General features: G+C 45.5%; 16 protein-coding genes across 31 annotated transcripts in view; 9 read left to right on the forward strand and 7 right to left on the reverse strand.

Annotated features, from left to right (window-relative positions):
• Window positions 1-33,973: 33,973 nt before the first annotated feature.
• On the reverse strand, window positions 33,974-42,875 carry fam3c (FAM3 metabolism regulating signaling molecule C). Its single transcript, XM_036518324.1, has 10 exons — window positions 42,807-42,875; window positions 38,651-38,705; window positions 38,456-38,560; window positions 37,775-37,801; window positions 37,101-37,224; window positions 36,952-37,010; window positions 36,772-36,822; window positions 36,549-36,633; window positions 36,285-36,411; window positions 33,974-35,542 (listed from the first exon to the last, which is right to left on the reverse strand). Exons 2-10 carry the CDS (start codon window positions 38,664-38,666, stop codon window positions 35,453-35,455), a joined length of 684 nt encoding a protein of 227 aa, XP_036374217.1. The 5' UTR covers window positions 38,667-38,705; window positions 42,807-42,875; the 3' UTR covers window positions 33,974-35,452.
• A 1,727-nt stretch (window positions 42,876-44,602) lies between these two features.
• On the reverse strand, window positions 44,603-66,670 carry si:dkey-159a18.1 (sortilin). The gene is made up of 21 exons (XM_036517882.1): window positions 66,364-66,670; window positions 65,177-65,239; window positions 63,890-63,966; window positions 63,474-63,576; window positions 57,963-58,124; window positions 56,711-56,784; window positions 56,350-56,396; window positions 56,025-56,161; window positions 55,710-55,793; window positions 53,780-53,840; window positions 51,925-52,080; window positions 51,533-51,630; window positions 50,821-50,920; window positions 50,104-50,275; window positions 48,887-49,080; window positions 47,926-48,118; window positions 47,308-47,424; window positions 46,702-46,825; window positions 46,481-46,581; window positions 45,840-45,957; window positions 44,603-45,569 (listed from the first exon to the last, which is right to left on the reverse strand). The coding sequence occupies exons 1-21, from the start codon at window positions 66,604-66,606 to the stop codon at window positions 45,555-45,557; spliced, it is 2,439 nt and encodes an 812-aa protein (XP_036373775.1). The 5' UTR covers window positions 66,607-66,670; the 3' UTR covers window positions 44,603-45,554.
• A 1,045-nt stretch (window positions 66,671-67,715) lies between these two features.
• On the forward strand, window positions 67,716-72,280 carry cbll1 (Cbl proto-oncogene-like 1, E3 ubiquitin protein ligase). Of its 4 annotated transcripts, none has more exons than XM_036518023.1 (6): window positions 67,716-67,772; window positions 68,668-68,835; window positions 69,163-69,263; window positions 69,396-69,479; window positions 69,877-69,950; window positions 70,848-72,280. In XM_036518023.1, exons 1-6 carry the CDS (start codon window positions 67,760-67,762, stop codon window positions 71,929-71,931), a joined length of 1,524 nt encoding a protein of 507 aa, XP_036373916.1. In that variant the 5' UTR covers window positions 67,716-67,759; the 3' UTR covers window positions 71,932-72,280. The 4 variants fall into 4 exon arrangements, with proteins under 4 accessions (XP_036373916.1, XP_036373918.1, XP_036373917.1 ...); XM_036518025.1 differs by having other exon boundaries at window positions 70,863-72,280; XM_036518024.1 differs by having other exon boundaries at window positions 69,166-69,263.
• A 1,404-nt stretch (window positions 72,281-73,684) lies between these two features.
• slc26a3.1 (solute carrier family 26 member 3) lies at window positions 73,685-83,472 on the reverse strand. Its single transcript, XM_036518406.1, has 20 exons — window positions 83,342-83,472; window positions 82,650-82,789; window positions 81,157-81,267; window positions 80,880-81,040; window positions 80,569-80,733; window positions 80,193-80,345; window positions 79,734-79,816; window positions 79,485-79,632; window positions 78,890-79,003; window positions 78,267-78,344; window positions 78,018-78,113; window positions 77,061-77,167; window positions 76,529-76,598; window positions 76,195-76,287; window positions 75,379-75,474; window positions 75,003-75,230; window positions 74,645-74,699; window positions 74,307-74,452; window positions 73,966-74,028; window positions 73,685-73,705 (listed from the first exon to the last, which is right to left on the reverse strand). The coding sequence occupies exons 1-20, from the start codon at window positions 83,470-83,472 to the stop codon at window positions 73,685-73,687; spliced, it is 2,259 nt and encodes a 752-aa protein (XP_036374299.1).
• Window positions 83,473-87,518: 4,046 nt separating this feature from the next.
• On the reverse strand, window positions 87,519-98,457 carry slc26a3.2 (solute carrier family 26 member 3, tandem duplicate 2). Its single transcript, XM_036518407.1, has 21 exons — window positions 98,390-98,457; window positions 97,695-97,836; window positions 96,901-97,040; window positions 96,090-96,200; window positions 95,549-95,709; window positions 94,853-95,017; window positions 94,546-94,698; window positions 94,228-94,310; window positions 93,962-94,109; window positions 93,481-93,594; window positions 91,936-92,013; window positions 91,747-91,842; window positions 91,151-91,257; window positions 90,877-90,946; window positions 90,505-90,597; window positions 89,375-89,470; window positions 89,037-89,264; window positions 88,668-88,722; window positions 88,225-88,370; window positions 87,774-87,842; window positions 87,519-87,545 (listed from the first exon to the last, which is right to left on the reverse strand). The coding sequence occupies exons 2-21, from the start codon at window positions 97,823-97,825 to the stop codon at window positions 87,519-87,521; spliced, it is 2,271 nt and encodes a 756-aa protein (XP_036374300.1). The 5' UTR covers window positions 97,826-97,836; window positions 98,390-98,457.
• A 10,012-nt stretch (window positions 98,458-108,469) lies between these two features.
• Window positions 108,470-121,336, reverse strand: slc26a4 (solute carrier family 26 member 4). Its single transcript, XM_036517707.1, has 20 exons — window positions 121,130-121,336; window positions 120,075-120,214; window positions 119,208-119,318; window positions 118,791-118,972; window positions 118,340-118,504; window positions 117,931-118,083; window positions 117,528-117,610; window positions 116,854-117,001; window positions 116,492-116,605; window positions 116,110-116,187; window positions 115,927-116,022; window positions 115,396-115,502; window positions 114,612-114,681; window positions 114,386-114,478; window positions 114,214-114,309; window positions 113,437-113,649; window positions 112,955-113,009; window positions 111,735-111,880; window positions 110,563-110,646; window positions 108,470-109,683 (listed from the first exon to the last, which is right to left on the reverse strand). Exons 1-20 carry the CDS (start codon window positions 121,261-121,263, stop codon window positions 109,660-109,662), a joined length of 2,292 nt encoding a protein of 763 aa, XP_036373600.1. The 5' UTR covers window positions 121,264-121,336; the 3' UTR covers window positions 108,470-109,659.
• A 4,345-nt stretch (window positions 121,337-125,681) lies between these two features.
• def6c (DEF6 guanine nucleotide exchange factor c) lies at window positions 125,682-143,096 on the forward strand. Its single transcript, XM_036518317.1, has 12 exons — window positions 125,682-125,909; window positions 128,259-128,399; window positions 128,827-129,009; window positions 133,715-133,942; window positions 135,402-135,548; window positions 136,870-136,978; window positions 137,198-137,376; window positions 137,489-137,596; window positions 138,407-138,573; window positions 139,133-139,337; window positions 139,842-139,932; window positions 140,972-143,096. The coding sequence occupies exons 1-12, from the start codon at window positions 125,814-125,816 to the stop codon at window positions 141,172-141,174; spliced, it is 1,857 nt and encodes a 618-aa protein (XP_036374210.1). The 5' UTR covers window positions 125,682-125,813; the 3' UTR covers window positions 141,175-143,096.
• A 923-nt stretch (window positions 143,097-144,019) lies between these two features.
• mcat (malonyl CoA:ACP acyltransferase (mitochondrial)) lies at window positions 144,020-146,301 on the forward strand. The gene is made up of 4 exons (XM_036518311.1): window positions 144,020-144,640; window positions 144,934-145,021; window positions 145,108-145,325; window positions 145,763-146,301. The coding sequence occupies exons 1-4, from the start codon at window positions 144,128-144,130 to the stop codon at window positions 146,171-146,173; spliced, it is 1,230 nt and encodes a 409-aa protein (XP_036374204.1). The 5' UTR covers window positions 144,020-144,127; the 3' UTR covers window positions 146,174-146,301.
• A 574-nt stretch (window positions 146,302-146,875) lies between these two features.
• bik (BCL2 interacting killer) lies at window positions 146,876-151,143 on the reverse strand. 3 transcript variants are annotated; one of them, XM_036518469.1, is made up of 6 exons: window positions 151,068-151,143; window positions 150,937-150,971; window positions 149,535-149,626; window positions 148,031-148,174; window positions 147,616-147,730; window positions 146,876-147,321 (listed from the first exon to the last, which is right to left on the reverse strand). In XM_036518469.1, the coding sequence occupies exons 3-6, from the start codon at window positions 149,624-149,626 to the stop codon at window positions 147,226-147,228; spliced, it is 447 nt and encodes a 148-aa protein (XP_036374362.1). In that variant the 5' UTR covers window positions 150,937-150,971; window positions 151,068-151,143; the 3' UTR covers window positions 146,876-147,225. The 3 variants fall into 3 exon arrangements, with proteins under 3 accessions (XP_036374362.1, XP_036374360.1, XP_036374361.1); XM_036518467.1 differs by having other exon boundaries at window positions 149,535-149,636; XM_036518468.1 differs by having other exon boundaries at window positions 149,535-149,651.
• Window positions 151,144-152,304: 1,161 nt separating this feature from the next.
• Window positions 152,305-159,827, forward strand: ttll1 (tubulin tyrosine ligase-like family, member 1). Of its 2 annotated transcripts, none has more exons than XM_036518040.1 (9): window positions 152,305-152,417; window positions 153,776-153,984; window positions 154,127-154,307; window positions 155,320-155,457; window positions 155,987-156,095; window positions 156,339-156,482; window positions 157,046-157,132; window positions 158,619-158,782; window positions 159,146-159,827. In XM_036518040.1, exons 1-9 carry the CDS (start codon window positions 152,305-152,307, stop codon window positions 159,270-159,272), a joined length of 1,272 nt encoding a protein of 423 aa, XP_036373933.1. In that variant the 3' UTR covers window positions 159,273-159,827. The 2 variants fall into 2 exon arrangements, with proteins under 2 accessions (XP_036373933.1, XP_036373934.1); XM_036518041.1 differs by lacking the exon at window positions 159,146-159,827 and adding an exon at window positions 158,046-158,102 and having other exon boundaries at window positions 158,619-158,695.
• Window positions 159,828-162,547: 2,720 nt separating this feature from the next.
• On the forward strand, window positions 162,548-186,223 carry pacsin2 (protein kinase C and casein kinase substrate in neurons 2). Of its 5 annotated transcripts, none has more exons than XM_036517611.1 (12): window positions 162,548-162,655; window positions 173,339-173,420; window positions 173,703-173,859; window positions 174,364-174,599; window positions 177,034-177,189; window positions 177,780-177,955; window positions 178,267-178,387; window positions 179,076-179,123; window positions 180,621-180,739; window positions 182,121-182,255; window positions 183,769-183,986; window positions 184,284-186,223. In XM_036517611.1, exons 2-12 carry the CDS (start codon window positions 173,364-173,366, stop codon window positions 184,394-184,396), a joined length of 1,536 nt encoding a protein of 511 aa, XP_036373504.1. In that variant the 5' UTR covers window positions 162,548-162,655; window positions 173,339-173,363; the 3' UTR covers window positions 184,397-186,223. The 5 variants fall into 5 exon arrangements, with proteins under 5 accessions (XP_036373504.1, XP_036373502.1, XP_036373505.1 ...); XM_036517609.1 differs by lacking the exon at window positions 162,548-162,655 and adding an exon at window positions 172,326-172,488; XM_036517612.1 differs by lacking the exons at window positions 162,548-162,655; window positions 182,121-182,255 and adding an exon at window positions 172,326-172,488.
• Window positions 186,224-187,474: 1,251 nt separating this feature from the next.
• On the forward strand, window positions 187,475-201,687 carry arfgap3 (ADP-ribosylation factor GTPase activating protein 3). 2 transcript variants are annotated; one of them, XM_036517874.1, is made up of 17 exons: window positions 187,475-187,660; window positions 189,365-189,483; window positions 191,325-191,397; window positions 192,003-192,134; window positions 192,874-192,954; window positions 194,167-194,257; window positions 194,405-194,464; window positions 195,029-195,064; window positions 195,574-195,617; window positions 195,738-195,880; window positions 196,285-196,419; window positions 196,622-196,759; window positions 196,955-197,101; window positions 197,416-197,536; window positions 197,688-197,775; window positions 198,995-199,119; window positions 199,575-201,687. In XM_036517874.1, exons 1-17 carry the CDS (start codon window positions 187,592-187,594, stop codon window positions 199,590-199,592), a joined length of 1,620 nt encoding a protein of 539 aa, XP_036373767.1. In that variant the 5' UTR covers window positions 187,475-187,591; the 3' UTR covers window positions 199,593-201,687. The 2 variants fall into 2 exon arrangements, with proteins under 2 accessions (XP_036373767.1, XP_036373769.1); XM_036517876.1 differs by lacking the exon at window positions 195,029-195,064.
• A 1,460-nt stretch (window positions 201,688-203,147) lies between these two features.
• Window positions 203,148-208,399, forward strand: LOC118770646 (IKBKB interacting protein). Its single transcript, XM_036518408.1, has 4 exons — window positions 203,148-203,771; window positions 204,124-204,241; window positions 204,706-205,935; window positions 207,611-208,399. The coding sequence occupies exons 1-4, from the start codon at window positions 203,572-203,574 to the stop codon at window positions 208,397-208,399; spliced, it is 2,337 nt and encodes a 778-aa protein (XP_036374301.1). The 5' UTR covers window positions 203,148-203,571.
• Window positions 208,400-210,518: 2,119 nt separating this feature from the next.
• ckap4 (cytoskeleton associated protein 4) lies at window positions 210,519-213,634 on the reverse strand. The gene is made up of 2 exons (XM_036518409.1): window positions 213,207-213,634; window positions 210,519-211,888 (listed from the first exon to the last, which is right to left on the reverse strand). Exons 1-2 carry the CDS (start codon window positions 213,507-213,509, stop codon window positions 210,605-210,607), a joined length of 1,587 nt encoding a protein of 528 aa, XP_036374302.1. The 5' UTR covers window positions 213,510-213,634; the 3' UTR covers window positions 210,519-210,604.
• An 18,279-nt stretch (window positions 213,635-231,913) lies between these two features.
• uhrf1bp1l (UHRF1 binding protein 1-like) lies at window positions 231,914-274,532 on the forward strand. Its single transcript, XM_036517895.1, has 21 exons — window positions 231,914-232,167; window positions 245,044-245,206; window positions 251,023-251,061; window positions 251,139-251,230; window positions 252,032-252,221; window positions 252,580-252,720; window positions 254,100-254,270; window positions 255,612-255,792; window positions 256,379-256,462; window positions 257,700-257,864; window positions 259,503-259,615; window positions 260,026-260,167; window positions 261,094-261,287; window positions 261,677-263,136; window positions 264,971-265,119; window positions 266,708-266,874; window positions 267,480-267,630; window positions 269,743-269,999; window positions 270,412-270,520; window positions 270,775-270,947; window positions 272,370-274,532. Exons 1-21 carry the CDS (start codon window positions 232,124-232,126, stop codon window positions 272,505-272,507), a joined length of 4,323 nt encoding a protein of 1,440 aa, XP_036373788.1. The 5' UTR covers window positions 231,914-232,123; the 3' UTR covers window positions 272,508-274,532.
• Window positions 274,533-278,209: 3,677 nt separating this feature from the next.
• The window catches only part of LOC118770441 (ankyrin repeat and sterile alpha motif domain-containing protein 1B-like), a 199,911-nt gene continuing 193,311 nt past the window's right edge, over window positions 278,210-284,809 (forward strand). For all 5 annotated transcript variants that reach the window (XM_036518106.1, XM_036518103.1, XM_036518104.1 and 2 more), the window contains exon 1: window positions 278,210-278,853. In XM_036518106.1, the coding sequence (XP_036373999.1) occupies window positions 278,723-278,853 (131 nt within the window). In that variant the 5' untranslated portion in view covers window positions 278,210-278,722. The remainder of the gene's footprint in view (window positions 278,854-284,809) is intronic.

The following is a 284,809-nucleotide window of genomic DNA, read 5'->3' on the forward strand; positions in this document are numbered from 1 at the left end:
AATACAGAATGCACATACAGACACTGCTTAATGCCAAGGGTGGTATTACATCGTTGTAGTGATTGTACAATGAATTATGCTGTCTGCGTCACAAGGATTACTTTCTAGTTAGAGCACAGAGTCACAACCAGTGCACTTGTCAGGACCTCTGCTTACTTTGACTGTGATCAGCAATGGTTAGATGCTGTGGCTCACCCTAAAGACACCTTGAGAACCTGGTTGCACTGCTTCCACCACACTTATAGCCCAGACACAGGCCAAAAGGATTGCTACCTGATCCGCGTGTGAGACGTGACTCACAACGAACCCAATCCCGGTGTGTTGTGGGGTGACTGGGTGCAGGGGTGAGTCACGGGCCCGGCGTGTCCCGACCCATTCAGGAACAACCCTGCAGTTTGGGATGCACACAATCTCCTTTCCCCCCAATAGATGCCTTGGCGTGTCTGCTTTCGCACGGGAGCAAGAGCACGATCTCAAGACAAGCGGTGACTCTGTGCCTTAAAGGCCAAATTTACTCAACAGCAACGCCATGCTGGGTTACACGCAGTTACCAGAGAGGGATGTGAAATGCTGTCGATTGATGGCTTTGTTTTGTTTTTCTGTGTCATTTTTGGGGTTTTTTTGGCTCACTGTTTATTCATTTCATTCCATTCCCTTTCTCTGGAATGTCGCTCCCCTTGATTCACAAAAGGAGAAACAGACTTACAGGAGATGACTCAATCTCCGCTTTCACCAATGATGAAAGCCATTTTCTTTAGCTGCATTGATTCCCTTATGAAACCTTAGCCTAGCCAGCGCTGTCTGCGTCTGCCATTCAGCCTCTAACGTCATTAAACATATTGCATTTACAACTTAATCCATTCAAGCTATTTCTGAAAAATCTCTTTCCTTCATTACTGACCATTTCAGCAGGATACCTGTGGTTAGACATTTACACAGAGGCTTTCTTCAGGAATACATCACAGTCAATTAGGGGACATTAATCATTCAGGTCCCCTTGTATGGTATGATAAATAGCCTTAACAGCATGTTCCTTGCACGTGGGTATGTTTAGAGTCTAGCACAGATACGTCATTACCTCAGAGAGATCAAAGTTAGAGAAGGAGGGAGTGTTAATGATTAAATATTAAAGAGTCTTTAATAAATCAAATCTAGCATTGTGCACTTCAATACCAAAAATCTAAAGGCTATGTAAAAACCTTCAGTATCATTTGCTTGTCCTATACAGGTAAAATGAATATTATTGCAAACTTGTCTGTCTAATAAGATGACACACTCTTAAGATGAATTTGATTCTTCCAATAAGAGCACTGGCCTTCCCTGTGGGAACACTGGAAACACTGGCGGAATACATTGGCTATTGGCTATGGCTCTTTATTAAATGTGTCCCCACTGTCTCGGCACTCAGGAAATTGCCGGTATGCATGGAGGCAATCTAAGAGAGAGGTATGAGAGAGGGAGGGCGAGGGATAAATGTCTTTCAGACAAGAGATAACAGCCATTTTTTTCGCTTCCTGCTTTAGAGCGCAACTGTGATGTCCCTGTGGTGCGATTTCTCCGGGCAAAACGTTCCCACAGGACAGACAAATGCAGCATATGGCCAATGGCTCGGTGACATCTCCGCAATCCCAGAATGCTTTGCTCTCTTGAGCCAGCAGAGGAACGAGAGCAGCCGCAGTCTCGGGCCCGGGCCGGTTCCACTGGAGGACATGGAGAATTATGGGTAGCGCTGCTTCTGGATCGGACCACAGCATCCTTTATTTTTGGAAACACCAACACCTCCCCCCCTCCTCCCGCCTCAAGGAAGGCCCATTGGGGCTACAGAGGGATGTGATCAGAGATGTGATCAGATCAGGATGTAGCAGAGGAATCAGCTACAAAACACAAAACACCCACCCCAAAGACCATCCTAGAAGGAGAGCCAAGAGAGGGGACACGTTTGATTCATCTAACATCCAGTGCATGTAACTCATCATATTTCCAAATTGAATTTGTTGTCTTCCTCTGGGATCGGTGCATGCGCTTAGATTAAAGTTCACGCAGCAGACTGTTCTGCGCGTCCTTGCTGTGATTCTCCTAAGAGACGCAAGCAAAAGTCAATTGAGAGTAAGGGCATTGTGCCCTACTGAATGACAGGGAGGGAGGTTGTACCCTGTGTCTGTCCCCGGCCAAATAAAGCCGCGCACTGACCATTAGGAGACATTGCGTGGTTTAATTGGCATCGGTTTCCTTGTCTCTGACACGTTTTCAGACAAAAATGGGCTTTAACGTCTGACGCAAGAATCAAAAATAAAATTAAAATGTGCAGTGACACTATTCTGTCACCAGCTTAGTGCTGTTCATCAGATCCTCCCATCCTTTGTAAGGGTTGTTTGAGATCTGTGGGATCTCCATGGGCTCCTTTAAGCCCTCTGCACCTTCACCCCCCCCATCCCCCCACCACCCCCCTCCCTGCCTGGCAGCGACTTCACCATTGTTCTGTTCTCAGAAAAACCCAGCCCAGGCCCCAGGCAGCTGACAGGGGTCAAATTATGCTTTTGACTATGCGGGAGAGGTCAAAGGTCGCATGTTTGAATGATACGGCCCTTTGTTCCGACTGCCGGTGTGAAAATGCCAATGATGACCGAGGGCGGCGGAGAGACACCGAAACAAAGCGGACATTAACCCCGCGGCTCCCCCGGCTGTGCCGAGGAGGGTCTCCGGTGGCACTGGAAAGGGGGGATGTGGGGGTGTGGGGGGGGGGGGGGGGGTATTAATGACGTAGACATGGGAACATGAGGTGGGAGGAGAGAAAATGAGCCCAGGAGAGGAAAGCATTCTGCCAACTGCAGAGTGACAGCTAGCAATTAAAACACAATTACAGTAGATGATGAAGACCACACAATCCTGCACTCTACCGAAGCGATGACATGGGCGATTGCACAGAGACGAGCCAGCACAAGAAAGGTTTAAAGTGACAATCACACAGCAACATCCAAGCAGCATATAAATGAACAAGCATCTTTAAGGGTCAAAGTAGTAATAGAGTGGAGATCAAGCATCTTAGTGGGTTAATGTCCTGACCACACATCAAAGAGCAAGCATCATAAAGGGCTGAAATAATTATCACAGAACAATGCAGAATTATACTAAATGGTCAGAGACATGTGACAGTTCTCAATATGTCAACTCACATAGGACTCACATAGGGGATTTTTCAGCACTGGCCAAGATGGAGTCCTTTTAAAGATTATGCAACTAAACCCCATTTTGTTTCTGTCCAGCCTCAAAAAAGCACAGCAGACTTCCCACCTCCCAGCAATGCAGTCTGTCCTTACACCTGGAGTCCTAGTTACTGTCTGTTCTTTTTCTTAAGGCAGCATCCTGAGTCATTTTTTAATAATTACCCAGCATTCTGTGGGCTTACGCCAGGTCTGTCCGGCTGGGAGTGTGTGTGTGTGTGTATGTGTGTCTGTGTGTGTGTCTGTGTGTGGAAGAGAGCGGGAGGGGGGGTCATGGGTGAGCCAGCAGGCCCAGACGTGGTGTCAGCTGGTGGTCAGATTTACCAGTGGGAGGCGTTATGAAAATTGCGCCCGCCTTGATCTGGGTCCAAGGAGACCGCCAAGCGACGAAATCCTCCGCAGGAGACGGTCGTGACAACCCCTGCGCCCGGGACGGCCGGGGAGGGGCAGGAAGCTTCCAGAAACCAGCCCCTCCCCTCACGCCACACGTCCCAACACCTAAGGACTCGCTCCCACTGTCCCCACACTCTGCCAAACGCACTGCAATATGTGCATTATTAATAACCATATTACTGTCACGGGCAGAGATGGTTTCACTCTAAGATAAGACAACCTTATCAAAGCCCAACAGGCATCACACATACACACGCATACAGAACAGCTGTACTCACACACTCACTCACAGTCACACTCACAGTCTTCCCACACAGAAATGGGGTAAGCATGCCCACTCCCATATATACACACAGACAAACAGAAACAAACCTATAAACACCATTTGCGGAAACTAACATAGTCATGAGTACTTAGCAAACACAAGCACATACACCCATGCCCCTGCACACGGTCACACACAGTGGCACAGAAACAAACATATACACACACTCCCACACACATACACACACACACACACAGAAACCAATGCTCATACAGCACACACAAAAACAAACACAATCACACCCACCATGCACACACACACACACACACCACCTACTCCCTGTGTTTCTGACAGTGAGCCGAGCCACACAGCCACCCCCTGTAAAGGAACTCAGTCTGTTTACAGTCATGGCTCCCTTGTTTTCCATGAGGGCGCTACTGAAGGACACTCCTGAGGACAAAACAGAAGTTTTTTTTTAAACACTTTTTCCGTGGGTGGGCCACGATAAAGCTGCCCCTATGAATGCTACATGTACCACGGGCACATCGCTGGCCTTTGAAGATTAGGAAGCAGTAATTGTTGGATTCGATGCCGATTTTCACCATTTATTGGGTTCCGAAGCTGCTAATTCTTTAAGCTCTGGAACAGCTGCGGATCACACCGGGTGCTTTGAAGAAGAGGAACGACAAAAAAAAAAAAAGACCTGCAAAACATTGTTCCAACCGACCCAGACGCGGGCGCTCCCTGGCGCTTATTAAACGAGACTGCTGTGAAATCGTCTGTGTGCAAATGTGTAATTGTTTTAATCGAACACATGAAGAGCTGGCAGAGGCGAGAGGCCCGGCAGCTGGAGGACAGAAAACGCTGCCATTTTTCTCCCCCGTCCGTCGGAGGCTTTACTTTACGGAGCGAAAAGAAAACAGGAAGCGCAAACTCCCCCATGTAACTCCCACTGTCGCTCCCATTTTGTGCCGGGACGTTATTTCCCGAGCTGTGATGGTAGACGCTCTCTCGGCGAAGTTCTCTATTCCTGTCACAGCGTAAATCCGAGACATTTACATTTGGTCATTTAGCAGACGTGTCTCATCCACAGTGACTTACAAAAGTGTAGACATAAAGGTCAGACTCAGGAGCAGATACTACACCAACTCAAACAATAATAGGACCAATATCTGCAACAAATAGCAGCAGCCCTTACATAACAGAGAAAAATGGCCAAAAAGAGAAAGGACTCTCAATGGCAATTAGCCAGGTAAAAAATAGCATTTAATTTGATCTAATTAATTAAACACACTTGCCTCTGTATCTGTTGCCTCTATGGACAAATGGTTAAACACTATACATGTCTCTTTGTGGGTATTAGTTTAATTATAATGTCTATTCTTCTAAGTCTGTTTGGATTCATCCAGCTCTTAATGGGAAGGTTGTGTTTAGGGTGGCATTTTGGGAAAAGATTGTTGCTCTGAGTGGGGGCACATCGATCATTCAAGCCCTTTGGCAGCCCTTGACAAATTTCCTGTCATCCGCTAAAGATGATTTATTGAGCGTGCCATTTGATAGATGTATCGCATCACAAAACTAATACCGGGCAAATGGATAAAATGCCATTTAAATGTTAGGGGAGCAATAAGCAGGACAGGCTCATTACTTTCGCTGTTGTTGTACCACACACACACACACACACACAAAATCTTCACATACCCAGACACACAATTCTCTCGCATCACATCCACCACTTAATTAAACTACTCAAATCTACGTGTCCCAAGCCAGACTCAGCCGAACGGGAGGACACAGAGATTACGCCGGGTGACAGGGGGCCTCTGAGTGCACGCTCCTACGCTGTGGGACAGTCTCCCAGCTGGGAGCAGAAGTGTACTTCTCTTTTTGCCTGTCTGCCCACTCCCATTTCACTCTGTGTCTGTCTGCTGCTGCTGTTTGAGACACAGACCTGAAATCTTGTTGCATAGTAGTGTGCCATAAAGTCTGAATTTTGTCATATTGTTTCTCCTTACGCTTTGTGAGAGCCCCTTAAAACCCATATGCATGATATGCTGTATAGTGCTACATAAAATTAAGTTAGTATTATTATTATGATGAGTAATACTTACACATGAAAGCATGTCCCTGAGATAAGAGTGTACCTCCAGCTTGTCCACCTACTTTTTGAGGTTACTCACTGATATTGCCAGATCCCCCGGTGTTCGGATCAGTGTATTCAGATCAGGAGCATAAGGAACACGTGTAATTCAAAGGAGGGTGAATTTCCATCTGGCAACAAAGGCAGGCAGAAGGAGAGGGAGAGGATGATAGGCAGGTGTGATACAAAGAACAGTGAGGGACAGGGTGAACCGGAGTCCGGTGTAAATCAGGTCCAGCTCTACAGAGGGGGACCCACCAGGCACGTCAAGCGACAGTGCTTCTTAATGGCAGTGTGGCCCTCACAGTGTGCCGGCTGGCCCCTCCCCTTTTGAAAGGGTTGCTGGGATTGAGCAGAGAACAGAACGATGATGCTGAGGAGTGAGGACCAGGCAGAGATGTGAGGCTGCGCTCATGCTGAACTTCGCCCCCCTGACAGCAGCAGTAGCAGCAGTCACTCTAACAGCTCCAGACGGAGGTCAGCTTCGCCCCCCTCCCGGGTGCCTCAGGGCTCCAGAGAGGCCAAGTCTGTCCCAGCCCGTCGACACCCGCAGCGCTTTGCCCCAGGTTTCCGTTGCCTTATAAGGGCTGTCAGCTCCTGGAGTGGCCGAGTATTTACGGACCACCTCTTGCCCCACAGATAATCACATTCCACAGGACAGCAGAGGGGCCACTGAACTTAGAAACTGTCCAAGAAGAGGGAGAGAGGGGCTAGAGTCTTAGCTTCCCAACTGTCACAAGTTATACATGTGAATGATATTGTGATTATAAAAATAATGACAACTATATATAACTTTAATACAGTTACACCTGATTTATCATGTTTTGAACACACCTTGCTCAGTTTTTTTTTTTATTTTATATGAATATGGCTCTAAGAAAAATCTTTTGTGAAAATTGTCATGTCTCCCCTGCCAGATTTCAATTCCTTTGGTGGTCCTATGATGTCATCATAGGGGGCCCTGCCCCCATTTTTCTGTTCTTAAAAATTATTAGCAGGTGTACTGCTGGTGAGTCCACCACACTGAGAAAATGGGGTGTGTATATATATATATATGGGGAGTTGCATGCGGGTTTTGAAATCAGGGGAATCTTACTATGAGTCACCACCTGAGGATGAAGCAATGATTTTGGAGTAATACAGTGCTGCTCATTGGTCACTGATGGTGCCCTATAAGGTTATAAAGCACTTACCACAACTCTCAGCCACACAAAGTCACCAACTGTTTCTATCAAGCTGCCTGGCTATTTATTTCCACCTATCATGATCCTGTTATTTTAAGTTGTAGCTGCCTGTGCATGGGTTAAATAACCCCTTATGCAACAGCAGACTAGCCTGCCCTATAGTGAACTGGCCTATTCCTATTCCTCAGGCTTATACTTATGTTTTGAAGGGCTGGGTCTCACTTTCATTCACGACTTAAATGTGAGTCGTTATATTACTGGGAGGCCTGGTGTGAAAACGGCTAAGAATTTCATGAAACGTGATTTGCTCCATCTGTAAGCTCCATTCACACCGCAGTCATTCCTCCCGAATCCTGTATTATCACCAGGATGTGAGTGCCAGCGAGTTTCCACCATTAAAGTGTCAGCAGCACAGCGGTAACACAGCTTCCCCCTGCTCATTATTGGCTGATTAACATTCCTGGTTTTTATAAAGGTCCAGTGCTAACCCTGTGCATAAACAGCTCTGGAGAAAGGCCCAGGGGTAACCATGTATATAAACATTCCTGGTGGAATAAAAGCTCCATCGCCAGCTGCTTGCTTGTTGCTGTTGCTGTATCCTTCACTCTGTAGTCAAAACTACCCCCCAGATTCCTGGCATTGTGGTCACTCTATCTGTTCTTCATGGCCTTTAAAGACCTTTACAGGCCTTTACTGATTTCTTCAGCTTCTCCTCACTATCTTTGGTTCCTCACGTGATATCTTTGGCTGCAGCAAGAGTGATAGTCTCAGGGCTGGCCGAACAGCACTCTGCCACGATGGTTCATGTTTCATAACCCCTGGGTTAAGCGTCTGAGAGGAGTGATCACAGTGCCAGAGATATCTGGTTGCAGTGAGACTGTTCCATCCTCCAGCGGGTTCAGTGCAAAGTTCTCCCAACACGGAAAACACTCTGACGGGAACATCGGCCCTGACCCAGGCTCTCCGAGCATTCCCACAATGCAATTTTGTCGTGAGACCACTATTCAGCTCAGAGGAAGAGCCTCGGTAGCCTAACAAAGAGAGACAGAGGACAGGAAAAGGGGAAACGAGAGGATGCAAAAAAAGAGAAGGAAGGGAGGGAGAGGAATGGGACGGCAAACAGGGGAGAGACAGTGAGAGATTGTGAGACCGTGCGCCCCACCAGTTAAGAACATAAAGTAACTCCACAGACGATCCCTGTGGCAGTCACACACATGCCTCTGTTTCCAGCCCCTTGCTCTCCTGAACAGACGGAGACTATAAGCCCAGCCTCTCTGGGAGGGAAACACATCTGAGCATCAGACTGAGACGCGGAGGAAAGAAAGGCGGGCTGTCAGCTGAGGCGGCCGCACTGTTGTCAGAGCCGAGGGTTCACCTGAGCCGTGTGTATTCAGCTGTGGGGAGTCCCAGCCCTTGAGTGTGTGGGAGACCTTCCACATGGGGGAAACACAGGGCAGTAAGCCCGCAGAAATGGTTCTACCCACAGGTACACTGCTCCTCCAGTCTGAACAGGCCAGTTAAAAAACAAATGTACTTGATTTAGACAGAAACAGTTACCCACACATTATTCATATAGGCACAGGCGCATTAAGGCCCCCGTGACATCTGTCTGTTTGACAGCTCAGTCTAATCCCCCTTCTCTGTGCCCACTGATTCCACCAGACAGGATCAGACAGTGATTTTTTTTTTTTGTCATTACAGTCACAGATGTGTTGTAACTGCGCTGAGGGCACCGTCGCCATGGAGACAAAGACTGAGGAGGACAATCTTTTGAATTGTGCGTTTGCCCTCCTTTCTTCTAACTCGGAGGGGTCTGAGGAGTCTCCCTTTCCTACCGAAAGATATCACAGTCACACAGAAACACTGCAGAGTATTTGGGTTGGTCTGTCTTACCTCTGAGAAGAAGAACCAGCCCCGTTTCTTCAGGCCGCCTCTCTGGTAGAGAAACAAGGTTGTGGTTGGCCTTCCTGGTCAAGTAATGGTTAATGGTTAATAGATAAATATAAATGAACTTAACTGTCATGCAGAAGGACAGACGTCACTAAGAGATCACAGAGAGGTGAGAAAATGCCCAACCATGTTTTAACCACGGTTACACACAGAGTGCTAAGCGATATATGCTAATCTTGGTGCAGTTCTTTTGTTGGCCTCTGATCATTCATAGGAATGCTATGATATGGAAAATGTTAATGTAGCTGCTCATTTTGCACCAGTTAATGCCATTGTGGTGTGCGTTTCTTTCAGTTTAGCAAAGCATGTAACTGTGATATGTCTTCCTAAAGAGAGACAGACACTGAGTGAGACAGCTGGCTCGGGGATGACATCATCCCTGGAGACGCCGTGAGGAGGAAATGGCCTGGCGCAGGGGAGAGGCCACAGTCACACTCCGAAAACAGATCCGGGCCCGTAACCCAACTGGGCCCGGGGCTCCAGGCATGCTGCAACGGGTCGGATCAGAGCAATTAACAGCGACACGCTGTTCTCCTGACAGATTCTCACAGAGGACCGCTTGGCGTTTCCTCTGAGTTGCTTTTCCAGCGTGAGCGGGGGAAAAATATCTGTGCTAAAAGCGTGGATGCGAACACACTTGTTTTCACGCTCTCTCCAGCATGACCTCCCGCTGCCCACGAGAGGAGAGATTCGTGCAGGAAACACGACAGAATGCAATGTTCCCATCCAACATGAGCCACGGTGTTCACCGTTTCACAATAACACTGTGCTTAAAAAGGAAGCAAACTCACACACACGGAGGCATGCAAACACACACAAGCACACATCCTGTCTCTCTCATACACACACACTCACACATACACACACACAGAAATACACACATATTTAAATCATGTGTTAAACAGAACATGTTGCACAGGCCCGGTGAAACTGCATAAAAACAAAGGGAAATAACAGAAAAGACAGAGAAATTTCCCTGGTTACAAAACCTCAGAAACTAGCAGAGTAAATAAACGAATGAATGAAAAGCTTCTCCACCCGATGCAGCTGTGTGGTTGTAAGCGTGATCTGTGCATGACAGCCGGAGGTGGAAGAATATCTCCCAGCCTCTCCTCCAACCTCTGTCTGGTTGGGAAAGGGTGCGCCACAGACGGTGATGTCATCCCCACGATCGATAGGACAGAGCTTTTAGCGCCGTGCTGTCAGAATTATGCATGTGTGTGTGTGTGTGTGTGTGTATGTGTGTGTGTGTGTGTGTGTGCAAAGTGTGCCTGTGTAAATGGCATGGGGGTGGGGGGGGGGGGGGGGGGCTGTTGTGGGGATGTAGAGGTGACCAGATGCACTCCAGGCTGTATTCAAAAAGAGGTTGCCTGAAGGCCTGATCACACATTACAAATATTCAGTGATCAGCAGACAAGAGCAATAAAAGGGTCCTTAACGATGATAACTGGACTCGCAAAGGCCCTGCTTGAGGAGTGAGACCGCAGGCGCCAGAGCAGGGGCACCGCTGCACCCTCGCACGTTTCGGTGTCAGAGGGAGGTTAAACAAGGCAGGGGTGGACCGGTTCTAGCCAACGCATCAGGGCACAGTGAGTGAGATTCATGGGTTTACACCATCGCACGCTGGACGGATTCCAGCGCCTCACACGGCGGCGTGCCGATGGTGGTGACCGGGGACGTCTGAGGACGGGGCTGAAAAATCATTACCCATAATGCATTGCACAAGCAACAGAAATTTATCATTCACAGTCACAATACAGTATTCTCGTCTAGTGGCCTCTTGAGAACAAAGCATCGACAGTTCAAATAGGCATTACATATGCTGGGGCAACAGTCATGTTAATTGCTCTGCACAAAACTCACCACTGTTTCTCAAAGGAACCCCCCTCTGGCAAAATGAAACATTTGAACAGTTCAGCCACAGTGCTGCTCAGACGACGGGGTAACTGTAAAATGCCTGTTTTTGGTGTGGTATGACTGCACGCATTGACTGGGCTGAGATGTTTTGCATGACACCAACACCACAGCTGATAGCTGCAAAGGGTTACCAAGCTGAAGCGCCGCAGCAGCGAACAAGCAGCGTTACTGAATGAGAGTTGCCCCGTGTGACACACCCTCCTCGTGATCCGTCACTCGAGATACTCCGCTTTTATACGCGTTCCGCAGTGAAGCGCGTCCGGCCTTCTCGGCAGAGAGCTCTGTTTGTGAAGGAGACGAGGCGCGGCCTTTCACAGAATACGCTCTGTCAGTCACAAGGCCTGTGCGTAAGTGGTTCACAGAATGCTCTCTCTCTACTGCCAGGCCCGCATGCAAACGGCCGTCTCTGTCGGCGCGGGCGCAGTGACTGTGCTGGACTGGGCAGCCATGTTGCTAGTTTTGGCTTTTGAGAATCTCCGCTCCGGGACGGGAACGTGACAGGGGTTTTTTTTCCCTCCCCTGCAGATGGGGGATAGAGATCAATGGGTCATTGTCGTCTTGCTACCCAGGCGCCCTCTGCGTGACTCCTGCAGAGAGACACAGAGACACCCCACCCCACACAAACACCCCGAGGGCTGATGTCACCCCCCACAAGCGGTGGGGTCGCCCGCGCCGGAGCACAGGGGCATCCTGAAGGGTCTATTACGCTCTCACTCCAGGACGGGATCACAATGCCTGACTGTGACCGACCCCCCTCCCCCCTCCGCCCCCAACACATCTGTACCCTGAGTCTCCGCAGCCTCCTCAATGGGGCCTTTATCCAGCCAGCAGACACTGCATCACAGCAGTGCTCTGCACTGGAAGAATGATACGCACACATGGGAATCCACTGACTGGCTAGATACAGTAGAGGCAGATTTGTAACCTACTGACTGTGCGAGTGTTTATACGTGGTTATGTATCCATGTGTGCATGCATAAGTGTGTGCTTGTATGAGTATATGAGCAATGTATGTGTTTATGTATGTCTGAGTGTCTGTGTAAGTATATAAGCACGTAAATGTGTATTTGTGTGTATGCTTGTGTGTGTGTGTGTGTGTGTGTGTGTCTGTAAGGGTAAAGATAATTGACAGGCCTTTGCAACATAACCAAATTCACTCAAATCTCATTATTTGGTATTGATGTATGAAAGACAGAAGCAGACCACAGAAGATGTGGTACTCATCACAGTTAATAGGACACACCAGTAAAGAGGGATTCCATTGACAGAATCTCAGGCAGGCCTGAATCTAGTATTTCCCGCACACATAATCTGGGACAACAGTGAAGGACACCGATATGTGTCTGTGTCTTCTATCTTCCAACTCAGCCTTGAGTTTCGAGCGAGCTAACATTTATCACTGACCTTTCCATTTCTCTTCTGAAAGCAGGAGCTGCAAGGAGGCAAAACAATTTGATTTGCCAACACCGTGCGGTATGATTTATTTTTAACAACTAATTTCATGAAGCTTGCAGAGATTTTCACAATAAGTGAGTCACATGGGGAAGTTGAACCCTTTCAGTTCCTTTTCTGACATTAAACAGTGCAGTTAAAAACAGGAAAAAACCCCACAAAATGTTCTATTGTGCTGTCAGAGCGTCACCCCTAGAAAACACCTGGAGTCCTTGGGTGATTTCACAAAACACTGCTTAAGAACAGACCCGCTGTTTTTCATATATATTCTTACCACAAACAATGACAATGTATCTGGTTACAGCACCATGCTCGGATGTCTGTGTATTAAGTTCACAGTCATAATAGACTGACTTTACACAACACTATGGAAAGTCAACAGAATTACAAGAATATCAGTTATAGACTCTACTGGTTGTCACAGAAACTGAAGTCAGTTTGGCCAGAGTGACTGACATTTTTGTCAGTGGAAACGTTCAGGTGGTATTAATAGCAAGGAACATTAACAAGTGACATTATAGGTGGCATTTTGTAACAGCAAGGGTTACAAAAAACAACTGTAATCCTGGCAGTTTTCTGCTGACAAAAATAAACGTAATTTGCGTTGCAAATATCTACAGTGCTCCCGATGACCGGTAACACCAGAACTGCAGGTGTGTCTGTGAGCATTGCGGAAAAGAGGATGGCCAAAACAGTGCTCTTCCCAGAAATTGCTTCATGGGAAAATATGACAGCCACTACACATCCATGAGACACAAGCTTTCTTGCCTTCCGCCTATTCCTGTATGCAAATCTGCCCGTGTTCCGCGGAGAGCCGTCATCATTTCCATGGAGAACGGTATCTGCTGCGTTTCCACGTCCCGGAGACAAACCGGGTTTGTTCAAAACGTCAAAGGCAGAAACACGGCACCCGGCTGCGGGTTCGGCAAACCTTTCCGTTTTAAGCGTGTTTAATCCCGCATCCTGGGGCAAGACACCAAACCAAAACGTGTCACAGCCTTACCTGTCAGTCTCCCAAGTGGCCTCAGACTGAAGGCCAAGAATATGGAACATGTGTTTGAGGGTGTGAAGAGTTGAAGTGGTTCTTGAGGGCTTTGTAAAATGTTTGCTCAAAACCTGTATAATTTAAGTGAAATCATGGTTCTGCTTGAGCCGAGGGCGAATCAGAGTTAGTGAAACACGGCATGTGCGTCGATATGAACCAGCCTTGCTTGCGCCTAACCTCAGATCAGTGGCGGGTGACAGAAAGGCTCATGCAGTACAGCAGCCAAGTGTCCGGGAACAGCAGGAGCAGACAGCAGGGCCTGCCATGAAAGCAGATTTTAGTCTCAACCTCCTACGGCTTCCTCTTTCTTTACCCCTGAAACCATCCAGGGAGGTCCCCTGATCTGGAAAGCGGTGAGTGACACCTTAGGGTGTCCAACAGGACTCCTCCCTCGCATATGCAACTCTGGTCTAGCTTGACCCAGCTGGAATGATTACTGGGCTCCTAACTACGGGTCTCATTACTTGTCAGGTTAGATTGATCCCCAACTGCCATATGTGATTGTGGGGTGTAGTGACTGAATGCGAAATCTAGCAAAATGCACAGGGTTTTGTTTCAGCCCCTGCATGACTGTTACCCATGGTTTAAACACCGCCCCAACAGTGGGACCAACAATGACCCCTTGTTGCCTCCCGCCAGGACACGAGCAGCTGTCTCAAACTGGGCCCGCTCCACAGCCCCCCAGTCTGAGTCAGAATGCCCGACCCACGGCCGCGGGGCATCATAAATACCTGCAACTGTCCGAGAAAACAGCAGCAGTTTGAACACTGCCCCCCCCCCCCCCCCCAACAGAGGCCTGAATTCATGGGCTGACAAGTGGCAGTGCACTGTAAGCTGACCTCTGACCCCAACCTCCACCCCCCACCCCCACCCCAGTTCCCCCCTTCACAGCGACACGCTCCCAGGCCCCCGTGCTACCGCATAGCTTAATTGGAGTCTTCTCTGAGCTCTCTCTGCAAGCTTGTGATTTTTTTTGAAAACACACACCCTCACACAGCATACCCTCACACAAAGGTCATCCCTGTTTGTTCACCCCCACACCCCCATCTCCCCCAGCTTCTGTCTCTGCTGTTGTTTTCGTTCTCTCGCTCACACAAAATGTCTTTTTTTGAAGGAGGAGTTGTTTGGTCTGAACTTCCCCAAAGATTTTCGTCACCTCAGAACTGCTGCAGTCAGCAGGTCTTCGGTGTGTTGTCTGTAAACTACCCTGACTGTGTGTGTGAATGTGTGCATGCATTTCCGTGTGTGTGCAAATGCACACGTGTGCTTGCACGGCTATGCATGACTGCATTCTCCTGTGGCATCGTTTTAACTGCCAAACATATATACTAGTGCCGTGTCAAACGTTGCCTGTGTTTGTCATGAGTTTCTGACCTTGGTCCAATAAATGTAAAAATATTGACTTAATGTCATATTTCACTTCCCCCTTAAATATTTACCATGAGCCTGGCCTTCAGTGTGCTGAAAGATTAAATATCAATAAAACACTGTGGGAATGTGAGACCACACCATTTAGCAAACAATATGCTTTGCGTGCATTCATATTTTTGTGTATAATTTTTCAGCCTTTTTTGTGTACATTCCATGGCTTCCTGACTGATGATGACAAACATTCATGGAAACAATTTCTGGAATGTTCTGACAAAAAGGAGCCAGCAGGTCTGTTATTCCAGGTGCTCACAAAAAATGACCCAGCAGTACATCAGCTTATGCTAAAGTTTACCCCTGATAACATGTCAGAGACCAGTGTGACCTGCCTGCCCTGTACGGAAAGAGCACCTTAAACAGTGAACCAAGCCTCACTCTGCTGAGACATGTGTATTGATGTCCATGTCAGTCAGAAATGTGTGCACAAATAAAAGGTTGGAAGGACTCCTCTAATGAATTGGGTTGTGTTTGAATAGCTCCCCAAGACAAATTCAAAGGGGTCAGGTCAGAGGTCAGAAAATGCCATTGCCAGTTGTTTCAAATTTTACAGTTAGTATGCATCAGTCACAACCATTCCGTTCATTTGCCTTCATGCCTCGTCTGATGTTGCGAAACCGCAGATGCTTGCGAAACTTTGCTATTGATCAGAAATTCATTCACATCAGAGTTCATCTGTGCACCTATCCATGATTTTAGCATCCGATTGATCTGTCCAAGGTTTTCATCCATGTAAAATTTCATTGAACCCAGACCTTAGTAGCTTAGTGGCTGATTTTCATGTGGTTGAAATCTAAAATCACACACATCTATGAAACTAAGATGGTAGCACCTGATAGGCTTGCACTTGGGGAGGGCATGGTGTAAGCCTTGCATCTCACGGGCTTGAGCAACTCGCTCTTCGAACTGTCAAGAAAAGTGTGGTTATAGCAAGGGTTGTTTTTTCCTGGTGGCACATCAAGATAAACATTTGTTCTCTTGTTTTTAATACATGTTATCTACTGTTTTTATTGTGTTATTTGAACAGTTTTATATTTTATTGTTTTATTATTTTATTGTGTGCTTAGTACTAGCAAAACATGGCTGACAGGAGTTGAAGTCCATGGTAAGAGGTTTTTGAATTCATCAAATGTAGCTTTGGACTTCATCTCCCATCAGCCCCTCTGTGATTAGCTTTGACCTATTTGACCCCTGCCCCCACCACCCATGTCATTCAAGGTGTTACAAGACTTAATGGTAATATGATTCTTTTCAGGGAGAGGCAGCAGTGTAGGGTGAAGGGTCATTCAAGGCACTAGGGTGGCCTGCATGTTTGACCTGTCCATTCCTTAGAACACAGGCCTTTCCCTTATTCTCAAAATAAACATTTTTTACAAAAACCATTGTGTGGTATTATCTCTTAATTGTGCTGTTGAAATGAGGAAGTAAATGTGTACTCAGATATAGTGGTGTGAGTTCAATGTGCGTTTGCCGACTCAACCCAGTGACAAGACTTCTGCCACATAGATCCGTTCCCTGCCTCAGTTTTACTCTTCTTCTGTCTGTCTCTGCCTTTATTTTGCTCTTCCTCTCTTTCTGTGCCTCATTAGCTCATCCTCTTCCTCCCTCTGCCTCTGTTCTGCTCCTCATTCCTCTGATTTTTCCTCTCTCTTTCTCTGTTCTGTCTCATCTTCTTCCTCCCTCTGTCTTTCACTCTGTTCTCCTCTTCCTCCCTCTGTCTTTGACTCTATTCTCCTCCTCCCCCCTCTTTCTCTGACTGTTCTCCTCTTCCTCCCTCTGTCTCTGATTCTGTTCTCCTCTTCCTCCCTCTGTCTTTGACTCTATTCTCCTCCTCTTCCCTGTCTCTGACTCTCGTCTCCTCTTCCTCCCTCTCTGTCTGCTTCATTCTGTACTTGCTGATGATCTGTCTTAATACTGCTCTCCCCTGACAGTTTAATGGAAAGAGGAACTGAACGATTGGGCGCCGCTGAGACCCTTTACGCTGCGTCCACCAAGTGCTGAAGACGGAATGTCAAAAGCACAGGGTTTAAGTAGCCATTCAAGTGCTCTCTGTAATCGAACGCCCCATAGAATTGTAAACGTATCTACTCTGAGCCATAACTTTAATCATGGCCACTTTGCTTTTACTTTAAGCAAAGTGCAACTGCTTTCGGCTGTTACTGCAGAGTATGTGTGTGAGTGACTTCTCTGAGTGGGTCTGTTATTATAAGATCAGATCAGTTTTCATGATCTGTAAAGCATCTATACTGTCCGGATCGTGCGAGTAAGAGGGAGAGGTCTGCCATGGGGATTTGTTGTACTTCCTCCTGCCATATTGTTGATGACCTTACTGATCCAGTCCCCGGGACAGCGGGAGGGGTCTGCTGCGGATGCATCGAAAAACTCGAGAGTCAGAACAGCAAACAGGAAATCGCTGTTTCCTTTGGGTGAACAAAGGACCACGTGAGACTGATGCTGCCAGCTCTGAACCCAGCCAGCTCAGGGGCACCACTCAGTCCAGCAATCTGTGGGGCCATTTCCAGCATGCGATCATAACTGAGATTAGATGAGCTAGTCAGGCCTTACTACACTGCAAGGAGGGAAATATAGGAAGGGAATGTAGAGAGGGAATGTAAAGAGGGAAAAAAACTGGAGGGAATGAGGGAAGGGGAATATTTGGATGGGAATAAGGAGAGGGAATGTAGGATGGGAATGAACAGAGGAGTATATGGAGAGGAATGAAGGAAGGAAAATATATGGAGAGAATAAAGGAAGGGAATATAGAGAGAAATGCAGCTGGTGGCATCCAGAAACCCAGCAGTTAACACGTAAACAGACAGGATTGCCAGGTAGTTGGCAGGGGAGCTTATTATAGGCAACCTCTAGGTGCCAGGTTTTGTGGATGGTACCAAGTACTTGTCATTATGTCAAACAGCATTGGTATAAGAATGTGTTCCAGCCACAGATCCAACACACATCCACAACATTCGCCATGCTGTTTCCTGGGATCCTTCCCAGGAGGTTGAGGTGTGTAAGACTCCACCCCACCCACCACTATCCCCCTGTCAGTGGTTGGGGCAGTTAGTGCACATGGTAAACGTTTGTACTTTAAGACGTGCTCTCTCTCTCTTTCTCTTGCTTTGTCTTACCTGTGGCAAAATGTCACAGATCCACATCTGTCTAGATTCTCCACTCTATGTCCACTGTCTTTTTTTTTTCAACAGTGCACCTTGACTCAACATGGAGCTGATATTTAGCAAATTTGCTTTTACAGTGGGATGTGTGCATTGCCCTTTCTGAGACTGTTATTGTTGAAAAGTCTACAGAGGACTTTCATTTCAACAGCCATAAACCTCTCAAATAAATAATTAACCTGCAGCTCTTTGGCCTGAGCGGACTGCTCGAAATTAAACTCAATTGCCTGTGATGCTGCTGTATTTCTCCAGCTCTGTTATGATGTTATCTCATTTGCACAGGACTCTTTAAATCCTCTGTGCATATAATTTCCTCATTGAGGCCAATAAAAAAACAATTCTTCTAATCATTAAATCCTGTGTGCATCTACAGCCGGCCAGTAATTAGGACAGTTACATCACTAATATGTTATATAGCTGTGTTTGACCTTTGACCTCCATGCTGGCTAGAGCCCTCCATGTTTACGCTGCGCTGTGTGAGCAGGCAGCTAAGAGGGAGCCCTGTGAGGAGTGCTGCCACCTACAGGCCTTTAAGCGCCACTGCTTTCCCTGTGCACAACAAAGAGGACCTCAGACAGTCATGCGGTGAATTCATGTGCTTGTATTTTGAATGTAGTCTCCTTACAGTAATGAATGTAAGGTAACCCACTGACATTTCTTTGGCGTTTCGTCACTGTGATTGCATGGTAGCATTGTCGCAGGAATGTTGTCAGAATGTTACATGTTCAGTGCCCCTGCCCACCTTTTGAGGGTGTCACACCTCCTTCGAAGTCAATTAGCCTTCACATACTCTCCTGGTGTTTGTCTCACAACATCTGAATCCATTTTTTCTCTGCTGTCTTAGGCAGACAGAATGACTACAGCAGAACTATTCAACCAGAGACCCCAAGGCCAATTGCATCCCACTATGACTTTTCTGGTAGAGCTTTGAAACCTGAGAACGAAAGTACTTAATATGCACAAACAATTGTGGCAGCTTGGATACACCATAAATATAATCACCCATTCCATTCCTTACTGTTAACAAGCATTATTAGTGTTACCAGTTTGGTTTCTGGATTGTTATTGATTATGGACCTGCAATACTGTATATTTCTGTAGATTTCTGTATGACTGGTTTGCTCAAAACACACAAGAATGATAATGTTTTATCTGGCCATGATAAATAGTAACTACACATGAATGTGCACACATTTTTATAAACATGCTACTTATTCACACTTTGTTTTACAAATAAGAAGCTTATCTTCAATGTGTCTGTGAAGGAGAGCCTTCACCTATTCCCAGAAAGTGCTGAAATAATATATTAGTTACGTGTGTTGTATTTTAAACTGTTAAATGTTTCCGTAATTATGTATGTTAAAGGATTCTAAATTGCCTTCCATTGTAATTTACCATACTGACAACAAATAGTTCTGGCTTCCATCGCCTTCCTTTTCAAACAGGATAATTGTATTTGTGTGTGTGACTGTGTCAGGTTGCCAGCCATTGGCTAACGACCAAAGTCTGATTGAAGGCTATTTAATGTGTGTGTCTGGAGTCACATTTTTCCAGCAGCTGGCTTGCTTGGGGTGTCTGTGTTTTGTGCTGTACTTTTAAATTAAATTATTTGATGGGCTTGGGCTACCACCATTACACTGGCCCCCACAAAGAAAGAGAGGATCTTTTCCTTTAGTCTGACTGCATTTTAAGGCCATTGTGTGGAGTTTATGCTGTGGCACTAGACAGTATCACCATCGCTGCAAAAAGCAGCAAGACCACATATGATGGCAGGCCTCTCTGATTGGAGCGATTCCATTGGCCAGTCACAGCGTCATTATAGATGTCCAAATCGCTGCAGTTTATGCATTCACCTCTGTAGTTTACAATGTAGCCCTAGCTCATTCGCAGTGCTAAATCTCTGAGAGTTAACGCAAAATCTTTACATGGATTTAGGGAGTGTTTTCTGTAACTTCTCCCTCTCGCTTCCTCCCTCTCTCTTTCCCTCACTTAAGGGAAAGGTAAGACAAACCGCAATCCATCACTGAGCTTTCTCCGCTTTCACTGTTCCTGCATGTAGGTGTGTGCACGCATGTGTGTGTGTGTGTGTGTCCCTTTAAGAGGAAGTCTATGGAGGAGCAGTGCAAGAACAGAAGGGGCCTACTGGGAATGCTCCTCATATCAATAAACACTGTTTCCCGGAATTTAGACAAGGCTCACACTCGAAACGTTTATTTCCCACCAGCGTCACCCGTGGGGACAGCAGCACAAACTGACACGTTTTCAGAAATTTTCAGAAAGCATCTCTCTTGTGTTCTGTCCGACACCGTTGACTTCAAAGTGCAGGTGTCCCACCTTTTTTTTATTTTCACGAGGATCAAGGATTCTGTCTGGGTTCTGTGTCTGGGTTCTGTGAATGGCTGGCTTTGTCCTTAGAGCGTGCTGTCACACGGTTCTGTGACGGGCTGTGCCCTTGGACTGCGCTGTAGAACGCGGTTCTGCGTTAGAGCGCGGGAGAAAAGGTTCACAGCGTTAATAATTCCTCTTCAGATGTTTAGAAAAAAAATGCATCGCTGCAAAGGAGCGAACCTAATTATCATAATCATGAATATTCATAACTCCATTTGTGTCATGTTACCAGTTATGAATATGATTATGAATATTCATGACGCCCCCATCCACCCACAGTGTAGCTGAAGGTGTGCGACACCCCTGCAGCAAAGGACAGACCACATGTCAGGAGGGCATCTGATACCACAGAGCATCAAGACAGGGGAGGGGAGGCAAGGGGAGGGGAGGACCCTCCCCCCCAAAAAAAACTCCAAGAAGAGCAAAAGTGAGACGGAGAGAAAATGGCCTCTGTGAATGCAATGGTGTTGCTGGGGGATTGGGGGAGGGAGAGGGGTGTGTGCTGACAGTCGCTGACGTGGTGAATCCACAGCTCACAGAGCTGGGACCGAACCCCATTATGTGACAGACGGGAGCCAGGCAGCCGAGGAGAGTGGGGGTGTAGGTCAGGTGGAAGACAGGCCACAGGAAGTCCATCAATGCGAATGCAGAGCGATACAGCCAGGACCCCTGGTGAGAGCAGGCCTGGACAGGAAGCAGGAGAGATGGGGGGGGTTGTAGGAACATCGCTGCAGACTGATACAGTTAAAAATAAATAGCAGAACAGGGATGTGAGAAAACACACACCCCCTCCTCTCACACACACCCGCAGCTGCGATGCTGACCACTTATGTGAAGCGGCCTTCTCTGTTTTTATTCCACATAAACGAAACACTCTGAGGAGCACAATGCTTATCTACCGGCGTCTTCCCTGCGAGAAACCTCCTCCATTGTCACATCTCACACCTCTGCTCCTCCACTGCAATCAGGTGAAAGGGGGCTTGCTGTGCCTCTAACCACCAAGGCTGATATGATGCAACCAAGGAGACCCTTCTTTTTTTTTAACAGCTACATCCGAGGTCATGAGACGTATCGAGGGGGACTGCGCGATCAGGTCAAAGGCCACGTCAGCATCCGTCAAACACGAATCTCATTCAACCGGGTCCTTTTTTTTTCCTCTGTCTCTCAAGGGGGTAGTGCTGTGGATTTGTGGGTAGAGCTCTGAGCCGACTGTTCCAATCTAGTGCACGCCAAGGTATGTCACCTTGGTTACCGCGGTGAAAAGCCAGCTGAGTGAATGGGCCACCGCGACAGTGCTTAAGATGCATAATTGCATTGTGTTGTAAGTCACCCTGGACAAAGTGGCAGGATAATTCAACATAATGTGCCTGGGTCTTTCTGAACACACATCACAGACAGAGATAGACTCAAGGGCAAACACACAAAGGGGACACCTGCACTATAGAAACAGCACATCTGGAAATGTCTGTACTCCCCTTGTACATCAAAATAACATTTTGCTCAAGCAGACAAAGCTGTCTCTTTTGATTTTTGACATTACATGAGCAATACCTCCCTCTTTCCCTAAATGAAAACAGGTCTACAGATCACTCTAGCATCTGGAAGGGCCAGCATACAGATATCGACAATGGGCGGGACATGTTTGCTGCATGCACTTGCTTATTTAGCTAAGAATGGTATAATTAACGTTACTTCACAATTTTTTTTCTTGTTTGCTCTTTTTTGACAGGGACAGGATAGGCAGACCATTCTGTTTGCACGTCAGCAAGAACCCAGGCCCGTTCTTACTGTAGCTCACAAAGTAGAAGGAAGGTTTTAGCGATGTCATAGCACACACTTCTGCGACCAAGCTCTGCATTAACAGGCGCAAATGTGAACCTGAAAGCGTGAGATTAAGAAATAACCTTCTCGGATTTCCGCTAAGCGCGTTTCAGGCTGAGCACATGAGAAGGGGTCGTCTGCTTGTTCCCTTTTTCACCCCCGAACTCCGGGAAAGTCATTCCATCCTCCCCCAGTGACCTCCCAGTGCCATTAGAGACCTCCGCTGCATGAAGGGCAGAGGGAACGTTACTGTAACCGGATCGGCACTTCAGAGGCCTAACCACCACCACCAAGACCACCCCCTCCCCAAACCCACCACCACCTTTACTACGCTTCTCAATGAATCGGTCATTTAATGCCAGAAAGCGTCCTTTCACAGTAGGGCTTTGTGCTGTGGTCCCCCTGTGGAGGGTCATGTGTGTGTATGTGCATGTGAGAGATCGTGAGAGAGAGAGTGGGGGGGGGGGGGGGGGGGGTGAAGTGGAGGAGAGAGAGAGGGAGAGAGACAGAAATGAAACAGGATGACCTGAGCTTCTCTCAGACATACACATGTAATGTACATGTATGTGTATGAATATATGTATGTGTGTGGGTACATATATGTATGTTCCAATGAAGATGTCCCTGCATCCCTGTTTGCGAGCACATTTGTTTGTATGTGTACGTGAGACACCATGGGAAAGACAGAGACTGGGAAAGGGAGAGAAGAGTTGGGAGAGAGAAGGGGGAAAGACAGAGATATGTGTACAGTATATGTATGTGTGTGTAGAAAAATGTCAGTTATATTGAATATATACCTGTATCCCTGTATGTGTGTTTCCTTGACGCTACGTAGTTGTAAATTTTCCTGATTTTACATTGTTACAATATTGCTTTGGCAAGACTGCTTTTGTTTGTCCTGCTGATAAAGCAGCACTGAATTTAACTGAACTGAGGGAGGGAGGGAGAGGGAGGTGGGTGTAGGAGAGTGGGAAAGATAGAGAGGGAGAGCGAGAGAGGAGGTGGTACAGGGTGGGAAAGACAGAGAGAGAGAGGAGGAGAGCGAGAGAGGGGGGGAGGGCAAGAGAAAGTGGGGAAGACAGGAGAATGAAAGGGAGAGATGAGGTGGTAGAGATATTGGGAAAGACACAGAGAGAGGGAGAGGGAGACAGAGGGGGGAGACACAGACAGAAAGGGAAGTAAAGGAAACAAAGGGAGAGACTGAGTTTCAGTGGGTGCTGACCTCCTTCTGTAGCCCATCTCCTCATTCAGTACAATGTGAGGGGAAAATCACAAACAACCTGTTTCCTCCCCAGAGGGGAACTTTCCAAGGCATCATTGCCAGTAAGCTGTAATTATCTGTATGCCACATCAAATCTCCACGCCAAAAGAGAAGGTACCAAACTAGCTCCGGGATAAATAATGGCTGGAAAAAACACAGGATTGATAGTTCTGGCTTGTAATGATAAACAGTAGATTGTAATGATAATGCACCCGGCTCCAATACCAACAAACTGAGAGCCTTTGTCATTTATGTTAGTGCTGACATGGGGTTTTGCATAACTCTAAATTGCTTTCAGTATTTGCAGTTCCAGACCAGCCTCGAGTGATGAAGAAACATCCAAAACATTATCTCCCAGACAATACTTTAAACAAAATTAATTTAATTTCCATCTATAAGACAGCTCTTGATTGTTGTCCCATATGGTGGGGACAAAATTAACGGTTATTCCCATTTACAGATATTGCGTGGGGACTTTATTCCACTCATACAGAGCTGAAGGAAAATGGAATGCTGTATTTCATTAGTGCCAGGCCTGGTAGGTATGAGGCCCACACATCTTTAACAGAACAGAGAGACACACAGAAAGGGAGGGGTTATGAGAGTGTGTGAAGGAGAGAGAGGGGAGAGTGTATATGTGTTTGAGAGAGTGAGAGAGAAAGAATGTGCATGTGTAAATGGGGGGGGGGTATGAGAGTGTGAAAGAGAGAGAGAGGGAGAGTGTATGTTTTTGAGAGAGTGAGAGAAAGAGTGTGTGTGTGTATGTGTGAGAGAGGAAGATACAGTGTGTGTATGAGAAAGAGAGGGTGCATGTGAGATAGTGTTAGAGAGAGTGTATGTGTGTGAGATAGTGAGAGGGAATGTGTATACATGTGTGTGTGATAGAGATAAAGGGAGTATGTATGCATATGTATATTCACTTGTGTATGAGAGAGTGTGTGTGTGTGTGTGTGTGTGTGTGTGTATGCATGCACACATATGTGTGTGTTTGTGAGACAGGCAGAGAGAAAGAGAGTGGCTTCGTGCCTCAGTCTGTATAAGGAAAAGCACAGCGAGTGAATCAGAGTAACCGGGCAAGCGCCTAATACCATGCATCCCCCTGTTAATAAAGCAGATATCAGCATTGACAGCATGAGGTTTCTACTTAGCTAGAAATAAAACACGCAAGCAGTGTACATCAGTGCCCTGGGGCTCTGGGATCCTCCCATTTAAATGTATCTGTACTGGTGCTATGCACAGCTACAATGCATTTGTAATATGAATTGTACCATGAATTCTTCATGCTTTATTACCTTGAGTGTCATGTCCATCAGTGCCTCATCTGAATGAATGATAAACTACTTGACTCTGTTATATCGTACAAACTTATAGTTATAGTATAAGTTAGCCATAGCTAACATAAAATAAGTGATAGAATATGCTATATCTGTGTTTAAACCGTGTGTCTAAAATGAATAACATGAAAACAAGGCTTTTAGGACCAGACTAAAAGAGGTGAGTGTTCAGTCGTCATTGGATGGACATTTTCATTTGCACATCATTGGTAGCAGAGGGGAATGGTGGCAGGCTGGGAGGAAAGCGTGAGCAGGACACACTAACACACCTGTGCTTCTCATAAATATTAAAATGCTGTACACCTGGGCACCACGTGTGGATATGACGGGGGAGGGCCTCTGTCAAAACATTACACAAATCACTGTAAGTGTACTGCTTTATACATGTGCTTAGCGGACTCCCTCATCCAAAGCAACTCGTTTTCATGGTTTCACCTGTGAGAAATAGTCTGCATGAATAGTTTGGCATGCTTAGGTGAAGTACCTTCATCGAGGGTATGATAATTCAACTAACTCCCCTCTCTTGTGGTCACGGTCTCAACCTCTACCTCTCATTCCAGCCTACAATGCTCTACTGTAAAATATTCTCACCTTCCCCCTCACTCTCCCATAAAGTATTCTCACCTCCACTCTACTTCAACTCTACTGTAACATGATCTACTCTCAATCTCCACTTTAGGCCTCAGTGTTAAAACATTTACCACCATACTAGTTATGGGTATCTATTTGATGCGTCACAGAGCCACGTGGGTCAGAAATGGTTTGTATTTACTGTAGCCTCTTTGAACCGAGTAAACATGTTGCATTTTCAGCGCATTCCTGTAGTTTCACAGTAGCGTCATAGCCCGGTCACTCGCTACAGGCCAAATGGGGATTTTTAGGCCACCCTGCAAACACTGGTGGCCTTTGTTCGAGAGGCCCCCCATTTTTACCCAGAATTCCTCCTGCCTGTGATCCCTCGGCCTGATAAGAGGAAGCTGTTTATCTGGAGGGATTTTGTTTTTCCATCATGAACATAAACACACAATATCTGAAGGTTGTTATCTTTCTTAAGCTCCAATTACACTCATATTTCCCTGTGTCAAAACAACCACCCCCTCCTCTCGTAATAGTACCTCATATGATGAAGATAATAACTGGCTCGTTCCCTTCATGCCCATGGTTTATGACAGCATATGCAATAGGAGACAATGAAATGTTGCAGTATGTAAATTTATAATTGTGGCAGCGGCCTTTAATCTTGTGTGAGTTGCAGTCTATTGTTAGTCTCTAATCTCTAACTCTGTCACTTGGACCTGACTGGTGAAAGCCACGACCATGCTGCTGCACTGGAGAGGGAAAGCAGGCACTTTTCCTTCCCAGAATCCTCTGCTGGACTTAATTCTGTCCTCACATCGGAAGGTGCAGTGTTCAGTGACACATTCGGGGGTCCCCCCTTAAGTCTCAGTCAGACAAAGTTCCCTTCAGAGAGGGCTCTGGGGGAAACACAAAATCCAAACACCCAGGGAGCCTGTTTACACTGCGGTCCTTCAGACTTTTAATTTCATATACGCACTTTCACTTAATGGTAGCATGTGGTCATAAAGTTTGGATGATGATTTACCATGTGCCATAAACAATTTGTTGATGGCACATGGTAAATCATGGCTTGGGATTGCTTGCAGGAGAATCTGGAATGAGATCTAAGGAATGAACTGAATTGATTGTTTAAGAACCACAATACTGTGGTTGTCTTTTCACAAGGCTTGTGAAATCAACAACATTCCTTGATGCATTTCTTAAATCAAATGTCACACCTTTAGAGAACTGAGAGAACTACTATCAAGATATTCTGGTATGATTTTTTTGTAAACGACTGGAGAATAACGCCATTGAATATATTTGAGCCTTATCATGCAAATTAATGTTTCATTCATTCTTGGTAGCCTGTATATAAGGTCTAGATTTTAATTTTAAGGAAGAGTCTGACAAAGAAACTTGTTGGATACTTTGAAACTTGGCTTTTCATCTTTCTTTCTGACTTAAAATGAGTTAAAGGAAATTAAAAGAAGCATTTCAATGAGTCCTTTTTTTGGGTGCGTGTTTGCAAAGAAGATCAATCGGCTGAGATCCTTTGAAGACTGGCCCAGAGTTCTGATGTTTCCATTTTGCGAATGTATTTATTTTATTTATTTCAGCAATGAGGCAGTGTTTACACTTTGCTGTGAGGACATTTGCATTGAACTCGCAGTCGCGCAGAATATGCGAACATCCACACCGAGGCCCATGTTTCAGTTAGCCAAGGACCACAGCGAAAGAATGCTAACAGCTGACATCATTTCGGGTCTGTGTTTTCACAAAGCCTTCCTCCTGTGTTTCTCCCTTCTCTCAGCCGAGGGGCATTTACGTTCTCCTAACTTTTTCAAAATAAACGCTCTGTCGACAGCCTCTTCAGGGGGAGTTTGTGGAAAGCTGCATACCTAAATGACCCCCCCCCCCCCCCACAGCAACCCCAACCTTCCATCTGGAAACCAGACCCAACGAGCATGGAATGTTCTCGCAACGTTGCCTGGAGGTTGCCGCCATGTGGATGCGCCACCCTTGCCATTCAGAGGCGAGGGACATCAAGCGCGACCCCTGGTGGATCACACCGGGGGGGGGGGGGGTGTCAAACTGCGTGATGAAACGGAGAGCAAGCTTTGAAAGGGAACGCTCTTGCAGCGCTGTGTGCAATTTTGACTCACTGTGACAGGAAATGCATTAAACATGAGCAAGGCACTCTGGGTGTGTCACAACCGGGCAGTAAAATTTAGGGGGCATTTCCCCAGGGGGAGTAACTCCAAGCCTTCATTTTCAGTTTCTCCAAGAAAAGACAGACCTCCAGTGCCAAAACATTCAAGGTGTTGAAAATATGACCAATGCATTAACAGTCATAAAACGGTCAACTCAGTATGATTTAAGTTTCAGCCTGAAACCTTGCAACAACGTACCATTTATGCACAGTATTATTATTAATACGCATTATATAACCAAAAGACCTTGCAGTACATACAGTTAAAGAGAAGCACCAACAAACCCTGTAATAAGCTGAAGAAGGTCACCAGGGGACAAATGTGGCATTATATGGTTCTACTCATTGCTGTTTTTCTGTATTTATGAGATTAATGCGCAGATCTCTGTCTTCTGTAACTCCCACAGGTGAGTTAAGGCACAGCACTATTTTTGCATTCTCTCTCAAGCTAATGCTTTGCTTCTCATTACTGTCTCACCAATTTCTCTTTAACCTGTTGATTCTTTTGCCATGTCTTTTGTTTCTTCTGCTGTTTCCTTGGCTTCTCTCCCCATTTCTCCTGCGGTGTTTCTCTTCTTTCTCATATTGCTTTTGGCGGGGTTTCCCTGCTTCTCTTGCTGTTTTGCCTGCTGTTTCCCTCTTTCTCTTATTGTTTCTCTTGCTCCATTTCTCATGCTTCCCCTTTTTCTCCTGCTATGTTTCTCAGCACAGTTAATGGTGGTGGTGTCTCACCGTCAGGGAGAAGACTGCGATGGGAGAGGGGACTGTTGAGGTGGCCTTAGGTCTGAAACATCGGACCTAAGGAGAAGCTGTAGTTTATTTACCCTATCGGGCAAAGAGCCAGGCTAGAAAATCCTCACTGGTTAGCCTGATGCATCAGTCCACATTACAGCTTCTGATCGAAGAGGGTTAAAATACGTTCAAACCACAGCCGCAGGTGGTCCAGAGAGGTGGCCCAGAACCTAGCCAGCTGACCTGATTCACAGCTGACCCATCCTTGTGGAAGGGGGACAATCTGTCCAGTTCTCTGAGAGTTCAGATTTGTCACATTCTCCTACGCTGCAGTTCCGGTTAACCCCCCCCCCACCAACTTCCCTTGAGATTATAGCTGGCCCTCCTGGTTGCAGACGTGCACTCACAGGCCCTCGGACAGATTTGGCCACTGCTGGGAGCTGCCCACACTGGAGCTGGCGGAGGTGGAGGAGGGCGGATCTCCCGGGAAACAGATCGTAAACACAGCTGGGCCTCTCAGCCGGCCCTATCCCGAGTCAGGGGGCTCAGGGGCCTGGGGTCAGGGCAGGGGGGGTGGAGAAGGGGGATTTTGGAACAGGTCAAGCACAGAGGGGGATGGGAGTGGGCTTCGCACTCTTTCAGAAGCGATCGGTCTTTGTGTCCTTTGAGAGATTTATTTTGGGAAGCCACTCGAGTTGGGCGAGAGGGAATCCATCTGGGGGCATGAACTGACCCTGCCGCTAATTAATATAACACACGCCCCACTCCAAGGATTTGGAGGGGGGGGCAGAGGGGGACCCAGTTGTGTTTTACGTAAGCTTTTCCAATCCCTTAACTGTTTTGGGTTTAGATCCTGAGGGGGTTGGGAGAAACAAAAAAAACCTTCCACTTAAAAACTGTGCCGTTGTGGAAGATGTTCTTCGACTATATATATAATATATAATACATTTTGTTCCACTTATGTAAGATACATCAGCAGCGATTAACTCCCACGGTGCATCTGCCCGTGGAACCATGAAGGGGGGACACAGACATGCAAGGCGCTGTATACGAGTCCGCACAGGAGACACGCAACATGCCAGCACCCCTGGGGGAAAAAAAAAGAAAGAAAACAAAAATTCGAGATGGGCAACATGCCGAGATGGCAGTGCCAGAGCCAACAGAAACAGTGCATGCTGGGATCGCAAAGGGAAATCTATCAGGGCTCTTTCTACCAGGAACAAGGAACCTTTCAGCACCACTGGGGGAATTTAAAGGTCAGGCCTGTGGCATTGAAACGGCGATAATCAGAGGCAGAGAAACCCTGTAGTTACTCCGTGGGCGGAATCAGCGGAGGGAATGATAGTTTTTTTTCCCCCAATTTACAGTTCAGTGTGTAGGCAATGCGCGTGGGTGAACGCTTGCCACAGCCTGCCGCACACAAGAGAAAGCTTGTCAAACACATTCCCACACTCACACACACAAACACACGTCTCTGTGCTGCACTCTGGTGTCTTAACATCACAGCAGGTATATTAATTCTAGCTACAAAACTTTATTATTCTCATTCATTTCTCCACAAGGGGTCCTCTTACCTTTTAGTCTAATAAAGATTGAACAAAATCGAACGGCAGTCAGCTAACCAATCTTGTCTTGTGCCGGAGAATTAGGGACGGACATAGTCCCAACCAGCCAATCCTCACATCTGCTGGGAGGCGCTGGCCAGACTTTCAAACCCCAACTGACTGCTCCTGTCCTGTGCGAAACTGTGGGGGCTAGGCATCAGATGCACCGTGCTGCCAGCTCTCTGGAATGTTTCATCCTGATAGGCAGAGGAAGGCAGAGACCGTGGCTCTCCCTATCTCCATTCCAGTTGAACTATTGAGCAACACGCTTGAAGACCTGGAGCTGAGGCCTGTTTCCGAGAGAGGCTCTTCACAGAACAAATACAGCAGCAGCAGGAACAAAGCAGGAGCATCTGTGTCACTACTTATCCTCCCCTGCTCGCAGCAACCAATCCTGCATGCTGCAGAAGGAAAGACAAGCAGGGCAATGGTGCCCCCTGCTGTCAGTGGTGTCACATTACACTGGCAAAGCACCAGACGCCAAGGTCGACAAGCAGCCGCTGGAGGAGCTCCTGGCTGGAGCTCATCGGCATGGTGCCCTTAACCTAGGGTTGTGGTTGGAATGCAAGAAACACTGTCCGTCTTTCTACAGGTTACCTGGTCTTCTGTGCCACTGAGCTAAAGGAGTAATGGGCAAACCCACCCTGTTCAACCATTTTGGGGTAAAGCTGCACTTGAGTAAATCCAAGTTAGTGGTAAACCAAGCTGTTCTGACATTTGCTTACTTCTCCAGACTAGTATATTTAAAGCATTTTTAATGTTTTAAATGACATGGGTCAAGGGTTTCAACATATCTTTCCGCATGATTATCACGACAGCATCAATTTCCTGTTTTATCTGTAACACATCACACCAGAAATAGATGTCTGGAAAGGACAGGCAGTGGTTACTGCCTGTCAAGTACATATAAGATACCTACCTATCTGGTGTTTATATCTGTTAACATGAGTGATCAGTGCTATGTTACTTTGCATAGTGAGACACGTCAGGGAATACTGCTCCGTCTTTGTGATCAAGCCTTGCGTGCTCTTCTCCAGTTCTCTTGCCACCGATTTGTTTTTCCCTCCACAAGAGTATTGTACAGATAAACTGTGCAAACTGAATAGATGGTGGCAATGCCTTTACTGTAAGAGGGAGACCACCTGCAGCAAACAGCTCAGGACTCATGGTGAGGTGTGTGTGTGTGTCGAAGAGCAGCTGGAAGAGCAGAAAAGACAGAGTGGTTCTTGTATGGTTGAAGGTCTGAAGGGGCCTGAAGACGCACCTCTTCAGACTCTACCTGGACTGACCCAGCACACAATTGCTGACCCCCCCCCCCCCCCCAATCAGTGCTGTCATAAATTGCTATGCTTTTTAAATTGTGCTTTTCAAATTGTTTCTTGTTGCCGCCTTTACCCTGACGCTCATTGCGCCGTTTGAAGTTGTTGAAGTTTGCCGTTCGAAGGTGTATCCTATTAGTTGCCCTATAGGCTGTAATTGTACAAATCTGATAGTACTGTGTCCTCAAACAGACCTTGCTCTCAGCTGAGAACTGTCTCATTGTGGAACTGTACACATCCTGTCCCTGTACTGTCGCTATACTTGCTGTATGCACTTTTGTAAGTCGCTTTGGATAAAAGCGTCTGCTAAATAAATAAATGTAAATGTAAATGTAAATGTAAGGTGCTCTTAAAGAGCAATCCTTGTACAGTGGAGTGCCCCTGAAAAGTGTAGAGTCAGGTACAGTCAGGTGTCTTTGCCTCACTGGCAGGGGGAGTTGCTCTCCAGTGTAGTTCTCTTTGAAGGGTGACAGAGCACACACCGTGCTCGCCTGGCTTCTCAGGAAGCTCCCTCCCTCTTCGCAGGTAGCTATCAGTGTGAATCAGTGAGGCTGCAGGTTTGACTCCCTGCCGGGGCACTGCAGATGTGGAGCTTCATCTGAGCCGCCTCAGCAAATATCCACACAAACGACGGATAATTGCAGGTATGCAATCATACTGGTGTGGATGGACATGTCTGCCAAACAATTAAATAACAGAACAATGCAGCTGCCCTTCTCAGGAAAAGGCCGGGTTTTCAAACGCACACAAAATGGAATGGAATGCTTTTTATTTCGCCTCAAACACATTCTCGATGCCAACCTTTAAAACATCAGGATTTCAAGCATCCCATTCATAAGAAGGCAACACAGCGCAACTGAACATGGCTGAAATGGCAGCAGACAGACGAAAAAGGATCATCAAAGGACACAAGCAGGGCGCAAGTGAGGGCGATGAAGAAATCGGCATCAAATGGTTAACACAACGGCAACTGTCTGCTGTGCTGTTCTGTTCTGCCCGGTATCTTGTAGCCTGCGGCCGTAGGCCTGCAAATCAGCATTCCACAGAAATTTCCATCCACATTCTCGGTAACCAGCAGCGCACGCCGCGGATTGTCATTCGCCGACAGGCTCGTGCAACACTTTCGTCGTCTGCGACAACCCATTGCTTCATTTCCCGTTTCTCTCAGACTCTGAGCACTAAGCGACATTTCAGTTTTAATTTGGATTAAAAAACAAAAGAATGAAAAGATGAGTGGCATTTCAGGACCAGTGACCTTCCTAACTACAGGGATGTTCCTTTATTCATCTTTGTTGAGTACACGGCCAGCCCTGTCAGAACTGGAGACACCACTGAATGGAGCTATGGAGATCTGGGGATGGACAGACCCCTTTAAGTAAACAGCCCCTACATGTGCACATGCATATCATCACTTACTCATGCACTCACTCACACACACACACACACACGTACACGCTTGAATGCATATGTACATGCATGCACACAAACACACACACACACACACACACACACACACACACGCACATGCACAGACACTAATTTCAAAGACCTTTGAAATCCCTCAATGCCAACAGAGCACTTAAAACAACAAAAAAAATACACAATATAACATTCATTTAAAAAGTGAGAACTAGTTTTACTAATTTCTCTCATTTAAAAAAAAAAAAAACAACAAAAAAACAAATAAAACATCCAAAATACTTCTGCATCCAGCAAACATCCCGCCACATTCAGACCGGTGGGTTGGGTTAGGTGGTCTGTCGGAGGGGGCGGGACAATTCCTCGGTGACATTCCTCAGTCTCGCAAATGTGACGTCCTTCATTCTCTCGCGGTGGCAGCGGTGGACACCGAGCCCAGAACATTAACCACCGCGTGTTCCACCACGGGACGCGAACACGGGTGGGAGGGGAGCACGAGGGTGGAAATCATTGGTGGGAGCCAATCATTGGTGCGAGCCAATCATTGGTGCGGTCACGAGCCACCGGTCTATGACGCGTCCGGCTCGGCCTGGCGCCCGCAACGTACAAAGCCAAACCAGAAGCGGTAGTCTGAAAAAAGGCAACGCGGTGCAGCTGGTATCTCTGAGATTAAAGAAAAAACTGCAAAAAAAAAAAAAAGCTGGTAGGAAACAGGAAAAGGAAACCAAACCTTTGCTATTTACATTGTCGAACAGATTAATGCAAGTTAAACCGAGAGGTAACATGTGAGCAGCGACCCAACAGGTGTTTCTTTTTTTATTTTAACATGAGGCAGAAACCCAGAGCACGTTTGCCGCTCTCGCGGCATGACCGGGGAGCTCTTTACGAAGCTGGCGAAGCTGCCACGACGAAACAGAAACGCTGCCCGAACTCAAGCTGCTGGCTGGGCTGTAGGCAGAAGGTGAGGTGATTGGAGACAGAGAGGCACAACCGCCCCTTTTGTCCACACGGTCAGGGCTGCCGTGTGATGACAGCAGGCAGGCATAGCGCGTTTGGGGCCAAAACGCCCTCGGCAAAGGGGCCACGGGTCTTTAGGCGGCGCCTTAAGTTTTGCTTCATTCCCTCGCACAAGCCGAGCATTCCCTACCCCACCCCCCCCCCCCCCCCCCTTTCAGTTTTCCATCTCTCCAGACACATGGTACAAGAGGCTGAAGATAGTAATGATTACTTTGTGGCCTTCAGACACCCGTGGTAATATCCAGTCTAACTGCAGTGTAACACACGCTGTGGAGCCCGGGGCAATGCTGGTGATATTGATTAGCATAGCTCTGCCCTTGCCTGTGTGACGGTCAAACACCCTGCTGCACTGCCAGGCTTACCCCTGGCATTAACCGGTTAGCTAGCTAGAAAGTCTAGTTTACAATGTAGTTACAATTTAGTACTTTGTAATTTTCCTAGAAAAAGCAACAAACATTTAAGGTATCCTGGATCCCAAGCTAGCGAGCCTGCCAGGATCCAGGCAAACATGCTATTTATTCTAGCTATTTATCCCTCTACCCCTGCTAATATGCTTAACAGCGTGAGAGGCTGACCAAAAGGAAACATTCCATTACACGATGGCAGTCAGCATCCGCTGTTGCATACAACCTCCCCTGGGTCTTATAACAGTCTCTGCAGCATGTGGGCCCGTCAGAGCAAGGCAGAGTCCAACTCACAGAACCTGAAGCATCTGGCTGAGCATGAACCCTTCCTAAGAGGGAGCCAATCCCTATCATGCATTTGGTACACCCCTGATCAGGTACTTAAAATGAATGCCCCTTCGACCATTTTAAATAGTGTTGTTACACTCAAGTTATACATAGCAGGGCATTAAAAAAACATATTGTAAATTTGCTCTGAAAGTGGTCATTTGTTTAGTGTTTTGGCAGTAAAGAGCACACCAATGATTCTTTTTTTTAGGTGTTACATCTCGTTCCCTCATTTTGTGGCTGCTCCCACAGCAGCAATTCCCGATGGGCGCTATGTCGATAACTATGTCGAGAATGCAAATCGGCAGCGAGAAGGAGTGTTTCTCTGCCGTTTACCCATCAAACAACTGTTGTAGCAATCAGTCCCAAAGGGCTCTTCAGAGGCAAGCCTCCAAACAAACAATATTTTTAAAAACTCTTCCGCAACTACAGATTTCATAAAAGTATTAAGAACAGCCCAAGTACATATTAACATCGCGAAAAAAAATCACACGACTTCTAGCCTTCTTAAAAGCCTGGACTATACAACACGAATTTTCCTTACATTAAGTTAACAATTACTCCACTTTTTGGTCACATTTACATACTTAAAAGCCATTTTTCAACAGTGACTTCACAGTGATTTGGTGTCTGCGTTCTGTTTCCTTCAACTTGGTGCTGAAAAACAACGTGGGGTTTGATGAGCCTGTATCCGCATAGCCCCTCTCTCTGGAAATATACCAAATATACACGCAAGAGAGAGAGAAAGATAGTGATCTCTGGGCCTCTCCTTGGATTCCAAAGTAAAAGCAAAATCCTCTCCTGGCTCTCCCGACAGTGGGGAAGAGCGCCAGGTTGCATGGTATGTGATTAGTGGGGTTTTCGGCAGTTCATAGGTCAGGGGGTCGGAGGTCACTCTTGTCTTTCGGGGATGCAGCCCTCCATCTCCAGCACCTCTGGCCAGCCCTCGTACTTGTTGGTCTCCGCGTTGTTCTTTATGTGCTGGAAACACATGAAGCACAAAATGGAGGTCAGTTTCGCAACCTCAACCCCTCCAGAGGGTGGCCTCCCGGCCCGAAGGTGCCCCAACCAACATTAGCCCCCCTGCCCCTCAGCACAGCTTGTCTCCAAGTGTAGAATTCCGCTTTCGACTGGACATTTTAAAACCTGGCATTCTATGTTCAGTATGGCTGTGTGTCACAGACACATGCTCAGATGTGGTCAGTTATTTTCATGCTCCGTCCATAACATTGCACATTAGTACCTTTTCTTTATGAGTCATTCCTGGTTAAGACCATCCAGCAATACAGATATAAATGTAGACTTTAGAGTCTTTACAGTACAACTGTTTTGCATGCCAGGCTCAGACGTACATAAAAAGTATTCACTTTCATTCAATAGGGAGGCACTCTTCAGTATTTACACCCAAATAAAGGAGAGATGGTGTCTAACACTGATGGACAAATATAACATATCTAACAATTTTACACAATTAGATTTAATTTTGAAAATGTAAAATAATGAAATATGTGAGTGGTAAAAAAAATGCCAGAGAAATAGCACACAATTTTCTGCATTTTCTTACATGGAGTTTGCCAAATAGAAAATAGACGATAATTAATCTCAATAATTGAATGGGATTTAGATCTAGACAGTAAACAGCCCTAGCAATATATTACAGATACAGGACCTAGGTCTCTGTTTCAGATCATCTGTATTGTGGAGGTGGATATGGGGTGTTTACCTGCTCAAATGGACTCTTGGTTTTGATGCCTTTTCCTCCGACGAAGATCCAGTTATCCCTGAAGCCCAGCGAGTTGATGTTGGAGCTGCCTAGGTCTGATATCAACTTCCTGGCCTCAGCGTTGAGCCTGTGAACCAATCAATCTCTGTCAATGAGTGTCAAAAATACAGTGCATTTTGTGCCTGAATTTTTAAAAAGCTGACTGAATGGCGTGAGGTTTCGATTAGCTCCAGTGAAGTGCACGTGTTAAACTGGGGGCCCTACTTTGTGGCCGAGTCATCGAAGGTGGCCATCATCACCACAGTCCCCTCCTCGATGGTGTTCAGGAACTTTAGCAAAACGTTGACATCTGGAGGGAGCGAGAGATCCTTGCATCAGAGCGGCGGTTCACTTATTTATCAAAAGATCCACGCACGTACATGGACCAATCAAACTCAATAAGCAATTGCTCAATAAGCAAAACAGAAAACAATGACAACATTCTCACCTCCTGCCCACATGTCAAAGAAGTCCGTCTTAATGAGCTCGCCGGTCTTTCCTGTGAACACAGAGACAGAGAGACATCAGACAGCTGACCACGTTCTGCAAACGTGTTCGCTGTGTGTTCAATGAACGGCCACCGTTCATTTGAAGCAACGCTTATGTGGTTTTGGGGCGAGATAATTACCGTTCACCAAGGCAATGTTAATTCCTCTTCCCACATTGTTCTTCACTCCACTCATCAATCTGAAGTAAAGGAAGTCACGTCACAGAAGGTCGAGATGGTCAAAAATTGTGAGGTAGAAAAGTAGAGGGCACATGCGGAGGGTGTCTTACACGTTGTCCTCCAGGCATATTTTGGGCCCCACCACGCTGGCAGCTCCGCTGGCCATCTTGAAGGCGAAGTGTCCCTCGGGACAGGGTTTGGAAAGGCCGCACTTGTGCCGGGGAGGTCTGGTGGCTGAAGCGATATTCAGAATGCAAAAGTGTATACACACTGCCTGCTCACCCACAGTACTGACCCAAAAATACACGCATACTCGCACTGTCTGAGCCCACACATGCTGAGACACACACACACACACACACACACAAACAGACATTTACCAGCTCCCACACAGCTCTTGAGCCCACACACATTCACACCGCATCAACTTGCACCAACAGCCACAATCTCGTGCACACAGCCCATTCCCCATTTCAGTGGTGAGACTTTCCTCTCGTGCAGAATGTCCGCTTTGAGCTGCCACGCTTTTGCCATGTGCGAGATTAAGAGGCAGAGTTAATGCAAAAGGGCCCCCACTTAGCCGGAACAATGGCAAGGTGTTAGCAAGAGACAGAGAGAGGAGAAAACCAGCGCACTCCAGCGAATAATCATTCATGTAAGCTTCACCTTCACTGAGGAGGAAGAACAGAAGCCAAACAAACAGCAGCTAGCATTATGAGTGATAAAGGCTGTAAATAAAAAAAAAACAGGATTCTTTAAAACAAAACAAAAAAAATTTACTTACGGCCATCTTCAAAGGGTGCATTCCGTGCTGGAGCAAGGAACAAAAAAAAAAAAAAAGGATTTCAAGGTTAATAATAATCTTTTAATGATTTCAAAATTTCAGGAGCTTCAGAGTAAAACACTGCCATGACCCATCATCCGGGAGGCATGTGCTCCACTCACCAAGCCAGCCTAGGGCAGGAGCAGAGATTCAGGAGAAACCAGACCAGGAAGTAATGTCTCACTGTCATTTCAGTATCACTTTCCTTTCTTTGTACACTCCTACGGCTGTTACTCATTTATACACACCACTCCCACACACACATACACTCACACACAGGATTACAAATCCTGTAATCCTTTTTTAGCACTTCCTTGTAGGAGTTTTAAAAAAAGACCTGATAAAGGCAGACAGACTTGATAAAGACTCATGGCAGCACAGGCTGGATTCTTCCTGCATTAAACAGAAAACACTGAACCAAACTGACAGTCTAACACAGACCTGTGCAGCTCCTGTGACAACTAGAACGAAGCACTTCAAACCATTTCAAAAGGAGCACGCTGCACCACAGAGTCTAACAGTAGCTACCTCATTTCTTGCTACCGATAACTGACTTTTACTGACTTCTACCGACTTTTTTATGACAGCCATCATGCCAAAGGATTGTATGAAACACTCAGTGTTAAAAGTTTAACCACTTACCAAATATATTTCCAAGGTTAAAATCCACATTTATCTCCAGGAGCTGGAAGGCAAGGAAGACGGCAAAGAAGAAGACCAACACCACCACTGCAAGCTTGATGATTCCTACCGAAGGTGAGACAAAGGTGTAGGATTAAACCACCTGACTGGCGCAGCTGGACGATGCGCCCATAGCCACCGTATCCACGCTCTTACCTCCGGCTCTCACCATGGCTGATCGCTGAGCTGCTCTGATGACCGCTACACAGACCTACAGGTGACAAGGAGAGCCAATGCTGTCAACCCCCTTTTATTTAGACTGCATAATAAAAGAACTCAACAGACATTTCTCTTTATCAATTGAATTAAGGAAACCAAGCTAAAATAAAAATCAAACCGAGGGAGAGGGAGCCAGAGAGAGAATTACAAACCTCACACACACCCAAAAACCCCCCACTTCTCCTAGCCAATGACAGATAATGTGCATAACAAGGACACAATATATCACTGCCTGTCACTGTTTGCAGGAGAGTGTGAGGCACAAGGGTATTCATATATCTTTACTTCATGTATGCTGCAAATATACTATTATACATACATCTAACCAGGTAGATACAATCTCTATGTGTATGTAACTGTGTTCATTGAACTTTGTTCTTAATTTGTTAATGTATAACATTTTTTACAATTTACACTGTAGTACAGATGCAAAATAGATGTGATGTCATGCCAATAAAGTGACAAACTGAAGTGAACGGAGAGAGAGAACAGGAGGGGAGAGGGATGGAGAAAGCGAGGAAGAGGGAGGGCGAGGGACAGCGAGAGGAGGAGAGAAAGATAGAGAGAGAGGGGGAGGCGGTATCTGAAAAACGTGGCAACATCTGATCACTAGGCGAGAAGGTGAGAAGCGTGTGACTGAGTTTTTTTTCAGACGCTGCCTTCGCTGTGCACCAGTCATCACCCCACAGCTGTGCTGGGGGAGGACGCTCGAGACTCGGCAAACCAGTTTTCAGCAAAAAAAAAATTCTTTTTTTTAAAAAATTTAAATTACACATGCACTAAAGCTGCTCCGCTCTCTACTTTTCTTTCAAACCTCTGTCCACTTATGTAAAACTGAATGAAGCACAGATATTTTCTTACCTGACACATTTCCTTACAGAAACCGGTGTCATTTCTGGCCTGTCAGAGACTGCCATATCCTTTTTTTTTTTTTAAATGGGATCTCCATAGTAATATGCTCTATTCCCCTATGATAAGCTATGCCATTCTGTCAGAGAGCTGGAGCTGACATAAACTGTAATATTTTCCTTTCATCTGTTACACTGACACTAATCAGAACACCAACAAATGTGTGATCCATTTGCTCAATACACCCATAAAAGGCATTAGAAACTGACTTTATCCTCTAATCCTGGCATATTGTGGTGAGATTATGAGTGTAACGATGACACACTTTCAACTTTCGACACATTCCTCTGTATTGCGTATTACTACAATCACAAAGGGATCGTCATGCCCTCTCCCGCCTGCAGAGAGATCTAACAGCAACAGGTTCAGACTGTTAAATGTATATGTACTGAGTCACTAACCAAAAGGCCCCAGTCGTGCACTTTCCTTCCTTGAGACACAGCTGTGCAAAACATTGCACCCAATAGTTGACTTCGTCTACACATTGTAGGCCTAACATGTTAATAATAACGCAAAAGGAAATAAATCAAAACAACCCTTACCGGACAATTGAGTTGCAATTGAGTGCATTTATACAACGCTCCATATTTACACACATCTACTCTAGTGTGCAGTATACAGCTGGCTGACCAGACTGCTGGCAAACAACTAGCTAACTAACAATGCTAGATTGTTACTAGAAAGCTGTAGTATCTGACCACCCTTCTTGTCATTATGGAGAGGTGATTGTGCAATGCAAGCACGCACGATGGCTGGTCTCGTGCAGAAAACCAACTCTGAAAGTCTGCTAGCAGACACCCAGCTTCCTCTTAAATGCCCGAGGCAACGGACACAATACAAACCATAAAAGAGTGCATTTCTCCTGACATTTGCTGCTCGTAAACAATCGGCTTTTCACATTCCGCTTCTCGAAAGAAAGGTTCCAACTGTATGCTCTGGATCAGAACATGCCAGGGAAGGTGTTTATTTTGCTATCGCGGCTTAACTTTACACTGCTTTCCAATGGGACAGTTCTTCCTGCTTGTCCAGTTCTACTCTACACTCTGCGAGCGCAAGAAAAACTGACCCAACACAATGCTTATCTACCTGGGGGTCATAGGACCTGGAACAATAGACCAGGAATAATGACGGGGAAGTTTAGCACAAACCCAGAGTGTTTCTATATTGTCCTCCTGAGATGAAAACCCTGGCAGCGAGCTTGCTTTCGATTCTCCTCTTTTGTTATGCGCAACTTCTCACTCAACATTTACATTACCATTTTTCTAGTTGTCTGAAAAGGCAACTGTTGTTTGCAATCCTGTCAGAAAAAGGAGACAAGGTAGCTTTTTTTTTTTTTTTTCTTGTCTGACAGCTCCACCTCTAGCCCCTGCAGCCCAACCCACCCCTCACACCTCAGAGGCTACAGGGATGCCTCATGAGTTGCCTCACCTGAGGGCCTCCCTACGCCCTGGAATAAGGCAATGGGGAAATAAGTGGCACGGCTTTAACCCTTGTCCCTCCAAAGTCAGACTCTTATGGTTAAGGGGTTAAACCGTATAGTATCCGGCTCACATCAAGAAAAGTGCTGTGAGAGGTGGGTGCAAAAGATAAGGCAAGATTGCATGCAGTGCACGTCAACACCTGCCACTGCCCTCCTGATAACAGTCTAGAACACTGGTGTCTTTGGCCGCAGTTGCTAACGTTTCATTTGTTCCTTTTTTAGTTAAGTGAAGGACACGCATTTCGAACATTTCGTTGGGCAGATTTTTGGCCAAGATTGCAAGGCACAAACATCCTCCATGCCACACAAATGAAGAGTTGACAAGGAGAGATATAAAACTTGATACCCAAACAACCCAAACTGGCTAATTTTCGAACTTCTCAGGTAGCATAATAATGATTTACTACATGATCACCGCCACGGAGCAGGCTGCAATCATTTTCCTCCTCACTTTTTGCACTAAGCCTCTTAAACGCCTTGTTTTTACCCGCAAAATCTATCTCAGAAGAATATTGCCACAAGTCTTAACCAAAAGTCTAACCCCTGTAGCCAGGGAAACACCATGTGTCCTTTATGCTAAACCCTAACCGAAACGGCATGCTGATACTGATGTTCAGCTATCACTGATGTTATAGCTAACTAAGTCCTTTTGTTATTTTGACAATTTAGCAAATGGCACATCGTCCGCACTACTCCAACGTCTCCTTCGATCATTTCGCAGTGACAGCTGCATCTCATGGTAGGTTACTCTGCATGATGAAGGAAAACTGTTAGCCAGCGTTGACACAATGTAACTAAGCCTATGAGCTGTTTAACAACACTACTATAAACATTATCTAGCTTGCAAGCCAACGAGCTACCGTGTCTGATAGGCTTAGTGATGGTCAGCCGCCAGAACGGCGATCAGTGTAAAGTTATCGGAAGTGCGTGACAAGAATGTACTTAAGCAACGATACTACGCGTTAGCCAAGTTAGCTAGCTATCGGCAGCTAACTAACCGGTTAGCTGCTACATAGCTAGATCTTTGATTGTGGTGTTCGTGAAAAAGAAATGAACCCCGACAAGCAAAGCTCGCTGGCATCAGCTTAAGTTACATTTATATAAGCGAATATATGCTATGCTTACATATTTTCACTGGCATGCCTGAAGTGTCGGCTGTAACGTCTCAAATGTTGAAATGTCGATGGGAAGCAATCAAGGTAGTAAATTGGCCACGTAGCTAACATTTCTATGAGTTTTAATTTATTGACAATTTAACGTATTTAACTAACTTTAACTTCCCTGCCATGCAACGTCTAATTTGAATATCTCTGAATAGCGAATTTAGCGAACGCTAGCTAGCTGAGTTTAAATTTAGCTAACGTTAGCTTGCGAGCAAGCTTTTATAGCTGGAGTTAGGTATTTTGCAGCAAAATACACTAACTAACTGTGTTGGATATACGTATTCATATCAGAAAGAACTGTAGCTAGCTACCACCCAGCGAGCGCACGAATTTCACCGATTAGCTTTACGTCAGCTAATGTTTGCAAGCTAGCCATCAAACATCAGACATTAGTAAAACCTCGGTATCTTAACTATGGGAGGTGGCTAGTCGTAAGAAAGCAACAACAACAACAGATACGCATCTGACCACTGAAAGTTGTTTTTCCGCATTTTGAATTAATAAAATATAGTAAACTTGTCAGCTGGAAGAACAGCATTACCTGATCGATGCCACGGAGACAGGTACCCGGGGCACTCTCTTTCCCTCTCACTTCCTCGTTTTTCGCCGATCGCTCAGCCTTTTTTTCCAGAAAGTGTCGCAGCAAGAGCTTCTTACGTCAAAAGTGTAGCGATCACTGCGCGCACGGCCCCCTCTGCCGTGGAGGATTAGAGTCTCACTGTAAAGGTTATCGCATACTGTATATACTATGTATATCATATACAATACGCAGCACAAATACATCGTATACATTGCATTCATAGTAATAAAGCCTGTCGGGCTATGTTGGGATGTTTTATGATGCCCTAACAAAACGAACGTATTCAGATCTCAAATGACCTTAAGTCAGACAAAGGCTAGAGGCTTGGTATTCTTGGGAGACATCAAGATCATTCAGTTTCGGTAAATTATTCATTCACGCCTTATTTTTCTCACTACAAGTGCAACTGCAAGACAAACACATTCAAACAGATTTGCAGAGATGAGGGTACTTGAGCATTTAACGTGATCCTGAATACGTGTCAAGCTATAGCAGGACCTTTAATCTGAACTGCTGATAAATTACAGGCTGGTGTGGAGTCTGATGCTGTTTTTACACAGTTGTTTCATGTTTGTTTATTCCTTGGACCTGACATTGGACCTCTCTCTCTCTCTCCCTCTCTCTCTCTCTCTCTCTCTCTCTCTCTCTCTCTCTCTCTCTCTCTCTCTTTCTGTGTGTGGTGTGTGTGTGTGTGTGTGTACAGGGTGGTCATGAAGTCCCAGTCTATCTGGGTGCATACTGCACTTAATTCCAATATGCTGACTCTACCAGAGAGAAGTGAGGTGGTGACCTGCAAGGACTGTCTAATCCCAAAATTTGTGCAAGGGTACATAATGTCACAGGTTTGCAGAACAGAGGCTCAAAGCAGTAATATCTACGCCACCGTGAACTATGCCACCCCTGTTACTCAGTATGATGATTTCCGAGAAATGGCACATAAATGCAAATTATGTTTTGATATGAATCACGTCCACAAGGAACATTGTGGACAAACAATCAAGCAATAATAGGTTGCTGAGTTTATTCCTGGATATAATATAATGTAATAAATATTATAATATAATGTATTTATATAATGTATTATAATATAATGTAATAAATATTATATATAATATAATGAATATTATACTTCTGTGTTACAACAGAAATGATTTCAGACAAATGTATATAAAAATATAACACTTATAATTTGAATATATAATTTGAACATGTTATTTACATTGTACGAGCCCAGGAACAACAGTCCTGCAGTCTTAAAGAACTAATTGGCTAGTAAATTAATAAATAAGAATTTTCAAAAATAATGAGAAAATGTTCCATTTGAATATTTGCTAAATAAATTTGTAAAGGCAATGATCTGATTAGCACTCAATATGTCAAGGCACTCAAATTACATTTGGCACTTAAATTTTATCAATATTTTATTTTAAAATAAATATATTCTAGGTTGTGGAAAATGACCAATAAAGAGAAGAGAAACATCCAGATAATAAAGAGTGATGTCCTTTACTTGGATGGATTAGGTGAAAGGATGCATTTGTTGCATTAGATGAGGACAGCATCTCATGATATATCATGTCTGTAAAATTTATACATCAAAGCATAATCTCTGTACCATGGTTGACCTTATTAAAAATTCATAACAGCAGCAATTAATTCAACATAAAGAAAAGATGGCTCTTTCAGCTTTATTTGTAAATTTGAACACGACAGCACAGAGTAACAGAAAAATTGACACAAGATAACAAAAGGTTGCGTTCCAATAACTTAAAACTTAAGTCTAAATTACAAACAGTTCACTTCTACATGGCTACATTTGTCCTTCAACACGTGACCTTGCCTGTAACCTCTTTGACAAAGCAGCAGAAAGTTGCCAAATGGTTATGTATTTCTTTCCATTCGCTAAAGCTACTGCAGTCACAAAGTGCTTCTTTAATGTGCGCTGAAGGGTAAAGGCTGAATTACGATCAGAGTGTAACAGCAGCAGAGAAACCTCATCAGTGTGGCAGACTGTTCTTTATTTCTCATTACAGTCGATATCCTATATCAATAATGGGCCATAAACAGTACTTTAAGGAAACTGAGGATGAACACCCAATGTTAACATGAAACTTGTGGACTCATAACAAACAAATATGGGAAAGATACATGTTCTCTGGTACTCCAAGCTGAATTTATTTAGAAAAAAAGATTTTTTTGACAAAATATCCTGACAAAGGAAACAATGTTTCTTTTCTTTAAAAATGTATACAGGAGTGCAAATGAGTGTGTGCGATCTTCCTTGTGTGTGTACCATAAACCGTATTTATAAAGTAATTAACAGTGGCACAGGGTTTTATCTTTCACTGAGAAATGTCTTGACTGATCCAAGATTCTCACTTTAAGAGAGCACAGTATCATGAAGGAAGTCACACAAAGCAAGCACAAACGCCCTACACAAATAGACATTAGAATGCTGACAAAGCTACAGTATAATGCAGTGTTCCTCAAATAAATAACTCATCGTCAATATTCCACCTGGGACACGTACTGGCAATAGTTCAAAATGTGAGACAGAGACCTTAAAATGTCAATACAAAAAAGGACAAACCCTGTGCTGTGGTGACGTGTGCAAAGAGGCTTCCAGCTGGCATGTTCTGAATCACACATCTGGATGTCAATGTACGCAGACAGCTGTCTGGCACCCAAGTGACTTCACTTTGGTCTAACTTAAATAATCAGATCCTGAAGGGGAAGATAAGATAACAATAAATCTGGCTTTTATTATCTGACAACCAGGACTGTCATTGTAAATCCAACAGTAGTCAATCACACAGTTTGCTTAGCAAGTTAAAGAAAAGAAATCTGAACAGTAGTACTGCTACTACTGTTGCTACTACAATGACTACTACTACTGCTACTACTAATTTTTATTATTATTGTTATTATTATTCTTACTTCTTTTCTTTTCATGCAAGTCATCCCAAACATGTTGCAGCGCACCGAGATATTCACCTCGTCTGAATCGTTGTGGTAAGCTCCTCCGTTGCCGACGGTGACCCTCTGCGGCTCCACCGTGATGCACTGGTCGTCGTCCTGCAGCTGCAGAGCCGAGAAGCGGTACGCCGGAACCCTGCCGGAGGCACCGCGGAGCGGGGTCAGGGCCGTTAGGGCACGGAGCAGCGGGGTGGAACGCAGCCGCCGTGTAACAAGCACTGAGCATAATGAGTTAGGCTGGCCCTCCCTCTGTGCAAACACGCTTTAGAAAGAGGGCTTAGTCATGTCGCACCAAAGGTTCGGTGAACTTATTTTCAGGCTCTTTGCCTCTGTAAAGCTCAGTGGCACCCCTTTGACTCTATTTAAGCTCCCTCGGAGGACACAAGTTCATATTGCCACTCCCAGCGCAGCAGTAACTTCTAAACCTTAACCAGAACCATCAAAACAGCTGCGCCAAAGACACGCCCCCTGCATCCTAGATAGAGTAGATATAAGTGGTTGATCACAGGGGAGCTTTAAGCTGGGCATCACTGGATGATCAGATGGGTTTGACTGAGGTCAATGTCACTGGTTGATGAGGCGAGTTGGAGGTGAAATGGATATCACAGGTCAACACAGCTCTCCATTACAGCAGTGTACCCCAAGCACCCCCTCCTTACCTTTCAGTGCAAAGTAGCTTCCTGGCGATGAGGAAGCCAGCAGTAGCCAGAGCTACTACCGCGACAGAAACACACGCGACCGTCACCAGGATTGTGCTGTTCTGGAAACAAAGCAAGAAAACAAGAAGCAAGTCACCGATTCCCAGTCAGATATCTTTCCCAGCATCCATCACTAGTGAATACTGCTGCAGAGCAAAGCTTGGCTTGTAGGATGTTCTCACTCTTTCTGAAGTGGACTTTGCGCTCGTCACTCGGCTGGAGTTCGCGCAGTGCTTGCTGATGGTCCTCTCTCTGCGCGAAGGCGTGAATCCCCCTTCACACCTGTCGCTGGGGACCTTGCGATACCTGCACCGGAGAGACAACAACGTCACAACGCTGCCTCACACACACCGGCAGTGCAATTTTATCGCTGATGACCCGTTGGAGGCCAGTACAACCACTGGGCAGCGTTACTCAACCTGCAGGTACAGGTGTGCCTCTGTTTCTCGTTGTGAAATGCAATTGAGACATTATTTACCTCTGTCTCTAATCTTATCTCATCACTGGAGAAACACCTGATAGTTACTGAACAACAATAGCATTATACTTATGCATGACACTTGTGTACTTATTGCAACACATATACAATTGTGATAACGGCATTATTTGGATGTGCTTAGCTGTGTCCTGTATGTATGGCCTTTCGAGGAAATTTTTAGATGCTTTTTGTAGACAATATTTGCAAGTTTATCTGGAAAAGAGCATCTGTCAAAGAATGAAATGAGAAATGCCATGCAATGTAATAGGTGTGTGTGTGTGTGTATGTGTCGCAATCAGTTATATATTACCCAGAAGTCTGAAGCTCTTCCTCTTCTCCATTTAGACACACCTCCAGGACATGGTGGTTGAACTCTTCCTGCTCTACGCACTCTGAGCTGTTCTCATGGCGATAGTAACCATAGTCGCTGTTAGGGATGTTGAAAAATTCCATAAGACTGAGCGGAAAAAATCCCCTAGCGCATAATGTATGTACCGGTTCAGTGGGCTTTTGGTGTAAATGTTTTTAGCGACATTTCAACATCATGGGTTGGGTTCAATCCTTGAGAAAGGCATAACAAATGTTCTTTAAAAAAGGTGATGAGGTGTTCCTGTATGCCTGACCCCTAAGAAATCTCACTATGAGTAATCCACACTTAACACCTCTGTGATGTCATGGTGACAGATATTTAGATGAGGAGACTGCATCCGTGTTGAGAACAGGTCATGTAAGGATCATAGCCCTCCAAATAGAAAGGCATGCATCCAAAGTGCATGCAACATTGTGACTGACGGTTCACTGCCGTTGTGTCATGTTGTGTAATCGAAATAGGTGACATGGCATTAAAATTCAGATAGAAGGCAAGTGCATAACATTATCACAGCGTTACAGTAAAACTGTAATAACATGATCTTTTCATCAAACTCACCACATGTAATCCTCTCTAGTGCAGGGGCAGGGGCTCTGCTGCCTGCTGACCACATAGTCCCGCCCGTTTCTACAGACAGACAGCTTCTTCAACCTCCTGAAGGTCTCCCTGTACCCCAGGACACACCCAGCTGTGGCTGAGTCCCGCCCATCAGTGGAATGTGCCAACCACTCCACATAATCCTCCTCTCCACCTGGAGAATCACACAGTGCCAAGGTAAACCTACGCATCAGGTGTTCAACAAACATGTCAATCAGGGCATGCAGCACACACACACATCAGCGCAGGGTTAAACATTTACAAGTTGGTAGACATACACACAGACACCCACACACACACACACACACACACACACACACACATCCACAGTTGCACACGTGCATGCATGCACACAGCCACAGGTGTGCAGGTACAGATACCTACACACACGCAAGCACACACACATCTGCACAGATTCCTACACACACGCACACACACACGCACAGATTGTGCAGACGAGGCTCTCATTTCCATACACAAACACAGGCATGAGCAAACACACAGTGGGTTAAACATCAAAGTGGACATTACGCAGCCAAATCTTTTCTCAGGACAGCCTTCTGTGCGTGCTCGAGCTTTGACATTTACATATGGGAACACCTCTAAAACCAAACACTGAAATTCTTCATGGAAACAATTATGACACCTTGCAAACCCTTAACGAGCAGACATCAGTCTGTGTTAGACGTTAAGCCACACTCATTTTCCTATACCCTCTGTTCCACTTTCACGCGTGCCACTACCCCAAGACAGAAAGCCAACCAGACAGATTGATCAATTGCTTCCTGTTCAACAGCATGACATCAGATAATGTACACTTTCCATATTCTTTTGTTCAACATCTGTTTGACTGCAGGGCCTTTGGTGTGGCTCATGTCCAGAAAAAAACGAACGCCTTTGTTGAAACAAGAATGCGCCTCACACTCCCTGGTGAGCAGGTGCTGGAAGTCGATGGTGACAGCGACCCACGTGGCCCGGTACTCCTCCTCCGCCCGGTAGCCCCAGATGGTGAGGTTCATGGTCTTGGTCCCGGGCTCCGTGGCCAGGCCGGCGAAGAAGATGGGCTGCTCGGTGAAGTTGTACAGATTCCAGCACTGGCCCTCGTCCGTGGAGAACCTGCAGCGTCGTGGGGAAGAGAGCATTACGCACATGGGGCCGCGCAGGAGTCGCACTGCACACAGCGGATGGGCTACCACGTCACTAAATGGACAAACAGAACAAGCCATTTCTGACCGCTAAAACAAAATCAGAAAGACCTCACACCAAGCTTTTTAATGGCAGTTGAAAGCATCCAATTTAGCATGGTAAATACTGTTACGATATACAGTATATAATATTCAGAACAGGTAATGTTCATTAGAACACTGAATGGCACACTATTATCTAGGTGTATGCAAAATAGAAAAGCAGCATTATTTTACTGCATGAGAATTATATTTGATTTGCAAAACAGATTACTTAGATTATTTGCCTACACATGTTTACATATACACATTTACAACAGGTAGACAAAATAATGGAAACATAATATGAATAATAATAAAATATGAATATTAATTAACTGTTAAGGAGTTGTGCTGCCCTTTTCCTTCAGAGCAGCTTCAGTCCTTCTTGGAATGCTGTTATACAAGTCTGAACTGTTTCTAACAGGATAGTGGACAATTGTTCACAAAGAAAAGCCTCCAGGCCTTTGACAAAGGAAATGTACTTTGCACTCTGTTCCAGAACTTTCCAGTTTCACAGATGGTTAGATATGGTGGTTGAGGAGGCCATGGAAGGTGAATTTTGACTTTTGGCATATTGTTAATTTGGTAATATAGTTCGTTTGTGTCAACATTAATTTGAAACACACGTATAGACTCCTTCTCAACTGCGATTTAGTTACTTCAAAATAGAGTCCTTTTCCATTTGTTCTTTCCATCATTTTGTCTATCCCGAGTATGTTACAATTTACTGCCTTTTTTATAAGGTTACTGAGTTTTTGGTTTGTCATTTCTGCCGACCCACATGCAACGTGAGAAAAAGTAAACATGGCAAAGAATCCTTGCAATCCACCAAATCCAAGATGGCTGGATGCCACTGAGCCAATCACAGTCACACGGAGGGATGCACGGACAGACAGACGGACAGTGCCCTCACTTGACAGTCTGGATGAGTCGGTCAGAGTGGGACTCCACAGCCACCACGAGTCCCCCCGAGTCCAGGATGGCATAGTGATGGGGTCCCCTCAGCGTCCGTGACCAGGTGTAACCCCCGTCGTCTGACACATACACATCCGGCCACGCTGAGGTCACAGAGTCTCCCACGCTGCCTGAGGGAGGACCAGGGTTAGGACAGGGTTAGAGAATGAGGTGCGATGCTGTTACTGTTGAATCTCTAGTACTGTGAAAGCTCTCAGAGCAGAGCATATTATTGGTTAGAATTTGCACAGGAAATCCAGGCTGGTGCTGGAAGTGGTAGATAGGGGGAAGAAAGTGAAAAACCAGCAGCCCTATGCATTTAGGGGGTGCTCTGCTTAAGGAGACGCCATCTTTCAGGTAAGATGTTAATCTGACATCATCCGAATCTTAACTTCTAGCTCAAGACACCTGCTTTGCATCACGCAAGCGAGAGTTTAATTTTAAGTATAGGTGAGATGATTATAGATAGATTAATTATAGATAGCTGAGCTACCCCCTTCTTGTAAAATGCCTGAGATCTTTGGAAGGCATTATACGCAATGCAATGCATTCGTTAGTCTTTTTTTTCTATGCATTTTAAAAATGCTCTAAAATTAGACCAGTTTGCCTGTTTCTGCTCTAGCCTAGTGCACAGGTTTGGAAGTTAGCGGCGAGGACTGATTGGCGGGTCTGTTACCGTGGGCGATGACGAGGCCGACGGCACTGGGGTCAGACAGCGGCAGCATGGGAGCCAGGCCATTGAAGCGGCTGTACTCTCCGTGGATGTGCAGGTTACACTGGAGAGAAAGAGAAAGACGCATTACCTTCGCACACACCATCATCATCATCGTCCAGAGATATCACACGCAAATTTACCATACACAAATATACCACGCATAATTATCACCGGCACCATGCACACAAATATCACACAGACCTACCTTACACACATATATATCTCAGATAATCACAACACACACACTCTGGTACTATGCACACAGATTTTTCACAAAGAGTTACCCCACACACACATATATATATATTAGATAATTATAACAGACAAACACAGGTACCATGCACACAGATATAACACAGAAAGTTATCTTACATACACATATATCTCAGATAATTATAACAAACACATACACACACACACACCCAGATACCATGCGCACAGATATTACATAAAGAGTTATCCTACACACAGATAATAATAGCACACAAACACACAGATAGCAAACAGAGTTATGTTAGACACACATATTTCAGACAACTATAATACACACACAGGTACCATGCACACAGATATCCTATAAGCAGATATTACACACAGAGATACAGTATATCATGTAGAGATATAAGGAGACCACACACCATCACACACACACACATTCAAGATTACTACACACGTTTTTTGTATTCTTCCCACACTCTGCATTCTCGGGTTTGTTCAGCAGTTGCCACTCTCCCCCTCGGTCAAAAGAGATTACCGTCCGAATACGTCCATCTGAGTACGCAAGCAACAAAAACACATACTTTTTTTAGTCCATGATGTTGACAGGCAGTATCTTTGACTCTCCGAAAACCCTAGGGTAGTGAAGAAAATTGCTTATAATGGCACAGTCAGCTTAGAGGTCACAACAATCAATTAATAAAGTATCTCTTTTCAGTCAAAGTCTTGATAAATTCAATGATATTGGTGCAAACTGTGCTGACTGGCTAAGGAGCATTTCAACTGTATTTATTTGTCAGATAATTCAGAACGCGGGTTCTTCTGTGCAAGTGTGTGACATGCTCTTACCTTCCTCTAGGACATTGGTGAGATACACTCCCCTCAGGGACGTGATGTTGGTGAAGTCGCTCTTCCCCTCCCCACCAAACAGGTGGCGCTCTAGTGACTTGGAGTAGAGAATGCCCCTGTCATCTGACGTGTAAACCGTGCCAAAATATGTGTCAGCTGTAAGAATAGGAGCAGAATGCCACTGAGACAGCATTCTTTGATCTTTGATCTAAGTTAAGGTGACATCACAATCATCAGATCACTCAAGTGCTGACACATGCAAACTGATCACTCAAACTCTCACAAAGAGGAGGAATTGATCACTCAATCTCTCTCTCTCTCTCTCTCTCTCTCTCTCTCTCTCTCTCTCTCTCTCTCTCTCTCTCTCTCTCACACACACACACACACACACACACACACGATCTCTGATCACTGATACACACACATCGGATCTGAGTTCAAATTAGGGTCAACTTTGAGAAAGCACAAACATTGTATAAATGAAATACTACATTATGCGCCATAAACATGGCATACATCCATAAACATGTATTCATATTTTATCTGACAAAGGAACTGGAGATTTTGACAAGAGCATAAAAGGGCATAGAATAAGGGAAGAAAATTAAAGCTTGTCTTGAAACCCTGCCATTACGTTTAAAATCTGATGTCAGCTATTCCAGACTGGCTCAGCAAGGCGAGGAGCGGGTTTCTCCAGAAAAACGAAACCGCTCTCACCCTTATCTGTGACGCATAATGGCACATTGTATTTCTATATACACAGACATGCGCTGACTTCAACAATACAGCTGCAGCCATGAGACAGTCACAAGAAATGGACTTCCCCAATTCATACGTAGCAGCGCACCAAACTTGTAGAACAAGTGTGTCTTGTTTTTTTTTTTTATGTTTCGACCTGGCTTAGTCCTTGAGCATCCGATGACAGTAGAGAGAAGTGTCAATGTCATGACTCAGCATTTACCACAGACACAATCTGTGGCAGTCAGCTGGGCAACACTCTGCATGACCAGACATGAGCTCATGTCAGACTACAGGGGCCAAAGAGATGCTGGGTTTCCTGAACCTCATATGGTAAAGAATGGAAGTCTGAGTACTGTTTGAGTCAGCGTCATGGATATTGCACACCAGCGGAACTGCAGGGCCGCTCATATTATATGTTAAAATAGCAGACCGTCAGGGCTACAGACATTAAGGCCCGGACTGAAACTCTCAGAGCTCCTCAACTTCAAGATACAAATCTTCATTAATTTTAGCACCTAACTGATGAATGTGTATGCGAAACAGCAAAAAGTTACCTTCACTTCAAATTATTGTTTGACTCAAAGGGAGAAAACAGCCTGTGGTTAAACAGAATTGACCCAAACAGTACAGCATCAAGACTGTGGATATTAAGCATTAGCAAGACAGTAGAGCTTCAGGTTTATAAGAATAAGAAAATTAATCCCGAGGGAAATTTGAGTGTCACAACAGCACCGTCCAGCACACATCAAAAACAACAATAGAATAAAATAGAATAAAATAAATAGATAGATAGATAAATAGATAGATAGATACAAATTATCAGTGAGACAGTGCAGCTTCAAGATTATAGGTACAAAGTGTCAGTGAGATAGTAGAGCTTCAGCATTATAGATAGAAAATATCAGTGGTACAGTAGAGCTTCAGGGCCATAGATACAAAGTGGCAGTGAGACAACAGAGCTTCAGGGTTATAGATACAAAACACCAATACGACAACAGAGCTTCAGGGCTATAGATACAAAACACCAGTGATACAACAGTGCTTGACAATAGAGACGCTATATGTCAGTGACACAGCATAAATGAGAACTCGGATAAAGGTGACGCAGTCCTACCTCCTGGGTCATCCACATGCATAAAGATCATATCCTCATCACCGTCGAGGACAGAGTAGAACTGAAAACAGATGGGACAAGAGGAGGTCAAGAAGCAGTGTGGAGTCTGAGCACAAGGCCACACTGGACCCAGAGTGTGCTCCACACACGGGAAATGAGCGTTACTCTTTTATTTTAACTGGGTTTGCTTAAATTCCACTCCAAAGAATGTGCACATTTACTTTTAGTCATTTGGCAGACCCTCTTACCCAGAGAAACTTGAAAAAGTGCATGCAAGTGGGTTAGGCAAGTGGACAGATGGAATCATTATTGCCATCCTTGCAATACAGCGACATAATTTCACAAGACACAAACATATCTCCTATCATCATCAACCACCACAAGATTCTATGTTCACAAAGTTTTGACCACCAAACTGTTTCCGCAGCAAAGGCTGATATGTTCACAAGGCTTTCGCTTGTATATAAAATCAAGTTTTAAACATAAGCTTTAAATAGATATTAAAGCCATGTTTGAAGCTCAATGAATAATCTCACTTTGGTCACCGTGCATGGTTATGTGTAAGCTACATAGAAAGATATTGTTTAGGACAGATGTGTGTGTGTGTGTGTGTGTGTGTGTGTGTGTGTGTGTGTGAGAGAGAGAGAGAGAGAGAGAGAAAGAGAGTGCAAAAATGCACAAATTCTGTGTGTGTATATACATGTGTGTATGCATGTGCACGTGCATGTATGTATGCATGCATGCCTGTTTATGTGCTAAATTCTCTGAAAATACAAGGTAGGTGAAGACACTCGTGGACAAGAGGCATTTGAGCCATTTGAGCCACAAATGGACAGTCCTTTATGTTTATATATGTGTGTGTGTGTGTGTGTGTGTGTGTGTGCGTGCGTGTGTGTGTTCCCACTCTGCCCTGTTTTTCAGGTAGGGCAGTCACCCTGGGAGAGTGTCTTCTTTCTGTCTCGTCAGCAGGTGGGTGTGTGTGGCGAGAAGGGGGGTGGAGAGGTGGCCAGGCCACCTGCGCCTCTGACACCTGACACACTGTCTCAGGCGTTCCCCACCGGCCTCTCCTTTTTCTCATTCGCTCTACACAACACCAACGCACAAGGCCCCATCCCACCCCTGCACACATCTGCCTGTGGTCCACATCCACACGGGACTGGAACATCTAAAACCCTTGGAGTCTTCTGACATTTTCATATTTGACTTCAGGTGTATGTACCAGGCGTGGTTCACACCTGTAAATGTTCATGTGTATGTGCGTGAGCAGGTGTGCGTGTATTAGTCTAAGTGGCCCGTCTGTGTGCATTTACTTTCGTGTGTTTTGGTTGGGGAGTGGGGGGGGGATCTGTGGCATGAGGGGTGTTAGAATGGGGAAGTTGCTTCATATGAAACAGTTTATGCACCCTAAAAAAAGAAGAACTGCAGAAACACGACTGGTGTAATCAAACCTCTTGAGAACGTGAGCGCGAAACTTTGGTGCAGTTTTCTACCCTTCGCCTAAGCTGCGGCTTGCACAGACACTTGCTCAGAGGCCGTGTCTGTCTTATCTTGGCAGGTCCACAGCGCTTAGCCGTTTCTGTGACCCTGACCCATTTACAAAGCACAGGATTTCTACTGGAGCAACACAGATGGAAGTGACAAGTTCAAGGGAAGGGCAGCCGGCCCATCCCTGTGATCAAACCCGTTGTCCCTGAATGTACAGTGTAGAAACCCATTGCACTATGGCTGAGAGACGCATGCCCTTGAATGGAGGGCTCTGTGTGCAAAGGAAAAGAAGAAAAAAAGAAAAAGAGAGCCTCATCTGTGTAAATGTAAACAAGGGATGAGAAGGAGGAAAATAGAGAGACCCTACTCCATGGCAACAGTAGGGAGAGGGGGACCTGCTCCATGGCAACAGGAGGAAGATGGAGAGGAACAGAGAGAGACTCACCTGCTCCATGGTGGCAGAGGGGAGCTGGGCTTTGTTAAAGACATCCCCCTGGTCTGAGGACACATATATGACACGTGGCTCCCCCTGAAACAAAGGTGACCACAGGGGAAGTCAGCGAATAGATCAGACTGGATGTTTTTGGTGTTTGCCATCTCTCTCACTTGACAGGAAGAAGTACATACATCAACTTGCACAGTTCACACTTCACTCGCTGCATCGGTGAGTGTGTGGATGCGGCAATGCGCGTGCGCACATGCGAGTGTGTGTGAATGGGCGTGAGTGTGCTTGTGTGGACGCACTCTGTGCATGTCTCACCACTTTCTCCATGACGGAGGTGAACAGGAAGCCGCCGATGTAGCCGAAGGAGAAGATGTTCTGCGTGATGGTGGTGAAAGTCCTGCCCAGATCCTCAGTCCTTTTTAGGTATAGCTCCCCCCTTCTGTCAGCATCAACTGTGCAAAACCGACATATGACCAAAGGGGTCAGTCCGACATATATATATATACACTGCACAACTGGTTCAAAACAGCTAGACAATATAGACATACATTGAATCATATGTAGGCCAGTTCACTTTGTTTTGTTGAAAAGGTTCTTTGCAATACCCCACCCCTCCCCAGGTGAAAAGGTATTCACTCACCTGTCCCTTTCGGGCTGGTGCTGAAGAATAGCGTGATGCCTGAACCCCTAAGAGAGGAAGGGTAGAAACACAGTCAGCAACAATCATGGTCACCATCACCCCACTGGACCATGGTGCAACCATACCCTCCTGTTAAATTCATCTGTTAGGCCTGCAGCCAGCAAAACCAGACACCTTAAAGGATATGCCAGTCGTATGCATAGCTGTGGTATTGTCCGCGATTTTTCATCATGTCGAGGTATTACAGAGGTCCCGTATCAGCATGTTCACAGAACGGTCCTGGATCACCATCCATCAGATGAGTGACAAACTTCAAACATAGTGAACATTCTGTGTAGAAGAGTGTCGTGTTTGCTCTTACCACATGAAAGAATGAACACTTTCGTGCACCTTGTTCCATCCTTTCCCAAAGTCCAGCGACAACCATAGACCCCCCTGCATTAGGAATGCATTGGAAAGTAAGTATTACTAAATGATACATGGCCACACATCTCCAGTTTAGAATGAGTCTGTGTACTGGAAGACCCGTTAAAAATGTCTCTGTACAACACCTGACACCCTGAATGTATCTATATTTCTAAATGATATACCTTTGGGAATGCCCCAAAGTGTGTGTGTGTGTGTGTGTGTGTGTGCGTGCGAGAGTATTCCTTATTCAACTCAAAGACATGATACAGTTAGCCTAAAGAAGTCATCTGAACGTTTTTTAAACATCAACCACATGAAGTCATCTGTAGAAACCAGAAAAGACTATATAAAAATATTGACATCACTTTTCTATATCCTTCATGTGCACACATTTGGCCTAAGATAAAAAGAGGTTATATTCTAAAAACATTTGACATCAATCAAACAGACAGATAATGAATTTCTGCAGCTGATCACCCAAAAGCATTTGACATATTGTGAATGTCTTGCATTCAAGCATGTGAATGCCTTCATTTCGATTAAACTTTAGATGTCCTCACACATTGTTCAGGCTACAAATGAAACAAGAAAGAAACTGTTCACATTTGAACTATTCAGGAACCATTATCATGGTTCAACACTTGAAGTAGGTGTCACTGCAGTGTTTTGTTGTAAAGTATCCACAGTCAGGTCACACTGCAGAGCTGTGAAATGTACCATAACCCCTGTTTGGATGTGTCTTTATAGTGATCTGAATACTGAATGCCTCCATTTACCACTTCAATATATTCACTACAATGTATCCATACTGTATACCTGACTAAGTGCCTGTTAGAAAGTGCCAGTTTTTTTTTTTTACAATATTGTCCATTTATACAGCTGGAACTTTTCTGAGGCAATTATGGGTTCAGTACAGCCCAAGGGTACAGCAGCAGTGTCCCAGCAGGGAATCGAACCGGCAACTTTTCGGTTATGAGTCCTGCTACACTACCACCCTGTATACCCGACCAAACACCTGTTAGAATTTGTCCATATACCTAACTCAATGTGTGTATCATGTGCCTGTGCATCTAACTGAAAAACTTAAAATGTGTCTGTACTGATACTTAATGAAAACTTGTTAGAATAGGACTGTACAGTTGATTTAACGCTTGACAGAATGCGTTTGTACACCTGAACACCACCCCTGAGAACTTCTGACTCACATCAACGCTGATGGTGACCAGGTAGTCGGGGTTCAGGTAGTGGAAGGTGATCGCCTGGCCTGGGTGAAAGGGCAGCTGGACGGGTCTGAAGGACACACCAGCGTCGACGGAGGTGAAGATGACGTTCTTCTCCGAGGCAGGCACATCCCCTATCAGGATCACCTGTGACATCACACAGCTGGTGTCATTGCCAAGAGACCACAGACACCTGCATCGCAAACATTGTTAATAATAATCATTATCATGAGATTAGTCACTATTATAATACGTGACATGACCTTTAACAGACCTTGCATAATACTACTACTCCTGAAAATACTACCATAAATAATATAAATGCAACCCGGTTAATATCACCTTGCTTAGTATTCTTCAAAAGTATTTTTCAAAATATTTCATTGTTAAATGGAATACTTTTTACTTTCATGTACTGTTTATTGTCAGCTTCAGGATAGTCAAATATATCTTCTTTTCCCCTAGTTGTATAGGTTTAATACAACTTCACCGATTCAATTGCAGTAATAACACCATTCTAAGCTGAAACATTGTGAACAACCATTCAAAGCCCAAGGATTGATGCTGCAAAGTAACATGTTAGGGATATCACTAGCTAAACTAACAACAGTTATGAAGCTTGTCATATAAATGCCAAAAATGTCTGCACACCGGCTGAGCTCAGAACAGACAATGATGCACACATTTTTACATCACAAGAGACTGTCAAACTTTGGCTTATGTTCACTTTTTATTCTGAGGTTTGTCAAGGAATCTCCACCAGCTGACACCAGCTAGCAATGTGCTGTTGCTAACATGACAAGCCTGCTTAGCCAATCTGATGTTTCGCAGCTGATGTATAAAAAAATCAAGCTGAACCAAAATGGACATGGTTTGTAACTCCGAAAGCTATCAACTTCCTAAACGTTACTCGCCGTAAGCAGTTAAGAGTTTCGAAATGAATATGAGTGTCGAAAGTGGATTTGCAAACCTGGCATATGTTTCAGCTGCAGCTAATATCATTTTCAAGCGGTCCATTTTGTCAGTTACCTTTGGAACGGGTATTGTGTTGTACTGTATATGCAGTTCATTTCTCCAATCCTCTAGTGTGCTAGATTGAGAAAATTTTGTGTAATGTTGGGAAATACGGTACAGCAGTTGGCATGCAGAAGTACTATGCCGTTATGCTAATCAATGATCAGTGTGGTCAAGCATGCTGTGATTACTGAAACATTGGACTTGTCATGTAATGCTGAAGCAATCTTAAAGTACGGCAATAAAACACGTAGGAACTGCAATTCATTACCTAGTGCAACAAGCTTTATTTATACATGAAATGCATATCAACACCAGGTTTAACCACAATGTCTTCTCCAGAATGGTCTCTTATCCCTTGTTAAGCAATGTTCACATGAGAGATGAAAACCATGCGAAATGAGAAGTCATTGCCTTTTGATGGGCCCTTTGACTTTAGGACCAAAAGGACAGGGGTTTGAGACCCCCCTCATATATGCCTGGGTGGCAGATTGACTTGTGCTCCAGTAAAAGAAAGTGGGGTGGTGACAGGAGGACAAAGCTAGCTCTCTTGGGTATGGGAACTAGAACGAGCAGTTCTCCTGGGTGGGAGCAGCATTACATTTACAAGACATTATTGTCATTTAGCAAACACTGTTATACTGAGCAACTTACAATTTTTTCTATCCAATTTCATCCATTCATACAGCTGAATGTATACTGATGCAATTGTGGGTTAACTACCTTGCCCATGGGTAAAACAGTGCCCCAGCAGTTGAACCAGCAGCCTTTGGGTTATGAGCTCTGCACTTTACGACTATTCTATGCTGCTGCAGAGTTTTGTGGATGGTATGAATACCATGTAAAGCCGTGGGGACACTGGAAGCAGGTCGACCATGACACACACGTCAAAGCCACACTGTCAAAGGCCAAAGCAACATGCTGTGCTTTCCTCTCACTGCGCGAACATTTCGCGTTTCTCCGTACTTAATTCAGAAGCAGGGCAGACCTTAATCCACAACCAGCGCGAGCTCTTGTGCTCACATCATGGCATGTTGCCACCCTGTTCATTACAATAAAATGGGAAAAGTATAGCTGTAATTTTAATGCACCAATTAAAAGCAAAGCTGGGCAAGGTGAGCCACTTCTGATCATTGCAAATAGGATTAATTAGATCCTTAGTCCATAAGTATTATAACTTGCTTTCACTTTTCTGAGGTTCAGTGTGCATCCAAGATGGGTGATATTTCATTACTCTGCTATCCACTGCCCACAAGAGAGTGGCCAAGTCTGTCTTGAAATAGAGATTTGCAAATCCCGATAGGACCACCTGGATGAGTAAAGAATAAATGAATATAAACTAAAAATTTGCAGCTTTTGGTTCATTGCAATTATGGATGTTCAATTTCCATCAAGAACCCACAATGAATATCAGTGGCGGTTTTCTTTGTTTATATGTAATTAAATTCAATGGACCTAAACTGAAGTCATTTAAAAATCAAACAAATATGTTTCTGTAGAATTGTCTTAATGTCACACATCAAAAACCAGGGCCAAAAATGAGCCAAGATAAGAGCAGACATGCCTCTTCGCCAAGAGGCCTGCTACAATCATCTTAACATGACTGCTTCACAAGGCTGCTAACAGCCTGAGAAAATAAACAACAGTTGGACAAATAGCTAAAACAAAAATGTCTAAATCAGGACATTTTTTTCATGAGTTAGGCATTGGCTTTCAATGAGCCGTTAAGTAAGTTTGTCATCGTTGATGTATTGTGTGCCTGAGGGTGCACCTTGAGGTAATATAAACACAACAAAAATCCACAGTTCAAACATCAAAGGAAGTGATTATTGCCGTTAGAATGAAGATAGATGATTGTACCTTGATACCTATAGAATTGGAAGAGGTAGAAACAATGGGTTTATACTGCACCCTTGGCACTTTTACCAAATAATGCCACAAACCCCTACCACATGCAATACAAGTGAATAGCATCTACATTCCATGAGTATGTTATGGAGAGAAGCTAATATGCCTAAGAGGTTAGAGAAAATATTTGTTGAATGTGTGATAACATTCTGTTTCACTGTTATTTATTAACCATTATTTAACCCGAAAGCTCAACTCCGACCTCATTTCTCATTTGCAGGGACGATATGGAGAAGCAAATCAGGTATATATAGACTCTCAGCTGTAGGGAGGATGATTAGGTGGCCACGCTTAAAATTTGACCAAGACATCTGGGTTCAGACCCCAGCTCTTTAAACGAGTGCCATGGGATCTTTAATAACCAGAATAAGCGAGGCCTTAGCATAACATCCTATTCAAAAGACAGCACCTCCTACCATGCAGTGTCCCCATCACTCCACTGGCACTTTGGTTTTCTGCTTGTTGCAGTGGAAGGACTGCCCCCTACTGGCCCACCAACACCAGTGAGCAGATTTTCCCCAAAGGTCTCCCATCCACGTACTAACCAAGGCCAGCCCCATTGCTGCAACGGGAGACAAGCTGACATGGAAGGCAGCTTGTCAACTTCCAACAGCAACAGATAAAATTAGTAAAAACTCACAGTGAAATTACATGAACAACAGTTCCCAAAGGAATGGCACATCCTCATTATAAAAGATACAAAAAATAGCATATGGATAAGTATCTTAAACCTGTTGTCAGAGGGAGCCTAGAGGCTCCCTAGTAACTCAGTGGTAAAGGCGCTCGCTCTAGAGCACAGGTTCAACCCCAGCAAAGCCAATAGCTGACGAAGACTGCGCACCCACAGCAGCGGAACAAACTAACTTCCTTCCCCTTGGGAATACATGGATGGGTATGTCAGCAGGGTTTCGTGTCGCCCTGTTCGTGACCCATCAGGTGGCTGCAGGTTGCGTGGATAGTGTCAGTAAAGCTGCACCCATCCTCCAATGAGCGCTTAGCTCACTGTCGTGCACCGGGGGACATTCAGCATGAAAAATAGGTGCGGTTGGCGTGTAAGTGTATCAGAGCGTTGTACCCATTATGCCCCAGCATTCCTGCATGAGCGCACTGTTAGTTGTGGTGAGGCGAGCCTAGTATGTCAATTGACGGCTGTGAAAGTGGGCTCCATGAGGAGGAAAAAAGCATAAAAAGGACTACTGAACTTCTTTGTATACCTTTCTTGAGTGTCTGTGTTGTGTCACTGATACATTAAAAAAGGAATCATTCCAATTAATGCAGACATCTATTATTGATAGAGAATTTCTTCTCTGACAAAATACTGTTTGAAATGTGGGAAATCAGTCCATTTTTCTATCACTCTAATCTGTCCATTTTTCATTCATCTAACTCTAAAGCTCCATCATTTTACTCATAAGTCAAATCCAAATTTTTCACCAATCGCCTAGTGGTACCATCTGCTTTGCTTACTGTAGTTTGCTCTGAGAGTATTCCTCATTCTCTGGGAAGGATAGCCTGCAATGATAGCCGATTTGCTCTGAGAGTCATGCAGTCTTGAGCATCAAGACAGAGGGTTTTGAACTGTATACTAATAATATATATATATATATACATATATATCATCATATACTTAATGTACTTATATACTTAATGTGAACTTCATCAAGTTAAAAAAAAAGAAATGATGCATTTCTCTGCTGTCCCTGACAAGACAGGGGTGTTATTTTGTGGTTGTTATCTAGACAGCAGCTTCAGTCTAGTTTTCTGCAACTTGACCACAGTGGGGTGGGGGAAGTAACACAGAGCACTGTAGCTGTTGTGGCCTATTCCGATTGGCCAGGTCAGGTCAGATTACTGTATTTGTACCCGTAGGTAGATTTGGTGGACGAGTTCATACATCTTGACACACTTTTTACAAACAATAAAGACACTAGACAGCATAATAAATGTGATAAAAGTGCTCAAAATTCCAATCATCACTAAATCACTTAAACTAAAAATAAAAATAAATAAATAAATAAATAAATGTTGCTTCTATATCATCTGTGCAATGTTGCTACGACTTGTTCATCTGAGTAATGGCTGCTGGAACAAAGTTATTTTTATACCACTTTGTTCTGCACTATGGGACTATAAACCTACGTCCAGAAGGAAGTAGCTGAAATTCACCATACAAAGGGTGGGAGTCGTCATTTAAGATCGAGCCAGTTATCCGCTGTAACTGTCTGGTGTACAGAGACGCTGGGTTAAGCTGTGACTCGCCAATCAGCCTACTAGCCCATTAAACAATTTGACTGGCCGTGGAGGAGTAAATTTTAAGGTATGAGGTGTTCCCAACAGTCAAACCAGCACATGCACGCTTACACGTGTGCACACACACACACAGCTGTGGAAAATAGATGTCTTTGAACCATGCACCAAATAATCGTGCATGAAAAACACTCTACTGCCCCCTACAAATTAAGAATCAACCCATACAGAACTTTCATACTTGAACAGATGACAGAAACTGCAATTCCCAGCAGGCAGTTGCACTTCTTCATATTTGATTACAATGTGACTCATGGTGTCACTCACCCTTAGAGAATTCCCAGGCCCCGTGCTAATGCCATATTCTTTCCGTATGAAGGTGTTGTTGATGACATGGGTGATATCATGGAAGGTTTTTCCATAGTCCTCACTAGCAGGGGAAAAATTCACAAAGTAAAGTCCAGCTTTTATGAATGTTGGCAACCTTGACATATATATGAATTCTGTCACAAAATGAGTAAGCAATGAATATGACACCCCTTAAAATAAATCACATATGTCTCCAACTGAAACGAAATTAGCCCTGGCTTCTTTATCATCCAACATGATCCTAAACTGACTGTTAACTGGAGTTGTGGAGACCCATCTTGACAGCTGAACCTATGTCCTCCCGGACTGTCCACCATCTGTCCAAATCAAGAGAGGACAAATGGCATTAGTAGGTAAGTTTGCTGTTCCCTTACCTCCTGTAGAGTCGAGAGGACCCCGCCTCAAAGACCACACCCTGTGGGGCACTGATGGTCGACAGCACCAGAATCACCTGAGGGGCAAAGGATGCTCAAAAATCAATCTGGATGAGAACCCACCCCCTTTCCTCCCCAAACCAACAAACACACAAGTTCTCCACGTTGGGCTAACTGCCTGAAACTATTTCCAACTCTGACCCAATACTGCTTACAACACATGCTCTACACAGCCAAGTGAAGCCAGTAATGCTCCAAACGTGTGGCTGTATGTGTAAGCACATTCACTTTCAGTAGTTTTCCATAACAGGAACTCATGAACGAATTCCACGCGTGGGTCAAGAGGAGTATCCAAAAAAAGCCCATAAAAGAGGAGTCTGACTGAGAGGTAAACAATTTAATTTCAATAAGATATCACTGGTGATGTAAAAAGTAATTTCATACTCCATGTCTTAGTGTTCACTGAGAACATCCTGATGTCTAGCATACCCTGTTAAGAGCATTTGTCAGCTGGGGAGGCTACATGAATCGCCCCTGTGTCCACAACCCCCACCAGCAACAACAAACCCCCCCCCAAGGGACACCTAACTCCTACACCATGTTATTCACAGTCTATTAAACATTTTATTGTACATGCTCCATCAACTGTGACTGTGTTGCATGTTGTTTGTGCTTTGCTTATCTCAGAACAATACTGATATGTATCGACCAGCCACATCAGCCTCCTGTAGGGAAAAAAAAACCCTTTGACCACAGTCAGCCTGGTGTTTGATGTGGGAGTTTCAGCCATCCTGTCAGTCAGAATAAGACTGTTCCTCTGACTCATCATGTACATCAGGCATTACCACCGCATGTAAGGCCTGGAAAAATTCTCCCTTATGAAGCGATGTAACTTACCAAACACAAAATATAAACAGTATATTGCACAGTATATTGAGCAATATAAATTGTACAGCAGTTAGTTGTAATATGGGAGAAAATATGTGTCACATCTTACCAAAATAAGTGATTAAATATATGCAACTGTTTTTATATACACTGCAGGAAAAATTGTTAAATGTTAAAAATGTTTTTATTGTTAAATTGTCAAGTCATTTATAGGTCTATATGAAACATGTATAGCAGAGGTCCCAGCATGGATTTTCAGAGGAAATGCAGCCTTACTGGTCTTACTGTTGTTAGACACTCCTGGATCAGCAAATCATATGTTCAACAAACCTGCTGAATTTCCTTCTTACCATTCATGAAGGCGTAACAGAATATTTTAACGTTTCACAGTGCACTCACCCCGGTCCCATCCCCGACCCATGTGAGAGTAAAACTGGAACCGTCATCACCATGGAATGCAGTCTGCGGGTGACAGCAACACAAACTCTCTGATAAATGACTACAACATACAGCCACAAAACAGGCTTTTGTAAAGAACAACTGATTGCAAGGATCTGCAGAGATGTCTATATTTACTCAGACAGAATGGATACATATTTAAAAAACAAGGACATAGTCACATCTGATATGTGAGCATACAGAACATATTAAAGGGACATCATTTAAAAGTGATCAGGAGCAAACAGCAGCCAAAGATGAAAGAAGCCTACATTAAAGAAGCCTACAACACAAAGCAGGAATTTTATTAACTGTGAGCCACTACTTCAATTGCACCAACTGTAGGAGTTGGCTAAGATCTACTTTAAGGAAACCGTTGGAATCTGGGATGGCAAACTGTGGAAGTTATGAAATGTTTAGCGTGTGCCAACACTTCAGTATGTGGCTGCCAATTCCAATGCGGTGGAAGAATTTTGCTTTGATGCTTCCACCTTGGCATCATGTCTTTTCTCATTGTATGGTTCTCTGCCTGCTGTTTTTTGTGGGTGTGTAGGAAACAGCTTTCCCACGACAGCTGCTTAATCATTGCATTATCTAATATTCATTTTGCAATGGCTCCTATCAGTGCAAATAAACATTTGTAGGAGCTTTAGAGCACCTGACATACAAGACCTGCCCAGCTTAACACAATTAAAACAATTCAAATCAGCCAACAGGGATAGGGACTCTAGCCAGTGACAACTACGCAGGTACTTAGCAGGTAAAGGTGAAGCCACTTTGATACGCCTTACTATGAAGCAAAAAAAAAAAATTAGCTTATTCCTTGATATATCACAACGCAAATTCAAATTGGGCCATTTAATAGCGCATTCTACCGTTTTCTCGACCATTTAGCATATAAGATACTTATTATTAATGTGTCTGTAGAAAAAAAGGTTGTACACTTTAACTGTAGGTTGACAACCCAATCTGTCTATTCAGCATAAGGAGTTGCGCATCTCTTTAACAAATGTGCTTACTTAGCTAACTTTGCATTACAGGTAGCCTGCTCACTTTCCACTGTTTGGTGAGTGAATATATTCTTCAATGACATTATTTCAAAGGAACTCTCGGCACGCATCAGGGCGCCCACCCCCACTCCCCCGTACCTCGTGGGTGTTTTGGTCCAGTCTTTTCAACTCGGACGCCGCGAGTTTCAGTCTGCACGCGGTGAAGCTGGAGCTCCTCGCGCCGCCGGGGGCGGCCCTCTTCGCCCGCGCGCCGGGGGTCTCCCCGTGCAGGGTCCTCGCGAGCACCGCCGTGCGCGCGCTCCCCGTGTCCTGCCGGGGGGGTCCCTCGAGCGCACCTGTCACCGCCGCCAAGACGCACACCCCCAGCAGCACCCCCATCATGGCCGGAGCGAGTGAGAAGCAGCGCAAGTCCCCAGAACTCCGCACCCCTGGTGCGTGACAAAAAGGCATCGATGCAGTCAGTGACAGTGAGGAGGAAACGGCGTCGCACTTGAAGGGCAGGGAGGTGGAGGCGACGCGGCTTGTCGGAGAGGTTATTTGCATATCCTCCTGACCCATCTTTGACAGTTACTCGCGTTTGATAAGAAGCACCTGGCATCTTCTAGGGAGCAACGCCTGTAAAATTATTTCCTTATTATTATTTTGACAGATATATATCAAGTTCTCAAAATAATGCTTGTTGTAAGTTGTTTCCATATTCTATAGTCATGTACTTCCTAGCTGTTTAGCATGAACAAGATTGTAATTTTAGTCATATACTGATTTCTTGTTTTGGTTGAGTAACCATTTTACTCATTCACCAACCAGATGCTACTTTAATGCTGCAAGTGAAGCAATCAAACGCTAAAAACTTTCAGGATATTTCAGGAAACTTTTCAGATACAACTTTCAACCGCTAGATGACACTATTAACCATGGAACCGTTGCAAAAAAAAAAAAAAAAAATCAAACTTGAAGGTAGTAGCGCTTCATACAAGACGTCTATGCTGGAGAGCAGACTCAAATTAAATGCCAAATGAATGAGCTAGCATGAGTATGGATAACGTAGCTGCCTTGAAAACTGAAATAATACCTGTCACTGAGGGATGGGGACGGGACCACTTTCACTGAATGGTGGCAATGGGGTTGAAGTTGTAATATGTGGTATGCATCTGGATATAATTAGTATGTTATGGAGGAGGAAATTAAAATCAACAAATAGCACTAATTTGTATAGTTGCATGAAAACTATAAGTTAACATAACTGGCACTTTGTGCTGTAATATTAACTGAAAGTTGCATCATGAAGATAATAATAAAATATGACGATAAAAATAATAATAAGAGGAAGAAGATTTATTTATTTATTTTATTTACTTACTTACTTACTTAATCTTTTTTGCAGGTTTTGTACGTATCAGGGCAAATAGTTAGGGGAAGTAGTTACGGTACACTGGCGCTTGTCGGCACCATTTCTCTTTTACGCGCACTTCCTTCCAAGGCCGCGCCCCCATTACGCAGTAAGTTCCGCTTCCATCGTGCACTGCTCCGAAACATGGATCAGAGCGGTAAGGAGGGAACGAACAATTAGTGTATATTTCACATTAGAAATGCATGACGACTCAATGCGATGTCCACAGATTTCATGTCATAGGCGCTAGCAACCCTTTTCACGCAGCCTCTGCTTTGTCAAGTGAAGTGTTCGCTGGAAATGAACAATTCTGTAAAGCTGCTGAGTTGCGGCCTTGTTATCTAGCGACTCGGGGCTAGTTAGCTAGCTAGCTAGCGAATGTAATTATCCAGGTAGCCAGCTAAGTCCACGTTTGCCAATTCACGGCATTCGATTGTCTTAATTGTTATTTGGGTATCTTGCTTGTTACTTAGTCGTCCGCTTTGGTTGGTTGCAGTAGCTATACCTTGGTATGTGGCTAGCTAACATGCTAAATGAACATCCACCAACAACACAGTGAGCGGTTACCTAGTGGGAGTGACTGAGTGACACCCATGCTGATAGCTGGGTAGCCAAATTTTGTGGTTTTTCCTCATTCGACAGAAAAATGAAAGGAGAGAAAATCGTCTCACATGACTTAGCGAGCTTGGTAGCTAACTCGTGAGTCACGATCGGGTTAGCTAGCTGTATAGTTAAGAGCCTAGCAAGCTGACAATTTGTCTGCACTTCTAAATTCAAGACAACGTGACAATTTGTGTGGCAGTTTTATCCTGGAGTTATCATTGTGGCCAATTTTTTTCTCAGGAATGGAGTCTGTAGCTAACGTTAGCTGATAAATATTTTGTCGTCATATGTTTTCATTGGGCCAGCGTTATCTAACAGTATGTTATGAGAGGTTGTCTAGTTGTGACGAATACGTCACGATCTTGTTGATCAATTCTTCATTATGCATATATAACATCTCACCCTTCAGTGATGTATGAATTGATTAACGATATGATCTTTCCGCGCAGACAATGACTTGCAGGGCACAGACGGGTCTGGGAGTTTGGGCGGTCCTGATGTCCGTAGAAGGATCCCGATCAAGCTGATCTCCAAACAGGCCATCCGGAGCAAACCTGTGGTCCGGCCACAGCGGGCAATGAACCGGCTCCCCTCCCAGTCTCAGACCGTGGATGAAGGTAGCTAAACTGCACTAGATGATGACCACGATAAAGAAACAGGACGTACTACCCGTTACATGTTACACGTAATGTATAGAGGAGGGGTCTGATGCTTTTAATTATTTAAATTTTACTTGTGTGTGCTTTGTAGATGTATTTATCATAGCTGCTGTGAATATTTACATCATTTTCTTAACTGCTGTGTCATTTCTGAGAGTTCTCTCACCACCACTGAGCTCATCGGTGAGCCACCGCAACTATACTTGATTGCTGGACCAGGAAACCATGTTGCTGGGGCAACGTGCCTGCAGTTTCCCTTAGTCAAAAGCCCTTGCTGTTTTCCAGAAGGCTTCGGCTACAAGCAGGAGGAGAGGTTTGAGTGCAAGTCCGGAGATGCCTTCGGCAGCCAGCGGAGGTTTCCCCAGCAGCTATTCTGGGATTATAAGGTAGGCCTGCTCCTTAGCACTCCCTCTCTCCCCCTAAAAGATTATAGTTGTTGAAGTTCCTGTGACATGGCTTTGATCCAGCTGTTGTTACATATAGACTGAGGTTTAAGATCCTGAACGTTGTCTCCTCAGATGAACTTGATTGGGGAAAAGGACGACACGCCGGTGCATTTCTGTGACAAGTGCGGCCTGCCGATAAAAATTTACGGACGCATGGTAGGAGATGGTTTTCCTGGACATGTTTCTATTGAATGTTTACCTCCTCCTAATTTTGAATTGCTGGTGTGTGAAACAGTTGTTCAGATGTGAGAGTGGTGATACTCTTAACCTGGTGCTTTACAGCATATCAGTGGTGAATGCAAATTTCAGACATTAATACATGCACAGACTGTCCTAAGCTTTATTGGATATGCAATGCAAATCACATGGGAATGTAATGTCTTAAATAACATACATTTAAAAGCTGTAAAGTATTAGCATTTGAGGTTTTGGTGACATGGGAAATGTTACCACTAGTCAGATTGCTTGTGCTCATAAAGTGATTTGATTAGACATAGTAACGGATAATGTACTGTGACAAGCGTGCTTCTGATAGCTGTTGTTATCTGCACAGATTCCCTGCAAACATGTGTTTTGCTACGAGTGCGCTGTGCTCCACGAGAAAAAATGCGACAAGATGTGTCCTGGGTAAGCCACTGCTCCTCTGCCCTGTATACTCCTTCCTCTTAATTTATGTAATACTTTTTTTTATAAACTGAATGAATTTGGATTTTATTTATTTATCTTTTTATTTATTAATTCTCCCCTGTAGCTTCCAGTCTCTATCCTATCATTCCCTCTCTGCTCGATATGTCCGTTGCTTTCACCTGTTCCAGGCTGTAGATTCTGTTTTGGGTTTTCTGTCTCCCTTTGCACACTTCACTTGGTTGCTCTTGGAAGTGCACCATTGCCACAGTAGTTGCAGTAGCTGTTGATACTCTCTGCACATGTAGAGAAAGCAGTAAAGAAGAAAGTTATTTTTGACATACCAAAGTGAAAGTTCAGCTCATGTTGTAGTCATGTAGTGAGATTTGATTGTATGATGCACCTGTGTACAACAGGCGTCAGGCGTGGCATAGTCCTTCCATCTTTTTTCTGTCACACACACATATGCTGTTTAAACCTACTTAACCAAATTTTGAGTGTTGGTGCTGTTACTGTATATATTCTGTCACTAAGCGGCTCATGTGAGTGCAGTGTCACAAAGTACTGTGGGTGTGTGCACCTGTTCTTTGAGTGTAGTTTGTGCATACTGCCTTTAAGTATAGCATGTATGCTGCCATTAAGTATGCCACACATTGTGGTAAAATATAGGGTGTGTGCACATATATTTATGAAGTTGGGTACATTCTGAGCGTGTGTGTGCTTGCTGGCATTAACTATGCTGTGTATGCGTGTGTTAAATACTGCGCGTGTGTGTTTGTGTGTGTGTGTGTGTGTGTGTGTGTACTGGTTTTAAGTCTACTGTGCCTGTGGCTGATGTGGGTATGCAGAGTACTGTGCTGTCGCTGGCTCCATTTCCCTTTTACTAAATCTCAAGTACAGTGTGTCCCTGTACAGCTGCACAGACCCGGTCCAGCGCATCGAGCAGTGCCTGCGCGGCTCTCTCTTCATGTGCAGCATGGTGCCGGGCTGCAAGCGCACCTACCTGTCCCAGAGAGACCTGCAGGCCCACATCAACCACCGCCACATGCGCGGGGGCAAGCCGGCGGCTCCCCGGCCGGGCCCCAGCGGAGGGGAGCCCCTGCATCTGCCCCCGGCCTCCGACCTCCCCGAACGCTTCCTCCTGCCCCCGGACAAGCACCGGCTGCCCCCTCCGCCTCACCTGCCCAAGCCGCACGTCCTGCTCCCGCCCCCGCTGCAGCACGCCGGCCACGACCCCTACGGCCAGCCGCCGCACGATGACCTGCGGCCCTCCCAGCCCCCTCCCTCCTCCTCCGCCGACCTGGGGCCGCCCCGCTCGCTCGCCCAGGAGACCTTCCGCATCGCCACGGTGACCACGCGCAAGCACAGCAACCTCATCACCGTGCCCATCCAGGACGACTCCGCCAGCTCCGCCCCCTCCAGGGAGCCCCTCCCCCAGCCGGGCCCCGGCCCCGCCCCGCCCCACCACCACCCTGGGGAATACCCGGGCCAGCCCGTGGTGTCGCACCCCCACCACATGATGGCGCCGCAGCAGCACTACGGCCCGCCCCCTCCTCCCCCACCCCCCATCAGCCACCCAATGCAGCACCCGCCCCAGGGCTCCGGGACGCCCCACATGGTCTACAACCAGGCCCCTCCCCCTATGTCCTCTGCCCCGCCCCCTATCACACCACCCCCTGGACACCTTATTAACCAGATGCCCCCCTACATGAACCACCCCCCACCCGGCCCCCCTCCCCAGCATGGGGGCCCCCCTGTGAGTGCCCCGCCGCCGCACCACTACAACCCCACCTCCATGCAGCAGTTCCCCGAGGACCAAGGAACGCTCAGCCCCCCCTTCAACCAGCCAGGGGGACTGAGCCCAGGGATATGGCCCGCCCCCAGGGGGCCCCCTCCTCCCCGAATGCAGGGCCCACCCCCTCAGGGCCAGATGCCTGGACCCCACCACCCTGATCAGTCCCGTTACAGGCCGTATTACCAGTAGACCCCTCCCCCCCTTAACAGAGTGAATGATGTGTTAGAGTGGCTCCTTTTTCCCTTACAGGATTCATTAATGTTCATCGGTTTGTGATGCTAGTCAGTTTGACGGAGTCTCTGTAAGAAGCCGCTGGCTTCTGCCCTTATTTGTAACGTGTGTAAAACTAAGGTGAACTAAAGACAAAAAAAAGACACTGATTGCATTCAGCGGTTTCATTCCCTCCTACAGGGTAGATTATGGCTTAACAACAGTGTTCATTCTTAGGACGGTCTGGTGCAATCAGACAGGTGTTCAGCACCTCCCGTGTTAGGATTTCATCCGCACTGTGCTCAGGATTGAACTCAACGAGTTTTGTTACCACCTCAATAAATCTTTTTTTATTTTAAGCTTCTAATATGAAAATGTTTTCCATTTTTTTTGCAATGCTCGTGAACATGGTTGCATTTGCTTGAAAGGTCAGATTGTGCAAGGAAGTATGGACATGGTGTAGGTCAGGAAAGGGTGCTCTAGCACCTTTCAAAGCATTCCATTTCATCTGTCTGTTTAGTGATTGTACAGTTGGAGCTCTTTTACAGCTCTTTCTCAACCAACATTAGCACAGCTGGTTTCAACACATTATAAGCCATTAATTAGCGCATGCCTGTCATTGATTAAAGGGTCAACGTTCCATCTGCCTGATTACAGATTACAACACTGCGGACGGGTGGATGTGTCTGCTGTAACCATGTCATAGATGCTGCCCCATAGTTTAAAACTATCGTTTGCTAAACTGCTAAAGGGTGAAACTTATGGCCAGTCTGTCTGCAGGGTTAATGTTTTATCCTTATGCTGGAGCGTTTATCGTCCTCTTTATCAAACCCATATCATGGGGTTGGGATGCCTTACAATGTGCCAGGCACCGCCTATCGGACATGTCTCATGACTTGTATCTGTTGCTGTGGTCAGCATCCCATAATAAGACATAAACAATGTGCAAGTCCACCTTTGGTATTCTAGGTTGTTTGTAAACTCAGGTGGTGATGAGAAGAACACAGAGCCACTGGTTTTGCGCAGATGGTTCTTGGACTTTGGGCCTCACTTGGCTGAAGTACTTGAAGTGTTTTTTATTAGTTAACGTGTCACTTGTGATATGCTGTGTGAACTTGAATGTGAAGACTTAAGTTTGTTGCAAACTGAATGGTCAATGAATGAGTATTAAGACAAGTATCTTAATATTTCAAACTTCATTAACAGAATTGGGTTCATATTTTTATTAATAAAAGGAAACTTTCTACAAAATTACTGTAAACACAGTTCATAAAGTAACATTGCACAAATGGGAGAAAAAATATTTTTGCCAATTTATGAAAGCAAATATAGTGCAAATAGATGTCAGGAATCGACATCTAGGTTTTTTAAGAAAGTGCATTTGTACAAAGCCTCAGAAGGCACACCTTAAAATACAAAAGTTTTTTTTTTTTTTTTTTAAAAACTACATTTTTGTCCTTAAATTTGTTATTTTTAGAGTGCAGATGTGGCAGTGAAAGATGCCTCTTCTCTCAGACATAAATGGGAGCTGTATGTAATGTTGAGAGGTAAACACAGTGGGGTTTCCAGTCTCCTCTGGAGTGCTGGAATGAATGTTCCTCTGAGACAGCCTGCGCTCTTCTGGTCCCCAAACACTCCTTTCCAAATACGTTCCCCACACAGAGGCCACAGGAAGTGGACACTGCCACTGTCCTGTTCATGGGCCATGGGAGTTGGACAGAGGCTGTCCCGCCTAGAATCTGGTCTCCCGTTCCTGAGAATAGAATAATAAAGATATTCACCTTGGTTTCAGTCCCAGCAGCTGAACTTCAATCATTTTTTTTTGAGATCTGCATCAGATGGGATGCATTTTATTGGCCCGCGTGCATAATGAGTTTTCGGGCCAGTCCAATGAGGCATCTGTAGTGCCAGGTGAGGAAAAACTCAACCATGGGTAATGAGGTGATCTAGAACACCAGATACCTTTGGCTCAATAACATGTGAAACAAACTTGGCTTCGGCTTGGTGACTAACCGACTTGCTCCTGAAGCGGGGCCCACCGTTCCTGTGGTAGTCATGGTGATTGTCGGGAAAGAGCTGCAAGACACAGAAGGGTGACCAGAGTGCGGTCAGCAAAGATGTAAGAATTGTCCAGGGTTCTCTCAGTCAGGGACTATATTATGTACTTTGCTCTGATGAGTGTCAATGGTTTGCTTTCTCTGACCCTGTGAGAGGTCAGGCACTGACTCACAATGGATGTATAACTGCAATCAGACTGATCTGGCACCCAGAAGAGGACTGCGGAAACGGGCAGCGGTAAGAGCGGAAGTGCGGCATTGTGAAAGAAAGGAGGCGTCTCGTTGGTCGCTTGGCACCTGCTCGTATCTTGGCGTCTGCTCCAGTGGGTCTTGGTGTCTCTGCAATATGTGCAGCATGGCGTCGTGGAGGGTCAGGAAGAAGATGGACGTCTTGATCTCGTCGTCAAAAAAGCGGCAGCTCTGCAGTTTTTCCAGGATGTATGCTATAACCATAATAACCATGAGCAGTCAGTTAACCTGGCAGACAGTTATTAGCCCTGAACACTCGGTAGTTCTAGCATTGAAGAGTTCAATAAAGATAAAATTCATTGCAGAGAATCTAATACAGAGTCTTTTTAAAACTATGACTACATCAATCATAGAGTTGAGATTCAACATGGAGCAACAGGGCTTACCATCACACGCCACAATATAGACCTCCACGTCCACTCGGATGAACTCTTTCAGTGCCTGCGAAAACATTTTAGATTCTGAGTGTATATTTTGCCACAAAACTGCCATAATTTATAGCATCTGGTTCTACATGAGCTTGACTCAAAGACAATGCACTAAATACAGGGAGGAATACATTCTGTGTGCTTATATTTGTCATGTTTAGTCATTGCCAGGAGGGTGACTGGCAGTCAGTGATCAGCCAATCAGGACACATCAGAGCTTCTATAATATCAAATAACTCTGCATTCAGTCCTGTTTAAAAATTAGTTAATGGAGAGAAATCCCCTTCATCCAAACAAATCCACAAATGAGCATTACCACTTTGAGGCCCTTCAGTGCAGAGATGTCGAGGAACGAGACGGCCGCAAAGTCCAGGATGATGCTGTGGACGTCGACCTTGGGGACACAGATTCCGGCAGGAAGCTCGGCATTCCAGTTGACCTGGACAGGAAGGTCCTGGAAGTTGGTGGGCTGGTCCAGGTCCTCCATGTTGCTCTCGTCCTCCGACTCCTCGATGGGCCCTGAGCCTGTTTGCATCAGTCCCTTCTGCAGCGGGGGGGGGGGGCAGAGATCAGCCGACTGAGACCGAGGCTAATTAAGCTTCAACCACCTGAGTGGAGATGGACCGCAAAGATGGAGTTAAGATCAGTAGAGCTCATGGTTGGCATTGTTACAAGTACATCACAGAACTTGCCTCTGTTATCTGCAGCACCCCGTTCTTCAGCAGCTTCCTGATCTTCCTCAGGGCCTTGTTCCTCTTCCGCAACACTCGTAGGGGGTTAAATCCCACCTGGAACAACACCACACAGTGTTAAATCTTACCTGGAGTGTAATATTGCATTTGCAGTATACTGTATGTTACTTGTCCTCTATCAGTAATTCCATGTTCACCACTCCCTCCAATGAATGTCCAGGCCATAAAACTCATATCATTGTATCATATCATTGTCAGCCCATGTAAAATTGCATTCAGACACCACTGCTAGCATTACAGTTTAACTCAGCATCAGCTTGGCAGTGAGGGCAGACAAAGCTATGTTAATGATTACGAATGTATGAATAGGTAAAATCAACTGTAAATCCACTGGTTTTAAGAGCGTGCAAAGCCTTAGAGCATTATACCCCCACCCAGGTTTACAGTGTTGGACTCCAACTGAAACTAGCAATAATGGTCTGGCAGAAGTAGTATATAATGGAATCATTTTCTCTGCTCATATTCCTGGCCAAGATACTACAAGGATAAACCAACACGCAAGGCAACTGTAAATCAAGATAACATCACAGATGTCATGTTTACAGCTTCTGGTTTTATGGTTAGATTTGTCATAACCACATTTATAGTGTCCCATAGCATTGTAGACAGCCATGTAAAATTTTGTGTGGGCACTTTAATACAGAAGTATTAAAATAGAATTGGCAGTCTGACTATTCCTTAGCTCCTCATGTCATTAAAAAGACATTTTGCAAAATGTGGAATCAGGTGCTTAAACAGTAAGCATGATGTACACACGGATTCAACCAGCTTTCCTCTGAAAAACTCGATGTTGGCAAAGAATATTGGAGACGGAATTCTAAAGATCTTCACGCCCTCTGGTTCATAGATCTGAAAGACAATTAAGATGAACAGTTTAGAGGTTGAGCCATCATCCTTTCACCAAAGTAGCAAGTTATGCTTAACAGACAAGAAGAACTCATGGTGAAATGATCTTTACTGTAAGTTTGAAGTCCACAACATGTCCTAACCAGAGGTCTGTGGCGTGTTGTAGGATCCGCTTTTCAGTTTCACATATAGATCATGCCTGCATGGATCAGAGGATAAAAAAGCTTTCTCTGGGACAACTTACAGAGAGGTAGTCCTTGCGGTCTCTGTAGATGTCTGTTCCCTTGATGTTGGCCAGGACAGAGCATCGAGGACTGGAAAGTAAACAGAGGTGAAGTCAAAGCAGTCACTCTCATGTCCAATTAAACAATCAACCTTCAGCTCCTTTTAACTGAAGACACTGACTCATTCTCTTCTCAGAGATGAGAAATCTGTCATGGAGAATAGAAGTTCAGAATAAAATGGTTTGTCTCAAAAGTTCAACAGAATGATTATACCGGGCCTCTGAGTTGCGATGGCAATGTTTCCCAACACTGCACAGAGCCACATAACCTGTGTCTGAGTCTCTGCAGTCAGTTGAAAGAAATGACCACTGAAGACCTAGGAAGCAGCTCAGCCCTCAGGCCCAGAATGTCATGTGCCAAAGCTCCAAGGTCTGTATCACTACCCCCATGCAACACCAGCAGCTCTCTTTAGATAGTGCTGTTATGTTAGAGCACTGGTATGAAAGTGATGGCTGGAGCAAGGTTTGTCAATGAAATGGTGTCCACACTCACAACTGAGTCCTGAAGACCACAGTCAGCAGCTCCACCCCCAGGCCCACAGCCAGCCCCAGGTCCAGACCCAACAGGATGGCAGCAATACAGGTCACGATCCACACCACCTGAGTGGGTGAGAGAGACACCAACAGGGTGCAGGGTTGTAGTTACGGCAAACAGGTTCACCCAGAGACAGACTCACTGATCCAATCTGATGGAAGCAGCCTCAGAATAGTAGCCATCACCCACTGTGTGGCTTGAAACATGACTCAGAAGATTAATAGGGTCAAATAAACAAAGCCCATGCATCATAGCATGACACATCAAAAACTGATGAGTAATTATCTTATCTTAATTAGCATCTGAAACTCAGCCTTGCCAAAACTGACCTGCTCAACCCACCAGCTAAGTCCTCACCCATCCCAGTTATCTCTGTTACCCCTAATAACGTTACAAGTGTCTGCATGTTGAAGAATCTAAATGAGATACTGGACCACAGTCTGTCCCTCACTGAGAATACAGCTTAGTAACTTAGAGCTGTAGATTCTTCCTTTACAACATCCACTGAAGCTGGCCAAGCCTCACCACCCCACTCAGTTTCTAGTGCTGTCACTCTCCTGCCCGCACCATAGTTACTCTACTTATCAGTTTCCCTGAATGAGCCACCAGGTCTCTCTAGCTTATTCACAACCTACCAGAGCATTCATATTTCTCACCTATACTCAACTCATTCCATTAACCAGTAGTTATGGTTTGTAATTGAGTTAAAACTCTGATGCTGTCCCGCCAGACAGCAAAAGGGTGGCTCCCCCTTATTTTCAGGCTATTGTGAAGCCTACAGTCCAATGTGTGCAGTACCCGAATCCTTTACAGCTGAAGATGATCTTTTGTTAAGTCTTTATAATCAATGCCATTAGAGTTAACAGCCACATGGACTTTATTTTATTAAATTAGCATCACTAGTATTACACTCACACAGTCAGGCCGGTCCTTCCTCCAAAGGTAGGGGATTTCTCGAAACTGCATCAGCATTCCTTTCAGATTGACAATTACCAGTGCCCCCAACACAGACTGAGAACAAAAATGTCAGAGGTCACAGTTCTCTCAAGGCAGGTCAAAGGTAGGTCAAAGGTAGTTCATATTTTGCAAATATTCAAATTTATTTCAGTGTTTGGAAATTGTCTTTCGGATTTTTTTTCAGACAACATGATAATCTCATCTCACCTTGGGCAGTGGTTCAAGCAAGAATCCAATTGCCACGGTAACAATCATTGCCATCATCGCTGAGATCAAGCCAGCAATCTGGAATTGTAAAACGTTAATGATTTATAATCTTATGCTTGGATCAATGGATCAATATTTCATAGTCTGTATCATAAAAAGGAACAAATGTCAGGTCAGGTTTTGATGTTAACTTTACCATCTTGTGGAAAAGGAAAAAATCTAAATATTGGCACCTTTCAGTACACGTAAAATAAAACAAGCACCTTCAAACTGTATGACATACTGCAGTATTAAACAACTGAGTGGGAAGAGTAAACCATCCTAGTAATCTTATGCTGCTAAGTGTTCATTTGTCTTCTGTTTAAATTCTCCTCATTTTGTATTTGGAAGAGGCAAGGTACTCATCAGAGGATCTGAGGGAGGTGATAGCTGGTCTCAAGCCGGGTGACAGGTGTGTTACACCAGGTAAATTACACTAGTTATGGCACAGAAGGTGGTACTGAAGTGTCCTACACGGTGCCCTACACCAGGCACACTAGATATATGACAGATTTAGTTCAATGGATGAGATGCACAAGGTATCCACTAATTTAGGTACACTTGGTGAAGTAAGAGGGACACACCTGGGTTTTACCTCCTGTGCTTTCCTGTACCGCACTCCTCGAGAGAGCTGTGCTCGCCGCAAACGATCTGAAGGATGCCCCAAAGATATTGCTCGCACCAAAAGCAATAAGTTCCTAGTGGGATGAAAAGGTCAATGGCAGTAGACAAACTTTGATTTTATAAAGTGATATGAGTCTCGACGATAAGAGATCACAGTCCTTTAAATGATCACAATAAAGATTCTTTACAAGAGAAATATAGTGCCCTGTTTTATAACACTGTGGATACAATGTTTGATTGTTCTCACAAAACTTTACTACAGCTTCTTGTGTATCTAATGTTAAATGCCAGGTCAGATGGTAATACTTGGACCCAACACTTTACAGTAATGTAATGTAGGTTTCTCTTCCAGCCACATGAACAGAGCATAGTCACGGATGCTATTGTTTTCAGATGATCATCACATTATAGACAATGCAGTCAATTTGAGATCTAAATGCAAAAGTACTGGGTTGTCCAGCATTGGTCTGTCTTTGGTTTATTCCCACTCACTCCCACATTGTCAGAGCAAACATGGCTGCCGTTGGTGAGGTAATCCTATTTGCTTGGGCTCACCTGGTTGCCATCAATGATGTAGTCATGTTTGACAGAATAGACCTTCGCCACAGAGAAAGCCACAGCAAAGCCCACAATGGCTATGGGAAACGCCTCCACTGCGCTCTGCTGAAAGACCTCCACGCTGGGTGCCATTGGTGCCTCGTACCTGCAGGCAGATTCAGCTGACATATCACAGACACTCAGCAGTAGTGACACCATATCCCTGCTGTTTGCGCCAAACCCACATACAACAATAGAGTTGCTTACCCAATCTGCATTTCTCCCACAATGTCTACATCATATTTGTCTTTGAAGTTGAAGCCATAGGAAACCCCACAAGCAATAATAGTCTGGAAAGCAATATAAAAACATTGACCTTTATTTCTGTTATTTAAGAAATTAAAATGTAATTTAAAACAACTCTTCAAAGCCTGTGACTGACTTCTTATGAGTGACATCCCAGCTGAACTTTTAACACATCTTATAACTGAACTGTGTAGACACGCACAGATAGATACAACAGTATTAACAGCTAACCTGATCCCGTTTCCATTAAAAGGGGAAACAGATAACCTGCTCCAACAATAATAATAGATTCTACTGCTAGTCTGCACCCACAAGTATATACAGCAACGATGAGGAATGGATGATCAAGCAAGATGAGACGACACATCAAGCACCCTCTGTGGGGCTGATAGTAAAGTGCAGCTGTAACTGGACACTCACCATGATGACCTCTATGGGGATGGGCACAGGAAGCTTGGTCTTGTACCTGTCGTTGATCTCCTTCACGATGAACACCGCCACCATAATGATGATGGATGTCACCAGGTCGGCGATGTTGGTGTCCGTGATCTGCACAAATATCTTCTCCAGCGTCTGTGGGTGATCACAACGTGGAGCGCAGAAGCGCCAGCAGAAATGCATCACGTGAAGCCAGGATCTCCTATAATGTGTTTGATGTAGATTTTCTGCCAAAGTATCATTGTGAGATTTAATGGCAAAACCTTAGAATAAGAGATATGGTTTGCCTGAATGTTAGGGGAAAGTTCTTGCTCCTGCAAGATTTGCCCATACCCATCTGTGCTGATGTTGCACTCACATAGATGATGGCGAGAGGTCCACTGATGCCCGGTACCACTAGCCCCAACACAAACTTCAGCTGCGACACCAGGATGTGGATGGCAGCCGCTGTGGTGAACCCAGAGACCAGCGTGTCCGACAGATACATCACAATGAAGCCCACCTGCAGCAGCCCCATGGCCAACTGGGAGACAGACAGGGGAACAACATTAATGCAACACCTATATCATAAACAGGGAATATTATTCATGGTAAACCTGGCTCTGTGACAGGGGAACACTTTTTTCATGATAAAAGAACTGGACTGTGGGAATTCCCATAGGGAATTACCTGGAATATTCCCATGAGGAACGTGACAGAAGAGGCCACCACGACCCTCTGCTGATCTGAGGTCAGGCCATCAAACTCTGTGATGTTGGCTGGGGGACCGTCATCTGGAACCAGCCGGGTCACTACTGCCCCCACCATTAGACTCAGGACCGGGAACGAGCCTGCAGAGGAGAGGATAAGTTACATGTGCGCACATACACACACACAGCACAAATACGCCGCCATTGGACTTGAAGGGGAGAAAGACCGGCTACATAATACAAACAAATACACTCACCCACTGAGATGTGTCTGGAGGTGCCCAGGAAGAAGTAAATAATCACAGGGAAGAATGCTGTGTACAGCCCATAGCTGGGGGGAAGGGAGGCCAGCAGGGAAAACGCCAGACCTGAGCAATCAAACACAGCATCATGATGTTCTATTTCTCAGACACTACAAAACTACTGTCGAAATGGCCACTTTCCTTCTTCTTCATGAATAAGGTTGTAAATGAAAAAATCATAATCAAAATTCAGTCACTGAAAGAGTCTTTGAGATTTTACAAAGCTGTTTTAAGATGTTAAGTGGTGAATGAGATCAGCAACAGAGCTCATTCAATTTTAGCTTGAAACTGCTTAATTGAAAGTAATTGTCTGACTGCTGCAAAAGGCTGGTTTATGTTTTAGTTATTTTTGTTTCTCCCAATTTTTGTACTTTTGCCCCTTTTACTGTTTTGTATGTTGAGAATCAGCCAGCGCCATCATACTGACCATGCAGAAAGTTATAGGTATAAATATATTAGGTATAAATTCTAAGACTACAATCTCCACCTTGGTTTTAGGCACGTCTAAATGTGATGTAATTGACAAAAATGTAATAACCTGGCCATCTTAGCATGGATAAAGGTGATGTTTTTCTGGTATGGTCCAGCCAATTATATTACTATGGTATTGAGATATTTTTGAGAGTTTCATTTAAGATGGGCTTGTCACCGTACATATTCTCACGAACTCATAACAGTCTATTGGCTCTGTAATCTGTCCATCAACACCTGTATAATGAATATTAATGATTAACCAGTACCTCCCACAAAAATGGAATGACAGGGCAAAATTTTGACTTGTTTTTATGGCTTTACTTTACAATGGTGGTGGGTGACAAAGAGATTACAATGTGTAAAATGTAGATTAACGCACCCCAAGGGGATTACTCTGAAATATTAGAGGCTCTTATGTTATGCTTGTTTTGATAACAGCAAAGAAAGGAAACAGCCACAGTCTCAATGCCCTGAAGGATTTTTAGCACTGAGAGGAATTGTACCATATGTTATGAAATGAAACTCTACCGCTAGATCTTCTTACATAGAAAGAATAACAAGAGTCTCTGGAGAGGGATAGGCAATAGTTTTGAATATAATGGACCATTAAGACATAGGCCCCACAATAGAAAAGTTTTCTTTACCTTATTCATAAAGATATCTTGCTACACACAGCCTGTAACATAATAACCCTGAAATAACAGCTAGCCAATCATAAATGTGTTCATGAACATCAGGAAAGCTATCTAAGAGGAACATCCAGGGTTGGGTCACTATAAAAACGAAGTGGCATGCTGAAAAGTCTTCATGCAATCGTATGGCTTGGCATATGTTGCCAAAGAAAATTAACATATGAAAAATTTGTTGTAATTAACAATAAACAATTCTTAGGTCTCTTTGCTTCAAAACATCAAAATGCACTGAGAAAACTGAAATAAAATTTTTCTGTTGAGGTGTGCCCATTACTGGGATACCTTGCAGGACAGCAACCAATCCAGTGCTGACTCCAGACACGATGTCATTCAGCAGCCACTCCTTGATGCGATAGATTCTCATCCAGCCAATGATGGGCAGCAGGGAAAGGGCAGTATTCTTTGCCCTTTTCGAGTTACAACTAAAACACAAATAACAAAAATACACAGTAACTCTTCCCAACACAGTCAGAATAATGTCTTTATACAGGATAAAATGGCACAAATTAGGGCTGATTCATTTTATTGAAACACTTGATACAAAGAGGAGAAGATAAAGAAAAAACACTATTTGTAGTTGTGGTCGATGAATGGCAATCTTGATGAAAGGATTATTGCACTTTAAGAAAAAGGTCTTGCTGTGCTAGATTAGGTTTGTTTCCAAACACAAGTTGTTTCAGGTTGTATTAGGGAATTTAGGAAAGACCAGTAAAAAGATGCCCTGAGTGTCATTCACCTTTGCAGAAATTTGAAAAAAAAGCTTAACCAAATATTAAAAGAAAAGATTAAACCAAAGTAAACACTGTTGAGCGGTTTGCTTCCTACTGTCGGAATCCCTGGGGTTGCAGTCACGGGGGGGAAACAAGCGATTTCGGGGGCAGCGAGGACGTCTGACTGACTACAGATGTCAAGTAAACAGACAAATATCTTGCAGTGTTTTGTCCTCGCAAACCCGAGACAGTAGGCGCTCTTACGTGAAGTATGCCTTCACATGGTCCAGCGGGGTCTTGCATTGCCTGTAGATCTTCTCATGCTCCCGGGTGAACGAGTCCTCAGAGTACAGTGGCCTGGTGACCGTGTACCGCGCGGCCGAAGGTTGCATCATCGTGAATCGGTCTGCTGGGGTTTCCTTTCGGGAGGAATCAGTGGGTCAGGTCAGTTGCGGTTTAGCAGGGAAAAAAATTCGGGAGCCCTTGTGACCCAGGAGAGTGGTATTACACAGGTTTGGAGTTCATCATTCAACCAATCACCGTATTTCGCAGAAAAGCACAACCAATGTTCAATTGCGTTCCCATTGCATCAGGTGGTAAGATTCAACTGGCTACTGGACTATGAGTTTTAGGAGCAAGAATTTTTCTGCCTCAAACTTCAGACCAGCAGTCAGTCAGTCAGTCAGTCAGTGCATATTGGTCTGCTGCAGGCTCTTAGTGCTGCCTTTCCACAGAGCTCTTCACAATACCCAGGAACATCAGGAAGTCCAGAGCATTATACAGGAAAACACTGAAAAACTGGCCCGTCAATCATATACTTGGAGCAAATCCAGGCGTGTTGCCCATTTTTTTTTCTTTTTTGCTATTGTGAAAGAATCAGTATGTTTACATTTTATTGTCCTCTAGCATTTCAAATGTTGCTAGATTCTTTGGATTAATTTCAAGCACACTTTGACCGAGTGCACATTCAATTATGCGGCACAGAGACCTCATTGTATTTTAACGTGTTAATTAAAAATAAATCTTGAACAAACATAAATGAAGGCTGATCATTATTATTTTTCTGTCATTTCAAGTAAGCAATCTCTTTTAGAGAAAAAAAAAACATTTAAAGGTCGGTATCTATCCGGTCTCTATCTCGATCTATTATGCCTCTGACAGGGTACAGGTGCCTTACCTGACAATGAAAAGAACAACACTTGAAGTGTCCACAGCCCTGTGCCAGTCCTGTCGAAGATTTGCGCTGAGGGAGGTCCTTAGACAATGTGGCATCCCTCTGAGTGTTTAAATATATCTTACCTCCTCATGTCTTCAATCATTAACTGCTATCATGCGGATTCATGTCAGGAAAGGCTTTGGTGTTTCCTCAAACCCTTAGTCATTGTTCCTTCACCATATTACTTGGCACCTGCCCATATACCCAACATATATGATACATATTTGATCCTGCACCATATATACGGGTTTATATGACCTCCAGTCTCCTGTTTAGCAGAAGAAAAGTATCAAAAGTTGGCTGACAGTGATATATTGGAAAGCAATTCATGAATATGAAGGAAAACGCATTTATCAGCATGTACAAATGAATACCCCATCTGAAAATATTCTGTAAGTTTCATTATACATATTTATTTTTAATCAACTTTAGTGTTATTGAAAAGGTAATCAGTTCAGTGGTATTGTGGATAGTACCTGTCCTGACCCAAAAAAGGCTGGTTTGATCCCTTGCTGAGTCACTCCAACAACTTAAATTGTGGGTATCCTGCAATAGCCTGTCATTGATTGGGATACATTCTCACATTATGAGCCATGCTGCTGCTGGGACACAGTTCCTCATTCTTATTAAATCAATACATGTATTCCTATGAGGTACTATAAGGAATATGGTAAATAACAAACCTTTCCTTGTACTCACACGTCCTGTTTTCCCAAAGATGTTGTGTCATGCTTTCTCATCATCTCTGTAATTTATATAAGCTTCTATGTAGGCTGTGCCAAATGATAATAATAATCCTTATTATTATCATTATTACTAGTAGTAGTAGTTGGCGTGGTATTAGTATTGGTATTATTATTATCTCATTCATTATTCAGGTATGCAAAGCTTGACTGATAAATTTGATTGAGCTGGCTAACTCACATTATGATCAAAAAGACTGCTAAAGCACATTTGTTTGAGACACTAACCATCTAAAAGCACCTCTTTCTGCAAACTTCATAGCTTCTGTCAGTGTCCTTTATCATTACATTACATTATTGGTATTTAGCAGCCAACTGAAACTGGTGTAAGTTTCTCTGGATAAGAGCACCTTACATCAGTTACAGTTTTACAATGTTATCCATTTATACAGCTGGATATTTCCAGAGGCAATTTTGGGGTAAGTACCTTACCCCAGCAGCAGTGTCCCAGCAAGGAAAAGAACCAGCAACCTTTTGGTTACAAGTCCTGCTCCTTAACCACTATGCTACACTGCCGCCCACAACCAGCTATGGCTATTCAAACCTCGAGCAACAGCGTCTGTATAGACTGCTATAGCCTGTGAATTACAGCTTGACTAGCTCACCCATAAGGCATGAATTGCATTGTACTGTGAATATCATGAGGTTTGTCAACAATTTGAGTATTGTTGTTTAGACGAATTGGGTCAGATGTGATCTGTGCTAAATGTTATGCATTTATATGGGATGAATGCAGTAATCATCTGCAATGTGAAGGTTTATATGCGTTTCTCTCATGACATTGCATCACGGGTCAGAAATCTTAAGGAAAGCGCCCTTGAGAGCACAGTGCATTTGAATCCATTTCAGCTTGTGTTTATGGACTGACGCTGTCAGACTCAGGGTCAATAACACACTCCACAAACTCTCGTAAAATGTGAAATTAGCCACAGCGGTAACAGTGCACAATGCCATTGCCTCTTATGCTGGGATCTATGCCCAAGCGGACTGTAAACCACACTTGGGGGAAAAAAAATTCCCACTGAATCTGAATGTTCCTGTCATTTTTCTACATTAGCATCCTCCACTGAGGCAAAGGGTTTATTATTATTTGCTTTGTTTATTGTTCTGTCTTTGTCTGCTAACTCTACAGTAGAGTAGCTGCCTGGTACAACGTCAGGGAAGGATGATGGCATCGGGATGTGCTCATGGCCTTGATTTTCCTATATGGAGAAGTAATGTGCTATAGTGGTTCATGAGCAGGGCTCATAACCCAAAGGTTACTGGTTTAATTCCTACTGCTATTGTACCTTTGGGGGAGGTACTTAACCTAAATTACATCAGTAAACATTCACCTGTGTAAGTGGGTGACAAGCTATGCAAGTCTCAATAAGAGCATCTGCTTAGCAACAAAGTTAAATGTGATGATCATGGATTACTCCAGCAAAACGACATTTTCTCTGCTTGCCCCACGCCTCTTGCTTGTAATGGAAGCATACAGTGGGGTGACTAATTTGAGAAACTGGAGACGCCATATGAAACAGGCCTCAGTTTCACGTCAAGCATAACCAAGCCTTGCGTCTGGGTTTTCAGGATCTTTTACATTTTTCACACCCAGTGTGGGTCAATGGTTGGGCGGGTAAGATGAACACCAAAAACATGCAACTTGATTCCTTGCCATGATCCTATCTCAATAACAGAAGAGGTGAAGTGGAATTTTCCCCTTGTTGAAAATTTAACCTCAGAGCAGAGAAAAGTAGCCTATATATTAGTGTGTGTGCATGTTTGGGTATGCATGCATGTGTGCATGTTACCTTGATGTTTGCTCCACCCCATTAAGAAACATTTACATTTACATTTACATTTATTTATTTAGCAGACGCTTTTATCCAAAGCGACTTACAAAAGTGCATACAGCAAGTATAGCGACAGTACGCAGAATGTTCTATTTACTATGTAAAATAGTCTAGAAATGTAAGAAACCCCATTATATATTTTGTTCGATGGTATATTTATTATAAAACTGCTGAAAGAAATTCACAACAAAATATTCAGAAAAGTACAGTGTCTCTACAACATTTTTATATATACTAAAAAGCACAATTTGTTTCAAACAACTGTGCCTGTAAAAAATATTGTGTTGAGATTTTTAAAAATAAATATATAGTAATATAATTACAATAAATATATTTCTGAATCAGCATGCCAGAGATAGAAATATATGTAGTATTATTCTGTACAACATATGTTAAAGCATTTTTATCAAAAAGAGGAAATATGATATTAAGATGTCTATCACTTAAATAACACTGCTGGATTTACCTACAATTACATCTATAGACCAGATGCCACCATGATACATCTAGATTTGCCAAGAAACCCTTTCCATCTTTTCTCTTGCTCAGAAACATGTTAAGTGAAGTCCCAGGTATTTTGCACTGGGGAAACACAGGAAGCAGATGCTGCTCTGTCCACAGGACACAGGAAGTAGGCACTGTCCAGACTAGAACTTGGTTTCTGGCTCTGAGACCTGAGGAAACAACCATAAAGATTCTCGTTGAGAACAGGATTTTATTCCGATTCATAGACCTTAGATGACTTCAGATAATTTGTGTGTGGAATAAGATGAAGCAGATGTCTAGGGTCATCACAGAAAAGGATCAGGCTGAGGTTTAGGACATCACAGAGGAGTATCCACTAAGCTAACTCAGGTGAAAAGGAGACATGGAGGAAGCCAGGCTTTGGCTCTGTCACTCACCACCTTGTCCCTGTTCCGCAAGCTGCTCCCACCATTGATTTGGCTGTCATGGTTACTGTGAGTAAAGACCTACAAGAGAGTAAGGAGCGCTGGAATTAGCACATTGTACTATAATTGTGATTTTTTTCATGGTTTAGATTGATTCTGGATTAGCCAATGTATCTTGCATGCAGTAAAAGCTGCACTTCAGGTGACTGTTGTATTAGCAGGGACTGCACTGATGTCAGTAGGTCTTTGGATTGGCTTTCATCATGCCTAGGTATTCTGTATCACATTTCCTTCTCTTTCGCTAACTGCCCTCAAACTGACATGTGCACCTGTTATGGAGTGGGTTTCTGTCCTGTCGTGGGCAACAACTCCTTCTTACCCCAGGCAACAGAGCCAAGCAGCCAATCAGAGGAGGACTCATAATGAATGCATTATTAAGACAGGAGGCGCCGGTGGGTTGTACCTTTTCAAATGGGCTCTTGTGCTGTGATTGGCAGGGATGTCTCTCCAATGTGTGCAGCATGGCATCGTGGAGGGTCGGGAAGAAGATGGACGTTTTGATCTCGTCGTCAAAGAACTTGCAGCTGTGCAGTTTCTCCAGGATGTATGCTATAGCAGGGAAAATCAGTCATTTAATATCAGTTTGTACCTCTGGTTGGTATTGTACAACCTACCCATTATAATACTAGTTAGTAACATATTGTTATGAAACAAGAAATCAGTCAGCTTTTATGATGACCCTTTTTCAGTAAGACAGCATATCAATCATATCAGCTCTAAATAATCTCATCTTTACAACTAATAGCACTTTTGCAGCTTTTATGACTGCTTTCTAGGAATGGAGAGAGATCTAAATTATCTTTATTTCATATTTGCCAGCCTTATTTGAGATAACAGGTAACTTACTATCACAGGCCACAATGTAGACCTCCACATCAACTCGGATGAACTCTTTCAGTGCCTACAGGGATAGACAGAGTTTAGATATTGAGTATAAAAAGTGCTAGTAAATCATAGCAACATTACATGAAGGTTAGCTGCACAAAATTAACCAGTATAAGGGGTGGGGGGTAGACAACAAGTGATCAGCCAATCAGAATTTATGGAACTCACAGCAGGTTTGCTCATGAGACCATTTGAAGATATTATGGTCGGTCTACCATCATATTAGACAGCCATGCATTCAATCCCTTTCAAAATCAACAAGCGAAATCATCTCTGGGATTCACCAGCTGTTGGAAAAATAGAGATGAAGTATCCATAAGTGAACATTACCGCTTTGAGGCCCTTCAGTGCAGAGATGTCGAGGAACGAGACGGCCGCAAAGTCCAGGATGATGCTGTGGATGTCGACCTTGGGGACACAGATTCCAGCAGGAAGCTCGGCATTCCAGTTGACCTGGACAGGAAGGTCCTGGAAGTTGGTGGGCTGGTCCAGGTCTTCCATGTTGCTCTCGTCCTCCGACTCCTCGATGGGCCCTGAGCCTGTTTGCATCAGCCCCTTCTGCAGCGGGGTGGGGGGGGGGGGGGGGGGGGCAGAGATCAGCCAACCATCACTAAGGTGAGCACAATATTTGTGTTATGGGTTGACGCAAGCATAGCACAGGAACTCACATCTGTAATCTGCAGTTCTCCCTTCTTCAGGAGCTTCCTGATCTTCCTCAGGGCCTTGTTCCTCTTCCGCAACACTCTCAGGGGGTTAAATCCCACCTGGAACGACATCACAGGTGGTTCAATCCCAGACAAAACAACACTACTGTATCTACAACTACACTCTGAGAGAGTTAACCCAAATGGGTGTTAAACCCAAACTGGATCAGCATTTAAGACGGTTAAATCCTATCTGAAAATACTTCCCTAGGGTATTAAGCTTGTTAAGCATTAAATGTTGCACATTAAATACCACCAACAGTGTTTCTCAATCCTGCTCGTGGAGGCCAATTGTCCTGCATGTTTTCCATCTTTCCCTGCTCTACATCCCTGACTGAACTCATCAGTGGCACTTTTGATTAGCTGGAGCACACCTGATTTAATCAAGAGCATGTTAATCACACTAATCAGGTGTGTTTAGAGCAAGGATAGATAGATGATATGCAGGACAGTGGGCCTCCAGGAGTAGGACTAAGAAACACTGACCTAGGACTCAGAGTGAAAAACCAACCTGACGCAACACCACAGAGTGTTACAGCGTATGAAAATGTGAAAGCTCACTCTCAGCGCATGAAGCCTACCCTAATCGCCTTAAAGACTTCAATAAAAGTCAAGCATTGACACCTTTCTGTTGGGATAAAAGTTCAAACACTCTAGGAACATCAAAGTGCAAAAAGCCAGGGAATTTGACACCATTTAGCGGGTAGAGGTAAGGAACCTTAGGACTGACGCTTTCCTTTCTTTTTCCACCTACATCTCTTTCCTTATTGTTCAGAGGGTCAGATTATTGTTACACAATCCAATCAGACTGTTCCGATACCTGATAAGGCTGAGATCTTACTGAGGCAGGCCGATAAAAAAAGATTTGTTATTGAACAACTGTCTGTAAGTCCAGATAAGAAAAAAAGATTGCAGTGGGTGTGTTCATGGCACCTGCTTTTATGGCCAGACCGATGTAAACTGCATTTATAATATCCCATTCCAACATAAACAGCAATATAAAATACTGCACGCTTTTTTGCTTCAGAGACAGAGTTGGAAATTTATTTTAATACAAATCAGTAAAAAGTGTGTGGTGCGTGTAATATACTTACAGCTTCAACCAGTTTCCCTCTGAAGAACTCAATGTTGGCAAAGAAAATCGGTGAGGGTATTCTGAAGATCTTCACACCATCTGGTTCGTAAATCTGTAAGATTATGAAACAGTTGTGAAGTTGAAGGCAGAACCAGTATTGCAAAGAAGAAAGTTATAGATAACAGGAAAGACACAAAGCGTGAATGGGTTATTCAATTGTTTCGAAGACAAAATTGTCAGCCCCTATAATAAGTCCCTATAATATCCTGTGACATATTTTCAGACTCATTGCATGCTGTAGTTTGACACACATTAAGAAACAGATAAATAGATGAACAGATAAAGACGAGACAGAGAGTGCGACTATAAAAAAGCCCTCTCAGAGACTTACGCTGAGGTAGTCCTTGCGGTCTCTGTAGATGTCTGTCCCTTTGATGTTGACCAGGACAGAGCAGCGAGGGCTGTGAACCAGTGGGGACAGACAATCATTGCATTCATTCCTATCTCCACAAGGGGGTTTAAATTTTTAACACAGCTATAATATTTATAACACAGCTATAATACGATGCCAGTGCTCTTTCAAAGCGGTACGAAAACATGGTGCGAATGTGCTGGGTGATGGAAAACTTTGTCCATTATTCCAATGACATGGTGTCCATACTCACAACTGAGTCCTGAAGACCACAGCCAGCAGCTCCACCCCCAGGCCCACAGCCAGCCCCAGGTCCAGACCCAACAGGATTGAGGCAACGCAGGTCACAATCCACACCACCTGAGAGGAGGAGGAGAGGGACACACTGCAGAGCTGGAGAGTGTCTTCATGGGCATCCTCTAAAAGCTCATAGAATACTAATGGCGGCATAGCTGAGATGGAAGACCACAGGAGCAAGTCACATAGGTAGCAATGTGGGTTAGCCAGTAGGGGGCCCTCTTATTTACTCTTCATGTGTAGATAAACTGTAGCAGTGACAGCTATTGGAGGTGACTTCTCTCAGACGAGACAGTGTAGAGATGAATGTACAAATAACTGGCACCAACACAAGTGAGCGGCCATACCATCTAAGGAGATGGGAATGTGGGAGGGGGGGCAGCGTTCTGATAGTTCTGAGTCTGTGATCTATCCTTTCTTCTCACATGGGAGTTTTTAACATTATCGAGCCAGTCACTTATTGGTGAGAGGAGCTCAGATGGATATCATCTTATTAACATTACAGGAGTTTCCTGAAAGACAGTCAGGCAGGAAGTAGCAGGAGACACTCACACAATCGGGCCGGTCCTTCCTCCACAGGTAGGGGATATCTCGAAACTGCATCAACATCCCTTTTAGATTGATGATCACAACAGCACCCAGCACTGACTGGGAAACGCAAAGGTTCAGGGTCAAAACAACAGGATTTTCAAATATTTTTCAAGTATTTTTTTGTAGACAGCACGGTTACTGAAGTCTCACCTTTGGCAGTGGTTCTAGCAGGAATCCAATCGCCAACGTGACGATCATCACTATGATGGCGGAGAGTAGACCAGCAACCTGAAGTTAACCAAGTCAAACCAAGTTAATGTTTAACATCCTTTCACCTCGTTTGGCAAATGAGAAAACACCATACCATCTGGATCAGAAATGGAATTTCCAGTCTTACTGGACTTTGTGTTTTTTTCCTTGGCATGATAATCTCTCGTAAAGGAAAGAAGAAACATTGTAAAGTCAAACAAAATTCTATCTGACCGTAAACTTACGTCAAACTAGGACTGGGAAACTGTTTAAAGATGGGTGGGAAAATGTGAAAAGGGCAAAAACAAGCAATATCTAATTTAGGTTTAGGGTACTTGGCAAATGTATTTGCCATATCTTTTTTTCTAACCACCTGGTTCTAAGGAACTTGGAATGGATACTTTAGAGTCATGATACATTTTACATTGTTTGATTTAGGATAAGGTTTTTATGCAGATCGGCAAACAGAGAGAACAAAATGCATCTATTAAAGTTGTGTGAAAGATGGTACATAGAGGACATAACTGGTGAAACATGCCTGGACCCCTAACACAGCACATACATTTGACACATACATGAGTAGTGCACACATGTACACATGCACACATACATATGGTATGTGGTCATATCTGAACAAAGAGATAAGAAGTTTCAGCGGTCAGTCCTTCTCAAAGTTCCAGAATTCTCATTAAGTTTGCGCTTGATTAGTTTATTTACTTTTCAAAACGTTGATTGACAGTAATTGAATCAAAGATCCATAGAACAGACCTCTGGACTCTAGTGTTTAGGAAACAAAGGGGTTTCAAATGGCACAGGTTTCTTTAATGAATTTGTAAACTATTTGTAAATTATTTTAACTACTTTTACAGTATGTTATTTTAGTCAAAAAGTCAAACAAAAAGGAAAATATTGCATTCAAGAAACACATTATCAATAGCAATAACAATTGAATTATTGTTTAACAAAACAGACTAGCCCCCATACACAGCTTGTACTGAAGCCTCCAGTGTTCATAGTTGCATATATCAAAGCTTCAACATGAAAATTTAATGCACAAACTTTTGTACTTCTTATTAGTAAGAAAAAATAACCAGGGTCGAATCTTTGGATTCAAGATTTTTTGGAGCTGAAAAAACCTCGGCTTCTTTATTTTTAGCTTCTTGGTGTCACAAGTGGTCATTTCAAATGTGAAATTAAGCTAGCAGAAGTGCTGTTAGACTGTAAATTTCTATGTTCATTAATGTGTATTTGAACCTATTGGCCAGTCTGAGCTTTGTGAACGCTGGCCTGTCCGATGTTTGCAAACATCAGATGAATCCTGCCAGAGCAATATAAGAACTTACCAGCAGAGGGCGATAAAGATTAGCAGTAAAAGCAGGAACAGCAGTCTGTGTTTGTGGAGTGATTCGTGTCATAGGGTCACATTTGTGGAATCGCTTAGCATACATTGCGTTGCCATTTTTTTTTTGCAGCTGCAGTGAATGGCCAGGTAAGTGGGGGGCTCACCTGGGTTTTACCTCCTGTGCTTTCCTGCACCGCACTCCTGGAGAGAGCTGTGCTCGCCGCAAACGATCTGAAGGCCGCCCCAAAGATGTTGCTCACACCGAAAGCAATGAGTTCCTTCAGGGATGAGACAGAACATCATGTCAAGTGCTCATATCTAAAAGGATGTCCAAGATGGTGCAATAGTAAATCAGGACAAAGATGTTTAAGCCTATTTATCTTGCAGAACATGCCAATAACAAGCTATTACAAGCATTGCACTGGAGAGTCCTTGACACAAACTACACTTGGTTGGGGTACTCCTCTAGTGATCCTGAACCCAAACAACCCAACTCAACCAGACTGAACAAACATGTTCCTGTTGTAAGGGATTCCAAATTAATCTGTAATTCAAACTGCAGTGTTCAATACAGTCTAATTTTGAAGGTAAAATATGTTCGATCCCACCTCCCCCTCCCCACCCGCTCTTTAATGCTGGGCACACCTGGTTGCCGTCGATGAGGTAGTCGTGTTTGGTAGCATAGACCTTTGCCACAGAGAAAGCCACAGCGAAGCCCACAATGGCCATGGGGAACGCCTCCACGGCGGTCTGCGCAAAGATCTGCATGTTCGGAGCCATCGGCGGCTCGTACCTGCAAAGAGTACGAGGAGAGGGGAATCCAGTCAATCAGAGATGTTCAGCACCATTGAAAACAGCAGCACAGGCAACAGGTTTCCATGTGAACCTGCATCAGTCATTAAGCATCTTACCCTTTTGGTATTGCTCCCACAACATCCACTTTGTATTTGTCTTTGAAGTTGAACGCGTACGAGACACCACAGGCAATAACGGTCTGCAAATAAAGTAAGAGAGCATTCATTCAGCCTCTGCAAGGCAAAGCATCTGATTTGTCCTCCATTGCAACAACATTGGCTTTGTTTTAAACGTCAGAGAGCGATAACAATTAAGGCTTAGCTGTTCTAGTAATCCACAATGGTAACAATGAAGCAAGCAATAGCGTGGTTATGATGCATTGCAGTGCCCTCTGTGGGGCTGATAGTGAAGTGCAGTTGTAACTGGACACTCACCATGATGACCTCTATGGGGATGGGCACAGGAAGCTTGGCCTTGTACCTATCATTCAGCTCTTTCACTATGAACACCACCACCATGACGATGATGGATGTCACCAGGTCGGCAATGTTGGTGTCTGTGATCTGCACGAATATCTTCTCCAGAGTCTGCAAATGATCAGTGCATCAGAATCATCCGGAGGGATTATGGCTTATATTTAGGACTATGCTAACACCTTTTCAGATTTTGAAGACTATGCTATCTTGTCATTTCAGAGCCCACAAATGAGTAAAACACTTTATGTTCTGAAACTGCACTCACATAGATGATGGCAAGAGGTCCACTGAGACCTGGTACCACCAGCCCCAACACAAACTTCAGCTGCGACACCAGGATGTGGACGGCAGCCGCTGTGGTGAACCCAGAGACCAGTGTGTCTGACAGATACATTACAATGAAGCCCACCTGCAGCAGCCCCATGGCCAACTGGGAGACAGACAGGGAAACAACATTAATGCAACACCTATCTCATAAACAGGGAATATTATTCATAGTACACCTATCTCAGACACAGAGGAAGATTGTTTATGCTCCACCCAGATGAAAGCTAGACAAGGGAATTATTCCTACTCTACACCCAAACTGACCAAGATCATCGTTCATTTTGTTTGGTTGATTTTGGATTAATTACACAATCAAACTTTGATGTTCAAAGTTTTGTCTCCAAATCGCGTTCTCCAAACCATACCAAGCTCAGTTTGAACTAAAATCCTTGACAAAATGCATGTAATTTCATTACTTGTTCCAATAAGTGTGTATATCTCTCTGACTTAGAGCTGATTGTCTGCAGCCTGTGGATATTTATATTGAAGTGACACCCATCTGTGATACAAGGGAATGTTACTAATGCGGCATTCAGTTGAGAGATAACGGAAATGATCTCTGTTCTTGTCTGTATGGATATTGTATGCTGACCCAGTGACAATGCTGGAAACCTGGTCAACTGGCATGTTTTACCTGGAAGATTCCCATGAGGAACGTGACAGAGGCAGCCACCACGACCCTCTGCTGATCTGGGGTCAACCCCTCAAAGCCTGTGATGTTGGCTGGAGGACCTTCATCTGGAACCAGCCGGGTCACTACCGCCCCCACCATTAGACTCAGGACCGGGAATGCACCTGCAGAGGAGAGGGTGGGTCATGATACACACGTGTGTTGCGCATGCACACATGCACACACACGCACACACATGCAATCTGTATGTCACTGTGCATGAGGTAAGGAGGTGAGCAGATATAGGTGAGATTGACTAACACTGCCCCACGTGTTGATGTGGAATGCGATATAGTGACGTGGAAACCTTTGTTCCTTGGCTGTTAGGTATTGTTTATGTCTTAACTTGCACCCTTTCTGTACCTAAGAGTTAATGTTCTGTATTGACATGTTATGTGCTGTGTGTCCTAGTTTGTGAAAACGTGTTCATACACGCGCATACATACATGCAAGCTCTACATGTATTGGCATAAACACCAGCTGCGAAGCTGAGAAACCCACTCACCCACTGAGATGTGTCTGGAGGTGCCCAGGAAGAAGTAAGTGATGACAGGGAAGAAAGCTGCAAAGAGCCCGTACCATGGAGGGAGAGAGGCCAACAGGCTGTAGGCTAGACCTGAGGTACCAAACCGAGAAAAATGGTGGTTTATTCAACCACGTTGACAACTGTGTGGAACCACATGGTAAAGTTTGGCACAGTTTATAGCTTATACAATTTATTGCTGCGAATACAAGCAATGAGGAAGGTCGTTGGAACAGATCTTGATCAGCCTAGCTTGACTATGAGAGGAAATTTGCACAGTTTCTGCTATGGTTTTTATATAAAAGGGGCTTCTCTCATCTGGAACTGCTGAAGGTTTGGCGAATTTAAATTCACGATTTTAAGGAAGCAGAACTAAAGGGGAGTTTGTGCCATATTCAGGTCTGTCTGTAGTTTCTGCTCACATACACGCGCTGCACTGGGTAGCACCTATCTGCCCCACCATCGACAGATACATGTATTACTTGCAAATGTGAAACGGTACAGCCACATGAACATACAACTTGGAATCCAGTCTTTCTTCCTCATCACAACTTTAATTGCATCATTTTTTATGGAGGAGCCCAGTGGCTGGATCTCAGGAGCATCACAACCTGAGCTTGTAAATCTCAGAAAGATAAATGACCTCCAGTGACACAGAGCAAACACAAATCTCCAGAGCAGAAGCCTGCTTCTTGAATCTGCCTCAATACTTTAAACTGATGCCAATTGGCATCAGGCGTCTGGGTATGGGGTTGGTGTCCATTCACCCTGGGGGACCAGGAGTTGGGGTTACCTTGCAGGACAGCGACCAATCCAGTGCTGATTCCGGACACGATGTCACTCAGCAGCCACTCCTTAATGCGGTAGATTCTCATCCAGCCAATGATGGGCAGCAGGGAAAGGGCGGTATTCTTCGCTCGCTTCGAGTTACAACTGAAACACATACAACAAAAATACATCTTAACTCTTCCCAGCATATTCATTACACTGTCTACACAGGGTGGAAAAAACAGGATCAGCTCAGTGTCAGTTACATCACATTTTTGTAAGAAGATTCTCTTATCCAGAGCAACTTAACCTATAACTTTTACATGTTACCCATTATTACAGCTGGATATATACTGAAGCAATTAAGGTTAAGTACTGTGTCTAGGGATACAACAACACTGTCCCACCTTGCAATTCAACTGGAATCTTTTGGTTACAAGCCCTGGTCCTTATCACTATACCACACTGCTGCTATTTGATATAATTATATAAGATGAAGATGAAAAATAATACTGTAAATGGATTGGCAAATGGATTTTTCTTTTGTATGAGAGAAATCAGAGCATCACTGGGTGTCAGGGCTCTTCACAGTATTTAAAAGCTTACTCACATTTTAAGGGAAAGAAATCAAACTAAATCAGAATTAATCAAGCCGTTTGTGTCTCACAATAGCTCCAGAAATGGCAGAATGTCTGCAGTCGTGAATGTTTTACAGTGGCAAATCAAGCAAAAACATCTATACGGAAACATGGGTGTTTTGTGGACTGGCAAACAGATGAGTTTCCCAATTCTTTTATGCCTGACAGTAGGTGCTCTTACGTGAAGTATGCCTTCACATGGTCCAGCAGGGTCTTGCGTTGCCTGTAGATCTTCTCGTGATCCTGGGCGAACGAGTCCTCGGAGTACAGTGGCCTGGTGACTGTGTACTGCGCCATGGCCGGTCGTAGCATGATGGATCAATCTGGTGTGGTTCATGGAAAGCAAGGACGAGGGGGAATCATCAGGACAGTTTGGACAGAGCCAAGACTCAGATTACAGCAGTCAATGTGTTCAGGATTTACTCAGTGCTACAGTCTTAGCCACAAAGTGCTTCAATGAAGACTGCTAAGCAACGGCTGTCAAATTAGAATTGATCATGTTTCCAACAAATTCAAGTTCAGGGCAAGGCCAGAACGTCATTCAGGGGGTTTTGTCAGCAACTAGAAGACACTCCATTAGGTTCTTAAGCAGTTTGACACTGATTTGTGTCAGAATCCTTAGCAAGAAACACCTCTAAATTCATTATCTGATAAATAGGAATATTAGGCAGAGTAAAATACTGGTAATAGTAAAAATAGTAAAAGCCCTTGCTGGCATATCTATTATCTTGGTTTGTATATTAGTCTATCAATTTTGAGTTTTCAATCTGTTGCAGAAGTACTTTGTAGGTTCATTTGATTCAGCTTTTCTTAAACGTACAGATGAAATGAATGCAGCGATTAATTGCCTTCTCGGATGTGTCTTGGATATCTTACCTATATCTGTAACGACAGCAACGTAGAGAGGCTTCAAGGTTCCCAACGCGAGTGTCCCTCCCCTCTGGAGATCCACGCGGAGCTAAGTCAGGAGACTATCTGCGACCCTTAAGAGCCCATCTGTCCATAAATCCCATCTCCCAACTTATCGTACCTGTAATTATTAACAGCGAGTTATGATGCTCATCTTACATGAATGGCCAAGTTTTCTCCCTTATCCTTGACCATTGTTCCTCCAGATAAACATTTGGCATCGTGCCTTGTGCTCCTTGGTGACTTTCCGTTGTAGCCAGACCCCCACCACCGACACCTCGCCTGCCATATACGCACAGTAGGTAAGGTGAGAGTGCATACTGAGTCTGTTGTAGAGAGGTTGTCTGGTTAGAACTGCAGATTGTCTCCAGATATGCAGGTTGTCCCAGAAAAACATGGTGATGCACGACAAAAGTTGTTTACACGTACTGCTTGTTACTGGGCCTTGTAAACAGTAGTCAGCTGACTAACCAGGCACCGAACACAGCCACTGATGTGCTTCCTGTAGTACTCAGAGATGTTAGTGGGTTTTTTATCTTAACATAGTCATAAGCTGGAGTATCGATGAATGGTTGATCACTGCTGTAATGCAGCCTATGTTCTATGTATGGATGCTTTATTTTTATTGTGACAAACTATCAACAAAGGCATACACGTATACATTTATAAGTATGCATTTGTGAAATATTCTTACATTTGGAAATGTCCATTTAGAACATACATATACATTTATGAATATACATTTAGACTATGCATATGCATTTAAAAATATGAATTTAGAGTGTATATGTACTTTTAGAATGTACAGATACATTTACAAAAATGTATACACATTCAGAAATATATATACTATTTAGAAACAGGGTGTGGGAAACACTGTGCCCATCCCACCAGTTTATGTTCCAAATATGGTCTGTATGTACAGACAGTGAAGAGCCCTGGAGTGTGCCCTCACAGTTTTATCTCTGTTTTATCTGTGGTAGTGGGGGACTGAAAATGGTCTTGTGTGATGATAAAGACAAAAGGGGGTCAACTTTTTCCACATAAACCCTGCGTTAGTGTGAAACAGAGGACGTGTCACACACCCGGGGTGTGTCAGTCGGATAGAGATAAGAAGGAGATATTTTCTTCTGTGAAAAAGTTCTGAACAGGGACTCTGGGAAAGTTATCAGCGATCAGCTTTATCTGCGTATCTGCTTCATTGCTTTATTGATTTGTATTGATCCACATACATTTTATCTGTCTGGATGATGTAATGTGGGCATGCTCTTTGCAGTGAGTGAGTGAATTTGGTTGCTTCTTTCTGTTCATGCCAGCATTTCCTATCATGACAGCAGGGCTTATGTGACCTGTACCACTGCCAAAGAGGAAAAGCATTTAAAGGGTCGAAGCATTGAATGAGGTATTCATTGCATTACATTACATTCATTTAGCAGTTGTTCTTATCTAGAGCGACTTCCAGCACAATGGAGCATAAGTGGATCCGTTCAAGTTGAATGAGCAACAGTGTCAGACCAGGCTTATAGCACTCCCAGACCAGTGAATGTGAGCATAACAGTTACCAGTCCAGCTGTATGTCAGATGCTGGTAGGGATTTTCAGTGTGTCTTCAATGTGCAGAAATTCAGATTCATGTACATAGGTACAGAGCTGCAAAACGGCTTAAAATGGCTGTCATCAGTATTAGCTGTCTCAAAGCAACGTCAAGGCTACATAAAACAGACAGAAGAGTAAAAAAGATAACGTTTGAATTTGAAATAAACTGAACGTGGTCGGGTCAGGAGTTGACTTGATCGATCATTTCCGCTGTAAGTTTTGGGTCAGTCAGCCCGAGGCATGGCACCACCATGTTGGATTTGAAGCCAGCCATCACAACTTGGGAGGTGGCAGGTGTACAGGGTTCACAGGGAGAGAGGCTCCTCCCAAACACTGAGAGGTGATGCATGTCTGTAGACTCTCTTTACTCTCTTTGTCTGGTGCATCGGTGACTCAAAACGAGAGGTGACTAGATCAGCTACCTGGCATCCTTCCCTCTCTGTCCATATGGGTGATGTCAAACAGTGATGAGATGGACACTGAGACACACATTGACAGTCTCTATCTGTGGACCACTGTTATTGCGTTTTGCCAACTCATCAGAAGATTAAGTTGCTCACCTCATGACAGAAGAGATTATGAATGCTCTCATGACAGAAAAGATTATGAATGCTCTCATAGCAAATGTTCAAAGAGATTTCTGCCACCCAGCTAGTTCACATGTCTGGCTGTCATGTAAGATGAACATAAGATCAAAAGTGATCTTTCAATAGTGATGGTGTATGTATAAAAATTGTAGTCAATCTGAGTTTATATATTAACTTTTGAGCTACATTAGGCCCAAAGAGGTCCTCAGTTTAATTGGAATCAAATCCTCTGGTCCCATGAAGAGCTGAAAATAGTAAATTTAAATACTGTGCATGAATGACACTTCATTCTGTTCTTCAGGTCAATGACCGAAGATTCTTAGTGGCTACAAAGTATTGATTAGATCTTACAGATAAGGCTGAAGGACACAATGTTTCCATTTATTAGAATTTTTTCCACCAATAAAAGAGGACTAAATGATCGTGCAAGGTGAGTCACGAGCTTGAAGGCTTGCCACCTGGCATCAAGTCAGAATTAGCCTTGCATTACATAAAGATGGTTGTGCTTACTGTAAGCTGAAAAATACATGTAGCTGATTTCCATCAGAGTTTGGAAGGGAAATCTGCTCAACTCATACTGAAGAAATGAGACAATGCTGAGGTATGCTATTCTGCAATAGTAAAAGGTAATTATAATTGTTACTGCGAAGGCTGTGAAAGGCACAAAGCTGTTGTCTGAAGCCCCCAAGTAAGTTTTTGCCTGTGTGCGTGGACTGTCCAACCAAGCACTTTCCCTTGGTTCCTTCAGTAAAACATGTCCTGAGGTTGCAGTGTGGAGCAGCAGAGAAGGAGCAGTGCTCCAGTAGGGTTGCTTGTTCAGTTCCCAGGTAGGCAGTTGCTGTACTGTGAGCAAGTTACTAATCACAAATTGCCTTTGCAATGGATGTTGCATGCCTGTTGCATGGATGAATAACATGTAAAAGTTATGAACAGAAAGTTGTGTAAGTTGCTCTAGATTAGTGTACACTAAATTTTATGAGTCACATTAATAAAGTATTGACTGGTAATCTAGCCAAATCCTTTATTTACTCAAAGTAGGGTTGATATCAAAAGAAAGGAATGTGTGGCAGATCCGAGGGACATTTTACAACCTGGACTTTCAACCTGAGCAATAAATATTTATCACTCACCACTGTAAGAGTGTGCCAAGATGGACGCAACTGAATAATTTAACACTTCTGCACAATAGCCAAAGACAGTTTATAAGTAAAACAGATGTTATCAATAGCAATAAATGCAATAACAATGAAGAAATCAGAACATGGAGCTCAGCCACAAGTTAAAACAATCACACCACTGTACAAATTTATACTGCGGGCAAAAAAAAACATCATGTTCCTGTCAGTTACTGAAAACTGGAGTGAAAGGGGGAGCATTCAGATCCAAACTATGTAATTAATCAAGTAGACATCCGTTTTCTGAGATAAGGAAGTGTGTGGGATCCTGAGGGATACTTTTCCAAGAAATCCACAGAGAAAAATCAATCTGACAATCATTAAAGTAGTCATTGCAACCCTTTGTCATACTGTTCTTTGAGGCAGCTCAGCACTGATGGCAGGATAACCACATTGCTCTTGGCACACCTGCTTTCAGTGTGGCATGGAAGCTTCTGGAAGCATCAGGTTGACCTCACGTTTAGTTCCTCATGCTGTGGAAAGGTAAAGCCCTCAGACTCACCTGGGTTCAGTCCATTCCGCGGCTCTGGCGGGCAAGGTGGCGGTGCCGGTCGCCGTGTCGGGGGAGTCGTGCTTTTACCAGCAGGAAGCTGTCAGAGCCAAGAACTAAGCAAACACTGACCTTGTGTTCAAAGACATGGCGATATCATTCAGACCTTCATAACTAGAGACACAGGAATGTCGGCACGGAGGGAGTAAGTGTTACAGTGCCCTGAGCTGGGTATCCCATATACAAAGGCTGGTTAGAGCGTGTAATATTGACCTGATGTTTTCACAGCCTCAGGTGAAAACCTGAGAACATGTTAAGTGGTACTGTGAGCTGATGGTCAACCTGAAAATCATGATCTAAAGGATTACTCACATCAAAGTGTTTTCACCTCACAGATGTCAAAAACAAACGAAAACAATTCAACCATTGTTGTACTGAGCATTTAAATCATTGTATCTTTTTAAGCAGATAATAATTAACGTAAGCACAATGTATAAATCTGATTAGTTAACAGATATTAAATTCGACATAGGTTTGTTTTTCACTCCTCCTCCACCCCATCTCTCCCCTTTCTCTTCCCTGTTTATGTACAAATGGGGCTCAACAACCTTGGCTCATGGCCAGGTATGATCCCTTCATTGGGCTCAGAGCCAAATATATACCGCTATGACCAAATCAACAGCAGCCTTTAGAGTTTGATTGGTGGGATTGTGTTGACTGATTGGAAATTCATATCTATCAAATCAATCAGGAAACATCAGGGAAAGAACTTGCTATGGTTTCTTCAGGATGCTTAGCAATGATCAAGTGGCTCCCAAAAGGCAACCATCTGGGAGGTCACTGACCCTCTCACACTGACCAGCCCAGGATGTCCCATTCCTGAGCTGTAATGCCAAAAACGACCGGGAGATCACATGCTGATGTGAAATTGTGGCCAAATCGTGCAACATAAGCCCATCCTCAGGCTCAGATCCTCCTGAAATCCATATTGGCTGCAGTGTCATTAAATGAATGCAACATCCAATAATTAAATAATGGGTAGTTTATTGAAGATTATCACCAGAACATTACAACATGCTGGTAAATTAGTAATGTTGCAATACAAGACAATAAGGATTACTCAATTAATGTATTTTATTCAAAATTTAAGCCCATAATGGAAATAATTGATTAATGAGAAGCTTTGACTGAACAGCAGATCCACGGGTACCCCTCCACCTGTCCCAACAAGGAAAAGCAACAAAGCATATCAAGCATTAACATGAAAATGTGGTCTCTTAACAGTAATGACAATAACAGCATAGCAAGTTACAATGAACCCTTGTGTTCTCTGAGGACAGGAAGTAGGGGGAGTGTCACAGGAAGTGCTCTCACCCCCTGGGAATGTTTTGGACAATGCTGCCGCCATGGCAAGAATTCAGGTCCATTGCATAAGAGATCCCTCTATGGGAGACAGGGGGTGAGAGTAGAGAAGAGAAAGGGATTAAAAGAAGGTGTGAGAAAGAGGACAGAAGACAGAACACATTTACATTCATCATTTCATGAACTTAGGAGCAGGAGAACCCTGTCTGTCTGTCTGATCAAAGGGGTGCCTGGTCCACAGTGTGTCTGTTACCAACATTCATTGATCCTTGCAGAGCTGAACTATCACAGGTACTTCGCTTAAGGTATGTCACAGAAAGAAGTTTAACGTGCACACACACACACACACACACACACACACACACACCTCACTATGCAGGTAAACACATGCATGTCACATAGTATAGGTAAAAGCATGCACTCACTGTACAGGTAAACACACACACACACACACTTCATTTTGCAGGTTTGTTGCAGGCACTTTATATATCACAGACACACATTACCTTAAAATTACAAATTCTGCAAGACTGAAACAACTTTTTTTGCAAGAAACAACGTGTCCCCAAAGGCGAGGTCCATTTTATGGAGTTTTGCAACACAGACACCACTACCAAGAGGGCTGAATATTACCAATTTTGTAAATCTTTCTAAAGCTGTAGGAACAATAAGTTAATTCACAATGCCCGCATATAATTGCTACATGTCTTAAATTGTTGCACATTGAAGCAATAGTGCAAGAACATTAGGTGCTGCGTGGGTGTTGATTCCCATCACATAAGCAGGGGTAGTTACAGAACCATTTTACAAATGCTACATGCTCACTTCAGGTTTCAAAAGTAACACTGTGAGGACAATAGATGCGATACACGGCAGATGCAGAAATGTGAGAATGTCTTGTCCTTGCTTTTGAGTTTGCCCACACACACACGCACACACACACACACACACACACACGCACACACACACACAGGCTCAGGACAGAGCATCCGTGTAGTTGTTCATCTTCCTAGGACATTACGTCCCTGAGTTCTGGGTGGCATTGTTATAAACGATATTAAACGCGTTACATTTTCAGTGTACCGTTCAGAAATGGTAACAAGAAACCCTTCCTTTTCTTAACAGGCCAGGCATTATTATTGCTTCAGATAGTTGTTTTCATTCATTTTGAAACTGTAATAACGGCAAGCAGGGTGCCATCATTAAAAAATATGTACTACAAGATTTAATTTGTGTCTTCATGCTTCATGGCTGGAGCTGTTGGGGTTGGTTCCTGCTTATGTCTACACATTCTTCACATTTCTGTGTCCTGCTGCATACCTACCCTTTGACCTGCAATTCTTTTTAAAGTGACACGTTTTGTAGCACAGTGAGCTGATCCTCCTGTACGACAGCCACTGAAATCCTTTTCTTATATTCTTGTGAACCAGTCATGTCTTGTTATTAAAGTTATTAAAATGAAAATACTGCGTCAAATAATGAAATTGTTTCCCATACTTTTGTGTCAAAGTTTGTTTGTAAAGCTTAGTAAAAATAAGAAGCAATGTATAAAGAATTGCAAAAATCCAAAGGGAAGCCTGGATAAGCAAGATGTGATAGATTATGTCTATCAAACCTTACAAAGTGTCAATGGGCAGCACCAGTAAGATTTCTATTATTTCTGTTGGAAACAGATTATACACTCTCATTTTTTTATTATTTTGACATGTCTTCCATGTCTCCATTTCAGTAAGGTATGAAAATGGCTAACTAGATAAATCGCTAACTAGAAAAAACATTACTGCTTATTGACTGTTTCCTGGTCAACCTATATGTCGATTAGGGTGTTGATGTTTTTTGATATTATGTTACATTACATTTTTGTCATTTAGCAGACTCTCTTACCCACAGCACCTTACAAGATGCGAGTACATTTATGATTACACTGTTGTACATGTATACTGTAAATGTTGTAAAAGTACTACATAATTCTGTATACCATACTACATGATTTTCTGTAGTGCTGCAATACACTGTTAAAAATACATGGTATGACACAACAAGAAGTTCTAAAAGTGGTACTTCGTTTGAACAAACGATACATTATCTTGAACCTATTTATAGTTGGTTCTTGTCAACAGGGCCAGAATTGGACAGGGGAATTTTCCTGCTTTAAGGAAAAAATGAGTGATCTATTTCTGTCCCTGCTATCTGTTTACTTGTTACAATCTTTTATTGCCTTTGCCATTCAGCACTTGATTTTTATTGACTCAGTCAGTCAACAGGTTCCTCTGTGTGCTCATTACCTCTCATAATGGGATGATATCAGCATATGTACAGCGTGTCGGTGCATTTGAGTCTGTGTGTTTGTGCATATGGTGGCTCCTCTCTTGACAGCAGGGTTTATCTGACCCGTTTGCTTGCTCCAGCTCACTAACCCAAAAGGAGACTGGATGATTATGCTTAAGAAAGTGAGCAAGAAAGACCAACTGACAGACAGACCGACAGGCAGGCAGGCAGATAGAAAAAAGAAAGAAAGTTGCTCGTTTACTGTATTTATCGATTTATTTAGAGTTGAACAGGGCAACATTTTCTCTTTTAAAACAACTCTTCAGCAACTGTATGTTCAGTGTATGCAGGAAAAATATCAATGAATTAGTTCATAATTACTGTCAATCTAAACAAATCTACTAACAATCTAACTAAATTCGAAAGACAGAGTGCTTGGTGAAACATCTGCAAATATTTAGGTGCATACACAGACACAGAGAGCTGAAAACCACAATTAATGAAAACATTGGCAGTATTTGTAGTCTGAAGGCAATATGAGAGCTTCATAAATCAGGTTAACAGTAATAAAACCTACTACTGTTTAATTGAAAAGTAAACTATGCATGCTGTCATAATTAAAATAAATCATTGTGCAGTATAAGTTTTTGTATCAGTCAGCTGTAGGCATAGTGCCATCATGTTAGATTTGAAGCCTGTGATAATCATTCAGGAGGTGGCAGGCTTAGAGTGTACATAGGGAGAGAGACTCCTCCCAGACTCCTCCCACAAGCAGGGTGATGCTTATCTGTAGACTGTCTGTTCTTTGTCTGTCTGGTGCATCTGGGACCCAAAAGTGGAGATTAATTGATGTCCAATAGCTACCTGGAAACCCATCCTCCTGTCCACACTGGTGTTTTAGTGTTGGCTTTCTGAACTTTCCATAGACAGTCATTTCTGGGCACTGAGACACAGGTGCTGATTTGTAGTTACCTCTCTTCATCACCATTTGTCTGTCTGGAGAAAGTCGCTACTGAGACAGTGCCTCCCTTTCTCACAGTTACTGTAGCTCACCTTCAGAGGGATATCTGCCTCCCAACTGGCCACCCGCACAGAAGAATTATCACATTTAAATGTTGAAGTGGGTTGCCAGAGTGAAGAGCCAGTTTAACTGCATTTGTTCTCACTGGCTGAAGAAGAGCTTGAAAAAACTTGAATATTTCTGTACTCAACAAGACTGAGCGCCAGAGCATTAAAACACCTCATTCTCGGTAACTTTGATATTCTTGGTTCAGCACTCATGGTTCTTAATGGCTGATAAGACGCAATTAATGTCTCCCAGATAACAAGTTCAAGGACAGCATGTCTCCAGCCATAAAATGAATCAAATAGGTGTGGGCATGTCACCACGCCTGGAGGTTTGCCACCTGATATTCATTAGCGTGGGGTAAGGAACGTTAGCATTTGCACCTACCACTCTGCATTCTGCATTTGAATTTGAAAGGGGAACCTATTAAGATGGCTTACTGAAGACATGGGCCATACACAGCACATCCTGTAATGTTACAGACCATCACGCAACTTCTCAGGAAATAAAGGGCACAGGATTTTTTTGTCAACAAAACCCCAGGGAAAGTCCTAATTGTGCAAAGGACAAAATGCTGCTAATGTATGTGTATTGTAAGTACAACGGCTGATTCCGTTTTCACTTCAAAATGAAATGTAACTGTAATGAAATGAATTGTAGGTTTTTACATTTCTAATATGTACTTGTAGCTTTCTGTATTCTGTTAATGTAAATTGGTGTCTAATTCAGTTTAGGATTGTGAATTACCAATAAACATTGTTCTTAGTGTGTGCCAGCTATGTCTAATCAAATGCATCCCCTGGGTTCATTTTTAAATACCTCATAACCTCTTATCTGCCATTATGAGATAACACCATGCTTTTCACCTACACATTTGTTTCACCCAGAGCAGTCAGGTTTTCAAACCAATAAAAACAATACTATCAGCCATTGCTTTACAACTTCTGTGTTTTAATTATTTTTGCCTTACAAGTCATGTCAATCAAGTGACTTAAAAAAAAAACTAAATGTTGCAAAGTGTATAGGTCTGATCAGTTTACAAATTTAAATTTAGGCGTGGACATAATTTTACTTTTCAGTTTCTCTTTTGTTCTACTCTTCAATACTCTTCAACAGCAGTGCTTAAACAAAAGCTTTGACTGTAAATTTCACTTATGCTGGGAGCTGTATCATTTAGTCCACCCACTAAACACTTAAAACAAAGGCAGTGACTGCAGTTATACCATGTGCATTAACATGAAGAAAACCCTCAGTGCAAAAGTATACCTTACCCTCATACAGTATACTGTAGCTTTTAAAGAGAACACGTTGAAATGCCATTTGGGCTTGGCTGTGAATAGGATTCAAACCAAACATTACAGAGTTTTGGGGTTGGTTACATGTCTCATACACACTCTGTCACACACTCACACATTTTCGTTGGCTGTGCACATCACCATGCAGCAGAGACAGGCCCCTCCCAGGTGGAACTATAAATATGACATATGACATATACATATACATGAGAAGATGAATGGTTGGTTTTGGTAAAGATCGTTGCTTCGTAACAAGCTGAGCTCAATACGGCTTGCAGGGATAAGAGGGGTCTCAAGGGTGCATCACCTGGTGTTTGTAATATTGCTGTTTGTTTGTCTTTCAGGACTGAAACACCATTGTCAGTCATCCACTGTACCACATTCACAACCAAGGCCCACGCAAGTAGGGTTGCACTGCGCCACCAGATTTCAATGATAATAAAAAAACAACTTAAAACTGAACATGGAGTCCCTCTGCAAGGATAACATGACCCCAGCTGTGTGGAGGCCCAGACAGAGCTGGCCCAGTACAAGCAGAGGAGTCAGTGAGGCTGGGTGAATTCCATTGCCAAGGGTTAAGGGTCAGCCTTGTGCCTTTTTTGGTTTATATTGTTTGTCTGTTTTCTTTTTTCTACCATTTACTTCACACCACATACATGCTAGGCCAGGGCGTATATCTCTCTTAGCTTTATATAGGTTAGGACAGTTTTCAAGCCGGGAAGGTATTAGTCTGCGAAGGGGTTTACTGTAGTATGTAAGATACCTCATAAATGTGTATTGCTTCTTTTCATAATATGCAAGTCCATGCAATCTTTCTTTACAAAATCCAGTGATATAGCCAGTATCTTGTCAAAGACTATCCAGCAGCCAACAGACATGATTCTTGCCATAAGAAAAACATTCAGCATAAATGTTAGATGATGTTATAAATGTCCATTGTTGATGTTGTAATTTTTTTTAAAAATCAAAAGGTCTTAACATGTCCTCTGTATCTCTTCATGATTTTCTTCACTGAGCAGAAAATCAAGTCATTCAACTTCCTTTAAGCCCATTCCCACTTCCTGTGGCCCAGGTAACACGATGCCACCTTTGAGCACCTCACATCTGGCAGGTAGGCAGGGTCAGGATGATAGATGGGATAGCTGATCCTGGATCAAAGCCCAGGTGGGGGGTACTAAATGAACAGAGGTTGAAGCCACTACTGAAGATCACTTTTGGGAGAAACAATGAGGAAACAGCAGGATTTCTGGGAAACTCGGTTTTCTGTCTTATGTGAAAAACAGCAGGGTCAGACCTCGGCCTCCTGTGGTCACTGGATTCTCATGTCCTCCATTCTGAGAGAATGTAACTGGAACAGGGCCTCAGGGTTGGGAGAAATACCCCCGCACAATGCTTGCTCTTAACTGGACAGCCCACGCATGGCCTGTGGATGAGATAGAGGAAGTGTGTTCGTTAAGAGAACAGGTTTGTTCAGAGAAGCAGACAGGAAGTGGGACAGGTCAACATGCCCACTGATAAACATACATGGTGCATTCCATTACTTTAGAAATGCAACCTTGTGACTCTTAATCAATTCCTCTACAAAGTGTATGAAAGAGGCAAGAAGGAGGTACCGAATGCAGTGAGGGAAATGGAGTGTCCTTGTTCAACATCATCAATCCAGTATGATGTTTAGCAGGACAGCAAGTAGTGAAACATAATCCAACTCAAATTTCTCTACAAGCAAATTTGCATAATAACAAAAGGTGAGCCTTTCACAGTGCCTTGCACTTGCGAAAAATATTTATCCTCAAAGTCAAGGTATTTTTGCATACGAACATCTGTTGCTAGTTCAGAAATTGAGAAAGGGGTCAACATATACATATAAAATCAGATCTAGGGGAAACGAGAATGGAATATTTATGGATACACAGGGACGTGTGTGTGTGTGTGTGTGTGTGTGTGTCTGAGAGAGAGAGAGCATACGTGTACATTTGTTTGTCAACACAAAATAGTTCAGCAACACCTGCTGTAACACTATTGAAGTTTGAAGTTATCATGGTAAACACTGGACCAAAATGTTAAAGACTCCAGGTGCAATTTTTAAAAAAAATGACTTTTATATTCCCCAAATTCCCTATAACCAATCAAGACATATTGACCCATGGAACAATTTTGCAGTCTGGCATGCACTCTGATTCCATACATAGTGTCCGTGATGCTAATAGGCAACAGGTGAGTTCCCAATGGCAATATGTTGTCAGCCTGATAACTAAAAGAGCAATGGTGGTGCAAATCAAGAGGGGAGCATGGAGGTGTCTACCTCATGCTCATTGTCATAGGCCTCAATCAGGTCCTCTTCCTCTGTGAAAGGCAGTGGCTCCTTACTCTCCTGCATCACAGTGATCTACATCGAGAGGGATAAAAAGAGAAGTGTCATTTGTAACACTGAACTCACCTCTAAAATCACAGTCTACACTGTGGTGAAGACTTGGGGGACATGGGGGAGGGAAGATAAGATTACATAGAACTTCATTGTTATGGGTCATAATATAGTTAGGATGATGTATGTATAGTGTGTGTATGTATATGTATAATGTAGTTACATTACAGTATCTACTGTCCAATAAAATATTGGGCTTTGACTGGCAAAAAAACGCATATATAAATAATTGAGGAACACATATTGTGTCATCATAAGTGATTTCAATTCTTTAGCCATTTCCTTTTGGCCACGCTTCCACAGATCCATTCCATTTCAAAGTTCCAATTTTGGGATGTAAAATATTATGCACAAAAAAAGTGTGTTTGAATGTGGTTTTTCCCAGATTCAAGGTAAATCTGGTAAATTTTTCAGATATACAGTAATGGTTTTTTCCTTAGATTAATACATATTTTAGCATGTTATAGTTACATTAAATATGTCTATTGATACCTACGTTCAAATTTAACTTAAATCTCAAAGGATTCAATAACTTTTTAAATATAAAACATAATTCTTATACCTGCGCTTCAACAAAAGATAATTAGCAGAAAATAGCTGTTTAACTAGCAGTTAAATTACAAGTTTGAAAACATAATAATTAAGATATAGCCTAAATCTTAAATATGGTTTTGCTAAATAAATACAGTGTAATCAGTGTACAGTGTAATCATAAATAGCAATATTCTTTGCTATTTAAACCAGATTTTAATACGACGCAATGGCGCCACCACATGGAATAACTAAGAACAGTATTTTGTATGTCGGTAATTGTAAGCGTTTGATATTTTTGAGAGCCTTAGGGTGATGGGGTCAAATGAAAGAGAAATAAGACTGAAGTGACACAAGACCATGAAGGGCCCTGTCAATCAGCTGTGATCCAAATAAGAAAAACCCATGTCCACAAAAAGTCGATATCAAAGCTGTGTTTCTAATATTTCAAAAACATCTTACTTTACTGCTAAATGAAAAATAATAACTTGCATCACATCAATGCTGCTGGCTCTTCCTACCCCGTTGTCATTGTCGTGCTGCAGACTCCTGGTAAATGTCTCCAGTCTGATGAACAGGACGGCGTCATGGACAGAGAGGAAGAGGAGGTCCTTTGTCACCACCTCATCAAAGAAGGCCAAGGCCTCCAGGCTCCTGACGATCTCGTCTGCAACACAACTCCTCTCAGCACGCCATGAATTAAGATGCAACACTCCTACAGTCCGTCAGAGTTTTTTCTTCTCATGTGTCCATGAATGCGGAACAAGGAGCAACATGTATGCTTAGCTCAGCTGCCTAGGAAAATACAGCAAGCTAATATCCTCAGCTAAGGTGTTCTAATTCACTTTACATCACTGGTGACCATCTTCAAGATATGTTGACCACTTAGTCATGACAGTAAACAATACCCTAAGATCTAACTAATCTAACTAGCTACACAGTTAGAGCAGAATTGAGGTAAGGTAATGCTGAAATACATTATTTTTTTCTCAGTTTAAACGTGAAAGAGATACTTATAATATTGTAGGAAAGTGTTTTTTGAGCCGTTTTCCCACAACCGTATGGAAGTCAGTGTACTTAGTTTACATTCCAGCCCAAGTGAGGTTATAATGTTATATATTATTACATGTTATATATTTCGTTGTAGGGCAATTGGGAATATTAAATGGGGTAGGCAACCCTGGCACAGGAGCGTCAAAGATGTTTCTGCCTCTTGCTCTATCTGAGCTCTTAATTACACTATTGGATCAGTTGTTATGCTAAATGAATGCACAGGTGATTTAGTCTGAGTGGTGAAATGTTGAGATGCCTCATGCACACAGTCGCCTGCATTGATTCAGCAGAACAGTCAATTCAATCATATAACTGAGAGCTCAGCGGAGACAAACACCAGAAAGTCTCTGGGCTACTCCTTGAACAGGGTTTCCTAAGCCTAACATACAAAGGTAGGTCACGGAGCGACTCAGGGTCAGTGTGGCCGTATTGCACGCTCTGTCTTTGTGATGTGGCCATGACGGCCCACAGCGTTATCTGATAACTAAGATAAGATCAGCCTGAACTATGCAACGACCTACAAAACACCAGACAATAGACAGAAGGAGCTAAATGTGCTGCATCTATCAGCTGGCTGACTTGGGTTGAGTTTGCACAGCTGTGCAGAAACCCATGGCCTGTGGTGAGGTGAGCCCTGAACTGGTGGTTGTGGGAACCGCTGACCAATTTTTGGGGCGTGCCACTGTACCGTCACAGCCTGCGATGTAGACGTTCACCCCAACCCTGAGGAATTCCTTAATGACCTGCGGAGGAGATTAGAGCTTATTTGTTACTCTGTACTGAACCACACTGAAAACAATGCGGAACATGTGGCAGACAGCGTGCCAATAAGCGTGCCAATATAAAACCCAGTCCTTTGAGGGGTAATGTTTCCCATAACAATGTAGACCTGCTGACGCAAGTATAAGATGCAACACAGTTTTAAGGACGAAGGAATCCCTGATTAACTTTTATATTATCTGTTGTGTTTAACTGTGCATTATCTGTTGTGTACAGCCAAATAAACAAACTGAATCTACGATTACATTACATATAACAAAAACTTGCAGAGTTCCACATTACACACATCTACACATTACTAAATTATAGTAATGAGTAACTGCACTGTAAATTTGAGTGTTGTCATGTGTATTGCTGTGTAATAACTGTAAATCCAATAATAATAAATACCATCTTAAGGGACTTGACAGCCACCACATCCAGGAAGGAGACGGCAGAGAAGTCCAGAACCAGGCTGTGGATGTGGACCTTGGGCACTGCCAGCTTCCCTGGCAGTTCTGAGGCCCAGTCCACCTGGACGTCCGCCTCCGCCCGGCCCAAAGTCCTCTCGTCCTCAAAACCCTGATTATCCAGGCCCTGTGAGACCGTCGCTATGGTCCCATTCTGAGAAAGAGGCAGGAGGAGAGGAGGAAGGTCAGGATGAAAGGAAAACATCAGAAGGTTAGAAGAAAAGGAGGACAAAGGAACAAGAGAAAGAAGAGGACCCTCTTTAGCCATGGCCTTACCCCCCCTGCCTGAAAGTTCTGCCATTTAATTAACATAAAGAAATATTGCTAAAAATGCTAATACTACTACCACTACTACTACTACCACTACTGTTGACAATAATAATAATGGATTACATTTATATAGTACCACTCAAGGTTCTCAAAGCACTTTACATTGAAGGAAGGGACTCACCACTAATATGCAGCACCCACCTTAGTTAATGGGTCTGTAGGAAATGCAACCATGAGGGAAAAAAATTCATTTACAAGAGTGCCCTCAGTGAAACCACAGACTGACTGTGCCTCAATAGCTGTTACACAAGTGCTCTTAGTGAGACCACAGGCTCTCACTAAAGCGCTGATGCCTTTGTAGAAGTGTTCTTAATGAAATCACAGGCACTGACTTAAGCCCTGATGCTTTTACAGAAGTGCCCTTAGTGGAGTAACAGGGTTACGATACCTCTATTGCCCTCAGTTTTCCTTTCTTAATGAGCTTGTGGATCTTCCTGAGTGCCTGGCTCCGCTTCCTGAACACTCGAACGGGATCAAACCCCACCTGTGGGAACAGGAGCTGTCACAGAAGCATGTCACACGTTTAATAAACATCACAGAGGCAACCCTAATCAACTTACCACAGCTTTCAGCTGATCTTTGAAGTAATCGATGTTGGCAAAGTAGATGGGCGAGCTGCATTTGAAAATCTTGACGCCAGGCACCTCAGCTACCTGAAAAGCCATTGCCCAAGAATGTGTTTGTTATCAATGACTGCATTATTCACTGGTCAAGACATTCCTTCACATACTGACTGCTTTCAGGGTAATGCTATAATTATAGTTTAGCTGGGAACACACATCTTACGTTCTTGTAGTCCTTCATATTCCTGTAGATATCGGTGCCAGGAATGTTTCCCAGAGCAGAGCATGCTGGGCTACAAGGAAGAGTAAGGAGATGATTTCTGAGGATCAGACATACATTTTAATCAAATCACCTTAAAAATATTATACACAATCAACACCACCACTAAGTACAGTATCAATACCTTTTACCAATAAACACCTTTTAAAGGATACAGGAATAACTCTAATTATAGGTACAACTACAAAGGAAATATATTGATTTAAACAGACTTAAGATTATTACATTTTCTTGACATTACTATTATTCTGAGTCACCAAAATGTCACAACACATTGGTATTTAAACATTTCAGATGCTGAATTGCACAATTTTGATATGGACAGAAGGAAACAACCAAAAACATCCATTTTTAGGCAGTTTTATGTAATTGAATGACTGAGTAACTGACGAGGGAGTCCTCCAACATGACATCCATTATCTTGCATAATCTGCCATAAGAGAGTATTAGTAACCACGCATTCTTCTTTTGGATTACATTGCACTATTTCAGAAAAACAGCTGTTGCCAAAAGTCACGACACACTGATAAGACTGGATACACATCTGTCTTGCTCTTGTGCACATGAAAAAAATGAACAAGACTATTTTGAAAAAGTTATTTTTAAAGCAATACTTTTGTACTTTCAGGTGCGCACCTAAGCTATTTACATTTGTAAATTATTGTAACTGAACTGCTAACAAGCTTTAGTACTGCAGTTCATAATAGGAAGTTTTTCTGTGACTTACTACTGGGTCCTGATCACCACTGTTCCCATCTCAAATAGCAGGCCGACAAGCAGGCCCACGTCCAAACCCAGCACAATGGAAGCCAGGCAGGTAACGATCCAGATCAGCTGGAACACAGTGCATTACAAAGTAATCCATGTAGCGTGTTCACATTCAATTCAAATCAGGTTCTAGCATCCACACACAACCAAGATCAACTGCAACACAGTGTGTTTTAAATTAATCCATCATGTGTGGTCACATTCAATTCCATTGAATTATCGGTATCCGTACCCAGTCCAGTTCAACTGTAAAACAATACATTTCAATATAATCCCTTACACACATCCACAGTCAGCCACAATTAATTGTAATCTACAGCACTGTGAATTGTATTAGAGAATATTACAAATGTCTAGACCGAATATGTCATGTCAGTTTTGGCTTTGTCACACTGGTTCTCAGTTTTATAAAGGCTTTGGCTCAGTGAGGCTGGATTTGGCTCAGTAATACTCGCGTTTCCTTTGTCTTGCTGGTGCGTACGTCACTCACACAGTCGGCTCTGCTCTGCCTCCAGAGAGCGAGAACGGCCGCCACCTGCGCGAACATTCCTTTCAGGTTAGCGACGATGATGGCCGCCAGCACCGACTGCAGGGGCAATCAGAGCGCGGGGTCAGTTTAATGCCGCGGCCGTGATCCCTTTACACGCTCCGCTGCGCGCGTTCCCGCACCCACCTTCTGCAGGGGCTCCAGGAGGTGACCGAGGGCTGCTATCACGATCATCACCATCGCCGCCGAGACCGCCCCAGCCACCTGCCGCAAACACAGGCGGGGATCATGGAGGACGGAGGCTTTCATAGTGCTGTGTGTTGCTCTCATAATTGGAGGATAAAAGGTAAAATGAGAGGCTGGATCTCAGGCTAAAGGAATAATAACCATTGCACAGCATGTGACCCTTCCAATGATATCCAAGCACGGTCAGTGGTGCCTGATGCCTGTTAGGATTGGTCTGTGTCCAGGACAAGGGCATAGGTTTGCATATGGACAGTAGGGTGATATTGCCTATCATTACAGGCATAAGAGGTTGTGACAGTGATTTGATCAGGATGCAGCATACCTGACTCCTGCCCCCTGTGCTCTCCTGTACAGCGGTGCGTGACAGGGCGGTGCTCGCCGCGAAGCCAGAGAAGCAGCCTGTGAAGACGTTACTGACCCCGAAAGCCACCAGCTCCTGAAGCACAATGGGGTGACAGGATCAGTCCCGTAAAAACCACACCACAATTCTCACACATCGAACTTTTCAGATGATACAACCGTGTTCTCTCGGGTTTCTGTGAGCCGAAGTCCTAAATGATGAACCAGTGACGCTTTCGTACAAACCAAGCAAATTGAAACGAACCTAGGGTACAGTGTGGGACACTCCCATTTCTCTGTCATATATTGTTATATTTCTGGCTGGAAGCCCCTTTCCCCCCTCACCTGATTGCCGTCTATGGTGTAGTCGTATTTGGCAGCGTAGACTTTGGCCACAGAAACAGCTACAGCATACCCCACCACTGCTGTGGAGAAACTGGAGCCCAGCATCCTCCAGAACAAAGCTGCATCAGGGATCTGTGGTGGGGAAAACCTGGCCCAAGCACAAAAATGGTCAATGAGGCCCCTGGATGATGGCACACACTCTCACACAGAGCGAACCCAAAACACACAAACAGGAATAGGCCTGAACTTCTGACACGGTTTTGTCTTATTTTTTTTTCCACACACGGAGGTACTTTGTTAAAGTGTTAAATCCATATGCTATATCCTTAAGCTATATCCATGTAAGCAAACTGGCAAGTACCCATAAGTTTCAAACACTTCCAATTCCAATTATATAAATGTTTGTATAATTAAACTGTTAGCTGTCCTAGTCACAGTCAGTGCAATAAAATCATTAGATGATATTTCCCATCAAAATCAGTTCATATCAGTCCATTCTACCACACACATGATCAAAAGAAGATAATACGATTAAAATACCATTTTGTCTTGGAATTGTAAAAAGTTAGCATAATAAGTCCCACTTAATGATGATAATAACAGCTTGTCATTGTGGAACCTTGTGTTCACTGAGGACAGGAAACTGGGAGTAGTGTCACAGGAAGTGCTCTCACCCCCTGGGGATGCTTTTGACAATGCTGGCGCCATAGCGACAGTCCAGGTCCACTGCATAAGAAATACCTGCTCCAACCATGGTCTGAGGGAAAGAGAGAGTGAAGAAAGGGGCAGGTAGGGCACCCATATTTCAATGGCTATGACCTACCCTGACCTTGACCTTCATTCACCCTGATAAGAGGTGTAAGCTTGTGTCCTGTAGAATTTAAATATCCTCCACAAACCAGACCCTGGAAAATTACTGTTTTGTTGGTGTCAGATAAAAGGAAACAGAAATATCTCATATCTATTCCATCTTTCACAGGTCAGTTATGGCATGATATGAAACTATTGGCGTTGGTAGAATTTCACAAGAGCTGGAGATATCTGGAGATATTCCGCCTCAGCCTTCATGCTTCTCACCACTATCACTTCAATGGGGATGGGCATTGGAAGCTTGTGCTGGAACCTGGTGTTGATCTCCTTCACAGCCATGACAAAAATGATGGTCAACAGCCCTGCCACCAGGTCAGCCATGTTGGTTTGGTCAATGTGGTTAAACACATCGATGAGTACCTACACGGAGTGATGCCACATCAATGAGTAGCAGAAGAAATGACCAGCACATCAGCAGCAGAAGAACATCACACAGGTAATGACTGAAGAAGTAAAACATTATTGTGCATGGAAAGAACAGAAGAATGCAGTCAATCAGCAAATTCCAAACTGATGCCATAATGTCGACTAATTGAAAAAGTGCCAACTGCCAGAGGTTCCCATCATTGATAGAAGATCTCATCATGATTGCTTTGTAGTTTCGTCAGACACCTACATACGCAATGGAGAAGAACCCATTGTGGTTGTTGGTTGGTACGGAGAGGATGATCCTGATCTGGGAGATGAGGACGTGGAAGGCAGCTGCGGTGGTGAACCCTCCTACCAGTGGATCGGAGAGGTATCGGACCAGGAACCCCACCTGCAGCAGGCCCATCGCCACCTGAAACGGTACCCATCAACCTGGAGATATGAACCTGGTCACATTCAGTATGCCTATGGTTTCATAGAGAGACAGTGCAAGGCTAGTGGTCATTTCTCATACATTTATAATGCAACGTTATTTTTTGCATCTTCTGGTCTTGCAGTCCACATATTTGGTTGTTGTCTGTTCTTGTCCATGTAATCTAAAAGGTTACTTTAAGTCTCAAGTTCTGCAAAAGGGAACTCAGGAAATTATTTTTCAATATGCTGATAAAACTGATTTGCCCATGTGGAGGGGGCTATACCTGAAACAGTCCTATGAGCACAGTCATGGTGCTGGCCACTGTGATCCTCTGAGCATCCTGGGCCTCCAAGTCCACACCAGTTTCATTTGCACTGCTGCCATTCAGGGGAAGCAGGAAGCTGTCATCAGGAGTAAGGGTCAAGACCACTGAGCCAATCATCAGGCAGGTGACGGGGAATGGACCTACAGGGTAAGGAGGCAGGGAGAGCATGGAGGGTGGGGTCAGAGTGTTGGAGGTGGGGTCAGCTGTCAGCAAATCATTATTCTTTCAGCATTACTATGGCATAACATCAGAACAGTAATCTCTCTGCCTCTGTGTCTTCATTATACTCATCAACATTCACTAGGAGTGAAATTAACCTGCTTCAATTAGCCAATTCATAGTTTTTGAATAGAAAAATAACAGTAACTGACTTACCAACAGAGATGTGCCTTGAGGTGCCCAGGAAGAAGTAGGTGAGGATGGGGAAGAAGGCGGAGTAAAGTCCATACACTGGAGGAACTGACACCAGCAGTGCATAGGCCAGGCCTGTGGAGATAGAGTCATGCACAGGGATGGAGTCAGAGCCTCTGAGATTATAGTCAGAGGACTCACAGGATGTAATTCTGTATCTTTCATTTGCCTCACACCATCAGAGAGGAAGAGGATTTTCTCCCATTGGCTGTGGTTAAGTATGCCATCACACCATCTATACCAATCAGTGCCGCAGGCAGAGATCACCTGACCCTAATCAGTATATTTCTGATTGGAGCAAGGCCCAAGGGAATAAACCAGGATATTTGAAGCTCTTGTTGTAAACTGAGGGTATGTGCTCGACTCTTATACAAACAGTGAAGTCTTTTGTCTTCCACTCAGCTTCTATGCTAATGATGCAAGTATCCTAAACTTTGGGCACAAGCGTCCAGGTTGTACAATTATAATGCCAGTTTGAGTGAGCAAGCACCCCCTGGTGTTGGTTTGCTAGAGCTTACCAGAGATGGGGTCAATTCCTTGTCATTTCAGTCAATTTAGAAATTGAGATTCAGTTCATTGAAAAATAGCAAACGAGGGCCAGTTTTCAATTCATTAATTAAATTTCAGTTCATTCCCTTAATTGACTGAACTGAAATGGAATTGACCCCAGCTCTGCTGCTCACAGACCACATAGTCATCACCCCTGATCATGCACATGCTGTAACATTGATGAGGTCATCAATGAATGCTGATGCTGCCACTGCAAATTTCATCAGATTGCCTAATTCAGGCGAGCGCTGTGACTGGAATGCACAACAGCATACCACTCACCCTGCAGACAGCACACCAGCCCGGTGCTGACTCCCGAGATGACATCACTGAGCAGACTGTCCCTGATTGGGTATTTGGAGAGCCAGTCCAGGACAGGGATCACGCCCTTCAACACCTGCAGAGCCTTCCTGCTGGAGCATCTGCAGGTACATGAACACACACTCATGTCACAGGCCAGGTAAACACACACAGAAACACACACACCGACTGTATAAGTAAATATACAAAAATACACACAAACATACACAGACATCACTGTTTAAGTAAAAACACACAGACCACACAGTACATGTTAACACACACACACACTCATACATACTGTACAGGTAAATACACGCAAACACCCAGACACGTCACTGTATAACTAAATCAGTACAAATAAGCGCACTTGCGCTGCTTAAATAAATACACACATATCACTGCACAGGTGAATACTCACTCACACTGCACAGGTAAACCACACACACTTCACTGCACAGATAAATGCTCACTTTCATCACTAAACAGGTAAATAAACATAAACCTCACTGTACAAATACTTCACTTTACAAACAAACACCTGCACCTCATTGTACTGGTAAATAAGAACACCTCACTGTTCATATAAACATGGAACAGTATCACTGACATTGCTTAGAAATAGAAGATTTTCACTGAAAATTTTATATTTTTGTGAAATAAAAATTATTTGAAAGTTATCTCTTTTTAATGTAATTTATCTGTTTGCAAGACTGACACCCATCTATCCAGGAGAATAATACCCTTTTCCTGCTGGAGCTGTGTGAAGTTTTCAGTTCATTCTTATTTCTCTCGCACAGTCATCGTACGGGTTAAAATGTTGCATAATATGAAAACAATATTCCAAGAACATTTTGTGCCAGCAGGGAGTTCGCAACACGTCACTCTGAGTCTCAAAAGAAATATTGTGAGTATGTTATAGCTGCAGTTGTGAGAATGTTATGTGTTTTCGTAGTTTCATAAGAAATGTCAGGATGTTACACAGCAGCCAAACAAGCGTTGTGAAAACACTGCACAGAGGCGGTGTATTGACTCACCCGCAGTACCTACTCAGCCTCTCTCTCAGAGTTCTGCTGTCTCGGGCTCGTCGCTTGTTGTCCTCCTCGAAGGCGGGGTTGGAGTAGATGGGCCGGGACACACAGTAAATGTTTTCAGGGAGATGTGGGTCCATCCTGGCCTTTCGTCTGACACAGACTGCTGTAAATAACTCATAGACCGCACTGCCAGGGGTCTTTCCCTGTGGGTGTGCAGGGAGGGACACCTGATTTTAGGGAGGATCTACCCCCTGATGAAGACCCTGCCCCCCTCTCCCCTCCCACCCCCCTACCCCTCGTCCCAGTGTCAATGAAGGGCATGAAGGAGACAGGATGTGGGTGTGTCCAGGAACGGACAAGCGGTGATTCCGGCCGGCGGAATTCCGAGAGGACATGAAGTCTCTGAGGGATACTGAGGGATGACCCCTCTGTGACCTTTCAGAGGGAAGTGGCTGTGCCACAAGGCGAATGACAATGCAGTGACACTACATATCATCTGCCATGACACTGACAAAGGTAACAATCCGTTACATACAACAAACCACAGCTAGGGCCATGTTTAAAGCAATCAAGAGAGAGTTACTTTGATCATAAAGTTGGTATGTTAATGTTAAGTTATATTTGATATTTTAATATCTGTCTTTCACAAAATGAAAATGACGGTGGTTTCTCAGTCTTTTCTGCAAATTAAAATCAGTGATAGCATTAACCTAACACATTTACTTGCATTATGCAACGTGTATTAAGTCATATTGCGATATTGCTGATTAGATAATTAAACATACTATTAGCTTAGTACAGTAATGCATAACATGTTCTGGCACAAAAATGTACAAATCTATACAGAGGGCCACATTTCCCAACTAAACTTTTCCCCATAAACTTTTGTATCATATAGCGTGCCACCAGCCCTGCTATCTGTGTAGCAGAGCAATGAGAGCTATCACCATAAATAATATGAAGAAAAATTACATTATCAGTGAGCCATTCAGAAACACTAACCAGAATGTTTGCATTGCTTATAGGTGCTTATTAACATTAATTCACATGATGCCACATCGCATAAATTAATGTTCCTCATTCAATATAGTGTCTGCTACCATAAGCCTTCATAGAAAACCCAGCACTGGAACCAGAGAGCTAGAACATCCTTGATATTGTTACAGTGTGAGGAATTACACAATAAAATGCTTAGCATTAGTTGCTCTTTGCCATCACAGAATTTTACCACAGTTTGTTTCTTCAAAATACTAGCATTTTCTTTGTATTTTGTCCCTATGTCAAGTTTCAGGCTTCAATTAGATGAGTTGCATCTGTGGTTTGGTAAACCTTATTGAATGAGGGGTTTGTATGTAGAGGAAAAAAAGAGCTGTGGTATAAGAGAATTTATTGAATGAGGGGGTTTGTGTCTAAGACAGCACATCTCTGCCTCAGGCTCTTTCCCTCATTATGTTTGTTCCGAAAGCACTGGGTCAGAACCGGGGCCGGCGAGCGATGACACAATCGAACCCATTGTTTTGAGGTACCACTGCACAGTGCTTTTAGAAGGTGCAACGTCAAACCAGCATAATCTCTTCTTATTGCCTGTTTAATTGCTTCATGCTGAAAAAAGGTGTTTTTCTCTTTCACAATTTCACTGTGATTTTTAAAAGGTGTTTTTCATCTGAAGCACAAATTTTCTTTCAGAGGAACTCCGTCCAGTTAAATAACTAATCAATATCTATTGACCTGCTATGACTTCAGAAAAAAATGGTGAGGAAAGCAATGCTTACCTGAAGTGCAGGTGAAAACACATGGAGACAGACTTACCTGCAGCAAAGATGAAAATGCTTGGAGCCAAACTTACCTGAATTGCAGGTGAATATGATGGGTGAGGAGTTTGTTGCAGAGGATCTCTCTTCCTCGCAGGCGCAGAGTAAGTGAGAGGAACTGAGGGGGTGGAAGTTTCCTCCCCGTCTTACAGACACACACACACACACACACACCGTGTCCCCTTGGCAGGGTGGTCACAGGTGGAGAGGCACACCTCTTTGGGACATTTATACGCTGCAAGGGGTTGTGGGAGGTGTGTTGGAGGACCACATATGCCGTGAGCAAAGCAGGGCTGTGGTGGTGGTGGTGTGTGTATGTGTGTGTGTGTGTGTGTGTGTGTGGTGGCAAGAAACAGGAAACCTGACATTTCAAATATAGACTGCACACCAAAGTAGAAAACTTTCACCATTATAAACACACACTCCCGCAAATGTTAATGACAATGTGTTGCCGGTGCCTGGTGCTGTATGCTCACCACACTCATATTCAGTCTACCTCTTGAAAGTGATTGACGTTTTTGTGTTGGTATAATGACAGTCCACCACTCTGTGCCTCTGGGCTCTGTCTACACGCATTCTTCTTGATGCCCGAAGGGCACAAGACCGCAGTTATACTATGACATAAGAACACTAGCTCAAATATGAGAGGTCAAACCAAAATAACATTCATTATATTCCAGGCCACCTCAGGCAAAGCACCAGTGTGCATTAAACATTTTTCTGTCCAATAATTATGCTTCTGTTAATGACCTGGCTCTTGAACATTGCCATTACCTGGGAGATAAATGCTGAGGCCCAATAGTTAACATTTACTCAAGAGGACAGGTTTGGAAGTGATTAATTATGAGAAACAATGAATGTGTCATGCCATCACTCAATATAATAGTTCATTATGAAAAGAATTTCTGGTTCTTTTGCACTGCTGGGTATGTTGTATCCCAGTCATTGACATGGAACATCTTGGTTCTGGTTCCCAGTCCCGTCCCACGAAATAAGAAAACTCCCACGAGTTTTCTTCATTCTGCATTTAGAGGTTCAGATCTAAACACTGGGCTGGTATATAAAGACTGATTTGTGCTGGCTTATCTGTCTTCTTATCTGTCTTCCTGTTGACAGTCTTCTGTAAAAGTCTTCTGTAAAATACAACCAAATGTGTGAGTACATGCATGTCTGCATATTTGTGTATGCAGGTGTGTGTACATGGGGTTTTTGCATATTGATATGTGTGTGTGTGTGTGTGTGTGTGTGTGTGTGTGCACGTGTATGTATGTGTGTGCGTGTGCATGTGCATATGTGTCCGTGGATGTGTGTGTGTGTGCATGTATGTGTGTGAGTGTGTGCGTGCGCATACGTATGTGTGAGTGTGTGCATGTGTGTGTGTGTGTGTGTGTGTGTGTGTAAGGAAAGGCTGTAAAGATGAAGTTGATTGCGTCCGGGTGTGGAGGCATGCTGTGATAAGAGGATTAAGTATTTAGCATCACACTGTATTTAAGAGAGAGGAGGTAATGGGCAGGAAACACCATGTCTTTTTCATTAACAGGAGATTATCTCTCCGCTGCCTCAACAGGGGAGCTCTTGTGTTGTTCTGACTCCCTGCAAGCCCTCTCCCAGGTAATGCTTTCTGCACCACATATACTACTCCTCCAACAAACACCAGCTCTAAAGAAAAAGACATGTAGAAAAATTACTCTTATCCAGAGTACACAGTAGGCCTATGTCATTTACTTACATATACATTTATTTGAAGGGTTGATACTTTGTACATTTATCAAGCATTTTTTTTCTTTTTGGGGAGAGAATCAAATTCAGAAGTATCAGTCAGATGCTTTTTAGAGATATGAGTTTGTTTTTGTATATTTATTCATTTCTGCTGAATTCCTGTTGGCAGTATTTCTTGTGCTTCATTGATTACTTGACATACATACATAACACTCCTAGTTTATGTGGTACTATTTTAAGTTTATATGTACATATGCTGTTTATGTGCATATTGCAAATATACCTGTCAGTGTGTATGTGTGTGTGCATGTTTGTACATATATCTAATGCAAGGAAGCATCAATGTAAAGTGCACTCTGTCCCAAGCCATCAACGAAAGCGCCTGAATGCTTTTTATTTGTGAGATTTTATTTGTGAGACACTATGAAGTGTAACTAGCTGTATAGTGTAGTGATGGTGTTGAAATGTATTGCCGCCCAGGAACACTGAAGGGGGCACTGTAATGTTTGCGTTCTGGTGATGTGGAAAAATGTGGAAACGGCAGAGGGCGCTACTACCTTACAAGCCGTGAATAAGTGGAAACTCGCCAGCTAGATGGAAGTTATACATATAATGATGATGGTCAAGTGTGGTTTCAGAGACCAGCTTCTTTTAATTTTGAAAATACCAATAATGCATACATACAATAATGCAGTCAAAATCATTTTACGCCTTTAAGCACACAGACGACCTCAGCTTCACTTACTCTGGTGCAAACCGTGGGAAGCTATGACCCAAATGCTGAGGACGTGAAAGGTGGGTGGACTTGAAACGTCCGTGTGGTTTGACATGTGTCTCTTGCGAACGCAAAGTTCACAATTAAGAGGCCCGCTGAATAAGAAGGCGGGAGAAGTAGGCTTCAGCCTAAAGCATCAAAAAAAACCGCGCATTCGTCCTCTTGCCCACTTAAAATGCGCGTACTCGCAGGCGGAAGCTCGATGCCAAAGGTGTCCCAGTCTGTGCAAGAGCGTACGTGCGCGCACAGCGTCCTTGATAGGCTTCTCCCGTGAGCTCGCAGTCTCCACCCCACACTCTACCTGCACTGGCGCATCGCCTTTCTGCGCTCCTCTCGGTTCGAGCGCTGTTTGGAATGTAGCGCGCAGCAAGGCAGCGGCGCAATGGAACTCAAATCCGAACTCCTCAAGTCCATCTGGTACGCGTTCACGTCGCTGGACGTGGAGCAGAGCGGGAAGGTGTCCAAGTCCCAGCTGAAGGTTAGACTGCGATTCCCTTCTCTCTCTCTCTGTCTGTTACGGCTCTGTGTCATACGGCTGGCGTTGTGTTTTTGTGATATTCAGGAAATCGGTGTCAAGTTTAAGCTGTGCTGGACTTGGGTGCAGGCACAGCTGTTTTGACAGGGACTGGGGCAAGTGAAATGCATTTTAGAATGAAATGGGACTCACTTTCCTCAAAAGCAGATTGTGTCCTTAATTATTTATGAAGCAGTGTTACAGATGTTACAAACTTTTCTGAAGTCACGTTTCCAGATGTGGAATGGCAGAATATTGTTGAGCAGTGAGTACAAATAACTTAACAGCAGTACACATCAACTGCAGTATAACTATCTCAGACGGAGGAATGAGTTTTGACAAAATGAACCAGTATAAAATCCAATGTTTGAGGTTTTACTTTGCAAATGTACTTATTAATAACGTTTGGTTTTGTTAGCCAGAAGGTGGAGGGGAAAGAAAGTCAGCAGAGTTATCTGCCTGCAGCAGGAATGTAGTTCTGTGGGTAAATGCATACAACCCCAACACATACACACACATACACACACACGCACACTATCAGACATGTATATAAGTTAAGTGGAGGTGTGAAACTCATTTAGCCACCCAACATGCGTGATGGGAAACCTGTACCCATGTGGGCAGAAGAAGGTGATAGTTTCTAAGAAATGGTGAGCTCAGCATTCAGCTGAGGCTGGAGGAGCCATCGGCCCCTCTCCTTCCCTCCCTGCCTCTCTGGGCTCGTTCAAGTTTAGACACATCACTTTTAGACTACATGAATGCAAAGGTAGCAGGGAGGTGTACGGGCCTGCCTGTCACGAGGACGTGAGCCACTAATTGACGCAGTGCTCTGTGTGTATGTGTTTATGTGTGTGCATGTGTCTGTGTATGTGTGTGGTTGTGTGTGCTTCTTGCTGTCCACCTCTTTGCATGCATGTGTGCGTGCATAGGGGGAAGAGGTTGCATGCATGCATGAAAGCCTGTGTGTGTGTGTGTGTGTGTGTGCGTATCTGATTGGAATTACTGAAATCAGACTCCAGCGAACGACGTCCCGCTCATTTTTCTGTGAGCGGCTACGTTTCAACCACTGCTTTTTGAGTTACCAGAACGTGGAAATGATGTAACCCTGAATTTACTCTGGCCAGAGGACCCAAGGGACCAAAGTCCACATGTTAAATGTGAATGTTTGCGTCATGGTTGTGTGATTGTTCGCGATAAGTGAGGTTTTGTTTTGCCTGCGCCATTTTGGGGTCACTAAATATTTTCCTATGCTGAGAAGGACTCTGTGACCAGAGCTTACTTCTGTGCCATGTACTATATACCAGGCCCAGAGACTTACTGTTCTGCTTACACAGAAACATCATCACAGCAGTAACTTGCAGAACATTCTGATTAAGTAGGTATTAGAATACTTACCAGGACTGAATATTCCCTTGTTACAAATATTGAATATTCTGTTTTTTACAGTTATGTGTAAATAGTGAAAGGATGCAGGGAGACCTCTATGCACTTTCACATCCAGGAAGGGAAGTTAATAATATCTCTGAATCCCTTGTCCTTTTATGCAGGCTACTTTCATTCACATTGAGAGGGATTAAAATACTTTTTTCTGCTTTTAAAGCTTCAGGTTGCATACTGTTTCAGGTTAATTCTCATTGTTGGATATATGAGTAGTTTAACATTCAGCGCTTGTCCCTAGTAACCCTAGCACTATGCTGTGAAGTGAACTGCAGTCTTGCACCCCGGGTTCAAACGGACAGGGACCCATCTGAGAATCCAGTGTTCGCCATTCTGTACTGCTAGTCGTGTGTGGATGTGTATGTGCTACACTGGTGTGCATGGGCAGGGAGAGTGTGTTATGACTTTGGATTAGAGACTCACCAGGCTATGACACAGCAGTCGATTTTTGCCTGTTTTAGTGCCAGAGCTGTTTCCTCAGGGGCGTGTGTTTAACCACACCCAATGCGGATGACTCTTTCCTCAGGAGTAATGTGGAGGCTGTGATGTCTCAGTTTGAACCTGGCATGGCTTGCTTCATTTGAAGGCAAACGAACGTGTGTCTGAGAAATACACCACTGTGGGCACACTGTCGTTGGGGAAAGGGCGTTTCCACTGTAACTGTGACTACGGACCTCTGCCCTTCCATTTCGTTTCAGAACACAGGGTGTGTGCAGGAAGCGGAGAGGGATTGTGGGTAAAGGACAGTCTGTTTGCCAGTGTTTTTATTTTGTCAGTATAAGGTGTAGGAATCGCCCATGTTTTCATTATGATGTCATAATGTAATGACTGCGTCTGGGGTGATGGTGATGTCATCTTTCCCCGTCTCTGCCTCAGGTGCTCTCCCACAACCTGTACACAGCCCTGAACATCCCTCACGACCCCGTGGCCCTCGAGGAGCACTTCCGGGACGACGATGATGGCCCCGTGTCCCGGCAAGGGTACATGCCCTACCTCAACAAGTACATCCTGGACAAGGTACTGCCCCAGTCCCATCCATGTCCCCCTGTTCCTAACTCTCCAGCATATTCCCACAATACAACAGTGTGTTGAAGTGGTTGCTGGAAGCTTAATCGCATTTGCTTCTGTCTAGTTGTAGAAATGGATGTATAAAGTGTATCGCTCTGGACAAGGGCATCTGTTCAGCAGGAAGTATAGCGTCAAAACCGCGGTGTGCCTTACTGTTTGGTTTATATGTAGCAATATTTTCGCACTGGCTAGGTCAAAGAAAATCTTTCAGTATTACTCTTAGCTATGGCGCTCTTTAAATGCAGAATTCCCCTTTACATTTAGATGTTATTTCCTTTCCTTGTCTTGGTGCAGAGTTTTCCTGGAGATGTGATGACAGCAATGATGATGATGATGCTGATGATGATGTTGACGAGAGTTGTGTTGTTTCGGACAGGCCAAGGAGGGGACCTTTGACAAGGAGACCTTTGACGACCTGTGCTGGATGATGACGTCAAAGAAGAACTACAAACCCAGCGTGTCAGTGGGCGTTTGCTCGCGGCAGGACTGCTTCAAGCTCTTCTGCCTCTTCAACCTGCTGTCCGAGGACCACTACCCCCTAATCATGATCCCCGCAGAGGTATGAGGTGATTCTTTTTGTATGCATGGATTTTATTCTTTTTAATGCATGCATGTTTGCAAATATTTTTTATATCTACATGCCTGTGTCTGTGTGTAGGCATGTCTTGATTTTTGTTTTGCTTTCATTATAATCAGAATTAGAAATGTACGTTTTGTTGGTTTGATGCTCATGGTTACCATTCATTATTTTTGACACTTTTCGTATAATTTCTATACAATGCTTTGGCAGTGCAGATACTGATTTTGTTATGCCACGTAAGCAAGATGAACTTAAATGAACAAACAGAAAGAGGCATGGATGGAGAGAGAGGGAAGATGACATAAAGAGAGAGAGAGTGAGAGTGAGGCAGAGAGAGAAGGAGTGAGGGAGGAAGGCTAAATATATGTGACCTGCTGCCACAACCTGAGCGACAACTGGGGGAACAGCAATTAAGGTGCACAATTTATCTGAATTAATGATTTATTTCTTTAGTTTTAATGTAGTTTTCATAATTAACTTCAGATGAGTACACATTTTTGTGTTACTTTGGCATTTGTATTTTGAGCAGTCAAAATGAAGTGTATTTTAGTTTTAATTTTAGTTTGAATTGACAAATAGAGTAGGTGTGTGTGAGAGAGAGAGGGAGAGAGAAAGGAGAAAGGGTGGTTGACTTTATTTCAGGCCATCAATGAAAGAGAGAAACATTTTCTGTTCATTTCATTTTTCTCTTCCTTGTTTAATATAGTAAAGCCACAGCTTGACATCAACCCCTCTTTGTGAATACACAGATGTACTGATATATACGCATAATCAGATGTTAATATTAATTAAAGGTATGAGTCAGAGTTTCTGACACGGTTCCTATCAACACGGTAGCCACAGGTTGTGGGAGTTGTTAGTTAAACTCTTCAGTCAGATCTGCTGTTTGGGATCCTTCCATGAAATCTGGAGCTAAGGAGTAATAACTCCCATTTTTAAGAGGAGATAATACGTGGCAAGGAAGGTACAGTAGTTTCGTACTAATGCTTAAGTTGTAGACTTCCTGGCTTGATCGACGTAATGTGTTTAGTGTGTTCAGAATGAGTCAGAATTTATTCTAAAACGCTGTGTGACTAATTGTTCTTGTGCCCTCCACGCCTTGATAGGAATGCATATAAACCAGGATGAAAAACAAGCATTAAGTGTGTTATTGACTTTAAAAAGGCTTTTTTTGGGCCCTAGCCGTAAATATGGAGAAAGAACCAATCGTTTCAGTGGAGATCCAGATCTCAAGGAATCGAAAATTCTTTCTTGGAAATTAAACAATTACCAAACTAAAGATATTTTGGACTGAAATAAGCTCAGCAGGGAACTTCGACTTGGCAGTCAAAGATTTGAAAGAGAAAGCATGCAGGGCATTCAGACGAACACCACAAGGAAAACCTGTATGCAAAGTTGTGAAATGAACACATAAAACAATGTATGCACAGTAGCACGAAGGTAGGCCAATACCAACCAATCAGATGAGACACAAAGAAGGACAATTCAGTTCTGAATCTGTTACAACAATATTGAGCCTGTTCTTACTGCCACAAGATCCTGAAATGCAGAGAGCAGAGCCAAGAAGACGAAGGTCACTGTCTTAATTCCCCTTAAAATATCCCCAAGACCGCAACATGCACACACAGACAACACAAAAGCAAAGCTACAATGAATTTGCTTATGACAATCAAAAACCCACAATGCCACCTTGAGCGCCAGCAAGCCCTAAAAAGTCCTGAAACCACGGCAGCCAACCGATGGAAAATTGTACATGAAGAATTACCATGAGAAACGGCATTTACAAGACACATGTGTGCTGGGTAAAGTAGGTCTTGTTTGTAGGTGGTCTGCCTCAATGTAGGTCACAGGAAGACTTCAAAGAGCCCTACAGAAAAATGATAAGAATGGTCATCACATAGTATCGTTGTTGTATTATGAGTATTAACTTGTCATGCCAGTGAAGGGAATTCAATTCAATTCAATTTAGTTAAATTCAGTTCAATCCAATTCAAGTCAATTCAATTGAACGGAACAAAATTAAGAAAGGAAGAGATCGAGGGAGAGGGAGAGGTAGAAGTGAAGCGAGAGTGACAGAGGGGACAGGTCTTACACTCTGAAACTGCTACCCCAGCCTGCGACTGCATAGCTTCAGTGGGAACAGCAATGTAAGGACCATCAACCTGTTTGCACAGTAAGATACAGCCCCCATACTCTCCGCATTGCAAGCCGTGTCGTGCAACAGCTGAATATTTCAGCATGGGCCCGGTTTCCTTCTCGAACACTGTTACGACATGAAATGAGATAATCAGAGTAATGTTGGTAATGGAGAGGCTCTTAAAGATCCAATCATAGATACAAGAATCACTTAATCTGTCAAAATTTCTGCTTGGTTTGAGCAAATCCGCCATGTTCTGCACAGCTTCCTGAATGAACGCTGACACATGGACCAGCTCTAACTTTCTGGAATCACAGCAGTCACTATAACCAGGGACTCCGCTGAAGCCTCCCCTGCCCTTTGCATTTGTCCTGGTGTTGCTTTTTACAGTAGTAAGCCAAACCATTCTAGTAAGCGTATTTCTACGTGCAGCAGCGCTTGAGAATCCCCAGTTGTGTGGTGTGGTTGGAGAGGCCCAAGCCGCAGCCCCCGTCTCTACACTGTCACAGCATCACTCCAGCACACCTCCCTCCCCACCTCTACTCCCCCGCCAACTTCCTGCATAGAGGCTATGATTTCCTGTTGAATCTACCTCTAAGTGCGAGCGCAGCTGTTCATATCTCTATCTGCATCTGGCTTTGCTTTAAGGGGCGTGTAGATGAGCATCAGTGGGCCTTGGTGCTTTAACTGAAGGAGCTTTTCAAGCAACGTTCTGTGACTTCAGCAACCTCACTTTGTTCTTCGGAAGTTGATGATGTTCCATTAGTGTCAGTATTTTTCTTGCTTTATGAGGTGGCTTAGATCTTATCTTTCTTCAGTCCACTCTCACACTATGTTTCTAGTGAGAAAAAGAGAGCTTTGCCACTGTTAAATTTACCCTCAGCCATCACCCCCCCTTCACGGGAACATTGCAGTGTGACACATCAGGCCACTTAAGTGCCATCTTTACAAGAATTGTTATAACCTACTCATGGCTAAGAGTTTACGATTCACTCTACATACTGTGTACTCCATAACTAATTCAACATCCCATATCCAAAGGATTTAATGTCTGCAACCAGTTCAAAGCATTAAATTCGCAGAGGGCAAACTCAGACCTGTTTCGAGAATCTTGTGCGAGGACTGCCAACAGGAAACCTCTGATCAATTAGCATTAGCGAGCCTGAAATTGTATCAAAATCACTCACCACAGTCCACTTCAATACGTGGTTTGGAGTGGGCTGGAGATAGATTGGCTGAAAAAATTGTGCAAAGGTTCATCTGACAAGTTCAGTATGAATTGCAAGTGCTTTCCCAAACAAATGTCATAACAAGGGGTCTTGGCAGCTGTGCTCTCTGAATGAAATTTCTGAAAACTCACAATACCAAGTAGCCAGCTTAAGTTCAGAGAAAATACCAGTGATGAGGACATTGTTGTGGATAGCTAGCTTGCTAACTAAACTTGCTGGGTAGTCTGTTGTTGTTTTTACTTGTAGTTAGCTACATTTGAAACATTTTGACAATGAACTCTGATCAGATTCTATTGCTGACAGTGTCTAACTCTCTGAAATTAGTTAGCTGGCTATATGTTCTTTGATTTTATTGTAGGTTGCAGTAATAAGCTAACAAGCAGCAGTGCCTTTTTTCTTATCACATTGTCACAGAGGAAGAGGGCACAGGGCTTATCTGTAAATTGGCTCTTGGAAACTTTTAAACACTCTGTTTCTGGATTTTTGAGTTTGTCTATCGATTGTTTTTGCTTATTCTGTCATTCACAGTTGGGGTTACAAAAAACACAAGCATGTAACGCTCTGGCTCTTCTTGGGCTGGAGAAGTAGTCATGAATGCCTCAGAAAACATTTACTTATCTATGACTAGCTGATGCTGGTTTCACTGCAGTCTGTTTGAACCAGTTTTAAGCTGCAACAGTGCGAACGTAGCAGAGGTGTTTTTGTATGCATGCGTCAAACTGGATGTTCCTGTCGAAAAACTGCTCTGGCCATCACAAGAATGACAAGAATATTAGAACGCCATAGTCATTCCCGGCAAAAGGCTTTTACACTCGATATTTCCACCATCCCCGTCATCGGTGGCTGTTCTTGGTGTTGATCAGAATGCCATACCCAAATATGGTGTTTGTAGTGGAGGCATAGAAGTGACAGCTAAGAAAGTGTTATATTGCCTCTGTTAGGTGATGTGAGAGGATGTGTTTGTTTGTATGTGTGTTGCTGTATCTGTAAGTGCGATGACTCTGATGTTACTGTTTGTTGCTCCATGTGTGTTGCTGTGTGGAAAGTTGCTGCATCACGTTGTTGCTTGTTGCTCTCTCTGTTCTCTTCTGTTCTCTCTGCTCTCTCTGTCTCTGAGCATCGGTGTTTGTGGAGTCCCTCTATGTTGCCATGTGTGACGTCACTCAGTGTACATTGCGCTGCTGTGTTGTGTAATGTTGCCGAAAGAAGGCTCCTTCACAGCGCTGCTGTGCTTAGCTCGCTGCTTAGTTTTGCTGTGTAATACTGTGCGATGTCGTATGTTATTGTTGACGCTTACCTATGTGCCCTTATCTCACAGGTGGAGTACCTCTTGAAAAAGATCTCCACAGCGATGAACCTCGAATGGGATCCAAAGCTGCTGGAGGACCTGCTGTCCCAGGATCCTTCTCTCCGTGAGGGGTTGTCTGTCTGGATGCTGCTAGAGCACATGAACAGTGGGAGACTCCTCCACATCAACAACATGGAGGCCTTCAGTCTGGCCCTGGACGATGTCTTCCAGGAGATGTACCACAACGTCCTCAAGAAGGTGACGCCTGCCACCCCTCCAGAATAGTAGCATTAGTTGTCAAAAGATAACATTACGCGAGATTGCTGTGTGATAATACTCATACTCCCATGCTTTCAAACCATACAGTTAGAGGTAAACTGACACAGGTGCATGGCAAAAGTGGGAAATCAAAAGCAAAGGAAGAAACATCTACACACTGCACAGGATTACTCTGGATAATCCATTACGGATGCAAATTTAAACTACCAGTGATGTAAGACTTACAAAAATTAATTTGTATTTTTTCAATTAAAAAAAGAGTAGTTAAGGACATTTTACAGTTGAATAGCTAGCATTAACTCAAAAAAGAAAACACAGATTGTAGAGACATTCATACAAACAATACCATAAGAATAAAAATGAAAAACGATGCAAATATCAATGCACTACAGCAAATTTTTTGGCTGGCAGTGACTCATGAGTGCTCAATGACCTTACGGGAAGGAAGATGCTCCTGACAGACTCAAACGGAGCCAGGAATGGCAACATTCTTTTGCAATGAAAGTCATGCTGCTGTGACACTGTCTGGTGAGGGTGCCTAAAATTATAACAAGAATGTGACAGGGAATTTTTTAGCAGTAGTAGGTTAAGTGCAAAGTCCCAGGGGACTCTTTTAGTTTTCAAATTATTTTAAGACTTAAAATTACCCAGCGCTTACTCTTGTCAAGCAAGCGTAAGAATTCTTAGGTCATAAGTCAAGCTTATAAATTAACGTAAATTAACGACTGACGCTAAGTCTGATTTGGTCAGCAGCGTCCCACTCCTGCTACATGACAGACCATAAAGACAGACATTAGCAACAAACTGACAGTGGGATTACAAGTCTGTTGGTTGGTTAGATGAGCAGGCAGGAATGGCATTGGGTAAATTGGAGGTTGGTACTGTCAAACCAAGACCCTGTCAGGCCAAGGAAAAATTGAGGAGGGACACCCAAGTGGATCAGTAGTCAAGGTATTTGCCTTGTACCATGATGCTCTGCCACAGAGGCAGAACAAAATTGTCTTTGTTACACCAGGAATGGGAGGGTGGGTAGTTCGGCCAGGGTTTGTCAGTATCATCACACACCACTGACCCCCGCTGCTGGCTGAGGCATCTGTAGTCTCCCTGTATAAAACTGTGCATGAAGTGTCTTCCCCCGACTTATGTCTGTGCAAGCTTGGCTTGGGACCTGCAGTGGGACAGGAAGTGGAGCTTGATCCCATGTGTCTCAGAGGACGTGTTTGTCTGTACTCTCCCGGAGTGTTAGCAGGACTTTTAGCAGTGAGCAGTGTGATAAAATCGGGCATGCCACATTGTGAGAAAAGGGGGAAAAATAATTAAATCCAAATTTAAAAAAAAAAATTGTAGGTAGATACAATGAAGCCACTGTTTGATTATGCTGAAAATTAGAGAGATTAATTAGTAAGTGTAGTAATACTTGTTTGCTCCATTCTTGCAGGGCTACATGTGGAAGAAAGGTCATGTCCGCAGGAACTGGAACGAGCGCTGGTTCGTCCTCAAGTCCTCCAACATCTCCTACTATGTCTGCGAGGACATGAAGGAGAAGAAGGGGGAGATCCTGCTGGATGAGAACTGTGTGGTGGAGGTACAGCAGTGGTGATGAGCAGCAGTGTGGAGCAGTGATCAGGGCAGCAGTGTGGAGCAGTGGTCAGGGCAACGGTTAGAGCAGCAGTGTGGAGCAGTGGTCAGGGCAGCAGTGGGGAGCAGTGGTCAGAGCAGCAGTGTGGAGCAGTGGTCAGAGCAGCAGTATGGAGCAGTGGTCATGGCAGCAGTGTGGAGCAGTGGTCGTGGCAGCAGTATGGAGCAGCGGTCAGAGCAGCAGTGTGGAGCGGTGGTCAGAGCAACAGTATGGAGCAGCGGTCAGAGCAGCAGTGGAGCAGTGGTCAGAGCAGCAGTGTGGAGCAGTGGTCATGGCAGCAGGGTAGCATTGTGGAGGTCATGGAGGTATAAATGGCTGTGGTGGAAGTGGTGTTACATTGTATCATGTCCCCAAAGGAAAGTGTGGAGGTCATGACTGTGACTAGTGTTACATGGCATTGTTTCCCCTACAGAGGGAGTGTGAAGGCAAAGACAGTGAGTGGTGTTATTTTGTACTGTATAAAAAAATGTATTGTATGTTGTGTTGTATGAAAACAATGCAGGTATCAAGGCAATACAGGAAACTGTTGGCTGGCAGTGACTCGTTAATGCTCAATTACCTTACGGGAAGGAAGCTGCTGCTGACAGATTTAAACACAGCAGTAAACGGAGACAAGAATGGCAACATTCTTTTGAACTGAAAGTGATGCTGTTAGGAAACTCTGGGATGAGATGAGAGTGCCTAAAACCATGACAGGAATGTGAGAGGGAATTTTTTAACCATTAGTAGGTTAAGTGCCAAGTCCTAGAGGAGCTTTTATTTTTCAAATTATTTTAAGACTTACAATTAACCAACAGTTAATGCTTGTCAGTGTAGTACATAAAGCACTCTTTGGTCATAAATAGCACTTATAGGTCTTTAAGTTAATGACTGATATACCTGATTTAGTCAGCAGTGTACCACTCTTGTTATGTGACAGGCAGTAAAGACAGATATTAGCAACAGACTGAGAGTGGGTTTGCGATTCTGTTAGTTAGTTAGTTGGATATGCAGCAGGAATGACATTGGGTAAATTAGAGGTTGGTGCTGGAAAACTAAGACCCTGTCAGGCCAAAATAATTGAAGGGGGGACTCCCAAGTGGGTCAGCGGTCAAGGTGTTCACCATGAATGCAAGCTGAGCTCCATGGCTCAAGTTCGAGCCAGCAGTGCGGAGCAGCGGTCAGGTCAACGGTGTGGTCAGAGCAGCAGTATGGAGCAGTGGTCAGAGCAGCAGTGTAGCAGCAGTGTGGAGCATCATTACTGAGAATGTTTGCTGTTGTTGTCCAGGCCATTCCAGACAAGGAGGGCAAACGCTGCCTGTTCTGTGTGAAGACGTACACCAGGACCTACGAGATCAGCGCCTCGGACCTGAAGCAGCGCGTGGAGTGGATGCAGGGTGAGTGCATCATGGGAAATGTCCCCTCCATCCTTTTTCTCACTGTTGCTTCTCTGTCTGGCAGACAGAACCTTGCATCTGTGTAGTGTGTTAGCCAGTTTAGAACTGGTCAGCTGCTCTGTCTACTTAGCATGTGTTCCTACATGCGTGGCTAAATGTCTGGGCGGTCAGCAGTTGCCCTGTCATCATGGTGACCGGGTGCCCTGTCCCCCCCCGCAGCCATTCAGACGGCACTGCGCCTCCTCCGGGAGGGGAAGACCTCCCAGCACCACGAGCTGAAGCTACGCAGGAGGGAGCAGAGGGAGAGCAGCCCCCGTGGCCGTGCGGAGGAGCACAGCCTGCAGGAGCTGCAGGAGGAGAAGGAGCGGCAGGAGCAGGAGATCGAGAACATCATCCAGGTGAGAGGACGGGAGGGGAGAGGATAGCGCGTGCAAGCTTAGCCTTTCTGAGGATTCGCAAGGCCGTTGCTGCGTGCGAGGGTTCTGACGCTGGCTCTGCTCCTTATCTCAGCATCAGAGGAAGATGGAGGCGCAGCGCAGGGAGGCGGAGGAGAAGGAGAAGGAGCGGCAGAGGGAGGTGCAGAGGGACCTGGAGAGACAGCTGCAAGAGGCCGAGAAGGTGAGACACGCACGCACGCACGCACGCACGCACGCACAGCACTCCAACCGGTGGAGGTTGTGGAGGTATAAATGACTGTGGTGTAAATGGTGTTACATTGTAGTGTGTCTCCAAGGGAGAGTATGGAGGTCATGACTGTGACTGGTGTTACATGGTATTGCTTCCCCGCACCGCGGAGAGAGTATGAAGGCAGTGACAGTGAGTGGTGTTAAAGTGCGTTTTAACTGAACGCGACGCAAAATTTATGAGCGACGCGAATGCATGAAAAGTCAATGGCAGGAGGCGAATGGGTGGAGTTAATCGTGGTGAAACTGCGAGCGACGCGAAATGAGCGTTTGCTCGAGTTAAAAAATGTTCAACTCGAGTGAAAATTTCGCCTGACGAAATAACCTTCAAGTAGGGCTAAAAGCCGCGCCCCCTTTCCAGAAATCTCAGGCTGATTGGTATTGTCCGTTAGCTGACGTTTCAAAACATGGACCCATCGTTGTGTTGACCGTTAACTTTGAAACTTTAGAGAAACATTACTTCTTAAAAAAGAGAGTTCACAAGAAATGACAAACTGCTTGTGTGAGGTATTTATATATGCTAATTAACTAGCTAGCTAGCAACGCAAGATAACTTACCTGTCTTCTATTTTGTCTAGCAAACTTGCTAGCAGCGTTGGTGTAATCAAAATGCTTGCTGTGACGTGGCGCGAAATTCGCTTGCTCATTTTTCAGGCAAGCTATCAAACCCGCGTGAAGAAGGCGAAGCAAAATTTTGCGTTGCGTTCGGTTAAGACGCACCTTTATGTTGTGTCGCATCCCCCAGGCGAGAGACAGCATGGTGGTGGAAATGGCGGAGAAGGACAGGCACGCGGAGCAGCAGCGGAAGAGAATCAAGGAGCTGGAGGTCACACAGGAGAGGCTGGAGGCAGCGCTGAACGCCGAGATACAGGCCCGCATGGAGGAGGAGAAAGCGCGACTGGAGCAGGAGAGGTACACACACACACACACACACACACCCGCGCACAAACATGAATGCACACACTGAAGGGAGGCGGTGCACGCACCAGGTGTGGTGTTTGCATTTACAGACGCTTAAAATCATTGTGTTTTATTATTATGTTTTATTATTATTATTATTGTTGTGTTTTATTATATTTTATTTAGTATTATGTGTGTTTCCTCCTGTCTGTCTGCTTCCCCTTCACTGTGTTTATCCATCTGTCCATTTCTGATCATTTGTTTGTCTGTTTCTCCATGTGTTCTCCCTGTCTGTCTGATTCCCCCTGCCTGTCTGATTCTGGCTGCCTGTCTGATTCTCCCTGTCTGTCTGAATCCCCCTGTCTGTCTGATTCTCCCTGTCTCTGATTCTGGCTGCCTGTCTGATTCCCCCTGCCTGTCTGATTCCCCCTGCCTGTCTGATTCCCCCTGTCTCTCTGATTCCCCCTGTCTCTCTGATTCTCCCTGCCTGTCTGATTCACCCTGTCTGTCTGATTCCCCCTGCCTATCTGATTCCCCCTGCCTGTGTTTGTCTGGCTGCCCCTCTTTCCAGGCTCCTGCAGGAGGAGGAGGAGAAGCTGAAGCAGCTGCAGCGTCTGCAGCAGGAGCAGGAGGCCAAGCTGCAGGAGAGCCAGCAGGAGAACCAGAGCCCGGAGCTGCAGCAGGAGGAGAACGCCAGCACCTCCGCCCTGAACGCTGCCTCCCGCGAGCTGGAGACACTAAGGGAGACACGCCAGAGGAGCAACCAGCACCTGGAGGTAAGCGGAGGGGAGAGACAGGAGGAGAGACCAGGGGGAGAGGAGGAAATGGATAGTGCAGAAAGCAGGATGAGGCAAAGGGAGAAAAGGGGGAAGGGGAAAAGAGGAGTAGAAAGGAGAGAGGAGGACAAACTAAATAGGAGAGAGGAAGAAAGCAGTACTAGGGGATGTACAGATGATGAGCAGGATCACACTTTTTGGTGTTGTGTAAAGGTGAATTGAGCCGTGCTAAGTGCTGCTCAGACATGTAGAAGCACGTGGAGTTGTTTACAGGCAAATATAGGTGTGTACGGATTTGTGGAGCTGTATGTAAGTATATATAGGCTTGTGGAGTTGAATACAGGTGACTACATGTGTGTTAAGCTGGACACGGTTCAGTGTAGATGAGTAGACAGATAAAAAACTCCATCTCACTGCGAATCGGCCACGCCTGAGCTTTAGTACATTTATACAGTGCTCTGATAGCATCGGCACTAATCTCTCTGACCCTTTTTGTCTCTGTAGGAGGCTCAGGAGAAGCTGCGAACCGCGAGTCGACACGTGAAGCACTGGAATGTGCAACTGAATCGGCTGATGAGGCCCATCACTCCCGGAGGTACCGCGCTCATGCCCTGCCACATACTGTAGTTACCCACAATGCACCTGTCCCATATACTTCTTTTTGGAATGGGTACACCCCACATTGAAAGATACAGCAGTTACCCACAATGCACCAGCCCCACATGTCTCTATGTGGAACAGGTATGTACCATATTCAAACAAATAAAAAATGACCTGTCGGCAAGGTTTTCCACTTTGAACGAAGGATGAGCCCTACGCCTGGATCCAAAACCGACCACTGCCATTTGCAAACAGTGACCGGAAAGGGTTGGTAGGTCAGGCAAGGGTTTCCCTGTCCCACTGCTGTCAGGCAGGCTGCAGTTCATCGGGAACTTATGAGTTGCATGGATGCTATCAAAAGAGAGCACCACCCATCCTCCAAAAAGTGCCCCCTCAACTGTAGTGCACTCTGTGACTTGCAGTAATAAAAATAGCCTTTGGTTATGTTCGAACACATACATCTCGCCTCAGTGCTTCTGCATGAATGCAGAGGTTGTTGCAGTGAGACAAGCCTAATGTACAACTGCCTTTTCGAAAACAGGGTTGCATTAAGGGGGGACAAAGTACAAGACACCAAAACCCACAATGAGTTAGCCACAATGCACGTGTTCCATATGTCTCGATGTGGAACATGTACCTGCCATGTTCAAACAAACAGCAGTTAATCACACCACAGGGACTGGTAACTTATCTCTGTGTAGTACCATTACTGTCATCCATCTGGTGCAAGGGTGTGTTACATTTACATTTACATACATTTCTCCATATAAAGCCAGCATGTTGTCAGTCAGTGTCATGGATGTCAGTTCTCACGTTGTAGTGTAGCATAATGCTCTGTACTGTAATGCTCATGTAAATATGATTAACTCCTTTCTGCGGTTGCTGTAGCGTCACTTACTCCAGTGAATTGATAGCATATCTCTGAAGGACCCTCTGAAGTCATTTTGATGGCAATCTCCTCTTTTCAAAATCGTGTTCAGGCCCGTGTTGACGTGTTGCAGCCTGTTTTAGCCGCCCTTTGCTTCTCTCTACAGATCGCTTCGGGCATCGGCCGACCATGAAGCGCACTCACAAAGATCCAGACAAAGCCTTTACCAGCCGAGAGTTTGTCACCAAATACCAGACCGATGCCAACCAGGAGTCTCGCCTCTCTGACGGCCAATCATCTGAGGAGGATGGGGAGGTTCAGGGGCAGCTGGAAGCTGTCAGCCTGTCAGATGCAGACAGGACAGCATAGACGCACGCCATTGGACGAGGCCATTACAACAGGAGGTCGGCGCTCTGTGTGCTTCAGAGAGTGGAGATCGGGGCACAGTTTTAACACTCCAACCACAACAGTACTAATGGTGGATGATTCTTTTTATGTAAAATATTTTGTGATTCAGCGGTTGACACTGCCATTGAATCATAGGGCTGAAGGACGTTTTGGTGACTGTATCAATAAACAATTGCCAGTTCACGTGACTGTTGAAACTCTTGTAACTGGGATTGTTTCGCGGTTTGGGTTTGGGGTTGGGGTTGGGATCGGTCAGTTGTGGCCGGTGTTCATGGATACTGTTGAATGGTCATATAAAGATGGGTCCCGGGAACTCAATATGCTCCAGCCATCAGGGGGGATAAAAAGCCTGTCCACAATGGTCCACTCATGCTCACCCGAAATGGAACAGAAGATGATCTCCATGATTTCGGATGGACTGAGAAAGCCTGCGGGACAGTGGCCATAGTTCTGAGGCCCATTCGATCTGAAACAACCAATGGGTCTGAGGCCCGTCATCAGTGACTCAGATTTACCAATATTTCTGAGTCAGTATGCAACAGCTACAGGAAGACCAACCTTTTATGAACTAAGAACTTTTCTTCGAGAATTGTCAGGACTACCACCATCCATATTGCCTGGGATATAGATAAACAGCCATGTAAACAGTATATAGGTTTATTATATGAACTGAAGCTACTATACATGAGTAATTTCTGAGGAAAAGGAAACTTTAAGAGACAAAAGATATCTTTACCACAAACAATTGTCAGACTTCCATTAATAAGAAAATATGATCTCATTGCTGTCTGTCACCCTGTGATATCAACCTTATCCTATATCCATGAATAACCTTCAACACAAAAAAGTTAGAGGTTTTATTCACTGTACACATGTCTGAGACAGTCCTCCACAGCTGTGTCTCTGCACAGAGTTCCAGAACCGGAAGGTATCTGAGGATTATTCATTAGCACAGAGACCATTGCCTGGTTTGGTCCTCGTTCTTATCACTATTGATGTGCCTAAACAAGCAGCATATGCTACAGATAGAATTATCACTGCCACCCTTTCAGAAAAAAATTCAAACCTACAGGCTTGTGAGTATTCATGAGAATTTTTTTTCAGAGAACTGCCATTATCAGAAACATTGCAGGAAGTGTGAAGGAGGGAAGGGCCTCGAGACAGAGAATGAAGTCTGGAATGTGTGTGTCTGCTGGTAAAGCCCTCCTCACACCTCATTGTCTGCTTTCCCTGGAAGAGAAGAAGGCTTTTTTTACTGGAAGCCTGACAGACCCTTTAATGACACTCGCACAATAAAATGAGCAGCAAACTGTGACCGCTGCATGCAATGGACTGTACTTTGAAATGTGACACCGCCCCTTGTTATCTCTCACACCCTTGGCCACCCTTGGCTACCCTTGGCTACACAGTCACATTGTCATCAGCGCAGTTATTTAAGTTTAATAAAGATCTCCCCCGGGCACGCGGGTCACTGAATTTAATAGCTAAATAAAACCGCCCTTCCTACTTTATCTAATGCACAGCACATTCATGACAATATATAAAAAGATGAGTATGTCTTCTAAACATCATTCTGTGGGTTTTGTATTTGGTGCGTCAGTCCACATCAACGGGGGCTGGCAACAAGGCTTTAGCACCAGAAGTTCATCTTGAGTCAATGGAGGGGATACACAGCCTCTGGTCACCCCTGTTTTGTCAAAGGGTTCAACTGCTGCAAAATTGTGGCAAGTTGTATGCCTTTATGTGTGCACATCATGCATCAAACCTGTCTGTGCAGCCTACGAATGGTCAATAATAGAGACACTTGCAAAATAAAATACGGAGGCTAACATATGGAGTAGGTCCTCTTCCACTCATTCAGTGTTTGCGCGGTGTCCTTCTCACTGGGGTAATTACATTCAAGTTGCTTTTTTGTCATTACAGATGTGGTTCATGTTGCTAAATTTCTTTATGTTTCAGTAACTCACAACCTGTAGAACAGTTCATACTTTTATAAATGAAAATGACCTTTTTTGCCTCTTGTCCTCATTTCAGGATACCTTAAATTTGTGTCAAAAGCCACCTTGCTGTGAACTACTGCTGCGTATGAACTGTGAATTTGTATAACCTGAAAGCAATGACAGTTTTGACAGGTTTTTGGCACTTAAAAGCTGCCCAGCTAGATTACAGGCCAGGATTTACAATTATTTTTAGGGGGAAAAGCTGCACCCAACACCATTCAGTATTTGATTTATAACCACATTTTAGGAGCATGTTCTGAAAATCAGTGGAGAGTGTAGTTTACAGACATAACTTGTCATGGCTTTTCAAAGTAACCCCAGTAAGACTGTTTTCATAGTCCTTCCAACTGGAGACAACTGTAAGGGATAAACACCATTCCAATTGAAAGATCACTACTCCCTATATTTCACACTATACTGACACACAAGGTACTGAACCTACTCGTTCTTTGCTCTTAGGAATAATGCCCGTGCTTAAAAATCCTGTGATCTTGAAAGCAAGTGAGATAATATTTATTAAAGGTGATTGAACTCTTTTCATGAGACTTTGGAATGCCTCTATCCTTTGGAAGCCATAAGCAAGCCAGTTCCAAAGCCTTCAGCTATGTGTCTGTCCACGCAGGTTGATGGTTTCTGGGTTATGATACACAAATAGGATGGAGTCGGACACAACCATTATTGGTTTATTAGCTTATGATCTCCCTAACGTGACTGATTTGCGCTGTATCTTTAACAAGCACGTGAACCCTGTATTGCTGTGCAGTTTGGCATTATGCGCATGCGCTCTCAATTCAACATGGCGACGTCCTTCAGATAGCTCGTGGATGCGGGTTGGGGATTTACGAATCTCTTGAAAACGGAAATGCAAAGAAAGGGCAAATATTAGGGAGGCCGATGGGATTTTAAAGTGTAAAATGTTTGTCGTCAGAGGTATCCCAACCTCTGTCAGCTACTGCATCTTTAAATGTATGACCGGGAACATGAGAAGGTGTAGCGCTTTGAATAGACATACCAGGAGGTCCTCCCTGGCGGAGATCGTGTCTTTACCTTTTTGTGGCAGATCGTTCTCCAACACGTCGCGGCGCTCCTCTCAGGATGGAGTCCCACCTCAGTCGGCTTCCCCCGTGGAGCTGCCGGAGAGCGAAGATGCCGAACCGACGCCGCAGCCGAGGAAGAAACCGAGCGACTGCTCGGTGTTTCTGTTCCCCGGCCAGGGCAGTCAGTTTGTGGGGATGGGGCGAGGACTCCTGAAGTATGGAAGCGTCAAAGAAATGTTCAGCGTTGCACAGAAAATACTTGGGTATGACTTGTTATCGCTGTGCTTAAACGGACCCGAGGAGGAATTGATGAAAACAGTCCATTGCCAGCCCGCTGTATTCGTCACTTCTCTGGCTGCAGTGGAAAGATTAAACCATGAAATACCTTCTGTAAGTGCATCACCACCAATACACAATTACGGTGCACTGTTGTGAGAGTGTGTTTGGCTGGCAATATTTTAGTTAAACGGTGACATTAGCGATACTATGTTAGCAAGCCGTATTGGTCAATCAAAAAATATTGTAGCTGACAGCTGGATGAAATTAATTTTCCTGCCATGCATATGATATGCAAGTGCAACAGAGTACCAAGCTAGCCATGTGAACAAACATAACCTCTGTTCTAGATTACCAGCTAGTCTTTCCACAGATGTGGTTACAGGCTTGTAAATGCCGTTCTGCAGGCCGTGGAGAATTGCGTAGCGGCGGCGGGCTTCAGCGTGGGAGAGTTCGCAGCCTTGGTGTTCTCGGGGGCTATGGAATTCGCAGAAGGTAAAACTGCTGTTCGGTATTTTACTTTCACGCCGCGTTTTGCTGGATAATAATTGGTGCTTGTCTGGCCTGTTTTCCTCCCAAAGCCCTGTACGCAGTGAAGGTGCGCGCAGAGGCCATGCAGGAGGCGTCTGAGCGGGTACCCAGCGGCATGCTGTCGGTGATCGGGCGGGACCAGGCGAAGTACAGCTACGCCTGCCTGTTGGCGAGGGAGCACTGCCAATCCCTGGGTGTTAAGGACCCCGTCTGCTCCGTTGCCAACTACCTGTTCCCTGACGGAAGGGTTATCGCTGGGCATCTTCAGGTAGGAGCACCTGGGTCATTACAGTACTGGGAATGATCAGGTTGGAGTACCAGTGTCAGGGGTACATTAGGGCACTGGACATAAGAAGGTAAGAGGAGCTATGTCAGGTGTGTGCATTTGTAATAGTGGACATTGACAGGTGAGAATCTTCATTGGGCTTGAAATGTAATACTGGACATGAGCTGGTAGGAGCATCTGGATCAGATATGGGATGTAATGCTTGATAACCCATAGGTAGGATCAGGTATAGGTTCTGTACTGTTGATTTTATAGCATGGCACACACCTGCCTGGGTCTGGTTTGAATGGCAATAAAGGAGACCACTTGTACTTTTTTTCCTCCATCAACCGTCTTAGCAAAGTTTGACCTGCAAAGTCTCAATTTGATGGAAGATGTTAGCGCACAGGTCACAGGTGGTAACTCTCCCTCTCGCGCAGGCGTTGGAGTTCCTACAGAACAACTCGCAGCAGCTGCACTTCCGGAGAATGCGGCCGCTGCCTGTCAGCGGGGCCTTCCACACCGCCCTGATGGAGCCGGCCGTCGAACCGCTGAGGGATGTGCTGCGGAAGGTGGAGGTCCGCCAGCCGCACATCGCGGTCTACTCCAACGTGGACGCCAAGCGCTACATGCATGGAGACCACGTGCGCAGGCAGCTGGCCAAGCAGCTGGTGTCGCCGGTGAAGTGGGAGCAGACGCTGCACGCGCTCTATGAGAGGAGGCAGGGTCAGGACTTCCCCCACACCTACGAGCTCGGCCCCGGGAGGCAGCTGGGCTCCACCCTCCAGAAGTGCAACATGAAGGCCTTCCGGAGCTACACGCACATCGACGTTGCAGTGCCCCAGGACTGAGACACACACAGACACACACACACACACAGGTGCATCACCTTATACATTGACTGAAACATACACACAGCAGACTGTTGTATTTTTACTTCGTGATGTGAGAAAATGTCTGGTTGACATTAAAAAACCAATCTGCCTCCATCAGTGTTTCTTCTTGTGAAACACAGCTCAGTTGATAGTTCCTTGGCTGCATGTTCCATACAGGATGCTGAGGACAGGTAAGACATTGTGATTTCACTTGTTTGATGCTCAAAGCACGGAAGCATAAGTGCTAACATCCCCATGTGCATTTGGTGCAATCCTGGTAGTAAGGTTCACCTCCAGTGTGCCAATCTGTCCGCTGTGTCATTTTTACTGTGTGGTCACACTCTGCATTCTTGTTACCAATCCTGCACCATTTTAGTTAAGTGTACTGCACATCTTAACCCTCTAAGACAAAGTGTTGTAAGTTTGGAGGTCAGAGGCTGCACATAGACCAAGAGTCAAGATGTATAGTTTGTGGCTACAGTCTAAACTGCAGATCAAATGAATTTTTTACAGTTTTCTGTGCTGTTGTAGCATTTACACCACTTGGACTTGAAGGGCCAATTCATGGCCCTTTAGCAGCTGCAATGGAACTGTTAATCAAGAAGCAACAGTTAAGTGTCCATTTATTTTTTAATCATCAAAAAATTCCCAATGAATGCAAAACAACAACAAATAACAGGACTTTTACTGTTCCCAGTAAAGGCTCCCTAAACAAACCAAACAGGATCAACCTGTGTAAACCATTTGGTCCCGTTAACCAGTAACACGCCCAGTTATAATAACAGCACTGAGAGCCAGCTCCAGCATTGGAGAAGCCTGCTCCGTTCACCTGATCGTAAAAAAAACAGTGAGCCCGCACTTCACAATAATACACAATGTCATGTCATTTAAAAAGAGCGAAGATAAAAATTCAAATAGCAATGATATTAAAGATATCTCTCCAATCCGATAATTCTGTTGCAAAAACACAATGTGGCCCAAGTCCAGCTTATGGCCTCTGGAGTGCAAACTGTCCCTGGTTCTTCTTGTCAGAAGTCGATGCAGACGGCCACAGTGGCCAGGAGTGCAGTGGCCAGTAGTCCAGCAGCCCAGCCGTACGGCAGGGGAGGACAACTGTGCAAGATCTGGGAGGGGAGGGATGGAGAGGAGATACAATGACACTGTGTACAGTTCAATCACACAGTCATGCAGTGAAATGCAGGGTTACCTCTAATCAGCCTGTTAAGTAAATGAAACACCCACACATCTACAGTGCCTGCATTAGTTCAACATAGACCTACTGTACGTAACATCATGAATATCTGGGAGGCTCTTAATATGTAGTGAAGCAAAACAATGGCTGTTCTGTTTTTAACTGGGTGAGGACATGCATGTTATACACCAGGCCAGGAAGTGGGGTGAAAGGTTTTGGATCTTACCCAGGTTCTCCACCCCTCTGCTCTCCTGACCACCTGACTTTGGAAGTGAAAGGTCAGCCATGCTCTGACACCTGCAAGCCTGGACTTCACCCCCATGTGGTGGTCTAGGACTCCTCTGAAATAGTCATATGACACAAGGGAAAGAGGCACATTTTAGCCTTTTGTTGAGCTACAATAATCTTTGTGTGGGAGGAAACTGAATGAAGGACATTGATAACAAAAAGAGAATTCAAGCACTCTGTTCTACAAAATAGGTCAAGGATCCTACAATAGTCACATGTAAAATCACACACATTACATCACATTATCTCCATAGAGCAGCTGAATTGTTTCTGTTGAGTGTTAAACAGCTGCTCTGTGGAGTTAGCGACATGTCTGAGGAGTGTATCTGCTGACGGTAACGCAGGACCTTCACCTGTAGAGGAGGTTCCTGCTCAGGCGTTGGACATGCAGAACCATGTGAAGAGGGTGGGGCCACAAGATCAGGTGGTTGTCATGGTAACACAAGTTGAGTTGGTCCCCGATCTCTGCAAGCTGTCTCCCAATGTTCTGGGCAATACTGAGGGAAAATATCCCAACAAACAGGGTCTTCAGATGACAGTGGTTACAGGAGCCCAGTATCAATGAACATGGCAAGTTAATACCGTGGATGTAAATGAGCACAAGCCAGGTTTAATGAGTTAAACTGCCTTGCAGCCAATGATTGAACAACTACATGAATGAACTATTGAAAGTGTTGCAGCTGTTCTAAATTATGCCTAAATAAGACTATAAAAGACGTGAAGTACAAAGCCGTCGGGCACAGCACCGTACCAACATCATTTGGATCCAGATTCCCGTATAGTTTTAAGATGAAACATTTAAAGACACAGGTCAACTTAATACACTGGTATTTAAGATCCATTTATCACAGGTAATCCTAATTTACTTTTTTAATTTTCAATTAAATTGAAAATATGACACATAACAGCATTTCAAATCTCATCAAGTGCTAACTTTATTTTGATTCCCCTAAAATAAGAGCAATACATGAAATATAATTTGCAGAAGCAATTTCATTTCATTGGAATTAAGCACATTTCTAACTTAAAATTGTAATTAGGAATATTATCAATTCTATAATGTAGCCGGATATATACATAAAAAGTGAAGGTGTTCAATATGTTTTAATAATAAGTGAACTGCTTATTCTCTTGCTTGTATCGCAATGTAATTTTGAGCAGGAACATAAGGCCCCTGATGCATGCTGGGAGTTGTATTCCTCTTTAAACGTGGAACACCTTCATCTCACATGCACACAAAGTCCACAAACAGGTGGTGTAAATCAGCAACCAAGTTTCATATCCCTGAGCAATTAGTCTTTTTTGTTCACTGTCAACAGGATTAATCTGAAATACAGCTGGGGACCATGATCTCTTGCTTTTCTTTGCAGCAGTATGGCTTTGAGGCAGGTAATATGGCTCTGAGGCTCAGTATGGAGCTGTGCACTAACTATGAGATCAGCCCATGAAGATCCACAACCTACGCAATTTGCCTGGGAGGTAGAGTTGCCACACAGCAACAGGAAATAAAAACATAGCAAGAATGACATCACCGTGCTCAGTGGCACTGAGGACAGTAGAGGGCAGCAATTAGACAAACAATAAATGACACACCCGCATCCTTCACCAATTGTTCACTATGGGCCAATTATAAAACACACAGTATATAAACATAGCCATGCCTCAACATATTTCAGCCAGAACTGTTTACCATGATAGCTTCTACATTTTTTCCAGTTTGGTTTGTATTCACCTTGATCAATCACCTTGAGATTAATTAAACCTAGGGCTTTTTCACCTCCCTATCTGAGAGGAGGGTGATAATAGGCTGTCTTGACATAAAGGCTAAATTAGTGAATAGATAAATAGATTTCATACCTCAGATCCATGTCAGAGAGGATGGATTTGGCTGGGTCTCCAGGACCAGCCTGGACAGAGAAGTTTTGGGAAAGCTCTCTCACTAGTTCCATCTTCATATACCTTAAACAAAACAAGCTACAATATCTCATTCAGGAAGTCATCAGCTTATCATTTTATATCAATCACTATCAACATGGTCATTATTTAGCCTGTGTAAGATGAACTTAATGTTGCATATAAACAATCTCTTGACAAAATGCCGCCAAATGTGTTTACACTCTGTGTCCGTGGCTGATGTGTACTGTACAAGTCAATTTTGGTCATCCATAACCTAGATGTCCCTGTGCAAACATCAGGTCATGTGACCAGGCAGTAGTGGGTGTGTTGCCGTGGAGATTACACAGCTGCCTGGCCCTTATCTCGCTCCTGCATCGAAAACTAAGCTCACAGAGTGTATGGACTCTGTTTTTTTAAACTTGATATTGCACCCCTGAGGTTTCTGCGAAAAACATAGCGCAGAGTTGTATATGCAAATTAAACATTTTCATTATTCAAATGAGCCAACCCGTCGCCCCCAACAAGTCATCGAGAGCCTTGGGGCTCCGAACAATTATTTTTCTTTTTTTCTTTTAAGTGGTATGGGAACCACCGCAGTAAAAACAGTGGTGGCTGCATCCTAGATAACTCAATTGGCATGAAGGAGAATGACCAATGAAGAATTACAGTCTGTACACAACGCCTATATTGACGCCATTTCTTTGGCGCCCTGTATCTATTTCATAGCGGAATAACAGCATCATAGCATTCGTTTTGATATGATTAAGGAACGAGCATTATTCATTTTACCATTACATTCGTGGCGCTGAAGACTAAAAGCTACGCCTTTAATTCAAGTCCATGTTTCAGTCATAACCGGTTATTCTAGGGCATTTTGCTGCTTCATAAATATTTAAAAGCACTGTGGTGTGCATTGTTTGGGAAACCTCCTTTTCAATCATCAGCAAAAACAACTATGCAAACTTTAAAAAAGACAAATATTTAAAAAGACGATAATAAAATATTTTAATAACACTTAGATTTTCATCGCGATAAATGAAAGAAAAAGGATTTTGTTTTTCTTATCCCCCACGACGCATGGGCCGTTTTATGAAAACGGGCAGGGGATGATGTCATCGTTTAAGCGCAAACAGTAGCGCAAACACAAAGGTCATATTCAAGATCAAATTGTAAAATCCCTTTTTTAAAACGAAGCCTCTTATATAGGTGTGTAATACACCCATTGAATATTTCTATGGATGCTTATATGCGATTTATATCGAAAATGAGTACATATTTTTCAATTTTACATTAACAATACAGTAAATAGTGGTTAACTGGCAACTGTAATTAGACAACAAAGGGCAGGTGACAACCTACTTACCTTTTTTGCCGTGGAAGATTAAAGTGAACGCCGCCCTACAACAAAAAGGTGACAAGTTTACCAACTTCGGTTTAATTGAATTTTAATGACAAATGTAATAAAAGTTGTGACTGTTTAACTACTGTACTTACAGCAGCGTCCTTTAATCTTATTGTTCCCAGGTATCAAGCTAGCAGCAACTGCCAGAGCGCGGTAACATCACCCCGACCACGCCCCAGTGGGAGTTCACTTCAGGAAGAAAGTCAGGTGCTTGCTGAGCTCTGAAAATGTAGCTAGCTGGCGTGCTAGATCGCGGACTTGAAATACCTTATTGTTAGCTGTTGCTGACATCATGAAAACACAACTAGTCAAATTTAATTTAGCCTATTATTAATTTATTATCCTCCAATCATAATGACCAATGGATTACTGGAAAATATAGCAATAATAAAAAAGCATGTCATGTATGGTAACGGTTAGCTTGTCACTAAAAATTCGGTCTTTGGCTTGCCAGTTAGTGTATGCTAGATGAGTCCATGGCACTCGATAAACAGCTAACTAGATCACTGACTTGCATAAACTGATCAACTTTAAATGCCAGAGCTAGGACATGTTCTCCTGTTTGCAGTACCTATTTTACAGGTGATCAAACACACCATCCACAAAACAGCTACATAGTCAAAGGTCCTTCACAGTTATAGTACTTTATGCCTCCAATAGCTGATTTAAGGTCATTTTACCAGCTATATGTATCAGCTAAATGAAACTGATTCAGAGTCGTCGCTTAGGAAGGTATATTTCTGCAGCACCTGTCAAACGCGAGCGTCCCCGGTTGCTAAGCGATTCACCCGGAAGTGTACATTTGTGTACTCAGCTGGCTGTCATGGTGTTGTGCTAGAATGGATCAATAAATCAAGACAACAAATCGAGTCATTTTTCACACTTAAAGCCGCTGAAAATGATAAACCTTCGTGCGTCATGCGCAGTTTGAAATAGCTAAATTGAAGACAAATCGATAGAACCTAGCCGAATTCAGATATCGAAGCACGACTGGATGAAACTGACATAGCTAGGATGTGTTCTTGCTGAGGAGGCAGACAGCGTCCATGACTTTTGCTTATTCACGGCCGAGAACCAGGTGATTTTAGAAAATACTTTGTTATATTAATTTATGAACAATGTTCTACTTCTCATGTTTCTCTCAGTGTGACCAGTTACAGAATGATTGATTTACATAAACTCCCCGCGACAAGCTAGCTAGCTAGTTAGGTAGCAGCTTGGCGAGCCTGTCTGTGTTAGAGGAAACCGCCCTCTTGTTTTAATAAGCTGATGTGAAAAGCCGGTGGGTATCTGAATTGACCGTTGTCTTTTTCAGGCGGAAGAGGCATCATGGCTGGTAAGGTGAAATGGGTGACTGACATAGAGAAGTCTGTGCTCATCAACAACTTTGAAAAGAGAGGATGGATCCAAGTGTCTGATACCGAGGACTGGAACTTCTACTGGTGGGTGATTATTTTTGCCGGTATGGATGCAATTATGTTGGTCAGAGCTCATTTATAGCGGTGAGTAACTAGCTGTAATAATGATTACATAGTTATACTGGTGATGGCATCGTTATACTGGTGGGGCATAGTTTTACCGGTATGTGGTAGGGAGAGCTTAGTTCTGCTGGCAAGCGCTCATGTAGTTATGCTGTTAAGGGCTTAGTTAATATGTGAGGTTTTTTGTGAAAGACGCTATTGTAGTTAAGTTTAGTATCCTTCTCAATCCGTAAAAAACAGCTTTGATTATGGGCTAAATGTTACTGCAGTTCACTTTTGAAAGCAACTGTTGAGTTAGTTTCTATGCATCATCCAAGACGAGCAATCTTGTGGACAAAAGTAAAAGTTATAGTGTCAACCTCTGTTAAAGTTGTTGTAATGTGTAGACTACTGATGCATCTTGTGATGCTGTGCAAAATATGTTAATGCCTTTGCACAACTGAAGCAATAAGCCTAATTCCTCAGCTCAAGCACTGCGACAGTGCCTCTACTGGCTGTAGCCATGTCTGTATTAAACTGGTTTGGTGTCTCCAGAGGTGGAAAACTCCAGTTTCAGAAAGTAAAAGTCCTGCCATGTATTCTTTCACCCATGCACTACACCAGCTGAATTTAATTAGCACAACTCTTCAGCCAGGTAGAGGAGCTAATTAGTGAAACCACCTTGTTTAGTGAATGGCTAGAACAAATACATGGTAGGACTTTTACTTTCTGAAGCCAGTGTTTTGCACCTCTGGATGTCGCAGTGTTAAAGGGAGTGTTTTTGTCTCTGTAGCTGAAATGTTTGAATGGGATGTGGGTGAATGTTTCCTGCAATTCTCTGAATTATTTGTCTGCTAGTGTCTAAACCCAAATACCAACATCATACTAGTGTTTTAACTTAATTTTTGGACCACTGTAGATATGAGTACATTTGGTACGGTTTCTTTTGGGTCTCTTCTATATTACATCCCAAGATAATACAGTAACTCACCCTCTTCAAATGTGAGTTCAGTTGTAATGTGATCTCCTCCCGGTTTGATGCTACTGTAGTGGAGTTCAAAAGCCTGAGCTAGCATGTTAACATTTGCTACAGAAGGTCACATCAGTACCCTAATCTTGACCTGTAGGTTGATGGGTCCATTTGGTGTTTTTTTATTGCACCGTGAGGATGGAGAGGAACAACTCTATTGTATCTCCCCAATGTGTCTCCAGCAGAATTAGTTGGGTGATCGTAAAACAAAACATTACACCCACAGTTTAAGGCATATGTCATCCATCTTGATCCTCTGAGTTCCTTTTGTGATGTCATCCATCACATGACCCGTGACCACTCCCTGCAGGATGAGTGTCCAGACCATCCGGAGTGTCTTCAGCGTGGACACCGGGTACCGCCTGTCGGACGACCAGATGGTCAACCACTTCCCCAACCACTACGAGCTCACCCGGAAGGACCTGATGATCAAGAACATCAAACGCTACAGGAAGGAGCTGGAGAAGGAGGGCAGCCCGCTGGCAGAGAAGGACGAAAATGGGAAATACCTCTATCTAGGTACTCACCGCCCTTGTCCACAGGGCCTGGGTCTATTGTATTGAAGTGCCAGACGTCTCTGTTTATGAGTTGTGTGCCGTGCAGGTTGTAATCGTGACCAGTCCGTGACCGCACCTCACTTTATTTGTCGTTTGTCCGGCAGACTTTGTCCCTGTGACGTTCATGCTCCCATCGGACTACAACCTGTTCGTGGAGGAGTTCCGGAAGAGCCCGTCCAGCACCTGGATCATGAAGCCGTGCGGGAAGGCCCAGGGCAAAGGCATATTCCTCATCAACAAACTGTCCCAGATAAAGAAGTGGTCGCGGGACAGCCGAACCTCCACGTGGGTCCTGGTGCGGGGCAGGGTGGGACTCTGTTGGGGGTCCCAGACTGAGAAGCAGGGCGGGTGTTGGTGTTGATTCCCCACGGGCTCTGTTAGCTCCATTTGGAGAGTAGTTTAAAATCCCATATACCAGAGCTGCTTTGCTCATAACCTCCTCATGGGTAATAACTGTTGCTTCTGTTTAACCTCTTACCTATTTATGCTGCAGCTGTACAGACATCTGTATATGACTGACTGTCACTTTAATTAGTAGAGTTCGAGTAATTCTACTTCTATCATGCAGAAGCTCTCGTGTATAGGGGAGCATGAGGATTGTGGTCTTAAATTAGCATTAATACAGGAAATGATCATTTCCCCCCTAGCTAGAACTGTGGGTCGTGGTGCAATGTTTGTGATAAAAATCAGCTTTGAGATATTTCCAGAAATACATTCAATATGAAGACCCATCTGCTACTTATATAAGAACTATGCAACAGAACTGACATTATTATTGCTGGTTCTTTTTTTTTCTACACATTTTCTTGACCATTGTGTTTGTGGGGAAGAGTCAGAGGAAAATATTTACTCTGAAACTGCTGTCATGGTGCCCTTTCCTGTATTCAGGTTTAACTAGCAGAGCACTCGTATGGTGAGGCTATTCGTTGTGGGTTTTGGGTTCAGTTCCCAGTACTCAACCTGCTGTGTTAATCCAGCAAGTGTTAAATGTCTGAATTGCCCCAGCTGTGCAAATAGCAACAGAACAAACCGGATTTACAACTGCACAGTAAGTGCTGTAAGGCACCCTTGATAAGGGCATGCTGCCTGCTAAACAAACAGCCAATGTAATGTAGTATACACGCGCTGTAATCCATTCTTTATCTGAGCTGTGTTTCTCTTCCTGTTAGAGACAATGGGGAGTGAGTTTGAGGAGTTTGCGATGGCTCTGTAAAACACTGCTGCCCCTGCTCCTGCTTCCTGCCTGTCAGTCTGTGTTCGGCCGCGTACATTAAAACGGCTTTTTCTCCGTTTTCAGGTTTGTGGCGGCCTCTAGTGGTAAAGAAGCATATGTCATTTCCCTGTACATCGACAATCCACTGCTAATCGGTGGGAAGAAGTTTGACCTGCGTCTCTACGTGCTGGTAACGACTTACCGCCCCCTTAAGTGCTACATGTGAGTGTCCGCCACACCTTAACTCATACCCAACAGAGCTACTGGTTCAGCATACACGCTACAGGGGAAACAGCTTCAGTATTGACACAACGGAAGCAACAGCTTTACCAACTAACACCAGTGGAGAAACAGCCTCAGTACTGACAACATAAGGAATACAGCTTCAGCACTTGTACCACAGGAGTACCACATTCAACAGAACAGCTGCAACACCAATACATGGGGTTGGATAAACATCCCTGACTGTTACAGAGGCATGTGTGACATTTTGATTGGAGCTACACAGCAGGTGTATGTGGATTATTCAAGTCGTATGAATTTTAGTATGTTTCAGTGGATGAAAAAGGGTTTCTGTCTTTTATACTTGTGGGTGTAAACCAGAGCCTTCCCTATGATGCTGTTAGTATAAATAGTTTTTTACCTGTATTACATATCTAGGTTTGGGTTTTCACTTTGATGCTATGTCAGCAAAACTGAGCTTTTCTGTGAAGTGTCTGTTTAAAAAAGATTTAATGTTTATATTTTGTAGGTATAAACTGGGATTTTGCAGATTTTGCACAGTGAAATATACTCCCAGCACCAGTGAACTGGACAACATGTTTGTGCATCTCACAAACGTAGCTATACAGAAACATGGGGTAAGTGCACCTCACTAATGTGTCTGTACAGAAACAAGAGGTAAGTGGGCCTCACCCATGTGTCTATACAGAAACAGAAAGTACGTCCAACTCACTAATGTGTCTATACAGAAACATGGAGTAAATAATACCTCACATCAAACAGCACCTTACTAATGTGTATGTAGGAACAAGAGGTAAGTGCACCTCAGACATGTGTCAATACAAAAACATGGGCCTCTTACAGATGTGATTTTATTGCAGGATGACTATAATCATGTCCATGGGGGCAAGTGGACAGTCAGCAACCTGCGCCTCTACCTGGAGAGCACCAGAGGAAAGGAGGTGACCAACAGGCTGTTTGACCAGATCTACTGGATCATGGTCCAGTCCCTGAAGGCTGTGGCAGTGAGTATACATGTGTGCTTTAACCCGCCCCACCCTCCCCTGTGTATGCGCACGCACTCACACATACTCTATAATAACCCCCACATACATATACAAACAGACTATACACTGTAGTACACCCCCTCAACACACAGACTCACACATACTCAATAATAAACCCCACATACTCAAACGAAAAGTATACCATATACTACAGTTCACCCCCCCAACACATGAGAGATGTATGCTGCAGGTGACTTTACTGGCTTTATTAGTCCCACCAGCCACAGAATTGTATGGGTATCTTCAGTCTTAACATGAATCTTTTAACCTCTTGCTTCATTATATGCTGTATTCAAGAGCTTATATTCATTGCTTTGTCATGGAAACATTGGGCTTTGGGCGTGTTGATGTGTAGGAAGAGCTGACCATGATTAGGATGGCTCACTCCCTTGCCCTGCAGTCAGTCTTAGTTCAGGAGATTCCATTCTGAGATCATGCTGGAACGCTGTGGGTTTTCCGTCTGAGTCTTTGGTCGTCACCTGACACGGAGGTCATTGTGTGACTTGTCTTTCCCTCTCTAGCCAGTCATGAACAATGACAAGCACTGTTTCGAATGCTATGGCTATGACATCATCATCGATGACAAGCTGAAGCCCTGGCTGATAGAGGTGAGAAATGTTCCTTCGCATGAGCTACGTCTTTGAAGTCTTTGAGGTGATACCCCACCGAGGGATTCAAAATTCATTTAGTATTTTCTCATTTTTAATGCAGTACACTCTGGAGGAATTCAATGAGGTGTTTTTATGTTTTCAGCAGAGACATCAGTAGTCTCTTGTTGCACTGTTTTGGCTGGGTGCCAAATTATGATCACAGATGACTGGTTGCCTACGCTGATTGAGCTAGCTCCAGGTGTGTGTCCCCAAATATATAATTTCTGGTAATTCTGAATTCCAGTCCGATTAGAAAATGGTCTAATCTTTATTAATTCTCAAATATAACAAAGTGAAGTCATTCATTCATTGACCAAGATATATGTGCTAGAAAAGCAAGAATCCACAGAAAATCTCCCCCTCAACTGTATTCAAGGCAGGCAAATGTTTATTGCACCAACTACACTGGTGTATTCATTCCCTAAACTTTTACTTTCAGCACTCTCTCTCATAGTGCTGCAGGGATTTGCATATCTGTGTAATGAACCCGCCCCTGGGCCTACACCGCCTGATTGGGTTTGCATGCGTCGGCCTGTGGGGCAGGCTTTTCCTACAGAGTCTGTCGCTGAGCAACACCTGCAGCACAGAGATATGGGATGGAGCAGGCCGGCTGCGGTGACAGACAGCCCAGGAAACGGCTCTGCAGGGGCTAGCCTCTCAGATAATTGGTCACGCAGGCACTCAGTTCGCACAGTGTTAATCCTGCCTCTTCGGGTATTTACACAATATTTAGCTAACTGTAACATTACTTGGCGTTTACACAACATTTAGCCAACTGTAACAACACCCTGTGTTTACACAACATTCATCCCACCAAATCATCACAGCTTTGGCACAGCTGTTGGTCAATACGACGTTTATATTTTTGTAGAGAAGAAAACTGGTTAAACTTGACAGATCCCCTTTGATGTGATATCCAGGTGGGCAGGTAAGATCACACAGCTGGACACAGCTTGTGTTTGGTTGTAAAAGCTTAGCTGAGCTCTGTAGGGAGATGGCGTGTGGAGATGTACACAATCATCTGTGTGTATAAGGCTGTAAAATGATGTGTGTGTGTGGTTTTAGCACCTAACCTGTGTATATGTGATCCCTATAAATGTGTCATTATGTAGATCTTTGAAGAGGCTGTGTCTGCATTGTCATGGTAAAGACTCACCTGTGTCTGCATCCTCATGATTAAGATTTACCTGCATGGCCGATCTGTATATATGACTCACCTGTGTGTGTGAATATTTAATAATAAATACTCACCTGTGCTTCTGAACCTTGTCTCTGTGGACATGGAGATAATTACCTGTGTCTGTATCTACATGATTAAGACTTACCCTCATGAATGACCTGTGCACAGTATGTGGTTATGTTGACTTGCCTGTGCATCTGAGCTGTGGCTCTGTGAACGTGTTGAAGGCCCACTTTGTTCATCAGCCGTGCCCCTCTCTCCTAGGTGAACGCCTCTCCCTCGCTCACCTCCAGCACGGCCAATGACCGCATCCTGAAATACAACCTGATGAACGACACGCTGAACATTGTCACGCCCAACGGCGAGATCCCCGACTGCCGCTGGAACCGAAGCCCGCCCAAAGAGGCGCTAGGGAACTACCAAGTTTTGTGAGTGACCCCTCCATCCACCAATCACATTGTGCAGGAGTCTCTCACATGTACATGAGCGCACGGTGGGAGGGGATGAACCATGTTTATTGAACACCAGTGTCCTACCTCAGTAAGGACTTCACAATGCAGGAATGTGCAAGGTTTCATCTGTGCATGCCCTCAAACCTGAGTCAGGCTTCAGCCACATACCAGCCATGCTGATTGTATCTGAAAGACTCTGTTTCCAGAGAAGGTGCATACCAAGCAGCCCAGTTGTGTGTCTCAGCCAATCACGTTCTCCAATGCTACCGTTCTCCTGGGGACATTACTGACTGCTTGCCTGTGTTCCGGGCTCCGCCCACATTCCCCCTTTTGGGACAGGTACGACGAGGAGCAGGCTCAGAGCGAAAGTGCCGAGCGTGACCTGAGGAGCCGCTCTGGACAGTCCCTGGGGTCAAAGGGTACGAGGGCCAACAGCGTGCGCCCCGCGCCAGCCACCTGGAAGTGATGCACGCAACACAACGGGGGTGTGAAGTCACGCTCAGCGCCCCAAAACGCCCCTCTCTGCCTTTCCTCCCTCCTCCTCTTCCTCCTCCTTCTCAGAGGAAGTGAGGTCAGGGCCGCCGGCCGCCCGGAGACCAGGCCGCTGGAACCCGCCCCGTCCAGCGTTCTGACAACCGTTTGTACCCACACCACAACAAGAGGGGGAGAAAAGAGACAGAGAAAGAGGAACTCCAAAACTGAGAGTACAGTTATGTAGTAGACCCCTGCATGATATGACCCCCTTCCTTCAGCACAGCCAGTTAGAGAAAGATAGGGAGAGAGAGAGAGAGAGAGAGAGAGAGAGGAGACCAGCGAGCCTGGTTGTACAGTTTGTTGTTAGGCCCAGCCTGCATGACTAGCATGGCGTTGCTCCAGTTCGGCAGTACAGGCACGTAAGAACCTGTGTCTCTCCACATTGTAAAAGAGCCAAGTGAGCCAGAATTTTATTAAGCTTTTTGTATATAAGCAAGGACAGCAAGTTATTAGAGAGTATGTGTATGTGTGTTTAAATGCAATGTTGCCCTCTCCTGGGTCAGTGACCGAGTGAAGGTTTGTATGTGTGTCTTTGTAAATAGTGTCCTCCTCACCTGGTTCAGTGGCTGAGTGAAGTTGGACCTGTATGTCTGTAACAGTACTGTCTTTCTTGTTTTAGTGACTGAGTGAAGGTATTCCTGTGTGTTCGTTGATAAATGGTAACCTCTTCATCTGATTCAGTGAATGAGTGAATGCCCCACAGTGAACTTTTTTTTTCTGGTGCATTTCATGGGTCGGGTTACAGACGTCACTTCCAAGCCACGTCGATGTACACATTTCGGCCTTCGGGTGTAATCTGTATGGTCTGCGTTGTGTGCTTAATGGGACACAGCTATCCCTTTGTTCAAGGTTTCTTATGTCATACAGTGCAGCTTATCCAAAGAACACTGGAAACCCTGCATCAGGAACCAAAGATTTGAAAGGATTTTTTTTTATCTTTCATTTTGGCTAGGTTTGTCACACCGAAAGAGAGTATAACTCTGTTCATATTCTGCAGTTCCATGAGCTTCCATGTAACCAATATAGGCCTGTTCACACCCATAGTCTCCAGGCCTAGATCAGGTATCCCACCTGTACATGAAAACCATTTTTTCGATTAAGACAGAACCACTGAAAGATCTAGCACCAAAAGAGTTACTTTACATTACAGTTACAACTGTTATTTCTTGCATGTATTTTTTATTTTCCCTAGTATCAATGTTTTTATTACAATTATTTTTATTGCTTGTACTGCAACATTTTTTGTCTACACATTTTACTTGGAACAAAACTGGAGACTGTTACAGAGAGTATTATAAGGTCATATCAGTTCTCTGCTGTCCCCTGTGGTCAGAGTGTACAGTAGCTTGTGTGGTTCTGCTCACAGAAGCCTGCCAGATCACACAGAGCAGGGCATATTTAATATAATTATAGTTTTTACACTGCGCCTCCCCAAGCTGAATAACAATAACCCTCACTACCTTTACAACAAGTAACATACGTTGAAATATGGAGTCAAAAACAGAGGAGCTCATTTTATTTTTCCTTGCGATATAATAAATAGCCTACTCACGGCGCTGCTTCCTGCTGTCCCTTTGACCTTGTCGCCACTAACCTGTTGGGGTGTATGTTTAAGATTAGTGGTTCACCTTGTGAAGGCCAATAGTCCTCACGCACAGTGGAAAACAGGCCTCATTATTCAGAGTTTAAGGGGACCAACGAGCTGTCTGTACATGTCATACATCAAGTAAACTTAAGTCTCTCTGCATCTCTTACCTCTTCGTGTGAACTTTGTTTGTGATATGGGGCACTAAAAAAAAGCATCCTTTGGATTTTGCTGTCCGTACAAGGGTTTGGATTATAAGTGCACTTGCAAAAACCTTTCTGATTTTTCTACTTTCGGTGCTTTTAATAGGAATATGGATATCTTATGGATACTAAGTGTTATTTAAGAGAAAAAAATGCCATGTAACCATTTATTGTAAACCCTCTCAGAGTTGTATAAATGTATAACATGTTTATTTATTGCTTTGGCTGGTAGCTCTGTTCAAATACGAATGTCATTCATTGTCTTCTCAAATCCTGTATTGAGAATTGCTTTAAAATTGACCTGCTCTTACTAGTCTGCCGAGGGCCAACCAAAGGTATCCACCATATTTTACTTAATGTTTGGTCTTTGAGACATCAAAGGTTTTGATGCTATTAAAAGCCAATTCGAGCATAAAGTATTTTGTGCAAAATATTTGTATATGCATGCAAATATCAAATTAATAAATATATTCAGTATATTCGATCTTTCAAAATAACTGTATTGGTTGTAAATTACAGAGCTGTAGCACAATCGTAGCCAAAATGTAACACAGTTGAAGCCATTTCTGTCAGTTGTTACCGTTTAAATTTTCCTTATTTCTGTCCTGCACTTTTCCACAATTAGTCTTTGAGCCCTGTCAAAACACGAATACTTCCATCAGTTTTTTTTTCTCAGTGTACATTCAAGTTTTTGTCTGAGCCTACTCCAAATGGCTTCGAGGTGAAGTTTTAAGACGTCACTACCCGATATATTGCATTAACGTGCGCCATCGATCTCGTACTTTCATATGTCAAACGCAGCTGCATTTTGAAACCGATATGGTTACTTGCCACGAGGTGCTGAGACAATGTGGCAAAACGGAAATGAAAACCCTGTCAACACACCCAAGATGATTCTGCTTTAAGTTCAGACAATGAAAATCCTTCTCGTTTCCTTTTAAATGGTAAAACAGCTAACTGAAAGTAGAAAATAAATCAAAGATCACAAAACTGGACACAAATGTCTCATAAACACAAAGCTTATGCGGTTAACAGGTTGCCCTGTGACTTTTAGTCTATCAATTAAGAAGAGTAGTGTGTAACTACTATTTTCATCAGAGCTTCATAATTACTGTTCTACAGTAGCTAGTTAGCTATTATGGTAAGACAATTACGTTTCTTGAAACCGAGGCTTAAGGAGTTAATTTGCTGGTTCGCTCACAAAGTGTCTGCATAGTCAAGCGGTTGTAGCAGGGGTAAAGTACTCCAAAACTACAGTATGGAGAAATCTGTCGATGATTTTTCATTCATGTATTGAAAGCCCTCCCCCGTTCATTGTGCCACCGTCCACCGAAAAGTTTGCTCATAACTTTCTTGCTCAGATTTAGGGATGTGACGTCAGAGAGGCGCGCCGCCCCCCCCTCACCCGCCCGTCATTTGTCGTGAGTGCTGACCAGAGAAGGGGCAGAGGAAGAAAGCTAAAAATTTTACAGAGGTTTGAATTTATCAAGCGTACCGGACATTCATCGGGGAATTAATTGCCTCAAGGTAAATGAATAATGCTTGTCTTTCTCACTGGCTGAGTGACTGTTTTCCCGTAAATTCCAGTTAGCTAGAGGGTAGTTAGCTGGCTGGCTGTATATCCAGGAGCTTGTGTGACACGACACAGCAGTAGTCAGCGTTAGCTAGCGAACTGGTGAGATCGACAGCCTTTAGCCCCTAGCTGCTTTATGAGATTGGATTATAACGATCTAACGATCTAATTCATTTAGAATAGACAATTAGTTCATAAACTAAATAGGATACTAGTTTTATGTTTGTGGTGAAGACTGTGTTATAGCTTAATGGTTAGTTAGTAAACTTGATTACCTATATTTTTAAAGTTGTTAATTGCACGTGTACTTTGAAAACTAGTTTAAATATCCATTTGAGTTTGTTTGTTTGCTTGTTTGCGGATAGCTACGTACTCGGGACTGTCATTGTCATTGAGGACGTCATGCTGCGCAAAATTCTGCGCAGATTCACAGATCAATATGATGTGCGGATCGACTGAACCCATCTGTACAGTCCAATGAAGATACATCCAGGAAAATTAAAAATCATTGAATCTGCGCACAATTTTCCGCAGCACGACGCCCTCGGAGCCGACCTGTGTCTTTAATGCGGAAAAAGCTCTAGGACTCCTAATAAAGGGCGGGGCAGGGGATTAGCTAAATACACCCTTGTTGCCTTCAAAATTTCTTTTTTGTTTGTTTTCATAAATGCATATTTCTCTTACCATGTGAATTTCAACCATTGCTTGTATTTATCATGATTTGAATTGAAACAACTTCTAAAAGTAGTATTTTTGGGGGTTAACCGCAGGCAAACTATCTCTCTACCCAGCTAGCTGGCTAGCTTGCGACACCGATTGTGCTAAAGTAAGTGCAGCCCGGCGTAGCCACATGAAAGCTTGCTGTCACCTCGCGTTCTCTAGAGAAAGAGGGTAATTTCGCTTGGGACATGAATAGCTAGCTAGCCAGTACTTGCCAAAAAGCAAAAGGATCTGTTTTTATTAAGAAGTATTACAGGAAACCCTGCGTCTTGTTTTAATCTCCATTCTCGAGAGCTACGTGATGGATGGGGCAATCCTAGATAGAGTACATAACCTATATTAGATCCATTATGAAATTCCTGTTGTAACTTATTATGCAGACTATTTTCGGGGTTCCTTTTTCTAGACTGCTTGTGACACCCTTTTTAAGAATCTCTCTGGAAAAAATAACGTGGATGAATGACACTCTTGAATAATGGCTAGAGTGTTTAGTGTAATGGAATGTTCCTCCACAGCAGCCTGACTCCTGATTGATTCCCGCATAAGCCAAAAGATATGAAGTATCTTCTGTGTCTTTTGGCTAGGATAAGCAATGACCTCATTCTTACAAAAACAGAATGGACTTCCCTTTTAATGATTCAGTTAAGGATCCCGTTCATCATATGCAGCGGGAGAGTAATCAAATTAAATGTAGGTATGTTCTCGTGAAATTGTATAATGAGTGGTCAAAGCATTAACTTAATTGGCACAGTTCCTGCTTTTGTTGGTTGCCTTAGGAGTTCATGTCCTATCACATGTAAGTAGTGAAGGGAAAACAGGAAGCAAATAGGAGAAGTTATCAGTGATGTCATAATATTCGTATCCCTTGTGTAATACAGTATTTCCCCCCATTATGCTGCTGACTCCTGCATTGAAAGGAACATTGACATTTTTAATGCCGTTCCCCATGCCTTGTGGGGATACAGGGTCAAATCCAGGCAGTTACGCTAGCTACTGTAGTTTAAGCCAGTGGAACACTGTCTGGGTGTTGATGGATCCAGAGTGCCAGAAGGGATTATGGACTGTTACTGCTATGGCAACCGTCTCTAGTCCTCACAGAGGGGGGCTGCAAGCCTCCTAGTCTGCTTCCTTGGATGTCCCTCCCTTTTGGCAGGGCCTTATTGTGAATGGATGCCTTTAAAGGTCATAGGTCATAGGTCATAGGTGACCATCCCCTAGACCTGTGTTGCACTCTCCATGGACTGGTGCAAATACTGTACTCTACCCATATAGCTGCCATTGATGGTTCACTTTTTTTTTATTAGGAGCACCGGCCTGTTTCAAAGGAAGTATAATTATAAATAGCAAAAGGGAAATGGTAGCAGATAGCCAAAAGGACTGTAGATGAAGAGCTGAATAGAGAAATTTCTGAGGAAGTGTTTTTTCTTTTTTCCCATTTTTGATGATGCAGTAAATTTCATTTCAGCGCTGCGTAATGTGTGCACATTATAGTACCCTGTTTGTTTTTTCTTCGTTTCCATGGTGAGAGGTGGCAGCAATGATGAAGTAGATCCACGCACACCGATCCCATGGGGTGCTTTTCGTAAGGGTCTGACATCTCCTGTCCTCATCTGTCCCTGATGCAGCGTATGTTACAGAAGGCTAGAGCCTGGTTCTGTACTTAATGCAGTGTCTTCAAAGGTGTGCATCCAAGGGTCCTCCAGTTGGTTCACAGACAGTGAGAAACAGACCCAGTGGTGACGTCCCCCGGTCCACAGACGGCGCATGTCACATGTTTTCATTGAGTCACCATTCAGCCAGTGGTGTTGACATCGACGTGTTGCTGCCTGTGGCATTGCAGAAGAGATGACTGAGGACAGAAGGGGGGGGAGCATCCGCGACACTCGGATTACTACAATATGCTCTTTCACTGAACAAACTCGATGTTCTGTGTCATTAAAAGAGAGGAAGGAGAGGAGTCTAAGCATGTCCATGCATGCTCCCCTGTGGAACCCCTGAGAAGGAGGAAGAGAGAGGGGAAGAGGAGAACCCCCCCAGAGAGAGGGAGAGAGAGGGGGACCTTTAAAGAGGCATCTGCTCCTCGGGTTCGATCGCTGGAACTTGGAGCCGGATCTGAAGGGCCGCTGCTGACTAAAGCTGCCTCAGCATTCCTCAGTATAAATAACCGCGGTGCCTATATGATTAACGCAGACGAAGTCCCCGTGGGTTTAGCAGCGCTGAGTAATACCTCTGGCAGAGTGGTGCACATGCACGTGCACGTGCATACTCGCATACATGCACGCTCACGGACCGAAAGTGTTGATTAAGTGGAAAAACTTCCGCTTCTCTGTGGGGGGTCTTTAAAGAGGCTGGCAGGGGGTGTATGGAGGGTGTGGGAATTAATTAAATGAGAAGATAAGAGCTGACCCCATGGGGTGCCACCATTCCATCTGTTTCAGCCGGAATGAAGCATTCTCCCTTCCTGAGAAAAGTTCATTTGATTCCCCATAGTGACTGGGGCTGACTGGTCCCTGACTCAAGGCTCAGGATTCTGACTGATTAATTCTTTGAGTTGTATCACCTAGAGTAGAAGGACAGGGCAGCGCAAGGATGGAAGCTGGCTGTTCAGGAATATGGGGTACGAGAATACATCCGGCTCCACGCTGGTACACAGGGGGTTAATGAGTTTCTGTGTGTTGGCCTCGCTGTTTGTGTGTGTGTGTGTGTGTGTGTCTGTACACAACGCCATCAAGGCCTTGTCAGCTGGTGTGTGTGTGTGTGTGAGAGACTTTGGCTCTATGGTAACCTCTGCCAAGGGTATCGCCCTGACCCCAGATCAGGAATGCACAGGTCACTCTCTCTGCATTATGAAACGGCGTAACTCAAATACAGGCACAGGAATGTACAGCTGTACCACACAGACCCCATCGTAGCTCTGTTAATACAAACCAGGGGTGTCTGTGACACACAAGAATAAGCAGGACAGTCTCTGAGGTTTAGTTTGGAAAAGAGGAGGAACCTCCCTGGATTAGCTTTGAAGTACCCGAGAAGACCTCATCCGCTTGGGTTAGAGGCAGTGGCACATCTCTCCAGTTTAGTTTAGACATAGCAGAGGGAATCTGTTTAGATTAATGGGATACTCAGCTCACTGCTGCACTCCTCACGCCTCCCTCTCAGTGGAAAAGCTCACTCGTGTGCCATCGATTTTTGTTTTAAAAGGTTTTAGAGAGGATTCAGCTCGTACTGTATGCGTCATGTGTTTTCAATCACCTCGGACTCCCTTTAAGGACGTTTTAATCTCTTTTTCTAACTGAAGAGGCCTCCAGCTTCTCCGCTGCCTCCAGTGCATCCTCACGGCCCTGTGCCAGGAGATGAGGCTGAGATAAGCAGCTCTGTGTGGCCTGCAGCCGGTAATTAAAGACTTGGAGAGCCTGAGCGTAATGAGGGGTGTGAGACGCGACTCCAGGGGGGGCGAGAATGACTCAATCGCAGACGGGCCGGGCTGCAGCTCGAAGACGCTGACATCATCACCCCACGAACCCGATGGAGCGAGAGCCCAGAATCGTGGAGGCCCTTCGCTCCTGGCCGTTGCGGGAGGGGTCCGACCGGCAGGGTGTGACCCGGCCACCTAAGGCTGACATACGGTCACTTTCCTCTCTTACCTGGACTTACCTGGAACGTGTGTCCCTGCGTTGCGGGAATGCTTTAATGTTGCGGAAATGCGAGTGTTTGGCTTGTTGTAACACAGCTCAACAGCGCTGCAATGTTCGAGCAGTGTTGCTGCCACGTTGGTGTAACAACTAAGAGATTTGCGGATACGCCAGCGTCTTCTGCACCAATCACATTCTTGTACCGTCGCTGTAACACACCGTTAAGGTTGCTATAACGTTGCTTTTACGCGCGTATGTGCGGCAGGATCCACAGGGAGAAGTTGTCTGCGCGTGTACACTTGCGTACACGTTGACAGGTTTTTTTGTTTACTCTAAGCTCAACGTGAAGACATTGCACAGCAAGCAGCAGTAGGCACACAGGCCCACAATTACCTTGTGTGCAAAGCTGAGGCTGCATCCACACACACCTCTGTTGGCTCATTAAGGGAAGGCGCAACATTGCTGACGCAAACGTGTTTGTGTTTTATTCAGGGGCGTTTAGTGGCGCACACAGCAGGTCTTTCTCACCCCTCCTTAAGGTTCTCCTAAAGGGAGAGCAGCGGCTCTGCAGAGACTGCGGAGGATTATGCTTAAAGCCCCCATGTTTCAGACGGAATGAAGCGTTCTCCCTCTCCTCCGAAAAGCTGAGAAAAGCTCATTTGTTCCCCCATGAGTGCCGGTGTGACGCCTGACTCAAGGCTCAGGATTCTGACTGATTAATTCATCGGGTTGTTGTTGTATTTTTTTTTTTCCTCTGCAGTTTAACCCCGCGGTCGGCGTGAGACCCGGTGTTGTTCATGCTTAAGCATGGTCAGTTCTTTTATGAACACATGCTTACGTTTGGCGTGGTTGCTGCCTTGCCTGTTGCCATTTTGTTCACATTAATCCCTAGAAACTGGAGAAATTCAGGAAGACAAGTCAGTTTAGTACAATGCCAACATCTGAGACTTGTTTACCAGCACCTCCGCAAAGAGTATTGGAATCTGTCACAACAGATAGCAGAATTGTGGCATCAAATAACAAACGGCACTGATTATGAAAAGTGAGAATTCTTGGAGAATTTCCTTAAAGATTTGGCACATCTTGCTGTGAAATTTAGATCTTTTTTTTGGAAGAATATAGGTCAGTCATTATGAAAATAAAATCCCTGGGTATATAATAGGTATTAAATGGTTTAGGCTGTCCCACTTTGGATTTAAAATTGGCTGAGGGTGAGGCAGAGCAGGTGGAGTTCTCCAAGGCTCTGTATTGGGACCTCTGCTTTTTCCTCATGTGTCTGACATATGTTTTAATCATCTGCAAAAAAAAAAAAAAGTATAAAAGTAAGTGTAAAAGTACAGAAAAGATCAACCAGGAGAGTCTGAAGAAGAGTCATAGAGAGACATGAGTTGCTCAGTCTCATTAGTATCAGTGAAAGAAAGCCAAGGGCAATGGCGTGCTTGGAACCTTAAAAAGGGATTAACAAACCACAGAGACCCTTTCACAATAGCGTCCATGAACAGGATGATTGGCAGAAGTAGGCATCAAGTAAATTTCACACAACACCAGCATTTTAAGACGCTATAATTACATAATCATACTGTTATTGTACTTAAGTTATATTTTCACACACTTATGAATGCATGGACCGGCTTGCCAAGTGCGCTCATGCACGCACACAGTTTCATGCTGGCGTTCAGGAATGTGAAGCTTGTACAGCGGAGGCGTGCCCGTGTGCCTCAGACCTGCAGCACAGAGACCGTCAGCCGGGGACTGCAGCGTTTGTTCGCGGGGCTCTAGAACTCTGTGGCACACGCCGGGTGTTCCATGTCCCATTGTTTCCATGGCAGCTGTGGCGATGAGGTGGAAAGGCACAGCTGGGAGAGGGGACTGGACGGCCGGGAAAGCGTTCCTGAAAGCGTGCGTGTCCCACACAGCAGCGTCCACTCCACTAAAGCTATTCACATGTGCTGTGCTGGCATGACCGGCTCAGTATACCGTCGCCAAAGCAACTAACGCACAACACGTTTGTATTAGTCGATGTGTACATTGAGTGAAACTGGATTAATAGTAAGAGTGAAGTGGCTGGTCTCTCGCTCCCTCTCCCTGTCCCTTCCTGTTCTACCTTGGAGGGTAGGAGGAGGAGAGACATGAGCGGAACAGTGCTTAGTGCTGACGCTGGTGTCTCTGGGAGAAACTGCTTAAGCAGACACTCTGGGCGCAGTGTTTTGTTATCTCCTCTGTCTGACTCAGCATTTAATGCACACCTCGCTTGGTAACCAAACCTGCAGGGGTTTAGTGTATGCTTAAACATGTACCCTTAGACTGTAGGGATTTAATGTACGCTTCACCATGTACCCTTAGACTGCTAGGGTTAGTGTGCACTTCATCATGAACCCTGAGTCTGCAGGGGTTTTAATGGACACTCTGCTTTGTACCTTTAGTCAGCCGGAGTTTTCATGTACACTTCACTGTGTAGCTTTAGTCAGCAAGAGGTTTAATGTACACTTCATTGTGTACTTTTAGTCAGCAGAGGGTTGAATGTTCACTGTACTATGTACCTTTAGTCAGCAGAGGGTGAAATGTACACCTCACTGTGTAACGTGAGTTTTGGGGGATTTCCAGTTCTCCTTATAGCACTGTACCATACCCTGTGACAAAAGGCACAGATATACAGACACAAGCTAATAAATGCATACACACGCCTCAGTGTTGCCGTTTTGTTAGCGATAAAGACATCTGTGTGTGCAGGCGGGGAGGCAGTGAATGCTTCCCTTGTTCTGAGGTCATCGGAAGGTCGCCATCGCCACACTGGCCCCTCTGTCCACCGCGGCCCACAGAGAGCGGGCGTCCGACCACCCGGAGCGAGGAAACGGCCAAAGCTGGGCTCCTTTCCTTCCAGACTCCGCGACCCCCGACCCCCACACACCAACAGCGGCGAGCCTTTATTCCGCGGTGCGGCAATAGCACTCGCGTCTGGCCCGTGTGCGTACAGACACTCAGAAAGACAGAGAGAGAGAGAGAGGCAGGGAGAGGAAGAGAAACAAACAGAGTGAGAGAAAGAGGGGGAATGGCTTTATAAATGAGGTGGTAGAGCAGGGAGAACAGACTGGGAGAGAGACAGTCCTGTTTGTCGGTGCTGTTACTCAGCACCGCCCGCCCAAGAGGAGCACTTACAGACGCACTCAGAGAGAGAGGGGCGAGAAGGGGACAGGAGGGAGAAGAGAACAGAGTAGGCAGATGGAATTGATTGCAGAGGGCGCGCAGTGTAGATGAGAGAGTACGGTATTGACTGAGCTGTTACCCCGAGGGAATGCGGCCACACAGTCCCTCCCCCCCAACACAGATAAGCTTGAAAGCCATTGTTTTTTAGTCAGAGGGGGGGTTACAAAAACAAGCTGGAAAGGCCCACCTGCTGCTATGTTTGTATCACTATTAGCCATCTTTTTAAGGCTTCTTCACTGAAAATTGTCTGTGAACTCGGCCTGCGCGTCTGAATTTCTAAGATACAGCAAAGGTGCGAGGGTGACATTGCTGGGGTGATGTAACAAGGCTGTGAAAACGTTGCTTCATTGTTGCAACCAGGGGTTGATGGGACAACGGCCCTTGTATCCAGCAGTGGTGAGACAAGTGGGTTAAAACAAGCGGATCACTTGGCAACTATCATGAGGGCGACCATTTTCAGTCAGTGCGGGGAATACTGCTTTGAGCCTTCTCAAGTCCTCCCCCGTCCCCGAGCCTGTAGGTCTGTGTTTGGGACAAAGCGCTCTGACAGCAGCAGACTCTTGACTCGCAGTGACACGCCCCCCGACCGCCCACAGCTTCACAGCCGGCGGTCGTCGTCACCATCACACTCCGCAGCCGGACCGTGACCCCGGCGTTCCCTCCCTAGAGCCGAGAGCGAGGTCACGGTAGGGTCGCACGACCCCGTGCAGGAGTGCCCCCGAGCTCTTATCAGGGCCGAGCAGAGAGGCCTGCCTAGCTGCCAAAATGTGCAACAGCGAGGTGGCTGTCCTGAGATCTGTGATACCTCTCCTTTGTGCGACTGCTGTATCGTTATTCGATTGAGGAGGGACTATAGATTGGGTAACATGAAGGATGCAGCATTTATGTACGCAGGTTACATTCCGGCACTGATGACACACCCGCAGAGTTATCTAAAAGTGACTGCAGTCGCCCCTTTACTCATTTAACTTGAATGTATACACTTATGTTCTGTTGTGCTGGAAGTCGCTCTGGATAAGAGCGTCTGCTAAATGAAAGTAATGTGATGTCATTTGTAATGCATCGTTTTGATGCGGATGTCTGAAGCCGTCTGAGGCACGAGCCCATCTGAAATATAGTGCTGGTCCCGCTGATGTCTAATTATGCGATCACTCAGTGGATTCATGAAGAGGTTTTTACTTAAAATGCAGCCTCCCGACAGAGAGCTGTATATCTAAGGGCTCTTCTGCACTCCTGTCAGATGGTGACCGGCTAATGAACCACAGCTCCTCACTGGTTTCCTGTTCATTTCTTTTTGCTTTGAGGATGTCATCTTTAATAAGTCTCACCGAGCAAGACGCGTACGATCATTAAGGTCCCAGTGTGCCCCTGAAGCAGCGTGATTTTAGGTTTGTTATTGATGTAGTTACTTCGGTGTTGTGTAAGTGCTGGAAACTGATCCATATCACAAGGATATTACATATTCTCCTCATTTAGTCTTTTTTATTCCCTCGAGCCGCATCACAGAAGCTGGGGATTCTGGGATTTCCCTATACAGCTTTCTCGGAGATGGTGGAAATAGTCCTTTGTACAACTTTTTGAAACAGCAAGTGCTTTTATTTTTCGAATAAGCTGTCAACAGAGGCAGTAGATTTATCAGGATGAAAGTAATTCATCCCTCTTGCCAAAGAGTGTGAACGTACACAGGCATGCAGACCACTCGTCCCTCGATCCCTCTTTCACCCCTCGCTTTTGTTCCCTAGCGCTATTTCTGCCTCTTCTCTTTTCTACTTTTTATCTCTTTCTCATCTCTCGCTCCTTCACTTCTTTCCTCTTATTTCTATCTCTCTGTCTGTTTCTTTCCCTATCTTTCTTTTTCTTTCATTGCTCGCCCTCATTTTCTCCTGCCGTCTTTAATTTCCTGTTTGTGTCTCTCCCTCTCTTGTCTCTCTCGCTCCCTGGGTCTCTCTCCCTCTCTTCGTCCCTCTATTTCTGTCTCTCTCTCTTTCCCCCTCTCCCTCCCTCCCTCCCTCGCTGTTGATTGGGAGCAGTGTGCTTTAGTCGTTCTGTGGCTCACCGGCTTGGCCAGGGCAGTCCCCGCTGTGACCGCCCTCGGCAATCGGGCCTGTGATCCCGCCGACCCGATCCGCATTAATGCGCGCGCGCGCGGGGGTCACCCTCCTGGAAGAATAGCAGGAATTTTCATCACTTCCCCTGGAAAGAATGCGCCGCGCCACAGCCCCGGGCCCGACACGGTGAGCAGGGGGGAAGGGGGGGGCAGAAGCGCGAGGGTGTCCCGGGGGCAGAGGGGGTGGGCCAGGATTTAGGGAGGAGTGGGGTAGAGACACTGGGAGTGGGAATGTAGCGGCACTGTGGTGGAAAAGTGAGAGTTTGGCGAAGGTCGTCTGCTTTGGAGTCTTCCCTTTTCTCTCAGCGAGTCAAACACAGAGGGCAGGTGGAAAGAGAGAGAGGGAGGGAGGGAGGGAGGGAGAGAGAACGGCGGCGTCTTCGAGTGTTTACCGAGGGAGGGACGGGATCGCGATCCGCGGAGCATTCCCGAGGTGACGAAATGGCTCCCTCCGAATAATGGGCCATTGTGTTCCCGGCAGGAATGTTTACGTTCGGTGAACGTTACACGGTTTCCAGGGCCGGAGCAGCGCGTCCTGGAGCCCAGAGCCGGGGGGGGGACAGCCCCCCCAGCCCTGATCCTGCAGCAGAGGGAGCAGACTCTGGGAGTGGGGGTGGTAGAGCAGGGACTGCTGGGTAAAAATATAGGCGGTGAGAGGTCAAGCATCAGAATAGCTGCGGCGCATTTCCCAACGTCTTTTGTGCACAGCTGTCAGCTGTCTGTTTTTTTCCTGGCTGGCTTTATTTAGGGCCCTGTATGTGTGTGTGTGTGTGTGTGTATTTATGTATGTATGTGTGTATTTATGTGTGCGTGTGTGTTTGTACTTGTGCCCATGTTTGGTCTCGTGTGTGTACATGATCATGTGCTATGCTCGTGTATGGGTGTGTATATGCGTGCATTTATGTAGGGGTACTGTGTGTGTGTGTGTGTGTGTGTGTGTGTGTGGTTCATCGTTGTGTGTACTTGTACGTTTTCAGACCCGGGGTTCAGAGGGAAGCAGCCATGTCGGGCACATACGATGACTCCATGATCGACGTCTCCAGCGACAGTTTCTGGGAGGTAACGGAATGTCCACAGTGACCTCACTATGTGCATCCTTAGAACTGCAGTCTGTGTCATTATTGTGCTTGTGTTTTTCTGTGTAAGAGTCTCCTTCTCCAAAGACCCCCCTCCCCACTATGCTCTGACGTTAAGGTCCTGCGTACTGTCGTTCAAGGACAACACTAACACAGTGTACTTTAGTCTTATCTTCTTCAGCTTGTGGCTTGTCCTTCCCCAGTGTCTCTGAGGTTAAAGAGAGGATTTCACCCACCCCTTGTGCTGTTGCCCTCTCTCTGTCAGGTGGGGAACTATAAGCGCACGGTAAAACGTGTGGACGACGGGAACCGCCTGTGCAATGACCTGATGACCTGCATCCACGAGCGCGCCCGCATCGAGAAGGCCTACGCCCAGCAGCTGACCGAGTGGGCCAAGCGCTGGAGGCAGCTCGTGGAGAAAGGTACTGCTGCCCCCCCCCCGCCGGCCTGGCTCTGCTCTCAGCAAGACCTCAGGCGTAACCACACTGGGCCCTAGAGCCAGGTCGTGTGGCGAAACGCCTCTGATCTGGTGCTAGTCCAGCCCTCTGTGCAACCCAGTTCTAGCACTGTGAACAGCCAGACATTCAACAGATTATTCTCCCCTTTCTGACCTCGTCCTCCTGACGGGCCTCAGCAGAACATGGTTTTAGCTCTCTGGGAAGGTGGGCGTGACTATGCAGGACCCTAGAGCCGGGTTCTGTAATGTTCCGCTTTACTGCGGGACCTCAGTAGCCCCTCTTTAGAGCAGTTCTCTGTGCTGCTCCGGTTCTGACCCGGTTCTCCTGGGGGCCCCCTTAGTACAACCCAATTCTGGTTCTGTGGGAAGAACCGGGTTCTGTAATGTTCTGCTTTACTGTGGGACCTTAGTAGCCCCCCTTAACAGCAGCGCTCCGTGCTGCTCCGGTTCTGACCCGGTTCCCCTGCAGGCCCTCAGTACGGCACCCTGGAGCGGGCCTGGACCGCCCTGATGACCGAGGCGGAGAAGGTGAGCGACCTGCACATGGAGGTGAAGGCGGCGCTGATGGGGGAGGATTTCGAGAAGGTGAAGAACTGGCAGAAGGAGGCCTACCACAAGCAGATGATCGGGGGCTTCAAGGAGACCAAGGAGGCGGACGACGGCTTCCGCAAGGCGCAGAAACCCTGGGCCAAGAAACTCAAAGAGGTGCAGCCCCGCTCGGCCTCTCTGCTAATGTGTTAAGGTCATGCAGGAGGTTTTGTGCATTCGGAGAAATACGGTGAAATCTCCAACACATAGTCACCTGCAGTAATTTGGCATAATAGGCTCCACATACATACTTAAGAGCTTGGGTAGCATAAAAAACAGAAACATCTCAGACACTCCAGGAAGGCAGTTGCTTGCCCCCACATATGTAAAAATGCAGAGGTACAAAAATCCTTACGTAACTGTTATGTTGTGACACTTCATGAGTGAAGCTACCAGGAACTGCCAACACCTCACTTGCTGGCACTTTATCCAATCTAAAGACTTTGCCCTCTCCGAACAAACAACTATGATTGGCTCAAATCAGTGAGTCACTGAGAACACAGGATGGCCGCACCCATTCTGGGGTTTCATGGAGTTACACGCTCCCATCATTACTGTGCTGCAGAAGTTTGCGGCCTCCAGTGGAGACCGTCAGTGCTTCTCAGCATGCAGGCCAGTCAGAGATATGACCCATCTGACAAGCTGCAAAGGGGAAAAATGGCCGCCAGCCAGCAGCCGAGCTGATTTGCTTATGATATCATCAGCTCGTAGTATAAAGAGAGGGAAGGCTTAGCAGCAGACAGCAAGATCCATGTGCTACGTTCTCACACACACCAAACTAATGCTGGACGCCAGCTCTGATGTCATAAAGCCACGGCAGGCTCTGTGCTGAGCTGGAGATTGCAGCCTTTCCCCGTTCGCCCAGGTAGAGTGCCCCAAGGTTGGAAAAATAACGCTGCTTTTGATTCAAAATAACCGGAAACTGTTCTTGAGGCTGAAATACCTGTTTATTATGAGCCATAGATAAAGAGCTACCTCAGCGTCTTTATTAAAAATTGAGGCCAGATTCCCCTCTCTTCATGTATAGGAACAGGAATGCAAAGCATTTAGTAGTGCAAGAGTGATCCAGGCCTGGCGATATGTTTTCAAACAGGCTTTCAGAAAACTGACAGCAGTTTGACAATACCAGAATCAGTCATGTAGGTTTTGGTATTGCTGTTGTTTTTCAGTGAAGTTACTTTGCTGCAAGATGTTACTTCTTTTGACAGCAGCATTTGTGGTAAAAGGATTAACCAAACACACTGACATCAGAGCACTGAAGTGCATGCCAGCTTTGTGCCCATGGTATTTTTTTGGCTGTTTTTAGGGTGCAGGTGCAAGTAGAGATTATATGTCATTCTGTTTGCCCTGACTTGTTCTCAGGTGGGGTGGGGTGGGGGGGGCAGGGAGGGAAGGAAGACTCACAACTCGACTTACGCAACACATTTCTCAGGAATGTAATCTATGTCTCTGTCCTGTACTGTTCCCCTCACCCACACTGTTCTCATGTTTAGCTGTAGCTGACTCTCGACTGTGCAGACTAGTACATGCTTGCTGTGCGATAACACGGCACTAGAGCAGGAGATCACAGCTGCTCGGTTCTTGCCCGGCATTTACGAGGCATCGACCGGCCACGTCCATTTGTTCCGTGTCCCCGTTGGGCCTCACTGGATTGCGAGGGGTTACAGCAGCACTACGGCAGAGTCGTTGAGAGCGGGCGGTCACGGCCAGCGCCGGAGGGCCGGTTCAACGACCCATCGGCTGGCCCCGTTTTTTCCACCCCACTAATGGCTGCCCAGCAGTAGAGCTGATGCAACTTCCTGGCTTGTGCAATGCCACGCAGCATGTGGACTTAGCTCAGCAGGGTATTTATAGACGCGATCGATCTGCATGATGTCACAATGGGTGAGCTCCCTGGCATATCGGAGCTCAGCCTGTCAGCAGCTTGTGACCTCCTCTAACCCCCCCCCCCTTCCTGCATTGAACGCCCTCAGGCTTACAGCTGGCCACCCTCAGACTGTACAGGCAAGCTGTTGGATGGACAGACAGACAGACAGACAGACTGCAATTTTTAATTTGCTAATGACTGGATTTGGAGTTGTGGCCCATGTTGAAGTTATGGAGAGGAAAAGATTTACACCCCCCAGCTTCTCACTGGAAAACACCCCTATCTGATTGCCACAGAGAGGCTCAGCTGAGTCTGGAGTCATTGCTGTTCCACAGCATGACTTAGTCAGATGTAACACTAAAACTGTTATCGTTAGCCAGGTCGATGTAGCGCTCATTTCACAATTATGAGAGATCAATATGACACTGAAATCGCAATTACGCGAGTTCAATATCACACTGAAGTCACAATCCTCAGAGCTCAATAAAGTATTGAAACTGCCAGCACTGGTGGATCCAGTGTCATAATCAAACCGCTATCGCGAGAGATAAAGCTCTGAAACCCTGCAGAGCGCAGAGAGTTCTCTGCTGCACTGATACCGCAGCTGGAGAGATGATGAAAGCCACCGAAACTTGGCTGTCTCGAGGCCGGGGTCATGGTGACGATGGCTGTGTGGTGCTGCAGGTAGAGACGACGAAGAAGGCCTACCACTCGGCCTGCAAGGAGGAGAAGCTGGCCGCCAGCAGGGAGAGCAACAGCAAGCTGGAGAATAACGCCAACCCGGAGGCGCAGAAGAAGCTGCAAGACAAAGTGGAGAAGTGCCAGCAAGAGATGCAGAAGGTGTGTGTGTGTGTGTGTCTGCGTGTGTGTATGCGTACATGCATGCCTTTGGGGCAGGTGGAGAGGAAGTTTCGCACGTGTGTGTGTTTGCTAGAGGAGGCTGTGTTGGTGCGTTGTGAGTGATAAGTATCTGTGAGGGTGGAGGTATTTATAGCACTGTGAGCTGAGGCGTGGTGACCTGCGGTCACATGGGTGCAGTATTAATAACACCCTGATTCCCCTGCGTCCTCTGGCTGTGCCAAAGGGGGTGTGGGGCACACCGGATACTCACCACAGGCCTCCTCTGTTCCACTTCTGTTACCTTTATGACTCGTCTGAAAAGCCAAAGCAGACATGCTGATAATTAGGCATTAGTGTCAGCCATTATTAACTGTATGATTGGCACCTTTTATCACAGGGGCTTCAGCTGTCAGTTGAAGCAAATTTAGTTTAACTGCTCTTTGCTCATCCAGGAAGTGTGTTTATGCAGTGTATGTGTGTTTGTGTGTGTGTCTGAAAGAGAGAGTGGGTATGACTGTGTGCATATATGAGTGTGTGTGCACATGTGTGTGTGTGTGCGCATGCCTGTGTAACCGGTCTCGGTGTCTCAGGCAAAGGAGCGCTATGAGAAGTCCCTAGACGAGCTGGATAAGTGCACCCCGCAATACATGGAGAACATGGAGCAGGTGTTCGAGCAGTGGCAGCAGTTCGAGGACAAGAGGATCCGCTTCTTCAAAGAGCTGCTGCTGGAGGTGAAGAACCACCTGGACCTGTCATCGAACCACAAGTAAGAGACAGGACACTCTGTCTCTCTCTCTGTCTATCCCTCCCCTCTCTCCCCCTCTCGTTCCTCTTTCTCTCTTTGTCTCTCAGTTCTGCTCTCTCTCGCCCTCACTCTTCCCTCTATCTTTCTTTCTCTGTCTCTATTTTCCGCACCTCTCTCTCGCTCTCTCACTTTCCCTCTCTCACCCGTTCCCTCTTTTCTTCCTCTCCATTTCTCACTTTCTGTTCCTCTTTGGTTCTCTCGGTCTCGGTGAACTGCAGACCTGGGAGCGCTACCTCTTTGTCGGCATTAAGAGTTCACGTCTTTGTCCCCAGGTTCCAGACCGTTTACCACACGCTGGAGGACACCGTCAAGGCCGTGGACGTGGAGGAGGACCTGAAGTGGTTCCGGTCCAACCACGGTCCCGGGATGCCCATGAACTGGCCGCAGTTCGAGGTACCGCCTGCCCGCTAAAAGGAGGAGAGTCTGGGAGGCCCAGTCTGTGTGTCTCACCAGCAGGGAAACCAGCAGAAGGAAAATAACGCTTTTTCTTTACCTCATCCCTCAAATTTACTGCAGTGAAATTATCCAGTGATTGCAAGCAGTGGAACGATTTCTTGTTTGCCTGCAGGTTTTGTGTACAGGGGTTCAAAGTTCGTGCTCATTTTCAATAATCGGATCAAAACCTGGAATCAATTTTTGATGAAAAGGTGTAATCGCTGTAATTTTAATACGCTTAACATTTCAGCGTTCCTTTTAAACCTCTGCTGTCCTGAATTTGCATGAATTGCTCTCTGAGGCGCTATGCGTCTTTCGAAATGCCTGTATTTGTACACCCCATGTGAGAGACCACCCCAGTTCATATCCGCACATTCACACACTCAGTGTAAAGCACAGGTCAAGGGCATGTCTTACTAATTGTCCTCCAAGGTGTTAAGAGCATGCAGTCAATGTTTTATGTAGTCTGCCTTCCTGTGAAGACCATGAAGGTGATGGCCGGTATTGTGTCTGGAGCAGGGATTGGAGAAGCAGGCAAGGGGGGTGAACTTATCGATAACCTCTGTCTGTTTCACGTTAAAGAACAGCTGACCTGTCTCCACCTGTCACTAATCCAGTACCCTCTGGTTCTGTCTCCATCCGACAGAATCTCGACCTCTCCCGCTCTCGCTCCCATAAGAGAAGGTCCATTGTAGTGAGTGTTTCGCATGGACTTTTTTTGTTTTTTTTTCTCCCCCCTTTCCCCCACTCTGTGGGTGCAAGTGTGACGCTAAACGCCAGTTCCTCTCTCCCACTCGCCCCGGTTCCTCTCGTGTCCGTGCGGGTACTGTCAGTCTGTGCAGTGAGACGCTGTAATATTCAGTTACATTCATTTCCCACTGGGACATTGAGCGGCGGCTGCGTGCGGTCACTCCCACAATACTGAGCGGCGACCGTGAGTGGTTGCTGCTGGAATATTGAGCAGTGACCGTGGACAGTTGCCGCTGGAATACTGAGCGGTGACCACGAGCGATTTGCCGCTACAGTATTGAGCAGTGACCGTGAGCAGTTGCCGTTGGAATACTGAGCGGTGACCACGAGCGATTTGCCGCTACAGTATTGAGCAGTGACCGTGGACAGTTGCCGCTGGAGTACTGAGCGGTGACCGCGAGCGATTTGCCGCTACAGTATTGAGCAGTGACCGTGAGCAGTTGCCGCTGGAACATTGAGCGGTGACCACATGCGGTCGTTTCGTGCCGTCTCCTCTCCCTGTAGCGGTGAACGCTGCCACAGGGACAGGCGCCCCTCTGTCCCTTGCTGCGCCCTCCTGCCTCGCCTCTGCCACGCTCCACAGTGCAGCGGAGAGCAAGGTGCCCCCGAATTCGCTAGTGTCATTCTTCGTCTGTTCCCAGGCCCAGAGTGTCAGTGGCTGCAAACCTGCACGCACCCGCGTTGCAGAGCTCAGCACCGGCGCTGAGAGGTTTCCGCCTAGATGCTGCTCTGTGCAGTTTTGTGTGGTGCAGTGGGGCCGGCTCCCCTTCCGGCATCACACCAGGACTGTAGGCCCGCAGCAGCAGGGCAGAGAGCGGCCGTTTCGCACCGGAGTGGGGAAGCGGAGCTGCGGGGTGTTTTCCAGCTGGTTTTTGGGCTGAAGCGGCGTGCGCTTTGGGCTAACATCCAGCCTGCAGTGCACTGACGTTGGGTTTGCAGTGGGGTGACGCTGGTGTGACGTTGGGGGTTTGTGTGGGGCCGCGGTCCTTCACCGCGCTCTGGCGGATTTCTCTCATCTCTGGGGTGCTGGAAGGGTGTGTGTTCCTCTCCAACACAGACAGCACATTGTTTTATGTCACTGTGAACACAACACACAGGAGCCTGTCTCTGAGTGAGTATGACGGTCATCAGACTGTCAAATGATTTCCTGCACACACACACGCGCGCGCGCGCACACACAGTTAACACATCAAACTTCCACCACCTATTTACTACTCCTGTGAGGAGTGTGTTTGTACTGTAGACCCAGTGGTTACACTCTAAGATGTGTGTGTGTGGAGATACTAAGAGACATGTATGTCAGCAGGTGTCAAGACTCTGTCTGTCTGTCTGTGTGTGTGTGTGAGTGTGTGTGTGTGTGTGTGTGTGTGTGAGTGAGTGTGTGTGCGCGCGCGCGTTCGTGCGTGTGTATAAACACTAAGAAGCACGTGTGTGTTCCCAGGACTGGTCCGTCGACCTGAACCGCACCCTCAGCAGACGAGATAAGAAGAAGCCGGGAGACGGAGTCACCCTGACTGGGATCAACCAGACCGGGGAGCAGGCAGCCAAGAGCAGCAGCAGGTAACTCCCTATCACCTGACCCACCGTCTCCCGGGAAACTGACCCCTTCCCCGCCCCCTTCCCCATCTGACCCCTCCCACTCCCCTCCTCCCACCAATAGCAGCAGAGGGCGACGCCCTGTTTCCTGACCAGTGCAAGCTTGGAAGAGGAGGCAGAGTTATCACCTGTAAATGAAGTATCTCTCTCAGCCTTTTTTCAGCAAGCAGGCAATCAGCAGCTAAACTGCCCTCTCTCTATCATGTATCTCTATCATCTGTCATGTATCATGTGGAGAAAGCTGTTTTATTTTATATTGTGAAACTACACGGCATTTTGCCCATATGTGCTGATTATCTGAGCATATGAATGCTTTTAGTCTTCATTCTCCATGCTTGTGATCCGAGCATGTTAACAGCATAGACTCTGCACTGTGAAAGTGACCATGATAACTGTTTACTAGCCTTTGCGGGCGCTTCGCACAGCCTTTGCAGTGATAAGGAGCAGGGCATGTAACCCAAAGGTTGCAAAAAAAAAAAAAAAAAGTTACATACAAGTCACTCTGGGTAAGAGCATCTGCTAAGATGCTGCTGGGATGTAATATAAAGCTTGTGTAACATGGAGGAGAGAGATTGAAATCCTTAGAGTTAAAGGTTTTGTCTTTGTAATGATTGAACTTAATGATTGTAATGATTGACCTGTCTTACCATTAAATGCTCTAATATGACATGAAGAAAAAGATTATCGCCACATGAGATGCAATTAAGTGACACAACCTATGGGCTTGGGTTAGTCATCTACTTTGCATGCTCATTAATGAGGCAAAACAATTGAAATGAGGTTGTTAGAAATGGTCAGTTTAAAGGTTAGATCTCTGCCTCCTCTCCCTGCTGTTTCCCTAAAACTGGACGTGTCCCCCTCTCCCACCAAGAGTATGTAGGCGTAAACACCTGACTGACCTGACCTTTGACCTCCCTTAACCCCTTTCCCCTTTTTATCTCCCATCAACAGCAGGTAACACCCACTCACCTATACTAATGTCTTTGAGGAAACAGACCCCCCCCTCTTCCTTCTGTCTTTCAAAACAGCAGCTGGTAACACAAACACACACACACACACACACACACACATTCGCATACATACATAGAAACACAGATGGACAGATACAGCTTGAGCACCTTTACATCCATTTATTCACACTAAAATTCTGTAATTCCACAGAATGCATAAATACAAATAGGGGAGGTGTACGGCATTGTTCTGTGCGTCCTGATTGGTTGACGTGGTGTCACACTGTCCTGTCTGCTTATTGGTTGAGGCACAAGTGTGATGCGAGGCTCACATTCTCCCCCTTGGTCGTGAATACAGGTGTGTCACAAAATGCTCTTTGTCTTCATGTCGTCAGCCTTACTGTGCCCAACAGCACAGAGCAGGTGGGCTCAAACCCCTTCGAGGATGACGAAGACGAGGAAGAGGCACCCGCAGAACCTCCCAACAGCAGTCCAGCCAGTGTCGTAAAAGAGGAGGTTAAAACCAAAACGTTGGTGACAGACTCCTTCCATTGACGCTCCGCCGGCACTGTGCCTCCTCTCTTCACCTCCCTCCTTCTTTGTTTGTCCTCTTCCCCGCCCCTTGTCATCTCTCTCCACCCTCCTCTCCTCCTCCCGTTCTTTCCCCTCTATACCTCTTTCCTCTCTCTACTTTAGCCATCCTCTCCACTTCTAGTCCCTCCCTCTTCTCTCTCTCCCTCTCTCACCTCCATTTCCCCCTCCTCTGCTCTTTCTCATCCCCTGCACATTCCTCTCCTTCTATTTCCCCTTCTCGCTCTCTTTCCCTCTTTCTCCTCTCTCTCTGTCCCCCTCAGTGTCTCAGGTGGTTGTGTGCTTGTCTGCATGCTCACCTAATAAGCACAGTTAGCACACAATCCAGCCGCTGTCTGAGTCTGACCGCGTTTCTTCCTGTGGACAAAGCCCCAGTCTGTGCGTCTCTTCCACCACCCCTGTTCCCTGTGGCAGTGAGGTCAGACCTGTGGCAGCCACGTCACTGACAGCCGAACACCGGACATCTCACTTGCGTTCCTTTCTATTGCAAGAGTACTAGAAAGGACGAGTGAAATTGTGCTTGAGAGACTCTTATAGTGCAAAATTGAGGGTTCTCACTTCTTTAAAAACTGACTAAGACTGGAGAGCACTATCTAAATGTCAGTTTCCTATCAAGTGTTTCAAGTGAGAATTTATTTCGTGTGGGGTACACCAGATAAGGCCTTATCAGCCAGTGCTACTTTTTGGCTATGCTAAAGACGAAGTAAATATTTGCCCAGGGCAGGACACTGAGAGTCAACCTGCAGAGCAAATACGGTCTGAATGTCTCATAGTCTCTCTGTTTAACAGACAACAGCAAGTAGACTGTGATCCGTGTTCGGCTTGTCTTGGCTACACAGGTTTAATTGTAATGTGGCTCTGGTCTGGTCTGTCTTTGTCAGCGTCGTCCTGTGTGTCGGGTCTGTGTTCTCTCTTGCCAAGGAAAGGGCGTTCCGGGCCCAGCCTGGTGTGCGGCTGCTGCCCTCTGCTGGTGGATGGGTGAACAGCAGGCATTGGCTCTGGGTTTTTACGGCCAGGGGAATGGTGTCCAATCACGGGCTCACTCTCTGATCGTGTTCCTCCCATGTCTCAACGCACCGCGCTCTTTTGAAGCAGTTCAATCTCCTCCTGTCAGAAAAGGAATGTAAACCAGCTCGCTGAGCACCCCAAATTCTCCACAAGCCCATAAATTACACAGGAGCCGTGTTGACTCCTTGTGAACAGGAGTGGCGAACCCAGCCGTTACTATAGCGATGGGCTTTGAGACATGTTGGGAGCGCCACACTGAAAGGCCCGTGTGTGTTCAGTGTTTTTTCTCTCGTCCCCCACGCTAATCGCCCTCTTTTCCCTCCACTCCTCTCGTCTGGCATGCTGGCTGTCCAATCAGTGTCCGAGGTGGCCGTGACTGGCGGCCGTCACATGACCCGGCCCTGAAGGTGTGATTGGCTCCTCTGTATCTCCCCCCCCCCGCAGCACTAGCAGTGCGGAGAAGACCCAGGAGTGGTCGGACGAGGAGACGGGGAACCCCTTTGCCGCTGACACCGCCAACGGGAATGGGACCGGGACCGGGACCGGGAATGGGAACGGGAACCCCTTTGAGGACGAGCCCTCGACCCCAGTCCTCTCTGTGCCTGTCCGCGCCCTCTACGATTACGAAGGCCAGGAGCAGGACGAGCTCAGCTTCAAAGCAGGTATAGAGACAGACAGTACACAGGAGTGCTCATCCTCTTTATACTCTCCTGGGAGTGTATCACATCAGTGAGGGTTACCTTAGGATGAATGTAACAAGTCAGAACGCATGTCGCTGAAAGGTTAAAGATTTTTGTCCAAGCTCTGTGTGGACCTAGCTCATCAGCCTGGCACGTCACATCAAGGGAGCAACTACTGCACCGTGATGCCCGTTTTCCTGCATTACGCCACTGTTCCTCAAGCAGCCTGACTCTTGATGCTTTCTCAGGGGTCTTTGTGTTCGTTTTTTTTCCCCAAAGGTGACGAGTTCACGAAGATCGCGGACGAGGACGATCAGGGCTGGTGCACGGGCCGCCTGAAGGACGGGCACGTGGGGCTGTACCCGGCCAACTACGTGGAGGACATCCAGTAAGCGCGGGAGAGGAAGGGGGAGACAGGACAGGATGGGACAGGACGGGACGAGAGAGGAGACGAGGCGCTGGCGGCGGAGGCGGAGGAGGGCCACCCGTGTGAGCGATGCGCGGAGGACGGAACACGATGGTGGCAGACACCCACCCGCAGCTATTTCTGATCTCTGACACTTTTACCGAGGTTGCGGCTAAGAGCCTGAGAACAAGTACCAAATCAGAGCAAATGCACAGCAGAGAGGATTTGACCAGTTCCCACAGGTCATCCCCCGTCAAGAGCGAGCACAGCAGCTAAGACTGAACCAATCCCGACAACTCATCCCCCCAATGAGGAGCTAACACAACAGAGAGGATTCAGCTCATTTCCCACAACTCATCCCCCCAATAAGGAGCTAACACAGCAGAGAGGATTCAGCTAATTCCCATAACTCATCCCCCTGTCAAGAGTAGAGAGAGCTGAACCAATCCCTATCAATGGCAACTACAGTGCAGAGGAGATTCAGCTTATCCCCACAGCTTGTCCCTCCATAAAGGACTAACGCAGGGGAGAGGATTCGACAAAGCCCCATAACATGGTTCCCACACTGCAAAGAACATTTAGCCCATCCCTGTAACTAATCCCCTCAGATCATCCCCCATAGATACATAACACACTGCAGCAAGGATTCAGGTTCTCTCTAATGATTCATCCCCATGACTAAGTAATAGAAAGTACTACTACTGCACAGCAGTGAAGATTCGGGCCATCCCCATTTAGGACCCATTGGTGATTAGTGCTGGAAAGACAGCACCCAGACTGAGCCAGCCTGCAGTGTATCTGAAGACCCGGCTGAGTCGTATGTGCAGAGGAGACGGGATGCACTGCTGTGCTTTTTTGATCATTCAGTATGCCTTGTACATATGATTTTACAACTATGTTTTAATTACTTTCATTTTTTTAATACACATATGAAATATTTTTTTTCCTCTGCAGTCTAATGCATTGCAGTGTGATAGATTGCCAAGGTCAATTGTTCCCCAAACCACAAGTAGACAGTGACAGATGTTCCCCTTTCTGTCACTCTCCTGGTCACAGACACCGAGGTGCACGCAGGTCACGTTTTCCCTGGCAGTACACACATCCAGCGGAAGCATTCTGCAGTCTTTCACAACTGTTACAATTTTATGTCTGTTACTAGGAACACACACAACATCAAATGCTGACCCCCATCGGTGTTCAGCGGCACCTAGCACCATGCTGCAATGGTATTTAGAGTGAATGTCGTGTGGTTAGGTTATCGTTTTGTCTTTCATCACAATGAGCACACCAAACCCTTCGCTTGGATGTACTTTTAGTTTGGGGTTATTGATACGGGCCACTCCTTGCACAGGGAGCTCAGCTACAGTGGTTGATTCGCATTCTTAACTTCACTGACCAATCGTTTGTGTCCCCAGGTCGATTACACTTTGCAGGCTCATCATGAACTTTTCCGAATTGTGACCTTTCGCCCTGCTGTCCAAACGATCACGCCAGTTGGCGCCCCAACAGACTAAATTGAAAGGTGTTGAACAGAGATTTGTGAAAGGGGTGGGTTACAAATATTGGGTTCAGAATGTTTTTTTTTTTTTTTTTTTAAAAAAAGATGTCTCTCACTTGAAGCTACGATATTTATTCAAGCTAGCACTGGAAGCAGAATGCCATGCTGTTCAAGGAGATTATTGAACTGCTGGTGTCAGATGGTCTTGGCAGCATCTGACCCCTGATTGAATGTTTTCACTTAAGAACTATAAGAATAAAACAATATTTTTGCATGTAAATAAAGATGAACCTATGAACAAGTAAAGCAGCAAATTGGGAGGTAATAAAATTTTTACTTAAAAATTTAAGATTGTTGTAATTTAATATATACAATGATATGCCTTAAGTGCAATTTGCTGTTTGGCGAATGCTGTGATTTCAGATCTGTTTGTACAATAATTTAACATTTTTATGACTCATCAGGTATGATTTTGGTTTGTTGTTACTTGTAAATAAATGTATTTTTTCCCTGTGAGTCGTATCATTGATTATTGACTTCGCGAATACGCAGATAGTTTGCCACCTAGTTTTTCATAAGGCTCTTATTTTCCCCCGTTTTCTCAGTGTTTTAAGTTCCATACCAACCTACAGAACTGTCCTATGGAGCCGCCTAAACTCCTGCAGTTCAATGGCGTCGTAAATACATTTATGTGGGGCTACTTTTACGGGTGAATGTTTGATCCTTTCGCTTTTGGCCCTGCGCAGTTTTAAACGTTCCTTCTGAAAAGCATTGTGAAATGGCGGTGCACCGAGGGAATTCATAAGTGACGTCCGGTTTTAAGGCACAGAATCACTGTGGAAAGGCGCAGGTAGTGAAAGGGCATCTCAGCTCTTTCGGGTGGTCGTTAGGACATTGTGTTTTTGTTGGTTTTGTTTTGTTTTATTGATGAACACAACAGTTACATTTGCACAGTTGGAATTTGTAAATGTCAAGGATGACAATAAAAAGCAATGTTTAAAAATCTGGACGCACGGTGTGAGTTTGCTCCTGCATCCCCGCAAGGCTTCTGTGTGTGAAATGACTTACGATGTGACCATCATATTCTCAACCTCGGCAGAATGATCTCTCAAACAACTTAATCAGGTCATTGTTTCAGACTGTAGGGTCCATGTACATTAAATCGATTTCTCGTGAATGTTTGGGTTTACCCTCAGTCTTAAGTCATTTCATGATAGGCCTACCACACATCCTGCATCATTAAAGGGAAAATAGATTTTCTTATTTATAAACATCCTTGCAAAACCGACACTTTCCCTGTTATTGGTTGCACCCTCACAAAGATCAACGCGGTCTCAGAGGAAATGCTCACTTATACGTGTTGTTATAAATGAGCAAACAGTAAGAAACAGTTCGTACAAGTCTCAGATTTTTTACACAAATGTTTTTTTTATGGGTTTCAAAAGTTTCCGCTTGGGGAACGAGTTGCCTCAATTTTCCATAATCCACCGGGCTGTGGGTTTGTCGTTTGTCAGTTCCATCCAATGAGAGCGCACACAAATTGTTATCTTTCTGACGTCCCAACGTTGAATGTTGAGTCCGGAAGCGCTCTGTTTCCGCAGCGTGAGGTCGGTGATGTGGCGATGGTCTGCGCTTGACAGAAGTTTCAGCTGGGCGCTGCGTAGTTAACAACAGGTAGAAAAGATGTCAGATCCTAGCAAGCAGGAGATCGCAGCCATCTTCAAGCGGCTGCGCTCAGTCCCCACGAACAAGGTGAGGCATCCAACGCTTGCGGAGAAACGCAGTTCTGTCTCATTCACAACCGTTTGACAAGACGAGGAAATGCAGCGTGATTTTGACACGTCGCACTGTTTCTACCGCTGCGTATAGTTAGCCTTCTAACTCGCTTGGTTAGCACCATATGGAAATAATGGACAGCGTCTTTCTCTTACTGCCGTTTAAAACAACGGATGCCTTTTCGACACTAACGACGTCGACCTTGTTTGCCAACTGGCTAGCAAATAAAATAATTAGCTAGCTAGAGACTATGTTCCCCTCTGGCTGTGTGACAGCTGACTATTTTAATTAACTTACTGAAAGGAAGATTAATATCTTAACTTCAGTTGATGAACACGTATTGAGCTGCGGAGCTAAATCGATTATAACATTACTCGATAAAACACTGCCACATGTTCAGAAATAGCTAATTGTGTGGCATTAAAACCTAGTCTGTAGTTTAATGGAACAAGTGTGCTACTAGACTAGCGATTAATTTGACCAGCTGTTTGGAGGAGAGAAGCGTCTTTGTCGCTACAGTATCTTGAATTATGAGCAGAGTACGTCGTACTAAATAGTCATAGCCCAGTGTACGAATTTGTCTTGAGTTGCAAACTTTGTTATTGTGTTGTGTCAGAAATACGAAACGGTAAGCTTAACCAGCAAGCTAAAATAATTGGTGTCGTGTTACGCCACCGTTTGTGTCATCCCAACTAACCTAAACCTATTTAACTAAAGACAGTTCTTCCTTGTTGCTGTGTAAGTTGCGTTTGCACTTCAGACTCCGACTTCCACGCTCCAGGAAAAGTTGCATCACTGTCTGCAGGCTTCTGCCGTGTTGATATGTTTGCATAAACACCACGTCGCAGAACATGACGCGTTCTTACTGTCATTATAAAATAAAGAAGGAATGCCGCAACGCCTTTTCAAAATTTGTCCGTCCATGAGACCGAAGAAGGGCTGCTGTTGAGGAAAGTTTGTCTTCGGTTTAAGAAAACAGTTGGTCTTTATTTTGGCAGTCTGCGTTTCTGCCTTACAGGCCTCCTGCTTTTCCCGAAAGATTAAACGGCACGCCTTTCTCTTGAGGTTTCCAACCCTCCGCAGCTCACGTAACCCGACTCTAGATTCTCAGTAACGCGTCTATATCGGTTGTTTCAAATCCCGTCCCTTGCGGGTTCGAATTGGCCGCCGTCTCACACAGGGATCTACTTGAAACGGGCAGGTTTAGTACTTTTATGTTAGTTTAATAAAATACTAAATAGATCTATTAATCTTGTCACTCCAGACCTTCATCGTTCATTGTTGTTCACTGCAACAAGAGATTAAACTAACAGATTTAGTGCAATGCAAACCACTTTTGGATGGAGAGTAATGGAGGCGGCTCACTTGGGTTCTATTTAAGGTCAAACAGCCAAACTCTGAAAGAGAAAAGGAATGAATGCATTTTAAAAAAACCAATTGTCTATGTCCGTGACATTTAAAAATGCATTGAGGAAGTGTGGATGTGGAGGAAACCTCAATAAATCCGTGCATTGTTGTGTGTTTGTGGGAAGACAATATGTCAGTGTGTTTCTGTGACAAATCTCCTCTTATAGACCCCCTAATAAAATCACTCAACTGTAATAAATGAAGAGAAATAGGTGTTCTGTTGTAAGATTTTAAAACTTTTCCCAAACCCTGCCCCCTCCCCCCAACACACAGGTATGCTTCGACTGTAATGCTAAGAACCCCAGCTGGGCCAGCATCACCTATGGAGTTTTCCTGTGTATCGACTGTTCAGGAACACACCGGTCTCTCGGTGTTCACCTGTCCTTCATCAGGTAGGACCTGAATACTTACCTGTTCGTTCTCAGTTGGGGCCCCGTGTACACCTGTCCAAGAAAGTAGGGTATCTGTGCACTAGTCAATTAGTTAGGGCCTGTATATACCTTTTCTTCTTCGGGAGGGATATGTATGCAAACCTGACCCTCACTGGGTGGCACCTGTACACACCTGTCGTCCAGGTGGGACATGTGTACACCTGTCCCTCAATAGCTACAACCTGCACATGCTCTTGTCCTACTTCAGGTGGTACTTGTGTACATTTGGTCTACAGGCAAGACTGGTGCACACTTGTTCTATCTCAGGTAGCACCTGTGTACACCTTATTTTTTTGTTGGTACCTGCGTACACCTGTCCTTCATTGGCTACAGTTTGCTCACACTCCTTCAGCTGGGATCCTTTTTATCCATACAGTATGGTACATGCTCATACATCCACTGCTGTGGTATGCTCTTGTGGACTTTTCTTTGTTGTGAAAAGGATCGTGATGGTGTACGCCTCATCTGCACTTTTAAAGGGGTCAGTCTTAGATATGTCCAGATTCAGACGCACACGGAAAGACAGCGTGCTGTGGAGGAGGAAACACATCAATGATAAGTCAGTAGAAAGAAAAAATGATGAAATGTCAAAGGAAATAAATATATGAAGAATTAAATCATGAAAGAAATAAATGAATACATGCAAACGTCCTGTTGACGGTGAGTGCTGTTACGAAAGGGACTTCAGTGTTTTTTCAGCATTTTTTTAAGTCATGAATTAATTATTCATTTATCTGCACAGCCTAACAGCGTGTCAGTCAGAGCAAGTGTGTGATTGATTCAGTCGACAAAGTAATCAGAGTTAAGTTACTGTGCTTGTATTTGAATAGTTTAACTACGTACCTCATAACTTTCCAAAATATGCCAGCTGTCGCAGGAAGGTGGTTTTGAATTTCATGATTTTATATAATAGTTTTGTTTGTAGTTAAGTAGCTAAGTGTATTTTTGAATATGACATTGACTTTGGGAACACAATGCATTACAAATGAAATGGAATATTTTTGCATAATCATTATTGGCTTTGCTTCGTCAGTAGTCAGCTCACTAAACAGACAGGTATCCTGTAGAATTTCGAACACAAGCACTTTCAGTCTGTAAACTCACAGGGCAGGGCACAAATAATATTCATACAAATCGAAGTGTAAGAATGAAAATGATTAACTAAAATAACATAATTACATTAATTAAGATAAAAAATTTACGGTAATAAGGCAACACAACAATCTGATGTGGCATTTTTTTGATCTTTCATTTTACTGCATTTCTTGCGTAAAAAATAAAAACATGCTTTATAATTGTCCTACTAGATGGTGACGAAGACTTCAAGTTCAAAGTAAAGCTAACTCAAATGGCTTCAGGTTTATTAGCGGTTCTGTTAAAATTACAGTTTTTTGTCATAAAGGCAGCATGTTCACCGATGTCAAAACTAGATTTGTTGTAAACTAGATTGTTGTGATAGGGGACTGCCAGAATGTAGTAGCTTTCCACTCTTGCCTCTCAACATGTAATAGCACAGCAACTTGTTTTGCACTGGAAGAACTTTGAAAACAGGGCAAAGATTTGGTCCAACTCTGACAAACAAATAAATGTAATTTATTCCATTACAGTATAAAAAAACTTGAATATTCAATCAGTTTTGTTGATCACTGAACTTGCTTAACTGTGTTGGTGAAGGAAAAAAAAAGGTCTCATTTGAATTTAACTATGAGTCAGAGTTTATGAAGAACGTTAGCTGAGTCCACCCCTTGCTGTGCGGTTGTCACGGCGATGCCTCGCTCTGAGACGCGGGCTTTGTTTTCCAGGTCGACAGAGCTGGACTCCAATTGGTCGTGGTACCAGCTGCGCTGCATGCAGGTGGGCGGCAACGCCAACGCGGTGAGTATATCAGGACCACGTGGGCAGCAGGTATATTTTAGGCCGTATAGCCCGCGCCGCTGCATGGGTGTGAGGTTGTCGAGATGCCTCAGGCGTAGCGGGTGGCGGAAACGGTTTCTCGCTCGCCGCTTGTATGTGCGCTAACCTGTCTAACCTGTCCATCATGAAGGCCTTCTCTAAAGCCACAGGTGTGCTGTGTGTAAATGCAAGGGGCGAGCATGGAGAGCATCGCATTGTGGGTAGGGTCACATGTAGGGCTGGGCAATATAGACATCACGATATATCGACTAGCTATTTTTAGCGCAATAACAGCTATCCCCGGTATGTGGCGTTAGGTTTTTTCCCATCATACCTATCCAAAGTTCAATGAAATGCCCAGCCCTAGTCACATGTCACAGTGGGTCAAGAGTGCGCACAGCAAGCCACAGCTGGTCTGCCGATAACTGGTGTTCTAACCTGCGAAATAACGGTTGCACTTACGTGGAATTATCTTTTATTGCCCTGTTTAGCAGACTGTTGGTCACCCTGATCATTTTATGACCCTGTAATTCATGCACTACTTGAACTTGGCTGCATGGTTGTTGTTTGTTTTTTTCCTCCCCCAGACGGCCTTCTTCCATCAGCACAGCTGCACAGCGAACGCGGCCAACGCCAAGTACAACAGCAGAGCTGCGCAGCTCTACCGAGAGAAGATCAAGACCCTGGCCACTCAGGCCACTAGGCAGCACGGCACAGAGGTACCACAGAGATTCGTATCTGTCTGTATCACTGTCTGTATCTGTCAATCAGTAATGCAGACATCCGGAACTCAGGCCACCAGGCAGCACGGCACAGAGACACCACAGAGATTTGTATCAATTTGAACTGAAGATATCAGATAGCTTTGCAGATGTCAGTCACCTTCTATACAGAGACATCCATATCAACCTCAGTACCATAGATATTCCATGAAGATTAGGCTATAGATATTTAGTTTTGTCAGCGCTGTGTAAATTTACAAATCTCTGTAAATCTCAGCTTTACATGTTAAAAAGTTACATAGACACCTACAGCAATACAGCCCTGATAGTCAGGCTGCCTGGCAGAACAGCAAAGAAGTAACACAGATATTCACATCGATCTGTAGCATATGATATCTGTCACAGTCCGTACCAAGTGTATCTACTTCTTACATTTCATTTCTTTAACAGACAGTCTTATGTAGGGAAATTTACAGTTTTTACATGTTATTTATCTATATGACACACCTCAAGCTAAGTACCTTGTCCTGGGGTATAACATCATTGGCCACCCTGGGAATTAAATTGGCAACTTTAATATTTTGTGTTAAATACCCTGCTCCTTAACATGACACCACACTGCTGCCCCCTGCTGCTCACCAGTCAGTGCTGTAGTTCTAAACTTTGTTTTGGAGCCTTTGTGTTTTGCAGAAAGATGGTGTGTAACCTCCACTTACTTACACACTCTCTCTTGCAGCTGTGGCTGGACAGCCAGGCCCCCGTCTCTCCAACATCGCCTCACAGCAAGCAAGAGGACTTCTTCGCCCTGCACACACACGTAGGTTCTGCGTGCTAGTCTATCCGCCTGGGACACTGACTGATGCTGATATTTTTAGAAAATGTGAACAGACAAGGTCAAGCTTGTGGGTATTTGCTTGGATACCTGTACCACATGACGTTAACTATATTCGTTGCAACTTAAATTCTGTTTACATTCCCCAGTACTTTATTGTTGGATATCTTCCCTTATTGGGGGTTCTCTCTGAGGCAGTGTTGGCATGATTTTCCAAGCTCAGCTGTCAAAATGTGTCCAATAGACTACAGACTTCTCCCACCACAGCCTTGTGCCTCCAGCTGCAGGCATGTGTATATGGTTAAAAAAAAAACAAAGTCCATGATGATTGCGCTGAAGTCAGAGCACACAGATGATTTTGTATGTAAAACTATATGGAATTCCATAGTATGGAATTCAGTTGGAGGATTCTTCCGAGTTTGTGAGGGGGTAAAAAAATGGTGAAAACCAAATGTAAACAAGCAAGGCAAGTTCAGCGTCCCTTGTTATCTTCAAAGACAAGTTTACACAGCACTATTTTAGTTCAGGAACAGAAGCGCCTCCACACTCTTTGGTTTAGACAAGACGGTGGTTTACTGGCAGCCTGCCCTGTCCGACACAGGAGCAGGTTCTCTGTTCAAAAAGCAGGGCGCTCCAGTTTTATCTAGGGGGCGCCAAATACACATTAATAGGAAATCCCTCTCTGTTTCTGGTAGTTTCCCATGCAGTACTAGTGTCCCATTCAGCAAAAACAGTTACTTCCACATTAGCAGAAAGCTCACATGCTGGCCTGTGGGAAAAATGCAGATCAGTAAAACTTCCTGTGCGGTTTCTCATGTTGTGATAGAAAAAGGAACATGGGTGGCAATATTATGAAAGTCTTGCGAGATGGAAAATACCCTTAAGCCCGATCATCTTAAGGGTATTTTTTGATTGAGAACAAAACCATAAGCTGAAATGTTGTCCCAGCCCTACTTGTGTGTGTGTATTAGTGTTTATAAGTGTGTGTCTGAATGTCTGTGCGTCTCTGTTTGGGTGTGAGTGTGGGTGTGAGAGAGCGAGAGTGACACCGACCCACAGAGAATGCATGTGAGCACACCTGTCTGGTGTTTAAGATGTTTATGTTTTACAGTGCACGTGTGTGTGCACACTGTATTTTAAGGCATGTGAGTGTGTGTTTGTTTTTGTGTGCATGCGTGCGTGCGCATCTGTTGCCAGGCCGTCCCAGGTGAGAGCAATTCAGCGCAGGCGAACTTGGACCTCGCAGCTGATAAACCCACAGGGCAGGAGGCTCTGGAAGCAGACAACGGTAAGCACCCACTCCTGGAAATCCGCCACTTATCAGGGCTAGAACTACAGTAACTGTGGCTGCTAGCTGCTGCTAAATAGCTGTTTATCAGGGCTGTGTGTGTCCATGTCATACATGCATTACCCTGTTTCTTTCTCACTCTCTCAGGTGCACCAGAGGAGGGCCCCAGCGTGGACCAGCTCAGCGTATCACCCAAAGCTGTTTTGGGTAAAACCTTAGTGTATTACAGTACCGAAACCTTCACTCAACATCACTTCATTATGTCATATCAGGCCATGTCAGGTCATGTCTTTGCATAGGTCTGTGGTGTCGTGGAACGGCACGATTCACCCATAGTTATGAACTACAACTACAGGGTTTTGGATGTGTCTGTTTGCACAATGACACAATGAAACAAGTAGTTCTAGTTGTTTCTAGCTTCCCATTCATTCCATGTCTCTAAGTAAGTGTCCAACTTGTATCCAGATGTGGCCAGTGACGATTTGAGCTGGAACAAAGACCAAAAATCAAAAGTCAGTCGACACCTCAAGAAAAAGGAAATTCTTTAAATTAATGAATTAAAACACGAGTAATCAAAGTAACTAAAACCCAGACCAGTGGCCAGAATCCCTGAGATATGTGGCATGTATTTAAACACAGGGATGTTTTTAACTACATCAGTCATTAATACTGTCTGTAGCATGTTATATTGGATTTGTTAAAGGTGCTGTGGCAGTTCAGTTGATGTGCTAGTGGAAATGTGGTGAATGTCTCTTGTCTGTCTCATTCTAGCTGACCCCTCTTCTACAGAAGTATCACACAGTAAAGGTAGACAGTTATCTCTCATTATCTGACCCTCTCACTGAGCTCCTACTACTTATCTGGCAGTCAGTGGGGAGTTCAGCCGTGTGTGCATTGCACTAGATGATTGCTGTTTATTTTAGTTTTGTTAACTCACTGGGCACGGGCTTGGCTAATTGATTCTCATTTGCACCTTTTCTGTGAGGAAAGAGACAGCATTTTCACTGAACCTGCAGCTTTCGCTTTAATTACAATGCCGTGGCACTGTAGAGCTGTCTCCTCTGTGGGGTTTCTGTCGTGATCAGAATTAAGGCGCAAATCTGAGGGCATCAGTAATTAGAGCACAGATCTGAGGGTGTCAGTAATCGCAGCACAGATCTGACAGTGTCAGTAGTTACAGCACTGATCTGATGGTGTCAGTGTCTGTACAGAGCAGGCCACTCTAGAAATGTATTAATTTTACTATCTGTTGGCCCAGTTGCTTCGTCATTCGCTGTGGTGTTCTGTCTCTGATAAGTGTTTCCACTCCTTCACAGAGCCCTCCCTGATCAAGAAGAAGCCAGCTGCTGCTAAGAAGACGGTGAGTGTTAGGCTCTATACTGCTGGCTGTGGAACAATGTCCTAAATGTGTGTGCCTGTGTGTGTGTGCCTGTGTGTGTGCCCGACTGCTCAGCTCATGTTGATGACATTTGTCGATCAGTTGGGCTCAAAGAAGGGTGGCCTGGGGGCGCAGAAGGTGAGCAGCCAGAGCTTCTCGGAGCTGGAGAAACGGGCACAGGCCGTGGACAAACTGCGGGAGCGCGACGAGACTGCGCAGAAGGCCAGCGAGCCAGAGGAGCCCATGTGAGCTCCTCTCTATCACACAGCTACCCCATTGCACGCACATGCACAGCACCCCCAGACGGACCTCAGCGCACCCCCGGTCGTCTCCTTATATCCTGATGTCTACGCAGTATTTATGACTTTTTGTGCACTCCTGTGGATTGCAGTTGCAACCCTCTTTATTTTCTCCTGGTGCCGAACCTGTCTCACACACACACACTCAGCTATCCTCTCCGTCACACATACAGCTACCTTTTCTCCACACACACACACACACACACACACACACACACACACACACACACACACACACACACACACACACACACACACACACACACACACACACACCACACATACACACAGCTACCCCTCTCTCACAGGTGATTCCTGGGCTCCTAACCTTCCTCTCTGCCTGTCCCCAGCGCGTCCTCCCTGAGGCTGGCCTACAAGGACCTGGAGGTGCAACGCAGGAAGGAGGAGGAGCAGAGGATGAAGAACCTGCAGGGGAAGAAGAAGGAGCAGGCCGAGAGGCTGGGCATGGGCCTGGCAGGCAGGAGGTGAGCTCACAGCGGGTCACATGGGCAGGCTCAACCAATCACAGTGAATAGTCCCATAGTCCAAGGTTCCAGCTGTGGGTGTGCATGCATGAGTGTGTGCGCGTGTGTCTGCATGTGTGGGACTCTTTTTGGTTTGAGAGATGTGTGTGTGTGTGTTTATGTACGTGCATGTGTGTAAAATCCTGCCTCTCTTTGGTTCCAGTGGTGTGTCTCACTCGGTGCTGTCCGACATGCACATCATCCAGCAGGAGTCTCCCGCAGGGGTAAAAGTGTCACGGGGCAGGAGGTACGATGAGGACGAAGCCGAGGACGATGGCATGTTCTCCTCCAGGTTCTCCAGGTGAGAGGCGAGAGGGACCTGTGGCTCTTCCTTTCACATTTAACACCCCCCCCCAGCAAACCTCCTCCAGCCCAGCAAACCCTTGTTATAATTACATCAGCAGCACAAACCACTTCCTGCTCACTTCCTCAAAGCTTCAAATACAGACGTGGTCTGTATTTATATAATAGGTTTTATCTTCATTTCTGCCTGCAGAATGTCTGCTAGAGACGCGGAGGAGCCAGAATCTTCTAGCAAGTTCTTCTCTCAGTGGGGGGATTCTGGAGAGTCAGCAGGGAAGAAGGAGAGCGTGAAGCCTGAGCCTGACTTCTACCTGAGCTCTAAGACCTCATTCGACGAGAGGTGATTTGCATTTCATGTCATACCAACACGGCCAATGAAATGCAGCAACAGCACAAGCAGCAGAGACCATACTGCTGACACAACCAGACAGTACAGCCTCCAGCCAATCACACATGGGGATGGCACAAGAGGCCGAGCTCACCTAAAGCACATTGCCAATGAGATACAGCTAGCACACGCCCTCCTTATACAGCCAGCCACATGCAGCTAGAGAAGTGTAGCGTGTCCCTGAGAGTGGAGCATTCAGGGTAGATTGGGACACACTTAAGTGACGGGGCTGGTGGTCTCTCTCGGTCTCTCTGCCCCTCTCACAGGGCCACAAGGCGGAAACACGACCTGGAGCCCGTCAGCACCTCAGACGAGGCCCAGAAGAAGTTCGGCGACGTCAAGGCCATTTCCTCCGACATGTTCTTCGGGAAGCAGGACAACTCTGAGGCACGTCCCTGTTTGTCCTGTACACCTCATCCTGCAGTTTTATGTTAAGGCCTCTGTTAATGACAGTGGGGTCCTGTATGGGCCCCCTGTGTGGGGTGTTATAATTGCATTCTGGTAGTGACCTGTGATACTCTGTTGTTCTCTCTGACAGTACGAGGCCAGGACCAGGCTGGAACGATTCTCTGACAGCTCCGCCATCAGCTCGGCCGACCTCTTTGAAGATCAAAAGAAACAAATGGGTGAGGACCTGGAGCACTGTATTGCTCTGTATCAGAGCATGCACACACTAGATATGCATGTATTGAGGCACTAGTTATATGTGTACTAAAGCATGTGCACACTAGTTATATGTGCATCAAAACATGTACACATGAGTTATGTATGTATCGCTGCACGTACATATTCCTTATCACAGCTCTATGTAAGGCGCTGACATACCTCCTGATGAGGTTGAGCCCCGTATCAGGGTTGGGATCAATTCCGTTTCAGTTCAGGGGGTAACATACAATTTAAATCATGAGTAGAAAATCATCCCTGATTTTCTGTGAACTTCTTTCAATTCTTTAATGAATTGAGTTTACGTTCTTTCCTTAACTGAGTAAATTTTAGAGGAATTGACACCAACTCTGCCCTGTATGTATGATCTTTCATGCAGCTTGAATAGATGCACTTTAAACTCTGGATAAGCATCTGCTGAAGGACTTTGTATAAATGTAGTGGACCAATGACAACACGCAATACTGTGTGCAGCATTCCTAGTGTGAACCATAAAGAGGAAACTGGACAGAATGACCTAACAGGGTTTTGGAACAAATTGGCTTTCTACGTGTGGAGTTGACCCCAGAGTGGTTTGCCTCGGTTTCAATATGGCTTGTGGTGTTGCCGCTATAAGGAACTGCCTGTGTATTTGGAAGTTTCATTTCTCGCTGCAGTGCTTCTGTATTTCTGTACAGGATGTGTGGTCTGACTGGCCTCAGCGAGCATAGTCAGCTGTATGAAAGGCAAGCCAAGTGAAGCAAAGAAAGTTAGCCTGGATGAGGCCAATTGATAAGCAAATAAATAAGCAGAGATTGATTAAACGGGCAGTTAAATGTGAGACCCAAACAGACAGACCGGAGAGGCCCACAAGAGCACACACTCCCATGCGACAGTTCTGTACTGTAAACGTACTGTAGTTAAGTGACATACATCTCATACACTGTGTGGTCTGTGATTTGAGGTTTTATGCAGGTCCTGTTGTTCTGCATGTAATGTTGTTTATGTGGTCTTGTTGTATGCAGTTATGCATCTTTGTAACTCTCCTTTGCATGTGTTGTAAATGAGTCAAGTGTGAATGCACATATCACCGCACGTGTGGGACTGTTGCAGTCAGATGTGTAGCGTACCCTGCAGTACAGCAGTGTTTCTCTGAGGCTGATCCGTCGGGGCTGATCGTCGGTCTTCGGTGCTGATCCCCAGGGTCGTCGTACAGACTGACCAACGTCCTGCCCAGCGCGCCGGACATGTCGCAGCTCAAGATGGGGGTGCGGAACGTGGCCGGCAGGCTCTCCGTGATGGCCAGCGGAGTGATGTCATCCATCCAGGTGAGAGGGACTGAAGACACACCCGTCAGTGCTTCATACGCGCACATATGCACATGTAGGCACGTACTCACAGAATGCAGACTCATTTACACCACACATGTAGTTATGCAGAGACACAGAAGCTAGCTTACACACGTGCACAGAGACACACACACACACACACACACACACGGATGTGCATCGACAGACTCAGTAAGCCACACACACATACACACATTTACGCAGAAACACACATGCAAGCAAACACATGTGGAGGAAGACGCATACAGACACACACGCATACACTGGCATAGACACATACTTACACAATGCAGACACAGACACACCACACAAACAGTTACACTGAGAAACACACACACACACACACACACACACACACACACACACTTAAATTTAGGATTTAATAGTGCGGCATTCCTCCCTGATGCTTGTCTCTCCTCTTTCCTCTCTTTCAGGATCACTACAGCACTTGAGTGGCCCTGTGTGTCCAGTGGGGTGTTTATAGAAATGGGGGGAGGCCATGAGTCTCGGCACACCTGATACATATCTCTATTGTAGCGGGACCTTTTCGTCTGCCACATGTATATGCATCTGAGCAAAAGGACGTATTGCCACTCAGCAGTACCCCTTTGATGAAGGGTAATTTTCTTTTTTTTCCCTGTAAACAGAAGCTTCTATTATTTTTCTGGTATGTGGTATGGCGCAATCTTCATATCGAGATATTTAAAGATGTTTATTCAGGTCAGGCTCGGAATCTATGCCGCATTGTAAAAGAGAATTTTGGTTCTGACAGGTCATTCGAGGCACCTTTTTCTTTTGGTTTTTATGGTGGAAATCAGATATGTTCGATTCACAAGCAGTGATACTCAAACTTGGAGCTGGATGTAGTGCAATATGAAATGCTCTGTAAAAGGACCCATTAAGTTGAAGAATGAACCAAATTCATCAGGCTTCTCTGAATCTGGCCTGCACATGAGACCCTTAGTTCCCAAATGAAGGGAAAGAGGCTTCACCTGCTAATTAAATCGCTTTGGACTTTCCTAAAAGTGCACTTAAGAAAGAGCGCTGACCATAAAAACATTGTCCACACAGTACCTTGGAGGTTCTGGGACAGTGATCTTTAGAAATGTTCTTGCCCACAGCTCACACCCTCTCTGGCCGTGAAGACAATCAGTTGTCACTTGCACAGCATTCACATAAACCATGTTAGGTGACCAGAGAGACCAGAGGGGTGACTCAGAGGCCAAGTGTTACGGGGAGGTGTTTTTTACTCGCCTGTTTTTGGGGCAGTAATTCCAAAAATTAACACTGTAAATGCCCTGTGTAACTTGTGGTAACACTCTGTGGTAATTCCCCCCAATGGTTTCTTCTGACACATAGTGTGAGTAGTGCCTGTTCTGTGATCTGGTCTCATACACAGAATGAGAACAACTTGTGATGTTGATATTAAGAGTTCACTTTTTGTTGTGGTTTGAAGGGAGTGTCATGCAGTATGGGTGTGGGTTATGGTCGAGCTCACACAGAAGAGACACGCTTCTGTTGCAGAGAAGCAGTTTTGGTGTGCGATTGGTAATTATATCCCGGGAGAAAGCATTACTGTTGGGAGACTGTTGGGCCAGCAGTGAACAAAACGAACATGACAAGGAACGTGACGGTAAACGCTAACTCAACACACTGCCCAAAATGCAATTTAATCAATGCACTTTTCACTTGCCTTTTATGCCAATACCCTTACTACCAACTCCCACTATTGGTTACAGAGGGGGAGATTTATCACTGCAAAGTGTCATTATTTAATGTGGAGCTACCTAGCTGTGAGTGCAATCATGAAAGCTAGCATTACTCAAGGTAGCTTTTCTCAAGTAAAGCTCTTATGACATCAATTCCAGCCAAAAAAAAATAATGTAATATTTTTGCACGTCCTCAAAGTTTTATTTTGAACACGATTAAAGTAGTTTATTAGATTGTTAAACGTTCAGATTTAAGTGGCAGCTTTTTTGCTTTTTGAATGTGATGCATTGTTTTGCTGCAGATGTGCATCTCACGCACGATTAGTGTGGCTTGAAGCTCCTGCTCGCGCAGCTTGCTCGAGTTTGAAAATACGCTTTCTGTTTGCCTGTAGCAGTAGTTCACCACCAGAGGGCGTTATAGAGGCGGCTCTCTCAGCGCCACAGATCAACAACGATGTGTATAATCTGCTCTGTATCATCTGTAATCTGTGGTTCTGGTTGCACTGCTGTTTCACCTGATGCCTCAGCATTCACCTTATTTGGTGCCCAGGAAATGCTGTGGCTACAGATTAGGTGTATAAAATGCCGTGCTAATCGAGAGATACTCTATGTAAATATTGCTGAATCAAAAACAAAGAGGAAAAAATGGAGTGTGTATTCCAAGGTTTTGTAGACAATTACCTCCAAATGGAAAAACAAGCACACTAAAAAAAAAAAAAAAAAAATCCAAATTAATCATTGACATTGGGTGCAAAACAATGTAGATAAATAAGGTGCCTTCATTCAGAGAGTACTGTGGTTGTGGAAAACAGATTAATAAAAAAGAACAAGACATGCAGATAATTACGGTTGATTTCGGATGCTTATCTAGACACGTGCAGACCCACACAAGCTTAAAACTATGTATGCTTTTGTTGCACAGTAAGAGGTAGCCAACAGAAGAGGAATGCATGCTATGTTGCGCTAAATTGACAGTACTGTACCTCAGTGTCACGGGCACCCAGTGTGACCATGCCCAAAAAAAAGGGAAAACTGTCAACTTAAATGTAAAATAAATTTTTTGTTCCCCTGAATGTAGTTGTGTGGGTGTTTCTTTATGTTATGAGTAGAAATGCATGTAGAATGTAAAAATATGATAGAGCCAGGGCATGCAATCCCCATTCATTTATTCATTTATTTTCAGTGGCGATATTTTGTGTTGTTTATACTAGCTGTGTCTGTCTTCGTCATGAATAAGTGTAGCTCATTGTAAGAAGGACAGGGATGTTAGAAAGGCATATTTCATGAAATGCACATATGTTCTCTGTGCTTATGTGAAAGACATATCCGCTAAATACTACAGCATTTTTTTAACTTGGTAGCTCAGGTAAGGAAATGACCCATGCATGTGCACTGAAATAAAAGATCACAAAGTCTTCTAGAGACTATGGAGCTCTGCCCAATAAATGAAGATGTGGCAATGAAGACCTATCAGTTAACTCATCTCTAAAACCTTTAACACCTGTCACCCACCAGGTATCTCTTGTAATACATATATATACCACATCACTACATTGAAATACAATGTACCTCATATTAGTTACATAGGTTACTCTACACTTAGATGTCTGTTGATTAAAATATTCAGATGGGCCACATCACGCCTCCATTCCACCCATCACCACTGAGGAGACTGGAAAGTTGTCTGCCCTGTGTTACACTGCAGAATATGTCACACTATGTTATCTCTATATCTCTTTAGATGCACGTTTATACCTTTACTTTGTAAATCTGAGGAAGAGCTTATGGTAGGTGAAAAAATATAAAATTATGTATTAAACTGAAGTAAACACTACAATAAAGCTTTGTTTTCTGGAACATGAACCACATGTCGCCTTTCATTTCAGTAACCACTTCGTTGCTAATTAAAAGCATTCACGAGATGGGAAAAAAATATAGCTACATGGGAGCGGCACGTCCCTCCTCAGATTGGTTCGTTTTTTTAATACCGACCATAAAATTGTTATTTTGTAGATGTAGAGTAATTTTCTTAGTCTGTCAAGGGAGCTTTATTCGCAATGCTAACTGATCTGATTTGGTAGCAACGTGTACTACGTGTGCATGTTAGGAGTTTTCCAGTAACTCTTGAAGATCCTGAACAAAACCCACGCCACACAGACAGCCCCGCTTTGCCAGATGGCAGCTGCGTCATCGCGTTCAAAAAGGAGGCATGTATGGCTACAGTCACGGCGCAGGGAGTGATGACGTTGGCAAACTAGGGAGAAAACCCCTTCCTCGGTCGTTTTACGGGATCGCTATGCAGTTTTGGTATTTTTGGGAGGGTGTCTTCGGAGCATTTTCCAAACTTGTATCCCAGGATAAGTCAAGTTATTTCTGAAAAGGAGGATAAGGATAGGATAGGCCTATGTCAGAATTTGCGACGCCTACTGTAGAATAGGCAGCTGGCCAACTCACCAGTTTGCTCCTTCCCAAAATCCTCGAGTTCAGGAGAGAGCAGCTGTAAAGTAAGACTGCGTCAGCAGAGGCCTTTTTTGGTCTGGCGTTTGTCCAGAGCTCTCATTACAAAAATAAATATTTTGACTGATTTGACTTGCATGTGATAAAATGCACATATCCGCGGTAGAAATTTAGTTATCCGCTTTCAGCTATTTTCCTGCGCTTCTGCTCAGTATTGCGGAGTCTACCAGAAGCGGGGAAAGAAGGGAGGAACACGTCATTGGAGATGCCGAGCAATGATCTTAAACAAAGAAAGAAAACTACAACACAAGTGAAAGACGATGAAAAAACCGACGACACTTCAAAGCCGAAAGGCGAGGAAGAGGAAGCGAAGAAAGTGGACGTAACGGAACGAAAGAGATCAGCCCTGGATGTCCGGACGTTAGCCTGTCTGCTGTCTGTAGTATTGTGTCTAGTGCTCTCCTGGTAAGTCCAATTTGTACAACTATTGTGAAGAAGTTGGCGTTGTAGGTAATGTAGGTCTAATAACCAACATTTGGATGGATGACATCCTTAATTTCATATTATTAATGCTAGTTAACTTGTAAACCGGCAAAGCTATGATGATGAATACGCAAACGATACTCATACTGTGCTTTCGTAGAATATCAGGTATTTTAAGCTACTGGAGTTACTATTTTAAGTCACAGTTTTTGTCATTCGGAAGGTCTCGGTTTATGGTTTGACAGATTATGACTCAACCATACGATACTGAAGGTCATATCTGAATTTCTTGAACTGTTTCGTTTGCAATTTTGTCATCGTCTCTGCGTTATAGGATCGTGCTGCAGCAGAACGCAAGGTTTGCTGACGTTGAGGAAAAATACAAACTTCTGTACCGAAAGACGGTCATGATCAAAGACCTGGAGGATGAAATCGGCGAAGTCTCCAGGAAGGTAAGTCCGATTTCAAGCTGAGAAATAATTGCTTAACACAGCGGGCAAGTGCCCATCCACGATCTATGAAGTACACAGGGACAAAAGCAACTCGGGGACTATACGAGACCGAGGAATGTGTTGGGCGGACCTGCCGCTTGCAGCACATGGAGAAAGGTGGCATTGAACCAAATCAACAGAGATTGTGTAATAAAGATGGTTTCAAAGTCATTTGAGTGATCCTATGTTAAATTCTCCTGGGCGATCCTGTGTTATGTTGTGGACATCTTGATCTGTTCCTGCCATATGTGGGTGCAGTGTTTTTACCCAAGTTGTCATCTATACTGAACAGAGTTGACGTTGAGGTAGGAGAAAGCCTTTCACATGAAGAGACACAGCTGTTGCTTGTGAAAGCATGCACATCTGGGCGGCTGCTGGAGTGGGCCCGAGACACAAACCCCCCCTGTTTTATGTTGTGGGTGCAGCTGGACTCGTCCGAAACCGACCTGCAGGGGGCGATCTCCTCCATGTCCCTGGTGACCAAGCTGGAGGAGGACGTCTCCGGCCTGCGGGCGGTCATCACGGCAACGCAGGAGGGCGAGCGCTCGGCCTCGTTCGACATCCAGCGCGTCAACCAGCGCTTCCTGAACGTGACGGAGGCGTGGCAGGGCGGCCTGGAGGCCGCGACGCGCGACATCGGGGGCCTGCGGGTGGAGTCGCGCGCCGCCCACGGCCGGGTGACGGAGAAGGTGAACGAGGCGGAGGGGCTGCTGCGGGCGCTGGCCGAGCGGCTGGAGGAGCTGGAGGAGAGCACGCGGAGGAACGCCCGGGCGCTGGAGCGCACCGAGGAGGACGACGCCGGCCGCGTCCGCGAGCAGCTGGACTGGAACACGCGGCAGATCCACCGGCTGGAGGAGCGGCAGGTCGCCCTGTCGCGCCGCGGCGCCGAGCTCGCCGACAAGCTGGCCGAGCACGTGCCGCGCGGCGAGCGCTGCCAGGAGCAGCTGCCCGCCGTGGAGGACGCCGTGCGCTCCATCCTGCGGCTGACGGCCGAGCTCGGCGCCGCCCAGCGGCGGGTGGAGGAGCTGACGCTGCAGGTGTTCGGCGTGGAGGACAGCGCGCTCAGGGCCGTGACCGAGATCCTGGACATCCGGCGGGCGCTGGACGCCCTGCAGGCCGACAACAGCATACTGAAGATGAGGAACGACCTCGGCGTCGTCAAGGAGACGGTGATGGACCTCTACAGGGCCAGGAGGGAGCTGGAAGACCTGGAGCTTCTAAGCAGGCAGGGGGAGCTGGAGGACCTGGAGATTCTGAGTAGGCAGGTGGCATTAGAGGACCTGGAATCTCCAAGCAGGCAGAGGGCGATGGATGACCTGGAGCCTCCAAGCAGGCAGGGGGAGCTAGAGGACCCGGAGCCTCCAAGCAAGCAGGGGGAGCTGGAGGACCCGGAGCCTCTGAGCAGGCAGGGGGAGCTGGAGGACCTGGAGCCTCCAAGCAGGCAGGGGGCGCCGGAGGACCTGGAGCCTCCGAGCAGGCAGGGGGCGCCAGAGGACCTGGAGCCTCCGATCAGGCAGGAGGTGCCAGAGGACCTGGAGCCTCCAACCAGGCAGGGGGAGCCAGAGGACCTGGAGCCTCCAACCGGGCAGGAGGTGCCAGAGGAGGGCAAGCATGGTGAACACCCTGAATATAATGGACCTGTTGAGCTGGGAGATGTTTGATGCTATTACCTACACAGGAAGAATCAGCTATGTTTAAAATACTTAGAGGTGTTGTTTGCCACACGACAAGTCAGGTCATGCATTTTACAGTGTAACATCAAATTTCAAAAGTGGACAAAAGGTTCCCCAAACTTTGACAAAAGCATACATAAAAAATACACGATGTGGCAAGATTTTAAAGGGGATTTTTTTTTTTATTTAAGTGGAGCAACAGGATACAGTACCTGTAGATGAGTTACAATGCAAAGCTCACAGAACATGCCAAAACACAATGCTTTTATACATACCTGAGGATGTTTAGATACTTTATTGATCCAAAAATGAAAGTGTGCTTTCAATGCATAGTATATAGAAGCCAGTTTCTTCATGTTCTGTGATTTTCATTGTAGAACGCCTTATCAACTACTGTAACTTGATAGCATACTTTCACTGAAATCTCCGCAAGGGATTGAGCTTTGTGTGTGTTTGTAATTTATCTGCTCTTTTGCCATGGTTTGGGACACCTGCTGTTCGTCCACTCCTGAACATACATTTAATCTTTGATTTGAGATTGATATCTCACCACAAGGTCCTCCTCGCCAAGTGTTTTTTTTTTTTTTTTGCATTTTGCTGTGTAACTTCATTTTTTAAATATTATCTTCATTTGTGTCTGTCGCATATTCAGTACTATGAGTGTATCTGTCATCACTGCAGTATTAACACAAACAGGGGCAGCAGTGCGGCTTATAACCCAAAGGTTTACGGTATGATAACCTGGTGGGGCACTGCTGTTGTACCCCTGGGCAAGGTAATTAACCCAAATTGCCTCAGTAAATATCCAGCTGTACAAATGGATAATATGAAAAGACTGTCAGCTATGCAAGTCGCTCTGAGTAAGAGCATCTGATAAGCAACTGTAACGTTAACTCACCAGCATTACACTGTCACACTGTCCGAGTCATACCTCGTGTGTCATCTGTAAGGAATTATGGGTACATTATTGTAACTGCACTGACATTCAGTAACAATTTAATTTAACATCTACACCTTTGGGAACCATTTTCTAATGCGTAAAAAACAGGACTGTCTGCTTCTTGGATATAAATCAGGTGAACATGACAATTACCAGACATTACATGATGTCTCTACATGTAGAACACTTTGCGTATCAAGTGTCACACATCAAGTGAGAATCTTAGTCATACTTGAATGTTTCAAAAGCCATTCTTTGATAGTCCTCTTGTTTGGTATATGTCAGTGTTTGAGGGTGTGGGGCTTAGAGGAGTGGCCAAAAAGATCTCCTGAAAAAATGGATGTCTGTCGTCAGGGCAATACGTTTGATAAAAAGTGAATTACTGCAATTGTGCCAAATCCTATTTGTCTAATTGTATACAAGCTGATGTTTTGTACCTCTGCTTTATCAATAAACGTTGGTTTTTAATATTTGTTGTTTATTGTCATGGCTGTGGGTAAGCGGTTATCAAGTGGACCCTCTGCTTTGGTACAAATGCACAATGTTTATTTTCTGATTATGATACTGTTTGTCTGTAATATGAAGTTTCATGTACAAAGTGGTCACTGTTTTTCTGCATAGTGGGTTCACTGCTGTGTGTGTAAAATGGCTCCTGTCTCTCATGTGGTAACCTGTACAAAATGGCCGCTGTTTCTCTGTGCATTTCCCCCCCTGCAGTTTGAGAACATCCAGACCCTGCTGGAGAGGGTGGAGGGCCGGGCGGTGCTGTCCCACGTGCGGGCACTGCAGCAGGACGTGTCGCAGCTGAAGGAGTGGGCCTCGGGCCTGGGCGAGAAGCGGGCGAAGATGGAGGAGAGCCTGTCGGCGCTGTCCGAGGCCGTGCGGGCCATCGAGCAGCGCACGGGCGCCGTGACGAGCGACATGGGCGCCAAGGTGGCGGCGGTGCGGACGGACGTGCGGCGCATGGCCGGCCTGGAGGCGGAGGTGGAGGCGCTGCTGGAACAGGAGCGGGAGCTGGAGATGAAGGTGGCGCTGGCGGAGAAGGCCACGGCGAGGCGCATCGGCGACCTGCTGGCGGGCAGCATCGACCGGGTGTCGGCGCTGAGGAGCGGGGCCGAGCGCGACGCCGAGAGCCTGGAGCGGCTGCGGCGGAGGCTCGCCGAGCTGGCCGCCACCGACAAGGAGCTGGCCGACCGCCTGCTGGCGCTGGAGGGTGGCCGCGCCCGCATGCTGAAGACCCTCACCTTCGCCAGCGACCTCAAGCCCAAGGTGTCCACCATCCGGAAGGACTTCGCCCTGCTGGACCCGCTGGTGTCCGACCTCACGCTCCGCATCGGCAGGCTGGCCGAGGACATGATGAGGAGGGAGGAGGAGATCGCCCAGCTCCGGGAGACCTTCGCTAACCTCACCGCCGTCCAGGGTGACCTGCGGGACGTCCAGCAGCAGCTCACTCAGGTCCCCGGCGTGGGTGAAATGTTCCCTCGGACCAACCCGCCAGGGGAGTAGAGACCTCAACCTGGCAACCCTGCAGACTCCCCTCCGCATCAGGAAGGGAGTCTCTTGACTCTGTTAAGGGGTTTGCATAGTCACCTCACAACCAGAGACTTGCTTATTGCAATTACAACTAGAGAGAATTGTCCAGTCCCATTACAAACACAGGGATTCACCCAGACCTGTTACAACCAGAGAGAATGACCTAGCACCATAATAAAAAGAGATTTGTTGGTTCCTGTTGCAGCCAGAGACAATTGTCCTATACTATTCCAGAGAGACTCTTTTAGTGCCATTATGCCTGTAGAGAATTGCCTAGTGCTATTGTTACTAGAGAGAATTGGAGATACCAGAGACATTTCCAGTGTTGTTACTACCACAGAGAACTACATTCACTTATTACTAGAGATTTCTGAAGGTTACTGGTAAATTTCACTTTAAAGCTGAATTGCGCAAGTTTAGTGATTGTGCAAATTTACTTGGAATCCTCCCTCTCAAAGAGTGGAATGTTCCGAGAGGGAGTTTCCCTGTCATCATGATCACTCATCACCCTCAGAAAGTGAAGGGCCGTAGTTCTGTTGTTTTGGAACATCACCATAATGTTGAATGGAAATACGCCGCTCACACGGTAACCCGGCCAGTTAAAGAATAACGAGCCGCTTGCCCACTCCCCTCCTGGGCACGCTCAGTGCTGACCTTCCCAAAGACCCAGGTGGTTGTGGCAGCGCATGCAAACTGCAATGCTTTGATCTCGCTGGGTCAGCCCTCGCGGCAGCAGATTACAGCTCAAAAGGTACGGATGCCTGAAATTGTTAAGTGACAACCAGGAAGTGACAAAACAGCTGAGCCGCGGGCTGCATGTTTGCACTGGTTATTCTGGTGGGCTGCCTTTAAAGCAACCTCAAAATATTGTACTGTGGTCAGTGGCAAAACGTCAGCTTTGCAAACAAATGCAAATAACTTAAACATGTCAAAACTTTTAACTAACACACAAAGCACTCTAAAGGAACTGCAATTTTGGTAACCAGCCGTTGTGACTAGACATCTACTAGTACTGAATCATGTACAGTTGAATTGTATGAGAGAACACTGGGACCAAATAAAGACCTCATTAAAGTGGATCAGATGAAAATTGTGTGTGAGAAGTTTTCTGCTTGCTTAACTGATGTTTGGCATTCAGGAATGTGTTATACGTTAAGTCTTGCCCCTTGAAAATAGTTAAAACAGATTCACTGGACATCAGCAGGACACTCCTTCACACTTGCAGTGGCTGGAGTGGTCAGATGTCACAACTCATCGTGACTCGTCAAGACCCCCTTAATTCCATTACAGGCACCGCACACACAGAGCAAAGGGTAAACCTCTACCCTATTTTACATTCTCAAAACTATCGGCAAGGTTGTTGCAAAGTTCATTACTTTGCTGTATTGTCGCTGTACGTCAGGGTTGGATCTTAAATCAAATTCAGTGGTAGTCTGTTTCAATTTTAATTATGGATCATTTTAAATTATACCAATTCACAGCTGTGGTGTTAATATTTTCACATTTCTATGTACACCAGGTTCTGTAAGAATCAGGAACCCTGGGGAAATTAGTAGAAGTGTGTAGTATTTCAGTAACCAACAGAGATGCTTTTTCATTCATGAATCCACTGCTAAAATGTAAGCACTTTCAGATCCAAGGCATCACCCTGAAAGGGCAAGTCATAACCACATTTATCTTCCATGATATAAAGAGTCTTAAGGAAAAAGCTCCCATTTAGACCAATTCTGAATGTGATGACTCGGAGTCCAAGCCAATAATACTGGTACTTGTGTCAACTCTGAACCATGGAGGTCTGCGCTACATCTCCAGCTTCTCATAGTCCCAGCATCCACTGCTCCCCCTCACACACCTTTAAATGATACTTGGCCACCAATTTCCCTATTCAATTTGACCCCCCCCCCACAGGTTAAGAAATAATGTATATGGTTTTGTGTGGCAAAAAAAATTTATTCATGTTTGACAACGCACACAAAAAAATGACCAGCAGAATCACGACATTTTCTGTAAAAAGACTCAAATGCAGTTGGGATTTTGCACAACCCCTCAAAACAATTTAACAGGGTAAAAATATAATTACAGTGCAGTTTGAGTGTGTGGCTTAAAACAACAGTCCACCCTCCCCCTCCCAAAAAGGTAACGCCTGCCCTGCTGTTGCGGACCCCGCTGGAGTGCACATCAGACCCTCTTGCTGGGTCCCTTCTGTTTGGACAGCGAGCCGACAGAGGCCACAGTCTCTTCTAGTTTGCTCTTTAGGGAGCTGATGGCCTTCTCGTGTCCCTCCACCTTCATGGAGTAGGCCGTCAGGCTGTCCATGGTGGCCCTGAGCTGCTGCAGGTCTTTCTGGGCCTGGCTGACGGAGGCCTTCAGTTTGGAGGCCTGGGTCTCTCGCACGTCCTCCCCCAGAGCGTCCAGCCTCTGGCCCAGTGCCTGCAGCTGCCCGCTCAGACGGGAGTCCAGGGTGGACAGTTCGGCCTGTACGCTGCCCAGTCCTGCCACCTCGGCGCGCAGCTCCGCCAGCTCGCTCTGCAGGGCGTCCGCCTGGCCGGCCAGAGCCCGCTGCCCCTCGGCCACGCCCTCGGCGGCCGCCTGGGCGCCCCGGGCATCCCGCGCCAGCGTGGCGAGCGTGCTCTCGTGGGAGTCGTACTTGGCGAGGAGGGCCTCGAGTTTGGCCGCCTGCTCGGCCGCCGCCGCGCCCAAGGACTCGCCGGTCTGCTCCGCCGCCCTCAGCCGGGACTCCGCCTCCTCCGCGCTCCTCTCCGCCCGAGCCGCCGCCCCCTGCAGGCCCTCTTCCAGGCTCCGGATGCTGCCCGCCGCCTGCTCCAGCCCGGACTGCAGGCTGTCGGCTTGGTCGGACAGCGCCTTGACGGACACCTCGGCCGCGGTCACGGCCTGCCTTAGCGCCCCCGCCGTGCTCTGCACCAGCCCCCGCACCGACTCAATCTCCTGCGCCGTGGACGCCACCTCCTGGTTCCGGGTCTGCAGCTCCGCCCCCACGGCGGTGATCTGCTCCCTCAGGGCCTCGGCCACCTTCTCAGTCTCCTGCCGGGCGGCGCCGAGGTCGGCGACGGTGTCGACGACGGCCGCCAGCTCCTGCCGGAGCGAGCCGGGGTCCGACATGGCCTCCAGCCGGGCCCGGAGGTCGCGGAGCTGGCTCTGCGTCTCGCCCTGCGCCCCGGCGAACTCGGCCACGCTGTCGCCGATGGAGCGGGCCAGCTCGGTCAGCCGCTCCTCCACCGTGCGCTCCAGGGACGCCGAGTCACGCGCCCGCGCCTCCTTCACCTCGCGGATGCCGTCGGAGAGGTCGCGCAGCAGCTCGTTCTGCAGCTTCTGCAGGGCCTCCTCCACCCGCCGCGTCTCCGCCTCGCCCTTCCGCAGCGCCCGCCCCGCGCTGTCCAGCTCCGCCCGCGTGCTGCCCAGGGCCGCCTCGAACCCCTCCACCGTCAGCCTCAGGGAGTCCACCTTCAACCGCAAAGAGGAGGCGAAGCATTACTCCTGCTCCATGTCCCACATAACCAAATCTAGTTCTCACATTACATCACAGTGAAACCAAATATACTGGACCACTTCTATTGTCTCCAAATGGGAAATTTCATGTTGCCTCATTCAAAAATATAGGGCAAAGACGTACAAGTGCAGAACAACTACATAATTTTAAAGAAGGCACCTGCCAAATTAACAAATAATGGAAACATACTATACAGTCTTGGGTAACAATATACACAGTATCTTATACACATGGCTGATGAACGAGTATTTAATAAGTCAGTAATATGCTTGTATGCTAATTAGGTGAAGAAAATATTTGAAAAATGTCTGCAAAGATATTCCATTTCCTGTAGGTGATAAACAAGCCCATTAGTGAGTTAAAAATTAGCCAGGCCAGATTACTACAGCCCTGGAGATTAGAGAGTGGAGCTGCAGGATTTACATAACCTTAGTGTTCAAACAAGACTGCAATTACATATAAATTGTGTGTGTGCGCATGTATGTGTGCGCGCGCGTGTGTGTGTTTGTGCATGCATGCAACTTTCGCACAGTAAATAATAACAAATGTTTAACTTTTACACTATGATATTCTTCTTCATCAGTTGGAGAAAAATGTAAAAAGTATATATTAAGTTACATATTAAGTTTATCTGTAAAACAGTGTTACGGGAGTTGTGTTTCGGTGATCTCAAGTCCTGTACTGTGCCAATATACGGGCTTCCAGCAGTTATGGTCTCGGTGAGCTAGGTCATTTTTCTTTTTGCTTGATATCCATAAAAAACATTTGTAATCGCATAGTTAAAATCACATAGTTAATCACATAGTTCCCTGTACATGCTACCTGTAACTGAAAAGTTATTCATTCGTGCATCGGTATAGACTGGAGCGTCCATAGACTCTGAACTTGCAGCTACAAGACCTAACATGTAAAGTTTCAATAAATTAATTATCATATGTTAACCGTCTACAGCCCTTGTATTAATTTAGCAAAGTTTCGGAGATGACAACCATTGACATTTTCACCGAAAGTATTCATTTTACTTCATGACATTTTACCAAACGACCACCTTTCCGGACCAGAGTTCTCTGGGGGAGGGGTGCAATTTTGTGGGAACATTTCCTCTGCCGAGAAAACTTTAGTATGGGCATTTTTGGGCAGTTTTCTTTCGCTCGCAAAGTTAACTAATCTGTTCCTTCGGCATCTGGGTCGTCACACCCCTCTAGCGCGCCTTACCTGCCGTTCGAGTCAATGAAATGATATCGAGTTAATTCAACAATCTGAATTGCCTACCTGTTGAACGACGCTCTCCATTTTCTTAGCGAGCTCCGCGTTTTTCTGGACAGACTGTTCAGCCCTGCTGCTGATCTGCCCGACTTCTTCCAACACCCTCTGGAGATAAAACGCGGCGAACCCAGCTGCCGCTACCAGTGCAATGTAACACACCGCTGCCAAAAGCTTGGCCCAGCTCCCTGACCCCGGCCCGGGAGAGTCGGCCCCTTTGCTAGCCTTGGGACTCTTCTTCGCCACGTCATCTTGGTTGGTATTGGAGCTCTTTTCGCTCGCATTGCTCTTATTTCTGTGTTTCGCAGTCATGTTCGGAGGTGCGGAGGCTGGCTGCGCGGCGAAATGGGACGCAGGATCGATTTCTCAGGGACTGTAGATGCTCGGGTAATTACTGTACATTCAGCGTATCAGTGAGCGTGTCGTGTCTGTCCTGTGGTTCGCGCTGAGGTATGCAAAGAGGGGGGCGTCTCTCAGTGGAACCATCAGCAATTCCACCACAGTGCTGGGAGCTCCACTGCCACCGAGTCTTTGCCTAGAGTTTTCTGGAATGATGCAAAAAAAGGAAAAAGTTACATGATTGTTACGTAAGAAATGCTAGCGTATTGTCTTTCATAGAAAAAAAAGCAACTGGATCGTGCTTTTGAAATAAATCAAATTATATTCATTTAGTGGCAGTCGCTCATTACTTTGTTTGTATAGTTGGGATTTGATTCAATATTTGCACCAAGTGGAGTCGAGCATGCTTTAGTTTAACTTTATATGTTTAATCAGTTAGCATCAGCATCAATATCACATCAGCTTTGAAAAGTTTAGCCTTTGTTGAACTGTGCAATGATACTTTGCTGTGGGGAAATTTACTATAGCGTTTTCTAAGTGAATAAATTTCCGCTTTTAACTGTATATGCGGCATGGTCAGCGCGGAGCACCCAATGCTCTAATTTTGCTTTGCATAGTGTGAAACGGGGCTCTCTAACTAGGCGCACAGTTTTGAGAGATGCGACCGGCTTTGTCACACTCCGCCCTTCATACGTGGCAGTAGAGTCGACGCGTGAACGACTTTTCCTCGAACGCATCACTTCCCCCGACCCAATGAAACTGCACTGGAGTTGGGGAAAGTGTAATTCTAGTTTGAGACGCTGGGTCGCGCGTTTGCGCAAATATTCGAAGGTTTCGCTCATTTGTGCCAGATTAAACAGTTTCACACCTTGTTTTAAAATCGTGCCAGAAATCGTGCATGTAATTCATTCGCGCCAGAACGCAAACCATACTTTACATACAGACAGTGGAAGTGACTCGCGATGGGCCTTATGTTATAGTATGGCTATCGTGCAGTGGCAAGGTGGGCGCAACACGCAGGTTAGTGGTTGTTGAAGTGAAGTACCCACCTCATTGAGCAGTGTTTCCGTCCCTGAAAAGCGCTATACAAATACCGTTTATTATCATTATTATTATTTATATTGTATTTATATGTATTATATTTATGTTTGAGATAGGGAGAATAGTAACAATTCCCCACCCCAACCAATACTTACACATCGTGTAAATTACTTTACGTCTATTAATGTAAACACATTAATTCCCACCTAAAGTCTGATACCCTGATAACGAGATGGGCCAGCAATCAGGAAAATGCTATGATTTAACATTGCATAATCTAACGATATGATATCGACAAAAGGCATTACGTCCATTGTCAAATAAACCTGAACTCAAGTATAGTAACATGATAGCAACGCACCTTTGTCGAGTGCGTAGGGTATTCAAAACTAGATAGGTAGATAAACTGCATTAAAATGTATTTAAACTTTCTCTCCAAACACGCCCATTCAACGAACAGTGCGCTCGTTTTGAAATAGGCCTATACCTGAAGTTACACTAGTTAATTCGGTTTTGCGCAAGGCAGGTAGAAGCCTATAACAATTAGCCGCCAACCTATCCACCGTTACGAACGTCTCTGCAATCTTTCAACACCCGTTCTGGTGCTTCTGTGACATCATCTTGGTTTACTGTAATTGCACGGCCCTCACCTCCCGACCAAGGAGGTCTGTAAACCGCCTTGCCACAACCAACGTGTCCTCGCTTTCGTGGGTCCAAAAACCTTACGCATTGTAGTATAGTGGTAAGGAGCAGGACTTATAACCGAAAGGCTGTCGGTTCGATTCCCCGCTGGGACACTGCTGTTGTACCCTTGGGTAAGGTACAGAGTTGCCCCAGTAAATATCCAGCTGTAGAAATAGCTATCATATGAAAAATTGTAACCTCTGGATAAGAACGTCTGCTAAAATGCCACAAATGTAATGTAATGAATAACACTGCAGTTGTCGCGATGAAATCGAGCTTCGTTGAAAAACTCTACTTACCGCCGCGACCTATGCTGTCTGTGAACAGTACTTGCACAGCCAAGTACATATCCGTCCCGTTAAATGTGTGCCAATGCGGTGATATCAACAAAGGACTGTGTAGACGATTATAGATGACTGTACTAACAAACACTGGTAGGCCTACTGAAGAAGTGGTTCTTTGAAATGACTTTTTCAGTTTTTAACTGTTGTTTTCATGCAGTGGTTCATATTGTGGCAAGCAAAATTCAGAACAGACACAAGTTTCTGCAAACATTTTAATGTTAAAATAATAAAAATATAACCTTAATATACTCTCATCTTGTACATTGCTCTGGATTATAGCAAATAATTTACAACATGTAAATATACAATTTTATGCACATAAATACAAATAATATACAGCATGAATACACTGCAGTAATAGCTTCACCTGCAGCACTCTCCTCAGTGCTCAGCCTAAATACTGAAATGTCTCAGCTAGGGGATCAGTACCATCACATCCAGTACTCATATGCCTTCATTTTGTAATGGTATGATTTAGTAGCTATGTGTGAAATTTGCAAGAGGTGTAATCACACTCTCCACTGGTGATACAATGCTGCCAGAAAGTTCAAAGGCACTGGCACCACAGCACACACACGAAACACAGTCTAAAGTGTCAATCACTCTGTGAAAGATTACCATCATTGGCTGCAAGATTATCTTTCTGCATAATAACTGTCTATGGCTCAGGTAGAGGCAACACTCAGAGCTCACCACAATGGCTTATGGAGTTAACCCAATTCAGATGAGGGCCTCACTGATAAGTAATAAATATTGTCCATAGTAACAGAACTTTAACTTAAGACCCTCCTCTACAGAAAGTGGTTAGTGGAAAAATACGTGGTTGGTAAAGGTTCCATGATGGCAACATCTTCAGTGATCACCACAATATTAAAAGTACCCCTTCGTGTCAGAGCGAGTGTTTCTAAGCTGTCCAGAGTGTCTGTGCATGGCCCTCCGGATTTTGTTAAAAGCATAATAAAACTGAGGGGGCAGTTTCACCTGTGAACTAGTTTCCGGAGAAGGTTGCTCTCACAGTGGTGTGTCAGTCAGAACACAGGAGTCAGGTTTCCAGTTCAGAACTTTGTACAGCAGCCAGAGAAGTTAGAACGCCACAGTTCTTGGTTCTCATTCTCGCCATAGAAAGAAACATCCATCTACAGCACAGACTCCTCTGTCCCAGCAGCACTACATCTGGTCCAAATTGCAGTGTGTCCCCTCCTGGTCAGCTCATGCAATCTCAGGGTTTTGCATCCTAGCATTGAACAGAAGAGTTTTATTGTACATGGTAAAAACTGAGCATAGTGATATTATTCATTTCAGTTAATCCATATGAATCAATATATTTGTAGAGGTTTTAAGGATATTATCAACAGATGTTCTAAGAAATGAGAAGGATGGTTAATTCACCTGTGACTTCTCTTGCAGATAAAAGCTATGATGAAGATGATGATGATGATGATGATGATGATGATGGCAAGCACTAGAGGGCACAGAATACAACATGTTGACTGCAGCCGTGACTCAAATTAACTTTCAAAACCACCTTTCGGGCAGAATATGTCACCTCAACGTCACATTTGGTTGATAGCTGGACTGCCAATCAGTGTGGATTAAAACCACTAAAACTCACCAAATGTCATTGTTGCGCTATATTTGTGAAAGCGTTGAAAAGTTTAAGTGCTCTTCACTATTGGAGTAAGGCTGAGATTAGTTTGAAACTTAACATGAGGAAGTTACAACTTTAATTAAACACACGTTAATATTTGACCCCAAAACTAAAACTCATATCCTTATCAAACCAAAATGAAAAGTGACGAGCGATCAACACATTTTAAATGTTGGAATAAGGTTGAGATATTATTGCAATTCAACGTAACGAAGATACAGCATTAATTTAACGCATTAATCCTCAGAGCTAATCCTCAGTGCTAAAACGCCTAATTTCATATCCTTGTCAAACCTTTTTTTAAGTGGAAGAAGCCTTTTATATTACGTGATTGAGCAAACAATACCATCAAAAATGTACATGTATTCATTTGGCATGTGCCCTTATGTGTGTGCGTAACTTGCAATAAATCCAACGTGCGAACAGCGTTGACTCTTTTAGCTCCGTGGGCATACTATTCTCTCATACGTTCATTCTTGGAAAGCATGAACTGAAAATTAAGCATTACAGGTTGCAAATGATAATGATTTCAATAATTATTTATGCAAATCTCACAGCATTTTAAAATAAAATGTTTTATCGAATGTATTTAATGTTGTATGTTTTTCTATCGATTTAAGAGACCAGTGTGACTTGCATTACATAGTTTTTCATGCAACCACTTTTGGAATGACACATTTGACGCTTCCGTCTAACTGCGGTAGAATTCGCCCCCCGATAAACTTTCGCGCAGCCAAGACACGGTGAACCTCAAACAGGTGACTTACCCAAGAATCTGTGACGTACGGCCGGGCCAATGGATGCAGATTCAGCGTTGCTACTGGAAGCGACTGGAACCAAACAGGAATGGAGACAATGCAAAAATGAGCCTGGCGCAGACACTAAACGAATTGAGAAATATTTGTATTTGTAGCGCGGAGAATAGTAACTCAGTCCTTGTCACACTACTAATGACACGCATATGCGAAAAAAAGCATTTTCTGTCTTACCACAGAAGCGGGCGGAGATCACCTGTAACGGAAAGGTGAAGAGAGTGTTTAGCCACGGTCATGTGAGAGTGACTGACAAAGAAACGGACTGACTGAGAGAGTTTGTTGCCGTAGCCACAGAGCCAGCTCTCTCACCTGTTCACAGTGCGCAGTCACGCTGAGGTTGACGCAAGAGAGCATTAGAACCCGCTGCTGAGTCAGTGACAACAGAGGGGGGACAATCTCTGCACGCTCATCCCGAAGGAAACCAACCTGGATGGACTGGTTCCCAGCATCCTGCAAAAAGCGAACCAGCACCGGCCATGGCAGCTCTGTCTACACACACACCTAAAGGGATTGCATGTTTGGTTTATTTTTTCCAGGGCATGCCCTAATGCTTAAGAATCCAGGCTGCTTCCTACCTGTAATGTCCACTCTTGTTCACATGACTGCAGACTCCTCCCCAGCGCCTTCTCTGTTAGTATCTGGTACCCATTTCCATCTCTGAGGTCTGAGCAGTTCATATGTATGGTCATGGGGTAAGTAGCCACTCCTGGAAAAGCCAGGAAAGCAAGAATGCTATAAGAAACATTTCACATCTCAAAAACTGTGAGCAGTGTAAATGTCATAAAGAGCTGCAAAGTTCATTTTAAATTTTGAATGCAGCTTCTCTCTCTGAATTCTAGCTTCCTTTTAGCTAACCACAAAGCAGAGACTCTGACATATGGGGCAGTGTAATAGTTATGTGTGTTATTCAAAAGGGGAAGGAAACACAAGTACATCAAAAACTGTGTCTTTGTGAAAAAAAGGCACCTTTAATGGACACTGCCCTGTGCAAAGAAGAGAAAATATTCAATGGAAGAGTGCATGACTCCAAAGAAGCACTTCATAATCAAAAACTGTGAGCAATTTACATGCGACAGTGAACTGCAACATTCTGTCTGAAGTTTCATTTCAGCTACCCTCTCAAGGTGTGGAAATTCCAGCCTTCAGCCTGTTTGCCTGCAGAATTTATTTGCAGAATCATAAAACACAAGGCTTCGACACGTGGGGCAGGCTAACAGCCATACTAACATCTCAGGGAGGGAAATACATTTTTATCCAACATTACAATGTGCTGCAGCATCCCATATGAAGGGATAGTAAAAAGCAAGCACACTGTTTAATGCCGTGTTTCCCAACCCTGCTCCTGGAGGCACACTATCCTGCATATCTTCTATGTATCCTTCCTGCTTGACTAAATCAGGTGTGCTCAGCTAATCAAAAGTCTCACTGATGAGTTCAGTCAGGTAGGTAGAGCAGGGATAGATAGAAGATATGCAGGACGGTGTGCCTTCAGGAGCAGGGTTGGGAAACGCTGGTTTAATGCACCTAACAGTTCGGTCTTTGCGAAGTCTTCTGCTTGGTGCTTATGTCCCTCTAAAGAATCTCCCACTGCCGGGAGTGCAAGACTGTGTAGGAATATGCTGTTACCTCATAATACTATGCTGCCGTTTCCTAGCTCACGCTTGTTTAATCAGAACTTCCATGAGTCAGCAGATCTCGCCCGTGAATGAATGAAAGCAACAGCAACTCTCATCACATTGGTTGTGCAGTGAGAAGTCTCTCCCTTCTTTGTACAACAAAACAGCACTTTGTGAATGATAAAGCTTTGTAAATATCAAAACATAAATTAGAACTTAACAAAACAACACTGCAGTACTCACCATTCATAAAGCAAAGACAGAGAACAATGCCCACAGCTATATCCATTGTAGACACGACGTACTTAGAAGTCGTTGCTTTCCCTTGCAGCGACCCAGGAAGTGTGGGTGAGTGTGGGTGTGGGGGCCGTGCATTACTGTGAATGGGAGGGCGCATCAGTGACAGCCCATTCTATGACACCCGCCCAAATTCGGCAACATTCGCAATTTCTCTTCCCTCACTCTCTCGTTCTCTCTCCCTGCATTAAAAATAGCAATCTAACCTATCAGGTGACTATGGGCAGCTGCCAGGATTTATGCTGAAAACCAGTTTCATAAAGGAAGTTTGCCAAAAGTCCCTGGGTCTCAAATGTTTGCTGAAAATGTTTGCAATGCACCATTGTAAAATTTAGTTTCAGATATGAGCAATCAACAACCAAACTGAAATCCACTGTTCAGTTTTTTCATGCTATTCTTGCATGAAAGAGACTGAAACAGGAGAGATGTTTATACTCTGCCTGGTTTAACAGTAACAAACAATGCATGCAGTGTGACACTTAATGTCACCAAGGGTATTCAGAGACCTGTGTTTGTCATCTTCCTGGAATTCCCCCCGTCTGCAATGTGAGTTATCGTCATCTGTCTGTGGCTTTGAAATCAGTGGTTGTAGCATAGATTGAAGTAAGACAGTATCAGAGGTCAAACTGCCACAGCTTTACATTACATTGGCCAACCATTTAAAAGGGTATACATACACTTTCCAGTGAAAAACCATATGCAAATATTACAGGTCATCAAAGAAGATCATCACCATCTCTGTTTATTTATTCATGTTTAAATACAAACTCATCACAGTCAGTGGCATTTTTTTTAGAAATGAAAACAGTCAGTTTTTTTTTTTTGCAATCACTTTTGCATCTGTCTGACATTTCCCCTCTTTCAGTGTCAAATCATATCCAGAATCAAATAATGCACACCTCATGGAATGAGTGTTCACTTCTATATGATTTTCTCACTACAGACTAACACAAAACAGTAAACATATCAGACCTCCCTCTGTCAATCCCTGAGGTATTAGCCCAGTGTTTAAACTCAAGCAGTGAGGTAAGTGCTTTTGTTTCTCTGGCTAAACTGAAAAATAGAATATCTACAAAAATCAGAGAACTCTTAGAATGAAAACTCCATGATCCCTCTTGGTTATAGTTCTGACAGTGGAGAAGACCCAACAGCAATACTTCCAGTTTGAATAGAAGTGTTCCCCCTCCTGGTCAGCCCATGCATTCTAATAGTGACATTTTATTGGACATGGTCAAAACTGCAAGCAGTGATAGTTTATTCATATAAATCAATATATTTGTAGAGGTTTCAAGAATAATATTGTAAGAAATGAGGATGAAGCTTAAGTCATATGTGACCCTTCTTGTAGATGACAGCTATGATGATGACGATGATGACGAGAATAGAGGTAGAGACTAGAGGAGGGTGTGGTTTCCAAAAGACTTGGCACTGTTCCCTGCATGCCAAGCTTTTGAACTCGATGCAAGAGATAACGGGAAGCCAGTTGTCACACCTGCTCCCAGTCAGCCAGCTCAGCCACACCCAGTTCAGCCCTGCTCAACCACACCCGCTCATCACATGCACCTGTGACTCATGTTCTTCAGTCATGTCCTGGCTACGTGAGGGCTCAGTGTGTGTTGCCTCATGCCAACCTGTTTCGTCCCTGACTACGTTTTTGCTTCTGTGATTAAACCCTTTGACCGCACTTGGATCCCAGTCTGTTTTCATTACACCAATGAAGTGAGGTGAGGAGGTGTGTAACTTGACTACGTTTAAGGAGTTTGTAGACAGGGGTTAGTTGCAGGGGTTTGATGGCACAGGCAGGAAGACAAGCAAAAAGGGTCTCCAGACTTGAGAGGACCAGGGCCTGAACAAAATAAACATATAAATCAATATATTTTTATATACCTAAAATGTTATAAATATAATACTGTAACAAATGAGGATGAAGTTTAAGTCACTTGTGACCTCTCTTGTAGATAACACCTATGATGATGATGATGATGATGATGATGATAATGATGATAATGATGGTCACAGCCACTAGAGGGCAGATGATATGGGATGTTGACAGTAGCCACGAGCGAAACACAGATGAACAGCTATGCTATTTCTAATATTGCATGTGGTAAACGCTAAATCACGTGACTTACCCCCTAAACCATTAGGTATGGTCTGGCCAGCATCTTGAGTTGCATTCGCAACTCTGGGAATGAGTAATCAAACAGGAAGCAAAATTATTCTCAGCATGCTGAATAATAATTTAAATCAACAGCTGTGCCCTGACACAATGCAAATCGGGAAATGTCATGTATATTTGCTTAAATAAATCTGCGTGTTTTTGAGGTTTTGATCATATTAGTGGTGAAATATGCATTTGCAGTATGGAGCGTAGTAACTTAGTCCCTGCGTGCTACTATTGACACATAACAAGGCAACACACAAAAAACACCTCTCCAGCCAGGATAAGGAAAAGTTTAACAGAAGAAATGTTTTTTTTTTTTTTTGTCTTACCGGAAAAGCTGATAAAGATCACTTGCAACAGAAAGGTGCAGAGAGAGCTCGATCATAGTCAGGTGAGAGGGAAGACAGTACCAATGTTTGTTGCCATAGCGACAGAACTGGTTCGCTCACCTGTTCACAGTGCGCGGTTAGGGTGAGGTTGACGCAGGAGGCCGTCTGAATCTGCTGCCGGGTCAGAGACATCACGAGAGGGGCAGTCTCTGCATGCTGCTACTGAAGCAAACCAACCTGGATGGACTGGTTCCCAGGACCCTACAGAAAGCGAACCAGTACCAGCCATGGTAGCTCTGTCTGCGCACACACCTAAATGCATGCATCTGTAGAGTTCGGGGTTCATGTGTCAGCTAGGACAGTGTATGGATAAATATTTCAATAGCCTCTAGAAATTCTGCTCATCAGCTCATTCATTATAACCGAGCCATCATAACCGACCCATCTCATGTGCTTCATACTGAGTACCAGCTACTGCCATCAGGGCGGAGGTCTAAAGTACCACACAGTCATTTCAATAGATTTAAAAACTCTTTTATCCTTACTTCAATAAAAATTTTAAATGGTGGCACACATAATAGGGATGCAATTAATATGATATGACCAATTTCCAGTTATAGCGCCTCCCTGTACTTTTTTAGCATTATAGGTTTTACTATTTATTTATTTATTTATTTATTTATTTATCTATCATCAATGTATGCTTTTATCTGTCTTTTTACTTTATGTTTTTGACTATTATGTTCTTAAATATTTTTTTGTTCTCTGTATGGACGCAGCATGGGTGGAAGCCCAAGCCAAATTTCCCACAGTGTGGGACAAAAGTTAATCTTGAATCTTGAATAAGATAATGCACGGGACCTACTCTGTCCCTCGTAGCTTAAACTCTGTGCTGACATCTTATCTGATAATATCAGATATGTAATCCAGCATGTACTAAACACAACAATGGTGACAAGGGAACATATTTCCGTATGTTTTGGGAAGGTCCCACAGTCCGTGGTCCTTTATATCTAATGCAGTAACTGAATTCTTATATGTTTTTTTCTCCCAGTTCACTCTCTCTTTGTTGAATGATTATTCCTCCCTCTCTCTCAGTCTGCAAAAACAAATTCCTCCTTCAGGATGTACTGCAGGGCTTCTATACATAGTTTTTTTTCATATCCCACCGATTGGCGAATTAGGGAGATGTTGTTTGTATTGAATGTTAGATTTCAGTAACTAATAAGGTTTAACCTTCAGCCATTCAGGATCTGCACATATTACACTATGAAATCCTTAGAAATCTGATCTGCCCACTTAACTCATGTCCCCCCATAAGAGCATGTACAGCATATGTGTATGTATAAGTCTATGTAGGTGTATATATATATATATATATATATATATATATATATATATATATATATATATATATATAGCCTGTGTCTTATTGTATGTTCAACTGTATACCTCTATATTAAGGTCTAATTCTTGTATTCAAGCTGTTACTATTATCATTATTATTATTATTATTATTATTATTATTGAATTTATTTATCTTGTAAGGATTAATTTTACCGGATTACCAATTTTTGTTTTTGTGATTTTATTTTCTTTCTTCTTATTTTTCTTGTCTGCAAATACAATAAAAAACACCAGAAAAATAGAATCTGTTTCCTACCTGTAATGTCCACTCCTGTTCACATGACTGCAGACTACTCCCCAGCTCCTTTTCTGTCTGTATATGATAACCGTCTCCCTCTATGTGGTCAGAGCAGTTCTTGTATATGGTAATATAGTAACAGTCCATTTCTGGAAAAAGCAAGAAAGAAATAAGTTACATTGAGGCATCCCATACTGCCCTGCAACATTACATTGGCATAGCAGCTGCCCTGTCTGAGTTCCAGCTTCCAAATCATGTTCATCTAACCACAAAGAGGAGACTGCGTGGGGCAGTTTAACGGTGATGTTAGTGAGTTGAACGGGGAAGCAAACAAAAGAACAAAAAACATCATACCAAAAAAAATCTTACTAAAAATCTTTAATGAACGCCACACTGCGCAAAGAAGCAGAAATATTCAGTGGAGAAAACTGTGCATGATTCAGGACAGACAAACTCACAGGAAGCAAACCAAAACAAAACAAAAAAATATGTATACATGGAAACTGACTAAAAAGAAGCAAGTTGAATTATCATAAAAATGTGGAAATTAAAGAAACTTGTGCTTCCAAGACAAAATCCAGCCTCCTCCAGTCAATATGTCAAAACCTGGTTGCTACCTGGTACTGTACACATACTGAGAACCCTCTCTCTCATCCTGTCACGTCTGGACCACTGCAACTCGCTGCTTGCTGGCCTCCCGGCGTATATCATTCGACCGCTGCAGCTTATCCAGAACACAGCAGCCTGATTGATGCTCAACCTCCCCAAGCAGGCCCATGTGACACCTCTCCTTGAGTCCCTCCACTGGCTACCGGTTGCAGCGAGGATCAAGTTCAAGACCTTGCAACTAACCTTTAAGGGACTTAATGGATCAGCCCCACCAATACATACAGGACATGATCAAGGCCTACAAACCTGCAAGAGTGCTGCGCTCTGCTACCTCGGGTAGCCTCTGTGTCCCGAAATACAAGGGCAGCGTCTCTCGAAGCCGCCTCTTCTCAGTATTGGTTCCACACTGGTGGAATGAGCTTCCTGCCGAGATTCAGACAACAGACTCCGTGGACGCCTTCAAGAAAAAACTTAAAACTCATCTTTTCAAGCTGTATCTATAGCTACCTTCCTCCTTATCTATGTCTATCTATCTTATCAATTGTTATTTTCATAAAAAAGACACTCTACACTAGCTTAGCACTTACATTTGTATCTTACTGACCCCTTGTAATACTTCGCGATAACTTCTCTTAGCATAGTGATGCACTTATTTGGAATGTAATGTAATGTAACCCTGTATCAGTGAGCCCCTACTCCTTAAATCAACAGCTTCACGGGAGCCATCAATGTCAATAGCCACAGCAAGTTAAACCACAATGAACACTTTAATTAACATCTAACAAATACATGCATGTACATCTTCCTTAACATTAACATGTAACATGTTGTTTAATAAGTATTCCTTAAAAACCACAAAACTCTTGATTACAGGATTCAAATTATTCAGACTTTTTCCTCCACACACGCAAGTAGATTAGTTGTAGTTGTATTTTTGTGAATACATAATTAGTCTATGGTACTTTTTTGTACTTTTTTCTGGGTCTTTTCACAAATGAGCAACTAAGGGGGAGTGATGACAATAGAATCTAAAGTCAGACCTTTAATCATCACTTTACTTTGACGCACACCAGTCAAAGGTGAAAAAGACCTTCAGGAAAAAAGGGATGACATTTTCATTTTCATTTTCATTTTCGATGGATTAAAGGTCAAATACATTTAAAATGTACTTTTGGGTTTAGCCTACATTCACTCAGCATATAAACAAAAAAGTTTATAGTTGTATTTTTGTGAATACATAATTAGTCTATGTGACAGAAATAGTTAATATTGAGAGTAGAGGAGGATGTGGTTTCCAAAGTACTTGGCACCCTGCCCCCCTGTACCGAAGCTGAGGTGGTGATTTACTGGATCTCAGAATTCCCCTATAGATCACATCACAAAGACGTTCTTAATATTGCAACAACTTTCTTGTTTCAGAAGATGCTTGTCAGTGATGATTCTCAGAAGAGCTTTCTTTCTTGTTAGGGTTAGTTCAACACACTGTGATTTTTTTACCGCTCTGCTTCTATTTGTTATAAATGTTATACTGTCTGCTGTGCTACAGGTCCTCTAGGTAGAGGCAGAATTAGATCACAACCTGCCTGATTCAGCACAAATTGCACCATTCCACACCTAAATAGATAAAAGCAACAGAATATTTTTATCACGTTGGTCACACAATATGAAATCTTTTTTGTGTAAAGTAAGGATTTATGAGCATCAAATTATATATTTAGGGCTTTTCGAAATATATTATATATACCATTTACCAGGTAAAGACAAAAAGCTACAAGAACACTAATAATATTATCCATCACAGAAAGAAGAATTAAGAATTAAGAATTGCGCTTTCAGTCCTGGCTTGCTCTAGCATAGAATGAATAGTGAAGCAGACAGCAGAAGGAGTGAATGGCCAGTAAATTTACTTCCTCTTTTATGCTTTGCAAATGCGTGGAAAACGTGAGTCACTGTAAGGGGTAGGAATAATGATTCAAAGTGAGTTGAAGTCAGAGCTGTGTGAAAATATTATATTACATTGATCATTTTTATTTCACATGTTTCTCAGTTTTTATGAAGTTCCCACACATACATACCTTAATCTTTTTTTATGCAGTATAGTACACCAGCCAAAGCTGAAAAAGACCTCCAAGTTTAATCATCTGTCAATAGATGAGATCCATATTAGATCAAACATTCATAGGGTGAAAACCAAGGCTCAGGATGATAAAATTTTAGATTTAGAATTTTCATTTTCATTTTCAAGGGATCAAAGGTCAAATACATTCAAAATGTACTTTTGGATTTAGACTACTGTATATTCACTGAGTATGCAAACAAACAAACAGTTTTAGCTGTGTTTTCATAAATGCATATCTGGTATGTAACAAAAATATTTATTATTTGTTATTATTTTGCCCATGCATTTAATGACTAATAAAATGGAAATATTATGGAAAATGGAATTTTTGTCACAATAATTTGGGTCAGTGTCACCTGGTAGGACAATTCCTAGGCAGGTTAGAATTAGGTTAGGCTTCATCTAGAAATAGAGTCAAGCACAGGAATATCAATGATTTTGCGTGTTTTTTTTTTTGTTTTTTTTTAGCATTAGAGTGCTCTAGTGCTCAACAGCTTGAGAATGCAGACTGTTTCCTATCTGTAATGTCCACTGCTGTTCACATGATGGCAGACTCCTCCCCAGCGCCTTCTCTGTTACCGTCTGCTACCTGTCGCTCTCTCTGATGTCAGAAGCAAATCTTATGAGTGATCATGCGATGATTGCCCGCAATATTCTAGGAAACAACTCAAAATGGAAAAGTGCGAGCAGTGTAAATCTCATAATGAATCACATTCCAGCTTCCAGTTTCTATTGAAAGTACCTTTAACGTGTATCAAACGCTCTGAGGATTTCAGTTCTGCTTTGAATGTACCTTGTTTAAGTGAAATGTGCTGCATCATTTTATCATGCCTAGTTGTGCTTTACTGAAATGTTTTCATGAAACTGCATTTGTCATTTGGTGAAATGACAGTTTTTTACCTCCTGACAAATGTGTTTAACAGTTTGGTTTTTTAGTTGGATTTTGTTGTATGGTATATTGTGTGAAAGAAAAACGGCCCATTGTAACGGCATGAACCAGTAGAAAGCACCGGCAACTAACATATATATTTATATCATAATCCAGGTTCCATGGTGCCATGAAAAATATCAAAGCTGCTTATATGTAAGTGTAAAGTTATCTTTGCAAACTGTTTCATTGATCATCACCAGGAACATTTGGTGAGTGGATTTATAAACACATTTATGCAGCAATGCTCCTGCTAATTGATGTGAGTGGACTTTTTCTGTGCTATGATAGGTGCTTTAGGGATTGCCATTTCTTCTCAACAGCCACATAGCCTGCCCAGAAGATAGATATGTAACATTACACAGCATGGACAAAGTGCCCCTATTTCAGATTAGCCTACTACCTGTATGTCATATGCAAGTTATTCATGGTTCAGCCTTGGGGCATTGCTTACCCTTGAAAGGATAACCTTTCTGAGCCATGATCCAATCACAGAAGTTAAATTTCACCCTCTTCTTCCTTCACCTGCCCTTAAGCACAGATGTGTGTGACTGACAGGACAGTAACCAATCAGAAGCCTCACGTTGAATATAGCGGTGCACGGTCCTCTCCAGGCAGAAATGCTCCAGGAGAGCTGCTTCAAGCTGTGCAAGTCCCAACTTGAAATCATCTCAAGTGTTTACACAGCCAACCACAAAGCAGAGACCCTTTGACATGTGAGCAATGTGCTGTAGAGTTTGGAACTGTAGCGCTGAACAACATGGGAATGTAAGAAAACACAAGCACACTGCTGAATGCTCCCAACGGTCTGGTCTTAGCAAAGCCGTCAGCTTGGTGTTTATGTCCCTGCGATGAGAATGCAAGGCAGTGTGCTCATATGATGTTATTTCATTATATTATGCTTGTTTCCTGCCTCACACTTTATATATACTGGTGCTGAAATTACAGCCCACTCACAACAGCACCCCTGGTTGTGTCACTATATATAGGAGAGCAACAAGATTTGCTGGTTCCCTGAGTTATAGCTATGGTAAGTGGCTTAGCTGCCCAGAGGTCTAGGCAGGGAACACCTCTGTTAGGTAGGTTCCAGAGGAGGTTATTTGTATATTTGTGCTGTCAATAAACACCCAGTATTTGAAATTTGGGGATCATATTTGTTGCTGTTGCCTACATATTATCATACCAGCCTTCCCAGCAGCCTTTTGTGGTGTCACAGGATATATCACAGGGATATGTGTCTTTCATATTTTGAGAGAATGTAGGATTGCATATGTTAGTAAATCGCCAAATTGTTAGTAAATGTCCCAAATACCAAAACATGTTTCGTTCTGATAAAGAAGCAGATCTGATGTTCATAGCAAAGTCAGGAAGGTTTATTTGCACTGCTGGCCATGGGAACATCAGCATGGAGCAGAAGTTTGTCAGGTACAATGTATGGTTCACATTTATACAGTTTTCAGGAGGTACATTTACATGTGATGGCCAGGAAACCCCCTGGAAGGGAAGTCCATATATGGTCATAACGAACCCCACGTTCCCTGGACTGGAAGTAGCGGTAATTATGAATTGGCGCCTTTTGGCGCCGGTCGGATGTAGCGGCATTGCTTTGTGTTCTAATACACATTGATATTGTATTCAAATACATGTACTTTAATATGGAGTTGGTCCCCCTTTTGCAGCTATAACAGCTTCCACTCTTCTTGGAAGGCTTTCCACAAGATTTTGGAGTGTTTCTGTGGGGATTTGTGCCCATTCATTCTGTAGAGCATTTATGAGGTCAGGCACTGATGTTGGACGAGAAGGCCTGGCTCGCAATCTCCGTTCCGGTTCGTCCCAAAGGTGCTCAATGGGATTGAGGTCAGGGCTCTGTGCAGGCCAGTCAAGTTCTTCCACACCGAACTCATCAAACCATGTCTTTATAGTCCTTGCTTTGTGCACTGGGGCACAGTCATGTTGGAATAGAAAAGGGCCTTCCCTAAACTGTTGCCACAAAGTTGGTAGCATAGCATTGTCCAAAATGTCTTGGTATGCTGAAGCATTAAGATTGCCCTTCACTGGAGATAAGCGGCCTAGCCCAAACCCTGAAAAGTGTACATCGTTTGCCTCCGGATCAAACGCCGTGCCGTTCCACAGAACCGTCTCCTAACACATAGTAATAATAAACAAGACAAGGTGGAATTTCCTTTTTGAAACGTTTTGTCTTATGCATAAGAGAAGAGGATAATGGGAATTCCAAAGACAATGCGTCATTCTTCTGAAGATGAAGCTGATGAGGTAGCCCTCATGATGGTCACTAAGGACTTTCCCTCTGGTTATTGGTAGATCCAATCACTAGTTAGCATATAAAAATCACTGAGATGCTTTAAATCATACTGTCTGCTGTGCTACAGGACCTGTAGAGGTCTCAGTACTCCTCAGCAGAAAACACCCATCTCATTTCAAGCAGATCTCTCGTGCCAATAATAGTGATACCTTGTGATATAGTGATTCATATAATTGATCAGAATCTGCATGATTCAGCACAAAGCACACCATTCCACAGATAACATGCATAAAAGAAAAAGAATCTTTTACCACTTTAGTTGTACATTCAGAAATCTCTCCTTTTATACAAAAAAGAAAAAAGACACTTTGTAAGTTGCAAGGGTTTTATAAACGTCATCTTATAACATTAGGGCTTGACAGACTTTCACTGTTCTGCTCACCAGTTGCCAGGTAAAGACATAAAAGACGGCAAACAACTTGATCCATTGATCCATGTGACTGGATACATCCTCACTCATCGCTGCTTCAACTTGTCTTCATTTTGTTGCCTCTGACTCTTTCTGAGTTTATCCAGATCTGATACTGATCTGTGTTGCAGCTCTGCTGTGACTTGGCTGTACCTTGTGTGGGGGAAATGGGCTGTGATTCTGATCCCCTCAGCTAGGATCCACCTGTCAGATCACTGAGTAGCAAGTTCAGTCACTAGATCTTATACTAGTCACAGTATAAGATCAAACAGTATAAGAGCCCTGCAGCGCGCAGGTTGCGTTTGTGTGGGAAGGAGACATTACTATCTAGCTCCTCTGGTGGTTTCCCTAGCTGTCCGTGCCCCAAATAAAGAGCCACTGCTAAGCTGCCCCAAGTCCGTGTCTGTGCCAGTTCATGCCGCACTGTGCCGTGCTGCCTTTTGTCTTCTCCTCACACTGCCCTGACGGTGCGGCTCGGCGGAGCGGAGCAGGGACGAGCCTTCCCGCCCACAACCCTGCACGCACAGCGCCGCCAGGAGGTCGCCGCACTGTGCTTGAGGTATAAGTCATTATGAAAAATCATGAAGAAAGTTCTGATGTCACACAAAGCCTTGGAAGCAACTTTTGCAAAAAAAAAAAAAAAAGTATATCGAATGTGTCATGTAACATCAACTTAGAAGACTGAAAGTGAAATTTACGATGGTAAGGGTGTTACCTCCCGTTCTCTTCTGTTGTATGTACTGTAGCTTCTGCCTTCCTGGAGTTTTAGGTTACTAAACATTACCAAAATGGTTTCCATCAGGGGGCGCTGTCCTACAAAAGTTTTTTTTTTTGAATGAATAATTATGCGTTTTGATAAGTTCAATTTTTAGATATGCAAATGAAAGGTAGGCCTAACTGAATTTTTTTTTGGTACTACAGTTACGAAATAGTTATTATACAGCTTATCTCTGAAACAAAGGGAAGCTGTTATCTTCACTGTCTTTGAGTAAAGTAACTTGTAGGGAAAGTCCCTTTATGAACAGTCTTTATGTTAGTTTTCAGTAGCTATCTTGTCATTTCAGGAGTCATAAGGTAATCATTAAAATGGATCAACGGCATCACAAGGTAACCACTAGAACGTAAACTTTAGTAAAAAGGCGAATTTGTAGAGAGAATTTTGACAGAAAGGGTTAACAGAAGAACAGGGTATTCATGTCATTCTCTTGCATTGTGGAATATTAAGCGTGCACTTTCTTTGCATTCTCCCAATGCACCTGCTCAGAGGTCGTTTTAACGGTAACGTAGTCGGTTTCGTCGTACCCAGTGACGTAGCGTTATGTGACGTACCGCCCCGCAAGCCTCGTTTTGGAGGCCGTCGGCCCCGTGGCCCCGCCCCTAAGACGCGTCTCGAGCGCAGGCCCGTCTCCAGGTGATGTTGCAGTAAAGATGGACTCTACCAAAAAGTGGTTATGACTGTCATTCCGTCATTACCCGCTCTGCTGCGTTTCGGGGGGTTTGGAGGGCAGTTCGTTTTTTTTTTTCGTTGGAAGAGAGGAGCTACAAACCTCTAAAATGAAACCCTCCACGATCTCGAGAATTTGAACCGCAACTGGGAATAAATAATTCATTCAGTCATGGCCGGACTGATCAAGAAACAGATCCTCAAACATCTATCCAGGTCGGTAGCTATCGATCGTTAGCTCAGTCTCTGTGTCATGGGAACGCTTGAGTGTAACGCTAGTAAAACAAAGGGCTATTTGCCTTTTAGCCACCAGTTATTCATCTAGTCAGCCAGTTAGGCAGCACTTGATTTCCGCGTGTGTAGATAATATAACCCCAAACGATCGCTGAACCGCACCGAGCATAATTTGATTCGTTGTCTTCAATTACGCTGCATTGAGAAGGCCGGTTTGCCCTTCGTGCTTAAATGATGTTAGCAAGCCAACGTTAGCTGGCTGCCTAATTAGCTAACTTGCAGGATTACGTTAGCTAGACTACATGACCTTATCATAGCTAAGTAGCTAGCTAACAGTTTTAGCATATATCAGAATATTCCCACATTCCCTGCTTCACCCCAACAGATAAAGTTGTTAGTCTAGCTGTTGTAGTGGAAGTATGTGTGCCATTTGTCCAAAACGGGGAGGTAGCTACATTAAGCAGTGACTTCTTGTTTCAAGTTCGATAAGGCTAGCTAGCTATCTGACAGTTGGCTAGGCAGATGGCTACATTTGCCAGAAGTGGAGTGGGATGGACTGACCGAGTGGGTCAGACAGCTGGCACGGTCCTTACAGCTTGCTTGGAAAAGTACCAGACTTCCAGCTACCTATGCCACCAATCCAAAGATAAGCGGGTGAGACAAAGTGCAATATCTGTCTTGCTTTAGAGGTGAGTTAGTGCAGCGAAGGCATAGCTGCTTAGCTAGCTAGCTGACTGCTGTACCGAGGGCCTGAAAGAAGGGTGGCATCTTTCCTCAGAGCGAATAATTTTAGCACATAAGGTACCCGATGATCTCTGACATTGGCAGTCTGATCGATTTACCCAGCAAGCCTTGCATATGTCCGGCATATTCTTAAAAGTGAAAAATGTATGAATTTCACCGTGCGGATGCCAAACTATTAATTCTCGGGGGAAGGAGGTTGTTTAGGGAGAGCACTGGACTCCCACCTCACAAGTTTTTCATCGAATCTGTTTGTTGCCCTGTATGTTTATGTATTGCTGTTGCTGCATGCCTCTTTGGATAATATGCGATGGAATTATTCCATGTCCCATTTGATTTGAGATCATTCTAGCAACACGGAAACATTACTAGATTACAGTGGTATATGACGGTTGCTAGGTGAGCCCACGGCCGCTTATGTGGTAAAGCTGCCACTTAAGGCCCGAGAAAGAATTTGCCCTCTTACGGTTATGAATCACGTTTATTGATCCTGAGAAATCACTTGCAGTATAATTTCAACAAACTGCTTTTTGAATACACTGCCGTTTTGCGCTTGTAATTGAACGCCTGACTCACAGCTATAGAATGCATTGTCGCTGTAGGAACTTGTTGAGTGATGAGAGCGTTAGAAACGAAGTTTGACTGGTTGGGTTTGTTTTAAAATGGACAGCGCTTCTCCTTATGGTAGCTCCAGGGAAACGTTAGTGTACTATCCAAATTTGGTTGTGATCAGCGGCGGTGGTAATCAATAAATCAATAAAATGGCCCACACCCATCGTGGTCTGTCACCCTGAGGCCCACTGTACTCTGCACGTGCCAAACCAGTTCCTTTGTATCTGTCAGATGGGAATCAGTAGTATTTCTACCTCTGGTCCTCAGTCAGATGGTAGGGTCCAGTATGTACTTGCTTTTGGTCCTCAGTCAGGTGGTATGGTCCAGCATGTTCTTGCCTCTGGTCCTTGGTGAGATGGTAGGGTCCAGTGTCTTCTTGGGATCTGAATGGTTGAGTCCATACAGGATCCTGTTGCTCTCGGTGTGAATGAAGTCCCTCAGCACCTCCCCATTGGCACACCCAAGCCTATTTATTGTGCCAGGGCCATGGGCGATGCTTGGGCAGCACAGGCCCTTGACTGATCATGTGACTTGTGCAACCAATGGGACCCTTCTCCCTAGGCTGAGGCCTCAGGCGTGCCAGGGCTACTCTTCCAGAGGTCAGGGAAGGGCATAAATAGATATTACCAGTGTATGGTCTCGCTCTCTTACGTTTGAACGATAATACGATAACAGCTCAAACTGGTTGAAATGTTTACAAGATCTACTCCCCTCTCTCTTTCTCATCCTCTTTCCTATTTGTGTGTGTGTGGCACAGAGGTAGCCCTGGAATGAGTTTCTTCTCCTTGACCATTACAACATTGTAGCAACAGAGCTACAGTTGCTGCTCAGAATAAACACGCCGTGGGCCACGTCCTCATTCGCAGAATGCGTTGGCAGCAGAAGCACTGTACCGGAGGGATGTGTCGTCGTCAGGAGGACGGACCGCTCACGCCGACGGTGTCCGGAACGGGGTGGGGGTATTCCTGCTCGCATTCTGAAGCCACGCTTGTCGGTGGTATTCGGCGGCGCCTCCTCTCCGTCTGCGGGAACGTGGCGGGCGTTGGCGGTGAGGCGCGTTGGCAGCTTGCCCCCGCGAGGGCGGCCTCGTCGCTGAGTGGCGTATCGTACTCACGATGGCGTGTCTCTCCGCGTTACGGAGAGGTTCGGGTATGGGCAGCTCTTTGGACGGAGGCCAAAGTGTGGAGGAAGCCACTGCGAGTGCCACAACTAGACCCTGGGGCTGTATAGAGAACTCCGGACCTCCCCTCAGTTTTCTTATTCTCACTCTCTTAGGCCCTCTCAGCACGACCCCCCCCCCCCTCAAAATGTGGCTGGACCTGCCAGGCTTGGGGAACCAATTACAATTTCTTATAGGGTGACGTGCGCGAGAGAGGGCACGCATGACTGACTGGCCTGAATCTGCTCTGAGCCTGCTCACCCTGTGGATGGAAGGCAGCGAAGCAGCCGTTTTGCTGTCAGATTCACAAGCCCGTGCGAAATTAACAAGCTAAGCAAACAAACTTTGTTGTCGCTTCACGGTCCACGGGCGCACATAATGTCAGTAGTATGGAAGGGAAACGATGCGCAAGGTCTTTCTGAATGAGTGGGAGTCAGTGTAACGGTACTGCAGATACGACTGAGTGTATGTGATGTTTTCGATCATTCAGTGTAGCAGCTGTTTTCTTCTCTTTTTGGACAGCGGGCATCAAAAGTGCCGTCTGTAGCCTTTATGCCACAAAGCTGACCTAAGGTGAGAGCTCAGGTAGTCCTCGATTGGCTGAGTGGACAAAGATTCTGAGCTGGTAGCTGAAGAAGGTTCTATGTGTAGAAAACAGCTCCAGGCTACATCTGTTGAGGGCCAATGGGCACAGCGGAGTTTCGGAGCCAGCTCAGCCTGAAGTGGCCTCTATGAATCTGTATTTGGAAGACGCTGGAACATTTGGTGAGCCGTCTCGCCATAGCAGGAAGTGACACACATGAGAAACTACCCCCTGCGTTTTGGCCTCAGACCTCAGCTGAGGTTACCCCCCCCCCCCCCCCCACATTGAGGTTTAAATATGTTTTCTGGCCTGTTGACCGCTGTGGATTTCTTTTCCCTTTCCTTCGGTGCCCAGACCCAACAGCTGCTTGAGGGGTGGCTGGCGTGTCATTGTGATTTGCTTTCACTTTACGTTCAGCTGAGCTCAGTTCCAGGCTGTAATCTGGGAATTTTGGGCTTGCTGTGTAGCGCGGTGTTCAGGAAACTGGCCCGTAACCAGAAGGCCGAAGGCACTGCCATCGAATCCTGAAGAAAGGTACTTAACCTGAATTTCCTTAGTAATCTCTGACAGGATACTGTAAGTGGATAGCGTGTAAAATATAAGACATGCATGTCACTTAGGATAAGGAAGTCTGCTAATCGAATATGCCATTGTGATGTGTAATGGGTTTGAGGCATAGTTTGGTTTTGTGCTGGCTTATCCTCCCCCTCTCAGACATTTTGCTGCCGCTCTCTGTGTATGGTGTTTTCATCGGCCCTGTAACAGGGGGGATTATGGGAGCTCTCTAGCATTTTTTCACCCCTCTGATTGGACATCAATGTTGTATAAAGGTGCGGTCCCAGTGGAGAGCTCCAGCTGGAGATGGGCCGTTCTGCGTTATGAGTGTGGTCTCCTGGAGCTGAGAAGTGGGGTGTGTACGTGTATGCATGTCTGTGTGTGTGTGTGTGTGTTTGCTAAATAGGCGGCAGTGTAGCATGGTGGTTAAGGAGCAGGACTCGTAACCGAAAGGTTGCCGGTTCGATCCCCGCTGGGACACTGCTGTTGTACCCTTGGGCAAGGTACTTAACCCACAATTGCCTCAGTAAATATCCAGCTGTATAAATGGATAACATTGTAAAGAACTGTAACCTATGTAAGTCGCTTTGGATAAAAGCGTCTGCTAAATGAATAAATGTAAATGTAAATGTAAATAGTAGGCCGGTAGCAGATGTAGGTGCAGTACACCAACACCTGTTTTCCTCTGTTTTTTGCTTCTGTTTAAGAGAGGCTATAAACCTCCCTCATAAGTGAACTCTTCTTGCTTTGTCAGATTAGCTGAGTAGTGCATGTCTCTTCTGCAGTATTTCTAAAAAGCTGTGTGTTAAGTTGGTTTGTTTCCTCTACTGAAAACACCGGAAAAAGATCAACATTCTGTCAAACCACGGCACGATAACCAATAATGCTGATAAGACTACAACATTCTAGAAATTCTGCAAACAGGCTGTCTCTGTGGGAATGCAGAGATAGGCCACTCAGTGGAGTTAAGGAGTATTCATTAATATCTGTGATAAGGCACTGAGGGGAGTGTAGGTGTATTGGGGAGCCGCACTAGTAGTGCACTAAGGGGAATGTGGGATGTGTGGTTGAGTCTGCACTAGTAGTGCACTTAGTGGAGTGCTATACCCCTGGTACATGGCTCCTTGTATTGTAATAAACCCCTGTTACAGTGGAGAATTGTGTTCATAGCGAGTTGACACCTTAACAAACATAAAAACCTTGTGGCAGTTCCTGTGCCCTGTAGCAGGGAGTGTAGATGTATGGTTGAGTCTGCAGTGGTAGGGCGCTAAGAGGTTGTTGAGTTTATAGTGACAGTGTATTCAGTGGTATACTGGAGTGTCCATCAGCATGTGTAGAGATGGGGTGCGTGGATTTGAACTGTTTTAGTATCTGTGAGTGGTTGTAGTGACAAGGCACTCGTTGCGGTGTAAGCGTGCCCGCAGTTGACTCGTGGTGGAATCTCAAACGACCCCCCCCCCACGCACACATACACACACACGCGCGCGCACACACACGCAGAGAGCGCCCGAGGGTATTACTCTATTGTCTCATTGTCTTTTCCTGGTGGTCACGGTCTCGCAGCTTTGAATGGCCCCTCTGAAGCAGGAATAACCAGCTGGGGGACAGGGTGAGTGCATGCAGCATCCATTTAGAGCCTGCTGTCACTGGGAAGGCAGTGTGGCGTGTGCAGAATCAGCTGCACGGGGTGGGGGTTCAGGGTCTGTCCCAGAGTTCCTTTTGGTTGGAGGAGACCCACTGGGACTGGTTCATCGCCCGTTATGATTGGAGGGAGAGACAATGGGGCCCGGGGAGATTGCACCTGCCCAGCAGAGACCGGCAGGTGACTTGGGTTTCCAGACACCTGATAGCATCGAGGGCCCCCGCTCAACTGACACGTATAAATATTTCACCAGGTCTAGGCTTGTGTGACGCTCTCATTACTGCCACCGGGCCGAGCTGGAGCGGACTGGACCTGTTCCAGAGCTACATGGAGCGCGTTACCCACAATGCTTTATTCTCCCAGCCCAGGGTACCGGGAGCGAGTAACGCAGCCTCCGAGCGCAGTGCCAGGACAGGTGCGTGAAAGAACCTGCATCGCTTTACCCCAAACAAAAGCGCAGGGGAGCCGGGCGGTGAACCCGAAGCGGAGAGCCTGGCTCTGTTTTCGTCACCCCACCGTTTCTGGGAAGTGATTAACCGAAAACAAAGCGCGCGGGCGCCGACCTTGATGCGGGGCGACGCTGCCCGCCACGGCTTTGCTCCGGTGCCCGACCCCAGCGGGTGCCTGGCACGTCTGCCATCGGAGTTTTAGGCCTTCCCCGTAGGGTCTGGACCCTCCTCTGAGTCAGAGTGCCTGTTCCGGTCAGGGGCCAGTCGAATTTGAGACTGGCCCAGCGCTTGGCTGTTGAGGTCACCTCTGTGAAACTCCTCTTGTTGTTCCGTTCTTGGTTTCACTTCTTTTGTTTGTGGCTGGCTGTGTGCCTCAGGCCTCGTTGTTCTGTGTGTGTGTGTGTGTGTGTGTGTGTGTGTGTGTGTGTGTGTGTGTGTGTGTGCTGCTTCTTGGTTTTGTCCTTGTCTTTTTGCGTGTTAATGGCTCTCACTGGATCGAGAGCCGGACGACTCTGAATCGTTGGTGAAAAGGGTTAAACTACAAAGCGAGATGTGCAAGTTGCTTGCGTAGCCCAGGTCTCATAGTAACGCACCAATGCCTATCTGAGGCCTTAATTTCAACCAGGATGCATTGCTGTGTGACATTATTTAGGGTCAATTTTCCCCTCAAGTCTGTGATCTGCTAGCTTTTAGATTAACGTGCCAAAGTGATGCACTGCCTGTTCCAAAAAAAAGATCCTCCTGTGAGGTAAATTCAATTAGAGCCTAACGTTGCCCGAGGTGTTTTTTTTTTTTTTTTTTTTTTACTTTCTCGGAAAGTGCTGTCACATTTCAGGAAGGACGTTAATGCTCCTTCCCAAACCAGACCGTTTTCCCTCCCCCTGTGTGACAAGCACTTGGAGTCTTCTACACGCCATTGGACAGAACCTTGTCTGGTCTGCAGCGAGAGCACCAGTCTGGTGTGCAGCGGTGCATTGTGGGTGCCTCAGGGGGGAAGAGCGGGCTTGTTTATGAGTGTAATAAAGACCTGGAGGAGCCAGGGGACTGCAGCAGAGAGCACATGCAGACAGAGTCTCTTTCTGCCTCGTTGTGTCCGTTCGTCTGTCTCAGTCTGGGTGTCTCAGTCACATGTAAACCACACACAGTAAGTGTGTTTATGCTGACCTCTCCCAAGTGTACACCAGGTACTTCAAGTGCATAAGCACTATATGCTGGAAGTGTGTACCAGTCACTGCAGGGGAATATAAACACCAAGCGCTCCAGGTGTGTTTGTATCAGCTTCAGTGGCTGATAGGCTTCTGTTTAGGCCAAGCGGCTTATCTTTATTCGCATGACTATGCGGTTCCTCGCGCTGTGCTCCAGAGGACCTCTCCTGTGGCCTGGTTCCTGTTCCACAGCAGATGGGGGTATGCCTGCAGGCTGTCTGTTACTCTGAGGAGGAGGAGACTGCTCAGTCCGGGGGTGGCTGGGGGGTTGAAACCCAGCCTCTGCCTTCCTCCTCCTCCTGACTGGAAACCATTTTGATTTCCTGTTTGTTTCTCTGGAACTCTGGGGGACGGTGCAGAGTATAGTCGCTTTGCTGTAACACATGCTGTTCACAATGGGGAGTACTCTCCCTGTGCTGTAACAAATACTGTTTACAGTGGAGAGTACAGTCCCTGTATTATAACAAAAGATGTTTACAAGGAGAGTACCATCCTTGTATTGTAAGAAATCCCTCATTACTGTGGAGAGTACGGTCCCTGCATTGTAAGAAACCCCTGATTACTGTGGAGAGTACGGTCCCTGTATTGTAAGAAACCCTTATTACAGTGGAGGGTACAGTACATGTGCTCCAGCAAATGGTGTTTATGGTGAGAAGTATAGCCATTCTCCCTTGACAAACACGTGCAGCTCCAGTGCCTGACAAACCCGTTGGCAGTGGAGTATGCAGTTCCTGTGCCCTATAGCAGGGAGAGCATGTAGGGGGAAGTAGCCAAAAGTGAGAGGAGGAAGTAGAATCAACTGCTTAAAGTTGAACTGAAGTGATTAGAAGCAGCTGTGAACTGATGCCTAATGACCACACAGTCTGGACTGTTTCCCATTAAGGCCTGAATCTGTGCTCCTCCTAGCAGCTGTGGGGACGGGGCAGATATCCAGCCTTCGGCGTGGGAACACTCTCGCCTCACCCTCGCCGTGACATCACCTGCATTTTGCCGCCGCATCTAGAGAGTCAATGTTAAGTTCCGTATACTGAAATGTGGTCTGAAAAGCTTCGAGAGACAGGCCCGTGTGCAGTCACAGGCTTGCTTAGCCTGGTTGTTTTCACCAAATCCACAGGGCATCCTACCTGATATTCCAACTTCTGTACCTTCCCACACCTGGACTTGCGTTTGACCCATGAGGGCATTCCTTTGGTGTCTTGGGTTTAGATGTGCTGTTTTCATTATTTTGACACTCGGGTTAATATGCAAACTTATATTTTGGGGGAAAAGTTGGCAGTCAGTAGATGCTGATAAAGATAAGTCAATCAGAATAGCTAAAAACACTTTTTAAATAGGAAAATGTTTACATTGACTTTATGTGTTGGCCTCAGCTTCTTCTGTCTGTGGATTTGAAGCCATTTTCTAAGTAACCAGCTTTAAAACGGATGTTATTTAGAGAGTCCTCCCAAACAACTAGAAACGAAATAAAGAGCTCTGGGGAATTTTCCATGATGCACTGACAAAATTGGTAAAATGTCCAGTGGAGTAGTTGTGGTGGTACGAGGACACTCTCCCGGCTGGCGAATTCACACAGGACTTAAAATCGTGAATACCCTGGAGACCTCAGGAAAACTAATGCTTGTGTGAACGGGGTTTTTGTCAGACATTTGATATGAGGAGATGGCAATCTCATCCCTGTTCTCATATTTCTCAGAAATCGGAAATAATTTGTACACGTGGTAGGGGTTTGTGGCAGGCTGCATGTCCCTTTGGTGCTACAGTACCTTATGCCTCAGGCCTCAGGCCATTCACCCTGTGTCTGAACACCATCTCTGACTGCTGATCTCTTAATTGAGATCCATTTTAAGGCCGAGTGGCTTTTTCCGGTAGGGGCGAGATTAGTCTGCAAACAGGATTAACGGTTCAGACCGTGGCGAGGCCTCGCCCCGCTGTGGCCATTGCAGTTGAGTGGGACCGAAGATGAGTGGGTGGGGCTGTGAGATCCGCAGAGCGGCCTCTTTATTAACACTACCACATGCCACACTTCAAGCCCGTGTGTGATTTTACACCCTTCATGGCCAATGATGACCCTTTCTGGCCGCTTCTGCGTCAGTTTTCTCGCCAGTTCATGCGTCTCGATGAAGAACAAAACCCTTACTTTGTGCGGAGGCGAATTTAGGAGCATTTAGTCGAGCGTGGCTGTTGCCGAGACAAACTCATTGACTCCACGTCTTTAGGAGAACTCGGTCCAAGAGCTTGAGTAATGCGTCTTTACTGGTGTTCGATACTCAAAAAAAAAAGTGCACTGGGTGTGGAACCCGTGAAATGGGCATAACAATCGCATGTGTGCTTGCTTCAGCCACTGAAAGATCATCATTAGTTGCACTGAGTCACTGCAGTATGTCACGTTTGTCTGGACTGTGTGAAAAGCCTGCCGTGTACAGGTATGCATGCTTGCTCGTTTCTGCCCTTTTTCTGGCCTAGCAGCGCATTCCAGCAAGGATTAATTATTAAATCACTCAAGGCGGGCGAGCTTGCCCCCGCGCCACCGCTGCTCTTTGTCTGGGGAGACCCCTGTAATGCGATTGGGCCGGGATAGAGCTGGCTGGCTGGTGCACATGAATTAGCGTGCTTTCCTTATGGGTCATATGGACGCATTGTCTTTAGGTCCGTTCTTGGAGTGCTACAAGTAGCTACACCTATGAGCAAAAGTGTCGAACCATACAACAGAACAGAATGTGTCACTGTGCTACACAGGCAGTGGTGTGATGTGGTGGTTTATGAGGTATAGTACAAGCAGTGTGGTGTAGCGGTAAAGAGCAGAGCTCGAAAGGTGGCTGGATTGACTCCTCGCTAGTTTACCACCGTTGTACCCATGGACAAGGTACTTAACCCATGATTGCCTCAGTAAATATCCAGCTGTATGAATGGATAAAATTGTTACCTGTGTAAGTCACTCTGGATAAGAGTGCCTGCTAAATGACAATAATGTAATGTATGTAATGTATTGCAGCCCATAGGTTACCAATTTGATTCCTTGAGCAAGATGTTTGACTTGAATTGCTTCAGTAGATGCCAACATGCGTAAATGGATGATGTTTAAACTGTGTAACATACTAAGGGGGTACAAGGGCGGATGTTAAACAAACAATCATGTGGTAGTGTAAAGTCAGGACGGTCAGGTTACACTGTTTGAATGACTAGAGAAATGAGCAAAATATAATCCTCCTTTCATTAAATTGTTAATGTTGCATTTGGTGTTGCAAATAGGACTAAAATACACTATATGGCCAAAAGTATGTGGACACCTGACCATCACACCTATATGAGCTTATTGGACATCCTATTCCAAAACCATGGGTATTAATATGGAGTTGCCTCCCCCCTTTGCAGCTATAACAGGCTTCACTCTTCTGGGAAGGCTTTCCACAAGATTTTGGAGTGTGTCTGTGGGAATTTGTGCCCATTCAGCCAAAAGAGCATTTGTAAGGTCACTGATGTTGGAGGAGAAGGCCTGGCTTGCAGTTGGCGTTCTAATTCATCCAAAAGGTGTTCAGTGGGGTTGAGGTCAGGGCTCGGTGCGGGCCACTGGAGTTCCTGCACACCAAACTTGTCAAACCATGTCTTTATGGACGTTGCTTTGTACACAGGGGCACAGTCATGCTGGAACAGGAACAGGCCTTCCCCAAACTGTTGCCACAAAATTGGAAGCATACAATTGTCTATAATGTCTTGGTATGCTGAAGCATTAATGTTACCTTCACTGGAACTAAGGGGCCTAGCCCAAAACCCTGAAAAACAGCCCCAGACCATTATCCCTCTTCCACCAAACTTTACAGTAGGCACTATGCGTTCCAATAGGTAGCGCTGTCCTGGCATCTGTCAAACCCAGATTCGTCCATCAGGCTGCCAGATAGTGAAGTGTGATTCATCACTCCAGAAAACACGTTTCCACTGCTCCAGAGTCCAGTGGTGGCGTGCTTTGCACCACTCCAGCCGTCGCTTGGCATTGCGCATAGTGATGTTGGGCTTGTGTGCAGCTGCTCGGCCATAGAAACCCGTTCATGAAGCTCCCGATGCACATTTCTTGTGCTGATGTTGCAGCCAGAGACAGTTTGGAACTCTGTAGTGAGTGATTTAACAGAAGATAGGCGGTTTATACCTGCTACGCACTTCAACACTCGGCGGCCCCACGTGGTCTACTGCTTCGTGGCTGAGCTGTTGTTGCTCCTAGACGCTTCCACTTGACAATAATAGCACTTACAGTTGACTGGGGCAGATCTAGCAGGGCAAAAATTTCGCAAACTGATATGTGGCAAAGATGGCATCTTCTGACAGTGCCACATTTACTGTAAAGTCACTGAGCTCTCCAGTACAAACCATTCTGCTTCCAAGGTTTGTCTATGGAGATTGCATGGCTATGTGCCTGATTTTATGCACCTGTTAACAATCGGTGTGGCTGAAACACCTGAACTCAATAATTAGGAGGGGTGTCCACATACTTTTGGCCATATAGTGTATTTTAAAGAACATTGTGGGCTGTTCACTGACGAGTTACGGATAGTTTGCTTTGTACTTGTGGCCGTTTATCTGAAATTCCAGATTGATTCAGCGTTTCCTGGAGGGGAAAAATGAGGCTCATTGTTTGAGTCCAGAGTCTCCAGGTCAGTGACGGAGTGCACTGGTGACTAGCACAGGAATGTCCCAATTACACTGACATGGGTAACCATTAACAGAATAATCAAAGAGATGTCGGAGAATAATTAACCACAATGAGGCCGCCTAATCAGTGGGCCGCAGGGCTGAATCACCTTGCGGTCTCTTCTCCTGAGAGCCAGCAGCCATGGTTTTGCGCTGTGAGCTTTGGTCTGTGGCAGGGTGCCCCTGCACACACACTGACTTGGCCTGCCCTCACAGAGTCAAGCCTACTTATTGGCTCAGCTAGATGTGTTCTCTCCTCATTGGTTCAGGTGGAGATGGCCTCTGTCTGTGGAGATGAAAATTTTATTTTTATTTATTATCAAAGCCAATAATATTACTTTTATTATTGGCTTTGATGGAGATGTCCTCTTGTTATTGGCTCAGATAGAGATGTCATTTCATTATTGGCTCAGATGGATATGTCCTTTCCTTATTGGCTCAGATGGATATGTCCTTTCCTTATTGGCTCAGATGGATATGTCCTCTATTGGCTTAGATGGATATGTCCTCTCCTTACCGGCTCAGATGGATATGTCCTCTATTGGCTTAGATGGATATGTTCTCTATTGGCTTAGATGGATATGTCCTCTATTGGCTTAGATGGATATGTTCTCTATTGGCTTAGATGGATATGTCCTCTCATTAATGGCCCAGGTGGAGATGTCCTTTTCTTATTGGCTCCGATGGAGAGTGCTTCTGGTTATTGGCTCCGATGGAGCTGTCCACTCGTTATTTGCTCACACTGAGATGTCCTCTCGATATTTGCTCAGAGATCGCCTTGCCTTGTGTTTCTCTGTAGAGCTCTCCTCTCTTCCAGGAAAGATGTGGGAGGCCTCTAAATATCATACACACACACACAGAGAAGAAATACTCTCCCACCACTAACAAGCCCGCTGATGCCTTACACCCCCTTTTTATATAATCACACACAGCAGGCTACAATTACCACCAGACTGTGGTCTTTAATAACAGCACTGTGCTGTCTTTCTTATCTTCCATTCTCCGCTAATGGGTCACCAGCGTGTAGTGTAATAACAGGCCTGCATCTTCTCTCCACTGTTACACTCACCTCCGAAGTGGCACAGTTATCTTACATACGTATTTTCATGACCTCCGGCTTTGTTTATCAGCTCTCACCATCTCTCTCCGTCTCTCTCTTTCTCTTACTTTCTTTTTCTGTCGCTTTTTCTCTCTCTCTCTGTCTCTCTCTCTCTTTTTTCTGTCCGTCGCAGGTTTGCCAAGAACCTCTCCCCGGACAAGATCAATCTGAGCACGCTCAAGGGGGAGGGTCAGCTGACCAACCTGGAGCTGGATGAGGAGGTGCTACAGAACATGCTGGACCTGCCCACCTGGCTGGCCATCAACAAGGTGGGCTGCAACAAGGCAGCCATTCGGGTAAGAGCCCTATTCGCCCCGCCCCCCACCCTGCGACATCATCATCTGACAGGAAGTGGCCTGGCTTCCACTTGATAAGCTGCACATTTGGGTTCATGGGTGCTGGTTTAGCTGAACTTATACAGGAAAGTTTGTTGGGTTTAGTGGTAAGGAGCAGGCCTCGTAACTGAAAGGTTACCTGTACGATTCCCTGCTGGGGCACCGCTGCTGTACCCTTGGGCAAGGTACTTAACCCATAACTGCCTTAGTAAATATCCAGGTGCATAAATGGATAACATGTAAAAACTGTAACTTATGTAGGTCGCTCTGGGTAACAGCAAATACCTGACCAGATCCCACCCATTCAAAAAAAAAAAAAAAAAACAAGATCAAAATACTACATTTTATTTAACCCACAATGCATATCACCACCAGCACCTTATCCCAATAAATCCAGAAAGAGAAACAGAAAGAAGTAAAGATGGACGATATGCAAATGCCAATAATGTAATGAATCCAGCTCAGAGCAATTGTGGGGGGAGAGATTGCATCCATTACATTGCGTAACATTATAATCATTTAGCAGCCGCTCTGATCCAGAGGGATTTTCTAGGCGTGTCCAGCACAGTCATAACATGCTGAGTGGGGCTGGCCTGGGTAGCTGAGGCCTCTTGTGCTAGAGATGGGCCCTTTTCCCAGCACTTCCTGAAGAGGGCTTGGAACGGACCCTTCAGCTCCCCGGCCCACTCACTCAGGCCTGCTCCTATCAGTCACAATATGATAGATTGGGGTTTGGATTGGAATGGATTTTTTTGGGGGTTTGAGGAGGAGGAGGAGGTGGAGGGGAAGAGAAGGAGGAGGTGTGTGTATCTCAGCCTCCTCCTCTGTGTGTGTGTCTGTGGTGTGTGTCCCTTTCCCTCTCTGTTAGCTTAGCGTTTCCTGCGCTGAGGCTCTTAGTCTACACGCCTCTCTGTGGTATGTTCGCTCTCACGTCCGCTTTCTCAGTTTCTTTCTATCTGTCTGGCACTTTCACTCTCTCTGCTGCTTTCCGTCTCTCTCTTTCTCTCTGTTTCTCTTCTTCTCTTATTGGGGCAAGGTGCCAGTGATGATTTGGATTCTGGGTTAAATAAAATGTAGTATTTTGATCTTGACTTTTTTTTTATTTTTTTTTTTGAAGGGGTGGGATCTGGTCAGATATTTGTTAGCTTGTGAACGAGGCTGTATTGAATTTGATTGAATTTTATTATACTTTATTTGATTTGCTAAATAAAGTAATGGAGTAAGAGTGAGTGGAGAGTCTGCTGAAAGGTTTCTGTAACAGGCCCTGTATCCCAGACTGACTCAGAATTTTTTTTCTCCTCTGTGATGTTCCCCTGTTCAGTTCCGCTCAGCACAGCGCCAGTAATTGACGCAGCTGTTCCTCTCGGTTCATTCTGGAGGGGTTGCATTACGGCGCATAATGGAGGCTTTCACTTCTTGCCGAGCGCAAGAGGCCTGCTTGCCTGTTCTGCATTAGCCTCTCTCTGTGTCTCGCTCTCATTTTCTCTCACCCCTCTCTACACTTCTCCCCCTCTTTCTCTCCCTCTCTGTCTCTTCCACTTCTCTCTCTGTTTCTCTCTCTCTCTCTCTCTTTCTCTCTCTCTCTCTCTCTCTCTCTCTCTCTCTGCCTCTCTCTGAAATCCCTGGCTCTCCGGCGGCGTGGGGCCTCATTGCAGTCATTCCTTGGGTTGTTGCATCAGAGGGGAGGCTCCCGAAACGTGGCACTGCGAGATCGCGCAGCCGGCAGCTCCGCAGACCTCCTCTATGGACTGCCGAAAAAAACTGCCACCAGCTGTAGCACCGGCGACCAGCCCTCAGGGCCGTCTCCGGGGAGGCCGAGGCGTGGCTCACGTATTATGAAGCGCATGCTTTCTGGCTCCTCGGGGGGGGGGGGCGTCGGCTGTATCGCGGTGCGTGTCCCTGTCAGGGAGGCCCAGGACATTCCTCGCACCGTGCTGTGAAGCGTCTCCTAAAAGCCCTCGAAAGCGGCGCGGGAGCCTGGCGCTCTGTCGTTTCTGCAGTTTGACTGCAGCTGCGGCGACGGCCCTCGTTCAGAGCTGCAGGGCAGGCCCGGGTCTGTGGGAGGAAGCTGCACATGGGGTGACACTTGGGTGAGCGCGGGGTGAGCACTGTGCGGCACGCCTCCGCCCCACTTCCTCTTCCTGAAAAGAATACCGCGGTTCTGATTTTTGAGCCAGCGTGGCAGCCACATCCTAACCAAAAATTTCAAAATGGGATGACAACAAAAATACAGAACAATCGCATTGTACGGTAATCACACAGTGATGTTGTGTGGTCTCAGTGCTTAACAGTGAACCAATGCAATGATGTACTGCAGTGTTGAATAAACCAATTCGGTTGTGTTCGGTGGTCATGGTTTTGCAGAGCAAGTCCGTACCTTCCTGTTAGGTGGTCTTGGTATCAAACGGCAAATAAAGACAAGTCCTTTTTGTGGGTCTCCCTTTTCATCCGCAGATCTATATAGCGCCGGTTCATAATCTTTTCGTGGTTGATTCATTGTCCTTTCATTTGGAGAATGTTTTTGATGGCTGCCATATGCTTAGTGTGATGAAAACATTATGAAATAGGATATGACCAAAGGACAGGCTGCAGGAGGTGACTGTAATGTGGAAGTGCTGACCGGGTCAGAGCCCGACCGTTCTGCTTTTCTGCATCCCATAATAATAACAGAAGTGTGAGGTCATCCCCAGTGCAGCTGGGGATTTTCCGGAGTTTCCCGTGGGCCGGACCAGAGAAGGACCCTCTATCATTAGGGCTGTTACTGAGCTCATGCAGTGAGTAAATATTTCCTTGCACCAAGGCGTCGTTGAATATTCAGCCTGGCGATTGAGCAAGCTTCTCCTGTCAGAAGGGGTGTGCCGTGGGCATAGCAGACCACTGTTCTTCCCTGCTGATAACAGTCATTTCTGCTCAGTCAGTTGTTGTGTAATTTAATGTATCGTAGTCTGCTGTAATGTAATCCAGTGTGGTGTAATTTAATGTAGTGTTGTGTATTGTAATAAGACATGGTGGAATGTAGTCCAGTTACTAGATAAGGGGGCCTCTGGTATGGGTCTGTTGAACATATTGAAGTCTAGTGCAACTTATGGTATTGTAGTGTAGTTTAATGTGTTGTGATATAGTACAACGTGACGTGATGGAGCGTAATGTAATTTGTCATGGTGTAATGTGGTGTATTTTAGTGTGTTGTGCTGTAATGTGGTGTGGAGTGGTAGAACACAGACTTCCGGGGGGGGGGGGTCACTGCCCCCAGTTTCTCTGACCCTCAGCTCAAGAGGGAGGGGTGGTGAGAGTAGTCTCGCCCCTCGCGCTAGACCGGATTACATCATCACATTCCTGGGTTTGTGTGGTCACACACACACACACACACACACACAGCAGCAGCCCCCCCCCCCACTTCTCTCACACCATCGTGCGCGCGAAGGCTGAGTGGAGCGGTTTCCTGGAGAGCTGTCAGGCAGCCCACCTCCCCACCCCCCTGAGGAAACGTGTCTGTATCGCACCGGCTCGGCAGAGTGAATCAGCGTCACTGCGCTTCCGGAAGCTTCCCTTGCCTGCTGCCGCTTCCTCCTCCACCTGCCTCAGCAGCGGAGTGGAGGACGGCTGTGCAGCGCTGCCTGGCGTCAGAGCTGAAAATCTATACGGCGGCTTCTTTTACAATGGCCAATCAATACATGGCTCCGTGGAGGTGTCCGTATTGAGCAGCGAATTTATATGAACCTGTTAGACGCTCTCTGTTTTCAATACCAAATCAATACGGCGATGTTTGGCCGTCTCCGTGCTTTGAACGGTAAATCAATATAGCGACGTTTGCCGCTGTCAGTTCTTTAACGGTAAACCGATACAGTGATGTTTGGCCTCTGTTGAATAATAAATCGGTCCAGTTGTGTTCGGTGGTCTTGGTGTTGCAGAGTAATTTGATACATACCTGTTTGGGGGCCTTGGTGTCAAACGGTCAGTCGATGCAAGCCCTATTTGTCGGTCTCAGTTTTCAGCAGCAGATCTGTGGAGAGCCGATTCATGGTCTGTCCCTTCCTGCGAAGGGTGTCTTGATAGCTGTCATATGCTCGGTGTGATGAGAATAGTATGAAATTGGATACGACTAATATCCAGGCTGCAGCAGGAGACTGTGGTGGAGGTGCAGGAATGCTGAGCTGGTCACAGCCGCCTAAACATACTCGCCTTCGGCCAGGGGCTTTCCAGGGTTTCCCAGAGAAGCACCCTCGATCAGCGGGGCTGTTATCGAGCTTGTGGATTGACTAAATATTTCGTCATGCGGAGTCGTGGTTGAAATTTGAGCCTGCCGGCTGAGCAAGCCATTCCAGTCAGAAATGACGTGCCACCAAGTGCCGCTGCTCAGTCATTTCTGCTCGATCGTGAGCTCACTTGTTCATGCTCTCTCTGTCTCTGTCTCTCTCTTTGTCTCTCTCTCTCTCTTTCTGCCCCTCTCAAATTCAGACAAGCTTTATTGGTGTGACCGCACAGAGGTCGCCAAAGCAATTTTCACATAAATACACGTGTTGTCTTGTTTGGATATTTATTTCCGCAGTTGCTGGGCCAGGTGCTTCCTGCCCCTTGTCTCTCAGGCTGTGGCGCTTGGATACGTATCATGCTGTCTCCATCTTCATGCGTAATGCTGTCCCGTGGGGGATGCTAATGGGTCGCGTTCACCCAAGGTGTTGGCGGGAAGCAGGCTTGCTGAACGCCAATACGTTTGTGTGACTCCTCTCCCATGGTAACTGTGCCTGTAATTCCACACACAAACAACCGCACACTCAGGGCGTTTTCATACGAGGTATGATTGCTTCATACCGTGCCTGAGTACGATTGCCCCCCCCCCCCCAACTCCCCACAGCTCAGCTTTCACATTAGTAATGCTGTTCCGTACCCGAGTACACTTCCGTATCTACACACTCCGATACAGCACCTAGTTGGTTCGCGATCCGCCAATAAACACGGAGAAGAAGAGTACACTTCACATTCACATTCTGCACACTCCGCATTCTGCACACTCTGCAGTCCACTTCCGCGTTTTGGTACAGTAGTGTTCACACCTGATGCGAACCATACCTGAGTACACATGACCTGTACTCGAGACCACCTTTTCAAGTGGACCTGGGCACTCATTCGTTGATCCGTGCCCGGGTACGATACACAGTGTTCACACTAATCAAACGAGCTGGACTTTCAAGTGTACTCGGATCCGGGCCCAGGTCCCTGATGTGAAAGCCCCCTCAGTCTGTACAGGCAGAATTTGACAAACGCCGTCAGAACTGATATGCGATGATTCAAACTGTTGCCTTAACATGTCGCTCCGTGACGTCCCTTCCATGTCCGGTTTCGCAGCTTTTCTCTTCCAAGAAGTGTTTGCGGGCGGGAGAAGTTGTATCAGTATCTCTGGCCAATGCTTTCCTGCAGTAGAGCGGACACAGTTTTGCAGTGGAATACCTGGAGACATTGAACAGCTGATATGCCAGTGTCCTGTAATCCACCAGCTCTGCGCAGCTGGCCTACCTGTCTGCTGAAATCGGTCATGTCTGCGCAGCCGGTCTGCCCCTGTCATGAAATCAGCTATGCCTTACAGCAATGGCTTGCTGATGTCTTCTGATTAACCAGGTTGCGCAGCCGGTCTGCTGTTGTCAAGGGAACAGCCATGTCCGCATAGCTAGCTTGGACGTTAGCTAACTTGCATTGAACCCAACCTTAGTGGCAGTTGGATCACTATCCCTGCACTGTGAATGAGTGAACAAGCGTCTCTCCCTCTCTCTGCTTTGCAGATACCCTGGACCAAGCTGAAAACGCACCCCATCTCACTGGTAAGCGCCCGCCCTCCTCTCACTTTCAAAGGCAGTGCCGGTTCGCGCGGCGGGTACAGCAGTGTCGTCTCTTTCAGTCGCTCGACAAAGTGGTGATGGAGATGAGCACCTGCGACGAGCCACGCCCGCCCAACGGCCCGTCTCCCATAGCGACCGCCTCGGGTCAAAGGTGAGAGAGTGGGGGGGGGGGTGCAGGGAGGTGGCTCTGTCAGGTTGTGGTGAGGACAGCGACTGCTGGGTAGTGGTGGAGGGGTAGTCTGGGAGAACGTACAGTACCAGTCAAAACTTTGGACACACTTTTCTTGCTTTATTTGTAGTATTTTCCACATTTTGGAATAACAGTAAAGACATAAAAACTATGAAATAACACAAATGTAATTATGCAGTCACCAAAACAGTGTTACGAACAAATCAGAACTGTCTTATATTTTAGATTCCTCAAAATAACCAATTTTTTTTTTTAATTAAAACATTTTTTTGGAAAGAAATTCATACATAGGCATCAACTTCACTATTTATATTTGTCTGTGGAACAAATTTCAAGCATTTAAGCACAAGCCATTAGATCTAAATGTCTAAATGCCTAAATGGCATGTTTCCCATTATCTTAATCAGGTGTGTTCAGACTTTTGGCTGGTACTTTTGGCTGGTACTGTACATGTGTTATCTGTGAGTGTGCAGCGTGTGTCGCTGTTAGTGAGTCCTGTGTGTGTGTGTGTGTGTGTGTGTGTGTGTGTGTGTGTGTGTGTGTGTGTGTGTGTGTGTGCGCCTGTCCGTGTGTGTTCTTTGTGCATGTTTATCTGTGTCCTCAGCCCTCAGGTACTCAGGTGTGTACATTCTCTCTGTATGTCTTCATCCTCAGTGTCTGTCTGTAGTGAATGTGTGTAAATCCGTGCTGTGTCATCAGTGAGCCCCTCAGAGTTTGCGTGCCCGCCCTCTGAGAGCGCTCGGTGCGTGCTTGTGTCCACAGCGAGTACGGCTTCGCCGAGAAGGTGGTGGAGGGCATCTCCCTGTCCATCGGCTCCATCGTCATCCGCATCAGTGCCAAGGCCTTCAACGCCTCCTTCGAGCTCTCCCAGCTGCAGGTGTACAGCGTCAACACCAGCTGGATGGCCAGCGACCTGCGCTTCACCCGCATCCAGGACCCGCAGCGGGGAGAGGTGGGTACGCCATGCCCACGACCACGCCCCACCCCACTTCACTCTGTCCCAGCATTGACACTTTTCACTTGCAGAATGACGTTTGGGTGCAGTTTGAAATGTGAAATTTTTTTTAAGAACTCCGAGTTGACAAAGCGCCACCTATTGTTGTGGAGGGTTTATTACATTCTCCCTGTGCAGGTTCAGGAAAAGGTTTGTCTCTTCTGCCTGCTTTTTCATGTTGTACACTGTAATAGAATGGGGATTTTCCCTAAGGAATTGCTTGTCCTGGTTTGTTTGGGGCCATTGGGTTGATGTGTGGAAGAGGTCTTAGCCTGATGTGTTGTTGTAACTGTTGGGGGCGCTGTTTCCTCCTCAGATCCTCACCTTTAAGGAGATCAGCTGGCAGATGATCCGCATCGAGGCGGACGCCATCCAGAGCGGGGACCACGAGGTGCTGAGCGCCCCCATCCGACTCATCACCAACCAGTCCAAGATCCGGGTCACCCTCAAGAGACGGGTGAGGAGAGGCTTCTGCACATACACACAGAGATGGACAGACAGACAGACACATACACACACACACACACTCACTCTCTGTCATGCGCGCGCGCACACACACACTCACTCACTCACTCACTGATTCACTCACTCACTCACTCACTCACTCACTCTCTCTCATGCGCACACACACACTCACACACACTCACACACTCACACACTCACTCACTCACTCTCTCTCATGCGCACACACACACACTCACACACACACTCACACACTCACTCACACACTCACTCACTCACTCACTCACTCACTCACTCACTCACTCACTCACTCACACTCACTCACTCACTCACTCACTCACTCACTCTCTCTCATGCACACACACTCACACACACACACACTCACACACTCACACACTCACACACACTCACACACTCACTCACTCACTCACTCACTCTCTCTCATGCGCGCTCACACACGCACACACACACACACACACATGCTCTCTCTCTCTCACACACATATACACACTCTCTCTCTCGCGCATGCAGATGCTCACACACACACACACACACACACACACACACACACACACACACACACTTATGCACACGTGCATGCATGTATGCACACACGCACACACTATACTCTCACTCAAAGACAGACAGACAGACAGACAGACAGATGGACATATACACTGACACCGGCTTGGACCCACACACACAAACACACACTTTTGCAAATGTGCACATAGCCACCCACACTTCCCACTCAAGTGCGCACACCGACACAAAATGAGACACACGGTCACACGCCTGCACACTTGCGCACGAACGTGCACGCACCCTCTTAAACACACCAGTTCCCTACTTACCATCCCAGCTCGCTACCACAGAAACAAAGCGCTTGCCAGGGCAGTTTCCACCCCAAAAATGTTTTTGTTCCCTCGAGGGCGGGTAATTAGGAATGCGCTGCGTGAGATTTCTGTGTTCGTTCATGCATGCAAAAATGTAACTCTGTTAAGCCCTGGCCAAGCTTGAAAACCCAGAGAGAAATGCAACTGCGTTGATTGTCTGCACAAGGTAACATGTTTGTATTTGGAGTGCCTGAAAGGGCTTTTCAAGAACTTAAAAGGTAAAAGGTCAGTGGCTACCCCCTTTGGATCACTTTAGTGGTTATTCTCTGTTGTCCATCTTTTTTTGCTTATTATTGTAGTTGTGGTTATTGCTATTGTTACTATTTGTTGTGGGAGAACCAGGCTTTGCAGTACTGTACATTGCATGTGCAGGTTTTTTATTCCTCTGTGAATGTGTTGACTGTACATTTGACAGCGTAGTTGTCTGTTCTTTAATCATTTTGCTGGTTGATTGATTGGCCGACCGGTTGCCTGGCAGATAAAAGACTGCAACGTGGTGGCCTCCAAGCTGGTTCTGATTCTGGACGACCTGCTGTGGGTTCTGACGGACTCCCAGCTGAAGGCCATGGTCCAGTACGCCAAGTCCCTGAGCGAGGCCATGGAGAAGTCCGCCCAGCAGAGGAAGAGCACGGCCTCGGAGACCTCCCAGGCGAGTCTCTCACTCACACACACACACACACACACACACACACACACGAGCGCACAGTCTCCATCTCCTCAACGCTACAGTAATCATTCCCCACCCCATTCCCTACATTTCCGTCTCCTTCTCCTTCAATTCACGCTGCAGTAGGGAGAGACAGGCCCGCGGGTCCGGTGCCAGGCGTAGGAAAGATCTCTGACCTCTCACTTCATTCACAGCTCTGGGGTCTTCCCCTTTTTCCTTCTCCCATTCACTGAAATGGATCTGTGATTTCCCCTGTAGTCGGCCCTCAGTGTGAATTCCTTCTGAATGGTTTCTAGTTTCATCACACACGCTTACCAACATCATAACAAGGTTTCAGCCCTCTTCTTGCCATTAGTATTAGTAATGGGTATTCATTTAAATCAGCTGACAAGTACATGACATATGTAAACTGCTGCAGAATAAAAGCGTTGCATACTAAAATGTTGGATGTCTGGAGTAAATGTTGCACATGATTTGGGGAGTCCCTGAGCGCTTGGCTCGAGTGGGCGTTTGGTTGTCCGCCGTCCTGGTTTGACTCGGAGCGCAGCCCTGTGACAAGGGAAGTGGCTCCAGCGCTAGCTCTGAGACGTTTCTGCATCACTGCCTTCGATAACGGGTACTTCCCCTGCCGCCCTCTGCTGCAGTTCATGGGGCGAATCCTCCCCCTGCTGGCGGGAGGAAGAATTGCAAAAAAAAAGTCAGAAATGTCACAGCAAATTCATCTCTGGAGGGCAGGACAGGTCCCTGGTTCATTTTCTACCTTCAATTGATTTGACCGATTAGTCCCTTTGTTTTACTGGCCATACCTGTGACCCTTGGGTTCAAAGCACATGACCTTACACGGCTGTGCTTTATACAGAATAATCCTGTAGTTCTTCTCCAGATTAAACCCATGTCAAATCTGTTTTGATGATTTAGAGCAGTGGTTTTCAAACTTTCTTTCAGGCCACTGCATTTTTAAAATGATAAACCATTGTCACATAAAAAAATAAAGTAAACAAAAAGGGCATTGAGCAGGCAGTCAGAGTTTAAATGTCCTATTTTGATTTCTAATTTAATACAGTGTTGTCATGAGTACTATCCAAATAAATTCATTTTTTTTTTCAATAAATAAATATAGTAGTGGACAAACAAATTTGTTTTGGTGACCAATTTAAAACTCCCACGTCTCACCCTTGGTTTCCGACCCACCTTTGAAAAACACGAGTGATTCAGAGAATAGGTCAGATGTGCACAGTTGTTATGGCTGGTATGTAAGAAAGGTATTTGTGTTACAGGAATGCGCAATGTGCATTTGGTGAACGTTCTCTCCTCTGCCTGCAGGGGGCAGTGGCGCCGCCCTCCTCGCAGCAGGTGCGCGCGCAGCAGACGGCGGTGGCGGCCGATCAGAACGCCACCATCGCCAAGCTGTTCAACGCCTACGACGTGCGCGAGACCTCCCACCACCTGCAGATCGCGCACCTGGACCTGCACATCTGCGACGACATCCACGCCAAAGACAGAGGTGCCGTCCTGCGGGGGGCCGAACCTCTCTTCCCACAATGCACCCGTCACGTAACGCTTCCTCACTCAGACACTGCGTGTTCGTAATGCTTGCTCCTCACAGGGTGAGACCGTCCTCCCGGTTATAGGGACAAACCTATCCCACAATGCCCTTCGTCCACGTTCAGCCAGGAATAGTGCTGATGCCTTCATTTTCTGCTTGAGCAGACCCGCTTCAACCCTTTAAATATTGCAGTTCTGTCATCGTGTTGCAGTAGTTTTCCATGGCTGTCCGCCCTGTTTGTCTTGGCCTGTGTGCCTGCCTGTCTGTCTGCCTGTGCGTGAAATCGAGGTTCTGACTGCTTCTCCCAGCGCTGCTGCATTGAGACCGTTCCATGAGCATGTGTGGTCAGTCTGTGTGTCATTCCTACCCACAGTTCTTTGCTGTCAGCAGTGGTTGTTACTTTGCTCTGCTGAGACTCACTCGAACGCAGGAGACATCTTGAGGCATAAAAACCTGCTTTGTGTATTCTGTAATAAGTGTATGTACTTTAAAGTGCATTTAGCCATGTCATTCACAATTACTTTTTTCTCCATCTCTGTCTCAGTAATAAACAAGAGGATCACAGGGGGAGCTATGCAGCTGTCCTTCAGCCTCATCACCATGGACTACTACCCCTTTCACAGAGCAGGTAAACGTTACGACAGCGTTACGCTACCCCTTTCACAGAGCAGGTAAACGTTACAACAGCGTTACGCTACCCCTTTCACAGAGCAGGTGAACGTTACGACAGCGTTACGCTACCCCTTTCACAGAGCAGGTAAACGTTACAACAGCGTTACGCTACCCCTTTCACAGAGCAGGTGAACGTTACGACAGCGTTACGCTACCCCTTTCACAGAGCAGGTATACGTTGCAACAGCGTTAGGCCACCCCTTTCACAGAACACGTAAACGTTACAACAGTGTTACGTTACCCCTTTCACAGAGCAGGTAAACGTTACAACCGTGTTACGCTACCCCTTTCACAGAGCACGTAAACGTTACAACCGTGTTACGCTACCCCTTTCACAGAACACGTAAACGTTACAACAGTGTTACGTTACCCCTTTCACAGAGCAGGTAAACTTTTCAACAGCGTTACGCTACCTATTTCATAGAACAGGTTAACATTATAGCAGCGTCATGCTGCCCCTTTTATAGAACAGGTAGATGTTACAACAGCATCCTGCTGCCACTTTCACAGTCGTATTGTGGTGTCTGCAGGGGTCTTTGTGATCACTGCATTCTGGGATTGTGAGCCAGTAACGGTTTCTGCTCTCATGCTGGACAGAGGCAGACTGTGGCTCAGGTGAGAGCGCTGGCTCACCTGGAGAGGAGGAGGAGAACGAGGAGCTGGCAGCAAGAGCAGGTTCATTTTGATGAGGGGCACTTCGTTAAGAGCACAGAGAGTGTTGGTTCATTAGGAGCACAGAGAGTGTTGGTCGGTAGGAGCACTGACAGTGGGGTTTGTTGGGGGCACGAGGAGTGTTGGTTCATTAGGAGCACGGAAAGTGTTGGTTCTTTAGGACACTGATTCTCAATCCTGCTCCTGGGCCCCCCCCAACACGTTTTCCATCTTTCCCTGTTCTACCTCCCTGACTGAACCCGTCAGTGGCACTTTTGATTAGCTGGGCACGCCTGATTTAATCAAGAGCAAGAGCACTAATTTCAATCAGGTGTGTTTGGAGCAAGGATAGATAGAAGATATGCAGGACAGTGGGCCTCCAGGAGTAGGATTGAGAAACACTGCTTTAGGAGCACACAGAGTGTGGGTTAGACTTGGCACAGAGTGTGGTGAGTATGCTGATATGGGTGGCAGGTGGGGAAGGGTAATGAGTTTAGTCATTTGGTTAGATGTAGTCCCTTGTGTGTCTGTGTGTCTCTCAGGTGACAGCTGCCTGCATTGGATGCACTACAGTGAAGCCACTAAGTCCCGGGAGAGCTGGGCCCGCAACCTGCTGGACGAGTTCAAGGCCAATGTGGAAATGCTGAAGAGTGCAGTGAAGGACCACCAGTCCACCACCTCACCTCCACAGGGCTCACCTCAGCACGGTACATACTCACGCACACACACACACACCAGTCCACCACCTCACCTCCACAGGGCTCACCTCAGCACGGTACATACGCGCACACTCGCACACACGCACGCATGCGCACACATATACACACACACACACACACACACACACACACACACATGCATACACATGCGCACACATACACACATACACACGCACACACATGCGCGCACACACGCTAGTCTACCACCTCACCTCCATGGGGTTTGCCACAAAATGGTAGACACACACACACACACACACACACACACACGCACACACACAGCATGAAGGAAAGTGGGTGTCCCCCCACAGTAGTTATACTACAAGAGCCAAACACAGACAGTTGCTCACCCTAATGACAGCCTGAAGATGTTGCGGGAGTAGCTGCAAGTGCCTTTCTGGATCTGGAAATTGCCTTTCAAGTGCCTTTCATGGTAATAAAGCTATTTCCTCATTACCATAGTATGTCTCAACGACGAGCTTAGCAACCAGTAAACGGGCCTCACTCAGTTTGTACTCTGCCAACTATTCATTTTACTGTGGTATGTCAGTGCATTCTGGGAAGAAATAAAAGCTAATGAACTGTGGTGAATTTGCTCCTAAATTCTGTTTGTAGCAGCAGACATTATCACCTTGGCGCTATTAGTGTGTTTGGTTTTCTCTGGACCAGTAGTTTTGTAAATGGTGTTTGAGTGATATGTAGTTTCATGACACCTGTTGCTATGCCAGTTGTTAGAGTGACATCATTCTTTCCTAGACTATCAGTGTTTCCTCTAGGATATTCAACAGGCCTGGCTCAGTGTGGGCGATGACGGAAAAATTTGTAACTATAAGGACAAGGTAGAAATATTGGTGTGGAAGAGTAGTCTCAAACCATAACACTGTTAATATTAAGAGTAACAACTCCTCTTAAACAGTATTTACTTGACACACTATTTAAGTAAACAGTCACATACCAAAAATATGGACAAAATGAAACATATAAACATAATCAACAAAGATGACTTAAATGTAAATACAAATGACACATGCCATGTAAATGTGAATATCAACAACACAAGACACTAATAGGGATGTGAATTCCAGTGGCACTGTTAAATTCAGTGGTGGGAAATTCACTTCCTAGTGTGTGTGCTGCGCATTTGCAAACCGTAAGCAAATATAAAAGTCCAGATTCCCAATAACTCTAAATACCCCAGCTCAACAAGCGAGGTGCTGTCAGGTTCAGGCTTGGCACTGCGCCACGCCCGTAAATTGCTAGAGGAAACGCTGTAAAATTGATGTCTGGTGATGTTGCTCGCTCGTTATGAACACTTTTAACGAATAGTGTTGTCAAACGCGTGTTGGTGTTGGACGGCTGGTAATGATGGGTTCTCTGTCCCCCAGTCTCTCAGCGCCCTCTCTTAGGGCAGCAGGGTGGCGTAGTGGTTAGGGAACTGGACTCTGCACCGGATGGTTGTTGGGTCCAGTCGCGGGCGGGGCACTGCTGTTGTTCCCTTGAGCCAGGTACCCTCTCTGGTGTGCGGTTGGGAGTGACCTTAACCCCCCTCCCCCAGACGGTGGATGAGGGGGTGAACACTGATTCTCTCTCTCTCTCTCTCTCTCTCTCCTCGGTCCTCCTCTACAGGAAAGATCTCCACCACCACTACCAGCACCTTCTCCACCCCCGCCCAGACCCCCAAGACCCAGCTCATGTCCAGCTCCATCGTCCTGAGGATGGCCGATTTCAGCATCTACCAGGTACGCACCAGGTACCGAGTCAAAACTGGGCTCCCAATGGGCTCAGCCCGTCAGCCCAAGACATCGAGATTTCAAGTCTGTCATTAGCCAACATTCCTCTTCAAATGGATTACATTCGTCTTGACTCAGCACCCCTGTGTGAGTGTGGAGGATGTTGCAGTGAGACTAGCTTAATGTACAGTTGGCGATTCCCAGTTTAGGGTTAAAGGGGTGGCGATGTTGTATGATAAATGCAAAGAAAGGTTTTGCGTTCAGCACTCGCTGTATAGATGCTGTGTGCCTGAGATGACGCCACCCCACTACACTCTCTCTTCTTGACATGTGTTTTTCCTCTTTCTGCCCGTGCTGTGTGTGTATGCTTGTGTGTGTGTTTGTGTGTGCGTGTGTGCGTGCGGGGTGCCCGTATTTAGGTGTCCACAGCGGAGCAGCGTCGCTCCAGCCCCAAGGCCATGATCTCCTGCAACAAGAAGTCTCTGTACCTGCCCCAGGAGATGCCCGCCATCCACGTGGAGTTCACAGAGTACTACTTCCCTGATGGCAAGGACTACCCCAGTAAGAGTGCTCTGTGAAACATCATAATGACATCACAGTGACGTCATAATGGGCCGGCCAAGTGACGGACCTATAGGTGGTGTAACAGTGGTATAAATTCCCCTGATGTTCCCTATATAAATGTGTGAAGGGTGTACCAGTACTTCTTGCCCTTACTATTTAGTCCCCTGTCACCTATTGGGAGATGTGTAACGGTGTTATTCCTCCCCCTGCAGTCCCCTGTCCTGTGAGATGTGTAACGGTGTTATTCCTCCCCCTGCAGTCCCCTGTCCTGTGAGATGTGTAACGGTGTTATTCCTCCCCCTGCAGTCCCCTGTCCTGTGAGATGTGTAACGGTGTTATTCCTCCCCCTGCAGTCCCCTGTCCTGTGAGATGTGTAACGGTGTTATTCCTCCCCCTGCAGTCCCCTGTCCTGTGAGATGTGTAACGGTGTTATTCCTCCTCCTGCAGTCCCCTGTCCTGTGAGATGTGTAACGGTGTTATTCCTCCCCCTGCAGTCCCCTGTCCTGTGAGATGTGTAACGGTGTTATTCTTCCCCCCTGCAGTCCCCTGTCCTGTGAGATGTGTAACAGTGTTATTCCTCCCCCTGCAGTCCCCTGTCCTGTGAGATGTGTAACGGTGTTATTCCTCCCCCTGCAGTCCCCTGTCCTGTGAGATGTGTAACAGTGTTATTCCTCCCCCTGCAGTCCCCTGTCCTGTGAGATGCGTAACAGTGTTATTCTTCCCCCTGCAGTCCCCTGTCCTGTGAGATGTGTAACGGTGTTATTCTTCCCCCCTGCAGTCCCCTGTTCTGTGAGATGTGTAACAGTGTTATTCTTCCCCCCTGCAGTCCCCTGTCCTGTGAGATGTGTAACGGTGTTATTCTTCCCCCCCTGCAGTCCCCTGTCCTGTGAGATGCGTAACGGTGTTATTCTTCCCCCCTGCAGTCCCCTGCCCTAACCTGTACGTGCAGCTGAACGCCCTGCAGCTGGTGCTGGACCCGCGCAGCCTGATCTGGCTGAACCAGTTTGCGCTGGACCTGCGGCAGAGCCTTGAGCAGTTCATGGAGCTGTACAAGCTGAACGACTCCCAGAAGCCCGACGAGCACGTGGACATCAGGGTGGACGGACTCATGCTGAAGGTGGGCCCTCCCTCGACCTGTGGCCAGCCTGTGAGGGAGAGAACCTTTACCTTTCCCCCAAAACTGTTCGGTCACTTGTCTAAGGATCGTTGTTTTCCATTTCCAGCCATCTAAATAATTGAGCTCATTGGTCAGTTTCGTTCTATACAGGTGAATTGTTTGAAGTGGTAATTGCCGTTGTGCTACACTGCCACCCCCAGTGTTTGTCTGGTGTTTTTTTGATGATTATTAAATTTCATTATTGTTTTTTGATTATTTGGGCTTCTGGTCTGCTCATTTTTGTGAGTGGTGTTGGCCAGCTTCTCCACACAGTGTTTTACTGAGCTCAGAGCGTCTTAGTGACCCCCCTCCCCCCAGCTGATCCTGTGCGTGTCTGTGTCCCCCCCCAGCTGGTGGTACCCACGGAACAGGAGCTGTCGGGCCACCCGGACCTGCCCCGCTCCGTGTCCATCCAGACGTCGGAGATGGTGGCCACCAACACGCGCCACTCCACAGGCTGCACGCGGTCCAGCCTGGAGGCGCTGCTGCAGGACTTCCAGCAGGAGGCGCTGTTCAGCCGGGGCGGCAGCGGCGGCGGGGGCAGCGGCTTCTCCGTCCTGCACCCGGTCTTCCAGCGGCACGCCCACGAGCAGGACACCCGCCTGCACGACGTCTACCGCGGCCTGGTGGCGCCGGCGCTCGCCGCCGACGCCCTCAAGACGCCGGCCGCCACCGACCTGTGGGCGCTGCACTTCTCGCAGTTCTGGGTGGACTACGAGGGCATGCGGAGCGGGCGGGGCCGGCCCGTGCCCTGCGTCGACTCCTTCCCGCTCACCGTGTGGGCGTGCCAGCCGGCGCGCTACGCCCAGCACCAGGAGCGGCTGCGGGCGGCGAGCCGGGCGGCGGCGCTGGCGCCCCCCGCGGGCGTCCCCCGCAGCGAGTCGGCGGAGACCGCCAGCCGGCTGCAGCGTAAGAGGCTGCTGAAGGAGTACTACAGCGCCGACGCGCCGCCCGGGCCCAACGGCATCCGCAAGCCGCGCTCGCTGGACAGCCTCCCCGCCTCCGGCCCCGCCCCCGGCCCCGCCCCCTCCCCCGCCTCCTCTTCCCCCTCCTCGTCGCCCGCCGACGCTGACGTGCAGGTGCTGGTGCACGTGCAGAAGCACCTGGGCGTGCAGGTGAGCCACCAGCAGTACATCTTCCTGCTGCGGCTGCAGCAGTCCGTCAAGAGCCTGCAGCAGACGCTGCAGCAGGATGTGGAGCAGGCGGGGGCCAGGAGGCCCGAGCGGGAGCGGCAGGACCGCGACCGCCCCCGCGCCCGGCCCTTCGGCATGTGCCTCGGGATCCTGCTGAAGAGTGCCGAGGTGGCCCTGCTCCTGCGCCCCGTCCCGCAGCCTGACGCCACCCCGACGGGCAACGCCAGCCCCCTGGGGTCGGACCTGTCCCCCTCGGAGAGCCGGGGCACGCTGGAGGGGGTGGGGGCGGGGGCGGGGGCGGCGGCCGTCCCCAGCTCCGTGGACGAGCTGCTGTGCGAGGGAGGGCCGCTGCAGGGCCCCGCCCCCCTGTGCCCCGCCTCCTCCTCTTCCCCCGACGGGCCCCTCGGGGCCTCCCTGGAGAAGTCGGACGGGGAGGAGAGCGTGGGGGCCGAGGCTGCTGGGAGGCAGCCCTCGGAGGAGAAGCAGGACTTTGGGGAGGGGCCCCTGGACCCCCCCTCTGGGACAGATGGGGGACGTGAGGAGCAGGAGCCCGCTGTAGACCTCGGGCTGCAGCAGAAGGGGGTGACAGTAGACCCCCTTTCTGACCCGGTCTGTAAAGACATGGCCGACAGCAAAGACAAGCCTCCAGGAGCCAGAATGCCCCAGTCTGTGTCAAGGTACTGCTTCCACTCCTGTTATTGCAAATTATATTGTGCTGAAAATGGTATTATTACATATTAGTCTGTTGTTATCGCTCGTATCCTACTTGTAGTTATATTATTACAGCTCAGTTTTTATAGGGTATATTATATTGCAGTGTAAATCAGCCTGTTATTATAGCTTATATTTGTAATACTTTGTGAGAATCCAATTCATTACTAAATGTATTATATTAAGGTAATATTATTATAGTCCAGTAAGTAAACTTTGCCTCTGAAATGCATACCCCTCACAGCTATTTGGCAAAAGCTTACGAATTCTCACTCTGAGACAAAATGGCTTGGCGTCGGCTCCCAGAACTGCATTTGAGCTGGACGCGTGAAACGCTATGCGCTTACTGCGCTTACTCTACCCCACGCTTCAGAGTGCTGCCTCAGCCGTTCCCAATACGTTTTTAACACTGAGGCACTTTTTTTGGCAGGAGTGAAAACTGTGAGTGAGTGTTTTGTGTGTGTGTCTGTGTCACTGTGTCTTTCTGTGAGTCTGTTTGTGAGTCTGTGTGTCCGCGCATCTGTGAGTCTGTGTGGCTGCGAGTCTGCGAGCCTGCGAGTCTGTGCGTCTGTGAGCTTGTGTGTCCGCGCATCTGTGAGTCTGTGTGGCTGCGAGTCCGCGAGCCTGCGAGTCTGTGCGTCTGTGAGCTTGTGAGTCTGCGCATCTGTGAGTCTGTGTGGCTGCGAGTCTGCGAGCCTGCGAGTCTGTGCGTCTGTGAGCTTGTGTGTCCGCGCATCTGTGAGTCTGTGTGGCTGCGAGTCTGCGAGCCTGCGAGTCTGTGCGTCTGTGAGCTTGTGTGTCCGCGCATCTGTGAGTCTGTGTGGCTGCGAGTCCGCGAGCCTGCGAGTCTGTGCGTCTGTGAGCTTGTGAGTCTGCGCATCTGTGAGTCTGTGTGGCTGCGAGTCTGCGAGCCTGCGAGTCTGTGCGTCTGTGAGCTTGTGAGTCTGTGCGTCTGTGAGCTTGTGCGTCTGTGAGCTTGTGAGTCTGCGCACCTGTGCATCTATTATGCTTCACCCCAGATCCAGGCGAGTGTGTGTTCTCTCTCTTTAAAGGAAAGGAAGTTTTTCACTGGTGTGTGAAACGCTGAGCCCCAAAAACAGCAGGTCCACGTCCCTCTATTCCCTATCCAGCCTGTAAGCACACCCAGCCAGCTGTGTCTGTGCCCATGTCTGGTCACTAGCCATTACCTGTGATGGAGCGGTCGACCGTGTCTGGTCACTAGCCATTTTAACTGTGGAGCAGTTGACCGTGTGTGGTCACTAGCCATTAGTCATAGTGGAGCGGATTTTTGTGTTTGGTCACCAGCTGTTAGTCATGGTGCTGTGGTCGACCGTGCCTGGTCACTAGCCATTAGTCACTGTGGAGCAGTCGACCGTGTCTGGTAACTAGCTGTTAGTCACTGTGAAGCAGATGACCATGTCTGGTCACTAGTCATGTTGGAGCAGTTGATTATGTTTGGTCACCAGCCATAAGTCATGGTGGCACGGTCGACTGTGCCTGATCTCCAGCCATTAGTCACTGTGTTGTGGTGTAGTCGTGTAGTGTGAGATCGTGTGCAGGTTTGCAATGCTGTGGTGCCGGTCCTGGGCAGCAGTGCAAAGGTCTGCTGAAATGGCATTACAGAAAAGGTCACTCCGCAGAAGAGAGTCCCCAAAGTGTCACTGCAGAGCAGGAGAGAGGAGTGATTCAGTGGTCAGCTGACGTGAGAGATCCTACACACACACACACACACACACACACACACACACACACAGTCATGGTCACCTCATGCTCTGTCTTTCTGTGTGTCCTGTGTGACAGCGGACGGCTCCTGAGGGACAGGTCTCAGTCCAGCTTCTCTGTGTCCTACAAGAACCTGAAGAAGAGTCCCTCGCTCCGCTCCCTGGACGACATCTCCATCGACAGCTACCTGCTGGAGGACTGCGACACCTACAGCCTCCAGGACAGAGGTAACACTGACCCCATCTGCCCGCACACACACACACACACACACACACACACACACACACACACACACACACACACACATGCATACACATTCACACATAAACACAGACAGACAGACACACATAGAGAGGCATGGGTTTATTTTTATGTAGATATATATATATTTTTTTTTCAACTAATCTCCTCTGGGTCTTCACCACTAGGTGGGAGTAGAGCACTATTAAACTTGAAGTCGATAAAACTAAAATAAAATTAACTGTTTAACGGAAGGATCGTTGAGAACTTTTTTTCTTCATCGCACATGGATTATGTGGACATGACATGAGGACCCATGTGTATGTCTTTCTCTTTGTGACCATTTCAGAGTGGCGAGTCACAGTGACTACGTTTACATGACCACAATAATGTGATTATTGTCAATATTGCGATTTAGACAGTGTGATTAAGCCAGTTACATGTCTACATAAGGAGGCATTTCCCAGATACTCCAGTTTACATGTAAATAATGGATGATTTGATTAAACAGTGGAAATAGGATGGGCCAGAGGGTTTAGCCTCAAAGTAACCTTACAAAGTGGCTTGCTTCCTGTCCCTTGTCCTGCTACTCTCATTTCAGTGAAGTAGCTATACCCATATGAGCCATCGTTAGCACATGTTCTTCTTTGCCACAGGCCTAATACTTTTGCACAGCTCCTTCCTCCTGGTTGTTTGACTGGCCATGTTGGAAATCAGAAGTCATCAGTATGAGTGCTTTATGGGCCAGCTAGCATTAGCATCAGTAATGTTGTTATCAGAGAAAATGCTGTTTCTCCTCTTATCGAAGACATACATGAAAACTGGAAAAGTATAATTAAGTTGTTTATGTTTCAATAGGCCTACAATAATACCAGTAACAACAGAGTACTCTGCATATATTACTGTGATTGTTTTTACCGCAACTAAGAATTTAATCGCATTAAAATAGTCAAGTAAAGTGTTTACTTGACTCCTGCCTAACTCATTAAGTGTTGTCTTAGTTGCGTTAAAATTTCACTATTAGTTCCATTAAACTGGCATTAATATGCACTAAATCATTGCAAACATCTCAGCTGTCTGTGATGGTACCAGAACAGGATGTGATGACATCGGAGCAGAATGGGGCAGTGTGGGAGCAGGATGTGACAGTGCAAGAGTGGAATGTAATGATGTCAAAAAGCAGGATATGATGACATCAGAGCTTGTGTCAGACGTTAGGATGTAACAGCAGAGGTCCTATGGGAAAGCACCAGAGCAGCATAAAACAGTATCAGAGTGGGTATTGATGGAAAGCAGAACAAAATCTGACGTATAGGCTGTTTCTAATGGCATCCAAGTGACGGCACCTATGCTAATTGTGACAGTATCAGAATGGAACATGACAGTATTAGCGCTCCCTCTAGTGGCAGCCAAGCATTGTTTTGACCGTATTTGAATGGAATGTGGTGGCATAACAGCAGTGTCATACTTTCCTAGGAGTAAAATGATGTTTATTATTGCTTTATATTTGTGCTTTTTGAGCGGTAAGATGTCGTGTGGATACGGAATGAGAGAACCTGTGGCTCGTTCTTGCAGACGGGGTCGGGGACGACATCTCGATATCGGGGTTCAAGGACGTGCCGAGCGATCAAAGCGGAGCGGAGAGTGCGAACGAGGCCCTGGGACAGAACACGGATGGAGGCGTCTCTCCTGACACCGTCAGCGCCACCTCTCAGAGCATTGACGAGCCCACCAAAGACCTGGTAAGACCTGTTACCCCACAAAACTGTTATCCGGACACAAATTTTCACCTGAATCACAGGGGATCTGGCAGCAACCTTTGCTCTGTAAAACGCTAAACCTATTCATAATGTTTACCCAAAAAAGCTGGTACACCTGCAGATAAGCTTTACCCTGTAACACGGTGACATACTAACCTTTACCCTGTAATGTAGTTAGACCTGATAATAAAGTTTGCTCAGAAACATAGAAAATACCAAGTCATAACCTGTACCTTACTTACAGCTGTAGCTGCTAATAACCTTTACACTGTAAAAAGGATATACTTAGTAATGACCTTCACCCAAGTACCTCAGCCATTTGTTGGCTATTCATGGTAATAAATAAGCAAATGAACGAATCAGTTAGTCAGTACTTACTTTAAATGTCTAACTATACTAGCTAATCTACAGAGTCTGTAACTAAATAATTTCAATACTCTGATCTCTGTGTCTACAAACACAGTAACGAGCAGAAATGGCTGTTGTCTGTGGCCCATCATGTACATTTCTTTTGTTCAGTTACACGGTCTGGTGTGAGTGTGTAGAGGAGACGCAGGGTTAACAGCGGAGCCACTGTGTGTTCCCAGGTGTCGGTGCTGGTGCTGAAGGTCCACTCTGTGTGCGGCCAGCTGGACGTTCAGGGGGACAACGCGGCCGTGTCGCTGCAGGTCGGCCAGGTGGTGCCGACCCAGCTGGGTAACGTCAGCGTGCGGCAGTACCTGAGCAACCGGAGCCTGGGTGAGAGTCAAACACACCCACTGTCAAATACACTGTCCCAGTACACTCTCCTAACCTACAGTACCTGAGCAACGGGAGCCTGGATGAGAGTCAAACACACCCACTGTCAAATACACTGTCCCAGTACACTCTCCTAACCTACAGTACCTGAGCAACGGGAGCCTGGGTGAGAGTCAAACACACCCACTGTCAAATACACTGTCCCAGTACACTCTCCTAACCTACAGTACCTGAGAAACCGGAGCCTGGGTGAGAGTCAAACACACCCACTGTCAAATACACTGTCCCAGTACACTCTCCTAACCTACAGTACCTGAGAAACCGGAGCCTGGGTGAGAGTCAAACACGCTCAGCGTCAAATACACTGTCCCAGTACACTCTCCTAACATATAGTACCTGAGCAACCGGAGCCTGGGTGAGAGTCAAACACGCTCAGCGTCAAATACACTGTCCCACTACACTCTCCTAACATACAATACCTGTGCAACCGGAGCCTGGGTGAGAGTCAAACGCTCTATATCAAGTGCACTGTCACGGTACACACTCTCCAGACATACAGTGTCTCAGCAGCTACAGTCTGGGTAAGAGTCAAGCAGTCAGTTTGGAGCTCCTTCCTGCCTTTAAATACCCATACAGGGGCATTTAAACGCACTGAAGATCTGACTGCCTGAAGATGCTGTTTGAACCTGACTGAAGGCACAAAACCCAGTGTCTTAAATCTAAAGACACGGAGCTGCATTTAGCATGTGTTTTAATATCTGCAGTGTGTGTGTAATTTCCCCACGCCCCCCTCCTCGGCTGACGCTGTGAGGATGGGGATATTGACCCTAATGGAGCGTGCTGCTCTTCTCCCGGCCTCATTAAACACAGAGACCCGTCTCACCGTGCTCTCCCGGGGTCCATTTCACAGGCCAGCAGGGACCGCGAATCCAGGAGTCTGAAACGCTCTGACTCCCCCCCACCACCACCAACTCCCCACCCCCACCTTCCAATCTGCACACGAGAGCCTCGCCCCCCTCCCTCTCCCCCCCTCTCTTTCCCTCTCTCAGCAGAATTTAATTAACAGCGGGTCCCTGCGTTCGGGAAACATTTATCACGCCTTTGTTTGCCCCCCCCCGTACGTTTAGATGAATTCAGCCGCGGACGGTGCGAGATTTCTGTTACGAGCGTGGAAAAAAAAAAAGTAATTATCCAATCTAGTTTCAATTTGTACTTTTAACTCGGGATAAGACGTGACCCCCGGAAAAAGAAGTCAATGGCGAGTTGGAATGTGACTCAGAAGCTCGGCAGGGGTTGGCTATTAGAAGTGCAAACGCCTGTGAAAGAGCGTTTGAAAGGCGCCGTAAGGCGTTATCTGACCGCGGCGGCTCCCTCTCCGCCTTCACCCGGCACACATTTGTCCTGCTTCAGCATGTTTATGTCTGAAGCTGTGGGAGGATTAGTGTTCACACTGCGGCTATGCAGTGGTGCAAAGTAGTGGCTTAAGGGAATGGATGTCTCAGCTGAAGACTGTATGCTGGACAGACCCTAACATGTGCAGTGCAGTTCACGCCAATACGATCCAGCTTTGTGAAATAGTGACTCTGGAAAATGGCTACTCTGTAAAGATAGATATTGTGTGAAATGGGTACTGTGTAAGAATGTATGTTGTGTAAAATGGGTACTGTGTGAGAATTGATACTGTGTAAAATGGATACTGTGTGAGAATGGATATTGTGTAAAATGGGTACTGAACTCCTGATTGGAAGTCACTCTGATTAAGAGTTATTGCATCATAAACACGTTAGCTGATAACCAGTAAATTTCATGTAAAATAATGAATATCACCAGACTGCTAGCAGCATGTGAGGAGGTGGTGGCAAATCAAGTCTATGAGCATGCAGGGAGTGCTGCTTGGTCTGTGTCCGCACTTCCCAGCTACATACAGCCCATTTGTTTTGTACGAGAGAAATTGCTTTGTGATCAATGGTCTAGCCATGCCCCATAACCCCCCCAGTCATATATTACATGTCCAAGTACTTCTGATTCTGTTTTTTAGTAGGATTGATGCTGGCGGCTTTTTCCGTTGCCATAGTTACTGACGGGCCGCCCGCCTCTCCCCTCCTCCCGCAGGTGCCGGCCCGGGCGTGGCCTGGGTGGACAGGAAGCCGTGCCCGGAGGTGCAGGTGAGGCTGGAGAGCGGGCCCCGGGCGGCGGCGCACTCGCCCCTGGCGGCGCACAGCGGCTTCCTGCAGTGCCGGCTGCAGGACTTCAGCGCTGACTTCCTCATGTCCTCCCTGCGCAACCTGGGCCACTTCCTGCAGGACGACTCCGCCTCCCAGGTCCTGCCAATGAGGATCAACGTCAGGGACACGCACGTCAACCTGAAGGTGAGGGGAAAGCGCGCGCGAACCCACACAGGCACAGATACCCACACGCACGCACACACGCGCATGCATACACCTACAAACACCACAAATACACAGGAATACACATACACATTCACAGGTCTCCCATTGTTTCCAAATGGACTGTATAGTTAAAAGCTGACCCTTAATGTTTCAGAAGTCTATGTTTCCAGCCTTTTTCTAAGATTAAATTGCATATCCAGCCAATTGCTGCCTATGTGATTTGTGTGTTGCAGGCAGTGCACTTTTACGGCTGTAATAATGTTGCAATGATGCTGTTCATTAAGGCTCATTAAGTCTGGCTGAGGCAGAGGACCCAGGGGGTGGAGTGTGTTCAGTTCTTCCGCGTCATATTACACTACAGCGTGCTGACGCCTTCCGCTTTCCCCTGTAGGACGACGGTCCCCGTGACAACCCCTCGGACCCAGAGCCGACGCCCATCACCCTGCACATCGACAACCTGCTGATTCACCGGCAGGACGACGGCTCCTTCTGCATAGGGGGTGAGTCTCCCCCCTGCACCCTGTCCTGCTACCTCAGTGCCCCCCTTTACCCTATGACATCCCATCTCTAGATTCCTGCTCCTCCATCAAGAGAAATCCCCTCTGAGTACCACTGTAGCCCTGTTATTGTGGCGTCCTTTAATTATTGTTTCTGGCCTCAGTTTTAAGCCCTGGCCCTTTTAGTCTTTCTCTTTGACCCTTGTCCCTCTTTGTCTGCTTTTTGACCCCTGACCCCTCTGTTCTCTCCCGGACAGTGACCCAGGCCCCGGGGGCGGAGCCTGAGAGGGAGAAGCACACGGAGGACGTCAAGGAGGCCCAGCTGAGCTCCGTGCCCGAGATGCCCCCCAGGGGGGCGAGCAGCGTGTCCCAGTCGACGCAGACGTCTCCTCCTCCACCCCCCGTCCCCACCCCATCCAGCAAAGAGCAGGTGAGCAGCCCGCAACACCTGAACCACAGCCCACGGAGTCCTGTACCTCTCCTGAACCCCCTCACACCCCTCCAGCACTGGAGCTCTACTGTCCTGTACTGTAGTAGTACTGTACTCCTGTGCTGTACAAGCAAAATTCCCACTGCCTCCATTCACATTATCTCTTAAGCAGTGTACATAGTCACTTTCTATTGGTCACTGTGAAGTCCTGCAGCCACCAATTGCCAGCTTTACCTGGTTTCGACTCATATGTCATGAGTCCTGAAGCACGCACCCCTCAGCCGCTGGAAATCAGTGGTGGTAGTCGATGGTTGTTCCCCTTATGACAGCACTTACTCCTTCTGTGTCAGCGCTTCCCACAATGACACTACATTGCGAGCACGGTGCTAATGATTCAGTATCTGCTCGGCTACTTGCCTAACCCTACCGCACGCACTTTTTTGGATGAGAGCGTCTGCCAAATGAATAAATGTAAACGTAAGTGTACCTAATAATTAACTTTGATTGGTTGTTGACACACTCCTTACTTCCTGCAGCTATTATTTTTTTTTTATGAAATTGGCGTTTCGGAGGCCTGTGTGGGGAGATGAAATGAGCTTTTGGTTGGAGTACAGGGAGCGCTGTGTAAAACTACCTATGCTTTGTAAATGAAAATAGAACGAGCTGAAATTCATTTCACGTATTTTAATAGGATTTTTAAATCGCAAAGAAAGCACATGCCAGACAGTTAATGCAGAAATGATAACTTAATGCAAATGATATAAAAATAATTTGCCACATTTTATGGACACAAAAGCTGTTGCTTTAAGATTACCGACGGGATTACTGTGACATTGCAAGGCACAAAGCTGTGTGATTCGGAAGGCAGCTTATTTGACAAAATGTTGGTTGTACATGTTATTGCTTGAGAAGAATCACTTAATTACCCGCTGTGCCGTGACTGAACTGAACGCTTTTATTCACCTGGTGCTTCTGAGTTCATAAGTTGCTTTCACAAGCATTTCGTGGATGCACATACGCGCGCGCACACACACACACACACACACACACACACACACACACACACACACACTCACACACACACACACTCTCAGGTCATTTATAGACTACAGTGGATGCGCGTGCACGCACACACACACACACACTCAGGTCATTTATAGACTACAGTGGATGCACACACACACACGTACACGCACACACTCTCAGGTCATTTATAGACTACAGTGGCTGCACGCACGCACACGCGCACACACACACACACACACACTCTCAGGTCATTTATAGACTACAGTGGATACACACACACACACACGTATATACAGAGGCACATTGACATTCTCTCTCTCCCTGTCAGTCATTGTGTCTCTGGCACACTCACTGACACTCCGCCTTCTGTCCCTGTGTTTCCTGTGTTTCCTGCAGCAGCTGATCGAGGAGAACGAGTGTCTGAAACTGGAGCTCTCCAAAGCCAAGATGGCGCTGGCCGAGGCCCAGATGGAGAAGGACTCGCTGCTGCACCGCATGAAGAGTCTGAGACTGGCCCCTGGAGGCAGCAACTGAGCACCGGGCAGCCGGAGGCCCACCACCAGGGGCCGCAGCCGGGGACCGGCCTGAGCCCTCCCTGTCACCCGGGACGTCCCCGAACAACCAGGAGCCGCCAATCAAACGCAGAATCCCGCTGCGGTTCAGCCACGGTCCAGCACGGTTCAACCGCGGTCTGCCCGAGACCGGGAAACCAAGCATGAGACTGTCAGAGGTGGCGGTGTCACTCGTTTAATCTCTTGCTTTTTTTTTATATACACGTATTACGTTTTTTTGCAGTATAGGGATGTCTGTGCGAGTGCTGGGACTTTTTTTTTCAAAACCGCTGCTGCCCCCTTGTGTTTGGGAGGAGTAGGCCGAGACTCGGCGCCTGCAGGGGGGCCAGGAGGGGTTGACGGGGTGGGTGAACTCTTCGCGTTTTGGGAGAGGCGGACACCACTGTCATACCTGTGTAGTGTCTAATCACATGGGTGGGTTATGTGGTGACACGGAATGTCTTAATTTCTTAAAGGAGACAATTTGCACTGTACTAAATGTATCATGTATTATTGTTTTTTAAGTATTTAGCTCTTAATGAATTGCGCTTCAAGTATGAGTGGTAGTGTATTAATGGGCAGTCTGTGCTCCAGAAAGGTCTCATAGTTCTGAGTGCTAGGTGCTAGGCAGTGTATTTGCTTGCGTGCGTGCACGCCCGCGTGTTTGTGTGTGTGTGGAGACACGTAGTTCTAACAGACATTTCAATACATTAACAGACACAAGACTGGGTTCATTTCTTTACATTAATACACAAAATGGAATTAATTTCCTTACGTCAATACATGAGATGGGATTCCCTCCATAGTATCACAGATCCAAACCTTTATCATTTTCATTTTATACATTAATACAGAAATTAGTGCCCCCAAAAAGTGAGGTTTCCCTCCAATACCAAGTCACCCTCATCTCTATGCTATTTTTGTAAGTGTACATAGACATAGATTTATCAGTGCAGCACCTTTTTATCTGAACTGCTGTAAATATAACTGCTCGGTGATGGAAATCCTGTCAATGGGGACAGAGAATACTGGCGTGTGCTGTCAGTCCTCCAGTGAGGAGAGAGAATACTGGAGTGTGCTATCAGTCCTCCAATGAGGAGTGAGAATAATGGCATGTGGTATCCAATCCTTCAAGGAGGAGAAAGAATACTGGAGTGTACTATCAGTAGTCCTCCAATACGGAGAGAGGACACTGGCATCTGCTGTCAGCTCCTCCAATAAGGAGAGAACACTGACCGATGTCTCTGCATTTATATATTTCTATAACTCTTGTATATATGCGTTATTATGTGTATAGTTTTTCACAGACAGAAGTGCAGTCTATGCACGGCTGTCCTGTGTATAAGGTATAGCGGGATCTATAGTGTACGCACTTCACTTATAGAATGGAACACAGGAAGTTAGCTGTTTTTTGTTGTTTTTTTTTTACATATGATGATGAATCTAAGGAGATGGTTTGGCCGTAGATTGTGATTGAAGGTTGTTTTTTTTTTAATTCTTAAACGCTAATACAAAAGCAATTAGCTTCAACATTACTGATCCCTGTACTTGAAGAGTGGCCATGCTACCGCTCTGGTGCCTGCGGACGCTCACACAAACCCACAGGAACCCTACACATTACGCATTACACCCCCTGGTATAGCCTGACCATGTGCACAGTAGTGTAACACACTATGTTTGGTAGATTATCACTGGGGTGTAGCAGGACAGTAGGCTCAATAGAGGGATTGCCCTGGTGAAGCAGGACATGGTGCAGAGAAGGAGCTGTCCCCAGGTCAGTGATGCAGTATTTAAAGTCTGAGGAGGAGTTGCACATCTACATCGCTGCTCTTACGTACACTCTAGGAGTCAGAACGAGGGACTGGATCTGTTGATTCAACCCTTGGGCACATCGTCAGTTGCTGTGCCTGTCCTGGCATATACATGTCCGGCGTTCACACGGAACGAGCGGTTTTACAGGCCGCACAGATATCTCCGCCTGGCCGGCAGATGTCTGCCCGAAAGCTGTGAATCTTGACGAATATGTGTAGCCGCCACCCACGGTGAATGCCTGGGTGCACCTGGATGCGAGGAGTATGTGTGGGTGTGTCACGGTGCTCCGGGATTGGATGAGAGGTATCCGTGATTGAGATCCTTTAATGTGTGTGGCTCTGTCTGGAGTAGTGGCTTGCTCCCCATTGAGGGCGCCCTGCCCCCAACACGAGAAGGTGAACCTGTACCCCGTTTTATGAAATACGAAGATACCCCCTTGTTCTCATCTGGACCAAAGTGATCCTCTCCCCAAAAGCCCAAGTGCCTCTCTCGGTAGGCCCCCCAGCAGGGGACGTGAGCCAATGTCGCCAGTTCCCCCTTTAAAATGCAGTCCAACTGAATGTCCATTCACATGGCTACCAAACCTGAGTGGAAATGGTAGAGAAGGGAAAACACTTGATTGTACAAAGACTGGAGGAATTCCTCCTCACGCCCCTGTCCTCTCAGCCCCACCCCTGGTCCTGTGAGCCCCACCCCCATGGTCATCTGACCCCGCCCCTGTAAGATGACCCTTCCCCTGTTCCTCCGAGGCTCACCCCTAATACCTGAGCTCCTCCCTCTTTAATGAACTGCTATGTGTCTTCTCTGAACCGTGGGGTGTTAAAAAAAATCCTGTAATATCATGTAATATTTGTCTGTTAAAGCTGCTGAAATACTGTAAAATAAAAGGGTATCAAAGAGTATGTGCACCTTTAGCATTCATTTTTCCAGTTGCTGGTGGAGTTAAGAGGTTGTTATCTGTTTGCCCTTGGAAACTTGTTAAAACCTTCAGTTTACTTCTCATGCACCATTTATGGGAGGGCCAGACCCACATGCCGAGCAGCGTACATGAGGGGCTGGGCAGGAGGCATGATGAAGCAGCTCATTGGTGTTGATCTCTCTCAGCCCCGCCCATTGTGCCTGTCACTCAGCGCACTGCCTGTACAGGTCAGGTGAGTTTGAAGTTTGGAATACAGTAATGAATCATAGGCGCTATTCTGACTCAGGTTTTGGCACCCAATCTGATTATAATCCAGGCGGACGTGTATATTTTTATCAAGTATTGTTACACTGCTGGGAAAAACTGCACTAAGAGGGAAAACATAGTGGATTTGTTTTGAAGCACATTTCTGCTTTGAATGCCAGCTTGTCTTGTTTCCTTTTCTATGATGAAGTAGCCACCTTTCGGTACAATGGCGATAAACAAGTGCAGTGTTAATACCACATTAAACCACTGTAACATTTATTTGGGTACAGATTGATATAGACTAAAGTACATTACAGCAATAAAGGATAAAGATTACAAAAAGTTGTTTGGAGTGCCAGTGTGGTGGTTGCGACCGGCAAAGGAATATTATTCTGGAAATGGGTGGATGTGACAGTCAGGGTAGCGAAGCACCTTTAGGTCTTTAATGAAAGTCACAAAGAGCTACTGAGATGACATTCTCTTGATTATAAGGATTGGAAGGCTGCACTGATGGGACACACTAACATTTGCTCTCAGGTGAGACCTTAGTTACCATGGGGGTCTGAAAAAACAGACTGAATCAGATGTTTTTGCTGAAGTGGAAGTGTAACATTGATCCACATAAACGCACCTGCATCTCTAAAGAAGACATTTTTCATTAATGCATGTTGAAATTTTGAAAGCTGTTATGGAGATGTCAATCAAAATATTTTGTGGCTTTTTTGAGGTTTTATTTTAAAAAAATGTCAGTAAATCTAATATGTGCATCATAGAATATTTGATCATAATATGGATGCGGCATTAATGATCAAATAGTCTTTGGGGCTTTCAACGGGTTTAGATTTTCAGATATTTTCAGGCTGGGGTCAGTTTAGGTTAGAATTACACTCCGATGAAAAATCCCCATAACAAATCCGTACGTGCCAGAAAACACCAACGGCACCACAGTGACACCCACAGGCAGGAACATGCACTGCGTATCCATTTGTAGGGTCACTCCTCCCTGGTAGGGCCAAAGATGGTCATGTTTCTCTGCAGCGTCTGTGATGCGTATTCCGCAAGTCACTGGCAGGAGTGGATTCCGGAATCACATCACCACCCAGCAAGACCTTCCTGGCAGCACCCCTGCTTTTTTTATTGCTTCCAAAGAAGAACATATTCCATTAATACAGCTCTTCCACAGTGCACCCAAACCCCTGTCTGTTGATATGCCTCTTAATTTAGAATCCTTCCATCCTTCCATGATGGCTGTATGAAAACTCTGCCAAGCATGTTTGGTCAGTCTAGACCGGTTAAGGTGGACTTATCAGCCCCCGCTACCCTGAGATTCAGTCATCAGACAGTCAAAGACGTGTCTGTAAACTGAATGAACAGTATAAGCCTCTATCAGCCTGTGTATGTGCGTGGCACTGTACATGCATTTATTAATCCTTCCTTTATCCAGATGGTCCAAATGAGATAAGAATCTTTTTTCAAGACAGCAGCACACAGGAAAACAAAATACCACATATAACACATTGAGATTAAATTCGCTATTCATCTGCATGCTTGGTGTATCTAAAGCATGGTTATAATAACAAAGTAAGAAATGCCGACTGAAAAATTAAGCATTTGTAGTCCTCTGTTACTGTATTATTGGTAATACGATTAAAGTGTGTGTGTGTGTGTGTGTGTCTGTGTGTCTGTTGTGTAGGGGTTTCTCTCCTGGAATAGATTGTAACCCGGCAGTTACAGTGATTAAGTTGTTCCCCTCCAGCTCCCTGCTGCAGCTGTCTCTCTCTCCCTTGTGGAGTGTCTCCCTGATCCCTCTCCTTACTTTGTCAGTTAGATGAGTGGTGTGTGTGTGTGTGGGGGGGGGGGGGGGGGCTGTTTGAGTACATGTGAGAAGTTATGTGTACTACATCAAACTGTACACTGTGTGTATGAATGTGAAGAAATGTAGGGAAGGGGTCATGCTAGCTGGTGGCCTCCACTGAGCCTCTTTTCCTGCTGAGCATGTCTTGATGTGGGGGTCATAAAGGAGGCTGTGCCTCTATAAACCAACATAAACAGCATACCTCCAACGTGCATCTCCCTATAAACCAACACAGACACTGTATCTCGAATTGTCAACCCCCAATAAACCAACATTAACTCCACCTACAAGTGTCAGTCCCAATGAATCAACACACACACACACACACAAAAGCCTGAGCCCCAGCAGAGTGCAATGGAGAGAGAGAGAGAGAGAGAGAGAGATCTCTTTACAACCCCACGGCCCGTAAATGAACACAGTACGGCTGAATCACCGTGAACATCTGCCTCGGTCGGTCTGACGTTTTTATCCCTGCACGAGAGCAATATTTACATTGCATCGCGGCACACATTAAATGAGAATTGTGTGGATTCACCAAACACTGACTCCAGCACATCTGGCAATGTTTCCTCTGAGACAACACTGCCAGATGTCGAAGTGCTGGATAATGCACTCTCAATGAAAATACATTGTTTCCTATAAATTTGTGCTCAAGACACACACACGACGACGAGCGAAAATTCACGCCTCGATTTTTGCTTGATATACAGTAGAATTTCTCCATACCGAGCACCAACAATAGATTCAGCCCCTCGCCGGAGCTACAGTGCTGCTCGTATCCACGCCCATGCTGAATAGCGCTTTGCACAGCCGTGCGGCGGAAGCTGCTGCGCTTGGCGCTGTGTGGCGGAGAGGGAGAGAAAGTGAGGCAGAGGGAGCTGAGACAGGGAACCGCGCTGGCAGCAGCTACGACGCACAGGCAGAGTAGAGTGGAAGCGAGCGTGTACATCTGCGTGTGTATGTGTGCGTGTGTGTGTGTGTGTGTGAGAGAGAGAGGGAGAAAGAGAAGGTGTGGGTGACAGTCCCATAGAACAGTGTTTCCAGGCAACCGGCCCGACGGTCGGCTCGCGCTCCTCCAAGTCGAACTGCACAGCCACCGTGCTAAATCCGCTATTTACGGTGCACAGTTCCATTACTCCGCTCCGCCGTGGACGAGCGGAGATTGGCTGCGACCGAACCGTCCACATCCAGCCTGCTTTGCACAGATCCTCCGCCGGTGCTCTGCGTGCGTGCGGGGAGCGTCGCTTTGCAGTAACATGCAGTGAAAACGAAATGCTTTTCGGTACAATGAGACAGTGAGAGGATACCTTGTTCTTCTGCCTCTACCCAACGGGGTTGGATCTATCTGTTATTTCACTTCGGTAGGATGGGGAAGGAACAGGAGCTACTGGAAGCGGCCCGGACCGGGAACGTAGTCCTAGTGGAAAAATTATTAAGCGGTAAAAAAGGATTACTGGGCTCCTCGTCCGGTTCCATACCCTTACCGAGTTTGCTAAGGTATGTAAACACACTATTACACAGCTCTCACGATTACTACACAAGGGCGCGAGGCTCGAGAAAAAAACCTGGGGCTTTATTGTCACCGTTTTACTGGTAAACGATGCAGTGGTGATGAAGTGTGTCTCGTGAACCAGTGCCGCTTTTGAGCAACCAACAGATCGATTTACCGGAATGCAGAAATGCACGGTGAGCTGTTAAATGTAATAGGTACCTAATCCACCGGGGTGAGTGACCTATCGCGCCCAGAAGAGGGGGCTTGTTGTGGTGGGCTGTTCCATAACCTGGTATTTAATTAGCCAGCACTTCTGTGACTGCTCTCGTGCAACTTGTGATTTGTTGGCCGTTGTCTTATCGTTTCGCCATTCTGGTCTCACTCTTGGCTTGAACTTTAAATGGCTTCATTATGGATGTGCAGCAATGGCTGTAGGTGTGTATATATATATATATATATATATATATACACACACACACATATATATATTGGGGGCGTTGTTGAAGGTGCTAGGTGTTTTTAACATGACAGTAATTTTTACAGGATACAAATAAAACACACTCATGCTATTTTGCGAAAGTCTATATATTTCCTGAAAAAAATAAATAAAACTGGTAAGCTATAACACGAAAAGAGTATCAGAGCAGCTTTCAAATGAGAGTTTCTAAATACAGCACATGATATGTGAACGATAATACGATAACAGTACGGAGTGGTTGAGATGTTTCCAAACAGAAAATCTCCTCTCCCTCTCTCTCTCTCTCCAAACTTTAGCCATAGAGGAGTGATCAGGTTAACTGTCGGATACCCCCCACTTCTCCAAAATATAGCACGAGCTCCAGGGTTATTTGTCGAATCAGGGGAAAGGGTGAGGAATATGATCACCTCTAATGCCCCAGGTATATTGCTTTAAGTCTTGCAGCATGTATGAGCAGAATGCCGAGAGGACTTGCCGCTCGCTCACACTCGGCGTATCTATTCTGACAGCTGAAGTCTGCAGCGGGGCGAAGATGTTCGCGCTAGCAGAGACGGGGGAGGGGCGGGCGGAGAAAGGCATGCCTGCCTGAGTGTTCGGGGGGCCAGTATGGGAAGGCTCTTTCATTCCGTGCATACAGTGCAGGCACACGCACACGCGCACACGAGGGCACAACGTGTCACATTATAGCGTCGGAACCAGCTCCGAAATGGCTGATTGGTGCGGATGATTTGATAATAAGAGGCTCGCTCGATTCGTGCAGTGGTAGCACACCTTCTGTAGGTGTGCTGACGGGCGGGCTTGTTGTCGCCGAGCAATTGCCTGTGGGGTCACTCCTGTCTTCTCATAATTGAGTGTGATCGCCCTGTGTTCTTTTTTTTTGGTGCACTCTGAGTCGCTGTACGCGACGCTGTTTCGAATTTCGAAACCTCTTTCGTCCCTGCTATTTTTATCTGTGTTGCTTGGATCGGTGTTCCCAAGCGGGGATAGAATGCAGATATTGCACGTTTAACCTCACCTGAGACGCTGATAGCGCTTTGTCCCTATACTTGAAGGCACATCCACAAATGAACTCTGACCAGAGCCTGCTCTGGCACGTTGGTGAGTAATGAGAAAAACGTTAAAGCTTAGGCAAATAGCAGAGAATTTAACTATTGTGGTTCTCTTATTTCCTGCTTGGGGCTGCCAGGAACTAGTAAATACCAAAGCTGTGACACTCATGTCGCACGTTTTCAGACTGCACACCTCTTTATGTGAGGTACACATTCTGCAGAACACACCAAGCCTGGCACACAAGCACAGACAGAACAGGATGGATGGTGGAACACATAACTCCTCAGTCAGTACCCTACCCCTCACTGAGGCAGTTCCAACTCCCCATGCCATGCACAAACCAGTTATTCTGCTACTCCACTCACACCCACACAATACAAACACAGTCCCCCTCCATATTTGTTCACACCGCTGAAATAGGAACGAAAACACAACTGAAAAAATACATACTGAATCATTTTCTGCTTTGTAAAAATCTCAGCAATGTTGTACTTTAATTCAAATAGCACTTCACAGAGCAAAGGCATTTCGTTAACAAATAATGAATTTTATTTCAGAAAACAAGAGGGCTGAGCTGGGAAATTTGTTTGTACTCTGCCTGTGGGTTTGTTTCCCAGGTGGGCCAGTGCTGTTGCAGTCTTGCAGAATGCGCTGAGGCAGAAACGGTTCCTGTGGAATATTCTGTTATTCAAATGCTTTGTAACACCCTGGATGAGGCCATCTGGTAAGCAAGATGGATAATACCAAGTTACTTCTGGTTGGACTGATATAAGCTAGGATTTCAGGGTTGGAGAGACGAAACTAGATGGTTTCAACTTCAGAGGAAAAACTTAATGTTGAGATCGTTTCAGCTTGTGAGCAATGAATGACGATTTCAGATTCATGGACAGTAAAATACAATAACTTTCAGCTTTACTATAAGAGGAGAGTCAGCTTCAGCAATAATAAGAGCTGTGCAATGTGATTGACTCAGCTTCAGTAATAAAATGAGCAGTGAAACAACAGGACTGACTCAGCTTCAGGGACACAACCGGATTTCAGCTTCGGGATTAATATGGCCAGTCACATGGGGTGGATTCAGCTTCAGCAATAATACGAGCATCTAAACAACCTCATTTCAGCTTCAGGATTAATACTGACAGTGAGATGAGATGGTCGCAGCTTCAGTGTGGAACAGTATGGGGTCAATGAAACGAGGTAGCGCCTGCGCTGGTTTTGGTCCTGAGACCACGTACAGGGCTGTGACGTCAGAGCCCAGCGGTCTTTGATCCTGAATGGAGGGAATGCAGATGCCGTCGTCTTCCCCAAACAAACAAGGGGTGATACAGAACAGTGAGGCCTGGCTCCGTAAAGACACATACAGTGTGTCAGTTTCTGTTTAAGTTGGCGCAACGCGACATAGACAGACTTTGTACTGTTTATTTTCAAATGTGCTCCAGTGCTTATGTTGGACCCTCCAGTAACTCAGTCTGCGCCCTCCGCATGAAAGTGAAATAAAGACTGTGGCCTCCCCTTGCAGACCTCTGTGTGTGTGTGTGTGTGTGTGTGTGTCAGTGCTTGTGTGTGTGTACAGGAATCTGCAGAGTCTACAAGTGGTTGTTTGACAGTGTGAGTAATACCTGAATTCTCCTCAGGTGAGCTGAATGCACTTTGACTTGTATCAAAGCAAACAGTTGCAGTGTCTTGTACTTGTAGTTTTCTTCCCTTTTCCCTGTAGCCACTTTGTCTTTAACCTGCTGTCTCGTACCTATGGTCCCACTGTCCTTTTGTCCATTTGAGCCCTTTCTCAAACTTTTAAACTTTTTCCTGCTGTGGTGTGATATTCAACCCACATGCTGAATGGTCTGTTTTGTGTGGAATGTGTTAATACAGTAATTGGAAGGGCAATGCTTAAACTCCTCCTTACATTCCAGACAAGGCCTGCTATCACATTTTCACACAGGCATATTTTCTTTTTTATCAACCAACAACAGAACTGAGTTTTAATTACTTCCTTTGGTTTTGTAAACAGAGTCATAATCTAAGTGTTTTTGGGCTGCCTCTTGTAAGAACATGTAGAGTGTAAATTTCAGAAAAATGTGCACTGTATGTGTTTGAAGCTGGGTTTTTTCTTGTTTAAATTTGAAGCTCAGTAACTCAAAAACTTGTATTGATGCAAACAGGTCAGAGGTGATGTGAGTCATTTCTTTTGGTATGTGTGTGTGTGTGTGTGTGTTTCTTTGCTGTGTTGGATCAGCACGTGTCAGATCTTACTAAAGGTTGCTCTGCTCTGCAACTATTAATATGGTCAAAAGGGTTACGGGAACAGGAATGCTCTGTCTCTGTTCCATGAGTCCAGTCACCGGCACTGGTACTGATTTGATCACCCTCCTCAACCCCTCCCCTCCTCCCCCCACCCAGCAGTAATCAATGAGTGTCCTGTCCAGGCCACTGCTGCTGTCAGGTCATCGGGGATGTGATTAAGCACTCTTACACTTCCCCCCCCCGGCCACCCGCCCCCCACCCCCTGTCCGGCGGGACCGGCAGTCGAACGTTGGACTCCTCTTACAGCCCATTAGGGGCGCGTCCAAACTTTTCAGCGCTCCCTGCCAAGTCTCAGAGCCGGAGCCCGGGCCAAGCTCCTCGCAGTGCGGGGATAATGCATAGGAGGCGTTCAGTTCCCCACACGAACAGATCCATAGGACATGCCTTTCTCATTATGTGTTCTGGCCATCCCTGTCAGGGCCCGACCGCTAACAGAACTCGCCCTCACCTTATCACCGTACTGTCCCAGTGTTGTCTCTGTCTTACCTCAGCAGTCAGTCAGTGTTAACTTAATGCTATTGCAATATTAACTCAAGTGTTATCACACTTATTTCAGCATTAGCTCAATGGTAACTTGGTCTACATTGACAGAGAGGACATGCGCCTTGTGGGAGGTTGCCTGTCTATGAGTGTGTGTGTGTGTGTGTATGTGTGTGTTTGTGTGTGTGTCTGTGTGTCTCACTGATTCAAGTGCGTTGAGGAGTGTGGATGGGAAATGTGGTGTTGGGGGGAGGATCAGAACAGACTCAGCTGTAGAGATTGACAGGGTGAGATGGAGATTGAAAGAGAGAGAAATAGAGAGAGTTGCCCCTTACCCCCAGCTTAGCTTGCATCCATTTGTTGATCAGTTTAAAATCATGTGACCAGTAAAGCTTCCACACACATCAGCCAGAAACAGACACTCACTAATACGTATATTACTGACAGAAGCTGATGCTCAGTGACAGATACCTGCTGTCATTTGGATCTATGTTAATTCTGTTTGTGTGTAGGCTGGTCACAGTCCAAGTGGGGTTTTAAATAGGGCAGCAGTGATATACTGCTTATATACTGCATATAATAAAATTATAATGGGTTTGCTTTTACTGAACTTGCATTTGTGCTCCTCGGACTTGTGTGTTAGGCTTTTGGTGCTCTTATGATCTGTAAATAAATAAGGCTCCATCTGTAGAGATAAAGAGTATGCGGAGATGTAGAGCGCATTTCAAAAAGCCTCTTTCTTTTCACTCACCAAATGAAACACACTTCTTTTTTTTCTTTTGGTTACAGGGGGACTTTAATGGAGTGTGTTTATTGCTTTGAGAAAACACTGCATTTTATTTTCACTATAATAACTTGGAAATGTATGCACATGCTTGCTTGCAGATGTGTGTGTCTGTGTGTGTGTGTGCATGCGTATGTGTATGTTAATGCATATGGGTATGCATATATGAATGTTTATGTGTGTGTGTAAATGTGTGTACGTGTGTGTCTCTGTGTATGTAGGTGTGTGTATGTGTTTGTATGTGTGTGTGTGTGTGTGTGTGTGTGTGTGTGTGTGTTTGAGAGAGAAAGAGTGTGTGTATGTGTCTGTGTATGCGTATGTGTACATGTGAGTATGTGTATATGTGTGTGTGTAGATGTGTGTATAGGTATGTTTCTGAGTGGAGCAGACCAGCAGACCCACAGTTCAGTGCCTCTCCGTGTCCCTTTCTCCACGTGGAGACGTCCAGTGGTGTTCCATGTCACCATCTCTTTCCGGCAGATGCCCCATTATTCAGCGTCACCCTGCCTCTCTCCCTCTCCTTCTGGACCGCCAGTCTGACTGGAGATTGTCTGATCCCAGAGAGGGCCTTTATTCTGGAAACACCTGACGGAATTCCAGCAGGAAGCCGAAGAGTTTGGGGGAAGGCAGGGTGCTAATGAGGGGGACAGTCTTTTTCTGCCATTTGGCTTTCAGTTTTCTTAAATCTCCTCCACTTGAATTCTGCTTTTGGAGGATATCTGAAGGCACAGTAATCACACCCCGATAACACTGATTTCAATTTGCGGTTGTAGACATAACTGTGTGAAACTGTGCCAGCAAAATGTGCTAGATATGGTTTTAACATTTCTCGTTTTGTATGTATCCACTGAGACTGCAGTGTCCG

Source organism: Megalops cyprinoides, chromosome 23, assembly GCF_013368585.1.
Source record: "Megalops cyprinoides isolate fMegCyp1 chromosome 23, fMegCyp1.pri, whole genome shotgun sequence".
In the NCBI taxonomy this organism is placed as follows: domain Eukaryota; kingdom Metazoa; phylum Chordata; class Actinopteri; order Elopiformes; family Megalopidae; genus Megalops; species Megalops cyprinoides.

Bases quoted from the DNA above. Each gene is read 5' to 3' on its own strand.
- fam3c (XM_036518324.1), bottom strand. The intron at 37,225-37,774 runs GTAAGTAAATTT...ATATCGCTTCAG, and splicing joins TGCACCCTTTGAAGATGGCC to CCACCAGACCTCCCCGGCAC. The intron at 36,823-36,951 runs GTAATTATCTCG...CTGTGTTCACAG, and splicing joins TAACATTGCCTTGGTGAACG to GAAAGACCGGCGAGCTCATT.
- si:dkey-159a18.1 (XM_036517882.1), bottom strand. From the start codon at position 66,606: ATGATGGGGGTGCTGCTGGGGGTGTGCGTCTTGGCGGCGGTGACAGGT. The intron at 48,119-48,886 runs GTGAGGCGCATT...GTGATTCTCCAG, and splicing joins GCACCTGCTCACCAGGGAGT to GTGGAGAGGAGGATTATGTG. The intron at 45,958-46,480 runs GTAAGGAGGGGG...TGCCTCCGGCAG, and splicing joins AAGCTACTTTGCACTGAAAG to GGTTCCGGCGTACCGCTTCT.
- cbll1 (XM_036518023.1), top strand. The intron at 69,264-69,395 runs GTAGGCCTGCTC...TTGTCTCCTCAG, and splicing joins AGCTATTCTGGGATTATAAG to ATGAACTTGATTGGGGAAAA. The intron at 69,951-70,847 runs GTAAGCCACTGC...TCTCAAGTACAG, and splicing joins TGCGACAAGATGTGTCCTGG to TGTGTCCCTGTACAGCTGCA.
- slc26a3.1 (XM_036518406.1), bottom strand. From the start codon at position 83,472: ATGATGCAACCTTCGGCCGCGCGGTACACGGTCACCAGGCCACTGTAC. The intron at 81,268-82,649 runs GTATCCCAGTAA...TTGATTGCTCAG, and splicing joins ATTGGTTGCTGTCCTGCAAG to GTCTGGCGTTTTCCCTGCTG. The intron at 79,633-79,733 runs GTAAGCAACTCT...ATCTGCCTGCAG, and splicing joins GTGGGAGAAATGCAGATTGG to GTACGAGGCACCAATGGCAC.
- slc26a3.2 (XM_036518407.1), bottom strand. From the start codon at position 97,825: ATGCTACGACCGGCCATGGCGCAGTACACAGTCACCAGGCCACTGTAC. The intron at 94,699-94,852 runs GTGAGTGCAGTT...GATCATTTGCAG, and splicing joins GACCTCTTGCCATCATCTAT to ACTCTGGAGAAGATATTCGT. The intron at 94,110-94,227 runs GTAAGATGCTTA...TACTCTTTGCAG, and splicing joins GTGGGAGCAATACCAAAAGG to GTACGAGCCGCCGATGGCTC.
- slc26a4 (XM_036517707.1), bottom strand. From the start codon at position 121,263: ATGGACCCACATCTCCCTGAAAACATTTACTGTGTGTCCCGGCCCATC. The intron at 117,611-117,930 runs GTGAGAAGCATG...TCTTTCCCTCAG, and splicing joins TCCCCATTGAAGTGATAGTG to ACCATGGTTGGAGCAGGTAT. The intron at 114,682-115,395 runs GTAAGTCACAGA...TCTTCCTTGTAG, and splicing joins GTGGTGATCAGGACCCAGTA to CCCAGCATGCTCTGCTCTGG.
- def6c (XM_036518317.1), top strand. From the start codon at position 125,814: ATGGAACTCAAATCCGAACTCCTCAAGTCCATCTGGTACGCGTTCACG. The intron at 128,400-128,826 runs GTACTGCCCCAG...TGTTTCGGACAG, and splicing joins ACAAGTACATCCTGGACAAG to GCCAAGGAGGGGACCTTTGA. The intron at 137,377-137,488 runs GTGAGAGGACGG...TCCTTATCTCAG, and splicing joins AGATCGAGAACATCATCCAG to CATCAGAGGAAGATGGAGGC.
- mcat (XM_036518311.1), top strand. From the start codon at position 144,128: ATGTTTGTCGTCAGAGGTATCCCAACCTCTGTCAGCTACTGCATCTTT. The intron at 144,641-144,933 runs GTAAGTGCATCA...GCCGTTCTGCAG, and splicing joins TAAACCATGAAATACCTTCT to GCCGTGGAGAATTGCGTAGC. The intron at 145,326-145,762 runs GTAGGAGCACCT...CCTCTCGCGCAG, and splicing joins TTATCGCTGGGCATCTTCAG to GCGTTGGAGTTCCTACAGAA.
- bik (XM_036518467.1), bottom strand. From the start codon at position 149,632: ATGAAGATGGAACTAGTGAGAGAGCTTTCCCAAAACTTCTCTGTCCAG. The intron at 147,731-148,030 runs GTGAAGGTCCTG...TGACTATTTCAG, and splicing joins AGCAGGAACCTCCTCTACAG to AGGAGTCCTAGACCACCACA. The intron at 147,322-147,615 runs GTAAGATCCAAA...CTCCCCTCCCAG, and splicing joins CAGAGGGGTGGAGAACCTGG to ATCTTGCACAGTTGTCCTCC.
- ttll1 (XM_036518040.1), top strand. From the start codon at position 152,305: ATGGCTGGTAAGGTGAAATGGGTGACTGACATAGAGAAGTCTGTGCTC. The intron at 152,418-153,775 runs GTGGGTGATTAT...CACTCCCTGCAG, and splicing joins GAGGACTGGAACTTCTACTG to GATGAGTGTCCAGACCATCC. The intron at 155,458-155,986 runs GTGAGTGTCCGC...TATATTTTGTAG, and splicing joins CGCCCCCTTAAGTGCTACAT to GTATAAACTGGGATTTTGCA.
- pacsin2 (XM_036517609.1), top strand. From the start codon at position 172,457: ATGCGCCGCGCCACAGCCCCGGGCCCGACACG. The intron at 174,600-177,033 runs GTGCAGCCCCGC...GTGGTGCTGCAG, and splicing joins GGGCCAAGAAACTCAAAGAG to GTAGAGACGACGAAGAAGGC. The intron at 183,987-184,283 runs GTATAGAGACAG...TTTTCCCCAAAG, and splicing joins CGAGCTCAGCTTCAAAGCAG to GTGACGAGTTCACGAAGATC.
- arfgap3 (XM_036517874.1), top strand. From the start codon at position 187,592: ATGTCAGATCCTAGCAAGCAGGAGATCGCAGCCATCTTCAAGCGGCTG. The intron at 194,258-194,404 runs GTAAGCACCCAC...TCACTCTCTCAG, and splicing joins GGCTCTGGAAGCAGACAACG to GTGCACCAGAGGAGGGCCCC. The intron at 197,776-198,994 runs GTGAGGACCTGG...GCTGATCCCCAG, and splicing joins AGATCAAAAGAAACAAATGG to GGTCGTCGTACAGACTGACC.
- LOC118770646 (XM_036518408.1), top strand. From the start codon at position 203,572: ATGCCGAGCAATGATCTTAAACAAAGAAAGAAAACTACAACACAAGTG. The intron at 203,772-204,123 runs GTAAGTCCAATT...TCTGCGTTATAG, and splicing joins TTGTGTCTAGTGCTCTCCTG to GATCGTGCTGCAGCAGAACG. The intron at 205,936-207,610 runs GTTTGATGCTAT...CCCCCCCTGCAG, and splicing joins GACCTGTTGAGCTGGGAGAT to TTTGAGAACATCCAGACCCT.
- ckap4 (XM_036518409.1), bottom strand. From the start codon at position 213,509: ATGACTGCGAAACACAGAAATAAGAGCAATGCGAGCGAAAAGAGCTCC. The intron at 211,889-213,206 runs GTAGGCAATTCA...TTGCGGTTGAAG, and splicing joins TGGAGAGCGTCGTTCAACAG to GTGGACTCCCTGAGGCTGAC.
- uhrf1bp1l (XM_036517895.1), top strand. From the start codon at position 232,124: ATGGCCGGACTGATCAAGAAACAGATCCTCAAACATCTATCCAG. The intron at 251,231-252,031 runs GTGAGAGAGTGG...TTGTGTCCACAG, and splicing joins GCGACCGCCTCGGGTCAAAG to CGAGTACGGCTTCGCCGAGA. The intron at 270,000-270,411 runs GTGAGGGGAAAG...TTTCCCCTGTAG, and splicing joins ACACGCACGTCAACCTGAAG to GACGACGGTCCCCGTGACAA.